Below are 276442 nucleotides of genomic sequence, written 5' to 3' on the forward strand. Positions count from 1 at the left end.
GGTCAAAAAACACTTTTTACCTTCCCCGTAGCAGCAAACCTAAGCACTCGTTAAATCTAATCATATACAGTAGACTCCCTCTTTTCCAGACTCCTCGGGACCGAGGCCAGTCTGGATAGCGGTTTTTCCGGTTAAACCGACGTCCCCAAAAACTCGTTAAAACGGACCGTTTGCTGTGATATTCGACTTAGATTTATGAGAGCATTATTTAGACACGCGATCACTGATCTCAAATCTTTCCCACGAGAACAGTCCTTTCAGTACCACCCTCTTCCTGCCAATCTAGTCCAGTTAAACCAATGTGCTGAAAAAAATTGTCCGGTTAAAGAAATGTCATTTCTGCCGAGTTTAGTCCGGTTAAACCGATGTCTGGTTTAAAGGTGTCCGGATTAGAGGGAGTATACTGTATATTAAAACGTGACAGGGTTTTTTATTTCACGATTCTGAATCAACCACTTGAAGTATTTTCATGATTTTTGTGTTGAAAGAAAGATAACTTGGAGAACTAGGGAATGTTGAAGCCATAATTTTAGTTTGGGGTTTCAGTTTTTCTAGCAGCCAACGCTAGCATTCTACACTAGATTTTTGTATAAAACAATTTGCTTACGTAACAGCTGTAAACTTGTGTGTGACACAAATTCAGCATTTGGATAATAATGACATGCATAGAGTTGACGATTGACTTATTTATACTATGTGTAATGCTATACTCATTGATACGTTCATTTATTGGGTAAGAGGATGACAGACTATTTAAATGTACATGGTAAAATTCTAGATGTTCTAATTTATTTTTTGAGCAGTCTTTAAAATTTTAAGTTTGTTTTAGTGCAATTTAATTTGTTTTAACTTACAGCTGGTTGAATATAAAAATATTCTTTAGAACCATCAGGTTAGTATATTATTCTGTGATTTTGCCATTGATTATAGGAAATAAGTAAGATTCTATAACCACTGATGTATACAAATCGAGACTCTACCCCCGAGTCTTCAAAGGAAAGCTTATGCGAATTATTTGTCTTTCTGTTTGATTTTTTAAGGAAAGAATAGGAAAATTTCAATGTTTACTTATTTTAATTCATCTTGGCAGCTTTTTTACAGTAAATGTTTAACCACTCTTGAACTTTGCTTGGATTAGAAATGGAAATACTGATATACAGTAGAACCTCTTTATCCGGACCGGGGGTAGTTCGGACTATTGAATAGTTCGGATTACAGAACATGTTGTTTTTACATAACAATAGCTAGGGAAAAGTGAAAAATGCTTTATAAAATAAAATACAGTTTTTATTTAATACATTAGTAAACATAGGGAATAAACAGGACTGTACATTACAATTGAAATAATTACGGTGCGTTTATCAATAAATACAGTATACAATAAAGGGTATTTGTTTACTTTAGGGGCTTCTAACGAATTTTGAAAAAAATGTTTTTTTCTCATTATTTGGCCTATTTTGAACACTTTTTACATTTGGCACTTTTGGGGCAAACGCATATTTCACCCTGAAAATTGCGTTTGAAAATCGCGAAAATTTTTCAGCAATTGCCATTTTTACTTTGAAAATCAGGGTTTCCCCCCCCTTGCCTTTCTTTAAATGTGTTTTTATTATTGTAGTAATAAGCAGATGTTATGTTTATTATAACCTAACCTTGGTTTAACTAAAAATCCGCTATTTTCGGCATATTGCTAACCTAAGCATTGGTTAGGTAGGGTTGGGTTAGGTTAGGTTAAGTTAGATTAGGTTAAGTTAGGTTAGGTTAGGTTAGTTTAAAAATAGTTAGGTTAGTTTAAACGTAAGGTTAAGTTAGGTTAGGTTAGGTTAGATTTCAAATATTCAGGTGATTTTAGGCTAATTAAATTAAATAATAACTTAATAACTAGCCATACCTTACCTAACCTGAACTAACCTAACCTAACCTAACCTAAACTAACCTAACCTAAACTAACCTAACCTAACCTAACCTTGGTTTAACTAATAATCCGCTTTTTTCGGCATATTGCTAATCTAAGCATTGGTTAGGTAGGGTTGGGTTAGGTTAAGTTAGGTTAGGTTAGGTTAGGTTAGATTAGATTAGATAAAGTTAGGTTGGATTATATTCAGTTCTGTAGGTCCTAAGTAATAGTAAAAACACATTAAGAGTAAAAGTACCACTCAAATTTTTAGCACTTTTTGCAATTTTCAAACGCGATTTTTAGGGTAAAATAGGCGTTTGCCCCAAAAGTGCCAAATGTAAAAAGTGTTCAAAATAGGCCAATTAATGAGAAAATAACATTTTTTTCAAAATTCATTAGAAGCCCCTAAAGTAAACAAATACCCAATAAAGAACTACTGTACTGTGTATAGAGTACAGCAATGAGGCGTTCGGATTACAGGGGTTCGGATTAAAGAGGTTCTACTGTAACTTCAGTTTTAGTTGACTACTCAAATCCCGTACGTAGGACGGGCCAACAGCTTGTGTTATTTAACCCTCTAGATGTCAATTGACGTAATTACAGCGACTATTTTTCCGCCAATGTGTTAATTAATTACGGCGACTTGACAGGCCTACGGTTTCAGTTGATATAATCCCACAAGATCGAACAAACCCGGTCATTGGGCATACTAACGTGTTCAGGAGATTCTGGGCTTCACGGTGAGTATAAAAGACGGCCGTTTCCCGAACTATTTATCTTTTCTGTGATAGTTTTTCCATATGTCATTGTTTGTTTCGATTGCTAGTGAACGAATGTTTACGTTGTTCTGTTGTTGTGTGTCGTGATTTTTAGAGTTATTATAAAGAAAAACAGGGTGAAATTATATATTTTCTTTTTCCTTATTACGTTTAGAATAAAATGTTTATATCAGTTTTTGTAAATATAGTGATTTTTTTTACATGTGCGGTTATGTAAAAACATTAAAAACTTTTTTTGGAACATCTGGATTTGAACCAACAACGAATTGCTTTTCCCACTACCTTTACCCATATTGGTGACCCTTAGATAATAGAAGTGCTCATTTTTAAAAAATTAGTTATGTTAAGATATTAATCAACACAAAAACCTTTATTAACGTCACAATGTGAAGTATTTAATACAGTACAAGTAATATATAAATGAGGATGCTCTTGTGTATGAACCACTAAGAAATATATGTATCAAAGTATTTGCAAAGAAATGCTACGGACAAGTCTTATGAGGCTGATGTAGCTTAGTGTTATAATGTCTTTTATCATTGAGTTTGTATTGAATAAATAAATTGAATTGAATTTCTTTTATGATAGATTTTACACAAGCAGTGCACTTATAAGTGGCTCTCCAGTATGAACCAATGAATGTCTCTTCATTTTGCATATTGTCAGGGATTTTCCACGGGTAAAGCACAAATAAGGTCACTCTCTGGTTTTAACCATTCAACCATTGTAAGTATGTATGTATAATCTTGTTTGTTTTCTCATGAAGGATTTTAAACAAGCAGTACACTAAGATCGATTTCCAGTATGAACCAATCTTATATGACTTATTTTGTTTATGGTTGTGAAAGATTTTTTGCATTTTTAAGATTACTCTCCATTATGATTTAATGTATGTTTTTTCATATAAATTTTGTTTGTGAAAGATTTTCCGCATGTACTTCACTTATAAGGTCACTTTCCAGTATGAACATATGTATGTTTTCTCATATAAGTTTTGGTTGTGAAAGATTTTCCGCATGTACTGCACTTATAAGGTCACTTTCCAGTATGAACATATGTATGTTTTCTCATATAAGTTTTGGTTGTGAAAGATTTTCCGCATGTACTGCACTTATAAGGTCGCTCTCCAGTATGAACATATGAATGTTCATTCATACTGTTTTTGTATTTGAAGGATTTTCCGCATGTACTGCACTTATAAGGTCGCTCTCTGGTATGAACATATGTATGTTGATTCATATTGCCTTTATATCTGAAGGATTTTCCACATGTATTGCACTTATAAGGTCGCTCTCCACTATGAACGAATGCATGTTCCTTCATTTTGCTATTGGATGTAAACGATTTTCCGCATGTACTGCACTCATAAGGTCGCTCTCCACTATGAACTAATGCATGTTCCTTCATTTTGCAATTGGATGTAAAAGATTTTCCGCATGTACTGCACTTAAAAGGTTGCTCTCCAGTATGAACCAATGTATGTCTCTTCATAGCACTTTTGGTTCGGAAAGATTTTCCGCATGTACTGCACTTATAATGTCGCTCTCCAGTATGAACCAATAAATGTCTCTTCATATTGCTTTGCTCTTTGAAGGATATTCCGCATGAACTGCACTTGTAAGGTCGCTCTCCAGTATGAACCAATGAATGTCTTTTCATAGTATTTTGGGTTTTGAAAGATTTTCCGCATGTACTGCATTCATAAGGTCGCTTTTCAGTATGAACCAATGAATGTGTTTTCATAACTTTTTGGGTTTTGAAAGATTTTCCGCATGTACTGCATTCATAAGGTCGCTTTTCAGTATGAACCAATGAATGTGTTTTCATTTCATTTTTTGTTTTGAAAGATTTTCCGCATGTACTGCACTTATAAGGTCGCTCTCCAGTATGAACCAATGAATGTCTCTTCTTATTATTGTTGGTTGTGAAAGATTTTCCGCATGTAGAGCACTTGTAAGGGCTCTCCTCAGAGTGTTTCATCAAATGACTCTTTACTAGTTTTAGTTGTATAAAGGTTTGCTCACATATCAAACATTTAAAGGGCCGCTCACCCGTATGCTCTAATATATGTGTCCTCATTTTCCAGTGAGATGAGAAGCTAATTGAACATAATGGACATTTATAAGGGAGCTGTTTATTGATGTTAAACATTTTTTACTTATCACTATCGAATTATGAGGAACACTTATCAGGACCAAGTAACTAACTACATGAGTCAACTAGTCAGTATGATTTGTATGTCTATTTAAATATTTCCCTTGGTTGAAGAATTTGTTAACTATTCAATAGTTACATACTCATTCATTTTCAGACATCTCTTGCTCAAATCTTGTTTCCAATGTGTTGTAAGTGTAATATAGGAGTTGAATTTTCCTTTTATCTGCTTGTTTTTTGTTCAATTATAATTATTTTTCTTATTATATCGAATTATATATTTTAAGTTTCTTTTCCTCATGTCTGGGATAGTATGTTGCCACTTCTGAAAAAGACCATGCTTTATTAGACATATATATTTTTATAACACATTTATTTAAGCTTTCTGTTCATTTAGGTTTAGCATTAATTTAAAAAAAATTACAATAATACTTGCTCATTAATATTATAATAATCCAAAATCAGGGTTGTACACACACACAAAAAAAAATTACACACGGCATTTAAAATTATGTTGGCTAATCTAAATAAGAACGGTTTAACATCTATTGTAGCCTATTTGGAACTTTTTCTGAAGTATCTTTAACCTCACGCCTTGAACGTTGATTTCTACTCATTGCAAACAAGTTTAGCTTGCTAACTGTGGAATTTTTAGGAAAGGTCATGATTATTACGTGAGTCATTTCATTATAAAATGAAATGACTTTCTTTGTAAATTTCCGAATATTTTAAATTCGGGATTTATTGTAGTCTTTAGTCAATATTTTGTATGAAGTGGAATAACCTCAACGGCTACTCTTAGAAAATAACCTGGATGGAATAGGTTCGTACAGGATGAAATATATTTGTTAATTTAGTAAGTACTATGACAAGTTCCAATGGGCGGAAAGCAATATTGTTGGGGATTTTAAACAGGTACTGTCTGTTGCTCTAAGCAAAAAAGTTTAAAATAGTATAGCCTAGCATGTATGATATATAATAGTAAAGGGAGCATCCATAAATAATACTAAAACCTAGAGGTAGTTTCCGTTTTTTTAAAAACACCAAAAATATGAATGTCAATGCTGATGTAATAGTATATTACGTTACTAGTCCTGAAAATAAGTGTTTACCGGACGAGTGTGGTCGTTCCATAGATATATAATATTATATATCTATGGGTCGTTCCCGTGCGAGACGAAGTCGAGTACAGGATTATCATACACGAGTCTGGTACACAAATTTTGGACGAGTTACGTACGATAGTTTACGCCATACTACTAAATCTGTACAAATCCTTATATATTTCCATCAACTAAAGAACTAAAAATCGCTAGTCATAACCTCTAAGAGAGGTTATGTTTTTGTTTATAACCTTTCAATGCCACCTAAATACAGTATAATCAGCTGATTGGTGTCCGGTAAAACTCATTACAGTACAGTAGTACGCAATGAAACCCCATTTGAATAAGCTGGCGGCAAACAGCTGTTTTCTGGACTAAATCTTTGCAAGGGAAGTTCGTCAAAATAATTTAGTGTGGCGTGTAAAGTAATTTAGTGATTGGTTTTGATAAGTGGGTAATTTAACCCTAACCAGTCGCAAAAGAGTTAGGAATCAGCCGATGATTAGGCCTATTTTGATAGAATATGTAAAGTCAATCGCACCTTTAAGAGGAATACAACCACATAAACTTACACTAATTGTATTTTTTTATGTTGATCAAAAAAATCTAGGGTTAAGTTTAGTCAATGGAATACCTTTAGTTTGCGCTAATAATTTTGTTAAGCCTTAACAAAAGGAGTATAAGCTTAAAAAAATGAACTGGGTAGGGATGCTAATTTAGCGGTTTTGACTAGGAACTAAGCTTATCTCAACACACCTATATTTGCCTATTCATATTCGACGAAGACTACTTCCTAAATTCCAATCAGGGAAGCCTTTTTTTATCACCACTAACCACAAGACCAAAGCTACCTTAATAAACCAGTATTTATTCACAAACAATTATATGTTTCCTGCCTTTAACAGAATTAAGCCTTTGGAGTGATTCAAATTATTTATTGAAAATAACATCAACAAAAGCAAACAAAGACAAACAACAAACTGTTTTTTACACAAAAGATATGGTGTACAGAGATATCTACTCTGACACATAAATAATATATATTTCTGAGTGTGTTTAAATATTAGAATAATTTGTTATACATTATTGAGCTCTTTAGGGAGTTATGTCCCTACAGGCCACTAGTTTATATATATTTATATATATATATATAGAGAGAGAGATATCTAAATATATAAAAGGCAAAGCCCTCACTGACTGACTGACTCACTCACTCACTCACTCATCACTAATTCTCCCACTTCCCATTTACCTAGGAGGCTGAAATTTGGTACACCGATTCTTTGGGCATTAAATAGGAAAACTAAGTAGTTTTTATTCTGATCGGGCTTTCGGGCTCCGCCCCAGTGGCTCTGGAGTTTCCCATGTTAACCTTATGATTTTTCATATTTCAAAGGAATTTCTTAACAGCTGTTTCAATTAAACAAGCTGGTTCTGTTCTATGGTGTTCAATAACATTAAAGTTAACAAGGATTACCAACAGGGTGCAGCACTATTATTATTTTTTTATTTATGACTACAGCCAATTTGCAACCTGGAAGCGATTTAGCGTAGCGAACGAGCTAACCTGAAGGCAAGTGAGCGGAGCGAACCGGTCCTAAAGGTGAGTGAGAGTAGCGAACGAACTTCAACCAGGACGTGATGGAGCCATGCGAACGAGCTCACTTGTGAAGTTAAACGGGACAAAGCCCGCGGGTACAGCTAGTATATATATATATATGTCCATCCGCACGATAACTTGAGTAATTTTTGTCCGATTTTGATAAAATTTGGTTTGAAGGTGTAAAGCGGGATAAACTTGAATGAGTTCGGGAACCAGCATGATCGGACCATGGGAACGGGGTTTTACAGGGTGTTTTATGGGGTAAAAATGGGGTTTTCTCATTTTTTATCCTTAAAACACACAATTTATCAATTTTTCTCCAGACCTTTTTAAAGAGCTTAAAAAAACAAATAATTTAGTATATCAAAGTGTTTTTGTACAATAATAGGTTACGAAGAAAATTCTAAAAATTGTTAATTTAAAATTCCCATGTTATTCTTATAGAGAATATTAAACATAAATGTTAATTTAATATATTAATAATAAAAAAAAAAATCCAGGCAAATGGAAATTCGCTAAGTTGGCAGGTTTGCTGCAGCGGGGGTATTTATTTTTGTATTTAGCTGTTAATTGAGTTGAAACTAATCTACTTAAATTGGTTATGAATATATAATGTGAATTGTCACCATTTTTATGATACAACAGATCAATATCTAAATTTGCATCATACTTTTCAGATATTTGTAATGGAAAAATCTTTTCATCTTCATAAATTCTATGTACATTAATTGACATGGATGGATAATATATTTAGAATCAAATGATCTTTTTTCAAATAATTTTATATCTTTTAATGTTATTGGATAATCAAAACCTTTAAAAATTTCATCATTTATGTAACGCTGATACTGTTTAACCCGTTCAGAGTTTTTATTTGTTCTATCAATAGCACATCTGACAGCAAAAATGAAACAATAATCATCTTTATTTTTAAAATTTATACAACACTTCTTGTTTTTCACTTATTGTTTTTTTTTTTTTTTTCATTTGGTAATTCAACATACGATCCAGCATTTAATGGATTAACTTTGTATAATTTGAGATTTAATTCTAAACATCTACTTAATGACCACTGCCTTTTGAGGGTTGATTTAAATTTTCTCTTAATATCAACTTTTCAAACTGATCATCAATAAACTCATCAATATTTAAGATATCTGAACTCCTAAGAGCATAATACATTGTACTTGTTTGTTGTTCACCACTAACCAGTTTTCTTTGATAATCACATGTTAAAGCTAACTGTCCTTTTATATTTTTAAATTCTTGTTTTTCAATCAATTTTTGAACTTCAATCCTTTGTGATTCTAAATAATCAGATATATCTAAATCATCATTTGAATTTGCTAGAATATATTCTTGAAAATAGCCTTTTAAACGATGCTTCTTGAATATTTATTATATTTTGTTTTGGAATTGGTTTATTTTTAAGATAATCCGTTAATATTTCAATCAATTCTTTTCTAGTTTCATTTGCAACTAGCTGTACCCGCGGGCTTTGCCCCGTTTTACTTCATAAGTGAATTATTACTAGAGGTTAAAATACCTTATAATCCGTCAGTGTGATCAAAAAGTCACCGATGAAAGGCGACCGGTTTCAACCCATCAAAGGGGTCATCATCAGGCGTTGAATGGACACATAATTACTCCGAAGAGGTCGTCATAAAGTCAATAAATACAAAACGAAGAACATTTTAAATTTTCAATTTAACAGAACAGATTTTTACAAAAATGTGTTTAAGTGTTTTAACTGTTCTTCGTTTTGTATTTATTGACTTTATGACGACCTCTTCGGAGTAATTATGTGTCCATTCAATGTCTGGACTTGTAACTCAATGTGCACATACCGTCCGCCGCGCAGTCAATTTGTAGCCACACGTGTTTTTGTAAAAATGTGTTTAAGTGTTTTAACTGTTCTTCGTTTTGTATTTATTGACTTTATGACGACCTCTTCGGAGTAATTATGTGTCCATTCAACGCCTGATGATGACCCCTTTGATGGGTTGAAACCGGTCGCCTTTCATCGGTGACTTTTTGATCACACTGACGGATTATAAATTTATATATTGTGATCAGGAGGCAAAAACAACAAAAATGAAGTTCATAAGTGAGCTCGTTCGCATGGCTCAATCACGTCCTGGTTGAAGTTCGTTCGCTACGCTCACTCACCTTTGGGTTGGAGCTCGTTCGCTGCGCTCACTTGCCTTCAGGTTAGCTTGTTCGCTACGCTAACTCGCCTCCAGGTTGAAGTTTGTTCGCTACGCTCACTCACCTTTTGGTTGCAAATTAGCTGTTGTCATAAATTTAAAAAAAATTATAGTGCTGCACCCTGTTGGTAATCCTTGTAACTTTAATGCTATTGAACATCATAGAACAGAACCAACTTGTTTAATTGAAACAGCTGTTAAGATTCATTAATTCCATTTAAATATGAGTACTCATTAGGTTAACATGGGAAACTCCAGAGCCACTGGGGCGGAGTCCGATCAGAATAAAAACAACTTAGTTTTCCTATTTAATGCTTATAGAATCAGTGTACCAAATTTCAGCCTCCTAGGTAAATGGGAAGTGGGAGAATTAGTGATGAGTGAGTGAGTAAAAAAGAATTATTTCTTAATTATTTATTAATTATTTAAAAGAATTATTTCTTAATTATTTATTAATTATTTAAAAGAATTATTTCTGAAAAAAAAATGAATAGACGAAAGAATAAGAACAAACATCTTATAAATATTTTAAGAAAATTTAATCATTTTAAAACCATATCGTACACAACAATTACCTAATGAAATCTATACATTATTTATTTTAGATAATAGTTTTGAAATAACACCTAAAAATATAAAATTGTTCTTAAAAGAAAGAAATTATACAAACTGGATATTTTACTATCAATTCTTAAACAAAATATTCAATATAAATTTTGAATTAAGTTTTGAGGATAAAAAAATAATACAGCAATTTTAATGCATATTTCAGATTTATAAAAAGAAATATATCATTAAAGAAATTGTTACCAATGATTGTTAAACTTTTAGAATAAAATTTTTATATAAAACCAGATTTTGATGATAACTTTTTAATATTTTAAAATCATTTATCAAATTATCCATGTATAATATATCAGCAAAATGGTTTTTCTGATAACATAAATGTTATAGAAGATATTATTAAATAAATAAAATATTCATCTATCACACTCCAGTTCTAACAAACAGGAGTGTGATCTTTGTAATTTTTTCATATATTTCAATTATTAACTATATAAGATTTTTAAAAATCAAATTTGTTTATAATAAATGGATCTACTAGAAGAAATTAATATATTGGAGAATGTAAATTTAAAGAATATAAACAATTAAAAAGTTTAGAATTGGATACAAATTATAAGATTGAAAAATTTGATAAAGTTAAAGATAAATATGGATTCACAATTATTATTGAATTAAAACAACGTAAAGTTCAATTGCCTCATAGATTTATTGGTAATTTAAATGAAAAAACAATTAAAGAACTAAACAAAAAAGATTTCAACTTAATGATTACTGAAATTAAAACATTCAAAGATAAAGAAACTGTTTTGGTTAAATTTGTATAAAAACTATTCGATATTCTACATATTTTATAACTTTCTTTGTTTTTAAAAACATTTTGTTTTGTAGACAATATTATGGAAATTTAGGCATATTTATAAAGATTTCATCAATATTTTAGGTTTTTTTCTGATAATGTTGGAAATTGGCCTAAAAGAGGCGAAATGTTTACATATTAGTATTGAAAAACAACAAATTTCATTAAATAATTGAAGTCTTCCTTTTTAGAGCCAAAAGTAAAATGATACAATATACTAATATGTATATATAATCTTGTTTGTTTTCTCATGAAAGACTATCATCAAGTAGTACACTAAAATCGATTTACAGTATGAACCAATCTTATATGACTTATTTTGTTTATAGTTGTGAAAGATGTACTGCATTATTAAGTTTACCCTCCAGTATAAATTAATGTATATTTCTTCATATGAATTTTGTTTGTGAAAGATTTTCAGCATGTACTGCACTTATAAGGCCGCTCTCGAGTATGAACATATGTATGTTTCTTCATATACATTTTGGTTGTGAAAGATTTTCCGCATGTACTGCACTTAAGAGGTCGCTCTCCAGTATGAACATATGTATGTTTCTTCATATAAATTTTTTTGTAAAAGATTTTCCGCATGTACTGCACTTATAAGGTCGCTCTCTGGTATGAAATAATGCAAGTTCCTTCATTTTACTATTGGTTGTGAAGGATTTTCCACATGTACTGCACTTATAAGGTTGCTATCCAGTATGAACTAATGTATGCCTTTTCATAGCATTTTGAGTTGGTAAAGATTTTCCGCATGTATTGCACTTATAAGGTCGCTCTTCAGTATGAACCAATGAATGTTTTTTCATAGCATTTTGGGTTTTGAAAGATTTTCCGCATGTACTGCATTTATAAGGTCGCTTTTCAGTATGAACATATGTATGTTTCTTCATATAAATTTTGTTTGTGAAAGATTTTCCGCATGTACTGCACTTATAAGGCCGCTCTCGAGTATGAACATATGTATGTTTCTTCATATACATTTTGGTTGTGAAAGATTTTCCGCATGTACTGCACTTAAGAGGTCGCTCTCCAGTATGAACATATGTATGTTTCTTCATATAAATTTTTTTGTAAAAGATTTTCCGCATGTACTGCACTTATAAGGTCGCTCTCTGGTATGAAATAATGCAAGTTCCTTCATTTTACTATTGGTTGTGAAGGATTTTCCACATGTACTGCACTTATAAGGTTGCTATCCAGTATGAACTAATGTATGCCTTTTCATAGCATTTTGAGTTGGTAAAGATTTTCCGCATGTATTGCACTTATAAGGTCGCTCTTCAGTATGAACCAATGAATGTTTTTTCATAGCATTTTGGGTTTTGAAAGATTTTCCGCATGTACTGCATTTATAAGGTCGCTTTTCAGTATGAACATATGTATGTTTCTTCATATAAATTTTGTTTGTGAAAGATTTTCCGCATGTACTGCACTTATAAGGTCGCTCTCCACTATGAACTAATGCATGTTCCTTCATTTTGCTATTGGTTGTAAAAGATTTTCCACATGTACTGCACTTATAAGGTCGCTCTCCACTATGAACTAATGCATGTTCCTTTATTTTGCCATTGGTTTTGAAGGATTTTCCACATGTACTGCACTTATAAGGTCGCTCTATGGCATGAACTATTGCATGTTGCTTCATTTTGCTATTGGTTGTAAAAGATTTTCCGCATGTACTGCACTTATAAGGTCGCTCTCCACTATGAACTAATGCATGTTCCTTCATTTTGCTATTGGTTGTGAAGGATTTTCCACATGTACTGCACTTATAAGGTCGCTCTCCAGTATGAACTAATGTATGCCTTTTCATAACATTTTGGGTTGTGAAAGATTTTCCGCATGTATTGCACTTATAAGGTCGCTCTCCAGTATGAACCAATGAATGTTTTTTCATAGCAATTTGGGTTTTGAAAGATTTTCCGCATGTACTGCATTTATAAGGTCGCTTTTCAGTATGAACCAATAAATGTCTTTTCATATCATTTTTGGTTTTGAAATATTTTCCGCATGTACTGCATTTATAAGGTCGCTTTTCAGTATGAACCAATGTATGTCTTTTCATAACCTTTTTGGTTATGAAAGATTTTCCGCATGTACTGCACCTATAAGGTCGCTCTCCAGTATGAACCAATGTATGTCTTTTCATAGCATTTTCGGTTGTGAAAGATTTTCCGCATGTTCTGCACTTATAAGGTTGCTCTCCAGTATGAACTAATGTATGACTTTTCATAAAGTTTTTGGTTGTGAAAGATTTTCCGCATGTACTGCACTTATAAGGTCGCTCTCCAGTATGAATCAATGAATGTCTCTTCATATTATTGTTGGTTGTGAAAGATTTTCCGCATGTACTGCACTTATAAGGTCGCTCTCCAGTATGAACCAATAAATGTCTCTTCATATTATTGTTAGTTGTGAAAGATTTTCCGCATGTAGAGCACTTGTAAGGGCTCTCCTCAGAGTGTTTCATCAAATGACTCTTTACTAGTTTTAGTTGTATAAAGGTTTGCTCACATATCAAACATTTAAAGGGCCGCTCACCCGTATGCTCTAATATATGTGTCCTCATTTTCCACTGAGATGAGAAGATAGTTGAACATAATGGACATTTATAAGGGAGCTGTTTATTGATGTTTAACATTTTTTAATTATCACTATCGAATTATGAGGAACACTTATCGGGACCAAGTAACTAACTACATGACTCAACTAGTCAGTATGATTTGTATGTCTATTTAAATATTTCCCTTGGTTGAAGAATTTGTTAACTATTCAACAGTTACATACTCATTCATTTTCAGACATCTCTTGCTCAAATCTTGTTTCCAATGTGTTGGAGGTGTAATATAGGAGTGGAATTTTCCTTTTATCTGCTTGTTTTTTTTCAATTATATTTATTTTTCTTATTATATTGAATTGTATATTTTAGGTTTCTTTTCCTCATGTCTGGGATAGTATATTGCCACTTCTGAAAAAGACCATGCTTTATTAGACATATATATTTTTATAGCACATTTAAGCTTTCTGTTCATTTAGGTTTAGCATTAATTAAAAAAATTACAATACTTGCTCATTAATATCATAATAATACAAAAATCAGGGTTGTACACGCACACGGCATTTAAAATTATGTTGGCTAATCTAAATAAGTACGGTTTAACATCTATTGTATTTGGAACTCTTTCTGAAGTTTCTAAAACCTCACGCCATGAACATTGATTTTTTCTAATTGCAAACAAGTTTAGCTTGTTAATTGTGGAATTTTTAGGAAGGGTCATAATATCATTTTACATGAGTCATTTCATTATAAAATGAACAAATACAGAGTTCTTTTTAACCTGACCATCCTCGATTGTGAGGTAATTTTGCATATTTTTAACTTCACTAGTATTTCAGGCCTTGAACCTAAGATTCAATAATAAGATTCAATAATAAGATTTATTGCAGCCATTAAACATAACATTTTGTAATAGGCATTGTTACAATAGTACTTAAAAATAGATCATACATCAATTATAAATTTCAATACATATATCCTATTTAGAATCTAAACATGATATGTCACTATTTAAAAACTCTTCCTGCGTGTAGAATGCTTTTGATTTTAAAAACTCAGTAATTTTTCTTTTAAATTGGTTTAAAGGTAGTTCACGAAAACAAGTGGGTAGCTTGTTGAAGAAAATATGTTGGATGTAAAAATGGCTATTTAAAGTTTTTGAAAGTCTGATTTGAGGTGTGACTAGGTTGTTTTTGTGCCTGGTGTTGTATGGATGAGAATAGCTAGAAAATTTTAAGGGGTTGTTTTTTATATGAATTAAATTACAAAGAATGTACATAGATGGCAGTGTAAGCAAATTTAAATTGGAAAAGTGATCCCTACAGGATTCATGATCTTGCAATCCTAGCATGGCTCTAAGAGCTTTCTTTTGCCAAACAAATGCTTTCTGAGCTAAGTGTGAACCACCCCAGAGACGCAAACCATAAAGCAGCTGTGAGTGAAACAAACCGTAGTAAGTCATTTTTAGAGTGTTAAAACTCACACATGATCTAAGTTTTCTCAAGAGACAGGTTATTCTAGCCAATCTTTTACAAAGTTGTGTGATGTGGTTATCCCAGATTAGTCTGTTGTCAAGATGGATGCCTAAGAGTTTGACTGTTTTATAAGCATCAGTGGGTTGATCTTTTTTTAGTGAAAAGTAGATGTATTCTGTTTTTTCCTCATTGATAGCCAAATTATTGATTTTATACCAGAATTTAGCACAGTTTAGGGCATGATTAAGATCGTACTCAACTGTTAAAACATTATCATCTTTACAGAACAGGGTAGTATCATCAGCATAAAGTATTGATTGAGTAGGGATATTAAAACTAAAGTCGTTAATAAAAATCAAAAACAGGAAAGGTCCTAAAATGGACCCCTGAGGAACACCAGCATTCAATTCCAAAATATCAGAATAATCATCTCCTATCACGACCTGCTGTTTACGGTTTTCCAGGTAGGATTGAATGATGTTGAGTTCACGGTTCCTAACGCCATAGTAATATAGTTTATCAAGAAGAATGGGATGGGAGATTGTGTCGAAGGCCTTGGTCAAATCAATAAGGCATGTACCTGTCACCAACTTGTCTTCAAACCCTTGCAAAACTTGGTTAATTAATTCTTCTACAGCCATTGTGGTTGAACAGTTGGCTCTAAAGCCGTATTGACCTTTATATAAAAGGTTATTAACAGTAAAAAAGTGTTGAAGCTGCTCAAGCATACATGATTCAATTATTTTTCCTAAAATTGGAACCAAAGCTATTGGACGATAGTTTGATGGGACATTCTTGTCGCCTTTCTTATGAATTGGCGTTACTCTGGAGGTTTTTAAACAGTCAGGAAACTTTCCTTCAATTAAAGCGAAATTTATAAGATGTGTTAAAGGTTCCAGGATAAAAATTAACTATGTATTTAAGAGTAAAATTGGAGAGTCCAAACAAATCTTCACTACGGGAACCACTGAGTTTACAGACCAAAGAATGCACTTTATGTTTATCAACAAGGGTCCATTTAAATAACTGGATGTCAGGAGTATTTGAATATGGCTTAGGGCAGTTACTCAACAATTCAAGATGAGTAATTACATTATCATCATTATAGAGTTTATTTTGTGTGTTGTTTGAAACAGAAGTAAAGAAATTGTTGAGAGTGTTAGGTGTTAAAGTTGTTTTGGAAAATGTTTTAATCTGTCCTGATTCTTTTCTGATTATTTCCCAAGCTTTTTTACATGTATTTTTGGATTGAGCAATTAGTTTGTCATTAGCAGTGATTATGGCTTCTCTTATCTTGTTTGTATACATGCTTTTGTACCTTTTAAAATTGTTCCTATCATTTACATTCTTGCTATATTTCCATTTGTCATACAATAACAATAAATATTTACGCATTGACTCCAATTCTGTAGTAAACCAACTATTACATCTATTATTCATCTTAATATTACTTTTCACATTTACAACAGGACAGCATAAATTAAAATCTGAAATTAAAACCCTAAGAAAATATGTAAAAGCTAAGTTTATGTCATTAATAGAATACAAGGTAGGCCAATCGATATTACTTAACCTATTGACAAAATTTTCAAGTCTTGTTGATGATACAAGGCGTTTCCTATAGTAAGAATCCTCTTTGTTAACTAAGCAACTGTTATTCTTATTTTTATCAATCAAGAATTTTGAAACCACTCCAGCATGATCCGATATTATTCCCTCCCCAGTAATAAAACAGTGAAGCAAGGCTTGATTGTTGACATTAGTGAAAATATTGTCTAAACAAGCAGTTTGTCTGGTTGGTTTAACATTGGTTGGGAACAAATCAAATGACCTAAGTAAATTCAAAAAATACTTTCCCTCTTTATCATTAACATTTAAGATGTTTATATTGAAATCACTAGGGCGATGTACTTGAAAAGTTTAGGTTTAGATGAAACAAATAATAGAAGATCTTCCAATTTTCTACAGAACTCTGTAAAGCTTGAATCAGGGGTACGATAAATAGATAAAACTAATAAGTCATAATCTAACAATCTAACAGCACATAGGTAGGTACCTCAAGTAAAAAGTTAAAGCTAAAATACAGTATATAGGTATTAATCCTATTTAGTTAGTTTTAGCGAATTTTGCTATAGAAAAGTAGCTATTACCGTAAGTGACACATTAAGACCTGGGCCTGGGACGGATTTACTTTTTCATTTTGATGTCCCCAGTAATGTCTGCAGGTTTGCTGAGGTAGGGGTATTTTAAATATATTAAAATGGTAGGTAAAAATTAGTGTTTTTTTGTGTGCCTGCTAATCTAAAATATTCTGTAATATCAGTTATATTTGCCTTAAAGAAGACCATGAGCTTTAAGGTCATTTAATAACATGAACTTATTCAGTAAAATTCTAACACAGATAGGCTATGCTTTCAAAACAGATCCATAATACATCACCCAGTATTAACACAATAATTGTTTTTGGATTTGTTCCTGAAGAAGGCTTAAGCTGAAATATAGAACATTTTTTGTTAAAAAGTGTGTTAGGGCCTAATAGTTTATTTTTTATACTGAACTGTAAGTGCCCTGATAATGGTCAAATACTTTAATTTCACCATAGCTAGTGATTTTCACGAAGAACTGGTAATATTGGAATTAATATAAATTTGAAATAAAAACTTCACCAATATTTTTAGAATTTTTTTTTAATTTTTAATTTTATTTAGCTATTGATGTGTTCACTTTACATTCACTGGCTTATATTCATCAATAGAAAAATGAGTGGTTGTGTTTTTCTACAATACTGTTTTAATAAAACCAAGGAGAATAATACTAAGGTAATTAGGCGAAACTCTTAACTCTTCTCTAATTTGTACGCAATTCACTTTTGTTTCTAAAACCAGTTAAATATCTGTTACTTTTTTTTACTCAATGCTTTTTTTTATTAAAGGAAATACGATGAACTACGGAACAAGGAAAAATAAGAACAGTTAAGTCTTAATTACATTGATTAAATTTGTCAGCAGATATAAAAAACAAATTTTTCTCTTCAGCGTCCTGTCTGTCGCAAAGCACGGGTAGAGCAGCAACAAAGTATTTAATTTGACAACATGACATTATAATTGAGAAAAGCTTATTATATATTATAGACATTAATAGATTATAAAGTTGTTTCAAAAAGCTTAAAAATGCCACCACTTTATTAATTCCTGATTGTTTTTTTTTATCAAACGTCTTAAGTTGGTCATTTGGTATACATGTTTAATTACTTTATGAACCAAACTTTTAACAGTCATCTCTTATCATTGAGTTAAGTTAATGGCGACTTCTGAACAAACAGGTGTATAGTTACTTGCCACTTCCCCACTACCTTTACCCATATTTGTGACCCTTAGATAATAGAAGAGTGCTCATTTTTTTTAAAATTAATTATGTACATATATTAATCAACACAAAAACTTTTATTAATGTCACAATGTGAAGTAGTTAATACAGTACAAGTAATATATAAATGAGGTTGCTCTTGTGTATGAACCACTAAGAAATATATGTATCAAAGTATTTGCAAAGAAATGCTACGGACAAGCCTTTTATGAGGCTGATGTATGTGATAGATTTTACACAAGTATAGTGTACTTATAAGTGGCTCTCCAGTATAAACCAATGAATGTCTCTTCATTTTGCATATTGTCAGGGATTTTCCACGGGTAAAGCACAAATAAGGTCACTTTCTGGTTTTAACCATTCAACCATTGTATGTATATATAATGTAGACTATGTATAATCTTGTTTGTATTCTCATGAAGGATTTTAAACAAGTAGTACACTAAGATCGATTTCCAGTATGAACCAATCTTATATGACTTATTTTGTTTATGGTTAGGAAAGATTTTCCGCATGTACTGCATTTTTAAGATTACTCTCCAGTATGAATTAATGTATGTTTCTTCATATAAGTTTTGTTTGTGAAAGAGTTTCCGCATGTACTGCACTTATAAGGTCGCTCTCCAGTATGAACATATGTATGTTGAATCATATAGCTTTTGTATCTGAAGGATTTTCCACATGTACTGCACTTATAAGGTCGCTCTCTGGTATGAACTAATGCATGTTCCTTCATTTTGCTATTGGTTGTAAAAGATTTTCCGCATGTACTGCACTTATAAGGTCGCTCTAATGTATGAACATATGTATGTTTCTTCATATACATTTTTGTTGTAAAAGATTTTCCACATGTACTGCACTTATAAGGTCGCTCTCTGGTATGAACTAATGCATGTTCCTTCATTTTGCTATTGGTTGTAAAAGATTTTCCGCATGTACTGCACTTATAAGGTCGCTCTAATGTATGAACATATGTATGTTTCTTCATATAAATTTTTGTTGTAAAAGATTTTCCGCATGTACTGCACTTGTAAGGTCGCTCTCCAGTATGAACATATGTATGTTTCTTCATATAAGTTTTGGTTGTGAAAGATTTTCCGCATGTACTGCACTTATAAGGTCGCTCTAATGTATGAACATATGTATGTTTCTTCATATACATTTTTGTTGTAAAATATTTTCCGCATGTACTGCACATATAAGGTCGCTCTCCACTATGAACTAATGCATGTTCCTTCATTTGGCTATTGGTTGTGAAAGATTTTCCACATGTACTGCACTTATAAGGTCGCTCTCCAGTATGAACCAATGTATGTCTTTCCATAACTTTTTTGGTGGTGAAAGATTTTCCGCATGTACTGCACTTATAAGGTCGCTCTCCAGTATGAACCAATGAATGTCTCTTCATATTATGGTTGGTTGTGAAAGATTTTCCGCATGTACTGCACTTATATGGGCTCTCCTCAGAGTGTTTCATCAAATGACTCTTTACAAGTTTTAGTTGTATAAAGGTTTGCTCACATATCAAACATTTAAAGGGCCGCTCACCCGTATGCTCTAATATATGTGTCCTCATTTTCCACTGAGATGAGAAGATAATTGTGCATACTGGACATTTAAAAGGGAGCTGTTTATTGATGTTTAACATTTTTTTTACGTATCACTATCGAATTATGAGGAACACTTATCGGGACCAAGTAACTAACTACATGACTCAACTAGTCAGTATGATTTGTATGTCTATTTAAATATTTCCCTTGGTTGAAGAATTTGTTAACTATTCAATAGTTACATACTTATTCATTTTCAGACATCTGTTGATCTGTTGCTCAAATCTTGTTACCAATGTTTTGGAGGTGTAATATAGGAGTGGAATTTTCCTTTTATCTGCTTGTTTTTTTTCAATTATATTTATTTTTCTTATTATATTGAATTGTATATTTTAGGTTTCTTTTCCTCATGTCTGGGATAGTATATTGCCACTTCTGAAAAAGACCATGCTTTATTAGACATATATATTTTTATAGCACATTTAAGCTTTCTGTTCATTTAGGTTTAGCATTAATAAAAAAAAAATACAATAATACTTGCTCATTAATATCATAATCCAAAATATCAGGTTTGTACACCCACACGGCATTTAAAATTATGTTGGCTAATCTAAATAAGTACGGGTTAACATCTATGGTATTTGGAACTCTTTCTGAAGTTTCTAAAACCTCACTCCTTAAACATTGAGTTTTCCTCATTGCAAACAAGTTTAGCTTGCTAGTTGTGGAATTTTTAGGAAGGGTCATAATATCCTATTACGTGAGTCATTTCATTATAAAATCAACAGATACAGACTTCTTTTTAACCTGACCATCCTCGATTTTGAGGTAATTTTGCAAACCTATTGTTAACTTCACTAGATTCAGATTCAGAAACACTTTATTCAAGATTTACATTATACAAATATAAATGCAGACTGGCGTCAATAAGTACAATTAATTCTATAAAATATAATCAAAATGCTCACTAAATGACTAGTAACATTTGCTTATTATAAATATTTTCAATTTCTTTTTAAATGTTTTTATATTATTAATTTCCATTATACTGTATTTTTAGGCAGTGAATAAAACAGCCTAGTACCTGCAGCAGTGGGTTTTTTATTATAAAACTCTAAATTATGCCTCTGGATGGCTGGGTAGTTCCGATGCCGAGTATTATAATTATGTGTCATTCCCAATTTTGGAAGGAAGTGTATGTGTATTCATTTCACTTTTTAGCGAATTTCCCATATAGGGAATAAGCTATTACCGTAGTACTCATGGTAAGACCTGGACCCGGGACCGATTTTTTTTTTCGTTTTGAGGTCCCTAGAGGCCAAAAACACCATCCGTTCAAATTCATATATATATATATATATTTAAAGATTAAACATTAATAAACTTAGTACCCCAGTAAAATTATTTATTAAAATATTTACTGACTATAGTTTCGGCTCTAAGGCCATTTTCAAAGTACTTCAAAGTATACTTTGAAAATTTAATTCAGGGGTTTCTATTCCAGAAAAACTAGATCTGTGCGACATATGGTGTTAGTAGATGCAGACATAACAAGATAAATTTCAGACGCTTAAATTCCCCCCCCCAATACCCCGGAATCCCAAATCATTTAGTAATACTTGGATGCCAAATGTTTTATTACATGTATTAGCGTACATTTAAATGTTGTAGCCTCTGATTGAGAACCTCTAAATTTTGCTGTTTGGTTGTTGTTGTAGATTAAACTTATATTTGTCTTAATGTTGCAGTGGCTGCAAGAAAGAACTTTTCTGAGGCTACAGAGGCATCAATAAAGACGTTGATTAGTAATTGGCTACAGCAAGCCAAATTCAGGACGAGCAGGAGGTATATTTCTTATTATTATCTGATTGCAACTTTATTTACATTCTAAGCTATGAATTGTATTGTTAACTAATATGTGTCTTTTACAAGCAATGAATAAATAAGCGGAATAAACCAATTTAAAACTTTTAGGTTAGGGTAAGGTAGTTGACAGTAAAGTGGGATTATTTATTGCCACTGAGTGTGTTGTGTAACATTACAGTGATGTGGTCAATGAATATTCCTAACTAATATGTGTCTTTCACAAACAATGAAAGCCCCACAAAGCTTGAGTTTGTGTCGCACATGCTTAGTCGGAATAAACCAATTTAAAACTTTTAGGTTAGGGTAAGGTAGTTTACCGTAAAGTGGGATTATTTATTGCCGCTGAGTGTGTTGTGTAACATTACAGTGATGTGGTCAATGAATATTCCTAACTAATATGTGTCTTTCACAAACAATGAAAGTCCCACAAAGCTTGAGTTTGTGTCGCACATGCTTAGTCGGAATAAACCAATTTAAAACTTTTGGGTTAGGGTAAGGTAGTTGACAGTAAAGCGGGACTTATTTATTGCCGCTGAGTGTGTTTTGTAACATTACAGTGATGTGGTCAATGAATATTCCTAACTAATATGTGTCTTTCACAAACAATGAAAGCCCCACAAAGCTTGAGTTTGTGTCGCACATGCTTAGTCGGAATAAACCAATTTAAAACTTTTGGGTTAGGGTAAGGTAGTTTACCGTAAAGTGGGATTATTTATTGCCGCTGAGTGTGTTGTGTAACATTACAGTGATGTGGTCAATGAATATAGTGTTCCTAACTAAAGTCCCTCAATGCTTAAGTTAAGAACCTGTCATCTTTAACCAGCCTTATGGTCATAAGATTTAAAACTACCAAAAACCCTAACATTCACATTTTTTCACATAGTAAAAATTTTGATTTTCTCTAATAACATTAAAATGCTTGTTTCAGGAAGAAAGAAGTAGCCCCAGCTCTGGACCACGATTTGGATTAGGTTGGCCGCTGTATATACCTTATTAACTCTATTATTTTTTATTGTTTTATAATAATTTTCTAATAAACATTATATCTATCAAGAACAGTTAATTTTGTTTTAATTCTTACCAGCACACTTCTCTGTAATTTACTTTAGTTCCAAAAGATGAAAGTAAAGTAAAAGTGTAAAAATGGTTATACAATTTTTGTTATGTTCTAATTATTTTAACAGTTTTATGGATTAAATATATTTTTTATTATAGATAAAATTATATTTTATAACATGCTGAGTGCCAATTTTAAGATGCAAAGTCAAAAAATATATCATTGGGCAGAAAATACTTTTTATATAATCAAAAAGAAATTATATATAGCCAGTAAAGTGAAATAATTTTCAGTGTAAAAATGAAATATATCAAATGGTGGTTGATAAAAAAACTTTATTTACCTAATAAAATTACTTAAGAAATATTCCTCTGAATTAATATTTTATATACTGACCATTTTTATAAAAAACATTAGAGTATTATACTAGATTATGAAAAAGTTATAAAAAGCAGTAAGTATTGAACTAACAATTCCATATGTTTCAAGCTATTGTGTGGTTTTGGTTATTGAATTTACTCAGTTACATCTCATGAAAATTAGGTGGAAATTTAAACTAATTTTTAAGACATGTAACCAAGTAAATTTTGATTAATTTTTCCAATAAAATTCAAAATTAAAAAAAAAAATCATCCTTGGTTCAGTCAATAATTAACCTTGTTTATGCCTTGGAACTTGAAATTTCCCTTGAAATCTGCTTGGTTTTGAGCTTGGAACAGGCAATAAAATTCAAGGCTGTTTCAACCCAAACCTGTGTTGACTAGGATGCTTGAATCAGGCCTGATTTTGCCTTGATGTCTTGAATATTATTCCTTAATTCAAGGTTGGTGTCTTGAAAATTGAGGGTCAATTCAGCCAACAAACAACCAAATTTTGCTATGTGGGGTGGTGTGTTCACTTCACATTCACTTGTTTACATTCATTTATAGAAAAATGAGTGGTTGTGTTTTTCTACAATTTTAATAAAACCAAGGAGAATATAACTAAGCTATTTAGGAGAAACTCTAAACTCTTCTCTAATTTTACGTAATTTACTTTTGTTTCTAAAACCAGTTAAATATCTGTTACTTTTTTTACTCAATGGTTAGCGTTTAAATTAAATAGTTTTGAATGATAAAGTGTGTTTGTTATTAAAATATCAATAGCTTAGTATGAAATAGCCTAAATGAAAACGCAAAGTTTGATCAAAATTTATCCACAAACAAGCCAACTACAACATATTATAATAAGTTATTCTCCATAAAAATAACATGGGAATTTTAAATTAACAATGTTTTAAATTTTTTCCGTAACCAATTAAAATATCGTACAAAAACACTTTGATATTGGTAGTCTACTAAATAATTTTTTTTAAGTTCTTTGAAAAGGTCTGGAGAAAAATTGATAAATTGTGTGTTTTAAGGGTAAAAAATTAGAAAACCCCATTTTTACCCCATAAAACCCCCCGTTAAACCCCGTTCCCATGCTGGATCATGCTGGTTTGCGAACTCATTCAAGTTTATCCTGCCTTTACACCTTCAAACCAAACTTTATTAAAATCGGACAAAAATTACTCAAGTTACGGGTATTGTGGGGATGGACACATATATATATGTACTGTAAGCGTACGACTTGTTTGCGAGCCGGGTGCGCGGGGGGAGAGCGGTACCAATCTCCCACCACGCAGCCAAAGTTTCCGTAGCATTGGTCGGACCACGCTTTCTAAAAACATTCGACCAGCGCTGTTCGCGTTGTTTTCCTTTATTGCGTACATTTTTTTAGAATTTAAATTTGAATTTATTTCTAATACCATACAATGTAATTACTAAGGGTTTTATATTATTGTTTTGGTACTGTATTAGAGTATTTTATTTTCATATAACTATTTTTTTTACTTATTTAAATGTACACCAAACGGTGAAGCCATATTAGGCATATATTCCAATTTAATTGCTAAGTTTGACTTTTTAGGTGTAAATTATTAATTTTTATAGATCTAGAGTTTATAGGCGACATCTTAAGATATAGTATTTTATGTAAAAACACTAACAGATATACCTATAAACAGAAAACCATAAGGCTTAGTACATATCATTATGGAAACTTTTGCTTATTTTCGTATTATGTACAATAAATAACACCTTAAAATTTCGAACGGGTTTTCCGAACACCCTTTTAAACAGTTAATGGCTTGCAGTTATTTATTTTATATCCCTAAGTTGATAAAACGAAAGTCGGTCTCTTAATGTCGCACGTAAAGTATTTTATGACACTATTTTATGACCGGACGAGTATTGTATTCTATCGACTGTCAGTTTATTGGACTGTGCTGTTTAGATGAGTAGTGCGGTTGAGTAATTAATGAGTGATTGTTATGCCGTGGGTTGAAAAAGTGTCAGGCTAGGCTAACATAGATTAATATCATGGCAACCGCCCGTAAAAAAGGGTAAACCATTCACAGAGAAGCAATGGAAATATTATAAGACCAACAGGTGCCGTGTGTTGGTGTACGCATCCGCTGGGAGTAGAAGTAGTATAGACAACATTTTTAGGGCGACTAGTAGCAGATCGCCAAGCGCCCGGCTGTGGTGGGGGCCCCTCCTGGCTAAGGAGGCAGTGGAGGGGCCACGCGCAAACAAGTCGTGCGCTTACAGTAAGTTATTTATCTCTATATAATACAGTAAATATTTGCCATAGATATATATCCCTCCGAGCGTCACTCGTCGAAAAATCGACTCACGACACACTTTGTGTAGTGTCACGCGTCGATTTTTCGACGCACGAACATTGTTTACGGCGAAGGCTCTATGACTGACTGAATCGGATTGAACTGGATCGAGTTAGGTATCGTTCTTTTCATTAGATTCTAAGCTTTCTCCAGAGGTCTATCTCTAAGCGCTTTATGTTCTCCGAGCCGATCGTAATTGTAGCAGACAGCTGACGTTCTTGTTTTAGACAACTTGGTTATTTCACATCGGTGACTTGTGTGTTTTTGTACGTTTATCGTCGTTTTTAGTGGTAAAAATGGACAGTAGTGATAAGAATAAGAATCTTTTATTACCCTTTAAACATTTTACAGTGCAATAGGGTTCGTCATTTGTTACATAATATTAAAATGTAATTAAATATTTCACATGAAATAGTAACAAAAATAATTTTATCAAATAAGTTAAGACAAGCTGGTCTGGTTATAATCTAAAATCTAGTCTAATGGCAGGAACATGGTGAAACATAGGGCAAAAAATATGAGCAAAATACAAGTCAAAATAGAACGAGTACATAGAAACAATACTAACATGGCAAGATGATAAAAATAGATTTTGAAACAAATTAACAAAGGTAAATAAAAATATGACTATATCAAAATGGTTAACATCAGAAACAAGTTACTTAAATAATGTGACTAGAATGGCACAAAGAATTAAACAAGTTAGGGACATTGCGTTTGTTTTTCAAACATCAATTTTGAAATATAGCTTTTAAAGAACTCATCTAGTTTGTAAAAAGGGTGGCTAGTTAACCATCTGTACAAAGTAGTCTTAAACACATTATAACTAACATGGTGAGAGGTGTAATTAAGTTTGTTGAAAAGTGTTATACCTATGATTTCAAAAGAATTTTTTACCTTACTTAGTCTAGCAAAAGGAACATGAATCAAGTGAGAGCCTCTAGTGTTGTATGCAGGGCCGATTTACCGAATAGGCACGGTAGGCACGTGCCTAGGGCGCGAGGCAATTGGCTTTTTTGGGGGGCGCCAAAAAATTGGGAAATAACAAAAATTGGTAGGCCTAGTTGTATTTGCATGATCGCAGTAAACTTCCAAAAATCCCTCCCGGCCGTGTAGAAATCGTAACCGACTCCCGCAATTGAGGTAAAATTCTGACTATTTTTTACGGTCGTGTATACATAATTATTGCCTTCCATGATCGCGGCGATATATGAACATTTCCCGCGGTCGTGAGGAGATAATTATCGTGTACCGCGAATGAGGCAAAATTCTGATCACCCTACGCAGCCGTGAAGACATCATTAATTGTACCCCGCGGTCGTTTGTTTGTAGCAATTGCCTCCCGCGATTGAGGCAAAATGGTAATCATTTCATGCCATCTTGTGGAGATCATCATCGTGTTCCGCAAATGAGGCTAAATTCTGAATTTTCCCGCGATTGTATGGACATTATCATCGCGTCTTGCGCTATCGCTATTAAATTCTAAACATCCTTCGCGGCCGTGAAGACATCATTAATTGTACCCCGCGGTTGTTTGTACATAGCAATTGCCTCCCACGATTGCGGCAAAATGGTAATCATTTCCTGCCATCTTGTGGCGATCATCATCGTCTTCTGCGATCGCGGCGAAATTTTTGCTGTTTCCTGCGTTCGTGTGGACATCATCATCGCCTTCCGTTACCGCGACAATATTCTGATCATCCCTCGTGGCTCTGTAGATATTCAATTCAAATCAATTCAATCACCATCGTCTTCTTCGATCGCAGAAAATTCTGATAATCCCTCGTTGCCGTGTGTAGACATATTGTCGTCTCACGCGGTCACGGAAACGTAACTATTGTCATTCGCAATGGCGGTAAATTGAAAATTCCAGGTGCATATACAAAATTCACGCATATTTCCTGGTTAAAAAAAACTCAAGCATAATTCACGGATTCCCAGTTTTCCTGGTCGGTGGACACCCTGTATATATATATAGCAAAGGGGCGCTACTATATAGTTGTGCCTAGGGCGCTGACAGGGTCAAAAACGGGCCTGGTTGTATGAGTGAACATTTTCATTTAAAACTAAACTAATGAATTTCCTTTTAACATGCAACAAACATAGTAAGATGTACATATTTACAACAGTCATTATTTTACTATCAACAAAAAGAGGCCTACAGTGAGCTAGATAGGGTGCATTATTTACAATTCTAACAGCTCTCTTTTGCAAAATCAAAACATCATAGACATTACTCCCATTACCCCAGATAAGAAGGCCATAGGTCATGACACTCTGGAATAGAGCGAAGTATACCATTTTAAGGTAACTAATTTCAACACAATCTTTTAATTTCCTCAAGAGGCAGATGACCCTACTGAGTTTTTTGCAGACATTACTGATTTGGTGGTTCCAAGACAGTCTAGAATCAAGAGTGATACCTAGAAGGTTAACAACCTTATCCTTATTGTTCTCAGAGCTCTTTAAAGAAAATACAATTTTTTGTGTTTTATCTAAATTTAGTAACAACATATTTGATTTGTACCATTCATTCATTAGCTTCATCAATCATGTGACTTAATTTAAAATCAGTTTCACTAGCATTTGAACTTGGACCAAAAAAAGTTACATGGTCTGATATACGTAATGCACTAGAAGATGATATTAGTGATGTTGAAGGCTGACTTATTGACGATCCGGATGAAGTTGGTAGTGACATTGATGTTAATTATCAGCCAGATTCCTAGCTATGGTTAGGCTATGCATTCTTAGCTAAACGCTATGTACTGAAATCTGTTTTTGCCCATAACTTATTTATTTGCAAATCTACTTCCTTATATTATTATATATTTGTAATCCTCATAAAATTTAGAACAAAGTGGCTATTTTCAAATATTTATAGGCCTATAATTTATAGCCTACAATTTCATTGAGCGCAAACTTATTTTTTTTTTCAATTTTTCCAAAATAATTTTTTTTTACCAAAAAAAATTTTTTGAAACAAATATTTTTTATGTTTTATGTATGATATTGAAGCTCATGATTTTCCAAACAAAATGGTATATAGAACAGTAGAATTAACATTGTTTTAAGCTTCTCAGATCCGTTTTAATAAAACCTTGCAAATGCGCCAAAAATAGGTGGACATTAAGGCCTAAACTATGGACACTCGGAGGGATATATATATATATAAGTTAAATATCTCTCTATATATACATAGGCCTATATAAAAATTTAAACGAAAGGTGTTTTTGCCTCTGGGGACATCAAAATAAAAAAGTAAATCGGTCCCGGGCCTAGGTCTTACCATGAGACCTACGGTAATAGCTACTTCCCTATAGGGAAATTCGCTAAAACATCTTTTTTAGGCATCGCCTAGGCCTACTTTAAAGAACTTGGAAACTTGCCAAAATTGAAGTTTAAAAAAGTGTTTAAGAATTGGCTACTAACAAACCCATTCTATAAATGTTATGACTATTTTGAGGCTTTGAAGGTTGAACAATTATGTAGTGCATGGACCCTATGATATGCTATGGTATGCCTAATTTATTTACCTTTGCATGGTTTGCTGTTTAGACTTGCAGTTTTGTTTGTTTTGTTTCCTTTTATATTTAGTTTTATTGATTTTTTATTTTACTGTGACGTAGCCTATTGTACAAACTTAATGGCCTAATAAAATCTTTGAATCTTTAAAATTTTTAATTTGAATGTGAATAACTTACTAACATACTAAGAAAACACAGCACCCCTGGCAATTCCGATATAGACAAAACAATCACTTCACTTCAGGTTAGGACGGAAATGAAGATGATAGCTGTCGGCTGTCGAATTGATAAGCGTCACTTGGCCTTGAGAATGAGCCGCTACCCACCACCCCCCTCCACTCGGATGCCGGACTGTACTTGCTTGAAAACCGTCAGATATTTCTGCCGCTCCCTGTACTAGTATAAATGATTGCTTTTAATAATAAAGTATAGTAATTAAAATAAAAGTGTAGGATGTTGGCGTAAAATGGCACCAAAACCATAAGTATAAGGACAGTTTGAAAATGTTAAATAATAGTATGATGTAATACCAGTAACAACAAAATTTAATGATCAGATTTTAAAAATTTCAAAGGAGTTGCATTTATTTTTTTTAGTAAAGAAAATGTCCAATGGGGAATGGCTTTAGCTCAAATTTCAGGTTATTACTAGATCCCAAAACAATGAACACTTGTTTGGGTTTATAAAAATGACTACAATGATGTACACAAATGATTTTGTATTTTAATGAGTTTTGAGAAGCTAGTTCCATCTTAGCAGCCAGAGAGTACTCTCATCATGCACAGGCAAAAGCCCATCATGTGATAATTTTTATATTCCCATTTTGTAATGCTGCTATTATCATTGTCCAATTCCGTACAATGATTTTATTTGATTTGGAAAACGTTTTAGTTTATGATTTCAGTTCAGTTTTAATTTAGCAGTTTAATTAGAAATGATGCTCACATAAGTGTATTCTAAAGCAAACAGCTTTTTGACGACATTGTTTCCTATTGTAAAGTGTAAGGTGAACAGTCAGCAAAGGTAACAAACGATGAATCTGATAGGGAAAAAACACCTCAATTGTAACAAGGCTTCACCTGAAACTGGCAAAGATCCTTTCTGATAGACTAATATTCTAAAAGCAGAATCGATGAGATTTGTTCAGGTGGAAAAGAGTGTTTAATTAGTAGGTATTGTGTAAAATGATTATTTTAGCAGCACTTTTACTCGTACCGGTAATCATATGGATGTTCATGGATTAATCTAGAAAAATCGAGGTGATAAGTCTGCCTCTGTACCGCGACCGGTGATAGTAGCTTTAAATGTTTTTGTACGTTATGTCTGTGAATTTGTTTAAATGTTTGAGTACCTAATCATTGAAAGAGAGCCGATTTGCAAACTATGGAAACATAAGAAAACCATAATTTTTTTTATAATTTATCGTTATTATGAACAACATAATGCGGCTATGAGTGGAAAACATTTGTAGAACACACTAAAAAACAAGATCAGCTTTTGAAAAATTATAATGTAATTAAAAGAAATGTTGATTATATCAAACTGCTATGTACATCGTGAGTTTTCCATAATCTTTTAGTCGCCTCTTTTAAGGTCATTGGAAATTATGACTGTTATTCTTAATAACGCCTGTAATACATCGCAATTGCTCGAATTCGAGAAACAGGTACACTAGTATGTCTTATTTATGGAAATATTTTTGTAAAAATGTAACCAGACAAGTTGAAATTTGCTTAGTCTGTAGGTTTGCTGTGTGGTGGGGGCATTTGGTTTTAGTTTCTTTCCCACCTGAGAACGGGATTAGATTCTGAAACGTCGTGACAACTTTGTTCTATACCAAGGAAAATAACTGTAATAATCTATTCGTTAATTGACAAAATATTTAAATTAACTGTAATTGCAACAGTTTAGGTCTTCTAATGAGTTGAAGTTTATATTCTTGGTAAATAAATAAAAAGCAAAAACATTGTGATTGTAATACATTTATTCTTTGGAAGTAATAAACATGAAAGGTGCTACAATATACAAAACAGTTAACTCGAAATTTAACTGAAAGAGTTAGGAACTACTTATGGTACTTATATTTAGTAACGGATCTATTATGCTTCTTCTTGAAACTAAAATTAACAAAGAACAAGTTGTAAAGAAATTCCAAAACATGTTAAACCTTTCTTTGAAATCGTTCATGACCCAAATATTTTTGAGTCAATAACAAAAAGCACCTAACTTGTAGTGATTCCAAATAATTCGTCACTAACTGTTATAAAAGTATTTTTTTAATCGTTGACTAGACTACAAAAATTGAGCTGTAAACATTTTAACCGTCTAGCAGTTGTCTATTCTGACAAACTAGAAAAAAAATAGACTTCCAATTACAAAGATCATTTTCAAGAGTTGTATTAACTAACTACTTAAATAAATTACATTCTTCCAACTAAAGCCAAAACAGCAAAGATTCCATGTGAAACACTTTTTAAACAATCTTTGTTTGGCGACATTTGTTTGATCTTTGACTATCAGTTTAGGTAACTAATTAAAATGAGCAACCTTATAATAGTAACTTAACAATTAGCGATTATGAGCATTAAGCAATATTGAGAACCTTAGTGAACTAGCCAGATGTGTCCAAGCTGCCACGTGAAATATCAACATTGAATTCCAATAACATAGATAATTCACAATTACACAACCAAGTTTGAATAGTTTCCAAAGAATGGAATGTGCCTAAGTACAACCTTAACAATAAAATAAAAAATACTGTTTTAATTTATGGGTATAATGCATATCCTATATAATTCCCCAACTTTCCCCATACTTAATAAAAACACAAAGCAGTTTTCAATATGTCAATAAGCCAAAAAGAATACAACAAAAAGCAAATCTATACAAAACCTATAACATTCAATAGATAAGTAGGTATCAATAAGTGAATATTTTACCTATATATGGTACCAGTACTACTAAATAATAAATCAATATTCATTGAAAACTAATAAGAATAATATGCTTTAAGTCAACAAATCATCATAATAATACTGTAAGCAAATTAGTATAAGCTTTGGAAGAGTCAAGTAGACAAGAGATAAGCTTCAAGCTTTTAATAAAAAACAAAAAAATAGGGGGGGGGAATGTAAAAAAAAAATATAAAAAATTACACCTTGTTTTATCAATTTACAATCGCAATTGTTCTTTTTCAAAATGATGTCCAAGAATCAGTGACCAAGAAAATTACACTATACTGTACTATAATAACTTACTGTAATTCATTTCGTATAGCCATTCATATTAATGTGATAGTCAACTCCAATACTTGGTTAAGAAAAGTGAAGTCTGCCACTCAAAAGCTTTTTTTTTGTTCACCGCTCTTTAAAATTCATTGGTATGTGATGATTATACATCAGTTTTTATGAAGATTGTTTAATATTCTAGCCTGTTTGGGACTGGCTATACCTATTTGGTGTTAAACAGTTTTCTGAAGTATGTAGATGGTAATACATTTCTGGCCAATGAATCTTCTATCAGATCATTATTTCCAAAGCATTAATTGATTCAAGCTTATCCAAAGGACTTTATTATTAGTTATGCATAAAACTACTTCTAAATCAATTATTCATTACCAGAACAAAAGCATATTGTTTACAAGTTACATTTAATTAGTCCTGCATCTATATTTTGCTAACGATTACAAAATACATCCTACCCCACTCCTAAGAGTTGGTTAAAAGTAAGACCAAGAAAAACACCTTGGCAGTCATCGTTTCAACTTAGGCACTTAGGCCTATCGTATAAAAACTACAATACAAAATGGAGGACAGATGATCGTTTTGGAACGTTTTGCAACAAAGTAACTTAGCATATATCACATTGCTTTCGCCCAACCATGTAGGCTTACGGTTCATCACATAGCTTTCACCCAACCATGTAGGCTTACGGTTCGTAAGTACCAAGGTGTGCCTTGCACTTAGGACAAGTATGGACTACGAGACTCATGGAATCCATACAGTACGGAATACAGGAGCATAAGCAGCATCTGAAAATAACAGTAAAGGATTAGTTATACTATGATATAGATTTTGAATCCATATTCTACTAAGTATCTGTTGTGTATATTTATGAGGCTTGCGATTGAAAAGAAAAAGATAGACAGACAATGACAGGCCAATCGTTACTCAGGACTTGAGAAAATGGTACGGGGAATATAAGTTGGAGGGATGTGATTTTAAGGTACATTAACAGTAAACCAAGATAAAAAAGGATCATGAAAAAAGAGATCAGATTAAGGGTAGTTGAAAACAGCTTAGGTGGGTCAATACAGAGAGCAAAACTAAGACTGTATTGACACAAAAACGTGAGAAGTTATTATTTCTAGCAAAACGTAGTTGACAATGGAGGAAAGGGCGTATGGATATAAGATGATTCACTGGGGAATAGAGGAATGAGAGTGTAGATGGTGGAGGAAGAGAAAAGGAGAAGATTTGGAAACACCTTCTTGACTTCCCAATCCAAAGGGAGGGAAACAGAATGCATGAACGTACTGTTACAAATGAAAAGTTTTGTTTGTGAATTTTCATAGACATTTTAGACAGGAAATAAAAATACTTCACTCTTAATTTAGGATTGCTGTTCAGTACTAAATTGTCAAAACCTTACTTATAGTCATTGAAAGCTTTGCTACCCACCAAACAGTTTAGACCATTTCTAAAGAAAACCATTGAAAAATTGCCCATGAAAATGAATAGATGCTACTAAAATCATCATGTTTTGTTACAAAATTACAAACTGTAGAGACTTTTCAGTTTTCACATAGTATTATTTAACACATTCACTGCTAATGATATGTAATACTTTTATATATGGCTAAAAAACATAAATATTAACATGATCATGTGTGTGGAGTGCTAATATATCTTTAATTAAATAAATTATATTTTATATACCTGCTAATATACTGATGCAGTGAGCGTGTTAAAGAAAATTAAGTAAAGAAGTTACCCAACAAAGCAGAGGCCGAGGCAAATCAGATGAGCGAGAGTTTTGGACTTTTTCACAGTCATCGTCTTGATCGTAGAGTTGCAGTTTGGGCACGTTGTTCTAAGCGGCTGGCGACCGACGAGTAAAGGGGTAACTCCCACTACTACTGTATTACCTGTGCAGATAATCATTTATAATAATTTACGAACCACAATTTTCAGTTAATTGTAAAAATGTGACTAAGTGTTTTTGCAAAAATCTATACATCAGTTATTAACTAAAAGCTTTGACTATTAATACAACAACAAAAGGTGGAATCATTGGACTATTAGAACTTAGAAAAACAGCATTTTTTATTCACAGCCCTTTGTTGAAGAGGATGTTCTTATGGGATTGAGTTCCAGTTCATTTAGGGTAGTATGTAGCTTATCAGAGATAGTTGAAGAAGTTTAGGGAAAAAAATATCACATAGCCAATTGATTTTTAATCCTATAGTAGGATGCAATTCCACGGTTTTTACTATTTATATGTTATATCGATTCCTGCTTACTGACACAATAATCCAGGCTTCGATTCCCATTGGATTAAATTCATTGACTTCATTGTACTACTCACAATGTCAACATAGTTTTATTACCAAACAGTTTCTCTGTTACCTTTTTTCAAGAGGTTGGCAGCCTCTTTTATCTTGCACTTGCTCGTCCACATATGCCACAGAGGCCAGTGCGTGGAACGTATTCAGTAATCTAGGACTGAGCCGGTACAGTACAGTACTGATTTTTGACCGAGCCTAGCTAAGGCCTCTTTTATGCACGTTATGCACGGCGTTTTCCGTCGGGCGGAATCTATCAGAATATATCGGGCTTTCCGTCGGTGAGTGTTTTAGCATGGGATCAAATGGGACCCTTTTATGCACAACGGAATCTCCGTCGCGTTTCAGAATTCCGTCGGAGGCCGACGGAGGACTTAGACTCCGCCGAGTTTCGGCGTTTCGTGGAGCGTGTTTTTACATAGGTTCAAATGGAACCCTTTTATGCAACTGCGTTTTCCGTCGGGCGGAATGTAGTGCTGCCAACCTACCCCACGCTCTGTCATCCACAGTATTGAAATCACCTACGGTAATCATAGTAAATAGAATATCATTATTCATTCTAATTGGTTGAAGAGTACAAATAATGTGATGTAATTAGGGAAAAAATTACTGCATGAGAATTAATTACATTTTTGTTTAAATCCGCGGAATAATACAAACTTACTGTTTCGTAACAACTTCTCAAACTTTTCCCCATCATTTCGCAGCAACCCATATAGGTTTGTGAAAGCCCCATCCACCCTACGACTTTCATTAACCGGGTGTACAGCCCATCTCCTTCGCCGTCGTCTATTTCTCTTCATGTACAAATAAGTATAGACCAATACACAAGGATCCATCTTGGGTCACTGACGATGGCAAAATGAACGAAGTTGGTAGCACTAAACACCCCCACCACGGGCATCAGCGGATTCCGCTCGGCGGCGAAACTGCATAAAAGGAACATTGATTCCACCCGACGATTTCGCCCGACCGAAAACGCCGTGCATAAAAGAGGCCTAAGGGATTGTATTCTATACAACGTACTTATAGGCAATAAACAACTTGAATGTGATTCCACTCACCTCCAGTGACTTGTATAGGCTGAGGATATTGTGGAACGGACAGATACAAAGATTGGCCGGCCTGTTGGGGCGTCTCATGAATTACTGGCGTCGGCTCTGAACAAACACATTTAATATAGGCAATTATTGTCTCAGAAACATAGAATAAGGAAACTCCCCATGAAGATGCCTGAAAATATCATGGTTACGTTAGAGCTAATTTTAGTACTTTTTTTGTACTGATTGATTCCTACTATGAAGTTTCCAGACAGTAAGCTGATGCCTATTTTACTAGAATGTTTCATTGAGGTTGTTTACGTTGTCACAATAGTAATCCTAGTGTTGTAGGCCTAAGTTATTAACCTCAACATTTTGAAAAAATTTGTATGACGGCCTTACAATTTTTGTTAATAAAACTTCTATCTCAAAATTGAATGTTAGTTCAATATAGGTATTTATAAATGTCTTGGGTCAAAAGTTACCATGTATTGGGAAAATTTACCTTTCAAAAATTAAAATTGTTTAACTAGGCCTGCATATGATAAGTGTACGTTGTCCTTTCTATGTTAACTCTACTAATAGAATATTAATATTATAGGACTTCAAATAACGTTTATTAAATTAAAATTAAAAATCCCAAGTAAGACCCGTAAAGTATAAAAACCATCCCTTAAATCTCCTTGTGATTAAGTAATTAAGCTGTAAACTATGCCAATTATATTGATACTTAAGTGTATCTGTTACATTTATAAATTTGACCATGACCAAATCTGTACATAAAAAACTGATAATTTTTCACCGTTACATTTTACCGTATATTTGAAGTACTTACGGTATTGATAAGGTGGTGCCTGAGTAGCATCGCCATAAGGGTTGTATGGTGGTTGGGCATCATAAGGTGGAGGGGGAGCTGTAGGTAGAGGAGCTGTCGGAGCAGGTTCGTATCCTTGTTTACCCATTTTGCTGAAAAATACATTCAAAGTTATAAAAAATTGTTTTAAAACCCCTGTTAATGCATCTAGCCTATCTAATCAACCACAAAACAAGTTATTGGTGAACATTTCTACTTAATGTCCACAAAATGTTCATGTTTACTTAATAACATCGGCTTGCATGATCACAATGTCTAAATTCATCTCAAGGACAGACTTCGTGAATAGACAAAAGATTAAAAAATGAATTCAAAATGTCTTCGGTCCATTAATTAAATTAAATTAAGCTTATCTATACAAGTTTTGTTGTTTTAAGGTTCCATACAATTCCAATCAGATTCGAATGAGAGATATTAGGAACTAAACTTACTTATTTATTAATACAATTTAATACTAAGGTGTGAGTCATACCTTGTCCTGTAACTGTGCGCACGCAGTTGGATATTGTACATTTTTTCTGTAGGCCTTCTTGTTTTTGTATCATATAAATAACTTTGTTTGTATGTTAGTAGGCTATGTATCCGTGTTATCTAAACTTTTGACGACCTTTTCGATGCTACAGTTTTAATGTTCGTACAAAATCTGAAGATGAGGAATTAAGTCAGACTTTAAATGCGTCATCCATGATCATACAGGATTACTCTGGCAGTAAGTTAACTTAAGTTACTCTTGTTATTTCATAACTTTTAGGCCTATAGATTTTCAATGATTCGGAGACAAAACAACTATGTAGTCAAAGTATATTTTGATGGAGATTGATATCAAAGTTTCCCTGCGTTTGAAAGGGGTTAGATCTTCACTCCCACGACACGCACAAACCTGTCCTGGATCTTTTTGAGTCTATGGATCAGGCCAAGTTGGTAGGGGAACCAAACGACACTTCTAAATTCCAGCACAGTTTGCACCAGAGAAGTAAACACCATGGCTTCAACACTTCTTCAAACCTCTCCTTGAAGTTATTGATGAATTCCAGCATCCGAGACGCCTTTGACACAATTGAATTTATGTGATCACTAGGGCTGAGGTTGCTTGTCAGGATTACTCCCAGATCGCGGACAAATTCAACCCTCTCCAATGTAGATCCGTCCAGTCTATAGTCGAAGCAGATGAATGAAAACAAAAAATGAAATGTGATTATCTGACAATTTTGGGTTTCAACTTCATGCAGTTCTGGGCACACCATTCACAGATCCTCAGCAAGCAGGTTTGCAGTCTATGGCAGTCTTTAATGGAAGTGACAGAGGAGTAGATTTTGATATCATCGGTGAAAAGCAGACATTCAGCATCAGGGATAGTTCTATCAATGATATTGTTTAAGAAGATAGAATAAGAGAAATGGACCAAGATGGGACTCCTGACGAAGCATGAAACGGCTGAGAGATAGCACCGGAATATTTCACCGTAAGCATGCGATCCACAAGGTATGATTTGAACCATCGCAGGAGACCACTTGAAAATCCATAAGCTTGTAGTTTTGCAATTAGGTGAGCATGGTTTACAGTGTCGAAGGCTTTGGAAAAGTTAAAATAGATGCTGTCTACCTGATAACCGACACGAAAGGGAAGAGCGAATAAAATGGTTATATGTCAAAAGATTTGTCTCAATAGATCTTCCACGGTTGAACCCGTGCTGTTCGTTTCTCAATATGCTCCTGCAGCTGAAACTGATTTGGTCAATTGAGGACTAAGGATTCACAAACCTTCCCCAGTGTAGATTGGATGATTTATTGGTGTGTAAGATAGTTACTGACATCGGCTATTTCGAAAGACTTTGGAATGGGAACTATAAAGCTGGTTTTAAGACTTTGAGGGAAAACACCCAGGCTTAGGAGACTGTTAAACCTGACAGTTAAATGAGGTGCAAGTAAGTTGCTGCAGTGTTTCAGAACAAGTGGAGGGATGTTGTCAGACCCGGTGCCTTTACTTGGGTCAAGGGAAGGTAGTTTCTTCCTGACCTCGGATTTAAGGAGCACACAGTCTGATAAGCTGATGATCCTTCTAACTCATAGGCTAGTGAGTGAGGTGTTTGACAGACTTTGGCCTTTACTATGACTTAGACCTATACTAACTTAGCCGAAATGGAATCAAGCTGAACAATTGTATAGTCCTTTGGCCTCCAGGGCTTAGGTTACATCACTTTTCTTAGTAATTTAGGCCTAGATTGTTTGTTAGTTAATAGTATTGGTAAGGATACAAGTACTGTATTTTAATGTCAGAACCAGAACCGGTGGTGTTCAGATCTGGAAATGAAATCCTATGATTTAACTTAAATATTTTTTTAAGGGAGAAAAATGCTAAGTTATAAGTTTAAACAAGTATCCATACTGCAAATCGATAAGATGAGTATATTTGACTTACCCAATCGGTTTCTTGCTGATGGGACAGTTAAAAGGAATTAGGCACAAGATTATCTTTCTCAGTGACTCATTCAAGGTTTCTGAGAAGCAGACGCAGACATTAGACAGCAGACTAAGCGAATTAGCAGACAAAAGTCCTTCGAAATGTCATAACATCCTTCTGTCGTCACAAGACATAACTACAAACAAGCAGTACTTACCAACATAACGTAATAAATTCCTTGGAATCTCGAATCGGCTTGATGTTTTACCATTGACTATTACACTATTGTTTATATAGTCAATGGTGTTACACATCACTAATTAATAATTACTAATTAATTTATTCTAAACCCAATATTCATCCTATGAGTTATTAAAGGCGGCCGTGGTTATTTAAGGGTGTACGATACACCGTATACAGTATGTAAATTATAACTTTCAATGTAAAGTATTTTACCATACTCTATGGTTGTATTGCTGAAAAAATGTTACACCATTTACCAATATCATATCATAATATAACCTCAAACTTAGTCCAAATTGAAATTGTTATCAGAGCAGAGCAAAGGAGAGATTTTCTGTTTTATTTTGGTTTTAAAGCTACTGTACTATTATTAATTAGCCTTAACCTATTTCTGGATTGTTGAAAATTTATTTAATCCTCTCAGTTTGGTAAAATTTAGGGATCATGAATCCCATTTAGTTTGTCGTAAAGTGGGATTTCTTTAGGTCAAGCATAGACTGGGACAGGGATACTAAATTTATATTAAAAACCTTTGCCTGACTAAGACTAATGTGAATCTTTAATATGGTTCTTTGCCCAGGATTATTATGAGTTGTATAAAGATAATTTTAATTTTAACCTTACAAGTAAGTATCTCAGTAGTCCTATATAGGCTAACTTAATAGGCTAATTCTATAAGTTACATTGTATCATAGGTCCTATTTCCCATTCGCTTATAACAAGGAGACGATCTTCTTCTAAGTTTAGATATTCTATCAGAATGAGGAGGTTTTTGTTGCTGATTTTACATCTCCTTCAAAGCAGTTTGTCCTGTAAATTTCATAAATAATAGAGCTAACTTAGGACGTGTTCAAATCATTTTCTGATCATGGATTGGGGGGCGAACAGTAGAGGTAGCCTACCTCACAGTTCCGCAGAGATCCAACCATATGTTATCGGGTGAATAACGATACATATTTACTTATCGGTTTGATATTAACACCGGTAAGCTTATTGAATTGAATCGAGTAGGCCTACCATAAATTAACTTATCATACTAATATTATAAATGTAAAAGTTTGTTTGAAGTTCAACCACGCATTAACTTAACTGCTGGTCGGATTGGGTTGACAATTGGTATGATGATAGCTCACATTCCCGATTAACGTTAGACACATTCTTATCTCAAAAATCCGCCCCAGTGGCCCTAGAGTTTCCTATGCTAACCGTATGAGTGTGTCATATTTAAAAGGAATTAAAGAATTTTGCCAGCTGTTTCAATTACACAAGTTGGTTATATGAATTATTCAATAGCATTAAAAGGTTAGCCTATAACTTAAGGTTTACCAACAGGGTCCAACACTATTGATTCTTTTTGCATTTATGACAACTGCTAATATGAACCAAGCAGCAACAAAAAGCTATGAGAACTTTAACTTACTTTTTTCTATTGTTTAGGTGCAGTGGTAGAACATTATGGCTATGGTAGATTTGCTATGGTACAGTATGTACAGTATACAGTGCTATGGTATATGGTAACTTATACAGTAAATTTTAGTAAACCAAATTTTCTTAAAACGTACGTGTCCTCTCCCATTCAAACACAATGCTTGAGTATAACTGCATTAAGCATTTTATACTTTTACGTCAAACTTGTAGGAAGGTCGGGTACTCTGCTAGTGCCCTATAAATAAAAACTAGGTATAACAAAAACAGTACTGTAACAAAGCTTTTCTTTTTTTTCATAGCCTACTTTGTACTTTTCATTAGGTCATAATATAATTTGTTTTTGGTCAGATATTGATACTTAATTTATTAGATAGGCCAATGAATAAAAACGTCTACAAAATCATAAATCAATTTTATGCTTAAATTTGGGGGGATAAATAAACAATATTTTGTAACTGAATATACTTAACTTTATTTGTAACTGAACTGTGATATACTGAATCGGATACCGGTTACCCTAAATAACATCGATATTCATCGTTATTTATCCGATTAGATATCATTGGTTCTCTGCGGAACTGAACCTGACAGCAGTTACCTATGTTTGTATTTTTCCAAAAAGATAGCATTGATTTGAATAGCAACATATTTTAGCATCCACATAAGACTACACTAGCCTAAATACCATCAAAAGACTAAACTTAAATGTTTTCTATATGGTGTTAAAGGTATTATCGATCGAGCAACTAAACGCCCATGTACTACATTCCGTCAGCGGAGAAGTGGTTGGTGGGAACTACACGTATTACAGCTTGATGTACAAAGGCCCTATCACATTATATTTGTATTCAAGGTAAGAAGTAAACTTTGGAACATTTTAGAAATAGCTGTGATGTTTTTCTGCTGTTAAACACAATACACTAAAAATAAATCTATTAATTAGGGCCTAAGCCTACTATGAAAGAACAGTTTTATCAAATATTTTCTATTTTCAGCTTTGGTGATGCAGATCTCTATGTGTCCCAATTTGTGAATAAACCATCGTTTGAACCAGATAATTACTGTTTACAATCTTCCACTTGTGGGCTGGATGTTGTTCACATACCAAAAAGGTTAGTTTTATTTTGTGTTTACTTACATAAGTTAATACATCCATACCCAAGAGTTATTTTGTTTATTAATCTGCAAAAGATATTTTTCCTACGCCAGTGGCATATTTTAAGTAAGTCAACCTGGAATTTTGTTAAGCCCTTTTTCCAAGAGTTTTTGGTATTATTTGGATGCAACTAATTTAAGAGAGATTTTTTTGCCGGGAACCAAAAATAATTTAAAGAAAAAAACATTTAGAAAGAACATACTTAAATTGACTTACTGTCCAATTTTGACATGATTACGATTAGCGGCCTTTGAGTTCTGCTTCCCAGAAGACAGCGATGTCGGCGAGGGTTGAGTTGAATGCGCCGCCGCCGCTATACTCCGCCAAGTAGGTATACAGCGTGCGAGGGTGTTTATGTTAGGTTGGGTTATCATAAATATGATTGTAGGACTTTCCTCGTTTTGTTATGAATTGAACAATACCAGATGAGTCATACTTTCGCCCGTAAAATTTCTCAGATAAAGGTGGTGACAGGTGATGCGCACGCTCCGTCAAAAACCAGGCCTTGGCCTACTTGGAGGGATTTGGCGTGTGAAAGTATGACTCATCTGGTATCGTTCAATTCATAACAAAACGAGGAAAGTCCTACAAACATATTATGATAACGCATCCTAACGTAACCGCCGCAGCGCGCTGTATAAGGGTGGCTTTCGGATAATATCAATAAAGTACCTAGTTTTTTTATCGCTATTTAAAGGAAAAGCGACCCAAACCCATTAGGATAGAGTTTTGTAGAATTGAACCGGTCCGTCCCCCACTGAAGTTTAAAAAAACTAATTTTGTATAAAAAAGTTTTTCTTCAGATTTTTTCTCTTGTTCTATAAATCTTTGTAGGCTATAGGCTAATAAACACTAAACATAAATCTATTTTAGCCTTAACGTTAAATAAAAGGGGTTTTAAGTGTCAAGAAACAACAAGGTATACTTGTCCAGTTACTGTAGGCTAATTATTTACTTTTCCTTTTTCCTTACTGGTACCATATAACTTATATTGTTTTGTAGACTGCAATACTAAAATAAAGTGAATAGAATTCATGTAGCTGCTTGGATTTGGTTTAAATTGACTTTCTTGTGCAGAAATACTTCTAAACGTTATGCAACATTTCTTTTATTTGTCTCTTCCTTGCAAAACATATTTATCCTCTCAGGGATCATTTAAATATGTCTTAAATTGGAATTGCATTTCAGCTTCAAAAGACCAGTTGGTATAGCTGTTTACGGACATCCGTCGTACGAAGTTAGCGAGTATTACTTAGAAGTAGTTTATAGACAAAGCAAGGATATTTACGTTTTTGAAGAGGACGAGGAAGATCAAGAAGGATATTTTGGACAGGAACAGAAAATAGATAGAGAAGAAGGTGATCAAATCACAGAAGAGGTAGGGTAACCATAACGCACACTAATAAAATTCCTCCCCTCCTGTTGTCATTGTATGTACTATAAATAAGGGACCTCCATTGATTTAAGATACCGTACTTAGTTATAAAGCCATTTAGGTGTTATTTTAATTGTAAACAATTAAATATTGAACTTACAGTAGCCTACAATAAATTACTTATTACTTAGGCCTAGCCTGACTTACAAAATACCTTTAACCCGAATTTTCCGATAGTCTAAAAAAAGTAAAATAAAATAATTTATTAAATACTAAGTTAAACGTTACCTAGATAAAATGCATATGTGGCATTAACAGGTTTCTCGTCCATTAATTATAATCTTGATCTATATTTGCACGGTAAAATAAAAACTTCATCTAGACTTAACATATAGGCCTAGTTAGAAAAAAATATTCATACAACAAAACATAGACAAATACTACAACAACATAAATTACAATGTTCTTATCTAGGGACGTTCCGATACTTCCGAGAGGTATCAATACTTTCTTTCAATATTCAGAATAACGAAGTTAGCGAGTATTACTTAGAAGTAGTTTATAGACAAAGCAAGGATATTTACGTTTTTGAAGAGGACGAGGAAGATCAAGAAGGATATTTTGGACAGGAACAGAAAATAGATAGAGAAGAAGGTGATCAAATCACAGAAGAGGTAGGGTAACCATAACGCACACTAATAAAATTCCTCCCCTCCTGTTGTCATTGTATGTACTATAAATAAGGGACCTCCATTGATTTAAGATACCGTAATTAGTTATAAAGCCATTTAGGTGTTATTTTAATTGTAAACAATTAAATATTGAACTTACAGTAGCCTACAATAAATTACTTATTACTTAGGCCTAGCCTGACTTACAAAATACCTTTAACCCGAATTTTCCGATAGTCTAAAAAAAGTAAAATAAAATAATTTATTAAATACTAAGTTAAACGTTACCTAGATAAAATGCATATGTGGCATTAACAGGTTTCTCGTCCATTAATTATAATCTTGATCTATATTTGCACGGTAAAATAAAAACTTCATCTAGACTTAACATATAGGCCTAGTTAGAAAAAAATATTCATACAACAAAACATAGACAAATACTACAACAACATAAATTACAATGTTCTTATCTAGGGACGTTCCGATACTTCCGAGAGGTATCAATACTTTCTTTCAATATTCAGAATAACGAAGTTAGCGAGTATTACTTAGAAGTAGTTTATAGACAAAGCAAGGATATTTACGTTTTTGAAGAGGACGAGGAAGATCAAGAAGGATATTTTGGACAGGAACAGAAAATAGATAGAGAAGAAGGTGATCAAATCACAGAAGAGGTAGGGTAACCATAACGCACACTAATAAAATTCCTCCCCTCCTGTTGTCATTGTATGTACTATAAATAAGGGACCTCCATTGATTTAAGATACCGTAATTAGTTATAAAGCCATTTAGGTGTTATTTTAATTGTAAACAATTAAATATTGAACTTACAGTAGCCTACAATAAATTACTTATTACTTAGGCCTAGCCTGACTTACAAAATACCTTTAACCCGAATTTTCCGATAGTCTAAAAAAAGTAAAATAAAATAATTTATTAAATACTAAGTTAAACGTTACCTAGATAAAATGCATATGTGGCATTAACAGGTTTCTCGTCCATTAATTATAATCTTGATCTATATTTGCACGGTAAAATAAAAACTTCATCTAGACTTAACATATAGGCCTAGTTAGAAAAAAATATTCATACAACAAAACATAGACAAATACTACAACAACATAAATTACAATGTTCTTATCTAGGGACGTTCCGATACTTCCGAGAGGTATCAATACTTTCTTTCAATATTCAGAATAACGAAGTTAGCGAGTATTACTTAGAAGTAGTTTATAGACAAAGCAAGGATATTTACGTTTTTGAAGAGGACGAGGAAGATCAAGAAGGATATTTTGGACAGGAACAGAAAATAGATAGAGAAGAAGGTGATCAAATCACAGAAGAGGTAGGGTAACCATAACGCACACTAATAAAATTCCTCCCCTCCTGTTGTCATTGTATGTACTATAAATAAGGGACCTCCATTGATTTAAGATACCGTAATTAGTTATAAAGCCATTTAGGTGTTATTTTAATTGTAAACAATTAAATATTGAACTTACAGTAGCCTACAATAAATTACTTATTACTTAGGCCTAGCCTGACTTACAAAATACCTTTAACCCGAATTTTCCGATAGTCTAAAAAAAGTAAAATAAAATAATTTATTAAATACTAAGTTAAACGTTACCTAGATAAAATGCATATGTGGCATTAACAGGTTTCTCGTCCATTAATTATAATCTTGATCTATATTTGCACGGTAAAATAAAAACTTCATCTAGACTTAACATATAGGCCTAGTTAGAAAAAAATATTCATACAACAAAACATAGACAAATACTACAACAACATAAATTACAATGTTCTTATCTAGGGACGTTCCGATACTTCCGAGAGGTATCAATACTTTCTTTCAATATTCAGAATATCGGGATCGCTTTTTTAATATTATTGAAGTAGCAAAAGAAATGTTGGAGTATCTGTATTGAGTATCCAATAATATCGGGTATCGATACTTTTGATTCGATTCTGTTTAGACTAAATATCGGTTGCAAGCCAGTATCGTAATGTCTCTAATCTTATATAGAAGACCATTCAAATGAGGATCAATCTTTTGATCCATTCTAAATCAAAGAAATTATCATGCTGCCTCTGGGTAGTGATCAGCTGTTCTGTCATGTTGTTTACACAGTGTGGTTCCCACAAACGTAATGAATAAGAATTTGTCTTGCTTATAGTTTAATTACCTCACCTCAATATGTTAACTAACCACAGAGTTTTAAACCATGTGTTTTACAACTCCGTGTAATAATGAAACTTTTCCGCCGAGGAATTCCTTATACCTACTTTTAAAGAATTGATCACATTATTAATTGATATTCATTAATAAGTCACCAAGCAGGCATTGATGATTACCTCTTTGCCTAAAGGTTTTAGGTTACCACCTGTTTATGTGGGAAAAGCCTGAAGTGTAAATAAATTGGCCTAACTTACTGCAAGTTTTTTGCTGCAGGAAGTATAGTAGATTCTAAGGTCAGAATGTGAGGCTTCTTTGTCATTACGTATTTTGGCTCAATTTTAAGTGCTGGAGATTTTTTTATTAATAGCGTTAGTCTTACTTACATAGTTATTGTAGCTTGACATTCTTGTATGAGGAGGAATAAAAAAGGTTTTAAATTTCATGTTGGATTGGCCTCTCCGTAGTTTTTGTAGGCTACTTTAATAATACGTGTTAGTTATTTCTTTACACTGTAGATTTGTTTTGTGTTCATCCAGGGAGAGCAGAAAGAAGAGGAGGAGGCAGGAAGTTTTCTAACTGCGCTTTTGTGGACATTCCTTAACATACTGGTAGAAGTCTTGTTTTTATGACAGTGCAACCATGTTGGAATACGAAAACCAAATGTTTTTGGACATTCTGCACGAAGATGGCTTACTCGTCGCAGCCAGGTAAAACATTCTATCCTTCCAGATAAACTAACCTAAAAAATCTGTGTAAATAGGAACTATTTTACTTTTTAGGATGTTTTAAAGGTCGAAATAGCTCTATAAAATCCGACCCAACTGAAAAAGTATGTGGAAAAAACTTAATGGGAAGCAACAGACTTTACACAAAAGTTTTTGGACTAGGGTTGGTAATTATAGGTAATTAGGCGTATTGGAAGCTAAAATTGATACAGACGGTCAGTGTTAAGGGTGTTTAGAGTAGAATCTTAAATTATTGAGACCTTATGGAAGAGTGATGTCTTTCTGTTTTTCGTGGTGAATATGCTGTGGTCTGCATAATACAAGGGAGACAGTAGGCCTACTTTAATAGCCTAATGGCTTGGATTTGGCTTTGTGAGAAATATTGTTTTTACATCGATACCTACTTTTTAATTTACATTTACTTCAAGGATTTGTTGAACATCAGGCTTACCTTACTGACAAAAATAGTTGAATATACAAAGGAGTCCTCTCTCCACAACGAAAACAGCTTAAAAAAGAACAATGATTCTACCACTGAAGAAGGAACTAGTATTTCAGAAATTGTTATATTTTTTATGCATTTATTTATGTATTTAAAAGTTTCAAACTGTTCAAAAAGTAAGCCTGCTATTCAACCCATTCACCACAACATCCCCAACCTGCCTAAAGCCATTTTACCAAAAAAGTTTCATATCATTAATGAATTTTAAATAATTCGTAGTTGTATTCACTTGATGTTGGTAGGCCAACACTGTACCTTAAGTATTTATTTTTTTCCAAATTTACTTTGACAGTTGACTATAAAAGTCTTAATTCATATGTAGACAATAGACAAATTCTTTATTCTTTCTACAATACACACACTGCAATGGACATCGTCAAACTTTTAAACAAGGCAACAAATTATCGTTCTGTGTCATAAAGATATACAATACAAAAATGTCACAAAAATAGCCTAATTTGTCTATAAACATTAACTGTTTATGAACCTCAATAACAAGACCCTTAATAACAGTGTCATTTTTAATGTAATTGATTTAATATTACCCCACAATCACTGTTATTACAAACCTCAATTAGAAGTCCCTTGATAATAAGTCTTATTTAAAAATCCACATGAGGGACTGTTATCGAGGTCCTTCTAGATTTAAGTTCTATTGTTGGGTTGAACTTAAACTCTAAAACATAAGTAATTAGGCTACGCGGACACCATACATCGTTAAACAGTGATTAGTCTTACGCATAATTTTGATCAAAATTTGGTAGGTATATTCCACAGAAAAAACCATGTAAATTTGCTTTCCACAACATTTTCTCAAACATTGACTTGTTCAGAGGGCTGAGAATGGAGACTGTGATTATGAACCTGATGAAAGTCTACTGCGACCCCGGCAACTTGGTGTTGGTGTTGGGAGCTTCCCAGAGAGAAGAGGAGTTTTTTGTCACTGAGTTAGAGAAGCAAGGAGTCACGCCGCTGCCGAGAGTCATTACCTCTGAAACCACCAATACTGACAGGTGATACAACATAACCTATGTGCGGAGACGAGTCAGACAATATGATGTAACTACCATCATGTCATTTCATTTTAAAGGAAAACCAAGTGGCTGATTAAAAATAAAAATGTTGAAGGGATCGTTCTGGTAGCTCATTATAAGAAGAGTCCAGGACACAGTAAATAACTTCTTGATCAGCATTGTACGTGTAATTAAATTTTAAAGTAAAGTAAAAAGTAAATATAAATACAGTGTACCCTCTTATCCGAATACTTTTTAACATGACGCCGGTTTAACTGGACTACCATTAGGAAAGTGACATCTCTTTATTAAGGTTAAACGAATGAACTGGATCAATAGTAGGCGTTACTGAAACAACTTTTCTCATGGGAACGATTTGGGACCAGTGATCTAAACAGGTGTGTCTAAATACAATGTTCGCCCAAATTTTTGGGTTAGTTTTAGAGTGATTTGAGTTTTAGGGAGCATCGGGAAACCCTGTAATCTAGAGTAATTTCAATCCTGAGGAGTCCACACACTATTATATACAACACTCTTGAAAAATATATTGACACTTAGGCCTACCGGTACTATAAATTCTCTAAAAGTAAATGGAAATTTTGTTTTTATACTGTGAATGTGCACAAATTGTTGACTGAGGATTTTTCCAAAAGAAATAGAGTACAGCTAGCTTACTTGAAAAAAAGCCTAGAGCCCAGGGGCCAATAGCCAATAGATACACAATAGAAGAACACAAAAAACATAACACTGATATAAGTATAAATTCTTCAGAGAGAAGGTTTATCAGCCTCTGGACTGTAATTTTCTAAGGCAAGCTAACTCTATTACTTTTCAAAAAATGCCTTGCTAGCCAATTCCTTTAAGATATAACCTAAATTCAAAATTGTCTAAGTGCAAAACAACCACTGTTGGAGAAAATGAGTGCAAGTTCTGTTGCTGTTTATCTTCTTAGGCTCAACGTTGTGATGTTTGCAGAGAAAAGGTTTACCTGGAGGGGGGAGTGTTGATGGTGTCTGCTCGCATCCTGGTGGTGGACCTGTTGAGAGGAAGAGTCCCAGTAGCTCATGTCACGGGGTTCGTTGTCCTGCGAGCACACAAGATACTGGAGTCTTGCCAGGAGGCGTTTGCGCTTAGACTGTACCGTCAGGATAATAAGGTAGGCCTTATCACATCGAGTCCAATAACATGAATTTTGTGTTTTACAATTTACAAATTTATGACAAAAAATTGTTTAGTAATGTTATTGTTTTTCAGGATGGAGTAAGGCTATTATCAATATAATATGTCAAGAATTTGGACCGTTCCCTTCCAAATATCTTAAGAAAATCCAGTCAGATATGCACAAAATATCAATTTAGATTTATATCACCAAATTTTTGTTTAGGATACAAACCAATCTTAAAAAAATCGTGTAAACTGTTTTTCTAATAGCCTACAAGATACTGCACAAATCAAAAACCCCTTTGGTGTATTTCTTCTCTCAGCAAAACTAAGTACTCAAGCAGCTTGTTGTTTTTTACAAGTAATTAATAAATTGTACATTTTTTAATGAATTTATTAAATCAAAACTTCATTATGTATTAGGAATTAATTGTTTGCAATTTTGGTATGAGATTTCGATAATTTTTTTGTTTCTTCCTCATTATTTTTCTTGTGTTTAAATAGCCTTTAAACACATAAGGTATAACTAACTACCAGATTCCTTTGTCTAGATTAGTGATTAGGTTAGATTAATACAACTTTCAACTCAGACCAAGGTACTTATTTTCAGGAAAAGATGAGTAGAGGATGAAATCAATTATGCTCTCTATTCTCACTAAGGTCAGCAAGTTTTTTTTCAGCTAAAAGACAAAATTACAATTCATCTTCCTTATTTCACTCATTTTTATCTTAAAAACCTTTTGGATGGACTACAACTTTTTGTCCTAAGTTACTTATATCTTCATTATTCTTAATTACTCATCTGTTTACTTGATTGCATTTCTGTTACAGACTGGATTCATAAAGGCGTTCTCCTCGTCCCCAGAGGCTTTCACTGTCGGGTTTGCCAAAGTCGACCGAATTATGAAGTCATTATTTGTGAAGAATCTGTTTCTCTGGCCTCGTTTTCACGCCACTGTCAATTCTAGTCTTGAAAAGCGGAAGGTAATTTGTTTGATAAATTATAAACCTTTGTTTCTATTATTAACTCTGCGTTGTCTGATTCCCAGGGAACTCAAAAGGATTCTACTAAACTCGTCAACTTCCATCCGAAACTTTTACTGTTTATTACTTCATTACTGGTGCCCCATCCATCGAGCCCGACACAAATAGGTTAATTTCTCATTAGTTGATCGCCAAACCTTGCCGAGATGGGATTCAAACCCGTAATCAGCTAGGCATACTGTCTTCTAGATAGGGAGACAACTATTTAATTCACTGACCAACCCAATACACCACATTATCAATACTAGAATTCACTGACCAACCCAATACAGCACATTATCAATACTAGTAAACCTAAAGCCTAAGTGCAGCAGTTCTAAGTTTAACTCCAAGGCTGCAGCTACTTAGTAAGTATAGCTTTAGACCATTTTAAGGCTCGCATAGACAGTAGTAAGTCAAAGTTTGGTTATGTTTCTTTTGATGGCTGATGTATAGACTATTGGGGCTCAATGGGTGCAAAATGAAGACCTCTCTTATTTTCACATTAAGAAAGAATCCAGCTAAACAAAGCTTACGTTATATTTTTTTGTCCAATAGAGATGAAAATATTGACAAGAATCGTTAATTAAATTCAATTATAAACAATCATAGTAATTTATTAGATGTACTTTTTGAATGAATGATAAACTTATTTTGTGTTTACTGCACAAATATGGACTAATTCATAACTTTAATCAATGTAATTTATGTTACAGGCAATGGTTGTAGAGCTGCACATACCCCTCACCCCCCTCATGTCCGCAATACAGACGGCAGTGTTGGATATTGTTCATTTCTGTGTAAAGGAAATTAAACGTCTTAATCCATCGGTGAGGAAAAATTTTGATCTGCGCGGAAATTCTCAAGAAGAAATTATCTTCTAAGAACCGTTGACAAAAGTATAATTGATATTTGGTTCTCATGTTAACATTTCAGTCAGTTATAGAATAATCATGATTAGACTTATATTGCTATATATATTTGTGTTATAGTGGTACGTATTGACACGGCATTGACACACTTAAGTTCAACAATGTTTTGAATAACAATGGCAACAGCTGGCCCATATAGACATGTCTACCCAGGTCTGTGTCCAACAGAGTAGAGGGGGTTTTTTTATTGAGTAGTCTGTGATAAACTCAGGAGTCTCACACTACAGGCTGGCTACCTGTGTGTGTAAAAGCATTTTCCCTCCTCACCCTAAAAAAAAAAAAAAAAAAAAAAAAAAAATATAGATTTAGACATGTATACTTCAAATTTGTAAGTCAATGATGATGATATCAATCAATATACACTCTCGCTCTTTATATTTACTTATTAGGAGTGGAATTGACTTTAAAAGTACACATCTTTCAGTGACAATTATTAATTATTAGAAGTCTATAAATAAAATCCAAAAACCTGAGCTAAAAATTCTAGGTTTTCAGAATTCTTTCTTAAGATTAGCATGTCTTTCCTGAATTGGAAAGATGGAAAGAGTCCAAATCGGCACAAGAAACACAAAACATTTCAACAATTCACTGTCACTGATATAATTTTCAACTAAGGAAGGTATGAGTTTAGGCCACTATTCCTGAGCATCTCTGTAACTCATAGCTTGTCTACTCTACATACTCCTTTCATACTCTTTTTCTACACTTGACTAAGTCTCCCCCTGGGGATGAAATATGTGTCTCCTGTGTGTTCTACTTTACTTTACTTTACTTTTACTTTTCATTGAAATGGCAAGCATAAACAGTAGGTATTTTAAGCCAAGTACGGATGGAGATGAATGTAGGATGAGTGGCCCGATCTTGTAGTCTTGTTAGTGACTAAGGCCGACATATTCCTTAGACACAGCTCTGTTAATTAATCTATGGCCTACCTGTATTTCTTCCAAGGTAAGCTAGCTGCTATCCCCCTTTAACATACAACTTGCCTGGCCTAGAGCCTTTCCTTAAACAAAGTCATACCTTCTTTAGTTGAAACTTCTGTCAGTGACAGTGAACTATTGTAATGTTTTGTGTATAGTTTTAAGCTTTGAATTTCTTATGCCAGATTGGACTCTTAAAGTAAGCCTACTATCCTCACAAGAGATCCTTAAAATTCTGTAGAACTTTTCTAAATCATTCAAATCTGTTACAGCTGGAGACAGACACGATATCTGTAGAGAACGCTTTGTCCAAGACGTTCCACAAGTTGCTACAACTACAGCTGGACCCTGTGTGGCATCAGTTGAGTGGGAACACCAAACAGCTGCTGTCGGACTTAAAAATACTGCGCTCCGTCATCACGTAAGTCTATGATGAGAGATTTAAAAGGTAAAAGGTAAGGTGAAAAGGTTTTTACAACTGTGCAAACATTTTGTGATTTTGAAATTAACACTTTCACCTCAATTGTTGAGGGCGTTGATTATGTTTTCACGACCGCGTAATACAGTGATGATGTCTTCAAGACTACAGGAGATATTCTAGAGTTTACAACTATCACTGAATACGATGATATTTGTCACTGCAGGGGACAATGGTCCAAAAAACTGTTCCGTAGTGTTGAACATTTTGCCACGATCACGCTAGACAAAGGTTATGTGTCTGAGGCCGTCAGAGTCAATGATATTGTTCATGGTGTCTGCCTCCTATGTAACAGTTCTTATCACTGTATTTTTATATTTTTTATATTATTTGCAGAAGCGATTTAGACAATCGGCGATTCAGATCGTAGGAGTTAAAATGCGTAGGGATCTACTGTAGTTCAACAATCGATTGGAGAGATGTCAAGCTTCACTCAAGAACTCCAAAGTCGTTTATATCTCCTTAACATTGTATTTTTCTCTTTCTTAGCCCCAATAAGTCTTACTATTGTACAGGACATTGACGCAGAGTGATAGTGTGAGACTACAGGCTTTGTTGTTGACCCTTCGCAGTTCTGATTACGCCAAGCGCTGTTCTGGCTGGATCATGCTGGACTCTGCTGAAACACTGTTTGTATCTGCCAAAAGGAGGCTGTACAACAGCAAGCAAGGTGCGTTGTGTCATAACAGAGTAGAAACCCATTCAATGGGATTAAATATTCTACTAGATAGGGTATAGGTTTCTGATTTTATTTTGTATTTTGATGGAGTAGATGTTATTCTTGATTTTTTTACTGACATAAGATTAATTATTTTAGGTGATAATGCTGCAACCCCTAGGTCGAGCCTGAAGTAATGTGAAAAACAATTGTGAAGAACAACAGAAGCATTTTTTAGGTAACCGAGGTAATGGTATACTACGTAAAAGGCCATGTCGCATACCATACTTTTTGCCACACTGCTGGAAAAAAATATGAAGGAATAGTGAAACATGATCCATAGGCCTACATACAATAAATACACTTAAATACACTATTTTTCTGTATTCTCCTAGATGATATTACCACATTCCAGCTGACGGTACCGGTTTTAGATGACTTAACTGATCCTCTCTATAAACGTTTTTCTACTCTACAAAGAGTACATAAACTATCAGCTTCCTGTGTGGGTTGTTGAAAAGGTATTTTTATGGCATGTGTGTGCTTAGTTCATGTAGCGATTTTCTACTTTCAGAAATATGTCCTGAGGTGAGTCCGAAGTGGGAAACTCTCTCTGAAGTGTTGAAGGAGATACACAAAGACTCTGAGGGCTCCAGCACTGTGCTGGTGTTGGTTGAGAGTGTGTCTACGTGCAAACAGCTCAAACAGGTAATCTAATACAGTATTGTCCTGTCAGAAAGTCTGCCTCTTCCACAAATACCAAAATAATATTTGGAAATTATTTAATTTTGTGGACTGTAGTACAAAAACAACAGCTGTTCAACAACAGCTTGTTCTAGCTAACAATGTCGGAAAAGCTCGCAAATGTTGCCGCTAACTTAGATGAGCATTGGCAACGTTAGCAACAGTGAGGAGAATGTTGAATGTTTTAGATACGATTTCAAGAACGTCAGCAAGGCGATGTTACCGCGAACGTTTGTGATGTTATCCTGGACAGTGAACACCACAGAAAAATGTTCGATTGATCATATTTTATGTCTCATCAACTAGCCTATATAATCAACTCACTAGAATTAACTAGAATCAACTCAATAGAATCAACTCGCTTCCTCCATACACAGAACATAGAGAACAAAACTCTATAATAGAAAACGTAGGAGAAAATACACTTTCAGACTAAAACACTCACAGTGAATTACTCATTCAGCTATGTTCTTCTTTATTGAGAAATTTAAATACACTTCAATATCCAAAAGTCAATGGCATTGCCCAAGAAGTAAAATGTTTTCATGTTTCCAGTATTTGACTAAAGGAGGACCCACAATGCTGCAGGATCTATACAATAGGTTACTCAGCAAGAAGACTTCTTCTAGTGAACCGTTTCAGGTAGATAACTTGGATGATGACGAAGACGAGGGAAATGTATTTACTCTCTCCCAGAAAGCTGCGGACGACAATAATACGACTTACACTGAATGCACTCAGGTAAACGTTTGATTGTTGCTAAAAATTGAATACCTCTTTTATTGTTAGGAGTGTTTATAGTGTGATTTTTGTCTTGGTGTTTCCTTGAATGAACAGTGAAATGCTTCTTTGGAACATTATTTTGGTGTAGAATCATTAAAAGGAGAGAAAAATACTGGTGTAAACAAAGTCGAGTTTTGTTAACACATGTTTGAATCCAAAACAGTGTTTTTTTAATTTTATTTTCAATAGGCTGGTTGATACTTTTTACAGTTTTTACAGCATTTTCCTGTATCTGGCCAAGATTAAAATGTTGATGTTGATCCACCTTTCTTTGTCCTGTGAATGTAAACACTCTCAAAATTTCTCACCCACAAAAATGTTACAACTCTCATTATATGGTTATTATGTTTTCCCTTATGTCTTTCCTTTTCTTCAGTCCGTTAGGGTTTCTTTCTTTCTTGAGTGATTACATGTCAATAAAAGAGATTACTATAAAAACAAACATAACAAATGGAATATTTGTATAAACTGATTGCATGAACAATTTTGGTTGTTTTATGAGTTTTGTGTGTTTTTCTTAATTAAAAAGGCCCCTTAGCGGGTCCAGTACCGAGATAATCACTGTTGGATCATTAACCGGCTAGATCAATCTTGAAAATGTTGCTTACATCATGTAAGCACAGACCCTTTTTTACCCTTTTTCACACAGACATGAAAGTTATCTGGAGAAAATGTATCAGTACTTTTTTTTGTCCCACCTTCACGTACTAGGACGGTAGGCTCTCGGTTGGGATTGTTTTTCACATTACTGTTCTTCAGTCTATACCTAGAGGTTGCTGCATTATCACTAGATTAACTCCATTGGTGATTGGCGAGATTTGAACCAAGGACCTCAGGAACTGAACACCCGTGCTCTGCTAACTCGCTTCCTCTAATCAGTTATTAGATTAGTACTAGTACACTTATTGCTCAAATTCGAGCAATATCAAAGTATTACAGGTGTTATTTCAAAACAAATAACAGTCATAATTTCCATTTACTTAAAAGAGTCAACTTAAAGATAATGTAATCGATCACTCCACTCCAGTTATCGAAACTGAAAACGAACTCACACTAAAAAACAAACTCTCATCCTCATGAGTGTATCATGTATTTACTATGAACAGCTGTAATTAATACAAATTATTCGTCTATACAGGGTGAATCTTCTAAGCTGTCCTAAACAGATTACAGACGAACGGCTTGACATACAGAGATGAAACAAAACTTTTCCCCACTAATTTATACCCAAGGAACAACGTAAAAATATTTTTACCATTTTTAAAATACAGGGTGTTCAAGAAACTGGGGGTCATGGGTTCGAATCTCAGAGTTTTCAAATGTAAACATATGTCATATTATGCATCATTAGCTCTAGAGTTGTTATAGCTCTTAAAACTAAGTTGTTTTTATTCTGATCGGACTCTCGGGCTCACCCCCATTGGCTCTGGAGTGTCCAATGTTAACCTTATGAGTACCGTACTCATATTTAAATGGAATTAAAGAATCTTAACAGCTGGTTCAACTAAACAATTTGATTCTGCGCTGTTCAATAGCATTAAAAAGTTAATAGGTTTACCAACAGGGTGCAGCACTATTTTTTATTTATTTATGACAACAACTAATTTGCAACCATAAGGTGAGTGAGCATAGCGAACAAACTTTAACTGGAGGCGAGTTAGCGTAGCAAACGAGCTAAACCTGAAGGCAAGTGAGCACAGCGAACGAGCTCCATTGTTTATAAATAGCCCTTGAATAAATGTTTGAAAGCAAAACTATTTTTTTCATTTTTATATAAATAAGGTAATAAATATGTTTTATTGACATGAACACAATGTACAATAGATTAGATTGAATGTAATCTTAAGAGTCTTCCTTTAAAATTGCAGCAATGCGCGACGGTACGCTAGTTATATTTAAGGATAACTCAACAAAGTTCATCAGGTAAAGAAAATGTTGATGACTCATTCACTTTGGATACTGCAAAACTCGTTCCTGATAAAATCTGACACTTGTTTTGATTTTTTTCATTAGTTTGTTGATCTATTGTTAGTTGACTCGATATACTGAATTATATGTTTGTTCCAGTTGGATTCGGCCACGGAGCCAGTAGTGATGATTCAACAGACCAAAGTAGACGGAGATCCATTGTCTTTACCTACAACTCTGCGGACCATGAAGCCCAAGTATATAGTCATGTACGATGTGGATGTGACAGCCATCCGGCAAATAGAGGTATAGTAGGCTCTTTGTTGTGGTTGTTGGTTGTTGTTTATGTTATGAAACAACAACCATAAACAGTGTGTTAGTCACCATCGGCTTGGCATTATAGGGATCAAAATAAAATTTATTTAATTTTAGACACAAATTGTACAATTATATTCTATAAATACAAAAGTGTATTGGCTGCGTTAAACATTTTGTATCTCTTTGAATCACTCTAACTAAATTTATCAATAATAACTCACATGTATTTCGTACAAGTTGGTAGCGAGGAATTTAAAACAATTTTATAGAATCATAGGTGAGTATCTCCCAGGTTCAATCTAAAAACAAGTAAAGCTGTCTTTTGGGTTTTCTTCCCGGCCTTCAACTGCTGCAGATGCTGAATATATTTGTTACACGTTCGTTAATAGAATCCTAAAATCTATCCCATTAGTAACCAGTGGTTTCACTATTGAGTTTAATATGATCAATCAATAAACCTTGACATCCTTGATCACTCAACATTTGTTTTACCTTTTAGTTGAGAAATTTTTCAATTATCCATACATTTGGTTATCTATTAGTTTAGCTTTAATTTTTGATTATGGGAATATTACATTCTTTCAAACAGACAAGGAATCATTCTCAAATTCTAGAACGTAAAACAATTGTAGTCAAATTCTAGAAGGTAAAACAATTGTAGTTCTACTTTTTTAGTCCTACATCAAATCTCTACCATATTACGATGTAGTGTCAATAAAGCTGCTAACCTAACACATAGAAGTGTACATGTTGAAAAGTAGTTTTAAACATTTTGTCAGGTATATCAAAGTGCAGAAAGTGAACACCAGATCCATGTGTATTTTCTCATCTATGGAGGCTCTGCAGAGGAACAAGCTTATCTGACCACACTACGGAGGGAGAAGGAGGCTTTTGATTTTCTCATAAAAGAAAAATCTGTAAGTATTACTATGTGTTTAAACAAACTTACTAGAATTATTTACTCACAGAGAAGTAAGGTACAGTTAAAACCTTCAATGGCACACTTAAGTGGTGTCTAGCACTATTTGCTGGTGTCTAAAAAATGGCCAACCGTCCCTCTTGCCCTCATGTACTACAACGCTAACGGTTGAGGAAGGTTGTACAATAGAAATTTCCGCACAGTGCTAGCCACATAATTCTAACTTGTTTGTCCCAAGCATATTTCCAGCACAATTTACTAGATCTGAAAACGCATGATCCCCTGAGCAAGATTCCTCTATACCTTACTCCTCTGTTATATGTTATGTTTAATGGTTTCCTATGGGATGATTCCATAGGCATAGTTGAATGCTTATTCACAGATAACTATATTATAGGTTACACATAACTTATGTCATCATCAATCCACTATCTATTACAAGATTACTAGTTTAGGAGTGCTGTAGGTCCATTATCAAATCTCTGATAGTTTGTTAGTATTAAGGCAATTTGCGAAGGATTGGAGGATGAAATACAGAACTAACTTATGCACACTCGCCAACCGCTCATAAATGTCATAACCATGCATAACCATCTTAACCTGGATTATCAAGAGTCTACTGGAGAGCAATTTGTATTACCATTTATTTATCGCTCCACAGACCATGGTAGTTGTAGCAGATCAGGAAGGCAAGAGTGACAACTGTGCAGAGTTGAGTCGTGAGGTTGGCAAGAGTGCTGCGCCTCAGCTCAACACTCGTAAGGGTGGCAACACTGAGTCCAAGGCCAACCCCCGGGTCATTGTAGACATGAGGGAGTTCCGAAGTGAGCTACCATCGTTGTTGCATCGCAGAGGCATCGACATTGACCCAGTCACATTGCAGGTTTGGTTTTTTATTTTCTCCAAAAATGTTTCACAAAAAGTATGTTTTCTTTATACGGTTTTATTTATTTATTGGCTGTATAACTGTTGTTTTTTTCTTTAGACTGCATTTTTTCCACCTATCAGAGATTTAATTGACCATCTCGATTACGCAAGGGCAAGGAAAAGCTCTGTGGAAAAAGTTGATTCTGTCAGAGGACTTTACATGCTATACTTCGGATTTGAGCGAACAAGATCGTAAATATTCAAGTGTTCATAGCTCATTGATTAGTCTTGATGTTGATGGTAAATAGTGCAAGTCGTATCATACTTGCCGACAAGCCTGCTTTTTTTCACCTCAGTCTAACCAAATTCTAAGTACAAGTGACATTTGACAACTCATTTACAGATAGGAGACTATATCTTGTCGCCCGAGATGTGTGTGGAGAGAAAGAGCATCAGTGACTTGATCGGGTCTCTCAACAGCGGCAGACTGTACCAGCAAGCTCTAGCAATGTGTAGACACTACGTCAAGCCCATACTGCTCATAGAGTTTGATCAGAACAAACCCTTCGCACTGCAGGTAGGTCTTCGTTAAAGTTAAGTTGTGTGAAATTATTGTTTGAGTTACCATGTAGTAATTGGAGATGAAGTTATGTGGTTTGAAAGCAGGTAAGGCTTAAAGAATGTGTTGACAAGTGCATACCTATCATGTAATTTGGAATTATCAAACCCATGCTGTACTAGATTAGGTTGGGATTAGATTAGTAACTTTTGCTGGGGTTTGGATTTCTGTCTTAAAGGACATATCCCGCCATGCAATAATGTCATGAACCAGTGGTTTAAGCCCATCAAGTTTTAGTTCCATCTATCCAGAAAACCAAACGGTTCTCTCAGGCAAAGACAATCTTTTCAGTTGTGGAAAACTTGCTGAACAAAGCCATTCAATGGTTATTTTTTTTTAATTTAGTAAGTTTAACAAAACATCTGTCTAACCAAAACGTGTTGTTTATGATAGTTTGCAGTTTGTTCCCTATTTTTACGGCCAAACATAATTTAACATAATATCAAAACATTGCGTTCCTTCAGTGGATTTAAGTTAAAACCATGTAGTTCTCTATTAACACCCTACCAACACATTGATTGGAGTGTGCCAGCCTAAAGAACATAAATCAGCTGACCTTCTTTGACCTCGTTCCCTGTCCAGGGCCGCTACTACCTGAGCAGTGATCTACAGAACAGTGACATCACAGCCAAACTGCAGCTGTTGACGATACATTTCCCTCGGCTGAGGCTTGTCTGGTCTCCCAGCCCGTACGCTACAGCCCAGCTGTTTCACGAGCTCAAGGTATTGTCTCGTTTCCATCAGGTTTTTAATTTTTTTGCTCTAATATATTTCTTGCAAGACTTAATTTTAAAAAGTGATTGATAAATAAAGTTATGGACAAACTGTGGAATCAGGAAGTCCAACATCAAATCAAAGTTGATTAAAAAATCAATACCAATGTTAAATCTCAAAAAATCTTTGCGGAAAATTGCCGTTGAATGAACTCCTGGTCTGTCTGTGAGATTTCCTTGTGGACCATTCATATTTATTCATTCTGTTTAAATTCCATGTACATGAAAACTAATAACTATATTTTTGATTGTGCCTTTTGTCTCAATCACTACAAGATAATAGTGTAAAAAAGTGTTAAAACCTTTTCTGTAAAAAATCATAACCACAGAATTGAAAAAGTGACCTAGTAACTAGAATTATGTCGGTTGTCAGATGTACAGTAGTTTTAGAGACACTAGAAGAGTAGTTTGGTATTGATAATATGTCTAATGTACTGGACTGACTTTAGAACTGGACTGTATGAAAGGTAATGTAAAGTGTATTACTTTTGAAGTAAAGTATTCCAGCTCTATCATCAAGATCTAGCTCCAACCCGATGTTAAAGACTTGATAAGGACAATGTGGAATTTTATATTAAACCTTTAAAGAGCACCAACGGACTGAATTGATTGTCGAAACACAGGGATGGTTTTGCTGCGGATAAGCTATAAAATTTTCAGGAAAGCTTCATACTGAATATCCAAACTTGCCAATACTATGACTACGTTTTTTGCACTCAATGAGATTCACAGAAAAAAGGTTGAGAACGATCTAGGCATAGTGTAAATTAGTTGTGCTTAGTTTTGACTTGCCAATCTGATTGATCAGCTCTGGTTGGTATTGTTTGTCAACAGGAAGGAAAGGATGAGCCAGTTGCTTCAGTAGCCGCCGCTGTGGGGTTGGAAGGTACAACTCTTGAAGACGATGTCCACATAGAAAAATACAACACTGCCATTCATGTAAGAATCAAGTGCAGACATTGACTAGGGGCTATACTTATACTCCATCTATATTTAGCTTAAGTGTTTATGATCCTGAAGACGTCATCAGATCAAACCACTCACTGAGATATCTGTCAAAATTGTATTTCTGGTCTTGGATTAAAACGATTTATTATCAGCTGCCCGTTTACTTTAAATTAAACAGTTGGTGTATCTGTCAATGGCTCACATCAACTAGAACGGCCCCCAACGACTAAAACGGCTTGGTAAAAAGTTAATATATTCTACAGAAATCAGCACTGTAATTACTTTTCTAAGATACAACTTTCAACTAGCAATGCTCAATTAGTTGTAGTGTAAAGTACAATTTTATACTGATTACTGACACAATTTAAATGTTACTAATTTTATCAGAAGGAATTATAATTTAGTGACAATTTACCCATAAAATAGGCTACATAATATTCATCTGTTCATGGTTGTTTCTTGAATAAAATAAAATAAACTAATGTTTATTAAAGAGAAGGTTACAATTTTTGGAGGGGTTTTTGAGCTTTTGTCATTTTGCCTCTGTCTATTGATGAGACAATAATGGGAATATCACATGATCTGTTATAGCTGTAGTAATAATGAGTTGCCAACTATATGCTTTCTGTTTAGCTGAATGGATAAAGCTTGTTTGGTAATCCAGAGAAAGGTGAGATGCTTTTTGATGGTTCAAAACCCCTGCTATTCTTACAAATAATCGTCCTATCTTAATAATCTTAATAACTAAGCTACAACATTCATTCAACGTTCGTCCTTAAGTTATCTTTGTCTTAAGGTCCTTACCCTGTTGAATCTGTGTCCCATATCTCTAATCTCCTTCACATTCTGATGATGGTTTAAATTTAGGACTTTGTCAGTAAACTGCCAGGAGTGAACACCAAGAACCTCACGATGCTGATGAACAGAGGCCAGTCATTGGACCACCTCATGACTCTCTCGCAGGTTTGTCACGGTTAAATGTTACATCAAACTTGGTAGAGAAAGGAGACATTCAGATAGACCCTACTAAGTAATCAAGATGTTAGCTCTATCTTTAATTGAAATTTGTGATATTTTAATCATCTGACTGAGTTTTAACTCATAAGAAGCCTTTAGTAAGAGAGGATCACTTTTTCAACATTTTTTTGCTACAAATTGTAGTAAGTGACTGGTCCCCAATCTATAAAGTGTCCTGGACTCTGATAAAACAATGAAAATTGGCATACAGAGTTTAAAGTAGAATAACAATACATAAGCTCTTGGAGTAATTTATCACAAATTGGGCTATCCTACCTCCGTCTTAAGTCGAAATGTTCATCAAATAAGTGCTGACTAGAGCAACATTTTCAAAGCATACACACGTCATAGCATCAACATTATGTGTCAAGTTTTTATATAAATAAATACATATTATGTCAATCATGTTAACATATGTTAAACAATAATGTTGATAACTTCAACTCATACTTCACGAATCATAAACAACTAGACAACATGATTAACCTTGTTAAATTTCAGGAAGAGCTAAGTGAAATGCTGTCCAACAGTCAGAACGCAGAACTTCTTTACAAAGCCCTTCACAAGTCTGTACAGGCTGTGACAGAACCAAAGTCCTATCGTGGCCGAGGCAGAGGGCGAGGCTTTCGGAAAAGAAAAAACTAAACGAACCCTCGTGTTTTGTGTTTCCAGCTTTGAAAGAAAACTCCCACCTTTTCAGTGTTCTTCCAGAAGTGCTTTGATAGTTTTATACATTTTTGAAAAGTATTTTATCATAGTTTCAGCATTTTTACTGAAAAAAGTGTTTTATTAAAAATTAATTAAAACATTTTTGTATGTGATTAAATGAACTGTGACTTGTTTTGCCCCATTTCGTGATGAAAAAAGTTACTGGCTAAATATTTTTTTTTTATGTGTGTACTTTACTTTTTTATGAAGCAGTCTTATGCGTTTCAAATGTTTAGTGAATCGTCTTAAACTCTCGTGTAAGTATCTTAAATACTGAAAATGCATGAATGTCCTGTGTTCATAAATTATTTGTGTCTAGACGGTTTGAATTTAAAGAAAAGTTGAACGCACATATTTAATCGGTATGTTTCAAGTATTGAATAGCCTTCATATCAACATCACTTTGTTATTAAACTACAAAAGTATACCAATCAACCAATTACAAAAACAATTTGTACGTGTTTATACTTGTTCGTAAGTAATCCTAAAAGTCTTTAAACAACTTGTATTATAGATGTATACTTGTGTAATATTAATATTCAATAAAATTTGTAAAATTATGTACTGACTTAGTGATTTTATTACTTGTTCCATGACAATAAACCTGGCGCACACGTGGCGATTTTTTAGTTAAGTAATGATGGATGTTTCCGAGTGCGTAGCTATCCTAAAAAATGGACTTTGTATAATCAACCTGTGTTTGTGCTCTTCTAATTAGGTCTAAGAAAAAAAAGAAGACAACGTGAATATTGGGTTCATCCTATAGTAAGTCAGAGACTATTCTTTCTAATTTTTACTATACATCTGCAGCCTTTTTTCTATTTCATTTATAAATAGTTCAGTATCGAACTCTGCCACTGCCATGGTAAAAGGCTAGAAAAAATAGGAAAGAAAAACAACGACAACACAACTCACGCTGAGACTTTGACTGACTCCTGAGGAAAACAAGAAGTGACTGGCCGATTTTTTAATCGACCGTGTGCTCGGACTGATAACAACCTGTACGTTAGAGATTTCCGGGCGACAATCGCCTCGCCTACGAATCTGCAGCAAAATGCAGATTTTAAAATCGGCGCAATTCTCGATCGCCTGTGTGCGCGCTTCCGATGCACAGAACGGCCGATGAAATAATTGCCTCAAAATAATCGCTTGTGTGCGCCTAGCCTAAAATTCAAATACATTTTTACTTTATTTATTTATTTCATGCAACATAACATTATGAAAAAATTAATTTCATTCAAAGCTACAAAAGCCTCAGTAGGATTGTCTGCAGCAAAGAGTCCAGTTCAAAGTCCTTTCACAAAATTCCAGTCAGTTTCATATCTGGTACAAGCTATTCTCCTAATCTGTTGTACTAAATAGATAATTATTCACATTTAATTACCACTAGTGTACATGTTGCTCGAATTCGAGCAATTGCAAAGTATTAGGAGTTATTTCAAAACGAATAACAGTCATATTTACAATGAGTTTATAAGAGTCAACTCAAAGATTACCGGTGTGTAACTCAGACCTTGTTTATCTTCGTTATTGATAAACCTAAAACATTCGGGCCGGTTTTCTCATTCTCAAAATGCCTCGCTGTACAGGCAACACAGGTCATTGCTAGAGGGCCAATTGAGAACGTATATACTCGTTTTGGGCTAGTGTTAGGGCGCATTTCCATTTGTAACCTAATAGTTGAGTTTGTCCAGGGTCAGGTGCTGACTGTGCCTATTACGCGCCACTGCGATCGTTATCACGAATACGCCTCCTGTCTATATTTCGTTGTCGTCGCCTCGGAGGAATTTAAAAGAGAAAAACAACAAATAAACAAATTATAGCTACACAAAACAACGATAAATGCACAAATTTAAGTTACAACCATGCTAACACGATCCGTCATAGCGGCACAAAACAACGATAAATACATAAATTTAAGATACAACCATACTAACACGATCCGTCTTGGGGGTTACGTTACACACATCGATCTCAGAGATCGATGGTTACATCTTTTTGTCTATGTACAAACTCAAATAGGTAGTAAATAAATGTACTCAATGCGTTTCATTGAATTGAAAATAAATAACAGTAATTAAATTATACAGCTGATCAAAATGTAAACAATTATGTTCTTCATAAGGATAACATGGGAACTTTCAAAGCCACTGGGGCAGAGCCCAAGGGACTTAAAACAAATGTAAGGCCAGTTTGGAAATCTACGCGACACGCTCTTTCCAATGAGACGTCAATGGATAAAATCGGTTATGAACTGGCGGAGGAGTTCAACCGACAAAGTTTCATGTAGCGTATTAATTATGCAGATTTCTTACATTGTTTTATTAAATATAATAGGATAACTAATAATATAACAACAATTTTAATAGAAGTGAATAAATATTTGGAAACAACAACAATTTACTACAGGTACGTTACAATCCCTTGTTTTACCTAAACCATCAATGCATAGAAATATAACTATTAACAAAGAAAAATTCTGAAAACTTTAACGAATCAATACAGTTTTTTAAATTCTGCTTTCAATGAAGAGTATGACTTAAAATTACTTAAACTAATTGGTAACTCATTAAACAAATGTGGCACTAAATAATGTATAGTTCTCTTAGTATACTTATTGTTCTCGCTAGACACAACATAAAAGGTTCTCCTTATGTGAGTTTTTTTCTTCAAATTTATTAGAGAAACAATAGCCTATAAGCAATAAGAACTTGAAAATTTTTCAACTGGCAAAATTTTGGTAATTTCAAAATTAATGGATAGTTTAACGTTATTTGGTGTTTTTGGTACAAATTATAAAATTAAATGATAAATAACTCAATTAATATTATAGATACGGGACATTTCCTTGATTATGTTTAAAGAAGATGTAGTAGGTAATACAATGCCGTTTAGAGCTTGTTTCTATAGTGTCTAGTTCACGAGATATGAGCGATTTTCTAGCACCATCAAGCTTTTCCTATTATTTTTATTATTAATTTTTAATTTGGGCAGTCTATACTTGTAGCATGGTCATGTTGCCCTATGCTTTTAAGTAATATCTTCTTATCAACTCACACATTGAAGAATGCAATAATTTCTCCATTAATACTGGAGAATGATTTGAAAAAAAAAACTTTTAATCAGGGAACTTCCATCAGAGAGATTCCTCATTTCCCTAGATGGCCAAATAAGAAAAAATACTTTAAAAGCTGTTGTAAAGTTAGCCAAGTGCAAAGTAACTATCTGTCAGTGTAACATAAAATTTTAGAGGAATTAGCAAATTTATTACATAGTCTAAACAAATTTAATTTCTATAAACTAAACCAAGTTTGCCATAGTATCCATAAGGACATGACATATGCAGTGTGCACATCCAACCCATGTAAGCTTAATCCTTGTATGACTACATATTGTATGCGAATTGTATAGAGGACAAGGAAATGTTAAGTCTGTAAAATAAAAGGGCTTGCTGGATTAGCCTGCCAAAAAATACCTACTCTAGCTTTCAGCTCATTGAATATTCCATTAGTACATAAATTGATAAATATAAAATAGAATGTAACATGATAAATTGTTTTGTTTAAAACTAGGTTAGGCCACAGCAAATCCTTTTTGTAATTGTTTAAACAAGCTTGAGGAACAGTCAGCAGTAAAAACTGAAAATTCCTTTTTAAATTTTACAATTAACTTTATTTGTAGCTATAATGTGTATTTTAAACATCAGGTGTAAAATAAACATTAACTGGCTATGTAACATACAAAGCTAAAACCTAGTATTAATTTTCATGAATTAGCATGGATTACTCTTTTGATTGTTAATAATGCTTTTAAATTCTGTAAAATGATTTAAAAATCCAATAATGAATTTGAAAACAATCAAGACAAATGTATTTGCAATTTGAATTTTGGGTGGAGTTATTCAATTTCCCCCAACCAAGTTTGCAGCAACAACAAAACATCCTTATAACAACTTCTCATTATAATTTATTTATTTGTATGTCTTCATTAATATCCATCAAATTATTTCAGTTTAAATATATCTCCGTTTAGTGTATAAAGAAAATATATAACGCATACACGATACACATCAGTTTACGCTGTAGGGTATTTTGTTCTGCGCCGGTACAGGCGAGGGAATTTTCGTGCCGCCATTGGCAGCCCTGATCATCCGGCTGGTTGCAGAAAGAACAAAACGGATTCCTTTCGTTCAGTTCATTTATGCACCCGGGCGTAGTGTTATTTTAAGTGATCTGCATTGTGTTTGTGTTTATACATTTTACAATTTATCGGTAAGTACAGATGTTTCTTAATCAACAATATTCGTAATGCATGGGCAAATGATTGATGTAGCTGAAGATCATGTAACGAATGAAATTTACATTCTCTCTCTCTCCCTCTCTCTTACTTGTAAACATGTTTATACTGGAATTTAGGTATTTTCAGAAACTGTATGTGTGGATAATATAAAGCATAGAAACCCGATTTCGTCTGAAATTAGATAATTACCGCAGTTACTAATACCATATCTAATTTAGTCCCATTTGTCTCTTGTTTTTCGTGTACTGTACGTAAATATTTTAATTTTTAAGTTATTTAACTTGTATTCGTTTTTAGGAATCGTATTTTTTTAGTTAACAGAAAACACTTGATTAGTTGTTTAGCTAACATAAGATGAGCAATACAATTCACTACATGCTTATTAGCCTAAGAAGGCACTAGATTAATATCTACAGGTAAAGTAAATTTTTAATATGTAGGCCTATTGGCTAAATATTTTTAAAATTTATATACTTATTTTTACAAGTATCAGCCTAATGTGAAATCCATGAGATAATTGTGCAATTAATTATCAACTTAATAAACTTAATAACCCTCCTTTTTAACTAGGCTAACACACAATTTATAAATATAGTTTACTTTTTATCTCTTTTTCATTAGGCTAGTCAATATACAACATTTTTACACTTTTTTACTGATTGTTGTACAGTGCTAATTTTAAACTAGCCCAAAAGGCATATGGGCTAGTAGTAATTATTTTTTAAAATTTTAATTTAATTGGAAGCTTTCTTTTAGGAGCTAAAGCTAAACAATTCGAATCATTTAGTCTTCCAGGTTACTTTCTTAGTAAAAGAATTTTAAGGATGTTGGGTAAAAATATCACGACGAAATTATTTGGTCTGGTAGAGCTGTGATGAAATATTTTAAAATCAATTGTTCTAGTCAATGTTTACACTGTTCTACATCATATTATTATCATCGTATTAAACCTCGTAGACATTGCTTTATCGTGTTTGTGGATGGGGGAATTTATGTTTGGTTTCAAGTTCTAAAGTCAGTTTGTTTTTCTCAGTGTTAATCTTGTGTTTCACAGACGCTAGATTATTGTATTTATTAATTTATTGTGATTTATTGTATCGCTGGAATCTAGGAAAAACGAAAAAAATAAATAGATGCCCAAGGAGAAGAGGGCAAACATTCCTCTATATTCGAGAACTCTATTCCCTTCAATGTCATGCATTAATTAATAAATTAATGACATACTTACGAAGAAATCACTAAAGTGTAAAAAGCTGTATATGAACTTTGGTTTTGAACAATTACCCTTAAAATCTATTGAATATAAGTTGGAAAGGCCATCATTATTGCTTTTATAATTTTGAAACATTGTTAAAATTTTTCATGCCATTGTATTTATTTCGATGCCAAGTACAATTAATTACAATAAATTGACGTGATTATTATGATGCCTAAAACTCATTCGCCTACAGTTTTGGAAATCAATTCTTTAAGACTGATTGATTGATTGACGTACACTTGGGTGCTCATTTTAAGTTTAAATATACCGGTAAGATGAGTTGATATTGAAAATCAGCTTTTTCTAGAGACAGAGGGACAGAAAATTCATTCCTAACCAATCGCAACTGCAGTAGTCAAAGGTTTATTTTCTTAATAGGCCTACATATTAGTCAACAACAAAGAAAAAGCCTATAATTTATAAAATGGAATTAGGCTAGTTCATTCATAGAGTCCAAAGCGATTTCCAAGTACTGTAGACTGTAGCCTACCGTTTGAATGTATAAACTTCCTCCGGTGGCAATGCATTTTCCACGAAGTGTGTAGAAATAAATTGTCATTTCCAAGAAGCAACTGTGGAGCAGTGAAGCACCTGTTGTATGAAGGGGTTTGACAATGGGTTTCCCGCCATAACTGGCAGGTGTCTTCCTCAGTTCCTCGCGTGACCTTCAACTTGGTATTGGACTGGTGTGAGTACGAGGTTTCTAACCTCAATTCGCACACGGTAGATAATCTGGCAAGTCCTAGGACACTAGGCACTGGCGTAACACACTACTTCAAGCTAGGCCTAGATGGTTGTGGCATTAGTGATCCATTGGTGATTGGCGGGATTTGAACCCGCGACCTCGGGGACCGAAGTTCCGCACTCTGCCGCTCTCTCCCCAAGTCATAATCTATATACAGTAACTTGTAGGCATTAAGGATTTTTTTGGGAGTTTAAAATAATATTATATTACAATGTTAAATTTTATGTGGTCTTTCACGGGTGCAATTAGTTATGTGTGGCAATACATTAGTATAGATTTAATCAAAGTTCCAGGTGAATGGAGAATACGGACAAGTTAAAACCACCCCTACACCGTAGCTCAATAGTATTTTCCCAAGCCGTGTACAAGTGGAATTCGTGCTTGAGCGGTCATTCACTGGTGCAGGCACTCAAATTAGAACCACAAAGCCAATGAAATGTTGAATGTCTACGTAGACATTCATATGATTGCGTCTACACAGTATTAAAAAATTATTAAACGAAAAAATGTTAATGTTATTATAGGTAGTAAAAGGATTCGGACCAAGTTACGTCATTTGTTTATGTTTATGATCCACCGCTTTCGTTCTAATATTCGTTGGTTACGTCATTTTACGACTCATGCGAGTTAGAAACGTATTTAACAATGCTTCCTCAGATGGACTATCTGAAGCACAAGCTGTAAACATGCGGCTTAAAACATTCAAGGAACCCTTCTACCATCCAACCTCCCCTAGTATTGACCTACCTCGTGGTCAATAGTCAATTGTTAAACCCGTGGTGTTGTAGCGAGAGTGTTAACTCACTTGGTTATTGACGTTTGTCTTGGTGTTAATTTGTATAGATATTCCCTACAGCGAAACTATTACCGTAGGTGGCACGGTCATCGATGTATAATAACTCTACATTATACATAATTATTATCGATTATTCTACATCGGGAGTATTTATACATCGATGGACACGGTAAGACGTAGACCCTAGAGCGATTTTTCATTTTCATTTTAATGTCCCAGAAGTTAAAAAATTAATAATTTTGATCCGGTCTTCTAATAAATTTGGCATGAAATTGTAAACTAACATGATTCGAATTAACTTGGGCAACGGGAACGGGGTGTTATGGGGTATATAATTTATATCAAATAATTTTTACCCCTTAAACATGGAAGCCCAATTTTCATTGTGGATATCGCATAGAACTTCCTAAACATTTAATTTCCAGTTTGGTGACCTAAGTCGGCAAACCATTGAATTAATTTGAAAAGAAATCAATGATATTTTAACTGGTAGTCACGCGTAACAGGTCACTAGACAGAGGACTATTTTTAGTGGCGCAGCACTACTGTATTGTAGTTATTGTAGACAATTAAACTGCAGTTGGCTCCGTCCTGTCGCCGAACGCCTGACAGAATTAGACCGGATCGGTAGATAATGACTCACTCATAGCAGCTGGTCTTTGGTTAAAGCAATCATAAATTCCAGTTTACTTGCAATTGTACAAATCGGTCGACCAATGGAGACAAATTGTTGTTGAAACTGGGTAAATGACCAATAATGCAAGTGTTCCTGGTAAAGGAAAACTGGCGTTTAAATTGTTTGCGTGTATTTTGGTCCATTAATTTCCCACTGGAAAGAAGTGATTAGGGTCTATTCCTCCGATGTACCTATATAAAATATTCAAACTACATGATATTCCATAAATAAACAGATTGGTTAGAGTAAACTAATTAGCCTAATTGTGAAATGAATGTAAAAAAGACATTCAAATGCGTCATCCATCGGGAAAATGTGGGGTTTCAAAAAGGTTGCCAAAATTCTATTGTCTAAGGCAAGGAACTGTCAAGCTAAAATATCTTAGAATTGTTATGAACAATATGTTATTTGCGTTTTGCACACATAAAAATACATAGGGGCTTACAAAGGGGGTTAGAATACATTTATTGGACATTGGAGCGATTTAATCCACGAGTTCTTGTACTTGTATCAGAATCTCAGTTTAGCATGTTTGGGAGAATATAAAAGCTCGAACCGCCATCCATGTAAATTATGTAGTTTTTGTCAAAAGGTTATTAAAGACATTATTTGGGAAAGGAAATTAATATTAAATCCATCGTTTTGCACAGTACAGTACACACAATGCCGAGATATAGAATTATTTAATTTTCAAATTAATTGTTGATAGGTGTGATCTTGAAAATGAATATTCCCAGGAAATAATTATTCCAACGGATTCTGCATACCTTATAGTTTTATTTATTTGCAAAGTGAAAAAATCAACCAGTCCTTAGGAGAAAATAAAGTATATATAAATCAACTAATGTACCATGTTCCTAGTCTAGAGTATTTAATTTGAGAAGCTTGGAAGAACGGTTTTATCGGTTCGTGATGTGTTTTCTCCCTCAACTTTGTTTGAGCCAATAGTTTGTTGTCGGTACCTTTACGTATGAACTCCCCTTGTAATAAAGCACAGTTAAAGTTTGGACGAGTTAAGTGAGACACCGACTGACATTTCCTGCTAAGTTTCCGGTGTGTTATCGGGTCACATCCCTCACAGAGAGCCGTTGATATCAATACTGTGTTAGGCGATGTTTTGGTAAATCGGTGGTTCTCATCTTTTTGCTTCAATTTAGAGGTTTATGCACTCGAAACGTACATCTCGAATTCAGGTCATCTTTGAATTCCCCAACTATATACTTACTCCTTTTAAAACACACCGGCTGGGACACAAATACAAAGCTAGAAATCGGATTATTCTAAAATAGTTTGTGGGACTCAATAGTTGAATGGCGTTAAATCATTCTCCTTATGAATTTATGAAAATAAAGATTATCTTCATGAAAAAAGAGTACTGTAAAATTCTACTATCCGCTTAAGGGAATTATTTACAAGGAGTACAAAATGAATGCATGAACCCCTTTTGTGTTGGTTGTTTATGTATATATTCCACTTGGATTTGTCTTAAAATATGCTGAACAAATCTCTATACCATCAACTAGGCGGATAAAATGTCTATAGTTTTACTGTAAAAAATACTTTTTGCAGTTTTATTTAAATTTTGTAATACTCTCGCCTAAAAATTCTTCCTGGTACATAAAACACTAACATTGTTGAAGATTTCGTAACTCCAGCCAAACTATTCACCTAAATTACGTGTTTTGTCTCAGATTCGTGTCGGTCCAGTGAGCTGAGTCCGACGTAGGTGTGATTTATTTTATGTTGTCACACGTTTAGAACTCAGCTATTACCAGACTGAACTCCTATGATCGACGACCTGTAAATAAATCATCTTTGAACGCGTGGATGGCGCCAGAAACGCTTATTTTTACTCTTGAAATTCTTCCACTCACTAGTAGTCGTAATGTTGTGCACCATTTGTTTCTTTTGGAATAGTACGGAAAAATTGCAACCCTTTTGGTTCTTGAGAAGTTCTAGAAAATTTACGTCTTAATTTGTGATGTATACCCAGAACAGCCTGAACATCTAAACACACATCCAAACACAGAATATCTAAAGAGTCGACCACATATTGAGCAAGTGTTGTCGGGGGTATACGCATTCTTAAAATGGTCTTAAATGTTTACAAGCACCTTAAATACCCAATATTCTTTACCACCACGAAGCTACTAGCACTAGCCTTATTGCCTTGTTTTAAAAGCCTAAAATTAAATATTTGTCTCATTAAGTTGAAGGTGTAGAAGCGAACAGAATCCATTTTTTCCTGACGAAATATACACTCCCAATTGCAAAACTATCTTCGTGGATTTCAAAAGTGCCTAAATCTCTCATCTCCTGAACCACAGTTTCCCGGAACCTACAGCGAGACGCAGCCAAATCTAAATGTTTGCCTCCCGTCTGGAGATAGGAAGTTGTCAGTCACCACTCTCAAGGCCTTGTTTATCTTGTGTCCATCTTGTTTACACTGCCTCACTGATATCATCGGCGATCCGTGTATGTTATATAAATGTATATTTTATATTGCAATCGATATATGTGGAGTTGTTGATAATAAAAGGTCATTTGATTGGAGTTTAGCACGTCGGAATGTTAAACGTTGACATTATGACTTGTGAATTAATTTGTTCGATTAAATTTGAAACACGAGGTTCTAATTAGAGTAAGAAATTAATTTGTTGTAGTTGGATTTTGCTTAACATTAACGATTAGTGTGATTGAATGGTTTAATTCTTGTTAATCAAATTCTTCAGGATATTATTATTACTGTATTTTGAGCTCTCAGTCTTTACTGTTTTTTTTTTTTTTTTGGCCAGGGATGAGTTAAAATCTGATATTATTCTGGATTTTGTCACATTCGACTTATAGACCAACATTGTATCGCTTTATTGATGAAACAGGAAATTCCACGCAAAAACCACACTAAAAATCGTAATAAACTGTATATAAAAGCCACAGTTCCCAAGTAGACAACGGAGCTGACTGCGGACGAGGGCTTCGTGCCAACATAGACTATTCCTGGCGAAATGTGGATACCTTAGCAATGCTGCGAACCGCGCTGAGAATAGAAAACGGAGACTGGCCTGATTACCTGTCAACGCGTGTACCAACCGATATCCGGAGATTTGATGATTGATCAGTGATTTGCAACGATATTACCATAGTAACCAATCCAGATGCGGACGCCCCCTATGATGAAGGATGCATGTAGTATAGACAGTGGCGTCGCACGAAAGATATTGGGGAGATACTTTGAATTCTCCAACTATTTTACGCGGATTTCCCAACTATGTTACTCGAATTTCCCAACTATATTACATGGATTTCCCACCTATATCCTCGAATTTTTCAACCATTATTACTCAGATTTCCCAAATAATTTCCTAGATACCCGGTACACGAGGGAGTGTTTTGATATGTACTATTTATTTTTAATTTCAACGACTGTAAAACTATTTAACCAAACGAAACGATCTCGTTGTCAACTATTGCTTGTACCTGATGTAACCATACCTCATGTTTGGCGTAGTGTCTAAATTTGAAAATTAGATTTTAATTTGCTGTACAGTAGCTTAACAAATCAGTTTCTCTGCTAACCATCCATGGTATGTTATAATTCCGTGTTTATCATTCCCTTCACTTAAATAAATTGTGTTCAATTAAAATAACTGTTCTGGGTGTCTGAGCTCACAGTATAATTGCCTGATTTGAAACTTTAATGATAAATGGGGACAATTAGCAGTTAGTCTCACGCAGCAGTTTTATGTTCCTCTTGTAACTCACTGCTAAAAGTTAACTCATAAACATGCAGCTTAACGTGTGATGCATGTTGCTATGTAGCCTACACCACAACTCGTTATAAACATTGTTGATTGTGATGACTGCTTCAATTTCGATTACCTTGAAAGGAATACGTGCAGTGTGAATCTATCTTTTCATGAACTTCTGACTCAATTAATTATTATAACTCTCATCATCTGATAGATTTTCTATTTTTGATCAGTTGTAAAAATTGAAAAGGGTATTTTCTCCTGGTTTTAAAATACCATGTTATGTTAAAATGTTAACATTGTCTCACTGATGAGTGAATTGGCCACTTTGCTTTCTCAAATCAGTGAGAGAACATGTACATTGTTAGGTAACTGTAGGAAAAATTATTTAAATTAGGTATTACAAATGAGAATACCTTTGTTTTATATTGTCACTAAAGTAAATTAATAATCAATGCTATTAAACCACAACCAATTAATACTTTAGGCCTAATGCAAATTCCAAATTATTAGCACACATTTCATGGTGAAATTGCTGATCCTGTGAGCAAAATAGTTCATATGTCTAAACGTGTTACTCGAGCTGCAATCATCTTGTCAATTGAGATTTCATTTGACCAGTTCTTGTAATTATGATCGTCGCGGTAGATGTACAAACTTGTCCGGTTCTCTGTACTTGGATTGGTCGGCCAATTAGACCAAGATGTTATGAGGCTACTCTAGTGCGGTGTAGTGGCATTTCTGGCATGGCCGGGGTCGAGTTGGGATTTATAACACTGGTGATGTATCAGTTTGGACATTATGGTTTATATCGCAGTAATTTACCTGATAAAATATGAACACTGTATGTTATGTCTTTTATTTTTTATGTCCAAACTCCATCTCCATCAGGTCGTTCATGTCAATGAAAATGATTTCCAAATTACTTATGTACCATTTTTCACAAATAATTTTTTTTGCTTAATGTTATGGATATAGCTTGACCGAAAGTGTTGTAGATATAAGCTGTAAACGTAGTATTCAACCTCATAGGTCGAAAGCCGAGTTCAAAGAAGAAATGTACTAAAAATCAAAGAGTAGGCAAAAAGTTGAAAACCCCGTTTTCCATTAACTTTCTTTTGTTTAAACGGGTTAAACGTATCAAAATTTTAGGTGATGATGTTTCGTATGCGGCTTCACTACAACAAACTACTCCAGTATAGTATAGAATTGAATTGTTAAACTACAAAAGAGTATAGAGTATGTTGAGACGGTGGCGTGTGTTGTAGGTGTTATGTTGGTGTTTTTTTGTGATTAGCCCGTTGATGAGGGGAAAGTTAAATGATATTGTTATCAAAGGTGAGTCCCCAGGTCCTTCCTAACCGGAACATGATCTTGACAAGGTCCATGCTCGTGGAACAGAGATGAAAGTGAAACCTTCATTTGATAAGGTTCGCTGCTTGCTGTGAAATTATTAATACCGAAATCGTAGTCTCGGAAGAGAATTCTTGTGTAGAACTCGTTAAAATCGTAATAAAAAGGGGAAGAGTTTCAGTAACAATTAACTGAAGAGGATTAAATATGTTGAGAAAAATATGCTTGTGTTGTTTGTATACAGTTTGTCTTCTTTTAGGTTTATGTCCAATTAGTTTTATATCTTCCCACAACAATATAGCTATGCCGTGACAAATCCCAATATTTAAACCTTTTTTGTTGTTGTCGTAAAAATGCTTTTATGAAAACTTTGCTTTTATGATAACTTAAAATTGAGCAAAACAAGCATAAGTCTATTAATTCCCATTTTCTACCTATAGGTTACCCTACTCGATTTTTAAGAAGGCTATCTCACCAGCTTTGCATCAACTAAATAAGCATCTCTGTTTTAAAGTACGTGATTTTACCTACAGTTTAAGCCGTTATGTGGTTTTATTTTCTAATAATTAGTCTACAACATCAATTTTAACTCTTGGTTCTATATTTCATAGTAAAATCATGATTTAGGTTTTAACTGATTTTACATACTTAAACTTTAACACACACATAATATCTGGGAGTAAAGTCTCCCAACACCTTTATTATCGTTCCCACAAGGTGCTACGCTACAACCACTAGTTTTAATTTATTACTTTATTCTGAAATGGTGACGATACGAATGTAGGTATTTCAAGCCAAGTATTAACGGAAATTAGTGTAGGGTGGCACTTAACGTCCTCAATTTCATTTCTGTCTTCATAAAGTTTGCAGTTTCGGAGTCCTCAACTACTCTAGCGCCAACACACAAATCACCAATAAAGTACTTCCCTGTGAGGTCAGCACGCACTAAGGTTGTTAGTTTGAATCGTCGCCAGTAGATCGCAGCTTGGCAACCGTGTTGTGTCTTGACCCCGCGGACCAAAGTAGCCAATGACAGTGCGGGACGCCGAGCAATCCCAACAATTGGCGACAATAGCAACGCTTTACTGCTTAACTGGGCTACTGAATGATCCTGAGTGTCAATCGTTTACCATCTATTTACAGATCCAGGCATTTACTCGAAGTCAGCGCTAAAAAGTCTTAGCTCCGATAGTCAAAGCTACACAAGGCATAGGTCTGTAAGGCACTGATCCTAAACCATTTTTTCGTAGCAGTGCCTTTTTTTAAATGCTTTTCCGCAATACTAACACAAAATGTACAAAGTCGCCATTGCGTATCTTAGAAATATTTAATTTTTGGAGATATAGTTTGATTTTAAAACTATAGTGAAAAAGCCCAACATTAAAATTAGTTTCTTTTATGTTTGAAGTTAATACATAAATTGATAGGTAAATTAGTTTAATCAAATAGAACTGAACTTATTCATGAGTGAAAAACTAGAAACAAAAACAATAATAATAACAACTTAAAAGTCAGCTGCAATTAAACAATCTTAAAAACATATCAGTTTCCTTTACCATTCTGGGTTTTAAAAACTTATTTTGTGTTTTTTGACGCAATTGCAATTTTTTTCAGAGAAATGGACCAATCCCTGGTTTTGTTACCATCTAATGTTGATCTTTTGGCAAATTGAATATTTAATAGTTGAGAGCTTAATGACATATTTCATCTGGACCAAGAATTTAGTAAGAAAGGTGTATAAATATTTAAAAGAGGAGTGAAATGTAATAATATAGTAGGAATGGTTAGGTGAACTAATGTTGAAGTTAAGAATAGCTACTACATGGTAAGTAGAGTGCAGTAGTTAAATAAGAATTCACTCAGGATACTATAAATGGATGCTATAAATGGACTGGTTGCTAGCGTTTCATTCAAAGACGATAAATCGAATGAACCTCTACCAGAGTGCAACCATTGATCATCCATCTACTTTGTTAGCTTTCATACCACGATGGTTTAAGGGGTTGTACCACGATTACTGTATTAGATTTTATGTTTTTTCCAATAAATTTCCTTTTAGGTTTTAAGTAAAGGCTACAATTCCATCTCGGTAGGTTATGAATACGTTATCTCAATGATTGATAATTGATGACTACTATTTATCAAAGATCCTTCAAATGTATACATTTAAACCCCCTGAATCAACATTAGCACTCGTCACCTTCCAAAATTCAAATAAACGATCCCAAGAAAGTTTTCGTCAGTGGGAATAAATATGGACGGTCTATCAATAATCAAGGATATACCCCGAAGAGGAAATTGAGAAGAACTAGCGCAAGTCGCCTCAGTCGTATGGACATGGGCTTGGCTATCATAAACGGAACCCACACAAGAGTAGCGAACGTAATGAAAAGTTATAGCTCAAATTTCAGATAGTAGCTGAAGGTTTTATGGTCACTAAATAGCCTATCTTGTAGATAAGCTCAAACTGACTGGGTTTCTGTTCTTTGAGTTCATGTTACCAATTCGGGTAGCACGTTGCAGCATGTACTAACAAAACACTAAAGTTGTTTGCTGCGTTTCATAGTTGTTGTACCAACCGGAAATCCTTTAAGAACCGTAAAATAAATTGAGAGATTTAAATTTACTTAATTAAGAAGACAATCAAGAAATTTATCCTCAAGTGTTGGATTCTATATTAGGGCTATAGTGGTTGGAAAATAGTTTTATATCACACAATTATAATACCCTCATTTATAACATGCAGTTGAGTTAATTGAAGGAACTCATCGCAGCTTTTGAGAAAAAGAATAAGTCAGTTGTCAAAGTCGTGTAATAAGGTAATTTAAAATTCATATTCTTCCTTTGAGCGCTCTTCCTACTTTCCTGTACTTCTTTCCTACTTCTTTCCATAAAGAAGTAGAAACATCTGTGGAGAATTTTTCTTGTATTGAGAGATTCGTAGGATAACTGAAGTCATTATGCTTAAAAATAATAAAAAATACTCTATTATTCATCTTTATTACTCGGTTTTGACTCTCATATCGAGCTAAAGACAACTAAATAGTATATTTTTGTCTAAAAATCCCAAAAATAAGTTTATAAATAAAATATCCTTCTTTTTTGTCAGTTTTCCCTTTTATATCGACCCAATCAGACAAGAATGTTACTAAATTTCCTCAGAACCTCTAAAACGTAAGGTAAAGGTTTATAAAGACAATAACTAATAAATTCTTCACAAGAATAAAGACAATAATTGTCTTCTCGATTCGATTTCTCAATAACAAAAGTTGACTACAGGTACAACACAACCACCTGTCTGTCAGCTGTTTAGCCGTATCAGCTGTTGTCATATGTCATCTGTCTGACGTGGGTGTGGAGACGGAAGCATATCACATGTGCTTGTTTTTGTCTCGAGCCCATTTACGGCTTCAAGAGGGCCTCTGTTCTGTTACACTCCAGCTGATGGGTGTATCAATCATATGTCTGGTGAGTCACAGCTGATAACTGGAGAGTGGAAATGCTTGGACGTTTTGTAAAGAGATGATTATTGTCTGATTAAACCATATTAAACATACTTGTAGGTTGGTTCTGTAGATTGAGTGTACACGGTATACACTATCAATGGGCAATGGGTTTCATCTTGAGTCTAATTTATACGTTTTTATGGTTAAAACCGAACGTTGGTATCATTAATTAATCAGTGGAGTACCTATAAGCTGGTCTTTGTCAAAAAAGGTGCACAACATCCTTACTTCTGTTTAAAGAAACTTCTTAAATTCTCAAACTGTCGTTTCAGTGTAAAAGATAATATGCTGTTATACGGTAGAAACCTATGACATTACGAAATTTGGTGCATTAAACTATTGTCCTGAAATTAATTAAGTCAGCAATAAAAATAATTACACGTTCACTGAAAAGTAAAATTCTAACATGCTCACAACTAAGAACTTAGATTTCGTTTGACGATTTATGTAAAAATCACAGAAGAGAGAGAGCACCCAATTTACAACCTCAAAATTTAGCGGTTTCGACAACAATTTTCGACTTAATCGATTAGGAGATCGTATAATTAGCATATTAACTCAACTCTGCTTACCAAGGTTATAAAAACTGGTTCTGAAACTTCTCATTGTGCTGAATAACTGTGAACCAATTTTTAACAAGAGTTTCAAAATAAATAGGTCATTGAACTGAGATGTTAGGCTGTTTAAATTAGCTTATCCACTAAATATTTAGTCAGATAGTAGTATGTGATTATTGAGAGCAAAGTTTGTTGTTCCCAAAGTGTAGGAATGTGTTTGACCAACAGTTCTTCTAGCACAAACAGAAGATATAGTTATGGTCAACAAGCTAATAAAAATAATATAAATATTATTAACCAAATATTTGCTAAAAAAACGAATTAATAAATATACACCGGCAGTTACTAAAGTAATGGGAGTTAGTGATAGTGGAATAACTGTTAAAAGAGTTCTTTAAGACGAAATGTCCAATTTTATCAGCATCGTTGACCTACAGTACAGTATTCTTTGAAGTATTAGAAAATAAAGTTGTTAAGGACCAACATGGGAACATCTATCACTCGAATTATGACAATGTTTTTCTTCCAATACGCATTAAACAAGGTACAAAAGTAGCATTGTGCCTAAAACGTTAAACTTACCACTTCAACCCCTTATTACGTTATTCGTTGGGTTTTTCCCTGTAAAAATTCTTCCAACTTCACGTGTTTATTTTGAATTCATGACGAAATCGTGTTTATGGTTCAGTCTATTGGTAAATGTCTTCCGACATACTATTTCAAGTTCCTGGGGTGGGGGTGAGGTCGTAGATGCAAAACACCCCGTGGGACTCAGTACCTAAAGTTTCAGTTTTCAGTTTCGATGAGTCGGCGAATGACCCCTGGCTGAGTGGAGAGTGTCTGATACTTAATCAGGAACCGGTTTTGACCAACAACGAACCAACGAACGACGTCCAGCGACCGGCGACCGCGGTCAGGGTTCACTGTGGTACACCTCGGCGGATCAGCGATCAGTGCTCCGAATAAACATAGGCATAATTCCGAATTTTGACGTTGCAACTTTTTCGGAGTTTTGGCTCTCTGAATAACATATTTTAAGTTGTGGTGTACTGACTTTTTTTCGAAATTTTGTTTGCTCTTTGTAGGTAGGCCTACACATTTTGCTGTACAAGGTGCTTCGAATTTTGTATTATGAAATCATAGCTCTGAACTACTAAAGATAACGAACTCTTGAATTGTATTGCTTCGTAAAGTAAGATTTTTCGTTTAATTGGTATCAAAACTCTGAATTTATTTATTTCGGACCAATTCTTAGTCATTGGTGTACTGCTGGAAGGATCGAAATTCGTGGAGTCAATCGAAAGATACACTAAACTAGCGAAATTAGTTTCCGATGGGCAAAACACTAGAAAAAGTATATACACACTATTTAAAATTAGGAAGCCAGAATTCCAAAACATTTTCTCAATTCTAAATCATCCATCAATGGTGTTACCTCTAAGGTCCATATTCAGCTTGTGTTTCCTCTAAGGTCACACTTAATACACGTTAACCAACAAAAAAGGCAAAGAACGCAGCTGTGGAAATAATTAAACCCCTTTAAATGCCTAACAAGGACACTTGGTAGTAAAAGATCTGGTGGCTTAAACTACGAAGTGGCATAACACTTTTTGTATCTACTTACTGCTAAATTATGAGCAGAAACTAGTTGATAAGACATTTCAATGTGGAAATTTAATTGCATCAATCACCTCGTTAAATTGTAAACAGAAGCAAACAAATAAGGCAATAGAATGTAAGGTCGAGCAGTAAATGGTGCAGAGATGTCAGGGACTCGGAGATGGTCAAGAGAACGAACTGACCTAGACTACGCGGTTACAGGTGATTAAATTGCAAACACAACGACAGGAAAATGAAGAAAATGGTTTTATTGGTTGATAATCAATGATGTTCTGGTTCAGTATTATTAGAAGTTGTAACAGTTATAGATACAAATATCGTGAATGTATTCTTTAGGGTTGAACGCCTGAAACACCTAAAGACGGGGTGAGTTTTTCAGATTTCGAAACGTCGTGAATTTTGTTTTTTGTTATTTAGTGATGGGAATATACGCGTTTAATCCTTTAAGCGGGGTTGAATAGATTAAAAAACATAATTTATTATCAAAGAAGTTCCCGACAAACTCCTGATAAATCTGATAAACCTTTTTCCTTCTACAAACACACCTAAAGGGAAATTAACTGTTAACCATAACAATGTTTATACCCTTATCTACTGTCAAGTTCGTCGTATGAAATGATCAAGGCAATCGGGACGTTAAACATTATTAACTTTAAGCACACTTTGCAGGTTTATTCTGACTGTCTATGTTCTCTTCGATAAGAAACTAGCTACAGCTGGTCCACATGGAATGTTTAGCTCAGTACGGTATCCAAAGTCAATGTTGTATATAGTTCCTGGTGACCGAGCTTTGTAATAGGTCATTCCTCTTCGGTTGTTTTGCAAATAACTGCTCCAAACAATCGCCCAATGATAGGTTATTCACGTACGTTGTATTTTCTAAAACTCTATTCAATATATTGTTAGATTTTACACTTATAATTGACCTTGTAGCAAGAAAGCATACATTAGTAAACTTTGAGGTCTAGGCCAGATTCATACGTTGGCGATATGGAAATGTTTGCATTTTAAGCCGAAGATTGAAAAGTTAGTGTTATAGGTACCGGTAGGCGATAGCTGTGTCACTGACTAAAGGCGGGGACACACTTGTCATACACCCTTCCGATCCGACTCCGCTCATACTGTGGTACGACTGTCGGAGATGGGAGTGGTACAAGTACTTAACTTTGAACGCGGGTGTTTACACCTCTCCGACACGCGTCACGTCATACTCCGATACTACTCCGATTTTGACTCCGATCATGCACCGACACTGCAGTCGTTTGTCGGATGCAGGACGGGTTGTTTCTTAAAAATCACCTTTATTCTTAAGGTTTAAGAATAATGGTTTAAGATAAATATATGCCGATGCTTGATGTGAAATCTGTGCGTGCATATCTTCAATTTGAGACCTCGCTCATGAAAATCGGACGGTTAGAAGAGCCAAACGAACTCGAAAGAGAAAACCCAATGTGTTTAATATATAAGATGGACACTTAAGTAAACAGCCTATCTTTCATTCCATGCAGGATGGACCCAAATTCTCCGTTTTCCACTGCCCTCCAGAGATGTCTGACTTTCTTCCTCTTCATCTAGACAAACCGCCATCATGGCTGAATCACGAAGTCCAAAGTTTTTAAACATGTTTACCACCTTCTGCTGCACGTAGTTTACAAATCAGACAGGCAAGTGTTGATCGACCGGTGGAGGAAATCTGAGATGGGTCGGAATCGTGTATGACATGTGTGTTCACCCCCTCCGATCCCGCACCGATCCTTCTGGAATCCCGCAAATCGGATCGTAGTAGGATCGGAACAGTGTATGACAAGTGTGTCCCCGCCTTAACTGGCTCATTAACCAGGACCGTTGGTAAAATCCTCAAATTGAGGGACAGCTGGGTCCAGTTTCGAACCATCAAAAAGCTACAGACTTTTCTCCTGATCGAACCTAAATTTTCTCAATATTACACACTAACCTTTTTAGACAAATTAAAAGCCCAATCACCATTAATTTCCTCTTAAAATCTTCCCTAACTGTATTTAGTACTCGTAATCCAACGTATCACAACGCTGTATACGTAACGTTTACACATTACTGCCACCTTTGCCAGCTGAAGATGAGTCACAGCTCGGTTGGCACCAACCATCATCCCATTACATCGCTATCACTGGTGATAACAGTAGTAACAAATGGAGAAGTGGTTGTATTAGTGTGAACCATTAGTGGCCCATCCATCATCTTTGGTGAGGTGACAGTCAGTGGCGAAGTGCAGAGGGAGACGGGGTGTGGACTCGGGAGTGAAAAAGTATGTGGAAGTGTATAAAGTAGGAAACGAGGTTGTAGAACGGTATAGAAGAACACGGTGTAGAAGGGGTCAAGAAGACATTTGTAGTGATAATGAACATACAAGTGTAAAAGACAACAGTTTAGAGTGAAAAGTACGGGGTTGTAGAACTGTGTGGAAGTGTAGAGTGAAATGGGGTGTGAACACGTTTAGAAGACATTGTGAGTGGAAAAAACATTTGGACGTGTGTAGGAAAGGAGAGTTGGGGAGTTTTGATTGTGAAAACAAGGGGGTTGTAGAACCTATAGTAGGAAAATACAATACGGAAGTGTAAAAGGAATGAATAAAGGGGAATCTTAAAGTGCAAAAGATACAGGGTTGTAGGACAGTAGTGCCTATAGAAGTGTAGAACAGTTTGGGTCTATGGGAGTCTAGAAGTGTAAAAGACACGGGGTGGAAGACAATAAGTATAGAAGATAGACGCATAGAAAGTTATAAGAGAATAAAATAGGCTATAGAAGTCTAGTTACAGGGGAAAGAAGTATAGAAGAGGCGCTAAGTGCGATATCTTTTAAGGGTGTAGATGTATAAAAGAACCCAGAAGTATAGAGGGTCGAAAGGTAGAGAAGTTAAGAAGAATCTGGGCTAAATAGTGTGTAGAAGATGGTGTCCAAGTGGCTAAGAAGAATCACTAGGTTTCGATTTGGACGCAGGAAGTGAGTAACTTTCGTTAATTTAATTTTGCTCCGTCTTTTATTATATTTAAATGCTGGGCAATAGAAACTCGTAAACTAAAAATTAGTTTTGGTTTGTTTACAGACATTTGCTATAGACGTTCTGTTTAATTTAATGAGTTTTTTGACACTCTTGTTTCGTTCCAATATGTTATTAAATTATATTTTCTATACTATCAAAGGTAAATTATTGTTAGTCGACATTGAAACGTCACTGAGTGTTTTTGTTTTGTTAATTCTACCAACCAACAGTGTGCTCGATAAGTATATATGACTAGTTTACAAAGTAATGCCATTAATACGCTTGAATAGCTTACAAAGTAATAAGGCTGATGTTAGGTTATTGTGTAGAAAGTCAATTAGGCTAAAACCAACGATACAGATGTTTTTGCATTTGTAAAACACGTCACATGTTCAATTATGCCACCTGTTTTCACTAAGTAGGTTTCACCATTGACTTTAGATACTGTAAGCATACTTCTTATCCTGTAAAACATGAAGCCAGGGGCCCATTTCATAATAAACTACAAACTAATATTATTAGTAAATCAGCTGATCGCCCAATGCAAATCTAATGGAAATTACAAGTTACAAGTTGTAACTTGTAACTTGTAGTTTATTATGAAATGGGCCCCAGGTCTAACGTTTGATATTGACAGTATCTTAACCATGGGCTTTGAATATATTTTGCAGTATGATTTTTTTAACTAGATGTGGGGCAGTAACCTATAAATGCATCGTTTTATTATGTTTAATTGTGTTATGGTGGAATCATAAGATATGAAAACATCAAATGCACAATAACAGAATATATTATAAATCTGACTTCAAGTCATTGATCAAGGATAGTGATACGAGTTCTTTTACGTATAGTTTACAAAATGTAGGGAAAACAATAAATATAAACATTACACATAACGAAAACATGAGGTATAAAAAGGTTCCTTTGGTTCCGAAAACTAAATTGACATTGACGTTAAGCTCTGAAATCCCTTCTGTGGGTTATTTATATTTCAGCGAAGTCCAAAAACAGTAAAAACAACACAAGATGAAGGCTTGCTACCACGCCAAATTTGGGAAGGCTTTTAAGATCTGTCTGAGATAAATGATTCTCGCTACGCACTGCAGACAGAAGTTGATTAGTTGGATGTTTTGGCACAAAAATATTTCTACCACACATTAATCGTTTTCACTGGTTAGTTCTCCATTTCAATTTTAAATTATTATTTTCAACTGTGTTGAAGTATTTAGACTATAGGTAGAATATTGTCATAGCCTTTAGCAGTACTCGTGGGAATAAGAACGCACAATGGAATGTCATAGGCAATGTTGTCGCTGACTATAATCAGCTGATTCATTAGCCAGTGTCAACAAATGGAATACTAAGTCTGTGGTTCAAGTCGCACACGAAAATAGTATGGTAATGGTTTGTAACTTTACGTGGAAACTGTTGTTTAAAGTTGACTATTTTTAGCAAAAGGATAATATAAACAATGCTACTGACTATGCCTAGCTACCTATTGGCCATAAATTGAATGTCCAAACATGAAGAACAGCAGGGTCTAATAAAGAAAACTACTTTTTCAAAAATATATTAACATTGTAACTTTTGCTTATCTTCCTTTTGATTACCCAGCAAACGCTGTAACCATCGACCTGATTAATCATTAATAAAACTATTAAAACATAAAATAAGTAGTAACTTAAAAGAAGAAGAAATATTAGGAGCAAAATGTTTGTTATGGGAGGAATAAAGGGATTTAAAGAACATGAAGTCATAGACAAAACATACTCCCTTAGTAGATTTCTCATCCTATGGAACAGCTGAAAACAATTTTATTGTTAGTCTCTTCGGTGCACTGCAGAGGTCGTGTTTTGTTTACAATAAGTTTCTAGTGTTTTCAGTCATTTAAAACTGTTTTAACCAAGTAAAACGATCTAATCATAAACAATAACTGGTCCCTTAGTCATATAACCAAGTAAAACACAGATCATAAAATTAACCCTATTATAGGAACAACATTTCGTTAACACTAGCGATCAGTGTCACCGGACATGAACTAGAGACGAAAAACTAGCTTCAAAATGTACAATGGGAAGAGAAGTCTACTTGTGTTGATTAGTCTATGATAAAATGTAGGTTAAGTAACCATTTTACAACCTATGATATATCGTCGATAGACAGCCCATGTTTTGCAGTCCCAGTAAGATTAAGCACGGCCGCAAGTCTACACAGCTGGTTTATTGATACTTGAGTGAGTCACCGACCGAGTTTACAAATTGAACTGGTTCATTGTTCATGAATCACGAGGGAGTGTTCGGTTTTGAGTTAATTTTATGTTTCTTGTTAGTGTTTATTGATGTTTTTGTTATCTTTGTTCGTATCGATACAACTAAACATAGTGATAAGGATATAATCTAGTGAGTTAAATGGGATTCTGTTATAGGCCATAGGATTGAAATCTATTATTATCTTTGCTCTGACACATATTTTGAGGGCGTTTTCAAACATCTTTCAGTTTTTTCCTTTCTTATTGTAGTAGTAACATTCCTCTAAGTAAACTACAGTAATGTCAAACCTAAACAGTCTATTCCCTAATTAGGAAGCTTTATGGGGTTATGAACTAGCACTTTAGAAGAGCACCTTTCCTGATTTTCTTTAATAATATTCCAGTTTATGCCTACAAATGTGACTTTGAAAGCTTGTGAGAAATTTTAAAATTACATGCCACAAGATTATCTACATCAACTTACATATTCATATATTATACGAGTATTTTACTTTTAGATTTTGTAATTAATTATTAAATTAAAAGATATTAGCTCATAGGTTTTTTATACTCGTATTTTTTTTTTTAATTATTGTAATTCATCTAACCTTTTTTGTCTGTTCTAGGTGAGTGGTACATTTGATTTACACAAGATTTTCGTATCGTAAGTAGAACACATCTGGTTGAAGATTGAATTCACCATTAACTATAATATTATTATAGATAACTATTATATCCATATTATATATTATATTATTATATCATGAACTATGATATTTAATGGTGATAGGTTGTTATTTGCTAAAAAAATGTTGCTAAATCAACAGGATGGTTTAAAAGATAAATCGAAGTTAAAACATAAATTCATTTGGTAGGCCTACTCAACATTTTTTAGATATATTTTTACTTGTATCAAACCCTAAGACCATAATATGAATATGTTGAATGATAATTTTTCAACTACAGTCTCACTTATTTCGAACTGTGATACGACGCCCACTTAGGTGCTTTTTATGCTGGAAATGCAAGACGAGTGCAGAATGGAGCGAGATGATCTGTGTAACTTTGCTACTGACTGAAACCATATGTTTCATTAGCCAGAATCATTTAACGAACAAGCAGGATAGCTGAGCCCATTTCCGAACCATAAAAAACCTACTGTCTTTTCTTATAGTATCAAATCGGCGCCCTTCGGGTTGGGCTATGCGATCACTATGACTACTCAGCTATTCATTTGTACCTATATCGGAACTAGCTGGTCCTGTACAAGATGTGAATGAACTCGTACTTAGAGCTGCATATGTATCTGTACATGGACCGTTGTGCGTCCCAGAAACACAGTAATGAGACGTTGGTGTTGAGCAAGTTGTGAGATGTCTCTAATTTGCGACTCCCCGGCTAGTCACGTCTACTCATCACTTTAGCAACCGAGGTTGTGGTTAGAAGTGCAACTAGAACTGTCGGCCTCTTTAGGCAACCCAGCAACTGCAGTCGGTCTATTTAGGTAATTTTAACAACCGAATTTGGCAATAGCTACCGAAGTCGGCATCTTTAGGGAACTTAGCAACCGAGGTCAGCCTCTTGGGGGGAAACTTAGCAACCGAAGTCAGCCTCTTGGGGGGAAAACTTAGCAACCGAGGTCAGCCTCTTGGGGGGAAACTTAGCAACCGAGGTCATTCTCTTGGGAGGAAACATAGCAACCGAAGTCAGCATCTTTAGGAAACTTAGTAACCGAGGTCAGCCTCTTGAGGGGAAACATAGCAACCGAAGTCGCTATCTTTAGGAAACTTAGCAACCGAGGTCAGCCTCTTGGGGGAAAACATAGCAACCGAAGTCGGCATCTTAGGCAACTTGGTAATCGAAGTCCTCTTAAGGCAACCAAGTATCCGAAGTCGGTCTCTTTTGGCATCCGATGTCGGTGTCTTCAGGAAACTTAGCAACCAAAGTCTCTAGGAGACTATTTAACCATTTAACATTCTTTGCTACTGTTCACCGCCACTACAGATTAAAACGTGGTAAGTTGCAGCAAAAATTACATTCAACAACCTCATGAGTAGGTATCAATGAAACCAACATTATCAGAAGCCCCGAAGAAGAACATTTAGTTGCTGTTTATTCTCAGAACAGCGCTGGTGAGTAAGTGTAGAAGGATTGTGGTCCTGAAGGCCTGGTCGGTTTCCGGCGCGTCGAGAGTCGAGACAAGCTACCATTCATCCTGATAACATACCAGACTGACACTAATCCGGACCCGGGCTCTACACACTCACAACTCGCCACTCACAACACTCCCACAATATCACAGTGGAGCTGCAACATTGTGTTGCTACAACTTGGCATCGTGCAGTCGAGATTCAACAACTGTTTCGCAACATTGTAGATAAGCAACTCTGCAACTATATACGACTGGTTGAGTCCAAACATCCAAATTCAGTAAACAAATTTGTATTGGCAAGTACTCAATTGAGGAACGATAGTATTGTGACTGTACTGATGTTTTGGGTACTTTTCAAATGACGCGCTCCGAGGGCTAGTTCAGGAGCCCTTGCAAGGCCGCTTGCCGAATACGGCTGAAGTTTTCGGCAAAACTCAACAAAAAGTTATTGCTGGTTTCCTAGTTGCCGAATTCGGCAGGTGCTGCACCAAGAAAAAACGAAGGTCGTACGACATTTACAATGAAGTACGACATCTACCACCCGGAAAACGCCAACTAATCCTGAACGCCGGTCTCCGTAGCTGATATTTGGGGAAAAGGACAAATCTCCTTGTCATCTCAGTGAATGTGGCTTTTTCCCTAAAACATCAAGCGTGTCATTTAATCTCAAAAGTGTTCAAAATATCTAGGAAGTTTCACCACAGCCCAAGTATTCCCCACATCGTCTTGACCACTACAGTAGCATTGTTGACGAGCGGCTGTCGCAATGTTGTGGGAACGAGACATTACTGTTGACCAGTCAAGTGTAAAATAGGACTAGGTTAGGTCACTTACACCGCGGGTTAGGTCAGCATACTACAGCTGTCTCGTGGTAAACCAGACGTGACGCCATTGACTTTGGATACTCGGAAGTAAACCTCGCTGTTCTGTAAATCTGAAGATTATTTCGATTAGTGATTTTTGTTGGCAATGTTTAAACAGGGTTTGATTGGTTTCCTTTATATCTTAGGTAAACTTTTTACGTTGTGCTTTTATTTTTTGCTATAATACCAGAGTACAGGCAATATTTTAGAAATAAATAATTATATTGTGAGGTTGTAGTGCTCGCCTGACAATCGAAAAGTGGCCGATTCAATCCTGAGAAAAGTCAGTAACTTTTTGATGGTTCGAAACTGGATTCAGCTGTTTTGATTCATTGGACTTTGTCCTTTGTCCTGGGTTAGTAAACAGCTGTTTACTATGTTATGTTGTTATGTTACTATGTTATGTTATGTTTTGTTACTGACTAAGAAGTCAGTAACAAAACTTGGTAGAATGACAAGAACATCTTACAAATCAACACCCTACACAAAAACGGAAAAAAATTTTTCACCACACTATGATGTTTTTGGCTGTATTACATAAAGTTACGTTTTGCTGTCCATGCCAGCTGTCATCGTAATTTGGGGACCGAGCAGGTTTTTACAGGCCGGGGCCGCAAAATCAGCTGTCCGCTTACTTACTTAAGATATGAATGCATTTTAAATACACAATCAAAATCCATAGCATTGCAATAGAATTGTGTTATTGTCACCGTTGCCTAGCAACTATTTATTTTTATTTTTGCTGATTCCTCAAATTATTTCTTCACATAACCTTAAAGTTGTAGTTGTGTTGACTACCAGTGTGCATTATTATAGTGATGAATAGTGGTAATAGGGTATAGTGTGGTGAAAAATAGCGTTCGTACCACGGACCGAAATGGTTTTGCAGCTCTCGATCGATTTAAGTTCTCGACTTCGTCTCGAACTTAAAAACTATCTCGAGCCAGCAAAACCTCATTTTCGGCCCTAGGTACGAAATATACTATTTTCTAAAAATAATAAAATAACTTGGAACGTAAAATTGCCTTAAGTTGGTTTGTAAAGGATAGTACATCTCTAGGAATGTTCGTTAAATTTATGGTATTTTTACTGGGCTACTTGAATTTTACTTCATCTCCAACTTAGACTAATGTTCTTGGCACAGTCGCAGATCCAACGTTGTTATGCAACGCTTTGTTTAACTTTGCTTCGAGTTCTCAAAGGAACCTTAATACAAGGTTTTTTCTGTAGAACATTCTCAAACTTGTAATGTTTATAACTATTCGCTCCCTCAAACTTCATAGTTGATTGTTGGAGGAATGTTTCTGATTTTAACTATCAGTCTAAAGCCATTAGAGATTATCTATCGCCTCTAATGGACCGTTTTAGTACTGAAAGGAGTTGTGTACAGGATTGAACACTTTGTTATAGATACGATAGTATCAAGTAAGGTCAATAGCTTACAATCTATGGAAGATTAAGCGAACTACGCAGCTCAGGCGGGTTAGATACCGGTGTCACTGACAATGTCACTGACATTTATCGTGCTAGTGACATGTCACTCAAAAACCAACCTGTGTTAACTTATGGAGCTATACACACCAGTGTTCACAGACACGTTGTCAGCGACTCGTGTCACTCGCACGTGCCTCTAGCGAACCAAAACTGTCGGTGTTTGGCGATTTGTTGAAAATATTGACAGCCTTTCTTCAATGCCAACTGATTTCCGATTTATTATCCTTGACGCTACATTTACCATTTACCTAAGATTCAGGTTTCGTCCTATAGAGCTTTTGGACCTTTTCAGAGTGTTGGAACAACAGTCTTGTTGAAGTAAATTGACTGAATAACAGATTATCTTTCAAATCAGGATAGGTCCAGAATTATCTTTTAACATGTATTTTCGCCGTCGTCTTCTCGTTGACACCAATAGCAACAACACAGCATGTGACAATATTGAAACTGATTCCTTCTATTGCATGTCACCGACATCATGATATTGACATCAGAAATGTCTATGACACCGGTGTGTAAGTCTGTTCAATAATGTAATAACTTTGTGGACAACTTAGGGAGCCTTTAACCTAAGACTTAAAATACCAAACATCTGGCTCTAGTTTCATTTTTTTCCAAAACGTTACTCATTTGGTTTGGCGTTTCATGTAACTTAAAACCTCTGAAAATAACATGAAATTCCTCCTGTGTGAAGTGAAGAGTGAGACATTCGTGAGTGGGCGGAGGGAATTCTGGGAAACGAATTCCGGCCAAAAATAACACAACATAAACAGCTGATCGGTGATCCGCGCGTGGCTACTCCAGTCTACTCCAGCTGATGATGAGTAGGTCGATCTACTCAATAAATTGTGAATAATATCTTTCTTGAACGAGCCAAGTGACTGACTCCACTAAAGTCACCTGATGGTGGCTGATGTTGGGTTAGATTTTTCATATATTAAACCGGGATTTTTCTTGTACGACGTTTTTAATTTCAAATCCCAAAATTTTACCGTGAAGAAGTACAGGGCTGGGTCTGGACCAAATTAATCGACGATTAAAACAATGCATAGTTAAAAAAATATTACAAAGCCTATTTAATAAGATAGATTTTCTAAACTTACTGTTCGTTTTAGTAAGGTTAGGTTAGGTTTGGCTAGACTCAATTTCAGCTTGATGGTCGAGTATTTAAACAACAAACTGTACAATAATTGTTGTCTACCGAGCTTCGGAGTACATGACTCCGTAATCCACATATTTATATATATATATATAAATATATGTGTCCGTTAGCGCGATAACTCGAGCAAAATTGATCCGATTTTGATGAAATTTGGTACAAACGTGTAAACCTACATTTATTCGAACGATTTCGCAATGCAGCATAATCGGACCATGGGAACAGGGGTTTATGGGGGGTTTTATGGGGTAAAAATGGGGTTTTCCCACTTTTGACTCAAAAAACATAAAATTTTGCAAATTCTTTCCAAACTATTTTGTAGAGCTTAAAAAAACAAATAATTTAGTATATTGAAGCGTTATAATGCACCTAATGGTTACGGAGAAAATTCCAAAAAATTGTAAATTTAAAATTCCCATGTTATTCTTATGGATAATAAGTAAACTGTTGTAGTTTGCTTGTTTATTAAAATTTTTTGCCCAAATTTAGAAAATGGTTTTATTTCTTACTAACTATTAACATTTTACATTAAAAACACTTTTACCCTCCCTGTTGCAGCAAACCTAAGTATGTGTTAAACTGATTCTATTTAAATAGGGAATAAATGTGATATTTTTAAGGAGACATTTTAGTGTAAATCCAATCAGGCAAATGAAAATTCGCTTAGTCTGCTGGTTTGCTGCGACAGGGGTATTTAAGTTTTGTTATTTGCTTACCGGTTCGGTTGGTGTAAAAACGTTAGTGCAATCAGCCGATTAGAGCGGCAATAAGATATTTTCCGTACTGTTTACAAGTGTGGGAATTTGATCATATCCATGCAGTGGTAGAAAAACATAATTTTGTAGACATCCGTTGGTGTACTCTCGCGAATCCATCATCAACTTGTTCTCTCGACCGTGAAACACGGAGCTCTCTGCCTAGGAATTACACATGATGGACTTGTTGCCATACTAGGACTGAGTGCCTTACCAGTAAGTGGTCAGTGGTCAGTAGCCATGAGTCTACTGTAGTAGGTCAGGGCCACGCAGATCGGTCACTAGGTGATGTGTGTTTCCTGTAAATATTTTGATTGAGTCCTGTTTTGTTTACTTGTTCGTTGACATGTTGTCACAGTTTCGAATTTATATGTTTTCCACTACTCATCTCCACTAATTATTTTTTCCTATATTATTTCGATTTCGACATAGTGTACTGGGAGGGAATTTATATTTCCGCGAGTTCTTTAGGGAACTTGTACACATATTGTTGTTGTTTTCAAATGTTTAAGTTTGGCACGGTACTAGATACTGTTTTTACATTACATGTTACTACTGTTTGCCATAAGGTACGAGGAAGACGGAAATTCATTGTGTTTATAACAATCTTTTATAACCTGGGACATTTAAGTGTATCTGTGTAGAATTCTTTGTATAAAATTTGTGTATAAAACATTCCACCTCCTTGAAGTAGTTTTATACATGCAGCCTTCTGTGCTCAAGAGTTGAGTAACAAAAGGGAATTTCGCCTCGTCAACCTCTGAATTTCGCAGTACAATGAGAAACTAAATCGTGTGTTAGGCAGTTGCATTACTAAACAGTTCTAGTTATTCTTATTTTAAAAATTCCATATTCAGCCATAGTCATTGTAGCTTCACTTTTAGAACGATACAATAAATACGTATGATATTTGTAAATTAATGTAAATAATAAAAAAAATATTTAACACTAAATTATTATTTAGCACGTATGATAAACGTATATTTTAACAACATATAATACAAATCAATGGCTTCTACAACAAAATAGAATTAAATAATTCTCTTATCTGTTCTTCCACCAATTCATATAAAATGAAGGCTTTGGTAAACGTTTTTTAAAACATGAAATCACATTTATATTTATTCAACCCTGCAAAATAGATACGATTTCAAATGTGGCAAATATTAAAACCTAGATAGTTTTAATGACAAACATTGCCGATTCAATTCTACATCAGTAGAATATAACCACCGAATCCGTGGATTAAACAGAATCTATAACGCTAATAGCTTTGATCTGTTATCATTTAATAATACCATTTATCCAAATGAGATTTAAAAAGTTTTCCAATTTATAATTGAAATTAATCATGTGGTCAAGTTCTTGTCGTTCTCACATTGTTCATTAGATAGTTAGTTTTCTAGTACGTTTAATTCTTTTAAATTAAATTATAGACGGCTCTTCTCTTTATTGAATTACATATTAAGGTACAGCAAAGTTTTTAAATATTATAAATGTAAAAAATAAAACAACCAATCCGTTTACTGTCTTAAGAAGTTTCCAAGACCTTTTAGCGAATTTCGCTATAGGGAAGTAGCTATTACCGTAGGTCTCATGGTAAGACCTAAGCCAGGGACCGATTTACTTTTTCATTTTGATGTCCCCAGAGGCCAAAAACACCATTCGTTCAAATTTTTATATATCTATATATATATATGTGTCCATCCGCACGATAACTTGAGTAATTTTTGTCCGATTTTGATAAAATTTGTTTTGAAGGTGTAAGGCGGGATAAACTTGAATGAGTTCGCGAACCAGCATGATCGGACTATGGAAACGGGGGTTTATGGGGGGTTTTATGGGGTAAAAATAGGTTTTTCTCATTTTTGACCCTAAAAACACAAAATTTCACAATTTATTTTTAAACCATTTTGTAGAGCTTAAAAAACAAATAATTTAGTATATTGAAGTGTTATTATGCGCCTAATTGTTACGGAGAAAATTAAAAAAAAATTGTAATTTTAAAATTCCCATGTTATTCTTATGGAGAATAAGTCAACTGTTGTAGTTTGCTTGTTTATGAACATATTTCGATCAAATTTGGAAAATACATTAATTTCTTACCAAACCACAGTACCTTTTAATATTTTACATTAAAAAAAAACTTTTTACCCTCCCTGTTGCAGCAAACCTAAGTACTCATTAAACTAATTCTGTTTAAATAGGGAATTAATGTGATATTTTTAAGGAGACATTTTAGTTTAAATCCAATCAGGCAGATGGAAATTCGCTAAGTCTGCAGGTTTGCTGCCGCGGGGGTATTTTACATTACTACCTACATTTAAAACACAACCACATACAAAAAGGGCTGAGTCATTAACTTGAGTGCTTTGTTAATTTGAGAAGTCTCCCAAGTTAAGTCGAGGGTTGACCAAACGTTCTTTCTCACTCAAAATGGACAAAATAAAGCTGAACAAACGTTGAATTCAACCACAGCCACCTCGAATACAGTATACAACCTTCTAATATGGCTGTGATTCAACCCCAAAAATACGTCGGACCCGGTAGAGTTCAGAAGTACATAGTTTACCCCTAAATGTTGTACATTTGGCTTATCTGTTGAAAGTTGAAAGGTTTAGACGATTTACCTATCCAATGAAAGTTTGAACAGCAAATCGGGTTGACGATGCTTCTTAGGTCGAGATTGTTTCGGAAAAAACTCAACAATCAAACCCAAGAAGTAAAATAAATATTCTTTGCCGTTGATGGTTAAAAACTAGACCCAAATGTCATTGGTGCCTGGTTAAATAAACAGATGATCATGATGGTCAGTAACTAGACAATCCCTTAGTCAGCCAACCTGTATAAACAGCCTTAGTTTCAAAGGTCAACCCCAACGGTATCCGTGTTTGCCATGAAGAGGACACGTGGGGTACCCCACTACACTCCAGTGTACTAAGTAAAATTTAATCTCGCAAAAGGTATTCATTATACTTTATCTTTCATTGTTTTTGGGCTGTTCCCATTATTCTACCCAACAGTAACAAAATCTCACCTTTTCACTCACCAGATTAAAATACTCACATTGACGTGTATCGCAAAAAAAAATGAACAATCAAATTTAAATACATTTCGAGCAGCAAAATATTAACCATCTTTGATTAGCCATTTTCTAAAATCAAAACCTGATAAAAACTGTAGGGATTACATTTTTAAGGAATTTTAGTTAAACAGATACAGCTAAGTGGTTTATTTAGAAATAGATGCACCAAAATGACTCTTTTAGAATACAATTCGTTGTCACCAGACGTCAAATTAGTGGAGACTTCCATTAGTTGCCTGTGGAGAGAGGAAGGGGACATTTCAAATAGAGTTGTAACATAAACCACAGGTCACGTCTGGACACGCCCTCTAAACAGCTGATCCATTGTTGGACCTTGGATAGCGATAAACGGGTAGACTGCTCCCCTTTATGTTTATCGGATTGTATTTGCAGAAATCCTAGCAAGTTTTGATCCAATGAAAATCCAATGGGATCCAATGGGTGAAATTGAAAATTATTGACTTCGGATGATGCAAGTAGACTTTTTTATCCAATTGAAAATCTAAAGACTAAGTGAGGGGTTTACTTGTTGGCAAAAATACCGAAGAACAAGAGATCCTTATCACTGTATAGTCTTATTTATGTAAAATATATTTCAAGAAATACAGTTGCGTAATCTAAGCGACCCCTACATCAACCGGACGAAGCTAACCTATATTTTCAGCTGATTGCATAAGCATTTCAAATCTGCTAGAGTATATTTACCGGTACAGTATTGTCCAAACTTTTCCAAACCAACGCATACCTTAAATTTATTTGATCTAGAAACACTTTTGTGGCGGTCTCGATAACTATGCATGTACTTGGATGAATCCCTAGTTTAAAAACGTTAGGTAAAGTTTTCGATTAAATTAGTACATTTCTAAACCAAGCTTATGTAAGCTTACGTATGTGTTTTGGGGGATGTATTAACACAAAGACGAAATTACAAACATTTTACACACAAAAAACTTGTATTGCTTATAGTCGTGAGATTTATCTAATACAGCGATGTTTCTCCTAATTTGTTTTATAGCCAGACAAACTTATCAGCTAAAAAGGATTCCGAGCCACATGGTAATATTGTAACCAAAAACCATCAATGGTTAAAGTTTAAACCCAGCTTTCCAGCACAATATATAAGCATAGCTCAATGGATCAGTAGCTAAATGTGTTGCAGTCGTTGAATTCCACGTAACAAAGATTCTTTACATTTCAAGACTCCCGCGGTTTATGCGTCCGCTAATGGAATACGCGCGTAAAATCTTTATCGCTGAAAAAGCAATTGCAGCCAATGGACGTTTATCCATTTGTGAGCGCATTGCAGCAAATGGTAAAAAACACAGTACAGTGGTACAGTAGTTGCAACGTAGGCCAGTTTTGTTGTGGCAACTTTAGTGCTGAATTGAAAATGTCGTTTTGTTTTTTAATAAAAAAAAAAAATGAGATTCAGGTTGAAACTTAACATGTTATTTGTAATTGTGCAATAAGAAATAGGAGCTATTTTCATAGACTACACAAGTGCTAGTGTCGAAATTTTGTTCATATTATTTTAGAGTTAATTTTTAAATTTCTTGATTTGCGCAATTAAGTAAGGCTACTTAATAATAAAATGTTTACTATTAAATTAAAATTTAAAGAAGAAAATTAATCATTCTCAATAATTTCTTTATCTGTCCAGGGGTAAAATTCTGGGGGGTAAAATTCCGGGGGTAAAAATCCTGGGGTAAAAATCCTGGGGTAAAATTCCGGGGGTAAAAATCCGGGGGTAAAATTCCGGGGGTAAAAATCCGGGCCATACATCTACAGTTGCCTAAACGCTAGTTATTTGGACAGGGTGTAAAATTACGGGTTTGTTGCTAATCTAATTTATCACGCTCTGTCTATTTTTATTAGACTTCCAAATCCGCGGGGGGGGGGGGGAAATTCCGCCCGCGAACAAACTTTATAGCGCTCAGGTTACTACGTCATAGTAACGTCAGCTTTTCCCAGGGGGATAAAATTCCGGCGACCCGAGTTTTCGACCACGGGGCGAGCTCCAGTTTCTTTAGATATTTTTTTTCCTTTCACGAACCTAAAATCGTCTTAACTGACGCGTCAATCAATACACGCAATTTCAATTACATTTACCAACATAATTACTTATTAATTACTTAAAGCTTCGCGAAATTTACATATAACGTGACGAGACTGTATGTTAGAATCGTTTGTTTTTTCCAGCTCTATTAATGTGTTCCAACATTAATATCTAATTCTATTTTTTTTAAGATTTTGCAATTTTCAAAGAATACATTAAATTTTTACAAATAGATTCTAGAATCTTACATCTTATCTATCTTATCGTATACTGTATTCTAATTTCAATAAGACACGTTCTCTATTAAGTTTCTTTAAAATGTTAAACTTTTTTAAAGATAAGAATTAAGATGGTTTATCCACGGATTTACGTCCGCACTAGTGAGTACTACGACTATCCGCAATACTATCCTGATAATTAGACTAATTCGTTGATTACAAGGAAAAAATGTGGTTCGGATTACACAATAAACTGTAGGTCCCTTAGTTGCCATTAGCTGTATGGGCTATTAAGCTAAATATGTCGCCCTTAGTCACTAACAAGACTACAAGATCGCGCCAATCATACACTTATCCTTCACTCATATTTGGGTTAAAATACGCATACAGTGGCGTCCCCATCTTAAATAATTTATATAATTGAATTCCATTCTAAAACTAGATAGCGTTAACATCTTAATGGAATGCATACTTCCATCAAATGGCCAAATATCGAATAAAATAAAACATTCCAGAAAACTGTACCACACTCTCCCCTGGTAATCCTGATTATTCCCACAGTTTTTACCTCTCTCTACCTTCTCTCGCTTCCATATAAAGTAAGAAATTATCTGGTGCTATTTTTGACTCCGTTGTCCGTTCGAGTATTGTATTTTACTAATAAATACCTTTAATTTGATATACATATCAACCTCTGGTAACATTTAAGAATTTGTTCTGACTTCTAGTGGGCCGTCCCTCTGAGAAGTAGCGTATCACTGAATAATTTAAAAAATATTTATATGGCCAGTGACTATGTTCCAAGTTTGCAGCTCTGTCTTAGTATTTTTCGAAATATTTAGCTGTATTGGGACTTATGTTCGAAAAATTTCGTTTTTAACCTTTGGTAACTATGTAAACGTTTACTAAGACTATGAAGATAATCATTATGGTTTGTTTTGACGTATTTTGTGCTAAACCACATGGTTTTTAAAATATTTAATTAAAACAAAAAACTTCAAGTACTTAACTTTAACCCGGCTAACTACTAACTACTACTACTAAGTACGCCTGTACTTTGTAAGTCTTCACGTAGGCTAGAGGAAAAGAAACATGAATATTAGTTTTAAACAAGTATTGGTCAAGGTTCAACTGATAACGACGAGGTTGTCCAGTGGTCAGTCACAATTCCTGTCAGTTGATAGACGAGTCCACAACCACGTGTATGTTCGGATTTGCGTTAAAATTCTAATAAAAATGGCGGGTGCACGTGGTACAAGTGAAAGTTTCGAATCACTGAAAAATGTGTCGAGTGTCCGGTGTGTTTGGAAACTACAAAAGTTCCTTTTAAACAGTGCTCTAGAGGTCATATTGTTTGTTTGTCATGTACCACCAAGATAAGAAAATGTCCCACTTGTGAAGGGCCGTTCACACAAGAAAATTCAGTTTGTCTGAAAAATATACTGGAAGCTCTAAATATAAAACTACTTAAGAAAAGGTAACATGAGATCCCTGCATTGGTATCAGTGTAGTTTCACTTTAGCTACGAAATACATTTTCATCGCCATGGTTTATTAGCCTATAAGTTCGTGTACTTGTTTTTTATTAGAACTTAAGAAGCAAAAATAAATTTTAGGTTGTGGAGAAACAAATTCTATCCACTGTATGTATAATATAATTATCAGCAACAGTTATAGTTTATAATGGGTGTTATCTCCCATGACCACAGACAATATAAAGACCGACATCTCTGAAATTTGTTATTTAGAGGATGGTATTTAAAGAGCCACTTGGCAAAAACCTCTTATTTATATATTTAGTCTTTTGAAGGTACCATTTGTCGATGCCGTGCCTAATATTTGGTAACGAAAAAGTATTTTATTTTTGACTAAGGAATTTGAAAATTTATACACAGTTTTTCTAAGTATTGTACGTACGTAAATGTACTTGAGTTTCAGTGTGAATTAGTTAATTAAAAGTTTGTGTGGTGTAATACAGTTCTAATAGTGACAGTATACCAAAAACTTAACAAAATTTTACTTCTTGAAAACAATGTTCACACCCATCAAACTAGTTCATGCTACACAAAACGTTTTGACAAAGATAAGCTTCTCGTCAATTAAACAAAATATAATCGTACATTGAGCTCAATGATCGACTTTCCTGGGGTAGATACACTGTTTCATTGAACTCATGAGATTACGCTCCTTTCTTACTATTCCGATTATTGTGAGCGCACTGCAGTAAAAGTAGGTACAGTAGTTGCAACGTAGACCAGTTTTGTTGCAACTTAATTGGTGAATTGAAATTGTTGTTTTGTTTTTAGCGAATTTCCCATATAGGGATAAGCTATTACCGTAGTACTCATGGTAAGACCTGGACCCGGGACCGATTTACTTTTTCGTTTTGAGGTCCCTAGAGGCCAAAAACACCATCCGTTAAAATTTATATATAACTAGCTGTACCCGCGGGCTTTGCCCCGTTTAACTTCATAAGTATTCGCATGGCTCATTCACGTCATGGTTGAAGTTTGTTCGCTACGCTCACTCACCTTTTGGTTGGAAATTAGCTGTTGTTATTAATAAAAAAGAAAATAATAGTGCTGCACCCTGTTGGTAATCCTTGTAACTTTGATGCTATTGAACATCATAGAACAGAACCAACTTGTTTAATTGAAACAGCTGTTAAGATTCATTAATTCCTTTTAAATATTAAAAATCGTAAGGTTAACATGGGGAACTACAGAGCCACTGGGGCGGAGCCCGAAAGGATTTTTGAGATAAGAATATGCTTTAATGTTAATCTGAAATGTGAGCTATCATCATGCCAAATTTCAGCCCAATCCGTCCAGTAGTTTATGCGTGATTGAGCAACACACACACAAACACACACACAAACTCACAAACTTTCAGATTTATAATATTAGTAAGATAAGATTCGCTAAGTCTGTAGGTTTGCTGCGGCGGGGGTATAAAAATTTGGATTTGAGATTCAGGTTGAAACGTAAAATTGTATTTGTCATTGGGAAATGAGAAATAGTCTACTTTAAGGTCTTGTATGTATAAAAGTAATGACTTAGAGATAAACTACTGTCTTTACTTACTAATTTTATTTATTTGTTTAGTTTTTTTTCTCTATCCATACAAGGTTATGATATTCGTTGTAATTTCTAACTATTCTTTAAAATTAAGACAATTATTAGGTGTATGGGGAGTTAAAGTGTGGTTCGATCTTTGTTTATTGTCATGTAACAATCCTCAAAAAGATCTTGACCTAATAAAACCACACATTTGTTAACCACTACTGGTTCTCTGGAATTGTGACTATAGAGTAAAATATTTGTCGAAAAATTTGCCCTTGAGTAACAAAAGAAGAAATACTATTTTCCAGGCTTACCGAACTTATACGCTACTCACAAAACATGCTTTAGAACGTATAACGTGAAAAATCCATTTGCATTAAAGTCAATGGTATAACTTATTAAGTTGTAGTCATGTTCAACTAAAAGTAGTCCTAAAATAAAATATAATAATTTAAAGTTTATAGAACATGTTGAAGCAGTGTAAACCATCTGAATCAAGATATTATCTCTAGCTAAGCCATGCTAATACCATAGTTACAACCACAATTTCTTTATCCACAGTAAACCTTATTTCCCCTTAACCACATTTACCAACGATTCCATACAATAATGTTACCAAAATTGTCACTAAAGCCCATTGTAGTTTTCCAAGGGTCAAACCGCTTATGGCCAGACAGAGGAACGTAATTCCCAGCAATGATGGAGTATGATGAACGGTTAATGTCCACATTTCTCCTGAGAGAAAGGAACGAAGAAGAAGACAAATTGAAGTACTTTATGAGCACTTTCCAGAGGTGCCCGTGCACTATGGTGGCCCCTAGCGATCGTCTGTGGTTACTTAAGTGTAGTTTTGCGGTTAAAACTGAAATAAAATTAGTTATACAAAATTTCATTCCAAGGAAAAGTAAGTTCTGCTAAAATTTTAAACAGAAAAATCTCTTAGGAAAAATAAATCATTCATCGGCAAGATAGCTAAATTTGCTAACTGTTCTCGTGTCCAATATCCTTGATTGGATTATGAAACGGTTTCTTAGAAATAAAATCTCATTCCGAATCGAGGAAGTAGAATATACTTTATTGGATGTCTGTATTTTATATACTTAGATTTTAATAGAAAGAAAGCATCATGTTATTACGCAATTTAGGAAGTATATCCTAACCCTATCGGTTTTTTAATTGTCTAAAAATTAACCTATTGAAAATTAAATCGATAACTAATTGAAGGAAGCAAACTTATCAAGTGCTTACAGCTTCACAAGCCTCCCACGACCTAACGACTTATCTAGATCATTAACAACCGGAAGCAAACTGTGATCGGTAATTAATATCGATATATCGCATCGCATCATTCGATATTTCCAAACTACTAAATACTGACAACCTGAGCAATTTCGAGTTGCTTCGTCATAGATTTCTTTGTCTCCCATCATAAACAAAACCTGCTTACGATGATGGATAACGACCAATCGCATCGCATCGTTCGATATCTCACGGTTAACGATTGCAACAGTCATAGACGTGCAAATTGGCCTCGCGATATACAAGCCTGGGGCCAGCGATGATGTGTGGCTGGGAAGAGGCAAATTATCACGTGTTTACGGACTGGTTTGCTGTGTGTTGGAGTAGATTGGAGCGACTTCGGCGAGTCATGAGATGAGATGAACGCGATCAGCTTCGTACAACGTAAGTGATTGGGTCAGTGACATCAGCAATGGATTGGCGAATCTGTATAGATGTGAAGGGAATGTCTCCTCCCTGCAGACAAGTGTATGTAATGAATTTTATACTGCTTTTATTAAAAACGTTTCCTGCCCGTCGGCATAGTGGATAATGGGTAACTTAGTTGCTTTAGGTATATTTCAGCGAATTTCCCATATACGGAATAAGCTATTACCGCAGGTCTCATGGTAAGAAAGTATACCTAGGTATACTTTTTCGTTTTGACGCCCGCAGAGACCAAAAACAAACCGCCCGGCAGCACGAAAAGGTGAATAAAAATGTTCTATTTTGATGAAATTAGAGACAATCATATAACACTAAGTTTATTCGAACAAGTTCGCGAACTTGCGTGGTCGTAATATGGAAACGAGGTTTGATGATATAGTTAGCGCCAGTCGTACCTCAATATTCTAGTAATAAGAAAGAAATAACTCACTCTCAGGCAAATTGTGAATTTTAATATATGATAATTGGAGCAGTATCAGCGGATGCTACTGTCAGACATTGTCATTGAATTTTGCTTTTACCCCCCCTCCTCGTCTGTTTAACACATTGACCTACTAACACAGGCATTGCCCTGTCTATTGCGTCTCGTCGCTTCGATCATCAAAATTGTATTCCGTAGCTAGTTTTTATTAAAGAATAAGTAGTGGCAGATATTGCAATTTGAAACAACGGAAAAAACTGTATTAAAACTATTGAGACCAGTATGATAGCATTTAAAATTGTATTTAAGTTGTTTTTATGCATATTTATTGACTAAGAGGATCTATTTAACATCCCCATTTAGAGTAACCATCCTCAAGACAACCCGAATAAAGATATTTTAGTGGTAGTTTCCCATCAAGACTAGTATACAAAAAGTTCCAACAACGTTTGGAGATCGGAAATACGACCCCGTCCCTGGTGAGAAAGTAGTCTACTTTATAACATAACAAGATTATTACTCAAACCATACCAAAGCTGTAAAGTTTACTGTTAAAAACACACAGAGAACTTGCTCTGAAAAGAAGATATTTTGAGGTATTTCTGTCAAGTGTTCGTGGAAAACGTGTTAATAATTTCTCTTTATTGTTGTTTCACCACACTTTTAATCCATCCAAGAAACATTCATCCGTAAAATGTTGATTTTCCAGGTATTACAAGAAACAAGTAACATCACATTGTAAAGTTCGCTCCAAAATAAGAGAAAATCAGTCAGTCGACATTAGTTCTCTCAAGCGCAACCAGACATGGAAAACCCATTTAGAGGTGCTTTAGAATTTACGTAAGGATGACAGGTCTACTTAACAGTATCCAAAGTCAACGGTGACTCTGTCTTGCTAGGGTGTTTTTACATTCATTTCTAGTTCAATGACATTTTCTCAAAAGTTTTCACAAAAATAACAATATATTGTGAGATGTAGCAAGCCGGTGAAAACATGATGACTTGATACTGATATCAGCTGTTTTTAGTCAGGATCGGTTATAAAAAGCTTGAAAACATCTGTGATCGTTAAACACTTGCAAAAATGCTGAAAAGAAATTCGCCTTCTATGGTCCTTATAATTTTAAACTAAATAGTGCACCCCCATTCCTATGAAACGTACTGTAAAAAAATGCAACTTTTGTGATTTTACCTATACAGTATCATAGTTACCCCCAACCACCGCTTACCCATGATAAATGCTGTTGACAAGCTAATGGAAGAAAGAAAGTGTCAGATTGATGATACGGTACCGATTTTATCTTTTTTCTCGTAGCAGCAAACCAATGTCGTCTTTCAGCCAATATTGTTGTTACTGATCGTTGATAGTGTACATTTTTTTCATACAGTTTTCTATAAACTCCCAATAAACTGGAAATTCGCTTGGACAGAAGATTTGTCGTGAAATGAGTTTTCTCAACTACCAATGCTACTTGGTTTTATACGTAAGACAGGCTAGCCTAGACCATGGCCTGGACAACATGTAAAGGCTGTTGGAGTAGATTATATTATTTTTTAATTTTACATAGCTGAAATCAAGTTTAAGAAGCGTAGGTTTGCATAACTTATTTTCTAAGATGGTTGGTTCTAAGGTGGATGACACCGAATTACCAATGGCCAATGCTCGCTCCAGTGGCATACAGATCGTCGGTTTGACCACAGGATTCCATAACAGTAGCAGGCATTGGATATCGTCTCGTCTGTCTCGTCTGTCTCGCTGCGTAACGACGTATACAGCTATGGTGGGGGAGGGGTGGGGGGTGCAGACCGTGAAGAACTGTCTAGTGTCTAGCTACAGATAGTGACGTCACTCAGGGCCATAACCTTCACAGAACATTGCACGAAGCATAATAGTGACGCAAGTGATCGGGGTGTAACAATAACAAATAATAACCGTGGTGATCGTCTGGCAGAAGGGAGACAGTGAGAGAAGTCAGTGGCTTTTTGATGGTTCAAAGATGGACCCAGCTGTGTTTGATTATTGGGTCGTGGATAAAGAACACAGAAGATTTTAGTCACAAATCTGATCAGGCTGTCTCACTCCGTTGAACAATTCATACTTTGTAGGTTCAATCCTGAGAAAGGTTAAGCTTATGATAGTTCGAAACTTGACCCACATTTTATCATTGGAAGAGTAGTTTGGTCCACATGAAACAGCTGATATTATTTAATGTAGCTCGGTTTAGATCATAAACATAAACAAATGACGTTTTTGGCCCGAAAATAAACATTATTTATAACATTGCATAAATGGAACTCTCAAAACATATGTTAATGCTATTAGTATAGGATTCGGGCAAACAACGTCATTTGTTTATGTTTATGATCCATACCGGTATTTTTCTAGGATTCGTGGTAGCTGCCAAGTCAATTTCACTCAATTATACGTCCACAATACATTCAAAATTCTGCTTTATATTATGATGACTTCTCCAGATAAGGATATTTGTATTCAGATAAGGATAAGCTATGGTACTAGTCGCCTGGCAGGAAATCTAAAAGTCTGTAACAGTAACCAAAACATCGTAATTGCAAGCAGAGAAAATCTTCCAATTGAATATTTTTAATTTTTCAGAAATATATAGCAAATGTGTAACTTAACTAACTACATTTACTTCCACTAAATTCACAGTATTTTTTTATAGTTTGCTGCTCCGAATGAGATGCAAAAGTATCGTTTTAGTTTACAATCTTCATTCTTCCTTACTGATTTCCCCAAATAATATACAAACAATACCAATTGAAATATATTCGCATGAATAACATTTATTACTGATTATTTACTGAGTTATAAACTTATAATCTATGCACTTCCCTACACAGTTTACACAGTTCGTTTACCAAGACTTGCTGTATTGTCATCAGTGTCTCCCGGTTGAAGGATTGATTAGTTTCCTGGCTTCAGAGTGAGCCGCGTTGATGAAAACACGGGCCAATATTGTACAGGAGCACACACACACACACGCACACACACACATACAACATGTAGGGGACTGTTTCGATTCACCCTTTAGTTAATTTGGTTAGGGAGTAATATGGTAGTATCCCGTCAGTAACTGGGTGTTAAGTAAATGGGTGGCAAAAATATCAATTCTATCTTTTAAACTAAATGTTTTTTCTAGGCTCTATCCTGTAATTGTATTCCACTTAAGACATAGATGAAGGTCGCGGCAATAGTGCCTGGCTAAAATCCATTGCTATGGCGGGATTTGAACCCAAGATCTCTTTGGACCGGAGTCCCGCGCTCTACCACCAGACAAGCGGGCTCCCCTGTGTGTTAAGACGTCTTTCTGTAGACACACAAAAGAGCCTCCGTTTCCACAAAATGGCATAAATGTACAAATTATTTTCTTTAGTTTACGTCTCATAAGTCTTCACGTAATACCGTATCATTTATAAAAAAAACATTTTTAATCTTAACACATTACAAGTGGCACTACAGTAGTGACAAAGCACATTTTGACATGCAATTTAGTGAGGGAAATAAACATCATTGAAACAGGATATTACACAAATAATTAACACCACTAGACTAAACCCGTGGTGACAGCTTTTGCAAATATTTTACTAATAAAACACCCACAAACCAAACATCCCTAAAATTCTCTCAATCTCCCTCAAACAATTCCATGTGCAAAGTACAGTTGCCGAATAACTTTGGTTGAACGTTGACTATACAAAACATGTCGCCATATTTGTTGTTTAATGTATAATGTTAATTATACACAAATTAGTGTGTGCAAACCGCAAACGTACAATACAATTAAAGATGTTCATACAACACGCCTCTAGGCCTAGGGAATCAAGTGATCCAGCGATGATAGCGTCTCCCGCATCACTCCCTGCATAACGAGAGTGTAATTGGGTGTGACTGGAGGGGGTCAGAAGTCACCCCCTTGATATAACCCCCCAGACATAATCCGCCGCTAAGCCCCCCCCCCCCCCCCCAACTCGACTAACCCAGTGTGAGAGATTGAAAGAGCCCAGAGAGCGCTGTTCATATTTAATGAGGAATGCTTATATTTAGAAGTGGGTTTGCTTTGAAAACTGCCCGTGTATGTGAATGAGTTTTGTACATTGAATGTTTCGTTTGTATTTTTCGGAGAATAAGATTAAAGACCATGTATCTGTCTTAATTTTGTGTTTAATGTATTCATCGGAGTTTACCATCAAATAGTTGCTACTTTTCTCAGGATCGAACCGACCACCCGATTGTTGGGTGAGTTTTATAACCACTCAGCAACCCGGCTGTGTCATCGTGATTGTCTCTTTTTTAGCAAAGAGACTGGGATTGAATTTATACAATTTGAAACAAACCGAATCGGAAGTTCAAAGCCATTCGGGTGACCTTTTAAAAGTATTTTCTCCGTCCATGATGGATTAGTTAGAAGGTAACCGGACAAGCCATTAACCTTAATGATAAAACAGGCAATCCAACTAAACCATCTGTAACTATTGAACAATCAGCCACCACTACAGCACCAACGCAACTACGATGTCTCATTAATAAGTAAATGAAAACAAATGAAATAATTTCGTACGCAACATTACCAAGTAGTCTAGTTATGCCGAAATACTGCACTTATAAAAAAAAACTAGATGCACGTTATAATATCAATTTTCTCCACTGACGATAAAGTTACATGTTATAAGCATGTTTAAATTATAAACGTAACTGAGACCTAAGTTGTATTGCAAACTTTTCAATCCATTAAGGTTTGTATTGACCAGAGGTCACCTTATGTTCGAGGTCAAAGTTCTTGACCTATCGATTCAGCATTCGGTTGTATCGATTGTCAATTTGTTTGTCTGGCCGTTATCGATTTTGCTACCCTCACCCTCATTTCTACAATGGCATACAAAAGCTTTGGTTCTCATTAGATTTGTTTTACCTAAACTAGGTATCGAGACTACGATGTGAGATGTTCATTTCCAAGATTATGACTATTGCTACAGTATTACAAGAGTATATATCCACGTAAGTAAATACAGTATACAATTCGCGATCATATATATTATATTTTGTCTCTAAAATAGTATGATTAGCGGGTTTTGAAATGCGGGTTCGAATCCCGTCAATAACCAATTAAATGTTTTCCCTAGAATAATACATTGTCCAGCAATTTTCAATGCCTACTTTAATCTGTATGCTTGCATAGTAAGGAAAAATATGTGTATTTTGGGTTGACTGCACCTGTATTTAAAGGTCCTCTCTTCAAATATTATTATTCACATAATTTTTAATGAGAGATTTTTAACATAGGCGATGTGCTCCAACCTTACCATAATAATTCAACAAATAATTGTACATTAATTCGTGGTTTGTGTGTGGTCCACGATTCGAGTGATTCCCAAAACGTAATGAATAGGCAAAGTTAATAGCAGATCCCAAAAATAACACAACTCCAGCCTTGCCGCGCCGGTGACGAATATATGAATCGATCGCTGTACGTGCGGCACAAACCTATTGTTTGGAAAACAATAAAACAAAGGGACAGACGTTGAATTGACAAGGGGTACGAGTACGTGTTCTTGATTGGTGTTTGGTTCTGGGGATGAAACGATAACTGGGGAAAAGACGAATAATCTTTGAGTTTGTATATGGAAATATAGGGTTGTAGGGGTTGTAGTGGAGGAATTTCACTTTAGTAGAGGGATTTTTCCAGCCTGGCTGATCTATACACTTGTTTTATGGATAGGTGGGTGTTCAGAAGGTGTTCATAAACCACAAGTTTGAAAATTCTTTCACTGGGCTATTATAAAACTATGAAATTCCATTGTGATTTTAAGGATTTGAACTCGTACCTGTTAGAACGAAGCCCTGTGATCCATCCAGTAGACAAGTTGTATCCTCAATTGAAACAAAAGTTACTGTGCTATAAATGTTAATGAAGAGGTCCTTAACCTCTTAAAACAAGTTGTTTCATGTGTACAAACTTACTGGTGTACTACAGCTGATCAGAATACAGACAAATTTGTTAAAATGTCGATCTTGAACTTAAAATATGTTTGATACTATATTGTTCGTAAAATAAATATCTTACGTATAATTAGAAATAAATTGTGAATATACGCGTAAATTAACGATAACTTCACGTTTAAGTGAAGCATTTATTGTAAACCAAACTTATTTGAAACAACTTGTAATTAATTGTGTTTGCGACATACTGTTGGCACAGGAAACTGAAAGGATTTGCTATTTATATTGTGTGAGCATCAGTGGAGTTACCAATACAGTATTTGTGTTATAGATTTTAATATTTTGTTCTCTTATGTTCCAGGTGAGTGGATTTTGGGTTTCATAACTTGGCGTAAGTAGAGTATATATTTTAATCCTTCCAAACAAGCTGTGGAAAGTAATTATCCCTTGGCTACTTGGCTATGTTTAGTTAAATTTTTATATTCTATGACGATTAACATGTCATTATTTTTGCAACATCGTCTCAATATTTTAAATGTTGCAATATTACTTTGAGATAAATATCAAATCGTGGAAGCTTAATGTTTACCTTGATAAAATCCGACAGACTGGAATCCGCTCCGAGCTCCAAGTGTTGTCATATTTCTGAGACAAAACTTTCTTTGAAACAACGTAAATTGAATTAGCTCTTAAGTATCGCTGTCAGAAACTTCCATTTATAAAATACTTCGTGAATTATGCCCACTGAAAGCTTAATTTGTGGACTTTCATGCAGCATTTCTACAGTGAGCATAACTGTTTTAGTTGCATTTTATTGACATTAGTACATTTATAAGGTACTCAATGAGGTTTTTGGTTTGTTCTTAATTAATTAAAAGCCATTTTTGGTACTTTCCTGTTAAAGGGAACATTCATTATTATCGATGATTTCTGTTCAATATATTGATATTTTTGTTTTCCATCCGATATATTGATAGTAACAAATTGAAACATATCAGCTGATAAGTACGATATAGGATACAGTAAATAAATATTGTTCAGTATCAACAAACAATTAAAAAAAAATTATATTGAAATGAAACTGTTCTAAACTAACCTAACCAACCAAACTTGCTGTAACATCTATTCCCCATATGCCTTTTCTGTTATCAAATGGAATTTTGAAACGGTAACTTAGCCTATACAACAAGTTTGGTTAGTTAAGTTAGGTTAGTTTAGAATAGTTTCATATCCTAATCCAATATATAGGCTATTATTTTTGCCTAAACAAGGTTAGTTCTTAATTTTTAATTTAAATGCGTTTGAAGATATTAAAACAGAAGGAATACCAATCGTGAAGTAAAACAAAAATATCGATATATCGAACAGAAATCATCGATAATAATGAATGTTCCCTTTAACAGGAAAGTACCCCATTTTTCAGAATTTTAGTTTTACAGATTATGATGTGTTTTGGATTTTTATAGCTATATCTAAAGACAACTTGTTCCATCTAATAAATTAGTTGAATATTACTAAACTTATATTCAAATCGTCCTTGTTGTTGTACTGTGTGTATTTCACTTTTTTTATTTTACTGTTAGATACGATAAGATTGATATTTTTTAGGAACCATTCTTGTATAATAGACAATAGTACGTTATGACATCTGAAAATAGAAACTCAAATATAATGCTTGGTCCAACACCGAGACATATTTTGGAATCTTTCCGACTCAGACAATGTTTTGTCATTTAACCTTTTGTTTATTGTATTCAAGCAAAGTAGAACCTAGGACCAAGGCAATCAGTTTGCTATTCTATTACTCATTTGGTTAGAATTTGTTCTAGACTGCCTTTATTTTAAACTTTACGACTTCCTAATGATGCAGTTATGCTAATTTGCTATACTTTTTAAACATCACCTCTTTATTGATTTTACTTTAAGGATCATCCCTATATGGCTTGCCAAAAAGATCGACATTGAGGTATAAGATAGGCTGAATATGAAACGGGTAACAAACATTTTCAATTGTGAGTTCGCACTTAACAGAAAAAACGGGTAAAACTAACATTAATTCAACACTACTAACGATAATTGAAAAAAATTTCCAAGTTAGAATGGCTAGCAGACATAAAATGTTCAACAGATTTGCATCAACTCGCACAATAGAACTTTCAAACAATGAAAGTGGCAGGTATTGATTGAGCTGAAGACTTTCGCTTCTTTCCTCTGCTAATTAGTATACTTTCATAACAGATGCCGAGCGTGTATTTCAGTCGAACGTTCACTTTGATCAATTAAACAGCGGTTTGTCTACAATCAGTCGGATTTGCCTGTGAGTTCATCCATGATACACACATGCATATAATAGGTAGGTGATCTGAAACTTGTTTAGTATCATCGGTATCAAGCGGGATCGTCTCCAGATTGAGATACTGTACCTATTGTCAGTGGGCGATCTATTAATGGTGTTATCCAATGAATGTCGCTTTACAAAAACGTCAAACATTACAACAGAGCAGTTACATAGAAAATAGTTAAGATTAAAGTTAAAACCTATTAATTAGCTACAGGTAAGATTCGAACCCGAGGTCTTTATGCTGGAAGTTACGCTCTATCCACTTGCACTAAGCATTAGACCAACCGCGTGTCTACACTCTGTGTAGTAAAAAATAATTAAATTTGCTGAAGGTTTACAGGAAAGTATAATTCCGTTAAGCTGGTTTCTTAAAGCAAACAAAAGGATAATCCCCTTTAAAAACGGTGTAACAATTGGGATTGGGGATTTTACCGGATTTTATTTTATCTTACTTCTTTATGTCAAAACACAATGGATTTATTTTAATTTCCATCTCTTCCACATTGTCATTTGAACATTAATGAAGTAATGTATTTTGACTTAATATTTTAAATCAAATCGTCAGGGAAAAAGTATGTTTTATTCTAAACAAGTAATTGAATAGTTTCTTGTTTGACGCTGATTTTGAATTTGTTAAATCATCTTAGTTTGTTAAGCTAGTGTGTATTTCACGATCGATTTCATTTTAATTTTTAAAATAAACTTCAGCCCTTTGTTTATTAAGGGTCTTTAACAAGAACTGTCCACTCCTTTTATAAACCGAAGCAATAATTTGCTAGTCATGATTCCAGTAGCATTTTAGACTGCACTACCATAGTGTACATTTGTGGTTTTTGTGGCATGGTTTGAATGATAATGTAAAAAAGACAGTTATTAACATTTCGCCTGAATAGCTGGTCTTTCAAAAATCTTAACTATAGGAATGCTACAGTGAAGTAGACATGGTATTTTGACGTTACAGTTTTAGCAGTCATTAGTTCAATTATCGACATAAAATTGCATTTTTCAATGATACAATCGTAATAAATGATAAATTGAAATGAAAATGTTTGTAAACCATAGCATTTTCTACCAACTACCTTTTCCTTCAAGTAAATCATACTAGCTACAAGCTGTTCAATGTAGATGGTATTTCTAATTTCTTCCTAGACAGTGGTTTCAGTAAACCTCATTCCACTTGAATAAAGTTATCTGCAATAGGTATAGGCTAGAGTAATGTAAAGGCAGCGCATCGTCTTTATTCTAAAAACCGACAAGCTTAGAAATTGCGAAAAAATATGTCTCTTGAAAGCAAATTACGAAAATGATTTCCAAAATGTCTGCTCCAGTGAGAATGCAAATTGGTTTAACCCTGACCCCACTTAACCACGTTGCCAGCTGTAGGCGAGAGTAATTTGTAGATCGTCCTTTCCTCCGTGTTCACTCTTCCTTGAGCGAAAGTGACTAATGATTGTGAGATCACAATTGTAGTTGAGGGTAATGGATTAACGCTATTGACTATTGCATACTGAAGTAATACAGTACGTAATTAGGAATCAGCTGTTAACGAAGGTCTGGAATTTGCGATTCTGCTAGAATATTCTGGGCTTCATGGGAAATCTGGCTGCCCCCTTTTTTAGCAATTTTAGAATGTATGACCTGCACGAATACTTGAACCAGGTATTCGTGAAACCCTGTGAAAATTAGAAAGAAAACCAAACCATTTTTATTACAGTTCTCTCAATTACTGTTGAGGGAGTACATAGAGTTTATATCCGAAGCCTGAAATGCCTTCTTTTTATTAATTATTCGTTGTGACCCTTGGTTGGTATTTATTATTGATAAGATAAAATGTTTTACCTTATCCACCCACAGTTGTTGTATGACGACTGTCCAAACATGTTCTAGGACTCAGTTATACCGAACATTTAATATATAAGTCACAAAACTACACATCTATTGATAAGAACATGGAAATAGCATCGAGAAAGTATCACCAAAAACGTTTTAAGCTTGATGTTAGTAGAAGTCACAATCTAAAGCTAAAAATCTCGACCCATGTAACATTTTAAATGATAGACTTCTTTCCAATCAAATATTATACTTGATACATACATTGACAAGTTACAAATCAAAGAAGTATAAAATAAGAAGAAGAAAACAGACTGAAATACAGGTGGCACTGGAGAGAAGAAGACACATCATGATTCAGTTTTATTAGTCAGTGGCTGTGATAAGACAATGCTGGCCAGCCTGTGCAGTTTTAATCAGTTTATTTAATTTTAATAATTATTCATCAACATGACATAAATGTATACATAACAAAAATTCTATACTATACAGTACAGTATGCATTATATTGTAGGCTAATAGGTTGTATTGGTGATAATATGTTTGTTGTGTTGGTGGTAATATGTCGTATTAAGTTTTAAATATTGTGATTGTGACAGTCTTTTAAAAACATATTTACATACTACAATGTATTAATATATTGATAATGTGTTTGCATACTAAATGACCTGATGAAGTTCTAAGGAACGAACCTAGTTGTCATACGACTGTGGTTGGATAAGATAATTATTTAATTTTATCTCTTCTTTTTCTCTTTTTCTTAATATTAAATTCTTTCAAATTAGATCTGTAGTAAATATGAAACTATGTAAATTATTTATGTAGTTAACTAATATATTGAAAGACGTACAATATGAGGGAATTGGCAATGAAAAATATATGGGAAGCTATTTAAAAACATTAGTTACATGGAAAAAAATATCCTGGAAACTTTAAAAAACTCTAGAACTTAATTAAACACCCTGTATTATTAATTGGTGAGAATTGAGGAACTTTCAACACATTAAAAACCACGTTTCCTAGCTATTGCATTCAACTAGTATTGGACTCTGTACACGAACATACAAACACAAATGATACTTTACTGTAGCTTTGTAACGATTATATACCCCCCCCCCCAATATTTCGTAGCTTTTCATCTCTGATGAAACGGGAAAAACGCATCAGCGTTACATATTCCACCCGTAAACCGAGCAGACGCCAGACGTTGAAAAACAAGCAATTCGTTCCATTTACAGTTGATCTTGTTTAACTCTCGCCGAGATAGAACATGGAAATCCAATCACAACGTAAAATCCTTGAAGAAACTTATAGAACCTCGTGTTACAAAAACGGCAATTATAACTACTTTATTTTGAAATTGAAATGTGTTATTACGTCCAGTTCTTATATTTCTTTCAGGTAATCTTGTAAAACCTTATTCATACTACGTTAAACGTTAAGTTCTATTAAATAATCAGAAAATGTCATTCTATGAATAAGAGCCGTTGCAAGTAAGTGGCACGTGGACGCAGCCACTATTTTGGTCCTTCTCGTCCGATCGCCGCCCTGACTGCTTTATTTTGAACCAACAGAATAAATCCAGAGTCCACTCCGACAGAGAGAGACACATTCTTCGTCTGAAGAGAGGGGTTTTATTTAATTGTCAAGGAGTATGATTAAGTAGTGGTGAAAACAGTGATTTACTTGTGTAGGCATGGTTGTAATAAAATAAGCTACCTCTTATTCTATATACGTTGTCCTCTTAATAGTACAAAACTTTACCTATTGTGTAGATTGTAAATAAATAGTAAGACGGGTAAATGTTAAAGAATGTGATACAGTATCTGCGACATCAATGTGATACAAAAGCCCCCTTAGAAAGCCAAAATCCGCTACGAGGGTAAAATTGTTTGTTAAATGGGGTGCATTTCAAAGAAAAAATCAAATTCCAACCATTTTGGACTATAGCAAATGTATTCCTTAGCACGTCTAACCAATTCCACCCGAAAGCGTCAATAGAATAAAAGTGAATGGTATCCGTAGGTGTAGGTAGGTCTATATTGTTTCTATACAAAAGATCGATTCTTTCTTTCAGTAGTGCGGTGTTTTAATTGACTTTGTGCAACGCTTTTGTAATATGCAGTAATGTTTAAAATTTTCTTCAAACATTGTTATTATTCTGTTATACTAATGCTGTGAAATATTTTTATTATTATGTTGTGTAAAGATATGTTTGCCATGCAAATACTAATAATTTGATTTGATTTTTACGGATATTGGTTACGGAGAAAATTTAAAATATTCTAAATTTCAAATCCCTATTTAATTTTTATGCAGAATAAGTTAACTGTTGAAGTTTGCTTGTTTTATGAATATTATGTTTATCAAACTTGGCAAATTTTTGTATACCTAGCTATGAATATTTTGCTAAACAACACACCCTATTTATTACCCTCGCTGTAGCAGCAAACCCAAGTCATCGCTATTCATAACGTCATTCAAATAAGGAATAAATCTGACATAGGAAATATTTAAGTAAAAGTTCAATCAGAAAACGAAAATTCCACAAGTCTGCAGGTTTGCTGCAGCGGGGGAATGTAGTTCTCATAAGTTGCTGGCAGCCAAAAGGTTCTCACAAATTTTAAGCAATTTTTTAAGATCCAAATAAACAATTGATTTAGTCAAAGTTATATTCTATTTTAGACACGTCTTTGGTCTTATATGACGTGTTTTGTCTTGTTGAGGTATTGATCACAGTTGACAGCTAATCAGCTGGTTTCCCTCAGTTTGGTGGGTTGATGGGCTTACCCCAACTCCGCGCGGTGGTCAGAAATCTGTCAAAACCGACTGCCCAACTCCGCGCAGTGGTCACTTCGGGTCCCTCGCGGCACATGCCCAACTCCGCGCAGTGGTCAATTTTGGCTCTCACAGCCCTGACGGATGAGAGTTTGTGCTCTAAGTTTGAAATTATGATATATTTTAATCATTTATAAGAAAGGAAAAGTAAAAAGGTATATGCCTACCCAAAACAGGAGACGAAGCTTAAAAACCACTAATATAGGCAGTTTTAAAAAGCCCGTGAGAAAGAGTGACTGTAAATTTATATGTTCCAAAGTCTACAATACTCAATCATTCACATTAGCACTGGGTTTATGAGCTTACTGATAAACTTGAGTACCAAATTCAAAAATGTTAGTCTTGTAAACAACCACAGATTGCTTCAACAAATTGGCTGTAATCTCTGTTTCATAAAACAGTTAGCTATACACCTCAAATTGGGGAAAAAATTGGCTGAAATTGGTTTACGAGCATATTTCTTTTACATCTTATTAAAATTGGCAAATTTTACGTCTATGAAGAGGGTTTTCATTGAATCCAGACCCAGGCCAACGTTTTAGCGAATTTCCCATATACAGGGTGATTGATATAAGTGTGCCAGCCGTTTTATTCGAAAACTATAAGAGATATCAAAAAAAGTTAAATGGTAAGTGCCTTGGATTTTTTATTAAAAAAATGGTAGTCAAGTCAAAAAAATTATTTTAGCCACCATTTTTTCAATATGGCCGCCAACTTTGATTTTTCTTATGGAACACCCTGTATTTTATGATGTATTCTGGTAGAAAATGTAATTTTAAGACGATTTTATTCTCTTAATATTTTTTCATAAACCTAACCGTTTCAAAGATAATAATGGTTAAGTTTTTAAATTTCTGCATGAGAAAGAGTTTCGATAAAGGCCTAAGCAAGCATGCCAGCTGTTTTATTCTAAACCCATTCAAAATTTCACAACTTAAACCATTATTATCTTTGAAACGGTTAGGTTTATGAAAATAATTACAAGAATAAAATCGTCTTAAAATTACATTTTCTACCAGAATACATCATGAAATACAGGGTGTTCCGTAAGAAAAATCAAAGTTGGCGGCCATATTGGAAAAATGGTGGCTAAAATATTTTTTTTTGCTTGACTATAATTTTTAAATAAAAAATCCAAGGCACTTACCTTTTAACTTTTTTTGATATCTCTTGTGGTTTTCGAATAAAACGGCTGGCACACTATCAATCACCCTGTATAGGGAATAGGCTATTACCGTAGGTCTCATGGTAAGACCTGGACTCGCTGATTAAATTTTTCGTTTTTATTTCCCAAAGGCCGAAAACACCATCCGTTCAAATTCATATATATATATACCGGTATATATATTTTATGTGGATATATGTAAGTCTGTTAGCACGATAACTCGAGCAAAATAATCTGATTTTGATTAAATTTGGTGTGAACGTGTAAACCGTTTATTCGAACGAGTTCACAAACCAGCACGATTGAACCATGTGAACGGGGGCTTATGTATATATTATGAAAGTATAACGGTTTGAAATTTCTTTTGAAACCACTTTGTAAAGCTTAAAAACAAATAATTCAGTATATCGAAGCGTAAAAGCGCCATAATAGTTACAGAAAAAATGCCAAAGAATTCTTATTTTTAAATTCTCATGTTATTCTTATGGCGAATAAGTAAACTGTTGTAAATTCCTGTAAAAGGAACATATTTTGATTAAATTGTCAAATGCATTTATTTTACACTTAACTATTAACATTTCACACTTTTTACCCTGTCTCAAACACTTTTTGATGGGTCTGTAATTGACGGGTACCTAACCTTAATATTACAAGTGGCCACCGCGCGGAGTTGGAATCGGCCCTAAAAGTGACCACCGCGCGGAGTTGGGCTGAACCCTTCGGGGGCCATAAAACTTTTCCTCGGATTAAATTTGACCACTGCGCGGAGTTGGGCAATCCCCGGGTTGATGGCTCATTGTCCTCTAATTACCCTGTTCCTTCAGGCTGATCAGTCAATCAGTAATCAGTCCTGTTACCACCAGGATACCAGGACTTCCTTCTTCCTGGCTCCTCTCACACGTCCTGTTGTCACTCACTATCTGAGTGCTCAGCGGCTCGTCGAAGCAGGAATATAGAGTGCAAAGTACAGCGCGTATGTAACTGGTTGAAACAAAGTCTGCAGACGAGAAATTGAGAATACAGGGTTTGGTGATGAAGTTAAATAGTTTTTTTATGATGTGACAACAGAAATTTTGGACATTTTGGAATATTTAAACTGAGGAGCGTGTATCTATGGTGGTGGTTTTATTCTTTGTGGATAATTGCTGTACACACTATCTTATAAAACCTTGCAAGTTACTCTCGAGTCTCGAAGTTTAGTTTTAATTCTTCTCTCCAAACCGGTGCGATTTTCCCAGCCTATCTAAACCAAACTGAACATTTCAGTTATGTATGTATAGGTACATATCTGAAGAAACGTATTCGATTTGTAATAATATCCAGGGTGGAAATTTGTGCATTTGCAATCATGTCTTTAAAAAATTAGTTAAACTATTTTCCTTCAAATTCGTACACCTCTTCCAGACTAATTTAACTAAACCTTTTCAATGAGTTGGATGTCAGATTGTAGTAAATCAACCTATATGAACACTACTGATACGTACACGTAAGATTATTTTTTCTCCCTGGCAATTTATATTTTTAGTATACGCGTTAGTTACAAAACCTCACATTTAAGCCTTTTCTCATCAAATTGGCACTCTTCTTTTAACATAACAAAACCCTTAAATATCTACTCATAGGTTCATATCTTAAACATTGCCGAAATTCAGGAACATCAAACTGAAGTGAATTTTTATCAATCCACACTTATTTTAACTCTGTGGGATTTCCCTCCAAATTAGTCCGTTTTCCCTCCAAACACGTCCGCCGCGGTACAAGATAACGTCTGATACAGGACGGCATGCTGTGATATGTGGAGAGATGTAGAAGGGGGGAGCGTTGTCATGGCAATGACCTTTCAAGGTGCGAGAGGGGATTGTTGTTGTAGTTGACATGGTTCAAAACACGACAGACGCATTTGTTCGATGTATAGCGATCAAAATCGCCACAGCCTTCTATATTTCGCTACTTCACAGTGTGGACTATACTATAAGATGTGTACAGGGGGTGGTGTAAGAACAGACGTTACATTGTTATGTATGGGATCAGCTGTTATCATTGTTGTACTTTGTGAAATTGTTTTGATAAATGAGATGAAGGACCTTTCGTAAAAGTATAGTACTGGGCCTACAGTCTGTATTTGTGTAACCTGTTTAACTTTCGTTTACTGCAGAGGTAAGACATGTCAATGTCTGACCGCTAATCCATATATAGATTGTGTGTAGCTATTAATTTCGTGTGGTTTTCAAATGAAACTCACAATATATAATAATTATAATACCTTTACTTTTAAAACAGACTTGCCCGTTGTAATCAAAACACTATTCTCCCGTCGTAAAAACCACTTGGAAACATTGCATCTGTTAACCAAAGACGGATTGTTTTGTGAAATAGTACACTAAATATTATCATTGTGTGTCCGAAATTTGTTTACCCACGGATAAAACAGTAACACCGCTGACACAGTAGGGAGTTGTTGTGTAATGGAATTAGGAAGACCTACTGTACAGTCGACCTGCATATGGCATTGCAACATCGCCCTGACCGATCCATAGGGGGGACCGAACTTTGCTCAGAGTTTAGTGAGACTATCTTAAAATATCATACGTAGCCTACACAATCTTTTCCTAAAGTATTTTTCGCGCACGGTGTTGTTACCTGTGCTGTTCACTCAATATGTTTGGTGAGTCGGTGGCTCAGTCGGTAGCGTCGCGGACTTCGGGCCCAAGGCAGAAGTGTCGTGGGTTCGGATCCTGGTCACTGCCACTAACTTTTATCAGTACGGTTCACCTTTGTACTGTACCGGCTCACCCCTTGCTTTGCTGGATACGTTCCACGCACAGATCTGTAGTCTATGTGGACGGGCAAATGCAAGGTTAAAAGGGGCCGCCAACCTCAATAAAAAAAAAAAAAATAAAATAAAATAAAATATACACTTTAAAAAATGCAGTGTTTTGAATGTTTCGTAATATATTTCTTTAAAAACATCCTTAATAACTGCTCAAACGTTCGTAAATTAATATAATTGACGACCAATGAAAGATTCGATGATTTTAAATCCCAGAATGATTATGTCTTATTAGACATTGAACCCGGGTTATCCAGTACGAGAGCTGTGACGAAAAATGTAATGTGTACAAAGTTACTGTAAACCTATACACCTGTCATACAATTTTCCTATTATTTTGGTACGTTATGAATGAATTAATATATTACTTGTATAACTCAAATTAAGTTTTATATTTTGTCTCAGCTCTAACCTAAACCCACCCCTAACAGGCAGCCAAATCATAATATTCCAACTTGACAAAACATAACGTAACGTAAAAGGTCCGTATGTTGTGTAGTTTCATTGTTTAGCTTAGTTTACAGAAGTTCAACAGACAATGCGTTGCGTTGCGACAGTACAGTAAGTAGATCAGCTGTTTTGAGAGTATGTTGGACGTGCAATTCTTGTACTCCAGGTCGGTGCAGTCAGCAGTACCGAGAAAGGCGACGTTTGTGTGATAGGAACGTGACGTACATCTGATACAAGCAACCACTCTCGGATTGATTTCACCTTTGTTACCTGTGTTTTAGCTTTTACCTTCCATGATCACAGAATGTTTTATTTTTCTGGAAAACATTATCCATCTCGAATTTCATCAAAGGTTTCAAAAAAGTTCTCATTTTAGTGTTGGCATTTTCCCTGAACTGCGTTTTTTTATGAAAACTTAAACTGTGTAACATACAAACTATATACTGTCCGAATAACGGAATGTATTCGTAGACTTGTTCTGGAAAATATAGCGATGAAATAGTAAAATTGTTGAAAGGCGTTTTGAAAAGTGTTGAAATTGTGGCTACGGTGGGGGTGTTTTTCACACTGATAAAAATTTATCGTTGTTTTGATTTTGTTTACCTTGCCAATTGTGTTAAACCGCTACAAGCAATCAAAGTTTTTTATATTTTGTCTATACTTAATTTGTTTTACTTTAACACCTAACATTAATCACAACTTAAGGCTACACGACAAACGATGACTTATACACACTGTGGCGTAGACGTTGAGTTTTTCTCCGATGACGTCACTAACAAATCTCGTTTGTCACCTTCCTCTCGCTCACCTATAACCATGCAGAAATGTCGTTTCCGGTGACTCACTCGCGGTCAGCTCCGAAATAACGTTGTATAAACAGTTCTTAAAATACAGAGGTTGCGTCAGTTGCTGCGATTCGCATGGCGAATGGCGATAGCGGGAGTTTAGACAAAATGGCGAAAACAAACACATCATTGTGTTTCGGAGGAAATATTATTCTCGTCATGCTGGAGCAAAAATGATCGTTTCAAACATATTCTTTGCATAACGGGAAATCTTGTTGCCCATGTAGCGAAAAAGAATCAGTTGAAATGGAGGACATCAGCACAATTTTTTTCATTTTAGCCTAAAAGTCGTCCACAAATTTTAATGAAAAAAATAGTTCTATACCTATGATAAAAGGTTATACAAACCTTTTAAAACTGTGTTTGTGTTCATTGTCACATCAAATTATTTGTTTCGTTAAATTATCATTGGAAATTTCTCCTTTATCTAAAGGAGGCATATTTGATGAATTTGAATAATTTGAATTTACTACCGTTTCGGCGCAGTAATATGTCGTACTTTTAATTAACGGTAACAAATGTTCGTATTCAACGGCAAAAAGACGTAAACATCAATTAGGCTTAATTTATAAAGGTTAACAGTATATGAAGTTAACACTTTGTGATTTAGAACATAATGGCGCTGTATGAAGAAAATGTAGTTCATCACACAACAGAAGTGTATTTCCAATCCTCACTCATTGTCTAACCCTGGTTCCGCATCGTTCGTTAATATTGAGCTCGTGTCCAAAATTCCTAGTGATGAAATGTCATTTACTTCAGATTTTTTTTATGCTCATTAAAATTGGCATCAGCTTAATCAGTAAATCGGTCATGCACTATTGTACTTAACTATCAAAAAGACAACACCAAATCTTGATAAAGTCCCAAAAGTCATAAAGTAACACAATACAATTCTAAATTGGTGTATTTAAATTTCCAAAATATATGATATTCGAAAATTACCGTCTTTTTGTTGCAATTTAAAATTTCTTCGCATCAAGTAAGTCCAAAACTCAGGATTCTGATGTTGTAGGAGTATCTTGGGGGGTTTCTTCCTCTTTAGGTTGTCTGTAGAAGGGTAAGTGCCTTGTTATCGCTCCCCATTCAGTTACCCAGCACGTCATAGCGACGGCGACAGCAGCATACACACCAGCCGTCGGCACCCATCTGGACAATAGTTTGTGTAACTAGCACATAAAAGACTATATAAGGTAACAATAACCAAGCTGTCAGGTAATTTTAGTTTTGGGTTGGAAGGGAAATGGTTTTAAAACCTCACGTCCGTTTTGAGTGTGAATATATCTGTCAATATAAGTATTAACTACCGTACTGTGCTCCAATGATAAAGAGTGGACTTCTTAAGCCACTGAGGAATGAGGATGCCTCTGTTGGGTAAAACTTCTCCCAGCAAACTCCAAATGGCGACACGGTTGACACAAAAATCACTAATCTATGTATTCTGTTAAAAACATTATTTCTACCCTGCTATTTGGTTAGGAAATAAACGATTAGGTAAACAAATGATCACTCAACCGAAACCAAACTTGAAAGAACTCCAGGAATCTTTTATTTAGTGTAAAAATAGTCCAAGGGAAAGTAATGAGAGAATACGCTTAAAGGTTCCTGAAATGGAATCAGTAGGGTAAGGAAGTGATCTCAACGAGAAAATACATTGCCTAAAGCTAATTCGAATCTAATTCGTCTGCAGGAGTTCTAACGAATAAATTTAGCTATCCGAATGCTCCGTGACTATTTCTCCCTTTGCCCAGGTTTAGAAAACCTATCGTCGTGATGTCTGCACTCATCCGAATTCCCTGTAGTTCTAGCAACAGAGAACTGTAAGTGGTTAAGAGGTCCTAAGCTCGCCCCAATAAAGAAGAATTTCATTCATTCAACAAAAAAGTCCAAATGAAATGAGTGAAACTCTCAAAAATTCCCTAAAAGCATATTTTTGAAAAACCTCAATTGACTAACTACCCCAGTGAATAAACTCACCTTCCAAACATTTGTCGATGCCTTGGCGCCACAAACCCAGCTCTACTCATGCCAGATGACGTAGAAGCTTCAACTGCGGTCGTCTTCACCACCTTATTGGTTTTCACCGATTGTTTCATACAGTCGTGTAGTTTCATGTTCCTAGCGTCAATACAAAAGAATTCTGATTTGGGAGGTTTGTTCAATTGTGGACAGAAGTTTTTCGGAAGGTTACAACTAGTTTTGCTTGCTATGGTTCTCTCTTCCACTTGGGGTATGCAAGGTTCCATCGCGAACAATTTTGGTTGTGGCATCTTAAAAATATTGTCTTCCAAAGGCGTTACTTGTTTAACGCTAAATACGGTGTGTTTTCCTTCGTGCTCACAAAACCCGCTTTTGTTATTTGGCACATCTCTCTTGTCACATTCAGTAGCAGGTTTTAAAGATGAAGAACAACAGCTATTCTTTGAAGTGGCTTTACATTTAAATAAATTCCGTTTCTTGGACGCGTCTTCGCAATTGGTTTCTTTAACCTCTTTGGAATTGATTTCATTTAATTTCTCCTTGGGTTTATCTTTGTCGAAAAAGTTCTTACGAGATTCGTGACACTCTATATTTTTTTTCTCCTGTACTTTATCTGGGCATAGCTTTCTTCCAAATGCATCTCTACCAATTCCGGATGAACTTGGACAGGCTGACTTAGTTTTCTTTTCTGTATGTTTGTCAGTTTTCCCCTCTGAACAGAACGATGATGATTTCCCCATTTTGTCAGACAATTCTTTGCACCTCTCATCCATTGTGTTTGTTTTTTGGAAATTATAATTTATCGCGTTGTAATGTTTTAGGAAAATTTAACTTGTGTAATTTTGTGTTCTGGTGTCTTGAGCTGGATTTTAATGTTTGTAAACAAATTATGTTTGCGTCGAAATTTCAATCAAAACAGGTGATAAAACAATCACGTGTTTTCTAGTTTTAGTTTTGTTTTTCATAAAATGTTGATCAGTACAAATCACAAAACACTGGAATGAATGTCATATGTTTTATCTACGGTTATGTAAATCGCAAACCAAATAGAAAATGTTTTAAATTATTGATGTGGGCTCCAATGTACATTTATGTATTTGTTTTATTCGCTGTGTACAGAACATCGAAAAATCGTTATGCCAAATTTAGGTTCTGCTACTGCTGCACTTAGGTCCATGAAATTGAAATTACAACGAATTTAAGTCCAGGCAAATCAACAATTGATTATTATAACCGACAAATTACCTTGTGACCGATAAATTGTTGTAGAATTGAAAATGGCGTAAATAACTAAATCAGTTAAGTTTTTTGCGTTTAATCAATGCAAGAAAAAACCGCAAGAACATGAAAAATCGTTGTGCTACTGTAATTTAAAATTGCTTGGCCATTTTGGGAATCATATTTTCAACTTGACCTATCAACTTAATCCAAGAGTTCTTGGAAATCAAATTCAATGTCGCGTGTCGAGTGCAGCAGGTGGCCCTACAGGAGATGGTCTATTGTAGGAATGGAAGACACGGACACGTCAATGGTTCTTTGTCACGCCACAAGGTATCTGTAAACATACAGCGTTTTACGACCAACTGACCGTGTGGTTATGTTTGCCGTAAAACCCGAAGCTTTCTGGTTCTAAAACCGTTTCTGCCCGTAACGCCATAGAGAAGACTAAAGTTTCAACAATCCCGTCGCAAAATAGGTTAAAAAGTCTACACCGATACGTAGACGAAAATAATTTTATATTTCTAGTATGAAATTTGTACTGAATGAAGTATTTCCTTAACTACGAATCCAGTCAGTTGGCTACGTTATTGCATTTGACGATTGAAAGCAAAAATTGGATGTTTTTAATGTTGACTTAAGTTCAAAGTCAACACTTAATCAGGTGTTGACTCAAACAAAGTCAACACATCCATTCCCACGTTGAGGCTGCTGCCAATTATAAGAATACGGATAGATATACAGTACTGGAGTTGAATTAAAAATCCGATAGAGTTTAGCCTTCTACTGTCAGTTTCTGATTTCTGACCAAGTGAAACTGAAAGGGCAGCCTTTTTCTGTCATATAAACTACACCAGCGTCTAAAACTAAAAGGAAACAATACAACTTTTACAGAAGCAAACTTTGAGACTGTAAGGGGTTCAAATCTAAAATGTTCAATACACAATTGGCGACAGCTGGTCAGTATGGATCGAATGTCTACTTCAGTATCCAAAGGATAGTGTTATAAATGAAGAAATATATATAAACTACATCCTTAAAGTTTCCTCTTACAGTCTTACCTGGAAATAAGCTGGATACGTCTAGACCTCGTCAACAGCCCTACTCCATCTCTCTTCTCCACGCTAGTTTGTCCCGAAGACATTGGTGGAGTCTCGATATTTGTTACAGCCTGTTTTACCAATTGTTGACAATATTCTCCAATCTTGCTGTAAGCTGATACACCTTTGTTTGTACCAGCACATTTTATAGTTGTGTTTGAATGTTTCTCTGTTTTATTTCCACCCTTCTGCTTGAATTGTCCGTGCGATTCGTGACATTTTGTTTCTCTTTCTTTTTTTTCACCAACTGTGCACAGAGGTCTTCCAAACTCGTCTTTGCCTGTGGTAGTTGTCGCTGTTCTTGAACTCGACGAAGATTCGTTAATTTTGGTGTTTTCCTTTGCGGATTGTTTGGTTTCTGGAGATTCTGACGTTTCTTTACACATTTTTAGTTTTGAGATAAAGGTTTCCAATAGAAAGTTTGTGAGTAAATAGCTTTGGAATCTGGTGAAAGATTATTGATCATATGTTCGTTATGGAGAATTAAGTACGCATACGCATATGGAGAATTAAGTGCAATTGCAGGATTTAGAATCTTGAAAGGAAATGTTATAGTATTTTTTACCATATATTAAACATACTCATGGAATTGTTATCTGGATAGTGGATGGGCTTAAGTCAAATTTTATGTTGGTTCCGTCATATGACTCTATGTAGGGGTGTTTTATTTGCTTTTTGAATATTGTTTTTTAACTTATTTCAAAAATAGGTTAGCCAAATTTAAACATAAAAAAATTTATAAATAAAAGCTCGCCCACTGGTTTGACGACCAAACATGAAAGGTTATCATACAAAATCATCCCAAAATGCAAAGCAAAATTTTCAACACAAGCGCTCAACGTACACATTAACCACACATAACAAGCTGCCAATTTAAGTGATTTACTTGGGTTAATCGTGTTACTAATGATATAATAGCATAAAAGTAAAATTACTTCAGTTGGTTAATAGTTTGCTGAGGTTTTATCATTGGAAGATTGGGTGGTAGCCTATTATATCGAGAACAATATCATCTGCTGCGCATGTTTGTGCCACCTACTGTGTTATTGTTGTTCAAGGTAGCGTCGTTAATGGTTTAATATCTATAATGCGGTTGACTCGTAGTTTTTTTGTCCTACCTTTACACCTAAGGACGCAGGCTGACGCCCTTTTTACACATTACTTCAACTAAAGCCTAGAGGGTTGCGGCATTAGCTTAGATAATATATTCGAGATTGGAGGGATTTGAACCCGGGGCCTCGAGTACCGAAGTCTTGCGCTCCACCAATAGACCACCTATAAACTCATATCCAATTTTCCCTCTTGGAGTAGTAAAGTATTGATCATAACGAAACTGTCCCCAGATGGACTAGGTGTTGGAGCGAACTTAACTATCAAAATTTCCCCCTATCCCGTATATTGAAGATGTGACCCTGCAAAAGAAGACACTGTAGTTTTGCAGCAAGTAGGCTGTGCTACAGTTGTTGAGACAGGAACTGTCGTTGCGCTCTGCAGACTCCATTGTCTGACGACGACTCACACTCTCGTTCCAACCCTGTAAACATGTAAATTGCCACTACAGTATATAGCAACTTCGACAACTCCACCATACCCTCGCTAATCCCCCTAGAAATTTTAATGTTATAGTTTATCTATGCAATACACTTTTTTCGATTCTCTCCAATGTTTCACGTATTCTAACTCTGTGTTTTTCTTGCAGGCGGCGCACCATGGACGGGATGGCAGAAAACATTCAAGTCGTAAGTAGCGACAAAGTGTTCGATGGTGAGCTGTCCCCTACTGACTTGACCTTTAACCTCCCCGTGTCGGACACAAGTCTCCAGGAGCTTATAGACTCTGAACTGGCGCTCAGGATCAGTTCCCGCACGGAAGAACAGGAGGATGCGGACGTCGAGGAGGTTCCGGTGCTTACCACAACTAGAGTCACACCTGTCAAACTCCTTCTAGACCCAGACCCTAGCGATGGTCTAATACAGGCTGAGCGGGTACACACTATGGCTACACTCAACGTGTTCGCCGACACAATAGACTTATCCCCGTCAGAACCTACATCGCCGTTATTCCCTCGGACCCCGGTCGACTCTTCTCCTCAGATAGAGTGTAATCCTTTTGTTCCCGAGGTTGTGTCACCGATAGATAATAATTATGTTGTAGTTCCCGATGTCGAGTCGCCACAGACTGAAAACAATCCGTTCGTACCCGATGACGAATCTCCTATCACAGAAGACGCAAGTGATCTTGAACCGATCCCCTTGTTCACACAAACCATCACTTCAGATCATGAAAGTCCTCTAACAGAGTCGAATCCGTTCCTCCAGGAGGAAGTCGTAGAAGACGTGTTGGTTGTTGTAGATCCCCCGGACGACTCTCCTGTGAATTCATCGGGTATCGCATCGCCTCAGGAGTTTCAAGAGTTTGTCATTGAGGAAATCGAAACACTAGGGTCTGATTCGGTTGCTGTTACCGAAACCGAATTTGAAACGCAGGTTACACTTTCGCAAGTCGATGAGGAACAACTCCTCGATTTTTCCTCTGAGGTTTTGTCAGAAACTCACGATGGATCTGAGAAAATAGTTCCCGAACCTAGGCAATTCCCCGAATTTACTCTAAACGTCGATTCACCGAAACCTTCCGAAACCGAGACGCCCACTTCACCGACTTCTCCCGTTTCCCCGACTTCCCCCGTTGAAATTACCTCGTCACCCGTGGAGATTACCCCGTCACCCGTGGAAATTACCCCATCTCCCGTGGAAATTACCCCGTCACCCGTGGAGATCACCCCATCCTCCGTGGAAATTACCCCGTCTCCCGTGGAGATAACCCAGTCTAAAGTCGAAATTTCCCCGTCTCCCGTTGAAGTTCCCTCGTCAATCCCGAGTGATTGTGATAGTGTAGACTGTGTGAATAACAGCATGCGCGTTGCTAACATAGGTGAAGAATGGACCACAGTAGAGGATGCTGTGAAGGAGGTGCTCAGCTGCGAAGCTGTAGAGGAGTTCAATGTGAGTGACTAACAATCACTATACAATGTAGTTAAGTATCGTATCGGTTACAAAGTTGCATTTACTGTGTCATCAAAATTACCAAAAACATATTTTAGATTCACGATAGAAAATTCTAGGTTACATGAATAAAAATCATAGTTCAAAAGGCGAAGTTAGGACCACGTGATTTTTTACTCCCCGTGTAGGTGTTCATATATTAATACAATTTGTACCACCCATAGAAATTTTTTCTGTTGTAAATCCCATCATATCTTTAAAACGTTTTATTTGTATTTTTACTCATGCATACAAAATCAAATAATAATTAACAAAACAAAAAAAGTAATATTCCAAATAAATTCGATTAAACAATAAATTAGGTCATACTTTACACAATTAATGAATAATTTTGTTCTGACTTCTTTATAGAAAAAATAAACGTTATATTCCATTTTCATGTCATAACTTAATCAAATGTAAAGGAACTTTAAATACTCATTTAAGTTATTGGAAGCTATAATTTAACTCTTGAATTATTAGAAAAAAATAACCAAGAAATATAATTAAAATAAAAGTAAATTCGATACATACAGAATCACTGCACAAATTCACACCAACACCATAGAAATAGATTAGAACAGGAAAATTATACAGTTTTTCCTAATATTAATGTACAGAGTTGCTTTTTAGACTTGTTAGTGCGTTTTAACTAGATGTGCTTTTTTCTGACAGTTTTAACTAATTGAATAATATTGTTAGTCCTAAGTTTCCTAGCCATAAGAGTATTATATTTTAGAGTTGGTTACTATTACATGCTATTACATATTTAAAGTGTTACATAAGTTTTTTTGGTTTACAAAATTTGAAACAGCTGTTAAAGACTACAACATTTTATCAGTGTTAATTGTTAACGTTTGATAAATTGAATGGCTCCTGTTTGTAAAACATAGGCATCATTTTACACCACACACTACATTTCACATTATGATTTAATTCTAAATTGAAGTGCGGTTAAATAAATTGATTTCCTCTGCCAAAATCTCACGTCAGTAAACTATATTTGTCAAGACGTTTAGCGCCTGCAAATTATAAACGCTTCACCCGCACAACGTTGCCGTACACATATTGCATACCGAACTGTTCCAGGCGCCACTACACATCAAGAATACACCAGAATTTACGTTTCTAAATTAATTTGCAAAACTTGCACAGATAATTTACAAACTATACATAGACATGGAAACTCTCCTAATTTGCTCAAAGTCTTAATATACAACTTTAATTCATCAACAAATCACAGAAGTTATTTATGAAACTCATTCTCGCCTCGTTCCAAGACCGTCATAAACAAACTGTAAAGTATTTATGAGTCGTAAAACAGATGTAAAGTGAAGATTGACGGCGTCAAACATTTCCTCAATAATGTTCCCAGACCGGCAGCGCCTGTATTTGTATGCAGCAAGCATCAGTTGCATCCGTGTGATGTTATTGCGTCAAACACTCACCAGGCGCTGGTAAAAATATTGTCCTCACACATTTAAAATAAATAATATGTAAATTTAAAATATTTAAGTACTAAAAATACAAAAAAACAAAATAAAGTATTGATAACCTTAGTCAACCAAAAACTAGATCACAATCTTTTTCAATGCCCAGTTGAAGGACTTTTGATTTCCTCGAGTGTTTTACACTATTTACTCTATTTTACACTGGTCTGAAATCCATTTACTTTGTGTTGATTAGAAATTGTAACAAATGTTGATTTAAACAAAAAATAAACAAACACACAACTACATACATACAACAGGCATACTGTGGTATAAACCAGAAATTTAAATCCTTTTCTTTATAGTTTCTCCTAAATTCATTTAGTATGTGTTAGTATTTTAATGTAACTTTATATACATTTTTTTTTTTTTAATCACCCTGGTATTTTAGTCAAATATTTGGCTCCACCAGCTTTTAAAACTGCCCTATGGGCTAGGTAGGTAGTTAAAGAATCTATACTTATTTAATACGCAAGCAGGATTTTTGTGACAATTACTTCTCCGAAACTACTGAACCGATTGCCATGTTTTTGGTGTCATTGGAAAGAGCGTATCGTGAATTTGTGCAGGAAACTTTCTTTTTAGGAAAATAATTAGAGAGTGAGGCCCTGGGGCCCTTTAAAGTTTCGTATTTCTCCATAAGATTAACATGTGAAACAAACATTGTTTTGAAACTCCAGCTGTTGTCAGAAATTCAATATTAATAATAATTGGTCTCCATGGAAGCATGAGAAAATTCACAATGTTTACATTTGCTTTGACATTTAAATGTAAACAACCAGAACTGTCAAATGCCTTTTTAACAATTTCAGCCAGCTGATCCAAAAAAATAAAACAACTATGTGGCAGGTTTATTTAATCTTAAACTTTATGATAGATTATTTTTATTATAAATCCATGTCAATGATTATGAAACAGATTTTTCTCGTTGCAAAAATTAATAGTGAGTAAAAGAGGATATGTTAATTGTAAACAGTCAATGTGTAAATTATCTATATGTTGTATTACAAATTTTAAAAAAGATGTTAGTTTGTGTTTAATGATATAAGTTATTAATTATAGAATTTTTATTTTAAGGATTTGGCATATGAGTAAGCCTATGATAAATAACACCATTTCAGAGTTCTGCCAGTGTTTACCTAACTCTGTCATGTAGAGTTTAACGTAGCCTACACCTTATTGTCTACAAATTGGCTAAAAAACTTAGGTACGGTACTTTATAAAAGCTGACAGCCTTTTTACGTTGACTTAAATTGTAAGCTTACCTTTTCCCGTCCATGGACAGTTTGATTGTTTAAAATTAACCCTTTAAACTGGAATAGGACTGTTATGTAAATTGTGAGTATTCCCATTAGTTATTAATCTTTTAGTTGTCTCTTTTAAAATCAATGGAAATTATGACTGTTTTAGTTTTTAAACAAGTTATTTGTTTATAAATAACTCCTGTACTTATTTGCAATTGCTCGATTTCGAGCAACATGTACACTAGTTTTTTTTAAAGTTTTATTGCTATTTTTGCTTGGGATGTATACTCAACTTATATCCTTTTAGATGTTAATCATACTTGACTTGGTTCAAAAACGATTCTTATCCGCTTTGTAAAAATATTGTGGTCCTTGCAGTAATTTTGTATGAATGTATTGTATGGCGAAGCAACCTACTTTTTAAAGATTATCATAAACATTTGATTTTAGGGTTGATAATATTGCTAGATAAACATAAAGATTTGACAAGTAGCCTAGGTAAATATACGTGAAAACCCCGTAACCTAGTTTTGTAAGATCAGTACCGGTATGTCTAATAAAATCGAGTTTAAGAATTGATAAAATATTTAAGTCAAATAGTTGGTATTTAAGTAACAATCAAAGTACTTCGAAGTTTTTAATTGGAAATAATAGGGGTATTAGACTTTTAATTGGCTAAGGTGATGAAATCCTTATATTCACATTGTATAAATCATGTTTTAGAACACAGTCTCCGAGTCGATTTCCACAACAACCACCACAAAGACTGTGAAGAAGAAGAAGAGCACGGAGAACGGAGACGTGACAGCCAAAACTAAGAAAACAAAAAAGACCAAAAAATCCGAAGAAAAAGAAAACCACATTTCAGTCGTGAGTAGTTGTGTTTGAAATATATGTTTTTTTATTTTAAAATGTTTAAATGTTGAGTTTTTTGACCAAGTTACAATGATTTTCTGTGTGAATTGTCTTATGATTTTGAAATTTGAACTAACCGTAATTTAAATAACCCCTTTCTTATTCTTTTGCGTTAGTTGGATCCAATTTGGAGAAAAAAGCTGAAGTGCATTATTTGAATAATCTAAATTATAAAAAAAAATAACTATTCTTATGTATTTAATTTTGTGATTCTTAAATGACCAAGAGTCGATTGATAAAATATATTCAAATGTTGAAAGTGTAAAACAACCACTATGCACAAAGAATTAAGTATTTTGCTTGTCTCCAGCAAAATCTCCAATAATTGATTCAAATACGCAATATATTATTTTACAATTTTCATAATTCTGAATCCCAATTAAATTGATCCCGATAAAATGCAAATATACCAAAACCCAATCCACAACCAAGGACGACTAAAGTAGACTTCAACAAGGTAAATTGTGAACTAACTTGTGAAGTGTGAATTAACCCTAGAATTTGACTAGATCACCAACGGACACCACGAGAACGGATTTGACGCCTTGAGTACGGATAGTCAGGAAAATCCGGAAGTGCTCATCAGTAGTGGTCCAGTGGACGATGACGAACTATCCAACATTTGCGTGCGCGACCTGGTAAGTAGCTCTCTCTCTCTCTCTCACTTCAGTGATAAACTCTCACCTGTTATCATACTAAGTCCCGTGGTGATAACAACAACTGGTAATCCATAGTAGGGGCCATGATTGTGGCCGTGCCGTTCTTGTGGTTCTTGCTGCGGTCTTTTTATCAAAGTTTGAATGGGAAGGTTGGTGTTTTTGTGGGGAGTTTCCAGTGTATTGTGGTTATGTTTGATATGTTAAAACTGTGGTTGATATGTGCACTGTGCTTTTTGAATGTGACTTTTACACATTTTAATTTTACTTGTGGCTAGTGAAAAAAATGCTAGTACACACTGATTAATCAGGGAATTGATTGTGATGAAGAGTTTTGTGCTGTTTGTTTGTTTCAATTAGTTTGAAATTTACTAAGGTTTTTTGTAAATCAAAATAATACCTCAGATTTTGAAATAGTTTTCAGAAGAGTGGTCAAGTAATAATTAGCTGTCAGGCATAACTTTTAGCTAGCAATGTTTATATTCTATTTTGAGGGGTTAAAATTAATTCCTGAAGCAGAACATTTTTCTGATAAAAATCTGTTGTGTACTGTTACTGTGCAATACTAATACATTGGGTTAAAGTTTTAACCAGTTCCTTTATTTTTGTGTGAAAGAATACAAGAAACTAAAAACCTGTTAATATTTTTGTGGTTTGATTATTCTTTTCCGATTTTAAACTCACACCTCTCTCTTATCTTTACTTGAAATAATCTAAGTCTACTAGTTGGTTGGGTTGATAGTGAAAAGTCTGATAGAGTACAAGGTCCTTCGCCTTTGGGTAAAGAAAATACCTTTGTTCTTTATCATCATGGTGAAATACCTTTCAAACAATAATTAGGATAAAATAAAATCACACTTTTTCCCTGAAAGTACCAATATTGCAATGTTTAAATATGCCCCAGATATATTTAAAGGATTTTATTTTTAAATAGGGTATTTACCCTCTTCAGACTGTATTATTGGATTTAAAAATGCTACTAAACACCAAAAATTTTCAGATATCACAATCAAAATTAAAACATATGTACTAAATGTAACTTATTTGAATCTGAATTTTTCTAAACAAAACCAAAATACACTGTATGAAAACAACATTGTTCTACCTATAGAATTACCTTGTTCACATTTCCTCAAGAGTAACAGAGATAAAAGATGAGTTGTTGTCAAACGTAATGGATGAATTGTTTTTTTCAACAATGTTTGACAAGATCGATAACCATTTCCGATAATGAAGGTGGCTCTGAAATAATAAAGCATCTTTCACTTGATGAAAAGTCACTAGGATTATCGGCTTATGAGTTTCAAGTACAATAAACGCCCACAGTATAATTTACACAAACATGAGTTTATTTCTAAGGTACCCTCGTGGCTTGTATATGTATTTAAATAGAACACTACTGTACAGGATTTTTTACCTAAACATTTTGTTGCCCTTGGTCAAACCACAAGTATATGTACCTTATACTGTAGGTATATAGTATATTTGACCTAAACTGATTTAAATTTCAAATTGATATTTATCAGGCATTCAAATGCTTTACCTACACTTAAGCTTGTTATTTCATCCACTTATTTAAAGTGTGCCCACTTTATGTTTTGCATGTCATGTTTATGTTGTTGATTTTGTTTTGTGTTTGCATGCTTAGAAACAATTATACTGTAGGGAAGCGGCCAAGAGTAGTTCCGTTTCGCTTAAAGTCCCATCTGAGGAACCTGTACCAGCTGCTGTTCCCATCAAAGAACTGGTGAGCATTGTTGATCAGCTGTTTAGGAGCGGAAAGTCTTTGTGAACCATGATTTGAAAAACAGCTGTTTATATAAATATAAAACCACAGCTACAGCTATATTTAAGTTATAATACTTTTTGAGTGAATGAGTGTGTAAGAGAATATTTTTTAAGGAGGAATTTCATTGGAAGTTGATTGAATTGTATAATAGGGGAAAATAATGTTGGTTAACAACTAAACTATACATTTTATTGGCTTTTATTCTATTATTTTTGGTAAATTGTGGAATACATTGACTTTCCTGCTCCATAATGTCAACAAAATGTTACATTTAGAGTTAATTTAAAAAGTGTTTTTAACGTTTGCTTGCTGTGTGTGTAGCTTTTTGTTGTTTTGTGACTTGGGAATCATACAATTTAACTAATTACGCAAGTTCTAACTCATAGTGCAACCAGTGATATTTTCATTCATATAAACATTTTCAACATAAAACTTCAATATATTTAAGTCATTGTGATTAAAAGAGGTAACCTTAACAAAGTAGTGTATGCATTCCTAACAGTTCTAACAGTACATTTATAATTCATATTATAAGGATTAAAAAAAAAAATACTAATAGAGTTCAGCTAAATTACCTGAGAAATTTAGAGTCCAAGGGCTAATAGATAGGTTTACACAATGAACTCCAATTTTCTCAGGTAAGCTATCAGAATAACATTAATTAAAAAAAGTCCTAACAAGACAAATTTCTATAAAATGCATTGATACATTGATTCATTTACCACATGTTAGACTGTGTGATCAAGGCGTGTGCATGTGCATGTATATAGCGTCGCAGTTTCTGTGACCTGCAGAAGGCATGTGAGTCGCAGCCTGTCACAGTCGCAACTCTGTCACCGTCGCGAGCGCTCACCCCCTCCCCTCGCACCAACGGCTACACCAATCAGCTGGTGAGTACGGGTTAGGTTCGCTTCAGCAAGCACGAGTTAACGCTAGAATGGCTAAAACGCTACAAGCTTCAGGGGCTAGATTAATGGAAATTAACCTAAATAATAGGGTGGGTTCTCTTTTGGACTATTACTAGGTTCACTTGTGATTTATTTGAAATGGGTGGTTATTTTTCTATAAAAGATTGTAACTCTTTTGGACAGTAAAACCCCTTTTTACTGCTGGTGAATTGAATCCTGGATTTATTTAACCATAAAAAAATATCCAAATTGGAAAATTAGCTTGACAATGTCAATCTTCTGCCCAGCTTGACTAACAAAATATAATGTAGCGGACAACAAAACTGAGATAAAGGTGAAATTAAAACAATATTTTATGATTATTTTAAGAAATTTTTGTGTGGCTGTGGATGACAGCAATTAAAATAACATAAAACAAACTTTTGAACTGAAATAGCCTTTATATATAAAATTGATCAAGTGAATAAGTTATCTGAAAAGCCTCGTCCCATTTATTTTAGTTAGTTATGTGTAAAAAATATTACTGTATTACTTTTAATTTAACGATCACTGTTAAGTTATGTTTATTTAACTTTATTCACTTATTTTGATAACCACAAAGTTATGGAAAGTAACTCACAGAAGGTCGAAACGATACAAAATTGATTCCTTTTGATATGATTTAGAAATTAGAACGTTTTAAAATGCCAAAAGTAAAAAAATTCCCTAATTCTCTGAGCATTCTTAAGTCAACCCATCATGGGAATCCAGAGTCCTAAATGGTACTCGCTTTGACATTCTTTCATTGGTAGACTGGATTGGATACAACCAGTTTTGAAAGGAATAGCTGAGCCTTGGAGTGGCATATAGTACTTTTATCTTATCTACTCTCCATATTATTAGATATCCACATTATTGTGTCCTATCTCTAGAAGCACAGTAAAATCTAAAACTATTGTTGCTCAATGTTATAATTGTTGAGCAATAAATTTCTCATTTTTTTTAAAATTCATCTTTAGAGATTACAATATTTTTTCTAGTCATTAAAATAAATGAAAAGCCTAAATGTTTTCAAACTTTCATACCATTGACTGTGATTGCGTGAAATAGACCTTGGTGAATAGGTTTCATTGATTGAATGTGATATAGATTCTCCATGTGGCATTGAACAAGTGTGAATTTATTACAAGGAGGCGACCTATACCATTGACCACACTACTCTAGAACAAGCAAATATGATAAAGCTATGGATAATTTGATAGTAATTTTGCCTAAGCTGGGAAACTGTATTCAACAGCAGAAAAATCATTTGGATGCTCAAATGAATTGTAAATTTAAACCGATAAAAATCTTGTGAAATCTAGATAAGTGTAAATTTGTTTTTTTACAATGGTGCAGCCCTATGGTACTCAGAGATGACAAGTTTATTTCACCCTATCACAGTCAATGGTGTAACAGAAGGTGTAGCATTGGAAAGGTGGGTAAGTTTAATCGCATGCTGTTTGCTGTTTGGTTGGTTTAGAAAGCCAGATCTCTAGGAGATCTTCGCCGACTCACGGATTCGCCACAACATCGCAGCATCAACACTGGAGTTTCTGTCAAGGCTTTAGTAAGTATAACTGACACTAGGGCTGTCCAAAAAGTAGCATTTGTCATGCCACGGGGAAAGCTTTTTGATTCTCCCTGAGCATTGGCCACCTTCTGACCTCTATTTCATAACATCATGGTGAATGGGTAGTCACCACAAAATACAATAAGTTCTCGACTGTCGTTTCTGTCATAACATCAATGACTTTCGGGATTCAAGATTTTTATTTCTCCTTAGGCAGACAAAGAGGTGCATTTGACATTGTCAGTTATTAAATCATCAGTCACACATTCTGCCTCCATGATGTTTAATTGTAAACATTGGTTCAATAAAAGAAAAATTAGTGAACTACTACACTGAATCTTAGCACAGTATTCCTTAGCGTAAATTATTCCTGACAGCTTCTAGTTTGCAATGTGTTTTCTACAAAACCCCTTTTCACACTAATGGGGAGGGTTAGTTGTGTTAATTTTAAGGTCCACTAGAGTCAAAGAATTAAGAGTAAAAATGGTGCTCAAAAGACTGAAATGACTGTTACTTTCTGGACAGCCTGCACTTGTATGTTTAACTTGGTTAACTGCATCAAAATTAACCCTAGAAGAGGCCCTAAAATGTCCAAAATGGTGACTGGTATCTTGGGAAAACCGGTCCCCTTTGCAAGTGTGTTTATGGGAGTTAGTTTTTACCTTTATTTGTGTTAGCTATATGTACTTAAAAATTAATTTATTCGTCTTAAGTATACATTCAGATTCAAGTTGTGAAGTAAAATCTATTTTAGCCCATAATAGACACAAGCTCTCTATTTCCTAAAGATAAACAAAACTGTAAATTATGAAAATGTATGTAAAAAAAGGTAAAAAAACCTACATGAAGATTGTGAGATTTGAAATCTTTATAGGGGGAAAAGTCGTTAAATTGTGGATTTTATATTTAATATTTTGTTTCATTTGAGTAGGTTATCTTTGCCGTAATTTTTGATAAATTGATAAAAATTAAAGTTTTGCGAGAGAATTGGATACTTTTTAATTATCAATTATCAATCAATCAATCATTTAAGATGAGAACGCCACTATGTGCGTATTTTAACCCAAATATGAGTGAGGGATGAGTGTAGAATGAGTATTGTATCAGATCTTGTAGTCTTGTTAGTGACTAAGGCCGACATATTCCTTAGACACAGCTGTTAATTAATAGCCCATACAGCTAATGGCAACTAAGGCTAGGATTATACTAGGACGCTGGCGACCGGGATGCTGGCGTCCGAGAGGCTAGCGTCCCAGCTCGAGCCGAAAAATGACGTGATTTGTGTTGGGATGCTAGCCTCTCGGACTGCCATTTTATTTCAATGTTTAGTCACTTTTTGTTTATATCTATTTAAATAACATTGGGTTTAACGAGTACCAAGGTTTGATGCTTTAAGGGGGCTAATAAAGTGTGTTTTTAGTAAAATACTGTATTATTAGCTTAGTATAAAACAAATCGTCCAAGTTTAATCAAAATATATCCATACACAAGCAAATTCCAACACATAACAACATTTTCTATAAGAATAACATGGCAATTTTTAATATACTCTTTTTTAAATTTTCTCCATAACTAATAACAGTACACAAACACTTAAATATACTAAATTATTTGTTTTTAAGCTCATTGAAATTGTCTAGAGAGAAATTGGGAATTTTCCAGTTTTATGGGTCAAAAATGACAAACCCCCTTTTTTAGCACATAAAACCCTGTTCCCAAGGTCTGTTCATGCTGGTTCGCGAACTCATTCAAGTTTATCCCAACCCTCACCTTTAAACAGAATTTCTTCAAAATAGGACAAAAGTTACTCCAGTTATCGCGTTTACAGACATTATATATAATATTTAAATCTATATACGAGTGGGTGGTGTTTTTGGCCTCTGGGGACATCAAAATGAAAAGGTAAATCGGTCCCGGGCCTAGGTCTTACCATGCCACCTACAGTAATAGCTTCGAGCGTCCGGTGGCTCTTTTTAGCATCCGACGCTAGCATCCATAGTATAATCGCCCCCATTTGATTTAATGCCCCGCTAGCGTCCCGGACGCTGGCCTCTCGGACGCCAGCATCCTAGTATAATCCTAGCCTAAGGGACCTACAGTTTATAGTGGAATACGAACCACATTTTTCATTGTAATTAACGAATTGGTCTAATTAACTAATTCATTAACACCTACAAGTGTTTATGTTGTTAGACTATTCACAATACTTTTTTCATTAGTTTTCACAGTAAACTTACTTTACAACGGAAATTAAGGTTGTCTCTCTACAAACAAGGTAAGAAAACTGAACGTTTTTCGGAATGTGGAATGCTATATTATTTTACGTGTTATGTGCATGACAGGCTGCAAGCTACTGGAATTTGGTATCAAACGAACCTACTACGCCCCCCATCGTACTAACTCCTCCCCCAAACAGAAATGTGGCCCATACTCTTAAGGTTAGTGCTTCTACTGGTCATTCATTTATTCTTGATAACTGTCTTAATTTGGAAGTTGCATGTGATAAGAGTTCTTGATACATCTTTTCTTTTGGTTCTTCTTCTTTCTATCTGTCTGGTGAAAAGGTAACGATAAATGTATATATATTTTGACTTCCACCAGTGTATTTGATTTGATTTAGAATATTGCTTGCAAAGTGATCATTTTTCAATCAATCTATTATGCAGATGTTTAAAATTTGCTTGAATTAAAATAACCAATACAAAATTTGTTTACATAAGATGAAGATATTTGTTAATTGTTACTTCTCCTTCTCGTAAGGTGAACCTATGTTACTCTTTTTTAGCTCATTACTATTTAGGAATAGATTTTTAAACATCGTAATTTTGTAATGAGAAGGTATACACTTTTTCATAAAAAAGAAACAAAATAGTGTTATGATTTTATACAGTTTAGTTTAGTCAAACATATCATTTACCATTTGCAGTTTTATATATTTTAACACGTCGAGTATTAAAGTTCACTTTTCATAGCACACTCAGTTTCAGTTTTTCAGGTATTTGGGTTCCTGGAGCATAAGTATTTTCAAAACACGTGCACATACTTTTTCACTCATAGTAATATTTTGGTTTCAGCAATGTAATATTCAAGAATGTGTGGTATTTATGTATTGTTTTTGTTTGCAGAAATCAAGTTTCAGCAAGTTTGATCAGCTGCAGAAGAAGTCAGTGTTGCATGTTCGATCGTCTGACGCTTCAAAAATCCAGAAACAGTTAAATCAGGTAAGAATCGTGAAATTTCTTCAGTAAAAATTCTACAGGGTGTTTTTTTAAAAACTTGCATCCTTATTTATGTAAAAACCGCAATAGATAGAAATATGCAGTTTGCGGGAATCATCTATTGACGTAAGGGGCCCAATTGTTTTGAATTCTACGTTACATTCACATTCCCCCCCTTTCCCCCCCTGCCCCCAACTTATTTTTTTTAAATAGCAAGGTACCCCTTGTGACATATCAAATGAAATAGCATGAAAGAAGAAAATGTTTGATGAAAAAAAATGAAAATCGGTTCATAAATTTGCGAGATATTTCCCCCTCCCTTTCCCCGGAACTTCATTTTTTTTTTTATAGCAAGATACCCCTTGTGACATATCAAATGAAAGAGCATGAAAAAAGAAAATGTTTGGTGAAATTTATTTTTCATTTGATATGTCACAAGGGCGGGTACCTTGCTATTAAAAAACAAGTTATGGGTAGGGGAAAAGGGGGGGGATTATCTCACAAATTCATGAGCCGATTTTAATTTTGTTTACACCAAAAATTTTCTTTTTTCATGCTCTTTCATTTGATATGTCACAAGGGGTACCTTGCTATTAAAAAAAAAATTAAGTTCCGGGGAGGGGGAGGGGGAAATATCTCGCAAATTTATGAACCGATTTTCAATTTTTTTCATCAAACATTTTCTTTTTTCATGCTCTTTTATTTGATATGTCACAAGGGGTACCTTGCTATTTAAAAAAATTATGTTGGGGGCAGGGGGGAAAGGGGGGGAATGTGAATGTAACGTAGAATTCAAAACAATTGGGCCCCCTACGTCAATGGATGATTCCCGCAAAATGCATATTTCTATCTATTGCGGTTTTTACATAAATAAAGATGCAAGTTTTTAAAAAAACACCCTGTATATATTACCAACACTTATGACGCTAACGAATTATAATCTACGAAATTGCTAGGTTTTCACATAATTTTTATTGTGCTGTTCATTAATGATACTTTATGTTAGGTAGCCATAAGACCAGGGTTTGGCCCATTTCCTCACAAAAAACTTTAACATGTTCAATGCGGCAGCGCGATGGCCGACCGCTGCCGGTAGCGCAAACATCTAATGCGCTACGTGGACAAGTGTGTGAAAACGTTTAAATTTAGTTTCATCAAAATGAGAGGCATATACTGAGTGAAAGGTTTTACCAATCACAGAATTGTAGCACCAATAAAGAGGTCAAATTACACCTCGGTCTCAAATTTATTAAACTTTAAAAAATTAATTTTCTTGTTTTGACGATGACTACAATTTTGATTCATCATATGAGCTAACTACTCTCTATTTAATTTTGTATGCTAAAATAGTAAAATATCATTTCATTGATTTGCACATTTTTACCTATAAGAATTATTCACAGTTAAATTTTTTTTTTAAGAGAACATTTTCAAATTGACATTTTGTCACAATGGCAACGCAATTATTTTTGGCAAACTGCTAGTAGGCACAACTAACGTGGCAATTTGAACTTAGTCTAGATAAATATAGTTAGTTTTACATAATTTGAAAACAAATTGACCTATCTAGAATCTTTTACTTAAAACTTTATTAGATACAAAAACTGCCTCTTAAAAACAATTATTACTATAAAAAGTAATATCAGCAATAACCCACCAAATAGAGTAGCTATCTATGCTCTAGTTTAGGTATCTTGTGCCACAAACAATTGATTGACCTATATTGAAACCAAAATCAATTGAACAATTGACAGTTATAATTAGTTCAGGTGAAAACCTTACTCTCCTAGGACAAAATATCTATTAACAATAATATCTATCTTATTAGCCTATATCATATTTCTGTATTATTTACCTATTAATAGTTAGTTAATATATTTTATTCTTTTTACATATAAAACATTTTATAACACTGTTGCAGCTACATAACCAATGTAAAATTATCTGTCTATTATCTTATCTTAGAAAATTTTGTATTGATAACGTTCCAAGTTTGAATAACTGCAATGGGAGTGTTCTAATTATGGCTCAGGTAGGCCTATAGTTTATTTTACTCTTACTATGACATTATATTGAAACAAATGTTTCTATTTGAACACATTAACCTCTTTAATTGTGTAATTATGTGATTTTCAAAATGAAAAATTCTGCATGAAAGTAAATCTAGTGCCTTGTTAAATTATCTTAATATTGATGAAATGCCAATAACCAATAAACTATAGCTACCTCTTCAATGAATACTATTAATTTTAACTATTTCAATTCAATGCATGAGTTTTTCCTCAAAATATAGACTAGACTAGATCCAGACCAATTAATTGTGAAGATAATTTTCAAAGTTAGATATTAAAACAATTTGTCATTTTATGTAGTTATAGGCCTATACAAACTAAAATCCAAAGAAAATTGAATACTAACTGTAGCTCAAGAAAAAAAAAAATTAATTAGATTATTCGGTGAACTTGGAAGCTTTCCCATTATGAAGTTAGATTTAATAATTCATTTTTTGATATTAAAGTACACATTCAATATACTGCTCAACAATTCAATATACTTTTGTACACATTCAATGGACCAGTTGTAGCCTATTTTTTAAAAAAAAAAAAGTAAAAACATACTTGAATAATCCACTCTAAGAGTATGTTACAGTCTAAATTTACGAATTCTCTCTTAGTATTTCTTACTGAGATGTTTTGATGTGACAATAGTGCACGAATACTTGAAAAGAACCGGTATGGATCATAAAAAGAAAATGGAAGTTTTTGCCCGAAAATAAACATTATTTAACATTGCTTAAATGGAACTGACAAAACGTTAATGCTATTAGAATAGGATTGGGGCCAAAAATGTCATTTGCTTATGTTTATGATCCATACCTGGTTTTATTCCAGAATTTGTGCAATAAGTAGCCTTATCATTTTGACTAGATTAAAAAGTTGGTGCATTCAACAGAAATCAGCACATTTACATCAGCACATTCTGTTGGAGGCTCAACTCAACTAAGTCTACAGATTCAATACTGGTGAGCATGGTGATGGAATGTCTCGTTTTTACGTCAGTCAAAAGATTCAACTGATATGTTTTTTGTAGGACACACCCGAGGTGCAAGGAGCCAACCCGACATGCAAGGCTTGCAACAAGACCGTGTTTGCGATGGAACAGATCAAGGCGGAACGCAGCGTCTGGCACAAGAATTGCTTTCGCTGCAAAGAATGTAGCAAACAACTCACGTACGTGTCCAACATCTGTTTAGCCTTTACCACTATAGATTCACACCATGCATGTAACACCATGTATCAGGGTTTTTGGGGCTATTCACACCATCAAACGTTTTGCAGAATACCTTCCACTGAACTTGAGAATCATGTTAGTAAAAACTCTCGTCTTGACTCATTTCAACTACTGTGATGTGGTGATCAATGAAATGACTAATGAGGTTTCTAGCAGACTTCAGCGAGCGCAGAATTCCTGTATCAGATTCATATTTGGCGTTAGACGATATGACCATGTCACTCCCTATTTCAACCTGCTTTCATTAAATGAACTTTGGGAATTTCACACCCTCCGTCTTCTACACTCCATTATCAACAGTAAAATTCCTAAGTATTTATCAGAAAACTTCCATTTCATTTCTGACATCAGCTCCCGTTCCACTCGTAGAGGCTCTCTTCTTTTATCTACACCAATTCACCGGTCAACAGTTTTTAATAAATCTTTCTTAGTACAGTAGAACCTCTTTAATCCGAACTAATTGGGACCAGGGGTAGTTCGGACTATTGAATAGTTCGGATTACAGAACATATTGTTGTTTTTACATGACAATAGCTAAAACATGGCTAAAATTAATAAACATTATTTTGGGGAAAGTGAAAAAATGTTTTATAAAGTAAAATACAGTGTTTATTTTATACAGTAGTAAACATGGTGAATAAAGAGTACTGTAAATTAAATACAGTATACAATAAAGAACTGCTGTACTGTGTATAGAGTACAGCAATGAGGGGTTTGGATTAGTGGACGTTCAGATTACGGGGGTTCGGATTAAAGAGGTTCTACTGTATCTGCAATTCGAATGTGGAATTTTCTTCCTGACCAAATAAAATCCATTGAGAACGGTGCAAGGTTTGGGGCAGAGATAAAATCTATGATTTTGAGCAGCAGACATGAATGAGTCTCTGGCGCTGGTGTGGCGGGTTGTTGGCGGCTTGTGTGAATAGATTTTTTGGGTTTAAATTTAATTTCAACATGTTTATAATATGGTACCTTATATTATTTAATTTTATTTATAAAGTAAGTGGATAGTTTATTTATGTTTTAGAGGTTAAGTGGTAGAGAGGACTTGCTAGTCCTAACTTCGCCTCTTAAATAAAGGCATTTTTCATTTCATGCATGTTGAAAAGCACAAATGAACTAAAATCCTCTCTTTTTCTTTACTTCTCTTTTTTTCTAGGTTACAAATTTGTTGTATCATACCATCTAAGATGGATTTCTTGTTCGCTTTTACCATACCTTTTCGGTAGGCCTAGACTTGTTTATGAACAAAATTGAATTATGGGCATAATGATGCTTAGAAGGTGTTACCTCGTATCGGCATATTGTGTAGTTTCTGTGTTGCAAACCCCTTCTCCTGTGAGCGCTACCGTTGCATACAGTGACTTGTTGAAGTTGAGTACACGGTGCACTTACAGTTGTAGACTGTAGCTCTGACGTTCCACATGTGCAGGTTCGATTTCCTTAATAAACTGTGTCTTAGCCAGTGGGAGGACTCCACCTTAAGTAAACAATTTGTGGTTTATTTTGAAGTTGACAGCATTAATGAGTTTGATAAGGATTGAACAAAACACCTGTTTACCATTTTTTGCATAGAGTAAGAGCAGAGCACAAAATTCTTCTTTGAGTTTTATTTTGGTTTAGTAGTGATATAGTGTTGAAAGACATTGGGAATAAAATACATAACCTAAATACATAAGCTAAAGCAGGTACAAGTAATCACTGCCTATGCAACAAATGTGTATTCTGTATTAACAATGCTACAAACATATTTACGAGAACATGAATGTTGTTACAGAGTGGACATTTACCAGAGCCATGAGGGAGAGTTGTACTGTAAACCTCACTTCAAAGAGTTGTTCAAACCCAAAGCAGTTCTCGACAACGCGGACGAAGAACCTCGTGAGTAAAACAAAATTTTCATTTGTAGTTAGTAAGGGCAAACATCAAACTTTTAAATAGGGTTGGTAAAATCATATTTTAAGTTTGGGGGATTGGAACATTTTCCTAATCCATCACGCAAGATCTGTAAGTGAGACTATCTCCTTTCTTCACTATACTGAGCAAAATTGGTGAATGGTTGCGGCCGCCCTCGTTGTTTAACACATGCTTTCTGCACAATGTTAACATCACTTTTATCTTTTTACACATCCATCAACTGATGAATTTTAAACTGGAGTTGGCCTATGAAACGTCCAAATTAATTAGCCATTGTTTTTTCTCTTCCAGCCATCCTCATTCTTACTTCAGCGAAACTAAGTGTCGTAAAGAGGTGGGGATCGGCCAGAATTGATCTGGCGGAAAACTTGTCATTGTTGTAACATTTTTAGCTTGCTCTATTTTGATGGAATTTTGTGTGGGATGTTAATTTACACAGACAACCTCAGGTTTAACATTTGAATAAGGACTGAAGAAGATATATTTAGCCTTATTTCATTCCAGACTGATGTATTTTATTCAATTTCTCAGATAATTTTCAGTTTTAATTTGTTGTAGTAATATTTAACTCCACAATATGCGATGAAAGGTGTTTTTTCAAAATTTGTTTGAGTTTATTTTATTCTCAATACATATAGACCTTTATTCTGTCTCAATAATATTTTGCAATGGAGCTTCTTTTTTTAAAAAAGCTTAAAAATCTACTTAAATTAGTTAAGTAAATATCAAACAAATCTAGGTACTTTCCTGAAAGGGAACATTCATTATTATCGATGATTTTTTCTCGATATATCGATTTTAACAAATTGAAACATATCAGCTGACAACTACGATAAATATTGTTCAGTATCAACAAACAATAATGAAATGAAACTGTTATAAAAAATAACCTAACATAACTAACCAAACTTTGCTGTGTAAAATTTAAAAATTCCGTGTTTAACTTGCCTATTCTGTTATCAAACGGAATTTTTAATTGGTACAGCAAGTTTGGTTGTTATGTTAGGTTAGCTTAGAACAGTTTCATTTCTTAATCCATAAAATAGACTATTTTAGCCTAAACAAGATCAGTTGTCAACTTGTAATGTATCGGAAAACAAAAATATCAATATATCGAGAAAAAATCATCGATAATAATGAATGTTCCCTTTAACAGGAAAGTACCCAAATCTAATACCAGAGCCCCATTACAGTTCTTGTAGTTTATAAAGTAAACTTTCTTGTTCTTTTTTGTTTGTTGTTGTTTCTTGTTCTTGCATTACAAGAAAAACTAAAAGATCATTAAAATCTTTCAATATTTATTATCTTTCAAATTCTTTCCATACCAAGTGAAATAATAAATTCTGCAATCTCATAATTTAAGTAAATTTAAATCTTTTTGTTTGTATCTAACTATATGGTGAATTATTTATTACAGTTAATGGTAGGCGTACAGCTACCAATTTAAGTTTAATAAATGTTAAGTTGTAACATTTTGTTAATTATTTAAAGGAAATTAACTTGGCTAGTTAGGCATTTTTTGAAAGGAATAGAGTTCAACTAGCTTACATGAGAAAATTAGATTCCAGGGAATAAGAACACAAGACATAACATTTCTTTGTGTAATATTTTGTGTTCTGTTATTGTGTATCTATTGGCACCTGGAGTCTAATTTTTTCAGGTAGGCTAGCTGAACTCTATTGAAAAAATTCTCTTTAAATTAATTCCTAAGTTTTAACATTTGATTTTTAGTTTTAAGACGAGTAGGTATTTTAAATCAAATAAATTACTGCGCTAACTAAGCACTTGTGTTTAGTGAGACGGAGAAAACCAGAAATGATAATAAGAGAAAACCAACCCGTTGAGTTGCCTCCCGATGTAGTTCGAGGTAAACGCTTGTGTTTAACTCTAAACATGCCCTGTTTAGTGTTTACCTTATCTTGTTGAGAATGAGATTAGTAATAATCATGTTTCTAACAGTCTGTGTTATATTGTTTACTAACAGATGATTTGTAAACAGTATTTTTTAGCATGGACAAAAATAATTAAATAGACTATCAGCCGTGCTGCGGTTACTATGGTCACCTTAGGTTCTGGCGCACCGCTGGGAGCGCCATTTAGTTACGTAGCGCGTACGCCGTGATTACATGGTGCTCCCAGCGGTGTGCGCCAGAACCTATGGTAACCTAACCGCAGCACAGCTCACAGTATATATTAAATTCTTTTTTTCCATGGTTATAGTGAGTGATGAAGATTAATTTGAATAAATAGGCTAGCATCTTTCAGGTTTTAATTAAATAAATTTTTTTATATTTTTCCAATTAGTAATTGTAGATTCTCGGAATATTCAACATATCTTTCATTCTCTTACATAACCTGCAAAAATAATACCCAAAGACGGTGATTTTTTTCACACTTTTAACATATTTACTGTGAGAATTTTTTTTACTAAAGCATGGTTTTGCAATAATACTAACTTGTTGTTTGATGTCAAAATCTCAAATCATGCAAGTCCTTATATTTTTTAATTAATGCTTCTTTTCATTGAATTTGATTTGTTTTTCTCCTATTCAACTCCATTTAGATTTTAAGGTGTTTTTGCTTATGTGAATGGTCATATTGCACTCCCATTCATACCCCCTACTAACACCAGTTATTATGTTAATCTATAATTGAGTCTTGTTCTACTTTCTTGTATGAATTAGTATAATGGAAATTATATAAAATGTTTGTGAAATAAATAAGACAGTTTTGATTTTGTTATATAAATGATCTAAATGACAGTTAATTTTGTACAGATTAGAGAAATGCTTTATGTTCAAAATGCTTTTATTTTATTTTGTTATTGAATAGAAAATATTTGATATATTTTTTTTTCTTTGGATAAAAAATATGATGTAATAATATGGACTATAATCACGGTTGTTTTACCATCACAGGTCAAGCCATTATGAGCATACAATTTAAAAAAGTCTTGAATCAAACTTATTTCTTAGTAAGATAGGTAGTACAACTTAATAGTAATTCATTAAAAATTTAGTTTAATACCCCTTAAACCACCATACACAATTCAACCATGAAAATATAAATTGAAGTAAGCTACAAAAGACGATCACTAACCAACATATTATTATATAAAAAATAATACATAATCAGGGCAGTGGAATCAGACAATAAGCAAATATCCTGTCATCATAATTTGCAGTTGAAAACATGGCCAAATCGAACTGTCCACTATTGGAAACCAGGCCATAGTTAGGTGGGAAGGTGTGGAATTTGTTTACCGAGTAGGCAGAAAAAGCTGAGTGTTAAATTCCCCCCTTCCCCCTGCCACATTACTTAGCAACAGCTGACTCAGTCAGTCAGCTGTGAGTTAATTATATTGTTGCCAACATGGTGTTATTCAAAGGTATGCTAATCTCACCAATTGTTAAAATTGTGGTGAATTATGTCACTTTAATTGTTAGAATTATAGCAGTTTCTAGGGCGAGATTTAATGGGCTTTCTCTAGGTCGTTTCAGGTGTTGAGCTTCTGTTATGTTGGTTATTTTTTTTAGTAAGAGTTTTATTGAAAATTAAAAGCTTTGGTCGAATTTGAACTTTTAATTTTTTTACAAAGTAAAAAGAAATATTTTGTCTAAATAAAGCTTTAAACTTACCTTATGTGATCAAAATAATAGTTTTTGAAAGGGAAAGTAGGCTGTTTTTTTTATTAACAAATTTAATGAATGCTTAGGATTTTTCAACTACAATTTATAATTGATTTTGGTACAATATTTTTTTTATAAAAAGATCCAAAAAAATTCTATAATTAGGGTTTTAATACCCAGATTAGGAAAATTTCAAACTAGTATGCACAATAATGATTATTACATGAAAACATGCCCTTTTATTCAAAGTCTTTGATAATTTAAACAAATATATAATTTAGATATTAGGCCTATAGATGCTTTCCTTAGTGAACTGAGCTATTATATGTTTTGATTTTTTTCCATCAAACGTATATTCTACCTTTCTATTCATTACTCTGTATACTCATTATACCTTAAGCCATAGCAGATAATACTATTTTAAACATAGAGAAATATACAAAAAAACTTATTGATGAACAATCATAATAAGTAATTAATCAGAGTATCAGAGTAAATTAATCAAATTTACTCAAAAAATATGTTCCACAAACCATTAAAATGATTCCTCAATTAAAAAGAATCAAATTAGGCCTACACAATATTCAGAACAATAACACAAATTAAAAATATAAGACATTACAAAAACTACAAATATTTGAAAAACATTGGTAAATGATTGGAAGAGTTCAATTTAAATTAGTTGAACTTTAACTACCAACAATGAGAGAGAAAGAGAGCATTGTTCCCATAGGGTGTGTGAGAGCCTAGCAATTACTGCATGTAACGGCATGGTTCACCGCCTCTAGTAACCTTGGTGTGATGGTAGCCACCGCCTTCTACACCATGCCACTGCCACTGCTACCGCCACCTACACTAGATCTAGTTCATTTTTTATAAACTTAACAGTTTGACTGTGTGTTTGTGTATTCATTTTTTATTTTACTTTGCTCACTGTTATTAAACTCAAATCCTTATGGGTTTGAGGAATAAAGGTAAGTTTATGAAGGCTGAGTTTTTAATCGGGTGTTTTTTGTCAAATATTGAATAGTATTTTTAATAGTCAGTGGGGGGAGATCAATTTATGACTAAAAGTACTTTTTGATCGTTGGTATTGTTTTCTGTCAATGAAAAAATTCTTAGCACAGTATTCTTTGGACATTGCTTAGTTTGATGCCCACAGGTCAAATTTCTAACTCTAAAATTGAATAGCTCAAAAAAAGTGAATTAAGTAATTGGTAAGTAGGTCCAGGGGCCAAAAAATGGAAGTTTGAAAAAAGTTAAGTAGTAACATGATCAATTAATTGTTGTACTTCAAGGAATGTAGGTTGTCATTCTTGTATCCTAAACTGTTTGAAAGATATTTAAATTTACGTTCATATCCGTATATTTCCCATGTAAAAGAAAAATCAGTTAGTTGTAAAACCAATTTTTATTGTTTGCAAATTTCAGTGATATCTCATTAATAGCATGTTAAGATTGTAATGCGGTTTTAATTGCAGTTCAAATTTTTGTGAATACCACACACTATGGAGTGTTTTAAACTCATTCTTACTTACCCTACTTTATTCAACAATTGATTTAATTCCCAGGAATTATGACTTGAAATCAACTAAAAGGTGCATATTTAAACCATCCTTTGAGCATAACCTGGAAAAACGATAGGTTTTTGACAGAAAAATTAAGAAATAGATTGTGAGTTGTAAGTTAATTTGTAACACAATTTTATGATTTCAGCCAGCGATAAGGCCGATCTGGGGCTGGAGGAGCTAAGTGCTCTCAACGTAAAGTCAAGGTTCCAGGTGTTCGAGAAAACGTCAGAAAGTATCGAAGTGGAGCGATCTCCAAGCACGGTTAACGTAAAGAGATCTCCCAGTATCCTCAGCAAACTCGCCAAGTAAGTAGAGAGTGTTCGTAAATAATACTGAAAATCTGAGCGGGATGAAGTAATAAAGCAGGTTAGCTGAGTGACTAGGGCTTGCATTACAACCAAAAGGTCGCCGGTTCGATCCTGAGAAATGGCGTTAGCTTTTTGATGGTTCGTAACCGGACCCGACTGAACCAGACTGATAAAACAGCTGATCTTTGTCAGTAACAAAGCTACTCCAATCTACACTCACCTTGCATTCATTTAGCTTAAAATACTCACCCTAATGTACTTTGCTGTCCTAAAGAGTTGTTGATCAAACATCTTATAAGTTCCTTGATAAGAATAAAACTGTACGCCAACAACAATGACTGGCTTTTCCCAGGTGATATCTATTGTTTTCAAATACATAATATTAGTTTAGCAGGATAATTTGTGCAAGATACTTTCCAACCCAATTAATTATGATAGGTTTATTAGGTGTGATGAAAAGTTAAAATCAATGTTAGATCTTATATGAACTAAAAAATTCTAAGCTAGAATGGGGCATTCACTTAGTAAAAATAGATATTGAGTTAACATACCATCCCATTACATTACCTATGAAGTAAGTATTCAATAACACATGCAGTGAGTCATCTTTGGCAGTCAATATTTGCTTTATCATCATACTTCTGTTGTGAAATAATAAACCATGAGAATTTACTACTTCTGCATTTATGTTTGACCTTCTTTTTAGTTGTAAGTTTCTTCAGATTCAGGTGTATCTGCAAAATGAATCCAACCGGCGTTAATATAATTTCATTGATTAATTCTTCTATCAGGGACAAATATCTTTTCTATCAGGGACAAATTTGAAATTAGTATTATACTTTATCTCATAGAAATTCTATTTGGTATCAAACCAGTAAGAAATATCTATTTTTTTATGTTGCTGAATAGCATGATAATTTTGTAGACCTTATGGATGGAGCACTGACTGAATTCCTCAGAAAGATTTCTTAGTATGCTTCTATGATTATTAAGAAAGCAAATTTTCAATTTACACTAAGCAGTTATTTGTTGTTTTTGATGAATAACTGTATGCAGTTTCTATTTCTATACAAAAGTACAATTCCTGTATAAAAAAGAACAAAATTCAAAATTGCCCGAAAAAAAACTTCTCATTTCATTTCTAAATAAATCTAATAATTTTTATATTACCTTTACATCAACAGAACTTGTAGTTAACTGTCAAAATACCCTGTCATTATGTTCTACAAATTGTCCAAGTTTTAAATACAAACAATACACTAAGATCACAGTATTTTTGGGAATTAATTTTCCATAATGTCTGTATCAAAATAATAACACAACTAACACATGTTTAAAACATAAACCAAAACATTTCATCTCTTAGCTGTAAAAACAAAGTAAACTCATGTTTGGAAGAGTTTTTTGTACGTGTTTCGTAGAAGATCCAACAAATTGCTAGTTTTATATATTTTTAGATTTCAGAAGAAAGGAATGGACATTGGAGTGCCTGATGAGACTCTTAATGGAGTCGACTACGAGGAGTCTTCTAGCTCTGAGGATGAAGCCCAAGGTCAGTTTGTTTACATTACAAGTTTGGTTGGGTCTAAATATTGTTAACAATAAATTGACAAATAAATACTGTATAATGTACCATAGAAAATACACCTTTTAAAAATTATAGCTGAAAAAAATTAAGGTAGCTTAAGTTTACCATATGTACTTTTGAATGTTCTGTTTTAACTTCCCTTTTTTTTATTAGTTAACTTATATTATGTCAGTTAGTTAGTGTACATTACATTATATCATTGGTCAAAGATTTGAATTTGATTGGAAACAGTTTGGAAATACGTTTGACCCATTAATGTACCATGGATTTAAACCTAGTTCTTAACAAATTTACAATGGCAGATTACATAATAGGCACGATAGGCAACTGCCCAGGGGCCGCAGACAGAAAAATAAAAAAAAAATGTTGTAAAAATAGTTTGAAAAAGCTTTAAAAACTAACAAATTTTAAAGCCAGTTTCTTAAAATTTCTTGGGGGAGGACCCCAGACCCCCCGGTAGCTCTTTGTCATCCCAGTTAAAAGTCTGAAATGATGCCAATGGGAAGGGGTCACTGAGGTCATAATGTGCAACTGCAAATTTACCATCCATATAGATTATTTTAAGGTATGTTTAGGGCCAGTTATACTTTAGTATGTTGATGTTGTATTGTCATTTTACATTATTGAATTAGGTACCTACCTTTAAAATTATCATGACCAAATATAACAATATACAGGGCATATTTTGCTAATTTTTAATTTGTTTTAAAAATATGTGTTTCTCACCCTTTCTTTATGAATACATATAAACAATACCATTCAGTCACCATACTAAGTTGTGTGAGAGATCCCACTTAAGTTAATAATGTATTACACTGTACACTGTGTTTATTTTAGGTATTAGATAATTAACTTTAATAGATATTTTTACTTGATATTGATATTATAGATATAGGCCTATGCTATTGTTTAAATCCAAATTAACAATAGTAGGAGTACTAAATTTTTTCACAATTAAAAATCTTATGTAATTCTGAATTTTAATTTGCAGAAGATGGCCAAGTTGTAAAAGGTTCCAAGCTAACAGAGAAACCAATTAGTTTTAATAAAATGGAGGACGTAAAGCGGACGTGGGAGTCGAGCTCTGGATCACAAAAGACCAAAGAAGAACTGAGAGCCGAACACAAGAAGGAAATCAGCCAAATAAGATCCCGGCTGTTCCAGGTCAGTCATGTGTTTTAACAAAAAAAAATTTTTTTGAAACTCATTTTATCCATAGGCTATATTCTTATTCCACAAAGTTATTTTAAATTTCGTAGTAACATTTTTGTTTTGTAATTTTTTTAACGGTTACGTTTGTTGGTTAAATTTTTAACCCTAGTTTAAACATCTTGTGACTAGACTCTTGTCCGACGCAAATCAGTCCAAACCAAACCATCAGAAGGTGATACAAACATTATGGCTAGAGGTTTTGAAATAATGGTTGAATTAGATTGTACTACAGCACTAAACAAACAATAAGAGGAATATGTACCCTACAATTGTTAGCGCTGTGTTACTTGTTGGTATTGAACAAGTTATGATTTATATGCTTACCTAATGGACAAAGCTGTGTTTGTTTGCAAATTTGTCAATCAGATTTAAGTGGCTGGTTGAACTAGCCGAGGTATAAAACATATCCGATTGAGAGGAACTGGATTTGTATACAAATTTATTAACTCGGTACATTTACAGGTTTATAAATGTATGCTGATGCTAGAAGTTTGTAGAATGTTAATATTTTCACCTATTCTCGCCATGGCATTCATTCTTTTTTAGAGAGAATTCACATTTTACTAAATCATCATTAAGGTTGAGACCTTAATTCAGTTTTATATCACCTTTTAACTCTGTAGCCTTGTATTAAAACAATTTTTACATCTTCATTTTTTCTTTCCGCAGGGTAAACAGGGAAAAATGAAAGAGATGTACAACAAGGTTAAAAACGCAAATACAAACAAATTGTATTTTCATATTCAACCAAAACAAATTGTATTTTCATATTCTCGCCATGGCATTCATTCTTTTTTAGAGAGAATTCACATTTTACTAAATCATCTCAACCTTAATTCAGTTTTATATCACCTTTTAACTCTGTAGCCTTGTATTAAAACAATTTTTACATCTTCATTTTTTCTTTCCGCAGGGTAAACAGGGAAAAATGAAAGAGATGTACGAGCAAGCGGTTGCGGAGAGTGAGGGGAAAATAACCACAAAGAAAGACCCCGATATTGTTGCGAGTGAAAAGGCGAGACTTCTGAAAGAGAGGTTTGAACGAGGGGAAGTGATTCACTCAGACTCAGAAGAAGACGAGGAGAAGAAGAGCAAAAATAAGGACGTGGAAGACATGAGCGTTTTTGAAGCTGGTGAGTTACTATGGAAAAATAAAAGTGCAGATAAACTTTGAAGTTAAACTTAATTCGTACATTTTAAAAGAATGCCAAGTGGCTAGGTAGGAATTATTTTGTAAAGGAAAAGTCCTATGCTTTACTAGGATGAAAAAATATCAGAGTTGTATGTATTGTAGTCTTTTATTTTTGAGCCCATGGACTCAGGTAAGTTAGCTAAATTTTATCTATTCCTTTTGCAAAATAATTCCTCACTACAATCGCTCTACCCAAATCAGCCTTAACTGCAGATTAACTGCGTGACACCATTCAACACACACAATACAAGATTGTGTTGAACAATAATGCTGTTTGGCTGGGCATAAAATGTTTAATGGATGTTACAAAGGTACATGCTACTCAATTCAGTCTCTCTATTGTAACTTGTTATCTAAAATATAAAATTCCTCACTTAAATTTTGATTATCTAATTAATAACGTATCTTGATTTTAAGCTGTTTTAAGTAAAAACATTATTATCTCGGTAAACTTAAAAGAATAAAAATAAAACATATCACGTCTAAGTGTTTAATCTAGCCTATGTTGGGTGGGAGTTTCATAGCTTACGATTGTTCCAGGTATATCTAAGAAGTCGAGAAGTATATTCCTGGAACTGGATGCGACGGCTGCCAAGACGCAAACATCCCCCATTTCTCCTCCCGTGCACGCTCTTACGCCACGAGTCACGGAACGCCGCACTTCTCAGACGGTAGGGTTACGTTTAAGACAGTAGAGCGAGGTTTAAGTGTAGGTGTGTAAAAGTTTAGTACACATATTTAAGCCTCTGTTGTTTTGTAGTCTATGTTCCATGCTAATTGTATTGAAGTATATGTTAATCTGTCAAATAGAATTGGAGGAAATTATGGATAAATGATACGATTTGCTTACTCAGGTTTTAAAAAGATCTTTGTTCAAAAATATTTTGAACAAATATCTCTTAGTATCTCTAGCCCTGGACTCTTACTATCTCAGGTTAGCTAGCTGAACTGTTATTCCTTTACAAAATATTTCAAACAAAACAATACAGTCATGTTCAGAAAATACAAAATGAAAACATACTACCAGTTTTTTTCATATTTTGGAAATATTTTTTAAAGGAATAACAGTTCAGCTAGCTAACCTGAGATAGTTAGAGTCCAGGTGTAGATTAATAAGATTACACAAAATAACATATAACTCTCGATGTGTGGATAGGGAAAACATCTCTTCAACCTTCTCTTTAGAAAAGTCTTGTATTAACAAAACTTCTATGTAATATTTTATTGTTAATAAAATAATGTAATCTATATTATCCCCCTGGACTCTAATTTTTCATGTAAGCTAGTTAAGTTGATCTCTAACCTAAGTTATAAGAAAATTCCTAACTAGCCACTTGCCTTCCCTTAAGAATATAACCTTTTTGTTTAGTGATTAATTTAAATGTAATTTCATTTTGAGAAGAAAGGTGGCGTAACCCTTCTCACATACGTTGTTAACCTCACTTCTACAACAGTGCGCATTTGCAAAGACATTCCACCATGACTTTTACCAGGTGTCGAGGCAAGTGTCAGAAGACATTGTGCGAGCCAGCGACTCTGCAGAGGACGTTGTCGTTCCAACGGCCGATATATCAAACAAGTTCAAGTTCTTCGAAACGTACAAACCGCCCGAGAAAGAGCGTAAATCTTTCCGTATAACTCCACCCAGGGACGGACAAGTGAAGGTTAAGCCAGCCAAAACTCCTTTTCACAGATGTGTATTATGTCTTGCTAACAACGGCTACGCTTCCGACCTCTCTGTAAATACCTCCTGTAGTAATGTCGTAACAGGTGTTGCTCCTACTAACAGAATTTTGTAACTCGTCCACCGCCTACAGCTGACTGGTACTGTCAAGCAGTGTTTGTTTTACAGATGGCAGTGTTGCCGCATTTACAGTCTTACACGTTTACTGGTACAAGAGTTTAGTGGAAGTACGAGGGCCCATTAAGTAACTTTTTGTTACCTTTACTGTTGTAAATCCTTACAGTTTTCTAGTGACACAGTTCCAAAGGTGAAGATGCATCATTGTCAAATCTTCCGTTTTCAATTTAAAGCAAATTATAAGAGTAAATTAAAATTTTTTAATCCTTTTGAATCTGATAAAACAGTGGATTATTAAATATTACTAACCTATAAAAAGTGGATAAAGAGTAGTCATAATTATCTATTCCCTGAAAATTATGTTGTTAAAGTTCTGCTGAAAGCGAAATATTATGAAATGCTACATTACTTAGATTCTGATCATATACATATCCATACAATGTGGTTTTTGATTTGTTTGTGTTTGAGTTTGTTTTCAAAATGTGAATTGTTTTTTTAAGGATACCCTAAGGTAGCCTAACTTTTTTGTGAAAACCACTGTTGATATGAATCAGTTTGGTTGTTAACGGTTTTGTCATGAGAAAACTGTATTTTATACACTTATCGTCTTGTGTCCAACATGTATAGGTTGACAGATTACCTTTTATCCGGCATTTAAACATCTGACACACTTTTTTTTTAGCAAGATGATATGCTAATATCAGTTAAATTCATTAGAGATCTGACTCTAATCTAAAACTTTTCATTTCACCAGATGTACATGTAAACCCTGAGTCTGATAAATCAAACTTGATTCTTTTAGATGTTCTTATCACACCGCTTACCCATGATAAGGGTTGTTGGCAGGCTAGTGGGTGAGCGTATGTGTCAGATTGCTGATACCGTATATTTCCAATTGTGATTTGTTTCCTATAAATTTACCTGACATTACAAAGAATCTATACATTGACACTGTACTAATATTTGTCGAGTACTAATATTTAGTTTTATGTTGTTTGAAGTTTGTGTTTTTTTGTTGTGTTATTTGTTTTGGTTGTTCTAGGAAAAAATTGTATTCAACAGCAATGAATGTAGGCTATAAAAAAATTATTCAAAATCAGAAATATGTACAGGAGACTCTTAGTAATTCAGTAATATTTGGGCCATATCTTAAATACAATTACTGATGGAAAAAGTAGGCTTTCTGAAAATTATTTAAATTTTTAAGTAGACTTTAGATAGTGTTTTTGTTATATTTGTTCTTCAGATATTCTTCTTAATCTTAGTGGACCTCACCCAGATTGTTATACAAATAACAATTTCACTAGAATGGTAATTAAAATTACAATTTTACATTCGTAGTATATTACAAATAAAATTTTCTTTTTTCCATAAATGTTATGACCCCAAGTCTGGCCATTTCCGTAGTGCCTGATTCTGATTCTGAGCCTGATTCTTTGCAGTGTCCGATTAGTTAGAGTCCACTGTTTATATTTTTTTATATAAGCATAAACTACAACTTGAAATAATATTTTACAAATTTATATGTCAATTATGTCCATGTAAATGAAAATCTATTATGTTCTAATTTGTATTGGGGTAACTTGTTTGCACAACTCAGTTAAACATATTCAAATTGCATCATGTTGAACTGTGTTTAGTTAAACTGTCGACAACTTGTCCGTAACTGTTGTTAAACCATTGTTGTTCCGTCAGCAGGAGGAGACACCCGATCGCGAGGTGTATCGTGACCCGAGCGTAGTCCGCAGCGAGGACACTACAGAAGACGAGACAATTGTCAAACGCAGCCAGACAGCTTCTCGCATGCTCTCGCTTTTCCGACAAATGGAAGAGCAGAAAGAAGCTTTGCCAGACGGTAAGCAACACAGAATTAATACAAAATGTAGTTGGTGATTTTTAACAAGGTTAAAGCCACTCAAAATTGTATTTAAAAAAACCATTAAATGTATGCTAGAACTGGTGTGTTGTAAAATAAATTATACATCTAAGACCATAAAGAAAACGGGCGGGGGACTATATACAGTAGACGACTTCGCATAAACCAATGATCGGATTATCCGCCCTCTATCCTGAAATATTACAGTTTGTTTTAACCAACCTTGCCTCGAGAGCAGTTTGGTTTAACCGCCACTATCTGGAAATCTCGGCATTTCTGCTCCCATGCCCGGAGATGGGAACCATACGCTTATCTCCACAGGAGTGACTAAGAATAAGTTATTTGGTATTCATTCCAAAAAATATTGCATATTGCCAGTTTGTTATCATCATTCGTAGCGCGAGCACATCTGATTTGTTATCTGTGCGGCAAATTTATAAAATCGTAAAGTGCGTTACAATTTCGATAACTGATTATCTTATCGCTAGAGTAAACAAACAGACAAAATTTGCAGGGTGGGCAGGGGGGTGTTAACAACTTCAAGGTCAAGATAGTTTTTGTGACTCAGGTCTCCAGTGAGAGGCTATAAATAAACATACTGTCTCGTAGCAAAATGGTTTATTGTATTTTTAATTTCATCAAAAAGTTCTGTAGGTACTGTATTACGATAGATTTTGACAGCATCAATTATTATTACAGTACTAAAGCTATTAAAATTTAAAAAAATTTGACTCTAGCCTACAACCATTATAATTTATCCACTGAGTAATTTTGATAATGTACATACATAATGTTTGTAATATTCTTCATTCAAATATTGTGTAGTACATCAAATTATTAGGCTCCTAAATATTTATATAAAACTAATTTAAACCTTTTTTGAGCAGCTTTTTTATGCTAATATAAGTAGAATACTGGTACTCATCAACATTAAAGTGTTTTTTTTGTGTTTTCAGGCCCCAAACCCTTGAAGTGTTTCACTCCGCCACCAGACTACAAGGAGGACCAATCAGGCTCAGCCAGCTCGGAGGAGGAAGAAGAAGAAAGCGAAGAGGAGGCGGAGAGCGGCGATGACGGCATCGTACGATCATCCGACAAGATTGAGGATGAATTCCTGAAACAAGTACGTACCGTCGACTTTCAAGATATTTAGAACAGAACAATCACATCTTTTTAGCGTAGGATTAGAATGTCAGCCCTGAACAGCAAATATAACTACAATGTAGTTTTCTGATAATACCTATAGTATATATTTTTTGTTGTATTTTATAAAAGTTGAATTAGCAGAGTTGTTGGGTGATACAAATGATTGCCTTCTAATACAAAAGTTAGTGTTTCATTTCTAAAAAGTATGAAGCGTTTTTGGAAGGTTTTAAAGTGAATCCACCAACGCTCTTGATTATTTAGATTTAGGATTTTAGATCAAGAATGAGATGGTCTCTAAAAAAACTTTGTTTATTCAATGTTAATATTTGCTCCGCCTAATGTTAATATTTGCTCCGCCTAATCGTTGTGTGCTATTGGTGAAAGGAAGTTTGAAGCACTCTTCAAACAAGTTTTTGTGGACCCATCTGTTTTCTCAAATGTTTAGAATAAAGAATTATAATGTTGTTGAAAACTAAATCTCATTAATTTCAGCCTAAAACATTCTTTGTTAATAGTCTGAAAGCACAATTGCTTTCCTAGGAACATCCTAATCACTCAACTTACATACTAACTCTTTACTTTATGTGTCAATGTCAATGTATCAACTAATGCTAATGCTATCAATAATTTCTAGGCTCAGAACGCTGCTAGAGCCAAAGCTTTGAAAGACAAGTTCGAACACTGGGAGCCGGAGAAGCAGTCCGTAAACAATGCCATCAATATGCTCGAGTCTGAGCAAGAGAGTATTGAATCGACCAAATCTCTGCGAGCGAGATTTGAATCCTTGAAGGCTGAAGTTGACCAACCAAAAGAAAAACCTCGTCCCAAAGTCAACCGATTTGTGGTAGGTATTTTTAAAATTACCATTCTATACCAGCTTTAAAATGGCTGTGAGCATGGTAGAGTCAATGTTTTGCTTAATTTGTTCAATGTGTTTTAGTAAATGTTAAAATTTTGGGTTGTATTTTTTAGTTCACTAAATTTCCAATTATGTAATATTTTTTATGGTATGGTTTGAGTCATTATACTTGATTTGGAGGATGAAATTGCATACTTGAGTTGTAAGCATAGAGTGGTCATGAAAGGAATGTATTTTGGATTACGTATTTTCTTTAACATTCATCCAGAGTACTATATCTGCTTTTTTTTAAAGACAATTCCAAATGATGGTTTGGTGTTCACTGAACTAGGACAAAATTAATCTAGAAGTCAATCCTTTAAGATAACGGTTTGAAAAGAAATAAAAATAAAGGTAGTGTGTAACTATAATTCCATTATTGAATTGATTTGTTTCTCAATTCTAAGCCCAGTTCTGATAAATTTACCTTTTAAAAAACTTAATTCATTTGAAACTACTGTCAAAAATATCCAAGGAATTCTTAATTATCACTCAATAAAGCACTGATCGTATTCCAAATGATGAAAAAACAGTTCTTTAAAGAAACGCATATTGTTAAAAGTTTGGCCTGAGACTAATGTGAAATCGACAATGGTGATTTCTTTAAACTTTCGCTTGCCATGTTTGTTTTGCTACCCAGCATTAGCATACAGCATTAGTGAACTTTTAATTATTGACTGATGTATAACTGAACTTAACAATAATTATCGTTAACAAGTGCTACTACATTCCAACTACAAATCGTTGTTTCGTTAAGCTCATGCGGTTTGATGGGTGCTATTGCAAGGAAGCAGAAAATTTTGCCTTTCTAGGTAACAAAAAAATATGAATTTCCAGCGGTAGTTTATGATTAATCGTCGTTTTGTGCTCTAATTACTTCTGTAGTATGTTTTTGGATGCTGTTTTTATTTTTAATCATTTCACCCACTAACAGTGTGCGTTGTGATGATTGTTGGATTGTTGTTTTTTTAAGTTTTTAGCTGTTATTGTTACAAAGGCATGAAGATTTTGTAGCATGCAGCTGTTTTAGCATGACAACTGTTTTACAGGTGAGCATGACTTTTTTGTGCATTTGTTAGTTTTATTTTTAATAACTTTGTTTGGAGTTCAAGTTGTTTTATTAGATATTTTAACATTTTGATTTTAATATTATGTCATTTATAGTTGTAGGTGTTATTTTGTATTACTACAGGAAGAATGAAACAGTAAACAGCAAACATTGAAATTCTAAAGTAATTATTAATACTAGAACACTTTATTTAGAGTAGAGATAAAAATAGTTAAATGTTACTCAAATATATTTTAATGAGGTTCGATGCAAACAAGTGCGAGTCCCACAGGACACTTGTGAACTGTATACCAATCAGAATTCACATTAAAAAAGTTAACAATTCTAGCCTGTCCCTACAATCTTAATCCCGTTTTTTAAACTCCTTAAATCAACATCTGAAATTGAAATAGTATATGAAGAGTAACACATTTTGTTATTACACATTAAATATAGGTACTGATTTATACTGTACACAGTGAAGTTATTTACTATTTTATTAGGGTATCTAGTTAATTATTTTTAGGTTTAACAATACTTTCCAGTTATAAGATCACAGTTGACATTGCCTGTCGTAGAAAAATATACAGTTGTCAAGTTGTCCCTTGATAAACGGACAGGTTAGGTACCTGTAGGGTATGGGATTATCAAGTTTGTTTTTTGTTGATGTTTTTGATCAAGATAAATATGATTACTATTTTTTAATTACTGTTAATGATTTGGGTTTGTAAAAAAGCATGATTGCATTAACAGAAAGTACCAAGGAAGTAACAACAAATAGTCTAGTAGGAGGCAGGGGATTGACCTAATAGACCTAATAGATTGTGTTGAGGCAGGGGGGACCTAATAGACCGCAAGAACTGCTCTAAAACAGGCCATTATTCAAAAGTCTGTAGGTCTAATCTCATGTCGCTGCAGGACTGTTAACGATGCTTCTGGATTACAATGTGTCAAATTATCGAGGGGGAGGGGGAGGGGGGTATATGCGGAGTAAGTTAATTTACGACTTAATTAAAATGCAATGAAACAAGTGGTATTGGTAGATTTTGATAAATTAGAACCACCAAGAAATGCTATCATTAGCTTTTAGAAAAATAAATGAGTTAAAAAATGATTTTTTTGGACAAAACCTTGTAGGAAAAATATTTGGTAATGTAGCTAAACTACCAAATACTCCTTTCATAAATAATAATTTATTCCTTGGATGGTTAGTTGATGTCAATGAAAATTTTACTCTTAAATAAAACAAAAAGGTTAGTACAAGTAAAAATGTGTTTATCTGATTTTACTAATCCAATGTTTTTCTTCTCTGTTCCAGTGAGGCTAGACTTGGCTCTTTCGTCGTCGTCGATGTTACTACTGTGTTATTTAGAACAAAGTACTTCTTTTTATAAAATTGAAGTGTTAATTTTATTAGGTTTTATAATTTGTTAATTCTTTGTTGTGATTTTGAAAATATATATTTTAGAGAATTTAAAATACTATCAAAGTTTTACTAAGTTTTTAATGATTTTGAAATCTATCTAGAATAAAAGTTTAATATTGAAATTTATTAAAATTATTGTATTTATTTTGTTGATTTTCATTTTCCCTCCTTGTCTGTTTTGTAATACGGCAGAACCTTGATAAAATCCTCTTGATATATAAATTATTATAGGTCTATTTGCAGGTTTGTTAGACGTGTTATCAAGTTGAGTGACGTGATGTATTATTGAGGTCTTTTCATTAACATGGAATTGAAGGTGTTATATAATTATGTATAGATTTGCAATGACACTTGTTATCAAGGGTGACTTGTTATCAAGGGTCTTGTTATTAAAGTTCCACTGTACAAATGTATATAGCTGAATTAGGCCTATACTCTTGGTTGTTTGGGGGTTGTACATCAACTAAACCCTCCATTGAGATGTAAGATGATGAAACTACCTTATTCAAACTCCCTACACTGTTCTAGATGATAGGCCTTCACAGTCACAGCTGATTGTCAAATCTAGGTCTTAGTCTGATGACTGTGTCGTTGAATAAGCTTAAGGCCAATGTTTAGCATAACAGCTATACATTGTCAGGGCCAACTGTTCAACTGGAGAGGGCATTGCCGTGGGCGAAGGTATGTGGGGCGTGGGGTATTGTAGAAAGTTCCAGAAAGTTTTTGCTCATGGGGATAACTGATACCTGTAAATTTCCGCTACCTGTAGAGCACTCTGCGCCACATTTACATGGTAATTGAAGGCGCAAAAATCATTGCTACCACCAAAAATGTTCTTGTTAGAGCCCATAGAAAATTAGAAATAAACTTCAACTTCAACAGGAATGATGGAAATCAGCCCAATTTAGTAAATTACCATGTCGTCCTTTAGTTAAAGCTTATTCAACAACGTGGTCATCCCCCAGAGAACTAGATAAATCCCTATACAGTGTTTTTTAACTTTCATGTACTCTACTCTATATTCACAAAAAACTGGTATAGTTCGGCCGCTTAGAAAGCGACCTCCTCTAGCATTGGTTTAGCATTAGCGCGCAAGTCGTTTTCTAAGCGGCCTAACTATAGTTGTCAAAATACACAAATCTTGTGATAGAAATAAATTCATAATTGGCAGGAGCACCGATTTTCCCTTCCACTATTAAAAGCAACCACAGTAAAAGTTGTAGAACATGATGGCTATGGTAGATGTGTAATACTATACAGACTGTCCCAAAAGTCCCGGACCGGTTTAATATTTTCTAAACGACAACAGATAAACCAATAAGATTTGGTACATCAACACCCCACCTAAAAATCTACTTTTTTAAGGAACTATCAATTTTCTGTCATATCATGGGGACGTCCCGCAAGGAGTCAGAAGGAAATCTTAAATAGAAGCATAGGTTGGCATGTACATCAAATTAAAGGTCTTTACTAGCAGAATATAATGCCCCAAATTTGAACTCAAACGGACAACCGAGCCAATAATGACAGTTGTTCAAAGATTAATTTAATTTGCATTGCTATTATACGCTTACTCCTCAGGGGGCACAGCCCTAGGAATCGGAAGAAATTGTTAACGTAAGCATAGGTCGATATGCATATCAAATTAAAGGTCTTCACTAGTAGATTACAATGCCGTAAATTCAAGCTCAAAAGAACGCCTGAGTAAAAAATGGCAGTCGTTCAAAGATTCAAAATGGCGGATTCAAGAAATCTTTGAACCACCGCCATTTTGCGCAGGATCAACCTTTTGAAGTGCGGTTTGCGGCATTGTATTCTACTAAAAAAGACCTTTCATTTTATGTTCATATTGACCTATGCTCCTATTTAAGATTTCCTTCTGACTCCTTGCGGGACGTCCCCATGATATGACAGAAAATTCATAGTTCCTTGAAAAAGTAGATTTTTAGGTGTGGTGTTGATGTACCAAATCTTATTGATTTATCTTTTGTCGTTTGGAAAATATTAAACCGGTCCGGGACTTTTGGGACAGTCTGTAGAATACTGTAAATTTAAAAAAGCAAATTTTATCAAACTGTGTCCTCCCTTATTGCAAACGCAAAGCTTGAGTATAACTGCAATAAGCATTTTATACTTATATTCCAACCCCGTACGAAGGACGGGTACTCTGCTTGTGGTGTTATAAATAGACAACTGAGTTTAGATTATTTCTTGTTTTATAGAGATTATAGACTTGCATAATGAAAATTTAAAAGTCATAAATATTTCACCATTAGTTCCATTGAAATATAATAAAACTTTGACAATTTCTGGTTTGTATAAGATACAAATTTAGCAAGTTCAGAAAATTTTGTTTTACAGATGAAAACAATGTAGAGGCATATAAACTTATTCTTATAATCACTTGCCAATAAAAAGCCATACAAGAACAAGGGGTAAAGCCCATCCTGGTCACAAATTTAATCTGATCTCAGGCTCTTTTTTTATCCTATTCTTTTTTTATTTTGTAGACTGGGCTTAAAGCCACAAAGCCTCATATTCAGTTTGGTGTGAATTATGTTTTGAATCTAAGATTCATTTGGCTAGGATGTTAATTCGGGCTAGTTCCAGCAGCTTTTAGTTTCCCACAGCACATGCAGTTTGGTCTCGAGCTCGGTATTATTCAATCCAAAACATCCTAAATACCAAAGACTCAAAGAGTGTAGTGCTTAAAGAGAAAAGGGGAAACCTAGGTTAACACGTTCACTGCGGGTGTATCCGATCGGATACGGGCCGAGCGCTGTTCAGGTGCTGCCGTAACCGATCGGATACGCTCGGCAATGCCTTTCTCATATCTTTGTTTTTGCTCTAGCGTCGGTCGAAGACGGACCTATACCACGTTAGCGTGTAGTAGGTGACTTGCTTGTTATTGTGTTGTAGGTTGGTAGTAAAATTTCCCCATCTCGTCCGGCAAACTTAAAAATCAACTTCTTGTCCTGTCATTCTCCCTCCAATTGGCAATACAATGGGACCGGCTACGTTCCAAGCAGTGCTGCTATCTGTGAGTGTTTAACGAACTACGTTGACTCTTGTTATAAAGCAGGATATTACCGCACGTTATTTGCTATTCGTCCTACCGAAATATAAGAGCCAATCACCCGGCAATCGGGTTTGTTCAACGATGCGGGCTGCGCCGCACTGGGGCTACGCTTGCCATTTGATGGCCTGCAGCGAACGTGTTAAAGAGATGTTACTCTATTCACAAAAACTTGGGGAGCGAGCTGGTCTAGTGGTTAGAGTGTGGGACTTCGGTCCCGGGTTCAAATCCCACCCTTGCAGGTGAATGAAAATCCTCAGATGACGCTGCATGTGAAAACCAATGACAATATTTTAGTTGTAAAATCTAAATGTAAAACTGAAGGAATAATCTGGCTCAGGTGTACTAAAACTAGAACTTAAGAAGAGTATAATATTGGTGTAATTTGATCAATCTTTGCATCAACCGTCATTACCCTCATTATTTTTCTTAACTCATATCTAATAGGCCTATTTAAGTATATACAGGGTTTTTGGTACTCAGTGTAAAACACTTTTTTTGTGTAAGTACAAGGTAAATGCAGTGTGATGATGCATATAAAAGGTTCCAAGTCTAAAAATTTGCTTCCCAATGAATTATTTTATGTTTTTCAAAGTAACTATGTTTTTAAACTTAATACAGCTATTTCTCTATTACCTTTACATGGATTTGAGTAGATAACGTAATTTTCGTGTTCTACATTAAATTTTGAATAAGAATAATAGAAAATGTCGGGGGATCAGTTGCGAAAACTCCATTGTAAATAGATTCAAAGATAAAAATTAAGATGTTTGATAAAAATGTAAAAAACATTGGTCTATTGCATTTGTTCACACCCTGTATACAAGAAAGTGTCCGAATACGGTAAAAACTGCACCATTTTATAAGCTTTCCAACCATATGCTACAATACATCATTGAGCTTTATGTCTGCTTATGTACGCTTTAGTGGTTTGAAGACTACAAAACATGGTGTCTTTACTTTATCATTTAAAACATAGAAAGTCGGCATGTATTAAGCAAAAGTTGTATTTTTGTTAAAACTGAAAAAAATGTCACACTGAGTACCAATCACCCTGTATTTCCTTCACTCTGTTGGGTCTTATTCAAAAAATATTTGATTTCAAAACAGGTACAGGAGACTCCTGCTATCAACAAATCCTGCGTTTCCTGCGTCAAGACCGTCTATCCGTTGGAGGAGATCAGTGTCAATGGAAGAGTCTACCATGCCAATTGCTTCCGATGTCAGCAATGCCATTGCAAATTAAGGTGCACTTTAACACTTATAGTAATACCAGAAACAAAAGAACCCTGGGCCGTTTCAAGCCGCACAGGTTTGAATGGTACGCCACACCTACCTGCGCGAACCACGTGATCTTTTCGTTTCTGCGCAGGTTGTTTTGTTCTTGGGATATCTATAATTGGAGTAGTTTACTACAGTAGAGGGGGAGCGAGCTAGTCTAGGGATTAGAGCGCAGGACTTCAGTCCCGGGTTCAAATTCAGCAAAAACACCAATGTATGTAAAGTGATGCAGTTTCTGAGGCAGTTTGGCCTTGGACAGGTCGCAGAGAGCTTTTGGTGTTTTTTGTGACAAATCACAGATGTAGTCCGTTTTGTGCAAACCAAGCTATCATGGAATCTAAATCTCTGGTTGTAATGTTAGTTCCAGAAAAATGGAATGTGCTCTTACTAGCATTGTTGTATCATCAGGGAATTGAACAATTTTGGACGAAAGTGAAAAAGACAAGTCATTGATGTAGAGGATAAATATAGGAGGCCCTAATTTAGATCCCTTCGGAACACCATGGGCTACTGAGCTCAATTCAGAAAAATGTTTGACACGGGATTTATCTTTGATGACAACCTGCTGATATTTGTTCGTGATGTAACTAGAAAACCAAGAAAAGATAACCAGATATCCAATATAATAATACAATCTCAATTTCTTCAAGAGAATGTCACATATTTGTCTAATGCCTTTGATTGTGTCAGGCACGACATTCTCCTAGGTAGATTCAAGTAATGTTAACTTTAATCCTAACTACTTGAGATGATGGTCCTTCATAGGTTCTTTATAATTCATCTCTACTGATTACATTAAAACTAAAAGTCATCTAATGGTTTAGCACTTTCAATAATCCTGCATCAGTGTATAAAAGTCTACACACTTTTACTTGAATGCTCTTTTAAACCATATTTGGAAGAGTCGGCGATCTGCAAACGATGGTTAACTCAATATAATTTGGGAGCGTTTTGTTTTATCATTTTAAAATGTCATCACTACTAAAATTAAGTGAAATCACAATTAAACACAGAATAAGGCAATGGATTTCCTTTTGACACTCTAAATTTAGCGGGTTCAGACAATAACAGCTGTTTTTAGAAGAAATTCAGTAATCCGGCATTTTCAATAACCCAGCACCACAATGAACGTTGGATTTATGAGTGGTTTTAAGTGTATAGTGGTTTTGGGAGGAATCTTCCATTGCATGTTCTCGGTTAAACTTGCAGTTTTCTGTCAGATTTATTCAGGTATTGTAATTATTACAATCTATTCAAATACTTGGTTTGCAATTTGTCCAATGCACTTGCTCAAGAGAAATGAAGGTGTGTTTTGCTAGTGTAAAAAAACGGAAGAATCGGTGTTAATGTTAGTTTAGTTGCCTTTACACTTTTGCCTACTAATTTTCAATCTGTTTACTAGAATGGAGACTTACACGCTGAACAACGACACCCTGTATTGCCTGACACACTTCAAACAGCTGTTCATATCCAAGGGTAACTACGACGAAGGGTTCGGCTCCAGCCAACATAAGAGCAAGTGGGAGTCGCAAACCGCACTCAAAGAACCGGAACCAAAGTCGCCTGTAGTAAATGGGCATTAAATTCTTGTACTTACTGTATTTAATGTAATCCTACTTGTTTATATGTATCTCATTTTTTATCTACTGTAAAGGATATTTTATAAATAATTATATCACTACGATAACATCATTAAAGACTTTTAGAACCAACTTGTTAGGAATAAAACCTAAAGGTTTTAGATTTTAGAAAATTGTTTAATTAATCTCCGTTTTTAAATTATGAGTTTCTGCTTTGGGTAAATTTTCTTTCACGATCTAAAGCAGAACTTGAGTGCTTTTATATTACACATTTTTATACCACACAATTGTATAATGTAAAAACAATTTAGTGTTAATAAAGCTCTGTGATATTTTAGGCCATTCGTAAATGCTTTTAATCGGCATCTGCCGTCTTATAATGTGTAAAACTGATTTCTGAATGAGTATGAACCTACAAAACCTTGCGATCGAATATGATTTCTTGGGAAACTTAAAGCAGATAACTTATTCAATAAATTTATTTGGCGAGTTCCATTCTGTTTTGACATTTAAGTTTTTTAAGATTATAACACAGTAAAAGCCATTTGTTGGACCATAGCTATCAATCAAGAACACCCTTTAGAATCATAAACTTTGTTTAGAAGTTTTCTATTTTTGTATCTATTATAAAGTTGCCAAATAATGAAATGTTATCTATTACAGTCAGTGTTTCTAAGCATGTAATGTTAATATTTGAGGATGTTGATAGTTGTACGATCACCCATTAATGTATATATATAATCATGATGTAATGTAAGGTAAAGCTCATTATATTATTTTATTAAAGGAAATAAATTATTAAATAGTTATAATATCACATTTATTTAACTTCCTTATACCCCCAATGCATTCAGTATAGTAATACTAGCTTACCCCATCGTGACTTTGCTCACAAAAATTTAAGTTAGCCATTGTTGACTCAACCAGTAAGATTTTATATTTCCAGACACATTGATTGGCTCAAAAAAGCAAATGGTGAATTTCGTTATCAGGAGGGTGGAAATCCACTTGCAGCCCAATGCTGTCTCAACCAGTAAGAATTCTAATATATCCACCTTCTTGATTGGCCCAAAAAGCAAATGGCGGATTTTGGTGTTGTATCAACCAGTAAGAATAATTTTAATATATCCACCCTCCTGATTGGTTCAAAAAAGCAAATGGCGGATTTCGGTGAATAGAAATTAATTGTTGACTTGACTAGTAATGTTCCTACCAAGTTCTGCCACCCTGGTAGCTTCAAAACATAATTTGGTGAAAAGTGGCCAATTTCGTATCCGGAGGCCAGAATAGAGTAGGAGCCATTATTGCTGACTCAACCAGCAAGGTTCCTACCAAGTTCTGCCACCCTGGTAGTCCCAAAACACAAATTGCCATATTTTTGGTGAAAAGTGGCCAATTTCGTATCCGGAGGCCAGAATAGAGTAGGAGCCATTATTGTTGACTCACTAGTAGTGTTCCTACCAAGTTCTGCCAGCCTGATACTTTTTGGTCAAAAGTGGTCAATTTCGTATCCGGAGGCCAGGATAGAGTAGGAGCCATTATTGTTGACTCAGGTTACTACATAAAAAAAATAAGTGCCCGATTTTTGTATCAGAATGCTATAATAGAGTAGCAGCCATTAATTGTTGACTCAACCAATAAGATTTCTATTATTTTCTGCCACCTTGATTGGCTTAAAAGAGCAAATGGCAGATTTTGGTATCAGGAGGCTAGAATGGAATAGCATCCATCATTGTTGACTTAACCAATAAGATTTCTTCCAGCATGATAGGCTCAAAAAAGCAAATGGTTGATTTTTGTATTAAGAGGTTGGAATAGAGTTAAAGTCACCATTGCTGACTTGTTTAGCATTGTTAGATGACCAATGTCCAATTTTTTGTGAAGCCTAGAAGAAGTATGATGAATTTGATTGGTTAGCCTACTGAAGTACTTACCATTTTCTGCCTGGTGGAAGGGAGATTTTACAACATATCTAAATTGGTTTCATGCTAGGTGAAATGATGTATACACTTTTTTCTGAAAATAACTTTATTTGACATTTTTAGATTCATAGAATTTATATATTGTACCATCACTTAAATACAATAAATGTGTATAATAAGTTCTCTTTAAAACATACAAAGTAAAAAACAAGCAGCTCTATTAAATCAAGTACTTAATATCACAGTGTCATAGTAAGAAATTTGAATTTTACTGCAGTGATACAATAGAAAACAATAATACAAGAGGAGCATTTCCTTATAAATAACCAAGATTATTTTGTATACAGGATACTTCTTAATATGTAACTTCGGTACTTACGTATTATAGGGAGGCCACTTATTTTACAGCGCGCTGCGGCGGTTAGGTTAGGTTGGGTTATCATAAGTTTTTATGACTCATCTCGTATAGTTCGATTCATAACGAAACTAGGAAAGTTCTACAAACATATTTATGATAACCCAACTTAACCCAACCGCCGCAGCGCGCTGTAAAATAAGTGGCCTCCGTATAATACATAAGTACCGTAACTTCTGACACTGACATATTTATATGAACAGAGTTATTCTAAATACTCTAAGAAATAATGTAATATACAAGATCAATATATATACTTTAATCAATATCGTCATCGTCATCTTCGTCTTCTTCTGCTTCTTCCAACCACCGGATAAAAGGAGCCACCTGGAAATGGAATAAGGACAGTAAATTAGATAAATAAATACGATCATGTGGAGAAAAGAAAAACTGTCCAAGGCAGAAAATTGCAATTATTGTAAGTGTTTGGATTGATCTAAAGGTGCAGGAGCTTGAATTAAAAATGTCACAATAAATCAATATTGGAGGCAAAAAGTTAGTTTTTTTATTTTCAAACACTTCTAATGACGAAGGACTTTCTACCTAGTCAAGAATGCAACATATAATATTAATAATTGGTAGTAGACTAAACAAGTTTGCCTTTTTCGACTTTACTATAGTATACTTTTTTACTTAAATATTACAGTATAACAACTAACAAAACAAAGCCATATACTGTGTTTTTGATGTTTTGTTAATTACTAAAAGATATCATCTGATTTTAACGTTATAAAACTTTATCTAAGAAATAAGGCAAGTATGGTAATTTAGTACAATTTTAGTTTTTTAGAGGCTCAAAGGAAAAAACATTTAGAAAGGAATACAACAGGACAGAAGGGACGGGGATATGCAAATGATGCATCTAAAAAGAGTTCCATGCAGTTGATAGTAGACAAATTTCACAATACAGAAATAATAAGTAATTCACCTCAAACACATCATATTTTTGCCTCTGTTCTACTAATTCTGTTTCAGGGAATTGTGAAATTTTGAGGTGCCTGTAACTCTTTTCTCACATGAGATATAGTTTTTACCTACTTCTCTCAATGTCTTGATTTATTTACCTGTTGTCGCACTCTCTTACTGTTCTCGGGGTCTGCATCAACACTCGGATTCTTGTACCAGTTCAAAATATTATCCTCGGATAGAATATCCTGCTCATACAGCCAGTGGATTATCTTCACAAGGACCGCAAATATTTCCGGATTACTACCAGCAACATCCTAAACATTGCAGTAAAGCCACATTACTGAAAGAAACATTACGATGAGGACATGCTCAAGTTATATGTGATACTGTAAATGAATGCTTGGACCTAAAACTATTAACAGGATAGGTTACAGAATTTTTATATGGGAGGTTCAAATGCTAGCAATTAGTGATGGTCGGATCCGGATATCGGACTACTGGATCCAAGCCTGATCGGATAAAAAAAATCCGGATCTTGGGCTGGATCCGGTTTTGATGGATCCAATTTTTTCCGATTTTTTATACTAACACAAATCAAATCAAATATGCATTATTCATAAAGTACAGTTTTGTACATTGAATGGCGTCAACTAAATCTATCTTAAATTAATAATTTACAAATATCTGTGTCTGTGTACAAGAAGACTATCTGTGTCTGTGTACAAGAAGACTCCTCTAAAATAAGGCAACTTTATATTATATAAAGCAAGTTACTTGATATCCAACGTTACTTTATATTATAAAGCAAGGTTTATTATATCCAAACTACTTAATGGTTTTTCTGGAAGTCTTAATTATTTCCTATGATTACATTTTTTTACCTTTACTACCAGATATAAGGTCTCAAATAGAGCCGCTTACCAATTTTATTTTTCCTCTTGCAGGCAAGTTTAGGATTTTTTTTCTTTTTCCCAACAGGTTTTTTCTTTCTTATTTGTTTTCAATTTTTGAATTCTGCCCTTTTCCCCGACCAAATTTTGCTTTAGTTTTCATTATGTTAGTAACTTCCCAGGCGGCAGCTTTCTCACCAATACTAGAGTCTGAGGCTTTTAACCTTTCCCAAGCTAATAAGCTGTCAGCCACTGATCTAGTTTAACTATCCTTCGATCTTGAGTACTGTATGCTATATCGTGGTTTTTACATGCAGCATCAAATTTATTTATGCCTGGATCACCCCTTGCTAATCTCTTCGTTAAATTCGTTCCAGGTCCACAGTTCTGATAGCCGGGTATGTGAAGTTCTACAGGTATAATACCCTGTGTCTGTGTACAAGAAGATGATCTGTGTCCATACAGGGTGAATAAAAAGTCAAGACTCCCCTATCTAATATTTTTCTAAGTTAGAACACAATTAGGACACAGATAGTCTTCTTGTACACGGACACAGGGTATTTTACCTGTAGAACTTCACATACCCGGCTATCATTACTGTGGACCTGGAACGGATTTAAGGAAGAGATTAGCAAGAGGTGATCCATGCATAAATAAATTGGATGCTGCATGCAAAAACCACGATATAACATACTCAAGATAGTAAAATAGCCTACAGTAAAATATACACAGATACCCTTTTGGTAGTTTCATTTTACGTCTCATTTTATGATTTTGAAAATTTTTAGTGTCCCCAAAAATGAAGTATTTTGGGCTCAACTGGAAATTATTCTATATATTTAAGATAACCTTTAAACATTACCAATTTATTTTTAAACAGTATGATTTAAATTGACCTTCTATTAACATTACGTTTTTTTTCAACTCACCCTTATGACGTGTGTATCTGGATCCGGATCCGGTACCAACATTTTTTTGGATCCGCCCATCACTACTACAAATTTTACCAGAGGGTAAGATTGAGGTATTCACACAGTAGGCTTAAAACAATGAAGCTTTCCATTTTACTCTTTAACATTCAACACCCTTGCGTGTTGGAGTCGTTAGTGCTTATCTAAGTTAATTAGCATAAAATAATTAAATAACGAAGAGCTCCATTGATTCTCTCAAGCTGACCCGGTTGGTAACTCATCTCTGGATTCGTCTTTTTTCAATTGACAGCCCATAAGTAAGGCCTTAGTTTTAACAATATCTTTTCAAACCTTAAAAGTTTCTTACTGAAATATTCACGGATAGGTACTCAAAACCAGTGTTCTATTTTTTTTTTAATGAGGTGCAGGAACTGTAACTTATTTAATGTGTTCAGTACCTAATTTATGTAGACCTACCTTTTTATGCCAATATTTTTATTTTTTTTTATTGAGGAGAAATTGAAAGAAACGTATTTGAATTCCGTTCCGCCACAAATCAAGCACTGCTCAAAACTAACCTCAATAGCAAGCAGGCAGTCTTTCTGTGCAGTTTGTGATCGGATGTAGTTGGTCAAGATGGGCATGAAATAGGTGAGTCGAGTGACAAGGTGTTGCCACGAATGTCCGTCAGGTGCAGGAAGCGTCAGCAACGCTCGGACTACGTGGAAGTTCACCTGAAACCGTTGGCAGCCTCAGAGAATAGTAAATTTCATCACTAGGGCCTAAAGTGACTCTTTTTGACCCCAGGTCCAGTTGTACGCCGAGGTCGGAAAATGAGTGAGGGTTAAAAAGTCACTTTTTGCCCGTGTGGTGTACTACATTTTTCGTCATATTGCATAATTAATTAACAAAAACAAAGCTAGAAAAGAAAATAATTGTTATGTAAAGATACCCTCTCAAAACAACTTCCAGCTTGTTTTCAATTCTACTAATGCAAATTAAGTGTAAGTGATTCAATTATTTTACCTATTACGGTTGTGTTATACCATCGATATGTCGAGCAGTCAACAACAATAGGCTAAAACCTTACCTAATAAATCAATTGATAAATAAATTTGATCGATAAGACTGCCACAATCGAAATTTAAATCTGTTTACAACAGCTGATTTTTACTCCATAGAGAGTAAAAATACTACTTTATACACACAGGGTATGCATTGAAAACGGCTGTTTATGCAGCACGAAAAATATTGAAATTGAGACATTTTCTGTTAATTTACTACCACTGCATTTATCGAGATTAAATGGAATAATTATTTTAAAATCCTGTTCAGAAATAGGTTATTAAAATATTTTTATTAGCTCGCTTTCTTGTCTGTTCGGTACAAATTTTGCAATCAATTAATTATTAACTAACTTCCCAATGAGCTAGAGACTTGAAACTTGAAACATAGCTCACAAGTGGAAGACAATGCAATATTAAATCATTTTATTTTCATATTTCCCTTGGGCTACGCCCCATGGGCTGCCAAGGTTTCAAAGTTTACATTTTGAAAGAATGTAAATTGAAGTCAGCTGTGAATACTAATTTGATAGTTTGTTCAAAAAGCAGAGGTTAAGAGGTACAGGTTCAGCTCCCGAGAGATTCTAAAGTGATTACAGTTAAAAAGGTTTTGGTTATGTATTAAAAGACCATATAAAATAGATACAACATAATACACATTAAGGACTAAAAAGTAGAAAATAATTTATAAATAAAAACTTTGACTACAATTTTATACACACTAAAAGTAGAAAATAATTCATAAATATGTGGAGAGAATGAATTCTTGTAAGATTTAAAACAAAAAAACGTGGGGCGCATTCCATGGTTAATAATAGTTCAACCGGTTTAATATAATTGTAAATTAGCTATTGCATACGCCCCACGTTTTTCGTTTAAAATCTTACAAGATACAAGTATTTGTTCTCTTCACATATTTATGAATTACTAGCTGTAACCCGCGGGCTTTGCCCCGTTTAACTTCTTAATTTTCAAGATTATCTCGTTCGCATGGCTCAATCACGTCCTGGTTGAAGTTTGTTCGCTACGCTCACTCACCTTTAGGTTGGAGCTCGTTCGCTACGCTCACTCACCTTTAGGTTGGAGCTCGTTCGCTACGCTCACTCACCTTTAGGTTGGAGCTCGTTCGCTGCGCTCACTTGCCTTCAGGTTAGCTCGTTCGCTACGCTAACTCGCCTCCAGGTTGAAGTTTGTTCGCTACGCTCACTCACCTTTTGGTTGCAAATTAGCTGTTGTCATAAATGTAAAAGAAATAATAGTGCTGCACCCTGTTGGTAATCCTTGTAACTTTAATGCTATTGAACATCATAGAACAGAACCAACTTGTTTAATTGAAACAGCTGTTAAGATTCAATAATTCCATTTCTCATAAGGTTAACATGGGAAACTCCAGAGCCACTGGGGCGGAGCCCGAAAGGATTTTTGAAATAAGAATATGCCTATATGTTAATCGGGAATGTGAGCTATCATCATGCCAAATTTCAGCCCAATCCGACCAGTATTTTTCGAGTTTACTTTTCCCATACACACATACACACATACAGCAACCACCTCTTTTTTATAATAGTACAGATTATCTACTTTTTAGTGCATTTAAATTGTGGTATTTTAAAAAGATTTTTATTTATAAATTATTTGTAGGTTAGGTTAGAACCAAGACATAACCTAAAACTTCAAGAGTTTATTGTTACATACAATTTATTTAGTGGTAGTATATTAACAAAAAGGTCAAATTATACATATAAATTTTGCTAACTATTTGTGGAACTTTATTTTTAGAAATCTCAATCCTTGACTAACTAAGTGTTTCCGTTTAATGATTAATTTTATTTGTGCATCAAAACATGGTTTGAAATAATCACAATATTAATCAAAGAACTAAAACACACTTCAGCAAAGATTTCTCTCTTCTCTAGTTCAATCTAAAAAGATGTTGTCTCAATTTGGATGACCACTGACATTATGTTCGTAAAAAAATCAACAAATATGTTACAATTATTCCAAATAAATATATAGTTAACTACTTTTACCTCACTCATGGTGACATTGTAGGCATATCTAGAAGAGTTTATCTCCAGCACAAGATTATCACATAACAATTTGTCCTCGAATCCTCGGACTAGCGAGTCCACCACCTCTGTGTAGAACACTGCAAACATTACACAAAGTTAGAACCGTCTAGATCACAATAGGTATATTTGCAATAGATCACAAAAATATATACCTACAAACTGTTTGAATAAAAGTTTAAGAAAATGTATTTATGCTAGCCAATGATTATAAAGGAGCTCAAACTTTGAAAGTATCTAAAATCAAAAGCTAAGGAGCATGCAGTTATAATGGTAGAGCGTTAAATTTGGTCCCCGAGACGCTAGGTTCAAATCCAATCACCAATGGATTTTATCTAAGTGGTAATGCTGTAACTGGTACATTCTTTGCCTAAAGTGATGTAAAAAACAATACCGGTCAAGACGGGAGTAAAAAACCAAGAAAAAAACAAACAGCAAATAGGTACCTTTCACCTTCTGTTTCCCATTGCAAAAAAAGCATGCAACACGTTTTTCCGAAAACATGCAGAATTCTTCGACCATTCTTTCACTATAGCAGAGAAAGTCCTTGACCAACATTTCGCTCATGAGTAGCCAATATTTGGCTGAATATAGTTCCGTCTCAATTTCACACTTTCCTCGAGCAAAAGCATTGTCCATCTGCCCGACGAACCCTTGCAAAACACAATCAGCGTTTGCAAACACCTGATCAGCCCTGTACTCTATCATCCATTTAGTATCGTCAAAAAATTCTTGGAAGTCCAGGAAAAATCCATCCAACATTTCTCCTACGTTACATTCAATCTGGTTTATTTCGTCTTTGAGATCATCAAAAATGTTCTCAAACTGTTGAACGAAAAAGGCTTTATTTTCATTGGAGTAGCCCATCAAATTATTTTCAACACAATTCAAGTTTGCGTTGAAATTTTGGACAAGATCTTCAAAGTCACCGACCACTTCTTCTTTGATACAATCCAATTTGTTTCTAACATTTCCTGTTGTTTGACAACCAAAATTATTCATTCTGGCAATCAAATCTTCAAAACTATCGATGATTTCCTCTTTTACGCAACCTGCTTTCGTTACTTGATCATTTGCTCTTTGCACAATGGTTTCCCCAAAATATCTCATCTTATCGACCAGTTCTCTAAAATCATCAATGATGTTTGCTTTATTTTCTTCTGTAATTGTTTTGACATTATCTTCCAAATTCACAATGGTTTCCCTCATACTCTGCATCAAATCTTCAAACCTACCAACAAAACCCTCTTTGATATTATCTGTGTAGCACATAAAGTCTTCTACGTCTTGTGTTTTTGAGTTTAACTTGTGTATCATATTTTCAAAACCGTCAATCATCTTTTCCTTCAAAGAATCCAGTTTTTCAATTTGATATGTAGTCTGCAGGCCCATTTGTTTACTTTTTTCTACAAACCGCTCAAAACTATCAACAGCCCCATCCCTCAAATTTTCTCGTCTTGATTTTACCTTTCTAAACTTATTTGATGTTACTAAACCAAACCTTTTAGATTTTTCTACAAATTCTTCAAAGTTGTCTATGGCATTTTCCCTAAATTCTCTAATTTTAATTTTCCGTCTGGCAAATGAACTCAATTTTTTTAAATTATCGACAACATTTTCAAAATTATCGACTATATTATCTTTGACATTATAACTGTAAAATTCATTTGCAGGCTTAGCACCTCTATTTTGTATATCATGGATTAACACTTCAAACCCATCAATAATTGTTTCTTTCGTCTGCTCTCCATAATAACCTAACTTTTCAACAAATGATTCAAAACCATCCAATATTGCGCCTTTAAATTTGATTCTATCATCACCAACGGTTCGTGGTAAAGCACAATTGATGTTTCGTCTTTGGTTAGAGCTGAATTCGTCAGAATTGTACCATCTATTGGTAAAACTGTCACTTTGATAATGCATATTTTATTGTACCTTATACTGCAATAAAGAAGCACCTAATTGTCTCTTTAGAAATCTTACTTAATTTTTTTTATCTGAGCACCAAAGGTAATACCAATTTAGTAACCAAACAAACTGTAATATTCTAGACAAAAGAAGACAAATTAAAAGTTACAATCAAAACACAAGCAATTTTTTCTATCAATTTTGGAACTGTAAGTTAATATTTTTATTTTACCATAATAAACTTAACCAGCTGACAACAAATGCAGGAACAGATTCTTCTACATTAACCTAAAAAAAAAAACATGTCAGGTTTGCTATGGCACTTATAACCATAGATTAAACTTACTTCTTAATAATTATTAAAAGATTAACCAAAATATCAACTGAAATTGTGTTTTTTCAATTTTTTCTATTTATACTAAACATATTGGCAACACTGTCTCAGCAACTCACTGGCCAACCATATTGGGACCTAATGAAAACTCTCTCTTCCTGAGTTGAAAATGCTGTCAGTACCAGTGAAATATTCTAACTTTTGTGTAGGCTATAAAGTGAAGTTTTGTGTTTCTTGAGCCAGTTTCAACTCTTTCCCATTTAGGTAAGCCTGCTATCCTCTCAAAATATCCTAAAACCCTGGCCCTTGAGCTCTATGTTACATCTTTTACTTTTTAATAAATGTATTATCCTCACGGATCAGACAATTTAAAGAAGACAATTAGCAACTGACAATTTAGGACAATGCAGAAAATTTTATGGTTGGCTCTGGTTAGTTCATTTTTAAAGCGTTTTATTGTTTAAGATAAGTTTCTTATTATTTTACCACCTTTAAACGATTTTCACAGTTAGTATCCTCAGGTACAGACAAGCTGTGTGTCATCTCATCATCACTGTCGGATGACTCGTGTAGTCTCTCTGGTAGTGTCTCTCAAGCATTCAACACCATGTACTGTTGTGTCATACCATAGACAAAATGAATTAAATATACACCGACAGCAGTGCTGCGGTTAGAATATGTTCTGGCGTCCACCGCTAGGAGTGCTGAGTAGTTACGGCGACACCGCTGCAGCGTCTGCTAGTAGCAAATGGCAAAGAGCCGATGACGGCAGCGAATCTAACATCGAGCACGCTCTAGCGGCATATTGCGGAACCTTCCTTTGACAGTCTATATTTATTCTACTAGTCTATGGTCATACTCACAGTTAGTATCCTCAGGTACCGACAAGCTGTGAGTCATCTCATCATCACTGTCAGATGACTCAGTGTAGTCACTCTCGTAGTGTGTCTCTCCTCTCCCCACTCTCAGACCAGCCACTGCCTCCCGAGTGTCAGAGTCGGAATCTGAGTCGTCGTCTGCTGAGTCGTCACACAAGAAGGCCTTGGATCCCACCTGGCCGCATGCTGCAATCATACCCGGGATTACTGATAGTTCAATACCCTTTGTATTTTTTTTACTTAAAAAAACAATGATGATCTTTTTGTGACAGCGGGAGACAATGATGATGTCGACTAGACCGCAAGTGAGATTAAAATTGTGACGTAATCACAACTTTTGTCTTCTTTATCTAATAATGAATTGATAATTGGTGATTCGGATTGTTGGAGTTGAATGATTAGAGTTCTATAGTATTATTAAAACTTTTATGACACATTAAAAAGAGTTATGTAAACAAAAGGTTGTTTAGATCTTTAATGAGCTTTAAAAAATCTACTGTCATGTAGAAGTAGCTAACTAATTTTGAAAGTAGGTTATAGAGATTTAATAACAGTTAATATTTACAAAACTTTAAACGAATTTTAGGGAAAAAATAACAAAATGAAAACAGCATAAAATAGTTAAGTGTTAACAAATTAAAATAAAATCCCATTGTTATATCTTTTACTTCAGCTTCAGACTTTATTTTTATCCAACCTTCAACTAGGTGCATCACTTAGCTTACAATCTGAAGGGTAGGACTGCAGCTTGAGAGCACAAATCTGTTTGTTGCTGTCGATGATGACCTCCGACCCAAGAACACTTCCGTTGGTAACACTGGCTCCTGATTGGAGCTCACATCGCGGACCAACAACCGAGTAACTCACACTAACATTGTCCTGCAAACAGATTAAACGTCAATTAAATATTTTCTCAAATCAACATTATTAATCTTAATTGGCTTAGTCTATTAAGGTTCAGCACCTGAAGAACCTAAGTCACATTAACAAATTCAAAATAAGTTTGAATAGGCCTAGGCCTATAGGATTTTTTGTGAGGAAACCAGGTTTTATTGTGTGGGGGGAGTTTGGGTAATTGTATCCCTAGCTACTTCGGCCTTTTGACTTTTGTAGTACCCCTCTGGTCAGACTGACATTTGTCATCTCTTCAGGTTCCAGTTGCTTCAGTCCCATAGATTTCAACATTTTTTGGGCCAAAGCCGGACAGTCCAGCCATAAGTGTTTAGATTTCGACAATGTTTTCACAAAACCTGCATCGATCTGTCTGTGACCTTCCCATGGTTCTAAAGTATAGCTTATTTGAATGGGGAAAAAGTCCAAACCGACACACTATATGAAAAACATTACAATATTTCAACTGTCACTAAAATCATTTTTAACTAAGGAAGAAGTTATCAACATTTTCAACCTTCCTCAGATGACACAAAATCTGATGTGTCGTTGAGCTTAAAAAAGCGTAACCAAGTACTAACTAAGGATTTGAGTTTATAATAACTCTTAGCTCACGAACCACTTACAAACGCTCAAAATTAATGATGACTAGATTGGCTGTAACATTAGTATCGCTGTAACAATGCTTTGCTTTGATACAATCATCTCAGGTGAATTTCACATGTAGGGAATATATGGCAAATTTCCCGTGTAGAGAATGAGCTATTCGGACTCAGGACCGATTAACTTTTTAGTTTTAAGGTCCACCATTAGTTCAAGTATAGTACATTATTGTTATATATTTTACTTGTGCTGTACTTGATGTAAACTTCCATTTGAACTTACTTGAATCTTAACATGATCCATGATGTAAGAGCTCTCGATTACAACGTTGTTCCCAATTTTGCAGTTTTTCCCAATTACTGATCGAGCGATGATGGCATTTTGTCCAACTGATGATTCGCTTCCGATCACAACATCTTCCTCTAACTTACAACCTCTAGAAAAGATTTTAAAAAGTTTCATTTACAGTAATTTGTATGTAATTACATCAGCTTTCATACCTTTTTTTCTAATGTGCTTCGAAACTGGGCCCAGTTGTTTTTAATCATTTTTAATAATGATCTTGACTGATGAAACAGCTGGTTTTAGTCAGTAACAAAGCTCCACGAATCATCTCACAACTTTACACTCACATTGCATTTATATTCAGATTAAAGTATGAACCCAAGAGTGTGTTGCTGCCTCAAATAATTGATAAATGATCAAATCATATTTTACCTTTTTGATTGTTTGAACTGTCGGGTTTTTCACCAGAGAGTAGGTTAATTTGTCTAACCATTATTTAAACTACATATTATTTAAACACTTACTGAGACAGCGTTATATCTCGTTGGATGTAAATATTATTTCTTCTGAAGAAGTACGGATCGTCAGTTAACATATCAGGCACGAGAGGGTAAACCCATCTATGGATCACATCATGCCTGTAAAATATCAATAGAATTAGTGTGGTAAGTTAAACCATATGCACTCTTAACAACATTTTACCGTATTAGCTATATAAGCTGGTAGAAGACCTTTCATGGTAAATTTTAGCAAAAGCCTCAGAAATCATTGATAAATAGTTTTAGATTACTATGGACAACTTTGTTCAAATTCATTCTCCACGGCCTGGATACAATAAAAATTATCAGAGGGATTTCTTTTAATGATGTTGGCAGATATTTTAACTTTGACCATCCTCATGGGCCTTCAGAGGGAACTCTGGTGATGAGCTTAGTGCGGAACTAAGTCATCCCATATGTCGCATTTAGCATAGTAATCATACAGTCGGCTTGTTTGGCTAGAAGATGTTTTCCAAAAGTTAAGTTACAAAGTTTAATGCAAACAAGATATACCGTTGAAAAAAAAATCAAACAAATAAACCATTTTAACTCTCAGAACATTATATATAAAAAAAAAAAACTAACAATTTAGCTAGAAGTATTTTAAGACTGTAAATATTTTATGGATTAAGTTAAAAATTTCATTCCAATAAAAAAAAATGTTCTTATATAAGTAGGCCTATAACTGTTTATTACAGTAATTATAACAACAACAACCCAAACTGAGGAGCCAGATGGTTGAGTGGTACAGCTGAGGCCCCTGGTTAAAATTTCCACACCACCAATGGATTTGCCAAGGGATAATGCCACAACTCTCTAGGCCTAGACTGAAGTAATGTGAAAACAGACTAGAACATAGCCACCTAGGTTGCTAAGGTGGAAATAAAATTAAATAATAATAAATTTAACTGAAATCAATTGTTGATACTAACGTGATGTCCTGGTAATGAGCCCAGGAGTTGACGGTTGCAGCGTACTGACTGCCCGGCAGAATGTAAGCGTAGATAGAACTGGCGAGGATTTCCTCATTGACAAGCAGACCACGGACAAAGTCATCCTTGGACTGAAAGTCAAAGTTGTCCGAGAACAACGGCGGAACTGCGACTGAGCAGACACACACCTGGGTGTCCAACAAGTCACTTCGTAGCGTCATCTCTGACGTCTCCAGCACTGTCTCCTGCAGGACGGATCTTACTCAATAAAAATGCATGTGACATATAGGCTACAGAATTTAATACAGGGGTTTTAACTACTGATGAATACGGCTGCGGAATTGTGAATGTCGTGGGTATATCTACCTAATGCGTTTTTTGGCAAAAGTAATTTCCTAGAACTGCAATATTCAACTGCGATGTTGGTTTATATGTCAGTATAGTGTCCTGAATTTGCCTCTTTTTTGGACGTAAGTAAAATATTAATGGGCAACATACACAAACTCATGTCCTACAACTAGTTCTAGTTTCATTGTTCTAGAACCATTGACTGTTGGATACTGAAGTAGACTTCCCATCTATATGGACCAGCTATAGCCAATTTTTTATTAAAAAAGAACAGAGTTGTGTGGGCCAGTCATAGAATGCGCTAATGTCTAAAATTCTATTTCATTCCTTAGTTCTTGTTGCTGACCAGGTTGATGGGTCATAACAGTTGCTATAACTCAATATAAGTCACAACTACCGGACACTTGTGTTTGATTTGGTGATACAGCCATATTCAGCAACCAAACTTGGCAGCAAGGAAACTGGGCCTTTACTGTTCAAATAGGCTGTATTGGCTATTTATGTAGGAGAAACCACAGCCAAAACTAGTGACAACTGGACTACCTTTATCAAACATTGGAAAATCATAAATATCAGTTGCCCCTTGGACACCTACAGAGCTTAAAGAGCTTCAATTTATGCACCGGTAAAAAGATGGTTTTTATTTAAAATAATACAAACCTTTGCAGGTGTGATGACTGTATAACTGCAGAATAAGTACAGAAAAGAGTCCATCTTGCGTCATGTAGTATGCGTAAAACCTACTGAGAATGATGAAAGGAGGGTGAAAAGACAATGCACAATAGAAAAATGTTAGAAGTAATAAATAAGTTTTACTAACCATTGGGATTTCTATTTTTCTTGGGTTTCTGCTTTTCTTGCTGTATAACAAAACTCGGTTTGTTTTGGTGTTCAGAGCAACGGTGAAATCGTCTTCTGTAGCTGTACTTCTATGGCCGTGTTCTTTGAAAATGAGAGTCATGACGGATCCTTTGTCCACCTTTTGAATACGTCTGAAAGATTGTACGGTATTTACAATAATATTTATCTAAGCCTACCGGTATTTCTTATGCATAAATTCTATGCTATTAACAAAAAGATATACGCAGAATATATATGCTATCATGATATATGTTATCATACTATTTGATACACATTCATAAAAACATTGATGTAGCAATTTGTAACTACCATTTTCACTCGCAGAGGGAGAAAATATTTAGTTTATCTTAATTTAAAATAGAACACCAACGCAATAATTCTTACTTGTGTGTTTCAAGGATTGGGAGGAGTTGCAAATTCCCAACCATATTCCCGGTGAGAAGTATAAAATCACTGCGAATCAAAGCCTTAGCATCAAGATCCCTCATGACGTCTCCAAAGGTTCGACAACCTTCTGAAACAACGACACTGACTGACAGGCCAGGCCATTTGTCTTCCCTGAGAAAAGAAAATAATAGTAGGTCAATGCATTGAAAATAATTAGTACTGTACTTTGTAGCATGTTGTCGTAGTTTAACAAATATCTATATTATTTCATTTATTCTAACATTGAAAGTCTTATGCCTACCTTACAAAGTCCCGAACTTGATCTGCAAATGATGAACAGAATAATATTACTTCCTGCACTCCTGAAGACATGAGACATTCCAAAGTGTAATCTAAGAGCGGACGATTAGTCAGTGGGACGAGACTCTGCAAAGTACAAAGGGGATGATTAGTATTTTTGGCACAGAATATTTTATGTAGCCTACTGACAAACACCACCGTTATTTTACTTGTGCTAAGATCCAAAACAAACTGTACCGGCATTACGGCATTACTTAACTTAAATATGTTGGATATTTTTTTAATGTATTTTACGATCTATTTTTAAAATTTATTTAAGCTATTGTATTTAGATATTGATACGATTTTAGCCCTAAGCCTGATTTATTCTTTGCATTTCCTCTCCAAACTTACTCGTTTATGAGCTACAGGATGCAAAATGTATACCGCAAGCCATATTTCTTAGATGTAACACGCTGCAACAACTAAACAAGTATCTTTAGAGAAAAAATTTCAAAAATAAAAACGGTTTAGAATTGTTCTTAGGCCTACTGTACTAAAACAATCATAACATGCAGAGTGATAAGAAATATTGAAGTTGTTGGCCATATTAAAAAAAGGGAATCATAAAAAAATTGAAGCCATCCCGCCATTCAAACAAATCTGACAAAATAAAGGGAATTGCCCCATTTTCATGAGAAGTTAACTGACCTTCTATTAATCAAAAAGTTAGCTAAGATATATTGATTCACTTTAGGTCATATGAACAGCTGAGGTATGTTAATGAACAATGCTTGCCTATTAAATATTATTAGTGAATACAATAACTTCTGAAGGCCATAGGCCTATAGTAACTTGCATTTAGATTATGTATCAATAATACAAATCACTGTGTAACTTAACCTACAGAGAAGTATGGTACGGTATGTTACCTACAGAGGAAACAAGCTCATGGGACTACCTTGCGCTTTCAGCTCTGGTATGTTGGGGCGGAAATATACTTTTGATGACTGACGAGCAAGGAAGAGCCTGAGCAACGAGCACTGTGCGGAAATTTCTATCGCACATGGCACAGAGTCTTACTCCAAGCCATGAGCGTTGTAACTAAGCACATGAGGGCAAGAGGATGTATAATCCGGTAATAAAATTGCAGGTTCCGTGCAGAACTGTAGTCTTATTTTACAGGTATATCATTTAGGGCCTATCGTGTATATGACCCATAAGTTACAATTTATTTGTTATTATCTGAGGCTTACCTTACGATCCAATTGATTTATTGTGGAGACCTAGGTTTCTACGCCGGAGCGTTATCGTCAGTCCTAGGCTAAGCTAAACTTTTTTTTCATCTCTTACTTGATATATTGTTGGTTGAATAGAATTTATACAAATACAAACACTGAATATACATAAATATTTACAAAGATATAGTGGAGAATTTAGATGCATGGCCATGATCTTTTCGATCCTAACCTCCAAAGTTAAGGCGAGATAGCTTTGGAGGTTAGGATCAAAAAGATCATGGCCATGCATATCTTTGTAAGTTAAATATTTATTTAACTGCATATTAACCGGCTGACGTTATGGTGAATTTAACTGGCAATTCCAGAGTTTAACTTGGAAGTAAGAAGATAGGCCTAACTTAGTCAACAACTTACAGTTGGCATGTAGTTACAAAACGGAGTCAAGTTTCTGGAATACGTATCCACTATGACGACAGCTTGCAAGACGTTCTCATTATTTAGAGAATCCAACGCGTTCTTTCCCCTAGATTTACTCATTTTCTATTCTTGATTGATTTAAAACTTGCTGACAAAGTGACACAGATTTTTTAGGTTAGCTTAGCTGTTAGATGATTTGTTGTTTTAGGTTAGGTTCAATCGTCATTACCTTACACTCCAGCTGATCAGCTCAAGCTTCCATCAGTTTGGTTCGGCACGCATCACATTCCGTCTACCCGTGTTGTCTAGCTCAATTTTACCGTAGATTAAGCATTATGTTGCTCTTGATGATGGTGATGTATATGGAAATCAAGCTACAGGTTCTTGTCCAATGTAGGACTATACCATGTACTATACATGGTTTGGTTTTGGTTAGTAGAGGAGTATGTTTTATCTATAGTATTGCTTTAGTTTTCACCACACTAGCTTTTACAGATATTATTATTTAGCTCCCTCAGGTGAGGCGGAAGTGTGTTGAACATTTATATAGCAATCATTAGTCATTATCGTTATCATTATATTGTTGTTTTGTTGTTATTTTGTATCCCTGTGTCATTGACTGTTTCTTGTTTCTCAATGTAGTCAGGCTTCATACATAATCAAGTGTCCTACAATTTATTTTTTCCATTTCTTCATTGTTTTGTTGGTCAATATCATCCATGTTTGTAACGTCAAGCACTTACACTTACTTGTACTTGTATCTAGTCAAAATTGTAGATATTATTATTGTTAAATGTACAATAGCTATTTACATTACAAGTGTAGTAAGAGCGTTTTTACATCACGCAGGTAAATGTTGTGCAACGAGCGGAAGCGAGTTGCATAATTCACTTAAGTGATGTAAACACGCTCTTGCGTAACGTGTAACGTACAAGATTTTACCTGACCCGACTATATACATAGGGTTACGTACAATATTTTTTCATTATCCATTTCACTCATCTTCTAACAGTAACGTTCTTTTACAAACAAAAGCTAGGTTTAGGAAAATACTTTAAAGTATAACAATAACATTCAAGCGCACAGCTGATTTCTAGCGTTGATTTACCTAACCCACCATATTAAACTTCCCTATCCCAAGCGTGATGTATACAACTTCCTTACTTCTCGAGTGATGTAATGTATCAAAAACTCACTCGGTGATGTAATGAAACCCATTTAAATAACATTGAGTGATTAACTTAAAAAATATACCTCTATGGAGCCAACGACGTACAACGCTAGAAATCAGCTGTGCTCTTGAATTTTATTGTTATGTTTTGAAGAATTTTCCTAACCTAGCTTTTGTTTGTAAATGAACGTTACTGTTAGAAGATGAGTGAAATGGATAATGATTAATATTGTTCGTAACCTCCTGTATATAGTCGGGTCAGGTAAAATCTTGTACGTTACACGTTACGCAAGAGCGTGTTTACATCACTTAGGTAAATTATGCAACTCGCTTCCGCTCGTTGCACAACCTTCACCTGCGTCATGTAAAAACGCTCTTACTACACTTGTAAGGTAAATAGCTATTACGCTTTTGTTATTGTTATATTATTTGTTATTTATTGTTAGAGTAGTTACTGTTGCTTAATATTTTGTGGACTATTTGATACAACATGTAACAAATCATGTATTTGCTGTAAAATATGGTGTGACCGTTGAGAGGATATAAATAAATAAATAAATAAATTACAAAGTTATTACACACTGACCTTGGCTATACTGTGTTAAACACGGCCTGGAGTTAAAGGCGGCCGTGGCCACTCGCTAAACGAAATTTAACCATTTAACTTAGTGGTGGTGCCACTTCCTCCCAAGTTGCGTCGATATCGACTGTCGATTCAGCTGCACGGGCAGACTGAAAACGCAAATCGAACCATTATAATAAACGCTTCTGGCTATTACCGTAGGTGGGCATGGTAAGACCTAGGCCCGGGACCGATTTACTTTTTCATTTTGATGTCCCCAGAGGCCAAAAACACCATTCGTTTAAATTATATATTTGTCCGTGAACACGATAGCTTGAGTAATTTTTTCCGATTTTAAATATAAATAGGTAGCGGGAATAATAATATTGATTGGTCATAATAACTATTTTCTTCCTAAAACTAGTAAAAAATTAAATTTTCAACAGCACTTACTCATTACTAAATAACTACAGTATATCACCACTGAGCTATAATTCTAACTGGAGGTAGCACTGAATGTCAAAGATGCGTGTCGCCAGCCGCCATGTTTGCGTGAGGCGGGTGTCATAAGAAGCCATGTTATTGATATGACAAGAAAACTCACTGCTATACCAACCTAGTTATAAGAAGCCATGTTATTGCTTGATAAGAAAACCAACTGCTATACCAACCTAACAAAATCAGCGACACGCTTTTGACAGACTTCTGCCATGGCAGTGCTACCTCCAGTTATAATTTTAGCTCAGTGTATATCACATAGGCTACCATTAAAAAACCAAATCATTGTAGGCTTAAGTACTGTAGGTAATTAATTTTTTAAGGTCAGTAAGAATGAAAATTTCATTTATGAAGGTCAATAATTACAAGTCTCAAGTCCTATATTTAGTTCTTTACATCTTCATTTGTGGGATTACTGGATTACTCAAAACTAATTTATCAGGGTTTGTATTCGTTACTTTTAGAGACAGGCAAGACTGTTAAAAGGGAATTTTTGGTTTGTTGAGGGTATTTTTGAGGAAAACAGGTAATTCTTTGCTCTGGAGGGGGTAATTGGGCCATATTGGATTGGCAACACTGGTTGAAGGCATTGTTGTTAGTTCAGTTGTATGTAGTTGTTAAGTTGTTAGTTGTTACTAAAAATTGATGCTTACAGCAACATGATGGCTCAGGATTTGTTCGTATTTTCAAAGAGTTTCCAGGAAAGGTTGGATGAATATAACTGTATTTTAACTAGTGATTTGAAAGCCATTGATGTGAAAAGGGAATGGAGCATTTTTTTGAAATATCATATAGAACCAGCAGGTTGGAGAGCGATTTGGATGTCCCACGATGTGTGTACTAGGTTAAAGATCAACTATCCATGTACTGGAGTAGTTGTGACTGTAAGTAGTTTGTGTGGGCTTTCTAACCTAGGTTATTGCTCAGTATTTTTCTAATTTGAACTACAGGGTGATTGATATAAGTGTTCCAGCCTTTTTATTCGAAAACTATAAGAGATATCAAAAAAAGGTTATTGGTAAGTGCCATGGATATTTTATTAAAAAAATTGTAGTCAAGTAAAAAAAAATTATTTTAGCAGCCATTTTTCCAATATGGCCGCCAACATTGATTTTTCTTATGGAACATCCTGTATTTTATGATGTATTTCGGTAGAAAATGTAATTTTAAGACGATTTTATTCTTGTGATTTTTTTCATAAACCTAACCGTTTCAAAGATATTTGAATAACATTTCCTTGTTTTTTGACCAACTGATGTATAATCATTTTTGTAGAATGCATTTTTCTGCACAGTCGGACATGTATCGCAATAGTTTTATTCTACAGAAATATTATTTCCCTATTATATACAACTCTTCAAAATTGTGGTTCTAAATAACAACAAAAATCATAATTTCTAATTAAACTTGTCGGAAATTCAAAAAATGTAATTTTCACTAACATCTCATAGTTTTTCGTCATACTAATACATAATATTTTTGTTTTTTAGAAAGCATTTTTCTGTACAGTTTGACATGTCTAACGAATTCATATGACGTTTGGTTCTTGAAATATTAGCTATTTTGTACGCCCCCCCCCAACTTCACTCCCTCCCCCTTATGTTATTAACCTAGGAATGTTACAACATCGATTTTCTTCATCTACTAGGTATGCACAGCAACAATCAAAAGTCAAATTTCGTTACACTTTTATGCATGCTCAAACCCGTTCAGCGCCTCGACTAATGCATTGTTTTAGTTAAAGAAAAGTAAATATTCTTATTCCATGCCGGTACCGGAAATGGGATTTCCATTGCATGAGATGCCACTCTGGTTGGATGTGTTCATCTTCATTAAACATAAATCAGGAAAAATTTAAGTGAATGAATTGAAATCATCAGTTCTATGGGTTAGCTTGTGACACACAATAGTGTTTGTTTCTGGTCTAAGTTGTAACATACCAAGCTGCCTTTAACATTAAGCCATAGCTGACTGTCAAAGTCAAAGATTTTTATTGTCTTTAAACACATGTGTGCAATTGACAAAGTCACAAGCATATAATGTATGTAAATAGCCTATTCTAAGTAAAAGGTACATTGAAAAATAGAATATTTATAGATAAAAACAATAACAAAATACAAAAACACCAGAAAATTACATAACAAACAATCTATCTATCTATCTATATATTAATAGGCAAGCATGTTTCTTTAAAACCTTTTTTCTCAGTGAATCAATTAATAAATTTTCTTGCTTAGTGACCTTACAATTTGACTCAGTTTTTATTAAAGCCCACACAGCTTTACATTTATTTGAGGAATTTAAAATGTACTTTTCATTTGCAACTTTTTTGCAATAGTTAACTTTGTGTTTGTACCTTTTTTTGTATGTATATATTTTTGTTTGAAGATATTTTAATTTTCTGTGCCCAAGCTATTTTTATATCTGTCATAAAAAGCATTTACATACACTTTAAAGCTCTTCAATTCTGGTGTATACCATTTTAAGTCAGGCTTTTTTCTAGTTTTCACCTTAACTTCCTTAACTCTACAGCATTCATTATATGAATTTGTCAACAATAAATTAAAATGATTGAAAGCTATATTTACATCTCTTATACTACATAACTGCGTCCAGTCAATTTGTGACAGTTTACTTTTTAAATTGAAAAGTGCTTCAGGTGTCAGTTCTCTGCCTTCTTAGTCAAAACATTGTTATGCATCACACTTTCCACAGAACTTTCTTTAAATTGAGCATATACCCCCGCATGATCCGATAAATGAGGTTCTATTACACAACAAATTGTTTTCTTTCTATCAAAATTACTTACAATATTATCTATGCATTTCCCCCCCCCCCTTGGCCGGTTCCTCATTCAACCAATACATGTCAAAGGATCGCAATAAATTCAAAAATGATTCTCTTTCATGTGATTTTGACAAAATGTCTATATTAAAATCAGCTGAAACATTTGCCATTCATTTGTTCATTTATTTCATTCTATTAAATTGTCATCCACTTTTAAAATATCAGTATGTTTAAAAAAAAAAAACCTCAACAATTTCAAAAAATAACGTCTCAAATCTTAAATCATTTAAGGTTGGTCTTCTATCTAACAATTACATTTTGCCAATAACCCTTCCTTATAAGAGACTAAAACCCACCTTGTTTAAAAATGTTGGCGTATATTTTCATTTTAGTAGTAATTTTACCTTGATGAAAGGAATGTGGTAAGGATGTGTCTTTAGATAAGACTAAGATAAAATTATAATTATCGGAAATATTATTTTTTGTGATTTTCCAATCTCCTTGGCATTGTAGGATTTAAATGTTAATTAAATATGTGTGTATATGAGTGTATTTATAGCAGAACATTCCTATATGAATAATAATTAATATTTAGGTTCGTAATAAACAAAAAGGAACACGACTTTGGATCTGTTAAATTAATTAATAAGGCTGGATGGTTTTGCAATAGGGACCGGGTATGGACATGTTAAACGAGGAAGATTATAACGAATTTCCAACTAAAGAATGTAATGTTTACTCCGATATAAGTACTCTTAATTCTTGTTTTGATTTATCTCAAAGTAATTTCGGGTTAAGGTTTAGAATAATCCATCAGAATATAAGGAGCTACAATAAAAATTTTGACAAATTTTGTGCGTTTCTCCAAGGAATAAATACATTTTAATTGCATAGTACTAACAGAGGCATGGTTAAAAACAGATTCTTTTTTAGAAAGTATTCCGGGTAGTTGTACAAAGCGATGGTGTAGTTGTATATCTAGATAACTCTTTATCTGCAACCTTTAATCAGCTGTTGATCGGTGGCGTGGCCACTGCCTTATCTCTGACCTTCGACTGGGACGGACAACCTTGTGAATTACTAGCCTTACAGGAGCCCTAATTCTAACCTTCAATTGTTTTTTGAATGTGTTTATATTATAATTCCACTTCCCATCCAGAGTATGTTCGTATTTTCTCTGGTGATATAAATTGCAATATTTTAAACCCATCACTTAACTTAGCTGAAGAAAAATATGTTGACATCCTTAGTGATTTTGATTTAATACAATGCATTGACAAAGTAACTTTTGCAAAATAAATTAACATTGACTCAAGACAAACATGAAATTAGTTAGTGAATTTGAACCACGGGTTTCTGCTACCATGTTGAATATTCCGACAATCTACAAATTATCACTAACTAGAAAACTATAAAAAGTTATTTTAACAAAAACCTGAATGATGTTGTTTATTCAAATTCAACTTAAAGACTCACAAATCATCTGTTACTAAAACATTAATTAATATTAATCACAGACTTAGAAACATGATTAGAGATATATTACTAAATCTCAACATCATTGACCGGACATTACAGTGATAAAAACTAAAGTTTGTTGGTGAGAGTTCTATGGTTGACGGTCTAGTGTTGGTAGTTTTTGTTTGGGGATTTTGATCATGAGTAGTGTAAAATATCCCAACAAAGACTTGGTGCCAGGTGGGAGAGGTTGTTCTTCATTTGGATTTGCTGGATGATTTTCCGTCTTCCTTGCCGTCAGAGCCTCAGATATCTTTTCAGAGAGCCATTTTTTCCCTAAATGGACCTATCCAATTTGTATTTTTTAGTATTGGTCATTTCAACCCTGTAGAATCTATTTGGAGTCAAGGTAGGCCTCATTATCGCTGGGTTAGTTGATCCCATTAAATAACAGTAATCTTTAAGAGCGAAAACATTTTTCAGAACAGTTATTCCTGTAACTGTACGTAGTGTATACCACTCCAACAAGTTTAGTGTTAAGCTTGAGATTTCTATCTACTTTTGTTTGAATCATCCTACACTCACCCTTCACTCATATTTGGGTTAAAATACGCACATAGTGGCGTCCCCATCTTAAATAATTGAATTGAATTGAATTGAATCCTTTCTTAACATTAGGTCTACATTAGTGATTTTATCCATTAAAACTGTTTTTGAAATCCAACATTTTTGCAGGTCGATCTTATTAACTTTAAAGAATTGTCGTGTACTGTCCAAATCAATCAAGTTGAAGATGGAGTTGCTTGCCTTCCTTTAAGGATGACTGATATTCCTTTGATAGAATTATATCCGACAATTGAACAGGATAAAAATAATGTGGTTGAAAAACTTTTCGACACAGCCAAGGCTATTGATAGTCTCAGGTAAGATTGACCTTGTTTGTCAATTCTATCAATGTTCAAATCAATGTTGTCCTATTCTAGATAAAACATGGTCAGTGGCGGTCCCAGAGGGGGATTGGAGGCATATATCCCCCCCGAAATATTTTATATTTTATTAGCTAAACATTTTTCTTTTTCTTAGGGAGAGGAGGGAAAATGCTTTTACACACACAGGTAGCCAGCCTGTAGTGTGAGACTCCTGAAAATTATCAGACTACTCACTAAAAAACCCCCTCTACTCTGTTGGACACAGACCTGGAATTGTTTGTCACATTACTTCAAGACAGGCCAACATGTGACCTAAGCCCTCAGGGCTCGCACCGTTTCTGGCATTTAGATTCTTAATGACCTACACCGCATCCCGGTCAAGGTCGATCTTCTTGGCGCGGAGAATACCCTGGATATAATGTGACACACAGGTCCAATTGTCCTCACCCTCCGTCATTAGCTAAACATAAATATACTATTAGTTTGAGCATATTTCTAGAGCTCAAATGTGTATAGAAATATGTTTTTAGGCTTTCAATGCCACATTTTTCTGGAGGGAAGGACCCTGACTCCCCTTTTTTGGGGGGATATTCCAGACCCTCTGTGGTCATCCCCCCCAAATAAAATCCAGGGACCGCCACTAAACATGGTTGTGATCCTAAATATTTGTAAAGATCTTTTAATTGGAAATAAATTTTGTTTTTACATTCTGAATTGTTACTTGTAATCTTTGACTTTTAAGTAGACATTCCATCCCCATGTTAAATTTCTAGCCAGGTTTTTTATCAAAATTACAGTTGATGTGAGCCACCTTCAGATTGTGCTGATCTAAATTAATATATTATGTCGAGTACACAAACTTTTTTAACAAGTTGAACTTAGGGAATGACTTATAAGTGAGCTATAGCAACTGACCCATCAACCTGGTCAGCAACAAAAAATAAGGTATAAAATAGAATTTTAGGCTTTGCACATTTTGTGACTGGCTCACACAACAACGTTCTTTTTTAGTAAAATATTTGCTACAGCTGGTCCATATAGATAGGATGTCTACTTCAATATCTAAAATTCAATGCTTGTAATAAATCAAGATTTTTGTTAAAATTTCAGATTTTTTTACAACCTGTTAAAATTTCAGATTTTTTTACAACCAATTATGGATGCCTTGGGATGAGAATTATGATGATTCCGACTCATGGGTCACTTCTCACTTAGAGGGAAGACTCTACTTGTAAGTTGGCCAAAAGTTAAAACTTAGAGTTTACAAAGCTTAGAAAATTTGTAGTAACATCACAGTTGCAATCACTTGATGCAGGAGCAAGCGGTTTATCTTTAACTTATTAAAAAATTGAAGGCATAAGCTACGCAATTGAAAACTGGCTGATTTTGTAAACATAGCTCATAAAATGAAGGACGGCAATAATTTTCAATGGTATTGGAAAGATGTAATAAAAAATGTAATGCATTTCAAAACTACAATTAAGTTAAGACAAATCGTAAACATTTTTATGAAAAAAATGGGCTATAATCACCGAGATTTTTAGTTGATTAGCCTTTGCAAGAATGCATGTAACAGTATGCTGGTTTTAAAGCATGTATATACAGTGTAACCTCGATAACAAGACCCTCGATAACAAGTCACCCTTGATTACAAGTGTCATCTTTAAGTCCCCTAGAATTTATTTTACCCCTAATCACATGTTATTGCAAACCTTGATAAGAAGACAACCTTGAAAACAAGTATTATTTTATAATCCCCATGAGAGTCTTGTTATTAAGGTTCTACTGTATCTAACTTGTACTCACTGTGGTTCCTATGTTGTGTTAACATCTATCAACAATTATCTAAGCGGTCTTACGTAGGACTATCATGTTAAATAAATTTATTATCCATCTAAGTACAGTATAATTCTCCCTTTCTCGATGTAAAAGTGCAAGACTTTGTTAGTATGGTCTCAGAAAAAATGAATCAATGAAGAGTAGGAAAAGTCTGGCTCAAAATAGAAGCGTTGGAAGACCAATAAGTAAATCATCAATCATTTTAGCCTCTGGATTGCTTACATACAAGAGTAAAAATTTTGAAGCTTACGTTTTAATGTCCCTGGCTTTTTACTTTGAAGATACTGTATTTGTGTATATTATTATTATGTGTTTAAATATTTTTTTTCAGAAATACCAAAAGCTTAGTGAGCTGTTTATTGCAAAATGGCCCTAAAACTAAACCTATTTATAGCAAAACATATTTATATAAATACCATTAACTATTGTCAATATTCATTTTTACGTTTGTTATGGTCATGACAGAATTTTTGTGTTTTTCCGTCAAATATGCTGTATTAATAAAAAACCACCAAAGATTGCATTACCATATACATTTTATGAAACTTCAAATGGCATTGAAATAAATAAACGTCATCAGCATTCTGAACCTTTATCATCATGGGTAAGCGGTGATAGTATATAGTTAAAAATCACAATAGCTGCAATTACTTTTGAACCATAACTGTTACAGAAATGGGGTGTTGTAAATTTTTTTTTAAATTATAAGGACTATAACATATCAATTTTCATCAAAACTAGTTTTTCTCCAAAAATCCAATTTTTTTGTTATTTTATAGTTTGTATGGGAAGATAACATACCTAAGTTACAGTAAATTTTGAACCGTAAATTTTACGGAAATGGAATTTGCACCATTTTGTTCAGAATTTAAAGGAATGTAACATACTAAATTTTTAAGAAAATCGTTCAGGCTATTTTCGAGAAAATCAGATTTTTTGTAATTTTATGGGGTTTTATGGGAAAATCCCCATTAAAATCAAATTTCAAAAAATTAAAAAAAACTTTCAAAGTTTTAAGGACCATAACATAGGTACTAATTTAAAACAAAACCGGCTTTTTTTCTAAATTCCTTTTTTTATGGGGGTTTTTATGGAAAAATAACAAAATTTACTTTAAATATTGAATTGTAATTTTTACAGACATGGAAGTCGTATCATTTTGTTCGGAATTTAAAGGGCTACAACATACAACATTTTTATCAAAATCGTTTGAGCTTTTTTATTAGAAAATCAGATTTTTCCTTTATTTTATGGGAAAATGAAAATTAAAAATGAAAAAAATGGAAAAAAAACTCCTTGGAGATAACATAAAATTATAACTGGTGAAGGTACATCTTAAATTGAAGTAAGAGTTAGAGAAATAAATCAAATTATGTGTTTTGGTCAAGTAATACAGTAGATAAATATTTTCCGATGCTTTATGTGAAAACTTGGCGTGCATGCCTTCAATTCGAGACCTCAATCATGAAAATCAGCCGGGTAGAAGAGACAAACGAACTCGAAAATAAAACTCAAATTTATCTCCCATAAGAAATACATGGGGAGCAAATTTCATTTACTTATACACCGAGTGGAATTATTGATAAATATATGCCGATACTTGATGGCAAATTTGTGCGTGCATACCTTCAATTCGAGACCTCAATCATGAAACTCGGTCGGGTAGAAGAGCCAAACGAACTTGGCAAAGAAAACCCAAATTTAACTCCCATAAGAAATACATGGGGAGCAAATTTCGTTTACGTATACACCGAGTGGGATTATAGATAAATATATGCCGTTGCTTGATGGTAAATCTGTGCGTGCATACCTACAATTCGAGACCTCAATCATGAAACTCGGTCGGGTAGAAGAGCCAAACAAACTCCCAAAAGAAAAACCAATTTTTTTAAATATATAAGATTCCTAAAAGTTGAGGGTCACATTCCACTGTGCCCCCCCCCCCCTCAACAGTCTATGTCAGTCGGGATGTAGGTTGATCAATTTTCAAAAAATTGTATCCACCCAAAGGGTTTGTATAATATGATATAATACAAATATGCAAAGCAAAGTGGGGTTAACCCATATTTAAAAAAACTATGGTTTTTGTAATTTATGTGTCAATTTCGTGTCTACTGTAATTGTAAGGTACTCAGTGTCATCTCATATTCTACAAAACCCTTCACGTGGATGCAATTTTTCAATTTGGTCACCCTAGATCCCGACTGACGATGAACCTTCGGGTTTGAAATCGATTTCATTGTATCACAACAGGATTGCTAAGGTAAGACTTCATAATATCAAATAAATGAATGGTCATAAATGGTCTCAAAAGAGGACTAAATGCTGACAGAAAATTATCATGTAAGCAAGTGAAAAGAAGAGATTTTTAACTAGGGAGACAAGGCTGTTATAGGCTCGTTTACTCGCCTGGGAAACTTGGGCTGCCTAATCGAAGATTATGGTTGTAAGATGTGCATGCTAATAGTGAATGTTTAAGTAAACCAATGTTCTAATTGATTTCAGGCAGTTTGAGTTGATGGAATGTAAGGTTCCTAACGAGGTGGCTTACAATGTGCTCACACTGATATCAAAGGGCCGCAACGTCCTCAGAGAGATAGAAGACATTCAGGAGCAATTGTCAGATGAAAAAGAATGTTTGCTTCTACTAGTGCTCACTGAGCTACACAATGAGATGACTCATTTGCAAAACCAGTTCAGCATATTTGAAAAACCTGGATTGCTGTAAGTATATATATGCAACAGGGCGATATGTGATTCGCAACAATGCACGGTTAACCGGCTTAGCTGACCTTACAATGTTAGGTGTACAATATGTAGTGAACACAATATCAGTATTCAAGAGGACAGTGTGATCCGCAACACTGCACGGTTAACCAGCTTAGCTGACCTTACAATGTTAGGTGTACAATATGTAGTGAACACAATATCAGTATTCAAGAGGACAGTGTGATCCGCAACACTGCACGGTTAACCAGCTTAGCTGACCTTACAATGTTAGGTGTACAATATGTAGTGAACACAATATCAGTATTCAAGAGGACAGTGTGATCCGCAACACTGCATGGTTAACCAGCTTAGCTGACCTTACAATGTTAGGTGTACAATATGTAGTGAACACAATATCAGTATTCAAGAGGACAGTGTGATCCACAACACTGCACGGTTAACCAGCTTAGCTGACCTTACAATGTTAGGTGTACAATATGTATGAACACAATATCAGTATTCAAGAGGTTAGTGTGATCCGCAACACTGCACGGTTAACCAGCTTAGCTGACCTTACAATGTTAGGTGTACAATATGTAGTGAACACAATATCAGTATTCAAGAGGACAGTGTGATCCGCAACACTGCACGGTTAACCAGCTTAGCTGACCTTACAATGTTAGGTGTACAATATGTAGTGAACACAATATCAGTATTCAAGAGGACAGTGTGATCCGCAACACTGCACGGTTAACCAGCTTAGCTGACCTTACAATGTTAGGTGTACAATATGTAGTGAACACAATATCAGTTACTTTCTCCCCCTACAATGGAGAAAGTATTGTTTTCGTCAACATTTTTGAGTTTAAGTTTTGAGTGGATAGGCCTATATATGTTTTGGGCCCCCCTCAACCCAAAAAATGGTTTTCGAAGTGATGTCCGTGTGTGTATGTGTGTCTGACTGTCTGTATGTGTGGTTGTGTACACAGAGCTATAGACCACACCTGCAGTCCGATTTTGATGATTTTTGGTATATGTAGGTACTAATCAATGGTCTCTCCTGGCGTTTTATTATTTTTTTAAATTTTGATTTTTATGATTTTTAATTGTGATATTCGCATAAAAACCCAAAAAATTAATCGGAAAAATTTAATTTTCTCAAAAATGGCCTGAGCGATTTTCATAAAATTTTTGTGAAGTTTGATCCCTTTAAATTCTGAACAAAACGGTACAATACCCATTGCTGTAAAAGTTAGGGTTAAAAAGTTTTTGTAACTCATGATATTTTCCCATAAAAACCTATAGAGTAACAAACAATTGGATTAAAAAAAGCCAGTTTTAAACACTATGTTATGGTTATTATACTGTAATTCTAATCAAAATAGTATAGCCCTCAATTGCTGTAAAAATTACAGTTCAAAAGTTACTGCAACTTTTGTGATTCTTCCCAATAAAATATAGTTGCTCCCACCTTACCCATGACAAAAGATGTTAGTCCAGTAAAAAAAAAGTTTAACCTCCGAAAAAATCCGAAAGTTTTTAAATTTTGGACACTTATTTCTAGGTACCTCGGGAAGATTATACCAAAAGTAAAGTTCCCATAAATATGAAGCGAGCTCTAGCAGCAATTAGCGAAAACAGGACCCCTTTTTTTATTTTTGGCTAAAACCTTGAGAACCGTTGGTCGAAGTTGACTAAAAGTGACTATTTACCAAATGAAAGGTCATTAAATTTACAAAAAAAAATTATATTTTCACTTTTATTTTATTCCTAATGGTTACCGAGTTATATGATGTTAAAATATAGGGTTTATTCTTCAATAACTGTCGAGGGAGCGAACAATGGTGCAAACTAAAGTAGGTATTTTGTTGAAAAAAAAAAACGCCATATTTTAGCGCCCAATTACTTGGTAACCATTAGGAATAAAATAAAAGTGTAGGTATCATTTTTGTTGAAAATTTAATGATCTTTCATTTTGGTATACAGTCACTTTTAATTCCGACCAATGGTTCTCGAGATTTAAGCCAAAAACTAAAAAAGGTGCCCTGTTTTCACTAATTGCCGCTAGAGCTTGCCTCATATTTATAGGGACTTTTGGTATAATATCCCCTATACCTTCCGCAAAGATTCGTGGCGGCTGAGGGAATAGGACGGTCGGGTGGTGTCCCAGCCCCTAAATTAGCCCTGGCTCGGCTGCTCTGGGTTTTGACCATGATCACCGACTGGGCTCAATGCATAGTTGGTACAATTTTTGTATATCACCATAAAGTGTATTAAATAACATCATTTTTGTAATCCGCATCAAATAACAATAGTATTGAGCCTAAAAAACAAATAATTGCGATGATATTAGGTACTGTATACATTTGGTATTAAAATAATAGACAGTTTTAGAACAAGGTATATATTTAAGGTTAATGTATTTACAAACTATTTACGCTACTGTTTACAATTTCAAACTATTTAGTACAGTATTTATAGTTATGTTCAGAGAATGTTGTCCAAATTCATTGTGGTATTATTAAGTACAGACCTACACTTTGTTTGAGAATAAAACATAGTTTTTAGATGAAATATATATTTACGATTACTTACACTGGTTTCAGTTTTTCATAAGCTGAAGTCGGCTTAACAAAAACACTTATGATTTGATATTATCAATAACTAGCTGTGAGCCCGTTTGGACGGTTATCTTTTGGTCAGTTATATCGTAAATAATGAAAGAAAAAACATCACAAACCTACCCAACGTTCAGACCAAACTTTAGTTGTATTCATTCATACAGATTAGAATGACAACGGCATGGTGCTAATCGAATTTTCTTTTTAGGGAAATGGTATCACCTCCAGCTCTTATGAGAACCAACAGTTTTATGTATATAATTGTAAATAGTCAGTGAACAGCAGTTTAAATAATTTGTAAATACTCTTAGATATATATCTTGATCTGAAAACTGTAAATTACTCTAGAACAAAAAGTAGGCCTGTACCAAGGCCACACTAAAAAAACAGGCTGTAATGCTCGTCAAGCATGACGTCACGATAGAAGACGGCAATGACGTAATTAAGGTTATATTTTTGTTTTCGATGAAAAGATTAAAACATGCAGCTGATCACAAACGGCAAACATTACGTCATTGCCATCTTCTATCGTGACGTCATGCTAGACGAGCATTACGGCATGTTTTTTTTTAGTGTGGCCTTGCCTGTACTTGTTAACATAACAAATTTGTGGAACATTCATTCAGCTCATGTGTGAATCTGGAGAACATAGTACCTAGCAAATTGTAAATAGTTTTTGAACAGTATTGTGAATAGTTTTTAAATCAACTTAAATATACATAATTTATTCTAAGCTATTTATTTATTCTATTTATTTATGCTTCCAATGGTACATGCCACTTTACAAAAAAATATTTGAGAGAAAAAGAAAATACAACAATTAACAATTGAAGTATAACTAAACAACAATAACAATATATATATATCAAGCTTAAGTAACAATAATATCGGACTCTCTGTGAAGATTATACTCTATTAAGTACTATCCCAGATAGCAAAAAATACTTGATTAAAGCTTGAAACAAGTTTGATTTGTCAAATCTGCAAACTTGAATCAAGTTTGCTCGGATGGGTCCGTAAACTTGATTCAAGTTAATATCATGCGTCGAAGTTCCCGCTCTTCCAGTTTGAATAAAACTTGAAACATCTAATTTGAATAAAACTTGAAATTTCTAATTTGAATAAAAATTGAAACATCTTATTTGAATAACACTTGAACTATCTAATCTAAATATAAATTGAAAAAAATACTTGATTCAAGCTTGAAATAAGTTTGGTTTGTCAAATCTGCAAACTTGAAGGATCGGGTTTGTAAACTTGATTCAAGTTAAAATCATGCGTCGAAGTTCCCGCTCTTCCAGTTTGAATAAAACTTGAAATATCCAATTTTAATAAAACTTGAAATTTCTAATTTGAATAAAAATTGAAACTAATATAATATAAATACCTCGTCACAGCTCTGATGTTTCTGTAGATTACAGCTGTTTCGGCATCAAAATGCCATCCTCAGATATACATACATCCACCTGAATTGGCGTCGTTAAACTGTACACATACACGAACACGATAAAAACACGTAAAATAAGAGACATGCCTGTCGCGTACATGATTGCTACGAGTACGGTCAGCTTCCGTACTCGTAGCAATCATGTACGCGACAGGCCTGTCTCTTGTTTTACGTGTTTTTATCGTGTTCGTGTATGTGTACAGTTTAACGACGCCAATTCAGGTGGATGTATGTATATCTAAGGATGGCATTTTGATGCCAAAATAGCTGTAATCTACAGAAACTACAGAGCTGTGACGAGGTATTTATATTATATTAGTCACCAATTCAGCTCAGGGGCTAAACCATGTCGATTGAAAAATTGAAACATCTAATTTGAATATAAATTGAAGAGTACAAGAAATAATTCTTTTTTAGCCACTCACAAGCTCTTTTTATTTCTGAAAATTTAATTCATATGCTTTTACCAGGATTCACACAGTCTTGACACATGTAATACAAATTTCATATTTTTTAGGTTGAGATGCATAGCACAATATAATCTTCCAATATTTCAGATAATTTTTCACAATCACAACATAATCTAATAACTTCAATGCCTCTAGTTGTTAAATGCCAAGACACTTCTCCAAATAAAAAAGCGAGATACCATCTAAAAACTTATTTTTATAAAAGAGCAGGAAAACATGAGTTATTTTAGTTTTCAACCCTACAATTTTACATATTATTACTATTCAGTACGTAGAATTCCGAATTCTTTGAAATTAAAAATAAAACACAAGAGGTAATTTGTCTAAATAGATTTATATTGAAGATTTACATAACTCATTTACATTTGAAAATGCCTCGTATCTTTAACTTTCAACAAACAATTCCCTCAAAAATTCCTCATTTTACGATTACTTTAATAATACAGAGTAAGTTATCTATTCAACAAGATCTTCATCCCCATTGAGTGGAACTTCCTCCCCACTGTCCACAAAGGCAGGTTTTTTCCCTCTGAAAAAAGTCAAAACAAATAGAATCAATATTAAATTTAAGGATAATTAACCAAAATGATTAATTTTGTATCTGGTATAAAAAATTGGCAAGTAAGCAACATTTTAAACTAACACAGTTTAACTCACAACCAGTGTAGGCCTGTTTAATGAAAATTAATTTATTCCTACAATGATATACAAATACAATATATGATCTTCCCAATAATATTAATATTAATTATTAATATGTATAAAACACAATTACATTTTTATTGTCAAAAAATGCTAGACACAAGCACAGGATTGTTTTCACATTACTTCAGGGGGATTTTATATTTTATCGTTTAAGTATAAAACTAGTGATAGTTCTTGGTTGGTTATCCTAAATATAGTCAAGACATTTGTTACAAATCTTGCTCATACTTTACAAATATATATAAGCTTTCATTTACTATATAAATTAACCCAGGTAAGCCCAGCATTGCTATGAAACATGAAAACCCCTCTACAAGAATAAAAATACTAGCATTTTTCTCTTGGCGAATTTCCCTATGGGAAAGTAGCTATTACCGTAGGTGGCATGGTAAGACCTAGGCCCGGGACAAATTTACTTTTTCATTTTGATGTCCCCAGAGCCCAAAAACACCATTCGTTCACATTTTTATATAATGTGTATATAGATTTATATATTTATATGACCGTGAACACGATAACTTGAGTAAGTTAATTTTTGTCAGATTTTGATGAAATTTGGTTTGAAGGTGTAAGGCGGGATAAACTTGAATAAGTTCGCGAACCAGCATGATTGGACCATGGGAACGGGGTTTTACGGGGGGTTTTATGGGGTAAAAATGGGTTGTAGGATTGATTTAAGACCATTCATCACATGTCTAAAGATCAAAAGTTTTAAAAGGTATTAAGTCTTGGCATCTTGTGTTTTGTTTACAGTAATTATCCCAAAGTGTCTATAGTTTGGCTATTTTTACAGAATTATCATTATTGGCTTATATGTTTTGCATTACACTTTTATCATGTAACAAGTATGAGGCATGTCAGTTTCAACTATCTCCCCTGTATAATAGAGTCCACTGTACCGGTACAGTATTATTAGGCTACCAATGGAATTCTAATGATGAGTTGAATAGTTAGTTTTTTTATCCTTACCTTCTTTCACATCTGGTTTTGGCTTGTTGAAGCCACTTAGCAACAACGCTTGTAACTTTGGCTTCCGTGGCTTCACTTGTGCCGAACATTTTCTGTGCAGCAGCTAAAAAAAAAATACTTAAAATGAACTTAATAGGCCTACAGAATAGTAGCCTACATTTAACCCCTAAGACCTAAAGTTTGTCTTCCCATTTCAAACCTGGGGTTAGGTTTAATTTCTGAAGTTTCAAGATTTTACTTTCATATCATCCTTAATATTTTAATAAATCAACTGTTTGACAAGTTCGCTACTGATCGGTTGTACTTTTGCCGGTAGGGCGATCAAAATAGACCGATCCTAATATTCAACGTCACTGATGGACTAAAGGTAGTAAATTAGTCAGTAGCGATTAGTAAACCTTCATTTGATTTTTCCATTATCAGCAAGTTTGGTTAGATAGGTTAGGTTACGACAGTTTAATTTTTATATTATACAAATTATAATTTTTTTACTCTCATTTTGCCCATATTAAAATTCCGCAGGTGAAATAAAAATTGTGCCCCCCTACAGTGCATATCTTAACCGCTTCTGGTTAATAATAATCCAGCTGTAGGCCGATGTGTATAACTTTATTTAGAAGATCTTTATTACATAACCTGTGTCTAAACTTAAGCCTAGACCTAAGTTATTGTAGTAATAAAATATTTATGTTCAAACACCCAGGTACAGTTCTGCAATAAACCTACAAAAGGCCTATTTTATATCATCAAATGCAACTTTTATTCGATTAGGTAACTTAATAAAATATTAAGTTAAGTTAGGAGTACGTTATTTTTCCATAAAATACTTAAGTAAAGTTATAACTTTAAATGTTTGACTCAGATCAAAATATTTCATTCGATGTAAAATATTAAGTTTGTTTTATCTATGGTTTAACTTAGGCTAGAGTTTCTCTTAAAGTGAGGTCCGCAAGCATTTTTTTGTTGGGTCCACGAAAAACATTTAAACCAAATTTATTTTTATATGTATTGTAAATTATATTGTACTAGCCTATTTTGCTATATGCTAAAGGATTAAAATTAAGAAAAATGCAAACAAACTTAAACCTAAATAAGTAACTTACCGGTACTTATTTATTTAGGTTTAAGTTCGTTTGCATTTTTCTTAATTTTGATTTTAATAAGTTGCTTAAAGGCCTATTTTGCTTGGAGCGATTGCAGGGATAGTCATGTGGCGATAATCGCTCCGCAATACTAGCTGGGCACTGCTCTGACAGAGTTTGCGTTGTCCTATTTTGCTTGGAGCGACTATTGCAAGAGCCGCTAGCTACAGACGCGGACCACTGCCCTGGGTACCAGTCTGAGCGATAATCGTGCCGCGACTGAACCTCAAAACAGTCCAGTTCACTCAGTAGGCACATTAATAATAGCCTACGGGTTAAAATAGCGATAATTTACTTTTTTGTTCACATTACTTTTTCCATTCATGTGCTGTTAAGGTTGTACTATTTTGGTTATTTTTCCTTACACATTAATTTCATTTTCTATATTTAACTGAAGAAGAAACAGGTGACTCTTTATTACCAGCAAACTTTGCATTGTTTTTGCTCAAATGGTTGTGTTTACTTTTTTTAGGTAATCCTCGTCTATTCGAATTTAAATATAAAATGCTTGACTGTGTGTTATTTAGTTGTAGGTTTTAATACTGTACCTAGTGTACCTATCAGTTTTTTGTATGAATAAATATTTTTTATTTAGACTCCAAGTTTTATTTTCCGACATTTATATAGGCTACTCTTATTGATACCGGTATCACTAATTTGTTTTTATTAATATAAATATATTTTTTTTATTGATATCACTACAGTTTTCTATTTATATCCTACCTAGTGACATTTAGTGATACGTATCCGTCCAAAATCCTATGTATCACTATGTATTTTCTATCGATCGTCTATTGATACTTCAACTAGGGTCAAGTAGAGCCTTGTTTTTTAACTCCTCCCTGAGTAGATACTTTAAAAAGTTACAACACGCACTCATGACCTCACCATTGTGAGTGCCGGTATTCAAATAACTATGAAAAATCGTGCAAAGACCGAAAATCAATCGTTCTAAGCAAAACGGCCGCTGTAACAGCGATAGTAACTGAGCGATAATCGCTGTGCGACTATCGCTACAGTCGCTCCAAGCAAAATAGGCCTTAAGTTAAGTAGGCTAAATCAAAGTTAAGTTAACTTAATGCCAATTTTAGTTTAATGGAGGAGAAACGTAGCCTATATCAGATACTCATCGTCTGATAGCTGACCAGACTCTTACTGCGATTAAACGTAGGTTACTGCATTTTATCCGACAGTGTCACTAACAAAGTAGGCTTAAATATCGAGTAGGCTACTGAAGTAACTTAGCTTTAAGTTCCTAGCCCTAAGTTATAAGTTACCTACACATTAAAATATCATGGTATAAAATATGGCATTAAGTTAAGTCTAAGGCCGGGTTTTCCTGGACGCGGAAGAGGAGTGCGGAGAGCGGAAAATCGATTAACATGGCATTCCGCTCCGCTTCTAGGAAAACAGTAACATTAAACTAACTTATTTAAGACAAGAGGAGTTCACTCTCCACGCTACTCTCTCCCCGCCTAGAAAAACCAAGCTTTATAGAATAACTTAGTCTACAACGTAACTTAGGCCCATTATACCTATCTTACATGGAGAACTTGATATCCAAGCTGGTTAAAAAAATGTTTTTAGACATACAAACAACTCAAACAAACTAAGTTAGGCCGATAAGTTGACAACAAATTATCGGTCATATTTAAATACACTTCACCTCTAACCTTTTTATTTTTTAGGCTAGGCTAGGCTGACCAACTCAAAAGTGGCTTGCTTTGGGCTTTAGGCTATATACTTAGTTCTTTCAAAATTTTCACTGATTTTGAGTTTACTTAATTTCTTCCTAGGCTATTCTCGTAATTAAGACAATTTGATTTTGTTAGTCACAATCCTTGAGTTTACTTAGTTTGTGCTAGGCCGCTAGGCCTAATAAGAACTTACCTTGATGGATAAGAAGAAATATGCCTAGATGACACTTAATAAAAAATCAGCTTCAACAATAAATAACTTGAACAACTCAGCACCACAATATCGATATTCTCAATGAGAATGAGAGAGATTGAGAATGAATCACTCACAAAAATACACAAAGACAAAGCAGCAATATGGCCGATGTCGTCTTCAAGTGTCGGTCCCACCGTTAGCGTCGTTCCCGCTCGGAATTGTGGGTAACTTACACTCGACTCCAATTCGAATCCAACGTGATACTTAAAAGCTGTAATTTCAAGCCAACGTAAGCGTAATGGAAGTGCATTGTGGGTAATATTACACTCGACTCGGGTTCGAATCTAATGTGATATTTCAAAGCTGTTAATACAAGCAAGTGCAAGCGTATTGGTAGTGTGTTGTGTATGCTCGAATCCAGTTTGAATCTAATGTGACATTTCAAAGCTGTTAATTCAATCCACTGTAAGCGTAATTCAAGTGTGTTACACGAAGTTGACACTTGACTCGAGTTTGAATCTAAAGTGACAATTCAAAGCTGTCATTTCAAGTAAAAGCAAGCGTAATTCAAGGCTTGAATCAAGCTAACGTGCTATCTGGGATTATACTCAAACAAAGTGTAGGCCTGTACTTAATAATACAGTATCACAATTATTTTAGGTTTGATATTCATCCCCACATAGCACCAAATATTTATTTGATATCAAATAGCTATCAAATTTTTGACATTTGAATATCAAATTGATATTCGCGAACATTCATTTGATATCAAATAAACGTTCAATTTAGGTTCAAACGTCACTCAATTTTACATCAAATGAATATTCAAATTTAATATAAAATAAATATCAAATTTGACATTCATAAATTTATTGGTAAAATATAATAAAGAGAATATGATTGAATTTACATTCACATTTAAAATATGATGGTGATAAATATTGATATAACATTTTTGACATTCGAATATTAAATTGATATTCGCGAACATTCATTTGATATCAAATAAATGGTCAATTTAGGTTCAACCTCACTTAATTTGACATTAAATAAATATTAAATTGAATATCAAATAAATGTCTCATACATTTATTGGTAAAATATGTTTAGAAGAATTAGGTTGCATTTTTTCACGTTTCAAATTTCATGGCGATTAAAATAATATCAGTTCAGACTTCTTTACTGTTCTTACCTTGATTTGACTTATTATTCTGAAGTTATAGGTAGTTTGTTAAAGTTCCTGGGTGACCCAAAAATGTAAATATATATATATATTTCTTATTTGACAAAACATTAACAAAAGTATCACAAAACATATTTGTTTAAAACAAAATTGCATTCAAGGAAAACATTTTAAAGAAAAAACTTTGTTTGTCTGATAAAATAAGTTTAATTAAAAATTATTTAAACACAAATATAAAAAAAATATGTACAATTTACAAAAAAAATAATTCTGGTCTTCTTTATCTCCCAAATGGCCTTCTTGAGTTTTCTATTGTTCCTGTAAAAGAGGTTCAACAGAGTTATTTTCTAAGACAGCTATAGATAAAATATAATATGTTAGACAAGGGGTCTCCAACCCTTTTTCCTCGGTGAGCACTTTTTTGTCTAAAAACGCCACCGATTTAGCGACTAACGTTAATTGTTCGCTACTCTATCGAATCACAACATCATCTACTATCGATGCGATTGTAGTTGTCGTTTGTCACAAGGTAAAGGCTTTTTGTGATACGGACGAAATGAGAGCATTCTATTATAAAATTAAAATGTCGTAACCTAACCAAATTAACCAAACTTGCTGATTGTGAAAAAATTGAATTAAGGTTTACTACGGACAAAATGGGAGCATTCTATTATAAAATTAAACTGTCATAAGCTAACCTAACTTGCTGATAATATAAAAAAATATACAAGATAAAAATTGAATGAAGATTATATTTAACAAGGTTAGGTTTGCAGCCATGGAGAAGGTAAAAAGTTTTTTTGAGCATACGTCAATAGTATAGGATAAAGTAAATAAGTTTGCCAAATTTGATCAAAATCTATCCATAAACAAATAAACTACATAGTTTCCTTTTTTAATAATCTAAAATATAGTTCTGTTCATAAAATAAAATTATAAATGCCTCTAATTCTAACGAAAGATGTGCAATTAAGAAGTAATCACATTCTAAGCTAAATCTTTGACAAAAAGTTCAATGATTTTTTAGTGAGAATAGGCTATAAAATTTGACACTTAAAATGTCAGCTAGTTTAAGATTTCAATTTGTAGTTCTGCCAATTAGGATCAATTAAAAATATATATATTTAAATTAATCTGCCGCTACTTGACTACTACTAATATTCCCCTAGGCCTATTGAGAAAAAATTAGCAAGTGAGAGACATTTACTATGTTCCTATTTAAATACGTTAACCTGCCAATTTGGAGACAGGGTATCGTACACAAATTTTGTTGAATGGGGAAGAGACAGTTAATTGCTCTTAATTATGGTATGAGCCGCGAGGTAAATAAATATCCCATGGCTGAGCCTGCATTCATTGACAAAGTTCTCTTTTTACACCTCAAGGAAATCACGGTCAACAATGAAGGGTGTTGCTGGGATTGCAAAAGACAATCACGGCACCGTCGAGACTGCAGTATAATATGCTCGTGAGTCTTGGCGAGATCACGGGAGATGATCACGATATAGCTGAGACCACCTGACCACACGTGTTTACGCAATCGTGGGAGAATATAATTGGTGTTTGCTATAAAAAATAATAATTTTCAAAAACGTATGCTGGCTTTCTGCTGGCTGGAATAAAACTGCACGAGGGCCGGATGTAGCCCACAGGCTGTAGGGGTTGGAGACCCCTTCGTTAGGCATTTTTAAGACCTATTTTTTTACTATACCTGTACTTTATAATTAAATTTGTCGATAAGGCATTGAGTTCTTGACAATAAAGAAAAAAGAGATGGATAAAACCGCAGATTAAGTTTTGCTCATTTGCATAGCCTGTCACTGAAAATTCACAATTTGAAAAGAAAACATCACAGTAGTTAGATGTCGGCCTAATCTGTTAATTATAATAAAATTTAAGTTCTATATTAGGTAATTAGATAAGCAATCTTTTCTTTAACCTAAATTATAAATAACACAATAAATTTACCTTGCATCAATCCTAAACTTTGCTGGGCGAAGCCAATTCTTGATTATAGTAGCAACAACATATATTTCCATTACACCACGATCCTAGTGTTCTTGCGTACCGGTTCTGCCTCTGTATAAAAGAGATTAGTATTAGCACTAGAATTTGTATATATTTTAATTTTCCTGATCAACACCCAGGATAGCCTACAACTAGGTACACATATTAAATTGTTAGTGAAATCTATTTTATATTTTGATGGCATTTGCTTCTTTTGAGTAGCCTTGTTAAAGCTAAATCTAAATCTGAAAATTGAAAATTTTGACCTAGGTAGCCTAGTGGTAAAAGTAATCCTCAGTCACTTGAACAGACAAATATTGGGGTGAGCACTGACTGAAATGAGTGCAACGGTCGGATGTAGTTTGGTGTGTGTATAGGCCTATGTGTGCGTTTAAAAAAATTCAACTAATACAGTTTTCTTTTACACAAGTTAGCACTGCCGGAATATTTATATAGTGTAAATCAAAGACTTCCTATATAAGTGGGTCACAAAAAAGAGAAACTCTCTTAACTGTGTGATGAACCTTAGGCTACGTTATTACCCAATAGGTACCTATCATGAATTAGGTTGTGTTTTGGTGGTAGAGCCTAACTTATCTACAGTTCCTAAGAGAACCTGCAATATATTATCGGACGGTATATATATCTGATTTGATATTAATATTGCAAAACCAATTCACCAAATCTGCAAATCATAACTCAATTTGATGTTTACATAGTGAAAAAACATAGGGAACGATGTATTGAATCGGATAATTATTGATATATAATGTTATTCATCCGATAATATATCGCAGGTTCTCTGCGGAACTGTACCCGTTATGGCAAAAAAGACATACACAGTCATGGCGAATCAAACAGAAAAATTGAAATAAAAACACCTAAGATTGAAACTTTATTTTAACTTATTTTAACTTTGAGAAAACCTAATTGAAATATATGTATGTCTACCTATTATTAATGTCTGATTGTAAATAAAAAAAAAACTTACGCAAGATAGCTGGCTTCAGATGCAGATTGCAAAAGAAAAATTTATTCCTCCTTCCCAGCCTACAGGCTGCTAGACAGCCACTTTGTCACTCGGGAGAATTGGTACCGTAGGCAAATTATTCACTGCTACCAAATAATAACTTCCACCAAAGCTGCAGAGTTATCAACTGAAACAATGGAGAGAAAACTACTTTTAGTTAAATTCATGCATACCTTTCTCTGGCCTAAATATGTATCAAGATTAGTTAGGCCTAATCATTGGTTGGTAAAGGAAGCAGACAACAACTAAAATACAAAAGACTAAGAGACAATACAGGGGTAGACTTTCGTATCTGTTGTCAAAAACAACCGAATGAAAATATCGATCGTTATAGCCTATGTTCATTCAGTTGTTTTTGACAACAGATACGGAAGTGTACCCCAATTCAGTTTAAAAGGAAAATGGATTTCAAATAGGCTAGGCTATTTCTTTTATAATACCGGTAAATTGTAACCTGGTTGAGGTAGAATATGTTAGGCCTAGGCTAGCCTAAATTAAGTTACCGGTAACTTATTCTTGATGGTGAATTTACATAAACTTAAGTTAGTGACTGACGTAAAATATAACCCACATAACTTAGTAATATTTCAAAATTAGCCTAACAAGGTATTACAACACAGTATGGTCCATTTGCCATGTAAACCAGTAAGTTAGTCCTATTTACTAGCCTATATATTGAACACTATTTTCATCCGGAAGTTGCCCTTTGAAGCTAAATAAACTACTGGTTCAGTAAGAACTACTAAGCAAGCCGCCTAACTTAGTAGCTTACGCCTAGGCCTAATTAGTATGCAGAAAAATACTTCCTCTAAAACAGATTGCCTATTTTGAGGTTTCAGATTTATCTATTTATACTTAAGTTAAGGCATTAGGAATGATAAGTTGGCCAATTTAATTTGTACAGTAGCTTAACTTACTTAGGTCTAGGTAAGGCCAAGGCCTAAAATACGTCTATGTTACTAGGTAGCCTATAGTGACTTATACTTACATACTCCAAGGATCAAAACGTGAAAAGATGTTCGGTGTAGGTTATGCCAATACCCAGTCACAAAAATAACAACTCTAAACTAACAGTGACACACACTAAACAAAATATCAGCACACTGATTTGAGGTTATGTCTTGTTCTTGAATCTTGATACTCTTGTTGCTTCCATAGTTTATTTTCACTACTTGTGTAGCCTACTCAACAAGTTAGTTGTCACTGTACATTTTACATAAATCGTGTACTTTCCCTCAAAATGGGCAATTTGTTGGTTAATAAATAAATAAATCCACACCGTGAGTAAACTGGCCACCACTCACTGGTCGCGCGACGGATTTTGTAATTTGTTTTGTATTGTAATGTTTTGTTTTGTTTGCTGAGTTAGGTTAGAATTAAGTTGGTGTTTTGTCTTCAGTCTTCCTCTCTTCCTTTCATACGAATGGGCCAAGTCAAGCTCAAACTAGATACTTAACATATTTTTAGAGTTATATTACACTTAAAAAAATTTAAATTTACGTTTGGTTTAATTTACTAGTAAAAATAAAATGATAAGGCCAATCGGGAGTTTGACTTTTTTATTAATAAACAAAACTTTTAAAAAAGCTGTGTTTCCTATTCACTCTTCTTGAAATGTGTAGTAAGCCTAGATTCAGAAAAATATCAGATGTTCCAACAACTCCCCCCCCCTCCCGCGAAAAGTCAAAATCCATCATCAATTAATTAAAAATTACAGTGTTCAGTGTTCCTTCCTATTATTAATTATTTTGAGATTATTGACCTCCGACCTCCATGTTACAAACTGGGGCCCATTTCATAATAAAGTACAAACTAATATTATTAGTAAATCAGCTGATTGCCCAATGCAAATCTAATGGAAATAACAAGTTACAAGTTGTAACTTGTAGTTTATTATGAAATGGGCCCCTGTAGGCACAATTTGTTTTTCAGGATTAATTTTGCCAACAGTGTCATTTAGAGGCTTCTAATCTGATTGACTTTAATGAAGGTTTACTAATTGAAAAATTAGTTTTGTTCATAGAATAAAATTATAAATGCCTCAAATTCGATTTTATATTTTTTTTATTGTGAAATTAAATCGTCATAACCTAACCAAACCAACCAAACGTGCTGACAATGAAAAAATCTAATGAAGGTTTATTAATCGAAAAATAGTTGTGTTCATAAAATAAAATTATAAATGCCTCAAATCCTATTTTATAATTTTTTAATTATAAAATTAAACTATCATAACCTAACCAAACTAACCAGAATAATTGCTGATAATGAAAAATCGAATGAAGGTTTTATTCGAAAATATGTTTCTGTTAATAAAATAAAACTATAAATGGGTCAAATTCAATTTTATAATGTTTTAATTATAAAATTAAACCATCATAACCTAACCAAACCAACCAAACGTGTTGATAATGAAAATGTCCAATACAAAAAATAGTGCTACGGGTGGGATTCGAACCCAGGTCCTTCGGATTATCAGCCCAGCTCTCTATCCACTATACCACCGAGGCCGTTGACGTAAATCCGTATCGTTGCGGTAATGATGTTCCCTCAGCCAATCAGAAGCCTCAAAAAAAGTACTGTAGGCAACACTAAACCTGAAATAAAAATTCAGCCCCCTGTAGGCTGGGGACTAATTCTTTACTCTAAAAAATTTAAAAAGTTAAATCTAAAAATTTTTAAAACTAGTATATTTGGAAATTTTCAAAGAGAAAATCAAATTTTTAACATTAAGAATATTTAGATAATATTCTAAATTTGATGTTATTTGACTTTGATATTTTGAAGATACAATAAATATTCAAAGTTTGACATTGTTTGACTTTGACATTTTGAACATTAAATGAATATCAAATAAATATCAAATTTTTGATTTGACATAGTTTGATATATTGAATGTTTATTTGATATCAAATAAATATTCTGTGCTATGTGGGTCTCCAGCGTGAGTTGGACAACATTATCTGAACATAATTGTAAATAGTAAATAGTTTGTGAACAGTTTGTAAACATTTTGTAAATGCAGAAACCTATATTTGTTGTTTTATCAACTGTTTCAATTTTCAACAACTAAAGCAGGGGCGTCGCCTTGGGGGGGGTAGGGGGGGTAGCCTCCCCCCCCTAGAATCTGGGAAAGAGAAAAGTTGGGAATTTCCTTGCCACGAGTTGGGACAGTTGGGAAGTCAGATACAAGAAAAATATATTTTTAAACTAAACAAAATTTAAATATTTCCGAAAATCCATCAAAGATAAAAATTGCTTTGACTTGGACAAATAAACTTTAAGCTTCTTTGATTTCATTTAACTTTGATTAAACAAGGCTAAACAATGGCTAAACACGCCTTATTTTAAGAAATCAATAATCAATTAGCGGTATAGCTTGTTGGAATTTCGTTTACGAGAAATTTTGTTCCTTATTGGACGTATGTGGGCTACCTTGATCCTGTCCTGTGTGGATGATTCTGAATGATTCGTCTGCGAGACTGCGAGTTTGAATTTTGAAAGTGCAAGCAATGTAGCTCTTCTGTTCAATTATGTTGTTTGTTAGTGTTTACAAGAAATTCAAAAATATTTTTTCCGTCAGTCACATGAAATATATTTTATACCTTTTTTTGTGGTATTTGGAGCAGGCTAACTGACCGAAGTACTTGCTAATAAGCAGATTAAAATAACAGATAGGATAGGTTTTGTGTATCGGTATTACCTCTAAAACTCTTATTTTTTAATAACCTAAATGAAATATGTATTCTCTGAATATTAAAAAAAAATCTACACAATTTATTTATCATTCCTAATTAAGGATTTACAAATGAATCAACTAATCACTCTGAAACAGATCTACGTGGACAAAACATAACCTAAAATTTGATGTTTGACTTTCACTCTAAGTTTGATTTTTGTCTATGCTTGACTATCTCCAGGCTTACTTGTTAATATAGGAAACGTTCAGAGTCGTAGAATGTTATGAACGTGCAATCTTCCTTGTTACTTTGCTCATGTTGTATTTAGAGCAACAAAACTGGCTTTTTTAATTCAATCGGAGAAGAAAGTGGTCTTAGCCCTTTCAAGAATTTTATGGGAATAATGACAGCCTCACAATGTGTGCAAAGACAATTTAAATCTAAAAAAGAGATTAGAGTAATCAGAAATGTATTCTTTTTATGCACAGCAAGGAAAGATTGTACAACCATAAACGATATAAGACAATTGTTAACCTGATAATGAGAAAAGGAAAACGACCAGTAAAAGTGTGTAAATTGTTTATATAACGTGATTTAAGTACCATTATACAAACATAACGGTGATACTGGATGAGAAATATATGCCTATTTATATCATGTATTTACACTATTATGATCAATGATATGTTTTAATTTTTAGTGCACTTAATAAAAACTAATAACACAATTTGTTTTATATTTTTTTAACAAATAATTATATTTCATACAACAAAATGTCCTTTCTAAATTAACTATAGCAAACTTAACGTGATATTTAATGGCAAACACGTTCATTTATTACTAATTTGCTTCTATGTAAGGGTTTAGTTTTCATCGGTCATTTAGAATCAAACTGTCAATTCGTGGAATTAGTAAAACTGTTGCATCTGGCCCGTAATATCCAAAGAATCTTTTTCTTCCCAGGCACAAAACTCTTTTCATAGTAGCAATTTTGCAATCATTATTAAATACATATCTTGTTTGCAGTAAATAATCCTCTTAAAACGAATAAATTGTTTTATTTAATTTCATGTGAGCTTTTAAATGATTGTATTTTACGATAATCCTCTCTGTTCAAAATGTAAAGCTTCCTAAGGTTATGTTGCAACCTAGTACGATATCAAAGCAAACGCTTAAAGCTTTGCCAAGCACTACCCTGATACCACAACTACAGTTTAACGCGGAGCTGTTAATCCGTGCGATAATATTCTTCCCCCTACAATAAAAATATTGATATTGTCATAAACTAACGTGAACTATAATTAAGAAATGGTGAATATTTCTTTTCCTACAGTTACCTAACAATGTACATGTTCTCTCACTGATTTGAGAAAGCAAAGTGGCCAATTCGCTCACCAGTGAGACAATGTTAACATTGTCTCACTCTAATTACTTTGTCTCACTCCAGATTTGCAACGTGAAGTCACGAAATAGTGAGCGCGTAACATGCAGACAAGGTCGTATGCGCGCGAAATATGTTGGCAGCACTGGCTGTAAATCAGCTGGTAAGCTGTTGTAATGTTGTATCATTAAATGTCATATTAAAAGTTCACTTCTGTGTAAAAATATGTTACGTTTCTTTACCAATTTATTTGTTTTATGGTAACCGTAGGAAAAATATAATGTGCAACTCGAGTGCAAAGTGCTATTGCCTCACTCGAGATACCATTCCTCACTCGCCTACGGCTCGTGAGTAAGTATTTCTCTCGAGTGAGTCAATTGCTCACTTTGCTCACTAGTTGCACAAATAACTATTTTATAAAACAGAAATGCAATTTTAAAGCTAGGCAAAAAGGGAGAGCTAATTCAATAGCCAAAATAAAAACACATTGTTTAATATATTTTCGTATAACTTTCTAGTCCAAAAGTCAGTAAAGTGTAAATGAAGTTTGATTTACAAACCTTATAAGGGCACTCCCTTATAAGGTTGTTATAAGGTTGTTGTTGTTAGACATAGCCCACTGGCTATGTCTAACAATCTGACATAAAATCGTAGAATTTTAACGTGATAGTAGATATCTTGGTGTTTTTAATATTATGTCTATCAGCCTAATTGTAATTTATACGTATAATATAATATTAATGGGTCATTTAAATGCATGAAAATCCCCATGTATTGTTATTGTAAGCATTTTCAGAGGATAGACTAAACATTATCACTAGTTTGTACTTTGATTAGTATATTTTTAAATTGAAAGATTACATGTAAAAAGAGGTTTACAGGACCCCAGGTTGAAAACAGATTTCAAAATTAAGTTTCTAACAATTGGGACATTCTTTAAATTATTCATTTATATTGGTAAGGCTAGGGCCACACTTGGCGACTTTGTCGCGGCGACTTAATTTCACGCGATTTTGTCGCGACGACAAAGTCGCTGAGGGTGGCCACAATAGGCGACAATTTCAACCTTCAAGTTCACTTTTTTACCATACCAGTAAATAGGGGTTCGAGATGTTGTATTGTATTATCAAAATCGTGTCATTAAATTTTGGAAATAAATAGACCTAAGGATCTATTTTTGATTCTAGTTCTAGTTTGATGGAGATGAAGGTTAACATTTTTATTGTATGTATAAGTTTATTATCAACCAAGTTGAACGTTTTTATTTTATACGAGTCTTATTTTAGGTTTATTCTTTTCTATAGACTAGAATAATATTATTCACAACACTGATATTAATATTTCATCATTACAAACTTGTTTAGGCCTACCCTAGTTGTAAGTTTTATGAAAGTTAAAATGTTGATCTTAACTTCTAAAAGTATTTTAATTTCATTATTTTTTCATACAATATTTTTTCTATACTAATTTGTACTCTGAGGCTTATTTTATATCCCTAAAATTTTACACTGCTACGTCTGCTACCACAATGGTTTGCAAAGTTTTTTGGATTTGAAACATTACTTGTTCAAGTTTTTTGAAGTCATAAAATTTCATTATGAATTGGTAGAAGTTTTAGAAATTGAGTAATTTTGTATATATGTAAAACTAGCTATGTTTTGTTAATGCAAGTTTATAAATACTGAATTGAATGTTACTGCAGTGTAGTATACTAATTTGTAGATTTTTAAAAATAGTACAGAAATTGATTTCTAAAAAGAAAAATAGTTGGGAAATCTATGTTATGCAGTTGGGAAATTTGAGGCTTCTCCCCCCCCCTGGAATTTAACCAAGCAACGCCACTGAACTAAAGTAAATATTAACTTTTAATTGAAGGCATAACGGCATAACCTAAAAAAATGCTATGAGTTTTGTAATGAAGAAAATAATTATTCTTTGAAGTGTAGCGAAAAGTAATGTTCAAAACACAAGTGAAAGTGGGTCCATACATATTCTTGACCAATTAAAGTGCTCGATAAATCTCGAACTTCAAACATGGTCTCAGATATGTAATGACTCACTTTCTACTCTTATTATGAAATATACTATTTGTCCATGTGGTGAACTATATACTTTTCATATTGCATCAGTAATTAACAAACTAAGCTAGAAAACAAAATAATGTTAAAGATTTTTATTTGCAACTGTTTAAAAAAAAAAAAAAAAACAGCAAATGCGCTAACGAGTTACAACAACAATAATAATGACATAAAATATATAAAAAGAGTAGGCTCAACAACCGTCCTTCAGCTGGCTATTCATGATCATCAGGGCTCACATCATGAGTAGGTCATGTGTTTTTTGTACAATAATTGAATGTCTGTCGTAGTCTCGTAAGTCTAGAAATCAACAATAGCTTTAAAATATATGATGAAAAATGGCAACTAGGTCCAGGATAAATTCTTAACATTTAGGCCTATTGAGATTTCTCTAAGGGTCAACTTGATGGCTCGTTATGTGTGAGTAAATATATTGTTAGTATTTTTTAATTAACACTTGTTTCCTATTACAGATTCCATGACATGGGGAAAGCACTGGACATTGAGCATTTGCCCCTATTAGTTCTAGATGCACTTGTTCCTTTTCTCTCTGAAAAAGATTTAAGCAATTGCATGGGCGTTTGTAGAATATGGTACAGTATTTTTAGTGATAATTTATTTTGGAAAAGACATTGTATAACTAGCTCAAATCACTATTTTTCAAAAACTAAGTGCCTTGTTGAACCTGCTTTTCAACTAACAAACGACACACTTATGCCCATTGAAGAAAACCGGCTTCAGTTCTTGCAAGAGCGACACTTATTTCAAAATGTTAGATGTGGTCGCTTCAGGAAGGAAGTAATTGAACATGAAGATGAGCGCTGCCGCTTTCTGTTTCCTTATGTATTATTTTTGGACAATGACCATATATGTGAAAACAGATATACCCATGATGAAGGTCGAACATATGAGACTCGAGTTTGGAATTTAGCTGAGACTCCAGTCCTAGTATTGACGATACCCCACTGTTTGAGTGGATTGCGGAAAGCTAAAATTTATAAAATAGTCAATAGCGATCTGATAGTTGTCATTCAGTGTAATGTAGTACAAGTTAACAAAATCAGCTTGGATTCCAAAAGCTGGGTTCGGAAACATCTCTTCTTTTTTGATAAACCGGAAGAGTTCTCTCGTAGTTTAACAGCTGATTGTGATATTGAAAGTATCGTGGTCTCAACAATTAGTGAATTTCCAGAGGTTGAGTTTCATTGTAAGTTTGTTTTTAGTGGGCAATACATGATTGGAACCTATGAACATGGGGAATCTGCTATCTTGCACATTTGGGACGTCAATACGGGGAAAAAGGTTAAAGAAGACAGATACGAAATCGGACCAATAGAAAGTATAACTTTACAGTCTACTCAGCAAGTCACTGAAAAGGTCCTCGTAACCTACTGTTTAAAACATGTCGCTAACATAGGAAATGATGTGGGAAAGTGTTGCTCAATTATTTATGATACTTCACTGTTACAGTTTATCCTGCCCAGTCGGTTTGTTCACGATTCTTATATGCATGATTCACGTGTGTTGTATTTTGATGGCCATTTGAGTGTCATAGATGACTATCATCCCCTCGAGATAGTACATCATCATGATGCAATGAACCAGTATAAAACTGGACCAAGCACATCTTTACTACCTGATTATATAAAAACATGTCCTGAAACCACTGTTCATCCCCTAGGCAGTAACCTACTGATAACTACCGAGCAAGAAATATACCTTGTAAATCCTGTCAATTTAGTAACCAGTTGCCTATTGAGGGTCGATTTTCAACTTCTTTTTACTGAAATGTTGGCTGGAAGATTTATTTTGTTGCATGGATACAATGATCAACGCTTTCAAGAGGTATGGGAGATTGGCAATGGCAAAACAGAATGCAGAAAAGTTATGTCCATCGCAGAATCCATCACACCAAATGAAGAACTTTGTATTACCGGGACGTCAAATAGTGTCTGTTCTAAAGTTGTTTTAGAGCATGAATACACAACTATTGTATTGAATTTCTGGTAGAAAGTAAAATATGTGGTCAGTGTTGTGGCATGACCTTGTCATTTTCAGTCATACTATGATCAGGTTTAAATTAATTATTGAAGACCCACTGTTAGTTGATACAGGATCACACTTTTTTGTAATTTACCTATTTAGAGTTATTAAGTTTATAAAATATCTTGAATGTTATTATTATTGTTATTCGGTTTATATAAAGTTTATGCAATGTTTATTAGCAAATTTCCCATATAGGGAGAATAAGCTATTACCGTAGTACTCATGGTAAGACCTGGACCAAGGAGTGATATACTTTTTCGTTTTGAGGTCCCCAGAGGCCAAAAACACCCTCTGTTCGAATATATAATATAATTTCGAATATGATTTAGTTTGAAAATATATAAACTGATTTAAAAGTGTAAACCTACTTACTTTCAAACCCCTACTTTTGATGTTAATAGATCCATAAGAATATGACAACATACCTTAGTGTAGCAATAGCATCAATTGCTTCATATTGATGCTTCATGAATGAGATGTTTTACTATAATTCTTCAATTTTAGTCAAGCCCCCTCACATGTAGCTTACTATATCAATAAAAAAATTAAACTTTAAGCAATATTTTACAAAACGTATACAACCTCACTTTAAAACCAAACATAACCCTCCTCAATCTACATAAAGGTCACAAACATCTTAGGCATCCATCTTGACAACAGACTAAGCTGGGATAACCACATTACACAACTTTGTAAAAGATTGGCTAGAATAACCTGTCTCTTGAGAAAACTTAAATCATGTGTGAGTTTTAACACTTTGGTAATGACTTACTACGGTTTGTTTCACTTACAGCTGCTTTATGGTTTGCGTCTCTGGGGTGGTTCACATTTGGCTCAGAAAGCATTTGTTTGGCAAAAGAAAGCTCTTAGAGCCATGCTAGGATTGCAAGATCATGAATCCTGTAGGGATCACTTTTCCAATTTAAATTTGCTTACACTGCCATCTATGAACATTCTTTATAATTTAATTAAAAAAAAAAAAACAACCCCTTAAAATTTTCTAGCTATTCTCATCCATACAACACGAGGCACAAAAACAACCTAGTCACACCTCAAATCAGACTTTCAAAAACTTTAAATATCCATTTTTACATCCAACATATTTTCTTCAACAAGCTACCCACTTGTTTTCGTGGACTACCTTACAAATATATTGCTAACTATTTTTAAAGTTGTAACTATTATACAATTTATAGTTTATCATTTATAATTGTTATTAGCTTTCAAATTATAAGAGTAGAATAATACAAATATTTCACGAATGATGTTATAAAAAAACTAGCTGACCCGGCGAACTTTGTATCGCCTAAGTTATAGGTTTCCCCTAAGACAGACCGATGGAAAGAAAGTACCGTTACGTTTAATTTTCAAGATGATCTCGTTCGCATTGCTCAATCACGTCCTGGTTGAAGTTCGTTCGCTACGCTCACTCACCTTTGGGTTGGAGCTCGTTCGCTGCGCTCACTTGCCTTTAGGTTGGAGCTCGTTCGCTACGCTAACTCGCCTCCAGGTTAGCTCGTTCGCTACGCTCACTCGCCTCCAAATTGAAGTTCGTTCGCTACGCTCACTCACCTTTTGGTTGCAAATTAAAAGAAATAATAGTGCTGCACCCTGTTGGTAATCCTTGTAACTGGAACATCATAGAACAGAACCAACTTGTTTAATTGAAACAGCTGTTAAGATTCATTAATTCCATTTCTCATAAGGTTAACATGGGAAACTCCAGAGCCACTGTGGCGGAGCCCTTTTAAGAATTTCGAAACGGGAAATAGTTTACGTCCGATTCGCATACCTACAGAATTTACACACCAAATTTCATTACGATTGGTGAAGTCGTTCCGGAGGAGTTTGCAGACAAACACTGTGACTCGAGAATTTTATATATTAGATACAACAGATTATTTTTGGTACATAAATCGTCACTAGTTTAGTTTTCTTGTAAATCTACAACTACTGAAATATTTTGAACTGAATTAGCAAAATTATATAAGAAACAATCTGTGAAACCACCTGAAACAGACAAAATGTATATTATGCATCATCGGTTTTCATAAAAACTAAAAGATGTTCCATTACTATGACCAAGATAATCAATGTAGTATGAATTCTTTGGGAAACCGTAAAACCCTATCAATCTATGACTACCTACTCTGTTCTCGATAATCATAGGAGCATTTGATTATCTATTGATTTAACATGGAGTTATATATTAAATTTCTGCCATTGTTTTTACACTTAGATTTAAAGAATTAATCTACTAGGTTTGAACTTTGCACACTCTTGTGAAGCAAAGGGTACAAGTTCGATCTACTAGTTCTGAGATAAATATACTACGTACTCAATTCAAACTACGTATTGAGACTTGAATCACGAATATCTGTTGGTTTGTCATTTGGCTTATAATATTGATTTTATATTAATCATAATTTTGATCCATATTACTCATTAATATATATAGTTATATTGTTAAACAATATAAACTACATTACTCCTGAATTTCCAATAAATGAGTATTTTTAATTTCTTCTTTGTGAATGGATTAAGTAAATAATCAGTTTATATTGTATGCTTACTCCGTAAAATATGGCTTTGGAAACGTAGAAAAAGTCCCAACCATTCAACGTAATGTTCCTGGATCTGATGTTGACCAGAAACTTACGAATCTGTAACAGAACAAAATCTTAAACTTGATAATTTAAATACAAGATGCTTAAATAATGCAAAACTTGATAAATATTTGTAATAAATTTAACCTTGATTTGATGTTACGGTATCTTCAACACTGATCTGGCTAAGCAATCATTTGCTATGCTTGGAAACGAATCAAATCAGCAACCTTCACATGTTAAGGTAAGGATTATAATCACCTAGGTAACTAAACAGAATTTTTGAATACTCTGTCTCTTGTGATATCCTTAAATTAATAGTGCTGCACCCTGTTGGTAATCCTTGTAACTTTTATGCTGTTGAACATCATAGAACAGAACCAACTTGTTTAATTGAGACAGCTGTTAAGATTCATTAATTCCTTTTAAATATGAAAAATTATAAGATTAACATGGGGAACTACAGAGCCACTGGGGCGGAGCCCGAAAGGGTTTTTGAGATAATAATATGCTTTAATGTTAATCGGGAATGTGAGCTATCAGCATGCCAAATTTCAGCCCAATCCGTCCAGTAGTTTATGCGTGATTGAGCAACACACACACAAACATACACACAAACTCACAAACTTTCAGATTTATAATATTAGTAAGATAAGATACCTACTTCTAGGATTGTGCTGTTTTCTGAAGTATCAGACCTTTTCCTCAAAATACGGTATAAAATCACTGGCGTTTTATTTCCCTGCAAAATAAATACAATCATCAACCTATAAAGTAAATAGGCTGGTATGTTTCAGTTTGTTACGATAAAAAAATCATTCCATAAAATTAAACTATCAATAAAGTTGTGGAACTCCTTATCCAATCTTGTAATGTGAAATCGCCTAAAACCTTGTTTTAAACAACCACAAGAAATTATGGTTCTGAAATGTGGTTTGAAAATAAATTATCTATATATATAAAATCCAATGTATGTTTGTTTGTCCTTTATGGACTCCGAAACCGCTTGACAGATTGTAATGAAACTTTCAGGTATTTTTAAGCATTATTCAAGGATGGTTTGTGTGAAGTTTGGTGCAGATCCCTTAAAAGGGGTCAGCCCCAGTGGCTCTGGGATTCCCATGTTAACCTTATGAGTAATCATATTTAAATGGAATTAAAGAATCTTAACAGGTGGTTCAACTAAGCAATTTGATTCTGTGATGTTCCATAGCATTAAAAATTTAATAGGTTTACCAACAGGGTGCAGCACTATTATTTTTTTTTTTTTATGACAACAGCTAAGTTGCAACTAAAAGGTGAGTGAGCGTATAGCAAACGAACTTCAACCCAGAGGTGGGCTAGCAAAGCGAACAAGCTAACCTGAAGCCGAGTGAGCGCAGCGAACGAACTTTAATCAGGACGTGATTGAGCCATGCGAACGAGCTCATCTTGAAAATGAACGAGCATTTGACATAAAACCACATTAGGACGAAATTTGTCAGGCCAGCTAGTTGGATATAATAGAAACATTAATTTTCTTCATTACATTGGTTTATCCAGCAAATGTACCATATAAATCAAACCACCGACTTTGACTTGAGCAACAGTTCTATTGTCAAAACTGAAGATTACTATTGGTTGAGTACACTGAAGACCAGTAAATTAAAGTTTTCTCTTATTTTAGGGCGGATTTTATAATATGTTTACTCTTTGGGGTTTTTAGCACAGAGAAATAAGAAACGGAGGAATAATTCAGTGTGCACTTCAGGGGCCAAGCTCTAGTCACTGGTGTCTACAAATAGTTTTGGTGTCCAACCCCAGTCGCTGGTGTCTAGCCCCTACCACCACTGTTGGATCGCTTCTCCTAACCCCTTTAGCACTCCTTTCCCCCCTTGCCATCGTACTACAACCTCATGCTGGACAAAGACCTTGTAGCACAATGATCACCACTAAAGCTCTTACTTGCCCTCACTATGTTGTTGTGAGCCTTAGTGCTAATGTACGCATACAAGTTACAAGAGCCGAAAGCACACTTCTCTACTTCTCTGTGGTTTTTAACACTAGAGGACAAGCATTTGAAAAATATAAAATTGTTTGCCTAGCTCTTTTGTCCTAAAGATCTTTATGAGCTAGTGTTCTTGTATATCAAATTGTTCACATCTATATAGAACGTATGTAGCCAATTTTTCATTCAAATAGAACATAACAGAGTGTGCTACAGTAAATTTAATTTCCTGTCGAAGGCTCAATTTAGCTGTGTTAATTTTCATTCCAGAATTGGCTACAATTTAAACAAGAGTGTGGAATGACTACTTCTCTCTACATTTTAATCTAAAATGTAGCAAAAGTAGTATAGTCTAAGTAAATTATACTTTAAAAACCAACCTCATCAAGTATTTGCTGACAAGCAGAGCACAGAATGACAAAATCAATCAATAAACCACAAATAGAGTAAAGTGTCAGTTGTAAAGCGATGAAAGTTTTAGGATTTTCAGCAAACTTGGAGCTCCAGATTTCAGGGGTCACACACAGGAGGTACACAAGGAAAGTCATTTTAACGAAGGTTGTGCTGCAGAATAGAAAAACGTTAAAAGAAAATGCACGGGAAACTTGAACAAGCAAGTTGCCAGTTTTCCAATGTTTCCTCCGCAGATTTTCTATTTTTTCACTTTTCACATCTTTTTCCAACTTCCCATTTGACAATTTTGATAATCTTTGGTTGATTTGGTTGTAGGACATCGAGGCGATGCTCAAAACTGTTAGAAATGTGTAGTTAACTGTGGTTGACACGATAAAGCAATTGCATATTTCCAATGCCAGTAGAGCAGTTTGGTATTTCGATCTGAAAAGTTGATTTACAATTGAATAAAGTGAAGATATCTAGACCAAACGAGTAACGACTATTTAACACAGTTTACATTAAAGGACTCTTCAGGTGATAAGTAGAAAAGCAGCTGCCCAACACAATGTGCTCAAGCAGACAGTAATATCTCATAGCATATTTCTATGACATATTCTGTTCAAAATTTTTTTATGGTCACACTTCTATGGGTATTTTTGACTTAGGTCTAATGATGGTGGTATTAATTGAATAGGTAGTTTAGTTTATGGGGCTTGCATTCAAATATGAAGGTCGCTATGGTTTGATTCCTAGTGAGATTGTTTCTGGGCCCAGAACCCTTTGCTGATCAATTAAATTATGATGCATCAAGCAAAAGGTCTGTTTGACAGTAACAAGACTAGGATTTAGGCAGTTTCCTTACAAAACAGCCAATAACATAGACGGACACAAAATAAAAATAAAAACATTTGGTGGGATGAAGAACTGGAGTGAGATGATTATACACTTATATTTTCCATAATAGGTTAAAGGTACCTGGTGGTGTTAATGAGTGCAATTCACTCCAAAAGCTTTACAACTTTAATTTTGTTTAAGTTTACAATAATAGGGTTGTCTGTAAATTAAAATCCCCACCAAGCAGCCAAAAGTGAGCTAACTAAAGTCTGATATTATCAAATCAACGTCATGTCTTTTACTTCATTCTCTACTATTATAGTTGGTCCCCACCCCTATGGAAAAAGTCTTGTCATGGTAGGTATTATAAATCGTCGTGAAAGAAAATTTATGCCCCCGCTAAGTATGAATCGTATTCTGTGATTAGGTGTCTGTTTCATTATATAATTATTTACAAGGATCACAGAATTGGTTTAAGGTACGCAGGTTTGCTGGCATGAATTCTGGACACCTGGCCAATTAAAATTCAGGTTGAGGACCACCTTATGGGACTAAATGGGTGCTCTCGAAAATGTTAGGCATGGTGTCTTTAACTGTTAGATTTTCTTCGATACAACAAAGATACAAAAAACATCTCACTCCCTTGTACACTCATTGTTGTATATTAAAATACCAACATTTGGTCTCTGTCTCAATAGTGATACAATGATTGTGATAATGGTTTACATAAGATAAAGACTACACTATAATATCTACTGTACTGTATTTAAAAAATCAACATTTGCTAACACTACCCTACCTAGGTGACATTCAAATTAATTTTTCCTACAGTTACCTAACAATGTACATGTTCTCTCACTGATTTGAGAAAGCAAAGTGGCCAATTCGCTCATCAGTGAGACAATGTTAACATTGTCTCACTCTAATTACTTTGTCTCACTCCAGATTTGCAACGTGAAGGCACGAAATAGTGAGCGCGTAACATGCAGGCAATGTCGTATGCGCCCGAAATACGTTGGCATCACTGGCAGTAAATCAGCTGGTCAGCTGTTGTACTGTTGTATTTGTCACTTCACATTAAATGTTATATTAAAAGTTCACTTCTGTGTAAAAATAGGTTATGTTTCTTCACCAATTTATTTGTTTTATGGTAACTGTAGGAAAAGTATAATGTGCAACTCGAGTTCAAAGTACAATTGCCTCACTCGAGAAACCATTCCTCACTCGCCTACGGCTCGTGAGTAAGGATTTCTCTCGAGTGAGTCAATTGCTTACTTTTCTCACTAGTTGCACAAATAACTATAGATTTGTAATCAATCCTTAAATTGTAATAGTTACCTGTGAATCCCCAAACGCGTTAATAGGAAGTTGAATTGTGCTATGATTAAAATACACTGTATGTTCTGGAACAAGAAATTTAAGAAAGCACGTGAACATTTCGGCAAACGACCACCACTCGATGCCATAACCTTCCTCCCTAGTTGGATACATTTATGGAAATGTTTCATGTTGATCAGAGGTAGAAGCATGGTAACTGTGTCGGAGAGTTGGTAAAACCCGGTTATGACCATGGTCAAAACCATGTCTGGGGGGGCTGCAGACATCATGAGGACGATTCTGTTAAGTCTAGAAGCTGTCAGAGCAAACTGACCAATAGTGCAACATATGAGCAGCTTTCTCAGCCGTGGCTGTGATCCTGAAAACAATTACATTTAATTAATGTTGTATAGCATGACTTGCTTGAAAGCCGTGTCCTTGCCCCTTAGTTTTTGTGATGTCATTGAATTTGTTTAAGAAATCACAATAAAATATAGTTGTCTGTGTATTGTTAGTAGAACCAGACAAGAGAAGTTTTCAGTGTATACTTCAACAAAAATCAACTTAAAACTCAGCATCTACCTAGTAACCATCTATTTATAGGCAATTAACCTTATATAGACACAATAAACCTTTATTTATATATCGGTAAGTATATGTACCTACTTCAAAAACTTTAACAACAATATCTACTTTGACAACATAATCTACTTTAGTACCTCAAAAACAACATAATTATATTTTTCAACAACATCAGCTAATGTACTTCAAATCAACAGCACCATTTTATCTAAGACAAAAGATTGTTAAATTTTTTTTATTTATTGAGTGTACAGTATTCACTCCTTTTCAGTCTATTTTTTCTGTCAATTTAGCATCTTAGTTCGGATTTACAAAACAAAATCTAGCCTGGAATTCGTCATAGAGCTATCATAAATATACCTATTTAAGGCATTTTATTGTGTTTAATTCACCAACTCTAAATGTATTTTGACGTGTTACATTAGGTACACTCCTAGTATTAAAAATGTATAACTTATTATTCGTGTGGTACAGTGGACTTCCAAAATACTTACGATTTTTGGCAAAAAATATATTCTTCTCCAATACAACTGGAAAAACTCCGAGAACTTGTAACAATGTGAAAGTAGTTTCTAGTTTCATAATTTATAACGATTAATTTTTATTAAAATTTGATGCTATGAATGAAAATAAATTAAGTTAGGAAAATTATTGTGCTATTTTTATAAGCCGTCAATGAATTTGAGGCATCTATACTCTTTTTACCCAGAAATATTTTGTGCAAAGTAATAGAAATTAACTTTGATAAAAGGCAAAAACACTTAAGATACCACAACACAGTAACAATAGGAATTTGCTGTTTCAAACTGAATGCTTGTTTTGACAACATGTCACTTTTACCACTATTGTGTTTTGTGTATGATCAATATCTTCATAACAATACGAAATTTTGAATTTTATAAATAAAAAATAGAAATACAGTTTAAAAATGGACAACATTTAATGTTGAATACATTTGTGTTATTGAAATATTTTAAAATAATTAATTGAAGAAAAACATTAATTTCATACCGTTCATTCTTTAAAAGGAGACATACTGTAGTGATTAAGATTAGCGAAATTTACAGACAGTTTCAATGTAGATTTATTTTAAATAATCCATGGTTAACATTGGTCAATAATCATACCTCTTGTGTGCGCCTTCACACATGCTGATGCAAGTTGTTCATCAGATCTGTAGAACATGGACTGCCTGACTGGTCATTCACAGGCTTACACGTTTATCCATGTGTTCAATATGTATCTCTTGGTTCACTTGTATTTGAATGCATTTGATTTGAACAATCTCAAACGAGCTTTCTCATTTTCATCCTTATTATTATGTTTTCAATTATCTTAAATTTTTAAATAAAAGTTATGTTAATATAGGCACACGTTTTTTGCTCAATGCTTTGGCATAAATGTTATATTAACTTAATTAAAAATACAACTCCATACTAAACTATAGTCATGGCTCACTTAAACCAGTTTTGAACATCTGAATCATCAGAAATAATTTTGTAATTAATTATTTAAAATCATACATATTCTAGAAGTGTATTATACTACCGTAACATCACTTTTCTGACCGCCCCATTTAATATATTTGTTCGCGGTCAGAGAAGTGATTGAAGTGGTTGAGCGTTGAGCACAGAACAATTCTGTGGATTGAGAAGTCATTTTCAAGTTTATCATTTATCGGAGGGACGAATAATAATTATGAATAAAATTTACGTAGGGCTTCTTTTCCCTAGCCTTTTTATTTCTAGAAGGGACTTTTAAAAGTCAGTGTTTCTGAACAGCTATCTTTACAACGGTTTTAAACGTGAAAAGTAATTGAACAGCTGATTACCTTCTGTCGATTGTTTAACCGTAGTCAGACAAAAAACAGGAGTCGGAACAGTTTATGAAAATTAATTTTAAATGTACAACTGTACGGCAGACGAATTTTGAACCTATTATAACGCACAATTTGCGCACGGGCCCCTTCGTACAATGAATATTTTAGGATTCAAAACAAATCTAATATCTTTTGTCTCAAAGTGTTTTTTTCTTCAATTAAACGTGGAATGACGACATGCTGTGTATTTGTATTGACAATTCATGCATTGCATTGCTGTCGTTCTCTGTTCTCTTCTTCGCCTTGTTGCGAAGCACGAATCTCGTAGATATTTGTATGTATTTAATTCCTATAGCTCCACATCCAACAGATTGTCGTTAAACGCTGTCAAAACTTATCATCCTTACCGATCGTCTGTTTTAAAACGTTAGTTCCACCCGGTATATTAAGAGGACGTTCCGTCGTTTCGTTATTTACTATTAGTTTCTTGTTATTCAAAAGTGTAATCTATATTATAACTCACTAAAGTAAAAATGTTACCAACATTCTCTATGTAGCCAAGGGGTTAAGACTTGTTTAACGCCATATAGATGTTGGCACTCACCGATATGGTCTTTTATCACCATGCAAAATTTGAAAACGATTGATTCAGCTGTCTAGGAGGAGTTTGCGTATTACGAAATGCATAAGAGTCGGCGTATAAGAGCTTCGCTCGCTCCGCTCAAAAATAATTATTTCATAATACAGTGCTATATTATTTTTGAAACTTTTAATTTTCTCCAGTGCGTTCAGCAAAATAACTCAGACTCAAGCAACTTGTCCAGGTTCACGTTCTGTGTAGGTTTCAACAGGAACACACAACAAACGGATATCCAAACACCTCAACCATAACTGTGTCTGAAAGAGTATAAGTTTACAAAACATCTAAAAATATTATATTTAAAATTGTTCTTTTAACATTCAATGAAGAAAAACTGTATTTCCCCTCAATAGAAACAAAGAAAAAGTAGTATAAAAAATATTTTAAATTAAAATTTGAAGTAAATACAGTTTATATAGTAAGAATAGTTTATTTTGCTCTTTGCTGTCTCTGAAGCAATATTTTATTACAAAGCAATCAACAGCTGATGCAAGTTTTTGTTGTTTATTCTCAATTTGATGAAAAACTACCCAAAACTTGTCATCTCTAAAACGAATTTGTTCAATAATAATAAGAAATTAGAATCAAGGAATAGTAAAAGCAGAGTAATGAGTAAGACTAGTGAGAAGAAGGGAGCAGCACCGGAGAAGAAGATAGCAGCACCGACTTTACCAATACCAAATAATGGTAAATCAAAGCTCGCAAGTTCAACTGATTCCAAATTACCCGTTTTTTGCAAAGCAATAAAGGCTCATAATTGCTGTATTGATACACCATCTTCTGGATTGAAGTTTCACTCATCTCTTGGAAGAAAGTCTCTCTCCCTTGTGGATCTAACGCCAAAGACGCAGAGAACGACAGCCATGTCTCGAAAGATTAAGGCTCATAATTGCTGTATTGATACACCATCTTCTGAATTGAAGAAGCCTTACTCATCTCTTGGAAGAAAGTCTCTCTCCCTTGTGGATCTAACGCCAAAGACGCAGAGAACGACAGCCAAGTCTCGAAAGATTACCACCTTGGACACAAATATGCAAATGGAATCAAAACTTCAGGTTTCATTCTTAACCAATAAGGAGTCAGAGTTGGCAAGAACAGTTTGCAAGATGTTCATTCTGAATGCTTGGAGACGTCGTATCACGCAAACAACCTCTCTACAAACTCAACTGACGATAATGGTCAAAGAGGTAGAAAATCTAAAACTTCAACGGATTGTTTTAAATGAGTTGTTGAAATCCGAACATGATAGAGCTACGAGCTCTACGGGAGAAGCAGCTTGCCTCAACACTTGTCTTGAGAATTGCCGGAAAGAAAATGCCCTCTTGCAAAACGAAAATAATTATCTGAAAACAGAGAAAAAACTTTTGCAAAACGTTGAGACAGAAATGATATCCGAGATGAAAATTATGAAAGATGAGTTAATTTTGACATATGAGCAAAACAAATATCTTAGAAGAGATTCCGACGACTTGGCTAAAACTGTTTCAGAGTGCAAGCAAGAAAATAAGGAGCTTCAAAACCGACTGAGTAAAGTTTCAGTTCTTCTAAGAGAAAAGGAGATAAGTTTAAACGAAATGGAAATTGCAAATTCAAATTTACTTTCTAGAGTGTCCGAACTGGAAAACACAAATGAAAAACTTCTTGAAGAAAACAAAAATAAAGAAATGATGATCGAGGAACATGAAAAGACAGAAAAAAATTTAAAAGGAAACTTGAATGTTTTTCAGACTATATACTCTAATCAGAACGAAACGATTTCGAACTTGAAAAGTAATTTATCTGAATTGGAAAACAGGTTGAAGAAAAAGACTAAATATTTTGAAAACTTAAGATATATGGTTGTAAAGTCCGCAGTTGAGAGAGAAGGATGTGTTAAAAACTGTACCCAACAGAGAAATCTAGAGATCTTTGAAGCAATTAAAAAATCATCAGTATATTTATCATTTAATAATCCCAATCCTGACATTCAAATCAATCCATTATTTTTGTGAATTTGTAAGTCATTCTAATAGTATAAAATCCTTATCCTTTATTATCAAGCCAATATACCTGAAATATCTACAAATTATATTATTCGTTTAGAAACATGTATAGCTTTAGTAAGTGTAATCATTAAAAATGTAATTAAAAACCTAATGGTCTTACTTTGGAAATATTTAAGTTGACATTTGAGTTTTATACTGTTATCAGTACTAAAGCAAACCAATACTGGCATTACCTTTAACTATTTGTTTGGTATGACAATTCACTCCAAAATTCGATTAAAAATATATAGTCTAAATTGATAAACTGTGTAAGTGAAAGCGGAGAAGAGTTGACTACGGTAGCTTACAAGCACACGTTACCATTCATCAGGGAGATACAAGATAGGATGATGCATAGCAAATCTATCTATCTATATATTAATAGGCAAGCATGTTTCTTTAAAACCTTTTTACTCAGCTCGTGTGCATCGTAGGGAAAATCTACGCATACTGTTAGAAAGCTATTTTCCTGTAGGTGTGCAGAATCCCTTTATAAATTAAAATAGGCTCAAATATAAGCTCAAAAAATTAATTTGAAATTTTAATAAATTTAACGTGGGCTTTATGGGTTGTCATGCTGGTGACGAAATAACAACGAAATATAAACAGACAATCAAAACAAATGGAAGAAATTCCAATCACATGTTTTATTTACAGCGTGGGGTGAAAATAGAGAAGCCTGAACCTTTTTAATCCCCATGTTAAAGTTGTCAACAGATTTTAATTAAATTCGTTGTAGTTGGTGTGAGCCACCTACAGATTGCGCTGATCTAAATTACTAAATTTATGTCTAATACACGATGTTTTTTACCAAGTCAAACTTTTTGAATTAGTTGTATGGGAACAAATGACTGGTACGGGTGGCGTCGTCCTGTAATCCAGCTACTAGGAGGTCACGGATTGTGGATATTTATAGGTATGCACTGTGGATGGGATACTCCCTGGTGTGGATTAACGTCCGCACTAGTGAGTATTACGACTATCCGTAGTACTAGTGATGATTAGACCTATTCGTATATACCAAGGAAAAAATGTGGTTCGGATTCCACTATAAACTGTAGGTCCCTTAGTTGCCATTAGCAGTTTGGGGATATTAATTAACAGCTGTGTCTAAGGAATGTCGGCCTTAGTCACTAACAAGACTACAAGATCGCGCCACTCATCCTACACTCATCTCCATTCATACTTGGCTTAAAATACCTACATTGTATGGACGCCATTTCATGAGAAAGTATTAAAAAGTATTAAAGTATTAAGTTATAGCAACTGTTATGACCTATCAACTTTGTCAGTAACAAAAAATAAGGTATGTAATAGAATTTAAGACACGCTTTCGGTGTCTTAAAAACACAACTAGGCCCCTACATGTTTTTAATTTAAAAAATTGTGATAGCTGGTCCATATAAATGGGATGTCTACTTCAGTACCCAATAGTCAATACGTATACATTACATGTTTTTGGTCGAATCTTCGACCACTGGACGACCACGTGACAATTACTCCTCCGAAACTACTGAACCGATTGACATGTTCTTGGTGTCATTGGAAAGAGCGTAACGTGAAGCTGTGCAGGAAACTTTCTTTTATCGAAATAATTAGAGGGTGAGGCCTGAGGACCCTTTAAAGTTTCGTATTTCTCCTCAGATTTTACAAGATGTGAAGTCTACATACACTAGCCAAAGTCAACTCTGCGAAACATCGAGTAAACATGATTTACTGCTTCAAAACCAACCGATTTAAAATTTACAACCCGTTTCCGTCCCGCCATGGCGCCCGAAGACCCACGTAGGCGTTAAACACTGGATGTCAAAATAGAGCAGAAGTAGCCATGTTTAATGTGTTTGTTACATATTTATATGTGTATTTTAACATCGTGTTTGGGTTCTTTGCAATATATTCGGCGCAAATTTGAATTTTCAACAGTTTTGACGCGCGGCACCCGAAACCAGTCCGCCCCCGCTTTCCGGTGCAGCATTGTATCATAACTCAATTTCCGATCGGCGTCGGTCGCTCGCGGCAAAACTGCTACCAAGTGGGTGACTGACCGGGAGCCAGCTTCTGATTGTTATGGAGTCAGTAGCCATGGATATGGGACGAGTCTTCAGCTTCTGGGTAGTTCTGGAGTAAGTAGCCATGGAGACTGGATGAGTCTTCATCTTCTGATAGTTATGGAGTCAGTAGCTATGGATAATGGATGAGTCTTCATCTTCTGATAGTTATGGAGTCAGTAGGCATGGATTCTGGACAAGTCTTCAGCTTCTGATAGTTATGGAGTCAGTAGCCATGGATGCTGGATGAGTATTCATCTTCTGATAGTTATGGAGTCAGTAGCCATAGATATGGGACGAGTCTTCAGCTTCTGATAGTTATAGAGTTAGTAGCCATGGATACTGGATTAGTCTTCAGCTTCTGATAGTTATGGAGTCAGTAGCCATGGATACTGGATGAGTCTTCATCTTCTGATAGTTATGTAGTCAGTAGCCATAGATATGGGACGAGTCTTCAGCTACTGGATAGTTATGGAGTCAGTAGCCATGGATACTGGATGAGTCTTCAGCTTCTTATAGTTATGGAGTCTGTCTAGGTATAGACACCGGTTTTGACTTTCAAAGGGAGTCTTTATCAGGTGATAAGAGTGTCAATTTTCGTTAATTTAGAACATGTCAGTTTTTTGTCAAAGAATAACACACGAAAATACCCAAACAAACTCGTAAACACAGATTTGGTCAAGGTCAATTAGTTTACAAAGTAAAAAGTGCGCATAAGAACACGGCGCACGGTAGAGCGCTCCCTTAACTTAAAGTTAATGTAAGAGCCAATTTGAGTTGCGTTCCGGAATTTAAACAATCCAAGTCCTAGATACCCGCAAGTTGAGAAACTGGGAAGATCGAACCCGGATAGTTGGCAATCCTGAATGTACACAGAACAGCTGATCACATCGTTAATTGCAGCTACAATCAGCTGTTCAGCTCTATAACTCAGCTGTTCCTGTCATCTTCAGATAGTATCTACAACAATCGTCCAAGGAGAAACAGAGAATCCCCGGTGGCTATCTCAACATGACCTTGAACAAGGATCTGAGAAGACAATTAGGTACCGATTGCATATTTATTTCAGGACGATTACCCAGCAATCGGTTTATTTTAGCTATTGATACAACATCGTTCCAATTATCATACCGATCTATGAATTAAGTCTATGTTTAAAAAATAATAATAGTTATGAGGTGCCATTTATGCACATAAGCTGTCGTAAACTCAATGATATAATCCTATTTTAGCTCGATGTCATAATGCTGTCAAGTGACGCTCTGGATTAAGCGATGATGGTATGAACGGGTTTCGGATTAAAGAGGATTTTAGTTAGTAAAATAATTAAAAAAATAGAAACCAGCAAAGCACTCTTTACATAAAATGAAGAGAATGTACCGCATTAAGTTTTCTGTTGATCAATAAGAGATAAATCTGTAAGAGAGTGTGTTCAAACTGTTGTTCAATATTGGAAAATACTCTGGAATCGATACATTACAGTTCCAATTGAGAAATAATATGGCCACGGCCAGTCTTTGCAGTAGATCGTGGAAGTTGTTAAATTGCTAATAGGTAACGATTTATGTGTTCTAGTTTGGATTATGTTTGCTGATATAAATCTGAAACTGGAACATTCTGAATCTCAATCACTTCGTTTAAGGAATAATCTAATTTGAATCGCATCACGTTGAGCACGAATGTATCGGATGAATTATGATTGTTCAGAATTGCAAGAATTGATTGTGAAAACTATCGATATTTCATCGAGAGAAATCTAAATGTTAATACCACAGGTTTTCATACTGCACGAATTCAAAAGTGGATTTGCAAACTTTTTATGGATGATTCAAAATTTCGTGTTAGTCAATTAGATTGTAAAAAGGAAATCGCATTAACGATTAAATAATCCGAAGACAAATAGTTTGTCTTTATGAGAAGGCTGTAGTTATGTTGTATTAAGTCACTGGTTGGTTCTTTATGGGCTGATACGCGTAAATGAGATATTCTTAGATACTTTCCTAATTCATTGGTTTTCATTATATTTCTTTTAATAAGTAGTTCAGTAGGGATTATATGAACATTGTTGAATAAATGTGTAATTTGTGGTTAAAATAGGAATGTGTACTTTTCCCTCACTACAGACTCGCTGTTTTTTTGGCCAGTATGTCTACGATTTAATCGCACAACCCCAGTTTCAAACAGTAGGTTTTGAAGCGTCAAAATGACGAAAATCTCCCATTATCATACAGTTGACAGATTTGTATGGGCATACGACTATGCCTGCCATTGTGTCCTTCTAGAATGTGATTTGCCTTATTTTATCAAAATTGGATCTCTATTGTCAAAGGCCACAATAGACGGTTACCAACTCCAAATCTCTGGTATTCACTCCTGATACAGTATACGATGGACTAAATTGACTGGCTTATCTTAGACCAAGCAGATCTAAGTTAGACCAAAAAGATCTTGTTTAGATGTGGCAATTTAGGTAGTCTATTTCGGTGAAAAGGCATTGTGTGTAATATTTAGATGACGGCTAAATTACTTTGGATACTAAAAGTAGATTTCTCATTAATACGGATTAGCTGAATGAATTTAAAAACCAGGAAAAGGAAACAAAAGTGTTATACCATCCAAATTCTTTTTTCTCATTTTTTCGCTCTGTGTCTATGTTTATTGGCTTTCACTTCATTATAGTCTGTATGATGGAACCTGACTGTTCATCTACCTGGGAACTCGCCAATGGTTTAAAGCCCGGGCTGGAAGACGGAGTGTCAGGAATAGGATACATGTTCCATCATACAGAATACACAGAAATTTTAAAACATAGAAAATTGTCCGGTGCCGCCGACACACCAGCGTATTTCATCAATGTGCTATGTTTGAGGTTTAATTCGACGACAAGTAAATAACAGGGTATGGCTGATCCACTAGATGGGATGTCAGTACATAAATTTAATGGTCCGATCCATCGATAACGAAAATAACTCTTTTTCCGGACACGAATCGTTTGAACTTTTCCTGTAAAAAGTTTGAATTCAACCCAATGGCTAATTTTATCGGAACGACATTATATCAATGCATAATTGCATAAACTAACTCATCTGATTCCCAACGCAGATCCTAGGGAAAATGTTTCCACAAACAAGATATTCAAATGGAGACAATAGACTCGAAGGTAAACCAGCCGAGCTAACAAGGCGTTTGATCTAGTGGTTTGTTTAATAATATTCATACAACCGTATTACCCCATCTGAATAATTTCATTAGAAGGCTCGGCTGTGCGTGCGTCCGCGTAATATCATCGGAGGTATCGGACTTGGAGTGTAATTGTGTTGGCAACACTAGCCCCCTATAGCCCCCCTAAGCCCCCTAGCCCCCCTAGCCCCCCTATAGCCCCCCTAGCCCCCTGGGGACGCGTGGGAGGCAGAGATACGCTTGTTAGACGTCTTGTTTTGTACGATTGATCAATGAATACATCACGGTTAATTGGTGTCCATATAAGGTTTGGGACAGGCGCGACAGGAAGTCGACTAATTGGAGATTTGAAATTTCAATATGAAAATATGAAATGATAGAATTCTGGTGAAATCGATACTCCTTGAGAGGAGGTATTGCAGACAGAATCTAGAATAGGTTGTTATATCTTTTGAACACACAACTTCCTGTAGAGTGCGCAGTTAAAGATGAAGATGGGCGAAGAAAAAGTGTAGATTTTGACTTTTATTTGGTGGCTAGTGGAATTTTTTACTTGAATTTCTGTTCGACATGAGTCTCAGGCAAGAGCTTGAAACCTTCCCAGGAAACAGGTGAACCGGAAAAGTACAAGATCGGGCACCATACATTCGAGTGACGACACCGAAACACACCATCGCCACACAAGAGTCACACCACCGACTCACCAATGCACGAATAACATGCTACCTTTTCAGCTATGCATCACCTGGTTTTTAATCCCAGAAGAACAATCATACCCAAAACGCTGATGGACGTAAGCACTTGAGTTACCATTCGGTCAATCGGGAAGATAAGTCGTTCTGACGCCACAAAGCACCGCAGCTGACCGCAGGTGGTGACTGGGGGTCGGAGGTCAAGGGTCAAAGGCAAGCCGCGGGCACCAAGGTGGCAACATCACAATAACACTGATGGGTCATCATAGGTGCATCTCATCCAATGTGGTGATCGTTGGCCACTTTCGACATATCGACAGTCAGAAGTGAGGGTGAGCATTTGAACACGTGAAAGTTGTTGCAGAGTTGTATGTATTGACGTCACGTAATTCCACTTGAAAGACGAAATTGAATGTATTTAGCATGTATTTTGGTTGCACGTTTGCAGAGGTCCAGGAGATGTCATAATAAGATTTGGAAGACGATATTAAGAGTCAATAGGAACATTGTTCTGTCTAAAGAAATAACGTATCACTTAATTATTTCACTATACGCTTCATTACCTAAAAGTCAATCCTATAAGATCGAGATGTTGCTTGAATCTGAATATGAACTCAGTGAGTATGAATACAGTATGGCCTGGGATGATTGCTTATTAGCTGAATATGATCAGCTGTTTGAGCGTTTGTTTAGTTATTACCATTTACTAAAAGCCTAACTATATAGCAAGTAGCTGGGTTCACATTAGAACCATCAAAATCTACTTACTGTAACCAGAATCGAACCAGCGACCTCCTAACTGTCGGGCGAGCACTGCAACCACTCAACAACCCAGCTTCAGAACCTAATTGCTGGTGATCACATTTTACAAAATGAAGTTAAGTTTTCTTACACTAAAGACAATGACTAAATTGATCGTGAATATTTTGAATATCACACACAGACACACACACACACCAGGCCAGAAGAAGTAGAGCATACGTGTGGAAACGTGACGCAAGCTAATATATTCGCCCTAAAGTCAGTCACATTGTTCTCGGCGGTGAACTAATTGATAATATGTGAAGCGAGGTCACAGAATGCCAAGCTGCCCTCATATGTGTGACGTCAGTTATTGGTCACATGTGATGTCACATAGACGAAAGTGTGAGAAATGATTCAGGACTCGGGATATAACGTTATAAGAAGCTGAACGTTGTGCGGCTCTGTTTTTTTATACACAAGGGACAATTTTAAAATGAAGTTATCTGAAACTCTTTCAAAGAAATGTGATCAAAGCCCCTGAAATTGTTGTGGTTAAGCCGGCAATTGGACTGTTTTGGAGTTATAGTGTTGTATGTATAGTTTTGTAAATGTTAACTTTTGCGTGAACAGTTACTCAACGGTTAGTAAATTCCCAACACTTCAAGAGACGAATCGATTTTGTCACCACTGGCGAACCGTTCCAATAATGTGAGTTGTGAGTTGTTCTGTCGGCGACTCTTTGACACTGACCAATCAAGTCAGTGACCGTGGCCTCTGAAAATTGCTCAATACTACCGGAATCGAAATTGGTGTGACACAAATTGATTCGTCAATTCAATTGATTTGAAAGATCCCTTGAACCCTTGAAGATCTCCTAAATACGTAGCAGAGAATGTTTCAATGCAGGTTAATGCTATCAATTATAATTAAATCAATTGGAACCCTTGTAAAACCTGTGAGCAGTGTTTGTCTAGGTGATAACACAGGTACCATTACCACAACAGCCAATCAACAATCTCCACAGGTTACCATGGTAGCACGCGAGTTAATGAAGAGACTCATGCATATTTATACCCGAGTGGACCATAACTGTTGGTGCGGATAGAGCCATTATGACGTCACACACACATTAGAGTTAATTTTGCCAACTGGTTACAAAAGTCAATTTACTTTTATGTCTACATTCCCTAAAACCGAAGAGGCGTTGTGTTTCAAGATTGGGACAGAAAAAAATACAGGAAACTTTTCGAAATGTTTTGACCAAAGACAAAATATGGACACAATTATGTTAGTAAGTCATTCCACACGGTCATATTCAGATCCTGTAAGCTATTTTACACGATCATACCCAGATCCTGTATTCTATTCCACACGATCATACCCAGATCCTGTAAGCTATTCCACACGATCATACCCAGATCCTGTAAGTCATTCCATACGATTATACCTAAATCCTGTAAGTTATTCCACACGATCATACCCAGATTCTGTAAGCTATTCCACACGATCATGCCCAGAACATGTATGCCATCCTGAACGATCATAACCAGACTCTGTAGCTTATCATACACGATCATACCCAAATCCTGTAAGGTATTCCACACAATCATACCTAAATCCTGTATCCTATCATGTACTATCATACCCAGATGCTAATGTGTAGTAAGCAATCTTACACGATCTTGTGGCCCATCGTACACAATCAAAGCCTCTCGTGCCCAAGCCAAGTATACAATCGTACAAGTCGGTCTCTGCAGGCATATATCAGCCTCTCTGTATCCTATATCTCAGATACTTGTCCGTTACTTTCACTGTTAGATATCGCACGTATGCTGGAGGTCGTTAGAGCATGTTATTGAAGCGAGTGTTAGCTTTGTACTAATTGTAAAGTTGTTTATGGTATACTAAGGCTATCCTGTTAGTTTCTGAGGCAACTTTGTAGCTTATGGCTACGTAGTGGATGCATCTCTTGTTTGACATGATGTTGATCAGGGAATAGTGTAAGTAAGATGGACTTAAGATAGCTAAAAAATACAAAAAAACTATTTAGTCTATTTTTTTGTTAAAATTAACTTTGGTCTCTAAGTGCAATGTAAAACCTGTTCCCTATTTTGAGCACCTACTGTAATATTTTGTGAACGTTGGGGTTTAGTAGGTAAAAGCGTTTAAAGTAAATTGTCAACATAAGACAGAGACACAATAGTCATTGTAACCTGAATATATTTTCAAATGAGTGTATAAATGTCTGAGATAAATGGCTTTTTACTAAGACCCTTTCGTTTTTTTTCTTAGCGAAAAACGTTTACAAAATCATAATGATCAAACACAGTTGGGGACAATTTACAACTATTTACAGGACCATCAAAAAGCTACTGATTTTTTTACAGGATCAAACCAGTTCACTTCTGCCCATAATGTGAACGCTATAACACCTCTGCATCCCAGCTATTTATGAAAAATTATAGCGGTTATTATCCATCACTGCAAGGCAAGTGAAGAACAATATTCAACTCATTTCTAGACCTGAAAGCTGATCGTCCGTAAGTTAGAAAGAACCTGAATATAGCAAGATTAGTAAACAAACCCAGTTAAACCTGGTAAACCGTCGTGAAAATACGGGTTTTAGGATTTCCAACAACGATCTTGTTAATTCGAAATATTGGTGACGTTTTTATTTCAAATTTGAATGCACTTGTGTTTGGTAACCCCTAATGCTAATGGTAACCTATTGCGTAGTTTACGTAGTTTTCAATTCTCATCTGCTTTCACAGAAGAGTTTAATACTTTCCCATTTTCCAGACAAGCTAGCTTATTTGTGCCTAGGTCTACACTACAGTGTATATACAGCCTAGTAGTCTGGTAGCTGTTTCTCTACCCACAATCCCCTGTCTCTCCACGGGTGTCTGAATCTAACACCTCCGCTGTATAACTTATAACACCGACACATCCTAAATCTCAACCACTGGCTGTTTTATGCGTCTTTAGAGTGGCAGAATCGACCTTTATTAAGTCAGAAAGCGTTATTGTTGCATTTAAATAATTCATGTCGGAGATGAGTAAATAAATAGGATGATTTCTTTGTTACTAACTAAGATCAATGAATTTTAGATAATGAAGTAAACCCCTTATCTTTATGGACCACTGTCACCATTTTTAGTAAGAACTTAGTTAAAGGAGGCAGTCACAGAGCTAGTGTCTAAAATGCATTTTCCATCCTTTGTTTAACCATCGTATGAGTTTGACTTGGTCAAAAAGCTCTCATATTTGACAGAAATGAGTAGTTTACACCAGCGCAATCCGTCGGGAGCTCATTTCAACAACGTCAATGTTTTGTTAAAGAATAACGTCAACTTCAATATGGGGATGTAATCTCTAGGTCTATCAATTAAAAGCCAAAGTTGATATCAGCTGGTTACCAACCAGGACATTTATGAAAAGCTCAATGATCCGTTATAGCGGTACAGCTGAACTCTTGAACTCTTAAAAGCTTCTGACTTTACTCATATTGTACCAGAAACGTTCTTATTTACGAGGTAAGAACCACATCCACTTAGGTACATTTTGTATTTTCATCAACCGTGACCACAGCAGACATGAAAGATGAGTCACCAGCCATCACAGCTGTTTGTTGTACACCTTTACGTGACGCAATAATGACTCAATCCCTACATTATTGGTCCATTAATTAGTACCAGATTAAACGCTGCCACATGCATATTGATGGCTCAATTATGACAACAACTTCCACTTAACTCATGAGCTTTTTTAGCGTGTGTAATGCGCCATGATGAAATATAGTTCATTGTGTACCTGGTAACTTTCTAGTTGCTTTTAATAAGTTTTGTCTTGGATGGTTGCTAGAAAAAGATATCTAGGTGGTCGTGCTATCATAAATAGCTTGACTAGCTGGTTAATTGAGATGTTGTAGTACTCAAACGGACTGAAGACCGTCGGTTTAATCCTGAGAAAAGCTAGAAGCTTGGTGGGTCAGACTGGACCCGACTGTCGTGGATCTCGGATCATTTTGCTTTTTAATGGTCCTGGCTATAGAAAAATCTGATCTTAGTCTGTAACATTAGGCACCTCACACATCGTTTTATTCACATTTAGCTTAAAATTCTCCTTAGTTACGTCCTCATCTTAAAGAAGTAATAAAACAAATTTGCGAAGATGAAGAATGTTGAATGAATGAATACGAGATGAGAGTACAGTTTTCAAGGGTCACAATGTCTTGTGGCCATCACTCACAAAATAAAAGATCAATTTCAAAGTTTTCCAAATTACGTTTTCAACCATAAAAAGCTATTGACTTTTCTCACGATCAATCAAACAACTCTTTTATTACCAATCCAACAAACCCAACTGAGCTATCTAGATCACCTTCTATGATCCTGGAACTGTGTGAAACGTGAGATTATAAAGTAAAATGCATACCGATATACAACTGTATTAACAGCTGTTTCTTGCCCAGTCGTTGTGATTTCTAGACCGTGTTGGCCATAACTCCGGACCGACGCAGGACAAGATGTCCCGTGGTGCAACAGTAACACCGCAAGACTATGTGCCAGGTTTATGGGGTGGAATTTGCATGCTTAATTCGCTCTGGCTTCCGTTCCCACAAATATACCGGGTCAACTGGGTCTGCTTTGTGGGAGTTTGGGTTTTGTGGATGATTAAGGGTGTGTAGTTTGCTAATATTTTGAGGATTGTCAATAGTTTGGGAATTGCAAATACTGACTAGGTTTTTCAATATTTTCACGGTGTGAGGTTTGACAATAGTTTGGGGGTTGCCGAAGTTTGAGGGTTGAAAAAGTTTGAGGATTGTCTATAGTTTAGGAATGGTCAACATGTTGAGGATTTTCAATAGTTTAAGGGGTTAGCGACAGTTAGTGAATTTTCTATCACTATCAAAAGTGTGAGGATTGTCAATAATTTGGGGTTTGTGAATAGTTTGGGGAGTTTTCAATAGTTTGAGGGTTGTTCAATAGTTTTGATGTTGTCAACAGTTTGGAGGGGGGGGGGGTTCAATATTTTGGAGATTGTCAATAGTTTAGAAATAAGTAATTATATGAGCCTCAGTCCTCACACAGTTTTATAAAAATCTATGGTTACAAAATTATATAAAACCATTCGGTGGGAAGCAGAATTTATTGGATGTGTAACTAAACACACTGTGTGCCATTCACTTTGCGTTGTTAAATCTCCGAACACTTATACGTTTGATAAATTTGTCGCTTTATCCTCTGCTTTTGTGACATGAATTTTCCCAATCCCACAACGAAATACTGTTTTGTCCGAAGATCTTTAACAGTTCCGCTAACGACTTGCAGACTAACCGAAACCAACCTCAGTAAACATCTGACCAGAGCAGCGTTGTAGATACTATCAGTCTCATTAACATGGTGATTAGACTAAAATATTCATCAACCCAGCTAAAACCCGTATAAATTACAACACTGGCCGGGCGCTTCTTTAAATAGTCTCACACGATTTATTCGACACAATATCCTCTAGTGATTGAGTTAGTGTGTGGGATGGAGAATAGATGCTACAAAGTGATAGGGGTAATGTTCACTATTGATAACATAGCTGTTTCGTAGAAAGGACTATTTTATTGCAATCTCAACAGCTGGACACAGTTTTAAACGATTAAACAGCTGATTTTTCTCAGGCTTGATTGCTTGAACCAGCGAACTTCTGAGTACCTATAAACTCCTTACTCGTGCTGACAACGGCACGTGTTATATTAGATTGCAACACGTTACTCTACTACTTTGAATCCTCACCCAGGCTGAGTGAGGAGATGAGGAGGTACGCCCAGCTGTCCACAGAGAGGGCGGAGTGCGCCACGTGTCGGTACATCCCCTTACATTAGTCAAGGATCGTTGGAAACACATTCAAAAATATCTCAGTACACTAGCTTACATTAAATTTAGGATTCACCATACTACAAATATAAATTAAAGTTTTGAAATCAGTGTATCGAAATAATTACTATCCTAACTTCGTAATACTTTAGAGCACTTTTTCTTTGAAATGGCGACCATAAAAAGGTTGGTCTGTATTTTAAGCCAAGTATGAATGGATATGAGTGTAGGATGAGTGGCGTGATCTTGTAGTCTTGTTAGTTAACCTGACCTAATATGACCTAAGTCGAATTGAAAGACATGGAAAAGCAATTGGATTGACTAAATTTAGTTAGGTTAAAAAAGAGTAATTAGACCGCAAAATGTTTTTCCTTTGTATTCTGTCGATATTGTTGCAGGAATATAGTTTCTGATATTTTTTTATAAATTCTATAGTGCAAAAATCGTGACCTACTTTATAAGTATTGTAATTCAAAATCCATTCAATGAATTGCACTGTCGTCATAGCATAAACAAAGTCGGACTTCAAGTTGGTGTAACGTATGGATTTAGCTTAAACATGGGGAAATCTTTGGTCATTTTGGAATTCATTTTTTGTTCATACATTAACTCGAGTACGCTGTGCTACAGTTATTTTACAACTATAATTATTATCTTTGATTAAAGTTATATATTATGAAGCACCTAGTCAATGGTCACCCATTGACAGCTTTTGTTGGATTCCTTAATCTTCATTGTATGAGTTCAATGGCACCTTGAATATATCTTTGTGAAGGAGGCATTTTTTGTGTCTTAACTTTTATTTTAATGATTCATCATGACAATTAAACTCGTTTGCAACTAACTATTTTTCTATGTTTGCTGGAACTCTAAGACTATTAGCCACTTAGTTCATAATTGTCCTTTGATTGGTCTTCCTATTCGACTTTTCAGTTTCCATAGAAGCTGCACTTCCATGTCTTCGCATTGTACATTCATTTTCGTCAATGTGGAAATCTTCGTTTATTTACATTTTAAAAGATATCGCAAATGTATTGTACTCAAAGTGATTTTAGTACTTGAATCCATCTGTTGGAATACAATTCAATTATCAATCGATCAGTCAATTGAAGGGGACGCGACTGTGTGCGTATTTTAACCCAAATATGAGTGAAGGATGAGTGTAGGATGAGTGGCGCGATCTTGTAGTCTTGTTAGTGACTAAGGCCGACATATTCCTTAGACACAGCTGTTAATTAATAGAGAAAACACCGAATGGCAACTAAGGGACCTACAGTAGTTTGGAATCCGAACCACGGAGTCAAGTGTTTCGTCAGGGCTATGTCAACATTCTATCAAGACACCAACGCTAATCCTACACTCTTTTAAACATATCAAACATACAAAATCCCCGAGACGAATGATATATTAATTGCTCCGGTAATAGTAGAGTATTAAAGTACAATTGTACACTTGAGACGACCAACGCAGTCTTTCTCGCATTGTCTTGTAAAGTATCGATATCCAACTGGGTCCAATCATCCCCTTGACCTCCAACAGGCTTGCTGCAACAGGGGTACTGACTGTTTAATTGAGGACCAATAGACGCCTGCTACTTCACCAGCACGTGGGTCGAGTAATTACTGCTACGGTGTAATTATGTTGAGAAATTACAAAAGTTTTAAGGTGATATTTAGATGATGTAATTTTGAAACGGTTATGTTGAAACTGTAATTTTGATGAGAAGACAACATTTTAGATGATTTTCCAGTTAAAAGAATAATAAATTTAGTTAAAAATGTTTCAGATAATAATTTTGATTTATTTAAATGCCAAGACGTGTTTCTAAATTGCCAATTAGTGAAAGACATTAGGTGAGTTTAAACATAACATTGTAGAGTTAGTTCTTTATTAAAAGGTATACAAGTATTCTTTTTCAGTTGGCTTAACAATTTGGATATTTTTTAGATTTAATGGGGCATGAACCATAACCTTTGGTGGAAGTTGTATGAACTGACTCATCTGAAAGGGAAATGCGCTTCGATATTATTAAAATGTGTGGAAACACAAGTGACTTCAGTAGGATGAAATCTAACCTCTGCGATCCATTCAATAAAACAATTGTCATAATTATTCATTGATGAGTAACTGCTTCCAACGTAATATTGTAGTTTATTTTTATGGCGTTACTGATGCTAAAAAGTGACATTTTGCTAACGTATCGTCTGCTGAAGATTACAAAGGGTAATAAAATACAAGTAAACTGGCAGAATGCAATGTCGGTGACTGCACCAACGTAATGTTATATAAAGTTGACACTTTCACGTGTTATTTCACTTTATGCATCCCATGTGTATGACTAAATTACCACTTTGCACTTTAGCAGACTGGTTGATCGCTAAATTTACCAAAAAACACATCGACTTCTCTGCAAATACATATGATACGATTTCATCAAATTACTATACCGGTCATTTATTTTATGTTGTAAGCTATCCAAAAAGATTTAAACGATTTTGGGCCAACTGTTTGTGAAATTAGTCTAAGAATCGTCGAGGGCTGTTTTAGATGTTGTATTTAACGTAGATTTCCAAGTAAGTTATATGTTTGTTCACATAAACTTCGAATGAAAACATGTTAGAGAGATCGATAGAAAATTTTGAAATAAATACGATAAGTAGTTTTTTTATGTGTCTAGCAACCAAAAGTTTCGTCCGCAAAACTCTAAATGTTTCAATTTAATGTGGAAAAGTGTTTCACATCATCTTTCATTCGTCATCAGGCTTAGACAATGTATAATACCACAACTTAAATACGTTATTTCTTAATTGTACAAAAACAACGTGCTATAAGAAAATTTACTTTTTAGCTTTAGTCTCAGAAGCCATAGAATATCGATGAGGTCCCATAAACCCTTTGGGAAACTTCAAAAACCCCACAGATTGTCTAGGTTCATTCGGTTTCAACACCTGAAAAGAACACAATAGATTAGAGTCAACTGCCATCATCGCTCCAGCGTTGTCAAACTCTCCGCAGTAGTTGGGTGCAGAAAATACCGTCACAAGTTGTCTATTGCCGAAGAACTCGTATCCATCCTCCACTACCTGGTGAGCACGCACTATCAAATCGAGGTCGAACTTTATCAAAAACCTGGAAACGGCGTCTTTCCCAAAGGTGAAAGACACCCCTCTATCGTTCTCCCCCCAACCTACGACGTCCTCAGACGGATCGGACCATAGGAGGTCGCAAAGTAGACCCTGATCAGGAACGTCTGTTGGTCTGCTAATATGTCGTATCTGATCAAGACTATTCAAATCCGGACTTATACCTCCGTGACAACAGAATATCTTATCATCGACCACAGCAGCAGCTGGGAGACAGTTGAACAACTCGCAGAAGAACTTCCACAACTTGATGCTGTATCTTCTCTTGCACTCGTCGTAGAATCCGTAGATTCTGTTGATGCTGGCACTCTCGTGGTTTCCCCTGAGGAGGAAGAAGGTCATGGGGTTCTTGATCTTGTAGCACATCAGTAGACTTATCGTCTCGATGGATTGCTTCCCTCTATCCACATAGTCGCCGAGGAACAAGTAGGTGACGCTTGGAGGGAATCCTCCCGTCTTGAAGAGCCGCAGAAGGTCGTGGAACTGACCGTGGGTGTCGCCGCAGATCTTCAACGGTGCGGCCAACTCCAGCAGCATCGGTTGTGAGAGAATTATCTCACGTGATTTGCTGATAAGATGGCGGATCTCATTTTCTGTCAGATGAATCTTGCCGGGTTTCACTCTGTCGTCCAACAGACGTTCTATGATGTTGTCAATGTTCACTTTGTCATCCATTCCAAGGCTTTTAGTAAGTGACAATGTTTATGTTTTTGTTTTGTGATGGTATTTGTAGACAAATAAATAGTATCATATGGTTCCACCAATCCAAGTAAAACATGTGGGAAGGATAGAACGATAGAATACGTTTGTCTATAAGAACAAACCTATTAAAAACACTTGTTATACCAAGGATATAAGAACAGAAACGGTATGGAACATAAATATGAGTGAATGACGTCACTGGCCCAAAGTAAACACGTTTGTGTTATCATTCAAACGGAACTGTGATAAAGGACCAAACCAGATGTTACCGTTATTAAGTGTAATATTTGCTACAGTGACGTCATTAGTATGTGTTAATTGTCCATGCCGCTTCTGTTCTAATAACCGTGGATGGTATATGTAGTCAACAGTCGCAAACTTATCACCAGTCATCCCACTGTTATAAAGGATTTAACAAAAAGCATATTTTGGAGACATACCGTCCCTGAGCATGATGTCCCCTAAGGTCTAAGCCTTGCAGCATTCTCTGGACCTGCCTGCTGCCTAGTTTATTATACTTATTGTCCAACAGCCACCGGCGATAGCGCTTGATCATACGTTCATAAATGCTGAACAATATTTCACTTCATAGCTGTGATATTGAGATGCAACAACTAGACATTATTGATGATACGCGTATTTTGACCATATAAACCGTCAAAAATGACGGCACCATACCGTCAATCCTCCTTTTACTTGAGGTGGAAAAGTGGGGAAATAATTGGATGTAATTGTGTGGTAAATGTAGTAAACTATTTACACATTTACATTGAATAATTAAATCAAACTTCTAATTTCAATCCTATTGTAAAAACTGGAGTAGGCCTATATACCTAACATCAATCATCCTTATGTACTTAGCTGAAGATACTTTACTGTTACAGATATATTTTGTAATAGAAAGACAAGTCTACTTGTACATATTGGAGTCATTGAAGTCAATATCTGAAGCCTGTTTTGATGTTTGTTTAATAATGGCTGCATTGCAACTGCTTTTTCTACTGTCACGCACGCATACACATTGACCATTCTTAGTCAGCGACGGACTTTGAGTTACGTGTTTTAAGCTGAATAGAAATACCAGGCGAAAGTAGCTAATTTACCCATTCACGCCAAATGTGCATTAACAAATACAGTGGACAGGTTTCATTACCAGTGTAAAATTCTGAAAGCCTGACGAAGGCTTGTATCAGCAGGAAGAATTTAGACTACTTACATGGAGGTAACAAAGCCCATTTTATAACAAATGTACTCTCCTCCCCAGAGGCTATAGAACTGACTGTTGTAAGTGGGTCTTTGTAAGTCCAAAAGGGTACTTTAAGGGTAAGTCAATACAAATTATACTTTACACAATGTCCTAAACATCCTCACTTTTACCAGGTACATCACGCAGACCGACAGAACAGTTTGATGCATAATGGTCTAGTATTGCCCCCACATGTCTTGACCCTGGGGCACGTACCTCCCAAATTTGAGCGGTACCGGACAGTGGCTGCTATCAGACATCTACATTTGGTGACCCCGCGGGCGTGGGCAGCTGCCGATGTTCAATTTGCAGTTGGATCTGGTCTTTACCTCCAAATGTCCGCCGGAGATGCCACCTACTGTCGGCCTTCAGTCGCCACTGGGCATCTCTTGACATTCAGACAATATGGTACGTAGTAACAAATGCCAGGTATAGAGGTCGTTCAGTGGTCGAAAACTCGACCAAAAAATGTTATGCACAGACTTCATTTTCACCCCACGATGTAAATAAAACATGTGATTAGAATTTCTTCTATTTTTTTATTTTCTGTTTATATTTCGTTGTTACTTCATCAACATGGCAACCCATAAGGCCAATTTTCTTTTTTTTTCCAATTTTTCGTTCTTATTTTGAGCCCATTTTAGTCCACTGTATAAAGGGATTCTGCACATCTACGGGAAAATATCTTTCCAACAGTATGATTTTGGTGAGAAAAAAGGTTTTCAAGAAACATTTGCCTATTAATTCAAAGGATACTCTACATAAGATAAGATTACTAAAAAAAAAAAAAAAAAAAAACAAGTAGATGAATTCGTTGCCATATTTTAGTAGGTATGTTAACTTGTTTCATGGTGAGCACGGATGGTTTTTAGTTGAATAAATTAATCAAATGAATGGGAAATCTGTTTTACAAAATTGTAGTAATAGTAAATCACCTCGTTGTCAAAGCATTACAATGATCAACATTTTTACTTGACTACGAATAAAACTACAATTACAACACGCATTGACTATTCAAATAGTCAAAGCTATATCTCAGAAACTAAACAATCATACGATAAATAGAAGCGTAACAAGTAAAAATACAGTATACAAAATATTTGCGAACATAGCAGCCAGTAACGAGGACGGCGCGTTTACTGTTACAAAGCCAAATTGTATGCAGATTCAATCCATTGTGAACTGACTTGATTATTTGTTTACTGCGGTTTAACAGTATCAAAAGAACAATAACTAATTAACAATGAGTCATTTATAAAAAGCCACGCCCGTCCTTGGAAGTAGATTGTGGTAAGGATCTGATGTAAGGAAAAACTTGTAGAAAACCCAACTCCTCTGATAACTCTGTAGTTAGTTTTTACTCCCACAGTGATGCCAGAAAAATACTAAATATTCATAATCACAATAAAAGGGCGGGCATTAATTGCGCTACCTGACCTAAGTCAGGTAGTCGGGTATTCCTGAATTGCGCCAACTACTCCAGGGTGCCACCCGATAAGTTCTTTAACTGGGCCGCAAGTGGCGGCCCTCTTTGACTGTATAATTGAGTAGGTTAGGTTAGGAAGTTACGTTAGGTTAAGTTATTTTAGGTTAGGCTAGGATATTTGAATTTGAATTTGAATGAAATGGCGACCATACATAGTAGGGATTTTAAGCCAAGTATGAATGGGGATGAGTGTAGGATGAGTGGCGCGATCTTGTAGTCTTGTTAGTGACTAAGGCCGACATTCCTAAGACACAGCTGTTAATAGCCCATACAGCTAATGGCAACTAAGGGACCTACATTTTATAGTGGAATCCGAACCACTTTTTTCACCTTAGTATATACGAATTGGTCTAAATACCCGGATAGTACTGCGGATAGTCGTAGTTGTTAGGATGACACGTAAACAACGTTAGTCCTAGTCCTTCTGCCGGCGACTCACCCCTACCTGGCTTGGGCTTGGCGTAATTAAGAAAAGTTTTTGAGAACATTTGAGGGCTTGGTGCAGTTAAGGAACTCTTTGGCAAAATTAATGCACGACCACATTAAACTTTTGATTTTTTTCAGTGTACAAAGAATAGCTATAGCAAAATGGGTGCAAAAGCTTCAAGACAGGTACAAAGTACTTAAAAAACCTCAACCTCTTAGTACAGGAAATACAATGGCAGAGACGTAACAGGATTCATCGCCATGACGTCACCAGCCTAAGGCGTACAACACAGATCACCGTGACGAATCTCAGCACTGTAGAAGTGTAGATACATCTCAACACTAAACATCTCACATCACAACATCTCACTACAGACCTTACATGGACGGTCGGTGTCAAGGATGCAAACATAAATTGCACAAGTGAGATCTGAAAGGATTTTGTACAGGTTGTATTGCAAATTAAAATTTGGTGAAACTTGCGGATTCTACCGTCACTGGTATAGATAAATAATGTCTGATTTGTGATATAGTGCTAAACCAAGTAGTCTTCGGTGTGATCTAAACATATTATAGATACACCTTATGTTACCTTCTTAGCCATAGAAACTACAATATCTATTAGGCCTAGCCGTAACTGTGTCCCCACTCTATTATATGTGAATGAATGAATGAATGAATATAGTTTATTCCAAAAAAACATAGGCTACAAACTGTGATTATAAACTAAATAAAGTATAATAGACAGAGACTTTTGTCACTAAAAATATATTATACGAGTTTTAATAAAGCCAAAAAATATAACAATAAAATAAAGGAACTAGCAGACATAGGCAGTGCTACCTGTGCGTCTGCTAAGTTGCTGTCAAATAGAAAAAAGAAAAATTATTGAATTTTGGAATGGCAATTAAAAAAAGACAATAGGTCGTTATTATTATTAGTTAAATAAGTGAATGTATTTTCATGAACACAGTGCTGGTAAGATAGCGCTTTATGTCTTCTGCTTCTTAAAGTGAAGTCAAGTCTATCAATGTACTTTTAAATTTGGTTATTTCAATTCTTGGTGTTTTAACTTCTAGCTCCTTGTGCTTTAGAAATTAGATTCCTTCAACCTATGTTCTAATCCCTACAAGGGAAACATTTCAAGTTATTCTCCCACATCAGGATTCAACTTCACCACTTTTGTCCCTGAGTGACTCGGTTGCTGAGTGAAAGGTATTCAGTTTATAGATTGATAGATGTACTGCAATTGTAAACAATGAAAGAATTAACATTTTCGTGAAATTTATCTGCATTGTAGGATAATCAACTTGTCGTATATTTATTTATTTATTTATTTATCGTTTCAACGGCTGACGCCAATACATAGATGATTAGATTGAGATACAATTTAAGGAACTAACAAGAAGCAAATGTTATACAATTCAGAACAGTAACAAGCTACGAGATAACAATAAATACAACAATAAAAACAAAAACAACAATAAATAGCAACAATAAATACAAGTTGACAAACAGGCGAAATTCACAATAATGATTTACTAATTTGAGAAAATTATGTGATATAACATTTGAGTGCAAAAACAGAACAATAATAATGCATGAACAAACCAAGCAAAGAACAACCCAAACATATCAGAAAATATGAGAAGAATACTGCCATACAATTAAACAAAACCAGAAAGGGCAGTAGAAGAATTTGCATAAACAGAGAGGCACAGGCACAAAACACAGAAAGATCTTCACTTCACCACTTCGAAATCACCACACATTTCTTGAAGGTAGCCAGCGACATATTAAAGAGGTCAATATGATCAGGTAGAGCATTTACGAGACGTTGGGCTCTAGGCAGTGGGCTGAAGAGATGGTAGTTGGTGCTGAGATGCTCACGAGAGAAGAGATCCTTGGATCTTGAAGATCTACCTGCCCTGAAGTTCAGAAGTTTGAGAAGTCCGGGACAGTCGATGAAGCCATTGACCAGTTTGTAAATGAGCAAGATGTCCTGGATCTCACGTCTGGACTCCAATGGAAGGATTTGAAGGGCCTTGGAGATTTCTTGGATGGGTACCTCTCTGTAGTTGAAGCCCAACCTCACACCGACCACTCTCAAGAAGTGATTAACAACCATTTGAAGTTCGGTCTTGAGATAGTCCTGGTGAGGTGACCAAACACAACAGCCAAACTCTAGGTGTGGCAATACGAAGGCCAGGAACAGGGTTTTGAGTAGAGTAACGTCTTGGAAATATTTGGAGCTTCGAAGAACAAAACCCAGGGCTTGAAGGGCTTTTCTGCAACTAGAGGTAATGTGACGTTCCCATGACAGGGAGGAGGTTAAGGTCACACCTAAATCCCTCACTTCATTAACCCTTGCAAGATTAGATTGACCCAGGCTATATACGAACTGAGACTGAGACTTCTTCTTACTAAACGATATGGCTACACACTTTTTAATGTTTAGATCCATGTGGTTTGAGAGACACCAGTTCTGGACGGCATCGAGACTACGTTGGAGGAGAAGGCAGTCTTCGTGGCTTCTAATGGTACGGTATATCTTCAGGTCATCAGCAAATAGAAGGCAATGGTTACCTACGTGGGTCACAAGGTCATTTATGAAGATGTTGAAAAGTGGTGGACCGAGGTGTGAGCCCTGGGGAACACCAGATGTGGGGAAAAATTCGTGAGATAAAGAACCAAGAAACTTAACTTGGACGGGGCGGTTTGCAAGGTAGGACCGGAACCAAGATAGCATTTTCCCAGTTACACCAGCAGCTTGGAGCTTGGTGAGGAGGAGCGGATGGTTTACCCTGTCGAACGCCTTAGCAAAGTCAAGATAAATTGCATCCACTTGCAAGCGATCTTGAAAGGCATCAAGGATGTCAGCTTGCATTACCAAAAGATTGGTGGTAATTGAGCGTCCGGTAGAAAATCCATGCTGCAGTGGAGAGAGATACGGCTTGATGGCAAAATTCAGTCTTTTGAGGATCAACTTTTCAAAGATTTTGGAGAGTGTATTCAAGATAGCTATAGGTCTGTAGTTGCGGACGTCTAGAGTAGGACCAGATTTGTGAATGGGTAAGATGTAAGCACTCTTCAGGGCATCAGGAAACACACCCGAGGCTAAAGAGTGGTTAAACAGAACTAAAATAACAGGAGCTAGTACATCAGCACTTGATTTGAGAACATTAGGCGGTATGTTGTCAGGGCCGCAACCCTTAGATCCATCCAGGTTCCTGAGGCAGTCGACAACTTCCCCAAGCTGAAGCGAGCAGGAAGAGAGGACATCTGAAGCTCCCACATCAAGTGGAGGATTATAGGCATGATCGTTGGTGTAGACCGACGAGAAGAAGTCAGCGAAGAAGTTGGAAATTATATCAGGATGCTCCGATGAATGATCATCATACTTGAAGGTTCTAGGCTGATCATCAGAAGATTTAAGGTTCCTCACAAAACCCCAGAAAGACTTAGGATTGCCCATTATATTGGCTTGAATAAACTGCAAGTAGTTTTTGTAGCAGATTCCAGAGAGTTGTTTGCATTCAGCTCTGACACGTGCAAACTTGACGTAATCATTATCCTTTAGGGACGTCTTAAAAGCCTTGTGAAGGATTTTCTTCTCGATCACCAGCTCACGCAACTGGGGTGTGAACCAGACGGGAAAGGGAGACTTGGCAATATTTTTCATGGGAGTATGACGCAAAACTATGGTACTGACTGCACTGCAGAAGCTATTAAACAAAGCATTGGTATCAGACTCAGGGTCAAACCAACTAAAATCATGTGACTGAAGTTCCAAATGAATAGCAGGTAGATCGCTTTGACTGAAGTTTGGTCGGAAAATAGGAGCTCTGTCAGAGATTTTTTGAGGCAAAGGTACATCTATTGATAAAGCAGGATGATGAGACTCCGCTGGAACCAGAGGATCAGTGTCTTTTGATACCATGATGTTGTTGAGGGAACACATAATAAGGTCTAGACACACTCCACGGTCATTTAGGACATCGTTGAACTGACTTAAATTCAAAAAGGACATAGAGTTCATAACCACGTTGGACTGAGCTGACTGGGGGTAGGGGGGGTCGGCAGTTTGGCACCAGTTCACTTCAGGTAGATTAAAATCGCCAATCAGGAGGGACTCAGTGGGATTAGTGGTAACAACAGCTTCTTCAATAATGGAAAAATACTCCTGATAGAGATCTCTGTGGGATTTAGGGGGAAGGTAGACGCCACTTAGAAGAAAGTTCGATAGAGCGCCACACGACAGTGATACCACCAGACACTCAACATCTTCGCTCTGGATATCAACCCTCCTTGAGCAATACTTCTTGTCAACAGCCATCATCACACCACCACCCGAAGACTTGGCACTATTATCCTTAGATCGGTCTTGCCTGTATATATCAAAGGTGCTAGGGAAACCAAGTTCAGAGCTAGAAATATTAGGTAACAAGTTAGTTTCCGTAAGAACAATAATATCATAGACACATGTCGAGAGTGACTTCCTTAGATCCAAAAGTTTAGTTCTCAGTCCATTCACATTTTGATAGAACATGTGAATTGTGTGAAGGACTGGGGAGTCTAACCGTTTTTTGGCTTTTTCACAATAGCGGGTGTACCATTGACAAACTTGATAGTGAGATCGGTTTCGCCTGTTTTTGTGCGCTCTTCCAGCTCTTTCCGTAGTTTGCTTAAAAGCTTACGTTCGTTTGGAGTTCTATCTCTAGAAAGCTCTATTTCGGAGAAAGAAGCGTGAATCGAGGCAATCTTATCAACAGAAAACGTTGTAAAGAACGAACGAACATCATCAGAAGATGGAAGAGTAACCTTCAGGGGACGAGGAGCTCGACCCTTACTACGGCCGATTCTAAAGAAACTGAAAGAGGAGAAGCTTACCCCCAGGCTCTGAAAGATTTTATTAAGAGTATCCAGATCATGGGCCTTAATCAGGTCAGCGTTGTTGGAGTTGCTTTCAGGGAGCTTGTACAGGATAATGTTCTTAGCCCGACGTATCCGGTCATTGAATTCCTCAAAAATATGTTCAGTTGTAGATTGGTCCAGGGAGGTAGATTTCAGTTCAGAGATGACGCCTTTCAAGTCGGAGATGTCATTTTCAGCAACGGCAAGTCGAGGTTCGATGTCAGAGACCTTAGAGGAGAGGTCATTCAGTTGAGCCTTAAGATCGGAAATCCCGCTCGCTAATTTGCTAAAATCTTCTTTAGTAGGAAGCTGGGCAAAGTTGTCTAGGAGCTTATTCAATTTGGCAGATACAGTAACATCAGGATTTGCATTACAGTCAAAACGGTTACACTTCCAAACTTGTTTGTTGTTGGCAGCCAGCTTACGAGTATTATACTCAGAGGACGATAAGCCGACACAAGTACAGTGAAACCATCTGTCACATTCATCACATTCAGCTTTTTTATCAGTAGGTAAGACCTTAATAAAGCAGACCACACATATATCCTTAGGGGGATTCATAATGCAACAATCTGGAGAAAAATTATTGCACAGAACGTTTGGGTGATGTGATACACCACTATCGAACACTAGTTATAGTATTTTACTCGCAGTGCAGATATTCAAAAGGCTGTGACTGGAGGGAGACTAGCGTAGACTGGATTGAGTCCGGGTCGAACTGGATGGAGCGGACTAGCGGAATTGGACTGTCAAAACTAATGCAGTTAGTGAGGTTAAATGCATATTACTGTTGCCGCCAAAACGACAGACATGAATAAACAAAGTTATTGACAAGTTCAGATGTAGATTCGTTTAAAAATTAATGCAAATGTGTGAGTTTTTACTCGACTGATAATTGAATCATATAGCTTACGTAGATCGGCAACCTCGAAACGTCCAACAATAATCACTTTCTAGGCTTGGTAGTAGGGTAAGTACACTTATTTACACAAAAAATCGCAGCACTCAAAACAAAACTTCAAGTCAATTATAGTAGCAGACGACGTTTTTTGTATGTCAGATAGTGAATGGTTATAATCAATGGCTTCCGCTATACTCTTATTCCAGTACAATTCTTATGAATGAATAATATCTCTATTTAACTCGATAATCGGCGTATTATAGGAGACATCCTTTGTTTGCAAATGGACTGTGTCCAGATGGGTATTTAAATTAATTGATGGATCATATGTTTTTGTTTACACTTTCAAATTACTGTTTTTCTTTTGATTTGATTGAAATAGTTTCTCTTGTTAGTTTTGAAGAATTTGCTAATTCCATGTTTTTTTATTTTTTAAAGTCCCTTTTAGAAGAGTCAGTCTTGCGTTTACATCTTTATATAATAAGGTAAGAGGCTTAATGCCAATTGTAAGATTTGACTGAACGAAACTAAATAAAATTGTAACAAAAAGAATGTGCATAATTGACTTTTATGCCCCATAAACTACGGGAGAATAATATAGTTTACTTCACAGTAAGCAGTAGTTTGCTCATTCTGTAAAAGGATTGTTCAATTTAAATCAAATGTTCTGCCGCAGCTCAGCATGCAGCTAAGCGAATATCAATATCCCGGGCTGTATTTTCTCTAAATTAATTCAATAAAGTTGCCACATTCATCCCCTGTTTGCATAACATTACGTTAAATGAGTACTTAGGATGCTATAGGAAACCTAATAATGATTATTCTTAGTGAAATAATAATAGCTTCGTATGAAATAAATTGAATTGTCCAAACTCTATTAAAATATGTCTTTTAACAATCTACAATAATTAATTAACATATTCTTCTAGAATGATATATACATTTTAAATTGCAGTATTTTTAGCTCTACACAATGGTTTGGATTTGGAAAGTAATCCATATGTTTCGAAAGAGCAATTGGGAAAACCATTTGTACCGCATAAAACCACGTCCCTATAGTCCGACAAAGCTGATTCGAGAGCTCGCCTGAATAAACGTATATTTACGGTTGTGCCGAATTTCGTCCTAATCGGATGACATTTACTTGAGTTATCGTGCTATCGGACACACACATAAATTTATTATACATCAATTTAAACTGACGGTGTTTTGGCTTCTGGGGATATCAAAATGAAAAGTAAATCGTCCCGAGTCCACGAGACCTACGGTAATATTTCGTATATGGTAAATTCGCCAACATTGGCTGCACCTGGTCCTTATAGAAGGGTCCACTATTCCACGTCACAGAACCGTCATGCATTTACATTGCTCGACAGCCCGAAGAGGTTTTGCCGAGAATGGTATTCTCTTTTAACCACACGCTGTTCTCAATGCCACAATAACCGTAGTGCACGACAAGCCTGCAGAACCGTGTAAATCTATGGATAATCGATCAAACACTACAGGTGACGGTAGCATTTATATGCATAACTATTGGTATACAGCTCCATATAAGCATATAAATATAGCTGGATTGCTGAATGGTCTAGCAATTAGAAGGGCGCCTGCACTTGAGAAAAGTCAGAATGTAGTCGGTATGTGCATTTTAAATGTTCCAAACTGCAACCATTTGTCCTAGATAATTAATGGTAATAGGTAGGAAACAGCTGATTTTAGTCAGTAACAAAGCTGCACTGACCATCTCACTCCATTCTACACTCACATTGCATTCGTATCCAGCTTTATATAAAACAAGTATGAGTACAATGTCGTACTATAGTCAGTTCACAATATTTAGACAATTATAGGGGAAGTAATCTATCCCCTCCACGTCTTGATTCTACCATTAAAACATAGCTCTACAGCTGATATTTGTCAAAACGACAGTCAGCTGCAACATACATTAAGCAGAAAAAAGTGGTAGGGGAACTTCTCCTCAAACCACCTAAACTATGTGACCGGAGTATAGGAAAGTGATTAGACCCGAAGAGTTAGTACTCGTTGGAATAAACCATACCTCCAATCACAAATTAAGAGCTTCAGAGAACATTTCACATTTGACACCGTTTACTATTTGCTTTACAACATTATTGAAGATCGTCACCAGGTTTAAGAATTCACCATAACTGTCCGGAGACGCCACCATAACTGCTATAGTTCGGCCGCGTAGAAAGCGACCTCCTCCAGCATTGGTTTAGCATTAGCGCGCAGGTTGTTTTCTAAGCGGCCGAACTATAGTGCCGCTCGTCGGATTTCACGAGGTATAAAAATGCAAACGAACCTATTCCGGGTGCAAATCGCCACCATGTCTTGTACCCGATGGCCCTCTGCCAGGCACCAGAAGTAGCTTTGGTACTGTGGTGCCGCTCTGGCGAGGTTTTCCTGCTTTGTAAAATGTTTATTTGTTTGTTTTACAGGAAGATGTGATAATAAGTATTCCCTTAGGGCTGGGAACTGGCTAGAATAGTATTGGGTGAAGTTAGGAACACGACGTCGCAGGCTGAAGAGGACATGGTCCTAAAACGGCCTCATTCAGTGGGGTTTTGGCTCCCTCGACTGAAACATGACGAAACTAACACGACGTTGGTCTCAGATTCGGACTAGTTTGGAGCTCGATTGAGACGGGCAACCCTCGTACAATTGAACAAACCTGCTACATTATGGTATAGGCCGTTTACTGAACATTGAGATCAAATACTGGTTGAGAGCACAGGGGAAAAATACTGTAAGTGGATATCAGAACGTTTTTTCCCAAATTAGCTCAGTGCCCAGGTATTTCATGGTGAATACACTATTGAGCATTCGATTCAGGTATATAAAGGCTGACTATATTTTGATAGTAGGAATTATTATTTTTAGAATGGAAATGAATTAATGGATATTTTTGCGCAAGGTTTCTCGTCATGGCGAACATTTTAAGTATATGGTTTATGGTGTGACTTGTAGTTATCTCAAAAGTCCATGGGTACTTTGGGATTTATATATTGGCGATTTTCGAAGATCTCAGCTGTATGGAAATGAGCTATTTTCGAATACAAAGTTATGAAAATGTTACTGTTTACGCACTGCTTCTATCCTAGCAGCTACAATCACAATCTCAAAACTCGCATTGCACAATGTTTACCAACATCTGTGATGGCCGGTAACATAACATTGTGTTCCCAGACGTATAATGAAGACACACAGCTCGGTTGTAAGGACATCTCTTTCATTACAGTCTCAATGTTGATGATTTATACCCGATTACCGATGTGCATCTGATTATCGGATTGAGATACAATCGTGATGTTGGTTATCTGGGAACTTCTTACTGATATGTTAATGAATTGTTTGGATTATGTTATTACGAGGGTTTAATGGTGGTGGAGTGCTTTGAAAAGATCATGTAGGTACCCATATGGTTGATCAATTGATAATACACTTTACTAGAGCTCCGCCCCTAGTAAGTTGCTTAGAATCACAATTTACAGTATCTTCTATATACTTTATGCAATAAGGGGTTTATATGTAACATTTTAAACACAATAAACAATTTTTACGAATGGGATGTCATTTTAAATCCTATGATCTAGTGGATGTACGAATGGTGACTATTAATGGTAATCATTTTTAGACTTCGACGTCCCTTAATTCATTGATGCAGGCAACATTCTCTATGACGGTTTAAAATTTGAAATGTAATTTAACAGCTGACTCGGTTGAATGTATAAACGTGGTATAAACACAGTCAATTGTAAACAAATGACGAAATACTCGTAGTTTGTCGAAATTGATTTTAAAGGCAACTTTAATTGGTAATTGTAACCACAAATGAGGTACGGTAGGTTAATCACTCTTTACGGCATGGACCTACAATCAACAGAAACATTTTTTTTTTTTATTGGTAGCTTTATTCACCTAATAATTGTTTTAAGCCAACTTAATCTTTGGAAGGTGAAAGGGTATTGGACTTATCGTTTAACTTCAGAAATACATGTTATGCCTTGTTAAAAAAAAACACAATTTACACATTATGAATGTTTTTGAAATAATTTTTCATAAAAAAAAGTGTGCATAGGTGATTTAAGTGTAATAACCAATACACAAACATTTAAAATATTTATTTAAAATATGCATAATAAAGTACTCGTATGTTCAAACTGCAAATTATTGAAATATTCCAAACTGTACCAGTAGAATGAAGTAGGAAATCACTACCATCACCATCTGTAAAACAAGAAAATATTAATCAATAATTGATTTGTGGCATACAATTGAGGTTTATGTAAAATATATTTCGTATAACGTTGTTCAAAGTGTCTATTAGACCCTCACTAGCAAGAACTTGTATTAATTCTTACAAATATAGCGTTTAAATAAAATATTGAAGGTTTAAATTATGAAAATTTCGTTATAGATTATTGTAATTGAAATAATGTATTAGTAAAACAAAAGTATATCAAAATTTAGTTACATTGTAGGCTTCTTCGGTCAGTTAGACAGACTGAAGACACTTATTTTTTATAGAACTTCGTCGTTGAACATGCGTTGAGCCATTGACTATCAATGGTTGATCTAGCAAAATAACTGACCTGTGTAAGGATTTAAATAAAGTCAGTTACACTTTATTGTCTTCGGAAGACCCAGATTTGAAGAAATGGTTAGTTCAAACAAAGAGTTAGCAAAATATTTCATAATACAAACACAAACCCCGTAGAACATAGGTTTGTTGACATTGAAGAAGTCGTAGCCAGACAGCTCCAATTGTCTAGACTTGGCTTGGTATGTAAATACTCGAACCTGAAACAGGCGAATCAATATCACACATTAAGTTAATGTTAAAAGTACTCAGGTTACAGCATTGACTTATTCCAATGATGTATATCTAATGGGAAATAATACAAAAGTATATTTCTGCAAGATCAAAAAGATCTTTAGCCATAGACCTTTATAAATGTAGGTTCATACATATGAACTAGGTGGTAGGCATCAAAGATAAAAGTGAAAGTTCAGTAATTTTGAAACAGTTCTGTCAAATTTTGTTCTTTGGAAAATGGTGTTGTCTTTTGATGCTTCTAAAATTTCAACTTGTTTTGAGAAAACGCCATTAAAATGCCAGACTTAATAGCTTGCTATGAGCGTAAACTAGCATTGTGAGTTACTCATTCAAACCTCAAGTGAAATTCTTTACGTTATTAATCAAATAATACCTGTTGTTTTAATCCCTTAGTCAAAGAGCAAGCTCTTCTTCTCATTAGTCTTTGCAAAAGTGCCATAGTTTTTTGTCTCTGAAAAAAATTAGCCAACTTTAATCTTGACGTGATTTTATAAATGTGACAGGAATAGGTAATCTTCAGAGACGCAACCATCGTGTTTACAAAGAAACTCTGTGAGAGCTAATATTTTGTGTATGAAAAGATGAGTTAATTTTTTCTTGTAAAATTTACCATCAGAAACAGTTTTTAAACTCAATAGTTGTTATTTTTAACTTCGTTATTAAGGTTTTAGCATCAAAAATTTTGTATTTTATGTCAAATCGAGCGTTTAAAGTTGGTCTTACATATCGAAGTCTTTGTTGCTTTGTTGCTAAATCTTAGGTTACTTAAGTAATAGGTTACAAGATTATTAGGCACCTTTTGGACTACAAGCTACGTGTTACTATAGATAATAACCAACATCACATTTTGAAGTGAATTGATGTTCTACAGTATATCTATTTCTATTTTTTTTTTAGTCCGGGACTATTTTTACACACTTCAGCGTATACCTAGATGGCTGCGTCATTAATCACATGGATAACATCTATTGGTGAATGGCCGGTTTTGCACCCGGAACCTCCGAGACCGAAGCCCCGTGCTCTACCACTAGACCAGATCGCTCCACTAGGCAACGTACTAGGTCACTAGGTCCTAGAGCATTAGGTTTTAGGAACTGTTACTTGATACACGGAGTGAGGAGCAGGTACGAGGTTCTTAGGCATTAGTCTCTAAAAATATGTTTTATATTACTTAATTTACAACCCCATGAACATACCTCAGAGGTAACACGATGTGATGTGACGCACAACACGAGAAAGTCAAACAAAATTGTCAGTATGGAATAGAACGAGAGAAACATATACCTGTGCACAAGAGCCTTCTTACTACTGAGCATGGCGAAAGCCTTGCTTACGGTCAAGAAATAAACGACTAACGTGAACTTAACAAAGGTAAAACCACTGAAGGACAAGATGTGCAGCCCGAACGCTCGGTTCAGCCGTGGGATCATGTTTCCTGTCTGCCAATGTGTCTCAATCAGACTACCAAGTTGTGAGAGATCTTGCACAGTGTCTGACAGCGAAGATAGTGTCTGATTTACGTGTCTGAAGGAGACCAGGGTGATCCTCAGGAACAAGAGAAGAATGTAGTTGGAAAGCGACATAACGACGATGCCGTAGAAAGTGAAGAAGGATTGGAGATTTTGCGATAGACTTGACCTGGAACAAAAAAAGTTGGCAATGTATAAGTGGAGTGTTCTCTTCAGAACGTATCAAAATGATACAGCTTCAATGGTAGCATTGACTGTGGGTAATTTCAGAAGAATCGTCTCTAATGTCAAATCTGTACTTATTCGATTTGCATTTCAAATTTTCCTGGTCCACCCTAGGCTGTCTATAATTATAACTAAATAGTTCATATGTATCTTCCAAACTTAATTTTCTTTTCCAAGCACAACTATGGATAATGGAAGGTTGCCTAAAAGATCTATGATTCTTTTTTCTCTTGTTTCATCGGAATTGTCATGGATTTATATTATGACTACGGATGCCTTTAGTAATACATTTGATCTCGCATTAAAGTTTACTATTTGACAATGTTTGGTGTCAAATTGTTCACATCAAAGACACACAGCCTCTCAAAGAAACGAGCGATATCATTAAAGTAGGTGTTTACCCACAATGAAATAAAACCTTTCCCACCAGGAACTTTTGCACGATGAACGATGGAATATATCCTGACGTTTACCCAAGGAGCCAAGAAAAGTCATGAACTCATCGCCCACTGAAAAATAACGATCACACCACGTCCTGATGGTCAACAACTCAAGCATTTGCTAATGGGCAAACCTTCATAATACACAAGCTCCCCTGGTTGATTTAAATGGATAAACTTCATCTGATTCGCCTAAGGGACTTTGCAACGACATACCTAGGAAACCGAAGACAATTGGCATACCTGGGTAAACCTTGGAAAATGAGTAATGCAGAGCTTCCTACTTGCAGGCAGAAGTTGAAGAAACCGAATGTTCTGAAGGTTGTGATATTTCGTTTTATGACGTCACTGCCCTGTATACATCTGCTGATGTTGTATACGTTGCCGAGAGTTAGAAGTATGCTTGAGATCATCCAGGTGCACTCAACAGTGAAAATGACCTTAGTTAGCGGAGCGTTGCGAGAGTTGAATATGATGTAGATTTCGTACAGTCTTTTAGAAACTACAGCTAGCTGCAACAGGGCGCAGCAGGAGTACTTCTTGCTCAGGGAGGGCTCTAGAACATGAAGAAATTAGATCAGGAGTCGGAAATACTCATTCTACATCACGCTTGTGTAGGATTTTACGGTTTTCTCGAGGAATTCCAAGCCATCCCAGAAAGATGAAGAAGGGTGAGTGCTACTGGGAAAGTGAAGTTGGCGTTGATGGACTTTTAAATGTATCTAACTTCCATCTTTGAGCTGTATTGTATGTATATGTACGAAATAGAACATCCCAAACAGGTTTTTGACCTTGGGATGAATTGTTTCATGGTTAAATAAATCACAAGTACTGTGTAAGATACCTAATCTAAGTTATCTTAATTATCAGTGTAATCTTTGTAAAGCAATATGAAACAATAAAGATTTTCTGATTTCTAATTTGAGTGAACTGTATTTGAGTGAGCAATGTGCAATAGTTGGTAGTTTTTACGGGGCTCTGATTAATTGTTACCGAAAGAGGTATATTTAGGCATATTTTCTATCATAGTAGCTGATATACTTGGTAATTTTGGAACATAATGTAGATTATAAATAAATATAACCCTTCTTCTATTTCCTAATCCACGAAAATATCGGAGTAGGTGCCGTTGGGCGCAATCAAATTCTCTGTCAGATCTTACAGAATAATCACGGAACACAAACAAATTATTAAATTGATATACAATTAAATTTTATATACTTGCCATTATTTGTTGACTCAGATCCTTTGAAATAGACAACTGGAAATCCGCCGAAAATCTGTAGAAGTTTTATAGAGGTTTCCAACTTCATTGCATCACAACTCTTTAAACGTCTCCTGTTGATTGCCAGTTTAATCCATAATAATCCATCAGTAAACGTTTTTCTTGAGAGAACTGAACATTTACTTATGTCATGTCTAATACAGTGGAGGTTTACTTTGGAAAAGCATCGGGAAATATTTTATTGATGTCGTTGTGTTTATCGATAACAATCCTACAACTCCTTAGAAATGGAAAAAATCGGTTACATAAAAAAATATCTGCTTTAGGAATGAAGAACTTGAATACTTTCTTTTACATGATTTTATTGATTTATTATTTTAATTTCTATATTCATAGAATCAATAACTCTAACATACCTTCTTACTACTCGAAATTTCCACTTTCATAAATGATTAGCGCAAATGATTATTTACTTGAATCCATATTGTACGGTAAAAACAAAATAGGCCTATAAAAGATTATACCTCATTTTGCAGTGTTCTATTTACATATCCAAAACTAGAACAATACAGTAGTTTTCAACTAAAACATGGATAACTTGTCACTATACAATCAGTAAGTCTTAAGGTCAGTTTGTGGGTAAGTCTGTAGGTCTATTGGTCTGTCGATCTGTTGGTTATTGGCCTGTTAAGATATGTGAGTCTTTAGGTCTGTTGGTAATCTGTTGACCAGCTGATCAGTTGCTTCGCTGGTCTATTGGTTTGTCGGTAATTTGGTCTGCTGTCTGTTGGTCTGTAGGTCTGTAGGTCTGTCGATCTGTTCGAATGATAGTCTGTTGATAGTCTGACATGAAATTTAACACAGTCATAATAACCAACCATGGGAAGGTATAAATCTGAAACGGAACAAATCGGACCATAGGACTTTTCCCTACATGAAGGCAAACTTTTGGAAATTTAACATGGGCCTTATGGGTTAATTGGTCGCCATGTCATTATTTGCGAGTAAACACTAAAAAGTAAACAAGAGCCTCAACATTAGTCAACAAATCTACCACATGATAAATACAGTACAAAAGAAAAAAATTGGATAATACTAAAGAGCATATTATAGTATATTGTATGTAATACGAAATGATTAACAATCAGTTCTATATTGAGTGATTAAACTCCATGCCGTTTATATTTAATTGTAAAATGGTTCTGTTCTTTTTAACAACAATGAATAGTTAACTAATTAGGCCTAAGTTTATGTTGCTTGGAGAAGGAGAAGATAAAACGAGGTCATTAAAAAAACACTACAACATAATTATACCAACAAAAATCACACCGCCCTTGATTTGCAAGAAACTTTGTAAAAAATGTTCTTGTAGCTAAAAATACAAAATCGTTTTACGAAATGAAATCACAACCACGAGGTTTACAGGTAAGGTTTAAGACTAAATGGTGTAACTTAGACAATAAAATAGTTGTATTGATAAATTTTATTGCACAATAGGGAAATTTTGAAAGTGGTTGACGACAATTTCTTACTTTTAACTGCTAAAATAAAACTAGACCTAAGTTATAGGCCTATACTAAGTGAGGCTAACCCCAATCCCTCACAACAATAATACTGGTAAACAGTTATTGAGGTAATAGAATTGGTGAGTTTTATGAATGTTCAATGCAAATAAGTCTTCTGTACAAATAAATGATTCTTTTTTTAATAATGAAGAAAGAAGACATTGAAAAAAATAAAGAAAAGCAAATTCTACATACAATGGGTAATAATAATATAATAATAATCGTTATTGCCTTTTAATAATACAGGTATTGCTTAGGCCTACCATGATTCATTTGCAGTATCGAAATTATTGAGCGGAGTTAAGCGAAGCTCTTATACTACACTCACTGCCTTTGTTTTACAAATACAGGTCAGGCTCCACCTGACAGGCTTAAGCGATCTGCAGGAAATTTGGCACAGTCATGTAACGAACCATATGGGAAGGTATAAATCTGAAATGGTAATATTCGGACCACAGGACTTAAACCAATAATAAGGGTTGCCGGAATTAGGCTGATGCACCATATTGCGTTTGGAATCTGTAAATAACTTACAGCATTTTATGTGAGCAAGACGTGCAATTAATGTAGACTTTGAATATCTATCTGATTGGAACATGTTCAATTCCTATTTGCAGTCTACAAATAGGAATTCCACTAATGTGAACCAAATATAACACAATTCGTTGACTTGAACCCGACGTATCATTGACTTTGAATACTGCACATAGACATCCCATATAAGTGAAGCAGAAGTAGGCCTAAGCCTACCATTGACTTCGGATACTGCAATTAGGCATTTTATTTATGTGAACAAAATAAATGGACCATTGATTTATTGAGGATACTGCAAGTAGACTATTCATTTACATGTACCATTGGGTTTGGATACTACAAGTAAACAATCCGTCTACGTGAACCATACGTACTATTGACTTTAGAATCTGTAAATAGGCATTCCATTTATGCGAACCAAATATATCATTGGCATTGGATACTGCAAGTAGACATTTAATTTATGAGAACCAGATGAAACATAGAATACGGTTCCTGCAAGTAGACGATTCATTCACTTAATCCTGACTTATGATTGACTTTGGATACCTCTGCAAATAGGCATTCTATTTAAAATGCAAAAAAATCATTGATATTGAATATGCTGGCTCCGCTCAATATTGCAAGCAGACAACTGCATTGTACACCTAGTTAGTCTATTCTGTAGGTCTGTTGGTCTGTTGGGTCTGTCGGTCTGTAGGTTTTTAGGTATTTTCGTATGTTGTATAGGTTTGTAAGTCTGTAGGTCTGTTCTGATTTCATGTAAGTGGGTAGAATCGTTTGCAAATCATCGACAAACTGTCCATCTAAGCTAAAGTTGTTGACAACAAAATGTCATCGACTCTTTGTGCCTCGTCCATCATCGTGTAATGATTTTGCAAACGAGATTAAACGATTAAAATATTTGCATTCCATCACAAAACTTTTCAGGCCGTTTGACCGTGAACGCTAAATTGCAGCTATTATCACTGATTTCAAACACTTCTAAATTGTTTACCATAACAAGTAATAATGAATCAAATTAACGCTTCTCGTCGTGGAAAATTTACATACTGGCCTTGTGTGATGTCGCCGTGTGAAGAATGGAATTGCTAAATAACTCCGTATATAGATAAACATTTTATTATATGCCAATCTTTGTGACCAACGGTCTTCAAACCCACAGCAACTGAACCTTTGGAGCATTATATTCTTTTTGACCTAATTGTAGAGTACACACTCTGAATGGAATTTATTAATAAATCTATTTACTTTATTTTATATTTTATTTTGTGTAAATGCCCGTGGCATATTCTACATTTTCATAAGTAAACAGTGCAACCCTAGTCTTGTTACTCTCTGACGTCGACCTTTTATTAGTAGACCTTTTGATCAGGTGTTAAAAAGGGGACACACATTTTCATCTACACCAAAACAGAGTAGATAAATTTATAATCCAAATAATTTAGTTTCTTGGTGATGATTTGGAATCGAACCCATTGCCCTGTTTCTTTGATACAAGCACAAATCTCCTACAAACCTTCGAATCCAAGTACAAAGTGTCTATACGATAACGTCCCGGACGTCCCACTGTCGATCTTATGGTTATTACAATGGTTCTAACATAGCCTCCAGCGTTCCTGATTATATCTTTATCGCAACATTATACCTATAACATTATACCCTACATCTGTTATTGAGTTAAACACTTAAACAGTTTTGAAAGAGAAGTATTATATATAACTCATTCTCAGTGGAATTGTGTACTTAAAAATCTCCTATATAGATTTCTGCATAGAAATTGTTAAAGGATTAATTCTAAAAATTTCAAATTAGCGTGTAAGTTATAACTGAGAGTGGTATGAAAGGAAGAGTTCGATTAATACGCCAAACAATAAAAGTAAGGCAAATAAATATTGGCTTATTTAGAGACAGGGACTATATATTGGCTCAATCAGCTAATTGATCTAAACAAGAATTTGCGTTAACAATTGTCTGTTTTTAAAGAATCTGTTTTCTTCAGGTCAATTTCTTCATCACGCCATTATTACCTACATTACATGCCTTATTAACAACAACACTTGTTGAATAATTAAATAAACGATTGAATAAATTCGAAGCAAAATTATACCACAACAAATTGAACTATCAGTCTTTCTCATAATCCAGCTGTTTTCTATACTACTCTTCAGTGCATCTGTACAATTACCTGTATTGCTACTAAACCTATGACTTGCGTCTTTTGGTAGTAAATCTCTTATTACGAGGGTCAGTAAGTTGCGGAAATGTCACTTTAACTGTTGTCTGATTTGCAGCGTACAGACCTTGGCGGCTTGACTACAATCATCTTCTACAATGCAAGTTATGTGTTTGATGCATTAACCAAACCAAAGACAATGGACAAAAAAATCATCAATAACGCCCGAGGCCTAAATATTTTATTGAATATTTCCAATCGTGTTTGGTGAAAGTTCTCCAATGCAGAAAATTATCTATCTTGTTTATTTTCTAGTTATGTAGATTGAAATTTTGAGGTAGGAGAAACATGGGGTGGCTATGACACTATAGCTAAGTATCTGAGTGGTTACAGCGCTCACCTGCTGATCAGAAGGTCGCCGGTTCGATCCTGCAAGAAGACTCAATTAACCTTTTGATGATCAAAACTGTACCCAGCTGTCCTTGATCAATAGTTGGGGATAGCTCGCTTGGTAATCAAAAGGTGACCTGTCCGATCCTAAATAAAGTTGGGCTTTTGATATTAAATCCTGGCTGAACTATCTTTGTCCATAGCAAATCTATCATCGTATCCATTCAAAACTCATCCACCACCTTTTGCCTTCAAATACGCCCCCTGGAGGACCAGAGTCGTACAAATAACGAATGAACATTCATACATATTAAAATTAATAAACTCAACCTGAAAATAAGATCCACAACACAACACTCATAATAACTGCAGGCTAGCAATATTCAGGTCGACATAACCGAATTTCGGCAAAGTTTCTTCCTCATGTCTCTTCGCCAAGATCAGACATCGAGTATTAGAAGACTGCGACCTGTTATGCAGATTAAAGATGCTAAGTTGGCGTTATTACTTGTAATAATAAACACTTGAAAGTGCTAAACTGCGTGTTAATAACAACCGTTTAGAAGCGGATCACAGCTAAACGCGCCGAACCATAATGTGATGCAAATTTTTAATCCGCTCGTTTGCAAAACCATTAAAACTCGACGGTGAAGATTCGCGCCTAAAAGGTTCCGAGAGGTTATTAGAGGTAGTGTGAATCTCAGTGGGTTTGTGTGGATGAAAAACACTTGGTTCGTTGTGTTTGTGTTTTACCTTCTGTAATCAGATCCAAGCTGTAAAATAGTGGTGTGAATCTGGTCATCTCCGGAAGACCACAGCCTGCATTGACCTTGGAAGCCTAATCTGTAAGATTGAAAACATCCAGGTAAATTCCTATCATGATTAGATTCTATTTATTCGTCACCAAACACCAAATTGCTTGTTATAAAGTTAATATGAGTGAAGAATGAGTGTTGAAAGAATGTTATGACATTTGTCACTAACATCAGTTGGTTACTCCAGGACTGTTAAAACAACCTGATCAAGGATTCCTGTGTCAAGTTTGGATTCATTAAAACCTTCTGATTTTTATAAGGATGGAACTGGTGGTATTTGTAACATTTTTGAAACTACTAATTCACGTCCGGTAGGCTAGAGAGTGCTTTGCAAGTGGTATGGATTTTAAATTTTGTTACGGTTTTTTATTGATTCATGATATAAAACATTTGATGTTGATATTATCCACAATAATATAAAAATCTGGATGTAATTTAGATAGTTTTAATTCAGCACAGATTTTCAAGTAATTGCTGGTTGAGTGTAGAATGTGGAGGATGACCTATATAGCTTTGTTGCTGTATGGTTCTGATTCATTAGCCAGGAGGAGTATTTATAAAATAATTATCAAGGATCGAAGACAGCTGGGCTTAGTTCCGAACCATCAAAAAGTTGATCAGGACTTCTTGGGATCGAAGAAGAAACCCTTTAATTAGCAAGCGAGCATCATAACCCCTGTGGTATATAATACTGAAAGGTAATTACAAACGATTATCTTTCAGTATAAATAACGTATACCTAATAGTGTATCTAAAAATCAAAAACATAATGAGTACAAATACAGTACATATGAATCATCCAACGCGGTGGGTCCTCTAGTTGAAATATAATTACTGTTAATTATAAACAAGACTCTGTGCCAAGCACATTAAATAAACATCCATTTTGACGTCGTCTTCTAAACAATGATGAAATTTAAATACAATTTACGCTGTGGGTATGTAATTACAAACTTGCTTTGTTTGGAAAATCACATTTATGTTTATCTTTCAATTAAGCTAAAAAGCTTGCCTCTGCAACTTCTATAAGTGCAGCTGATTAGGCTTAAAGCAACATTTTTGGGAAATTGCATAAGTTAAAGTGTGGAAAAATTACAATAAATAATAACAGGGGCTGAAAACAAATGGACGTTGACGACCAGTTTTCAACGCTTATTTAACCTCAACAGTTAAAATAATACGTTTCTCATTTATTGTAAAGAAATTTTTCGTCACACTACAACAATAACGGTTATTTTTTTATGTTCAATACATGGTTTGTAAGGCACAGGTACTTCTTTTTATCCCCAGGACAAAGTAAATTAGCTGCAATTGTTATCAGCAATACATGCTATTAAAAAAAAAAAAAAAATAGTTCCAGCCAAAAAGATATCATAGCTCCTTTGCCAAATATATTTAGCACAATGCTGTATTTTATTTCCCCTACAATATTCCCTCTACCGATATTTAAACTAATTGTAATGCAAAAACGTAGTTCAGTGACTTTTCTTATCGTGAAGGCGGAGTAATACCTGTTACATATATACATTTCACCAAAACGGTAAAATAATCAATACTTCGGTAACAGCTATTCATTCATTAACTGTAGAAAAACAATTCAGAGCAATTGTAAAAGCTCAATTATACTGGTAATAAACATTTTAATTTATTGAATCAGGTAATCCAATGACGTTTGGCGAAATATTTGCTACCATTTTCTTTTCTACCCTCGCTCATCTAGAGAGCATATCAAAAAGAGGTACAAGTAATTATTAAATATACAATTATTCCTATTGTTGAGTTGAAAGTCCAATGATCAAAATACAGCTTGATCAATTTTCGAACATAAACTCTAAATCACAAAATTGACAAGCTCTCGTACATTCTCCATCTTTGTTGCCTGGTGACAAGTTATTCTGGACAAACTGCGCATGCGCAGTTAACTAGTCACATGCTTTTCCTTATTCGGTGTTAATTCTATGTAAAATGGATAATAGCGAGCGATTCTCTCAGACCAATTAGCTCGGAATATAATACATAAATTTAGCGTTACATATTTCCATTGCCTGTGCACATGCTTTGGTACTAGTTATGCTTGATAGTATATTTCTGCGAATACCTCGTAAAATAGGTGATGTGTAGAGCTTCAATGATTTCAAACATGGGCCTGACTACACAATATTTTTTAAATCCTAGCTGGTCACTAACAAAACTTAACAAGATGTTTCACTCATCC

The 276442-nt window shown here is 34.7% G+C and overlaps 8 protein-coding genes and 3 long non-coding RNA genes across 26 annotated transcripts; 3 read left to right on the plus strand and 8 right to left on the minus strand.

Annotated features, from left to right (window-relative positions):
* Positions 1–4323: 4323 nt before the first annotated feature.
* Positions 4324–29502, minus strand: LOC128994699 (zinc finger protein 665-like). Of its 2 annotated transcripts, XR_008490911.1 has the most exons (4): positions 29287–29502; positions 20367–20555; positions 13960–14140; positions 4324–5155 (listed from the first exon to the last, which is right to left on the minus strand). XR_008490911.1 is itself a non-coding variant. In XM_054419425.1 (3 exons), the coding sequence occupies exon 3, from the start codon at positions 13811–13813 to the stop codon at positions 12365–12367; it is 1449 nt and encodes a 482-aa protein (XP_054275400.1). In that variant the 5' UTR covers positions 13814–14140; positions 20367–20555; positions 29287–29502; the 3' UTR covers positions 11433–12364. The 2 variants fall into 2 exon arrangements, 1 of the variants encoding a protein (XP_054275400.1); XM_054419425.1 differs by lacking the exon at positions 4324–5155 and having other exon boundaries at positions 11433–14140.
* A 1751-nt stretch (positions 29503–31253) lies between these two features.
* LOC128994637 (lipopolysaccharide-induced tumor necrosis factor-alpha factor homolog) lies at positions 31254–39317 on the minus strand. The gene is made up of 6 exons (XM_054419318.1): positions 39173–39317; positions 36716–36846; positions 35905–36000; positions 34270–34423; positions 33203–33307; positions 31254–33163 (listed from the first exon to the last, which is right to left on the minus strand). Exons 2-5 carry the CDS (start codon positions 36840–36842, stop codon positions 33205–33207), a joined length of 480 nt encoding a protein of 159 aa, XP_054275293.1. The 5' UTR covers positions 36843–36846; positions 39173–39317; the 3' UTR covers positions 31254–33163; positions 33203–33204.
* Positions 39318–45261: 5944 nt separating this feature from the next.
* Positions 45262–63709, plus strand: LOC128994332 (DNA repair endonuclease XPF-like). The gene is made up of 18 exons (XM_054418794.1): positions 45262–45372; positions 46746–46916; positions 48270–48449; positions 49425–49605; positions 50442–50594; positions 51350–51463; positions 52758–52906; positions 53479–53633; positions 54196–54329; positions 54921–55106; positions 57216–57362; positions 58154–58291; positions 58955–59176; positions 59564–59737; positions 60362–60502; positions 61387–61491; positions 62368–62463; positions 63019–63709. Exons 2-18 carry the CDS (start codon positions 46849–46851, stop codon positions 63160–63162), a joined length of 2487 nt encoding a protein of 828 aa, XP_054274769.1. The 5' UTR covers positions 45262–45372; positions 46746–46848; the 3' UTR covers positions 63163–63709.
* A 3698-nt stretch (positions 63710–67407) lies between these two features.
* LOC128993818 (protein-methionine sulfoxide oxidase mical3a-like) lies at positions 67408–171100 on the plus strand. 13 transcript variants are annotated; one of them, XM_054417860.1, is made up of 23 exons: positions 67408–67496; positions 128296–128335; positions 133095–133241; positions 133796–133924; positions 135591–135689; positions 136502–136621; positions 138141–138227; positions 140573–140668; positions 141356–141451; positions 144539–144678; positions 146517–146620; positions 148452–148523; positions 152002–152161; positions 153622–153716; positions 154744–154916; positions 155878–156097; positions 156697–156827; positions 157650–157895; positions 159653–159812; positions 160790–160956; positions 161614–161823; positions 168538–168674; positions 170111–171100. In XM_054417860.1, the coding sequence occupies exons 2-23, from the start codon at positions 128306–128308 to the stop codon at positions 170289–170291; spliced, it is 3000 nt and encodes a 999-aa protein (XP_054273835.1). In that variant the 5' UTR covers positions 67408–67496; positions 128296–128305; the 3' UTR covers positions 170292–171100. The 13 variants fall into 13 exon arrangements, with proteins under 13 accessions (XP_054273835.1, XP_054273834.1, XP_054273822.1 ...); XM_054417859.1 differs by lacking the exon at positions 67408–67496 and adding an exon at positions 84519–84763; XM_054417847.1 differs by lacking the exons at positions 67408–67496; positions 128296–128335 and adding an exon at positions 128342–129598.
* On the minus strand, positions 123190–127030 carry LOC128993819 (uncharacterized). 2 transcript variants are annotated; one of them, XR_008490828.1, is made up of 2 exons: positions 124276–124359; positions 123190–123447 (listed from the first exon to the last, which is right to left on the minus strand). XR_008490828.1 is itself a non-coding variant. In XM_054417861.1 (2 exons), the coding sequence occupies exons 1-2, from the start codon at positions 126980–126982 to the stop codon at positions 123294–123296; spliced, it is 579 nt and encodes a 192-aa protein (XP_054273836.1). In that variant the 5' UTR covers positions 126983–127030; the 3' UTR covers positions 123190–123293. The 2 variants fall into 2 exon arrangements, 1 of the variants encoding a protein (XP_054273836.1); XM_054417861.1 differs by lacking the exon at positions 124276–124359 and adding an exon at positions 126558–127030.
* Positions 171101–172327: 1227 nt separating the features above from the next.
* On the minus strand, positions 172328–188564 carry LOC128995350 (translation initiation factor eIF-2B subunit epsilon-like). Of its 2 annotated transcripts, XM_054420338.1 has the most exons (13): positions 188372–188564; positions 186739–186863; positions 186435–186608; positions 186010–186181; positions 184842–185086; positions 183895–184008; positions 183368–183521; positions 182317–182470; positions 181577–181777; positions 178430–178548; positions 175914–176069; positions 173690–173848; positions 172330–172952 (listed from the first exon to the last, which is right to left on the minus strand). In XM_054420338.1, the coding sequence occupies exons 1-13, from the start codon at positions 188492–188494 to the stop codon at positions 172884–172886; spliced, it is 1965 nt and encodes a 654-aa protein (XP_054276313.1). In that variant the 5' UTR covers positions 188495–188564; the 3' UTR covers positions 172330–172883. The 2 variants fall into 2 exon arrangements, with proteins under 2 accessions (XP_054276312.1, XP_054276313.1); XM_054420337.1 differs by lacking the exons at positions 181577–181777; positions 182317–182470; positions 183368–183521; ... (4 more) ...; positions 186739–186863; positions 188372–188564 and adding an exon at positions 178915–180493 and having other exon boundaries at positions 172328–172952.
* Positions 188565–191229: 2665 nt separating this feature from the next.
* LOC128995805 (protein nessun dorma-like) lies at positions 191230–200346 on the plus strand. The gene is made up of 4 exons (XM_054420824.1): positions 191230–191489; positions 195586–195773; positions 196918–197010; positions 200124–200346. Exons 1-4 carry the CDS (start codon positions 191265–191267, stop codon positions 200344–200346), a joined length of 729 nt encoding a protein of 242 aa, XP_054276799.1. The 5' UTR covers positions 191230–191264.
* A 4874-nt stretch (positions 200347–205220) lies between these two features.
* On the minus strand, positions 205221–209628 carry LOC128993894 (uncharacterized). The gene is made up of 3 exons (XR_008490848.1): positions 209572–209628; positions 206540–206642; positions 205221–205394 (listed from the first exon to the last, which is right to left on the minus strand). It is a non-coding gene; the product is annotated as an uncharacterized LOC128993894 (long non-coding RNA).
* A 1371-nt stretch (positions 209629–210999) lies between these two features.
* Positions 211000–215298, minus strand: LOC128996032 (uncharacterized). The gene is made up of 4 exons (XR_008491010.1): positions 214783–215298; positions 213756–213921; positions 212726–212836; positions 211000–211075 (listed from the first exon to the last, which is right to left on the minus strand). It is a non-coding gene; the product is annotated as an uncharacterized LOC128996032 (long non-coding RNA).
* Positions 215299–224885: 9587 nt separating this feature from the next.
* Positions 224886–226329, minus strand: LOC128994029 (uncharacterized). The gene is made up of 3 exons (XR_008490866.1): positions 226250–226329; positions 225553–225642; positions 224886–224989 (listed from the first exon to the last, which is right to left on the minus strand). It is a non-coding gene; the product is annotated as an uncharacterized LOC128994029 (long non-coding RNA).
* A 24223-nt stretch (positions 226330–250552) lies between these two features.
* LOC128995806 (serine/threonine-protein phosphatase alpha-3 isoform-like) lies at positions 250553–251533 on the minus strand. The gene has a single exon (XM_054420825.1). It carries the CDS (start codon positions 251531–251533, stop codon positions 250553–250555), a length of 981 nt encoding a protein of 326 aa, XP_054276800.1.
* Positions 251534–276442: the final 24909 nt, after the last annotated feature.

The sequence above is a fragment of the Macrosteles quadrilineatus genome, unplaced genomic scaffold (genome assembly GCF_028750875.1).
Source record: "Macrosteles quadrilineatus isolate MER2022 unplaced genomic scaffold, UCM_ALF_1.0 Scaffold_5__1_contigs__length_97177068, whole genome shotgun sequence".
Lineage (NCBI taxonomy): Eukaryota > Metazoa > Arthropoda > Insecta > Hemiptera > Cicadellidae > Macrosteles > Macrosteles quadrilineatus.

Bases quoted from the DNA above. Each gene is read 5' to 3' on its own strand.
- LOC128994699 (XM_054419425.1), bottom strand. From the start codon at position 13,813: ATGTTAAACATCAATAAACAGCTCCCTTATAAATGTCCATTATGTTCA.
- LOC128994637 (XM_054419318.1), bottom strand. From the start codon at position 36,842: ATGGGTAAACAAGGATACGAACCTGCTCCGACAGCTCCTCTACCTACA. The intron at 34,424-35,904 runs GTGAGTGGAATC...TTATCTGCACAG, and splicing joins GCCTATACAAGTCACTGGAG to GTAATACAGTAGTAGTGGGA. The intron at 33,308-34,269 runs GTAACTTCTTTA...TGTTATTTTCAG, and splicing joins CTCGGCCTCTGCTTTGTTGG to ATGCTGCTTATGCTCCTGTA.
- LOC128994332 (XM_054418794.1), top strand. From the start codon at position 46,849: ATGTTGGAATACGAAAACCAAATGTTTTTGGACATTCTGCACGAAGAT. The intron at 46,917-48,269 runs GTAAAACATTCT...TGACTTGTTCAG, and splicing joins GGCTTACTCGTCGCAGCCAG to AGGGCTGAGAATGGAGACTG. The intron at 52,907-53,478 runs GTAAGTCTATGA...ACTATTGTACAG, and splicing joins ATACTGCGCTCCGTCATCAC to GACATTGACGCAGAGTGATA.
- LOC128993819 (XM_054417861.1), bottom strand. From the start codon at position 126,982: ATGTGTAAAGAAACGTCAGAATCTCCAGAAACCAAACAATCCGCAAAG. The intron at 123,448-126,557 runs GTAAGACTGTAA...ACTATTGTCCAG, and splicing joins CGTATCCAGCTTATTTCCAG to ATGGGTGCCGACGGCTGGTG.
- LOC128993818 (XM_054417847.1), top strand. From the start codon at position 128,591: ATGGCTACACTCAACGTGTTCGCCGACACAATAGACTTATCCCCGTCA. The intron at 154,917-155,877 runs GTCAGTCATGTG...TTCTTTCCGCAG, and splicing joins TAAGATCCCGGCTGTTCCAG to GGTAAACAGGGAAAAATGAA. The intron at 161,824-168,537 runs GTAGGTATTTTT...ATTTCAAAACAG, and splicing joins CCAAAGTCAACCGATTTGTG to GTACAGGAGACTCCTGCTAT.
- LOC128995350 (XM_054420337.1), bottom strand. From the start codon at position 180,394: ATGCATTATCAAAGTGACAGTTTTACCAATAGATGGTACAATTCTGAC. The intron at 176,070-178,429 runs GTAAAAGTAGTT...CAACGGTTTCAG, and splicing joins ACAATGTCACCATGAGTGAG to GTGAACTTCCACGTAGTCCG. The intron at 172,953-173,689 runs GTAAATAAATCA...TTCCATTTCCAG, and splicing joins GTAAGAGAGTGCGACAACAG to GTGGCTCCTTTTATCCGGTG.
- LOC128995805 (XM_054420824.1), top strand. From the start codon at position 191,265: ATGATGGCTCAGGATTTGTTCGTATTTTCAAAGAGTTTCCAGGAAAGG. The intron at 195,774-196,917 runs GTAAGATTGACC...TTAAAATTTCAG, and splicing joins AAGGCTATTGATAGTCTCAG to ATTTTTTTACAACCAATTAT. The intron at 197,011-200,123 runs GTAAGTTGGCCA...AATTGATTTCAG, and splicing joins TTAGAGGGAAGACTCTACTT to GCAGTTTGAGTTGATGGAAT.
- LOC128995806 (XM_054420825.1), bottom strand. From the start codon at position 251,533: ATGGATGACAAAGTGAACATTGACAACATCATAGAACGTCTGTTGGAC.